Raw genomic sequence first — 267,090 nt, 5'->3', positions numbered from 1 at the left:
CTTCCTTCCTTCCTTCCTTCCTTCCTTCCTTCCTTCCTTCCTTCCTTCCTTCCTTCCTTCCTTCCTTCCTTTCTTCCTTTTCTGATAGATCTCACTCCTTCACCCAGGATGGAGTAGAATGGTGCAATCTCAGCTCACAGCAACCTCCGCCTCCCAGGTTCAAGTGATTCTTCTGTCTCAGCTTCTCAAGTAGCTGGGACTACAGGTGTGCACCACCACACCTGGCTAATTTTTGAATTTTTTAGTAGAGACAGGGTTTCACTATAAGTTGGCCAGCCTGGTCTCGAACTCTTGACCTCAGTGATCCGCCTGCTTCAAAGTGCTGGAATGACAGGCGTGAGCCACTGTGCCCGGCCCAATATGGTAACCCATTTCTCTTTTGAAAGCAGCTTAAAGGGTTTTAACTTGGGGACACATGCTGCTGTCACCACTCGATATGCACTGGAAAAGCAGGGTAAGGGAAAGGACTGTTCCAAATACACCTGTCTAACTAATTGCCCTGAAAATTGCTTGAAAGTCCATGCCTGTTCTTTGTAATCACATATGATGAGTATAGCGAAAGTTGCAATTGCTCTTGCAGCCCTGAATTTCAAACAGGATTTTTCTTGTTCTTGTTTTGCCACCATTTTTTGGTGTTTGTCTTCTACAAATTCCTCAAATTTCTGGACCATGGAAGCTTCTTTCTTGAATTTTCTGTTTTGTTTTTTCTGTTTAATTATTTCTTTAATGGAGAGAGAGGGGCATAGAGCATGTTTTCAGTTCTTCAGTTAGGCAACTTGATTCAGCAGTCTCTATTTTATCCTTAAACACATCATTTGTCTCAAAAACAAAGTGGAGAAAGAGGGTATATTTGTGGGTAAATTGCTCCCTCACCACCGCTCCTGACAAGCTTAGCTGAGGGAGCTTTATCATCAGTCTCGCAGCCCACACCCCAGGTAGGCTGCCATGCTTGGCCAAACCAATTAACTCCCTTTGCTGAGTTCTTGGTACGCTCCGCCCTTCATGTTAGTTTCACCTTTTCACTTGCCCTCCTCCCCGAACCCACCTTTTCCTTCACTCAGGTGTGCATAGCTGTCAAGTACTCTACTTTGCCCTGTACAGAAAATCATCTAAGAAATTAATCTGCATTAAAATGTTAGGAATTTATTGTATTTTTCTTACCAGTGATATTTATACTTTGAAGGATGGTGAATGAAGGAAAGTAACGCTCACCTTAAGGGGTAAATTGGTAATAATGCATTTCAGATATTTCAGAGGGAGAGGTCTTTGATATAGATTTCGGACAACCGTCACTTTGCCTATTCATAAAATTAGGCTTGCCTTCTACAAACGGGATCCTTACGCAGCTCTGGTCAAGGCTGTAATGAGAACTGCTGACAATCATGTTCTTTTCCTCCTTAGTCCTTTGCAATCGATGATGAAGCTATTTTGAAAAATATTCAGTATAGCCCCCTGGATATTTGTTGGGGGTGGCCTGTTGTGTAGTTATAAATGGCACCTTTGGGAGGGTACAGGCCGTGGTGAAGGTGTGCAAAGGGGGAATTTCACTTATATGTCAATGTCTTCAGACTTTTTTCCAGAAATGGCACAAAGATATCACTTTCCACATGCATCTCTCCCTCTTTCGTGATCTGCCATCATAGTAATTTGCCTAGTTTCCAGGAAGGAGGTAATTCCACTCTATACACCTGTGGCTGGGAGGATTAGTCAACACCGAAGTAATCAACCTACCATGCAAGTGTCAAGTCAATGAGGTATGCATACAAAACAGGCTAATTAGTTCTGGTAATTCTCCTCGATTACAAGATCCTCCTCACACTGGGAGGAAACTACCTTAATGTCTTGTCCAGATTCCACACCTCTCCTGCCACTCTGGGTTTTTAACAACTCACTTCCATGTGTAAGCCTATCCTATTCATTGTGAAACTTCTTTTTTCAACTCATCAAAGCTTTGTTCATCTTCACTCCCCAGTTCTAGGGTAAAAGTGTGCTACGGTTTGCCCAAGACAGTTTGTATTAGTTGCCTATATCTGGCTTAGCTTTTTTTAAATCTGTATTTCAAATTTTTATTTTAGTTTATTTTTAATTAATTAATATTTATTTTTAGATGGAGTTTTGCTCTTGTTGTCCAGGCTGGAGTGCGGTGGCGTGATCTCGGCTCACCGCAACCTCTGCCTCCAGGTTCAAGTGATTCTCCTGCCTCAGCCTCCCAAGTAGCTGGGATTACAGGCATGCGCCACGACGCCTGGCTAATTTTGTATTTTTAATAGAGATGGGGTTTCTCCATGTTGGCCAGGCTGGTCTCGAACTCCCTACCACAGGTGATCTGCCTGCCTTGGCCTCCCAAAGTGCTGGGATTACAGGCGTGAGCCACCGCGCCTGACCAATTTTTTTTAACTAGTATTGTTATTAAGCCAGATGGGTTTGATATCACTCCACCTTGTATTTCCAGCTTCTGTTGAAAGTATGTGAAACCCGGCCGGGAGCGGTGACTCACGCCGGTCGGTAATCCCAGCACTTTGGGAGGCCGAGGTGGGTGGATCACCTGAGGTAGGGAGATCGAGACCATCCTGGCTAACATGGTGAAACCCCGTCTCTACTGAAAATACAAAAAGTTAGCCGGACATGGTGGCGGGCATCTGTAGTCCCAGCTACTCAGGAGGCTGAGGCAGGAGAATGGCGTGAACCTGGGAGGCGTAGCTTGCAGTGAGCCAAGATCGTGGCCACTGCACTCCAGCCTGGATGACACAGTGAGACTCTGTCTTGAAAACACAAAAAAACAAAAAAGGAAATATGTGAAACCCATGTTGTGAACAGAGGCTTCACCTTAACATATGATTGAATCTGGAAGATAACCCTTTTTAGACTCACTGTATTTAACATCTCTCTTTCAAGGATGGCTTGCAAGCACACTTGCTGACAAAACAAAGTGCTTGGAGAAGGAACACCTTGGGACAGCTAATTTATTCTGGTCTTGGGGATAATGGGAGAAATATTTAATGTTCTTGTCCTCGTCAGCTACTTTTTGTACCAGCCAGTTGTGCTGAAGCCCACAGTGATCTCTGAGGTGTATATTGTCAGGGTCATTGGGAAATATGGGAAATTATAGGAAAGATGCATGTGAAACATGGACAGGAGATAGGTGAGCAGTCTCCCATAGAGCATTTAGAAAGTGGTCTGAACACTCTTGCTACAGTGGGCTTGTACTATACTGTACAGTATAAATCCATAACTATTTATTTTGAGAAATTCAATGAGTATTTGCATTGCATTTTGGAGGAATGAGGTTAAAAAATGGCATGTGTAATAAGAAATTAAATATCAAATTTCTATTTTTCATTAATGTAAATAATGAACTTATAACCTCGCACAAAATATTTGTTGACATCGACCAACCACCATGGGGGCCTTAATGATCTCACTGATCGAATGCAAACCGAAAGACACATGTCTGCTGAGGACGCATCAGCATCTGCTTGAATATTAGTAGGTTTTTTAGGATCACTGTGCCCCAAAACAACATTTTAGCTTGGATGATACAGAATGTGCGTTTACATATTACCCTGTGAAACGTGAGTTTTCATTGATATCAAATGGTTGTTCTTCTAAAATTTATTTTATGAGTGAAAAATGAAAAGATAACTGTTATTACATTGGCTCAATCAAAAGAAGAAATCTGAAAAGATTTTTAAATGATGGCAGTTTGCATTTGCAAATGATGCTTCAAATAGAAAATCAGCTAATTCTAGTAATGATTACTTTTCCCTTCCAGCCAAGTCAAGAAATGAAAATATAGCATTTGGAAATTCATTATGTCGAGAGTGAAACATTTGACATTGTTAATGCTACTGTAAATTCAAGTTGACTCTTTGGTGAACCCAGGTCATTTGTAGGATATCCCACATTTCTTCATGTTGTCATTTAACTTGTTCCTCTGTTCCCTGTATTTCTTGTAAATAGGAGGTTCAGTCTTGACAAGGCTTGATTAGTTCTTATTAAGTATTTTTGTCAAGAAGACCTCAATCTCTTTATTTCATTGGCCAAGAAACAGGCCAAAACAGGAATTTGGAAGCAAGCTTATGTATATGGCATTTGGTTTTGTTTTTTTGTTTTTTTTTTTTTTTGAGACAGAGTCTCGCTCTGTCTCCCAGGCTGGAGTGCAGTGGCCGGATCTCAGCTCACTGCAAGCTCCGCCTCCCGGGTTCACGCCATTCTCCTGCCTCAGCCTCCCGAGTAGCTGGGACTACAGGTGCCCACCACCTCGCCCGGCTAGTTTTTTGTATTTTTTAGTAGAGACGGGGTTTCACCGTGTTAGCCAGGATGGTCTCGATCTTCTGAACTCATGATCCGCCCGTCTCGGTCTCCCAAAGTGCTGGGATTACAGGCTTGAGCCACCGCGCCCAGCCGGCATTTGGTTTTGAGTCAGAAGGTCTGAGTTGAAAACAAGCTTTACCCTAACATCTAGACAATTTGCTTTATTACTTTCAAGCTTATTTTCCTCTGTAAAGAGGAAGTGTCAGAACAGATGCTCCCTAGTGTGTTTCTGATTGAAGGTTACATGTCCATTTTCACATAATTAGTTTGGTGAGCTTGGACGTGACAACTCTGATCTACCCTGCCCTAATTCACAGTGCTTTTAACTTTATCATACACACATACACACACATATATATTATAAATATATATTTATATATGGTATATATCGTTATAACATATATTTGTATATATGGTGTGTGTATATGTATATATATTTGAGACAGGGTCTTGCTCTGTCACCCTTCAGCCTTAACCCCCTGGGCTCAAAGTGAGCCTCCCACCTCAGCCTCCTGAGCAGCTAGAAGTACAACCGTGCACCACCACCACACCTGCCTATCTAAAAAAAAATTTTTTTGTAGAGATGAGGTCTCACTATGTTGCCCAGGCTGACTTTTGATTCCCATCAAATACTTTTGACCTTATTGATTCCCATCAAACACTTAGCAATGCTTGTTTGTTTTAACTGAGGTATAACACAGTAATATGCGCTAATCTAAGTGTACACCATGATAAATTTTTGCATTCATATACCAGCATGTAATCCACCAGGCAGATTAAGTTATAGAATACATTAGCAGTGACAGGCTAACCTAGTGGTTTTACTACTACTAAGTTTAGAATGAGTAAGCAGCCCACTGTAGTATGACCTGATATATAAAATGCAAGAAAGATGCAGACTTCTACCACAGTTTTGAGTTAGAAGTCAGAATAATAGATTTGCTATACTATTACTATCTTTGCATGTGCTTTCTGGAGCCATCTACGTAGAAATACCATGACAAAATAGATTTTAATGTTAATTAAACATGCTTTGTTATATGCAAATTAAAAACATATTAAGGCCCCTGTGTTAGCACACTTTATTACTCACCGCACCCCCCCATCAGAGTCAGTGTCAGGGTTCAGCATGCTGTTCTCCTCTCTTGGGTGCTGACCACAGTCACTTTGGGTTTTTTGTTTGTTTGTTTGTTGTTTGCTTTGAGATGGAGTCTCATTCTGTGCCCCAGGCTGGAGGGCAGTGGCGCCATCCTGGCTCACTGCAACCTCCGCCTCCCAGGTTCAACCAATTCTCCTGTCGCAGCCCCCTGAGAAGCTGGGATTACAGGCGCCCACCACCACGCCTGTGTAATTTTTGCATGTTTAGTGGAGACAGCGTTTCGCCGTGTTGGCCAGGCTGGTCTCGAACTCTTGACCTCAAGTGATTCGCCCACCTCGGCCTCCCAGAGTGCTGAGATTATAGGCATAAGTCACTGGCACCCGGCCTGACCACAGTCACTTTGGATGCAGAAGCAACCAACCCCCAAAATCAGCCAAATCCATGAGAGACTATGGCTACGAATCACTTCGTTTACAGATTGTCTCATGCTTCTTATTTCTGTCCTGCTTTAATACTGTGTAAGAAAAGCAGGTATTTGGTAGTTTAAATCATGTGTGTGCATAATATATTAACCACATCTGAAGTGAATAGACACATCTGGAAATCTAAGGTTTTGGTTTTCTCCACATTTAGGGAACATAAGTGCACACCACACACCAAGCTCCCTGCCTTGTTTCAACATTACAAAATGGCATACAGAATCGTGCTTGGGGCTGAGCCTTGTTTGCCTTTGTTTGAGCCAACAAACTGGGCATTGTCTTTGCACAGTCAGTCAGAGCTGTAAATAGTTGTCAAGAATGTGTAACCAGACATATAATTACCAAGAGTGCCCTTTTTCAGACCCCATTTCAACGAAGTGCATTCCCCTCATTTCTCACATTTGCCAGGCTTGTCAGTTTCTCAAGATTGCAAGCCCAAAGTCTGGAGACCCTCTGTATCTTGGACAGCGTCTGTTGTGTGGTTGGAATTCAGCAAATGTTGAAAACTAGAGATAATTACTCGTAAAGCAAGTTCAAGGGTTCCTTGGTATAATGCTGAGTATTTATTTCCACTTGTTGAGGGGGAGAATCTTTGACACAGATTCTTTTTTCCTTGAGGAGAGACAGATAGCCTTACACAGGAGAGTGGAACAGGGTCTGGGCTTCTCTGCATAGGGTGGTGTGACCTCACTTAAATCGGAATCTCTCTCAGCAAAATACCAGTGGTTGTAAAGCTGCATCATTCCAGGGCCGTGATCAGAGGAAACAGTGGGCAGGAAAACCCTTTGTTTTCCTAGGAACTGCCTTTTCATCTTCTGGCTTTCCTACTGCTGTGGTTCTCCGTGCTTCTCAGGGACCATTGAACTTACAGCCTTGAGTGGGCAGGCAGTGCAGAGCCCAGGGTTACATCCTCTGTTCCAAGTCTTCTCTGACAGACCTAGGGTCTTGGATCCCAGAGAAAGACAGCAGGTGGCTACCCATAAGGCATGTCTTGAGAAGTGACAATGTTCTAAATTTCCCATGATCTCTCCCTCGAGAGCCTGTACTAGAACCTGAAGTCCCCTCACCGTTAAGCTGCTCCTCAGGTCGGGCGCGGTGGCTCATGCCTGTAATCCTAGCACTTTGGGAGGCCATGTCAGGCAGATCACTTGAGGTCAGGAGTTCAAGACCAGCCTGGTCAACATGGCAAAACTTGCTCTCTACTAAAAATACAAAAAAAAAATTAGCCAGGCATGTTGGTGCGTGCTTATGGTCCCCACTACTTAGAAGGCTGAGGCAGAAGAATCGCTTGAACCTGGGAGGTGGAGGTTGCAGTGAGCCGAGATCGGTCACTGCATTCCAGCCTGGGTGACAGAGTAAGACTGTCTCAAAACAAAACAAAAAAAGAAAAAAATAACCAAAAAATCGAAAAAATCAAACTCCTCCTCTTATAACTTGGCAGAGCCTTTTTGGAGGGAGTTTGACAAAATGTTCCAAGAACCTAACAAATATTCATAGCCTTTCTGTTTGTTTTTTGTTTTGTTTTGTTTCATTTTGTTTTGAGATGGAGTCTTGCTCTGTCACCCAGGCTGGAGTATATATAGTGGCCAATCTTGGCTCACTGCAACCTCTGCCTCCTGGGTTCAAGTGATTCTCCTGCCTCAGCCTCCTGAGTAGTTGGGACTACAGGCATGCACCACTATGCCCAGCTAACTTTTGTAGTTTTAGTGGAGATGGGATTTCACCGTGTTGACCAGGCTGGTCTTGAACTCCTGACCTCAGGTGATCCATCTGCCTTGGCATCCGAAAGTGTTGGGATTACAGGAGTGAGCCATCGTGCCCAGCCTCATAGTCTCTGAATCTGCCATTCCTTGTCAAGAATTTGCTTAGGGAAATTACTAGCATGTGTGGTATTTAAAATAGTGACTGATGAGAAACAACCTAACTACCCAAAATCACAGAAATGGTGAAATCAATTACATTCTAGTCAATTCAGCCATTAAAAATTAGGTTGTAACATGGTGTTTAATGATGTGAGAATGTCAGCAATATATGAAGTCAAAAGAAGCAGGTTACCAAACAGTACAATTCCGATTACATTTATAAATAAATAAATAAACCTAACATGCTAAGGAAAAAGAACAAAGAAAATGTATTAGATGTTAATGATTGTTGGTAAGGATTGTAGGTGAATTTTATTTTTTACTTCATGCTTTTCTATATTTTCTTCAATGAATATGTTATTTTTGAATTAATTTTTTTTAAATAATGGGTCTTGCTACATTGTCCAGGCTGGCCTCAAACTCCTGGGCTGAAATATACGCCTGCCTCAGCCTTCTGAATAGCTGGGATTACAGATGTGAGCCCTCATGCCCAGCAAATATGTGTTATTTTTATAATGAGAAAAAAACTTCATAGAGTTCCCCTTTTATGTTCCTTTATGTCAAGGAACTGGATCTTCCAAGGCTTGGTTAAAATGCATAAGTTGGCCAGGTGTGGTGGTTCATGCCTGCAATCCCAGCACTTTGGGAGGCCAAGGCAGGCAGATCACTTGAGGCCAGGGGTTCAAGACCAGCCTGACTGAATGGTGAAACCCCGTCTCTACTGAAAATACAAGAATTAGCCAGGTATGGTGGTACATGCCCATAATCCCAGCTACTCGGGAGACTGAGACACGAGAATCACTTGAACCCGGGAGATGGAGGTTGCAGTGAGCCAAGATGGTGCCACTGCACTCACTCCAGCCTGGGCAACAGAGTGAGACTCTGTCTCAAAAATAATAAAATAAAATAAACAAATAAAAAGCATAAGTTACCTGAAACTTAGAGGTCAAAACCATGGGTTGTCCAGATGATCCTGGTTTTTAATCCTAGATTTGCTATTTTCCATAAAGGTGCAATCACGGCCAAGTTACTTAATGTCCCTAAGCCCTGGTTTTCTCCTCCATGAAATAGGGATAATGGAAGTGTTTGTTAAACAGAGCAGTGGGAGGAATAAATGAAACAGTGCAGGAAAAGTGCTGTGTAGAGTGGCTGGCACCTGATAAATGGGGACTGCTAGTAATAGTAATAGTAGTGCTGGGAGAACTACCACACTCTGCTGCCAACTATCCATGCCACATCAGTACGACTAGTTTAATTTCTGGGAGTTTAATTTCTGGCCTTCTTCTTGTAGGACAGACAAGAGGAGTTGGGAGTCTGAGAGTCTGAGGTCCCAGGAGACCCAGAACTGGTGGGCACACTCTCCCCAGATGGTTGGGTCAGCCCTGCCCATGTCCTCTGCACCAAGTGGGGAAAAGAGATATTCTTACCTCCTAGCAAAATTCACACAAGGAAAAGCTGCCCCACTTTAACTTTTCTGTCGTGTAATGTTCAGAATAGCCAAATACCAGCTGCTGGGAGAACACCACATTCTAATTTCCTGGCTTACATGTAGTAAAGTTTCATCGTATTGGTATAGCTTTGCCAATTTAAGGAATTTAATTTCCTTAGCTTTTTAAACACAAAGCACTCCCAACAAGAAAAATGGAAATAAAAAGGTACAACTGCACAATGGAATACACATACCAATTTGAAGCTGTCACTGACATTGTCATAATCACTCATTAAAATACATGCATGCAGGCCAGGCCCGGTGGCTCACCCCTATAATCCCAGCACTTTGGGAGGCCGAGGCAGGGGATCACCTGAAGTCAGGAGTTCGAGACCAGCCTGGCCAAGATGATGAAACCCTGTCTCTATTAAAAATACAAATACAAAAATTGGCGTGGTGGCATGCGCCTGTGGTCCCAGCTACTCAGGAAGCTGAGACAGGAGGATCGCTTGAACCTGGAAGGTGGAGGTTGCACTGAGCTGAGATTGTGCCACTGCACTACAGCCTGGGCGATACAGTGAGACTCTGTCTAAAAATAAATAAATAAATGAAAAATGAATGGGTCGGGTGCGGTGGCTCACACCTATAATCCCAGTACTTTGGGAGGCCAAGGCAGGCGGATCACAAGGTCAGGAGATCGAGACCATCCTGGCTAACACGGTGAAATCCCGTCTCTACTAAAAATATAAAAAAATTAGCCGAGCGTGGTGGTGGCCGCCTGTAGTCCCAGCTACTCGGGAGACTGAGGCAGGAGAATAGCATAAACCCGGGAGGCAGAGCTTGCAGTGAGCCAAGATCGTGCCACTGCACTCCAGCCTGGGGAACAGAGCAAGACTCTGTCTCAAAAAAATAAAACAAATAAAAGTAAATAAATAAATGCATATAACAAGAGAAATAAATATTTTTACTTTCAAAGGCATGTGGCAGCAATATAACCATATAACAAGCAATATAAACTCACACATGCTTTATCCAAGCCATGCCATAGTTCCTTATTTATATTTTTATGTCAAGCAATTCTGTCAAACTTAGCAAAAGACATGATTCTTCCAAAAAATTAAATAAACATGCTTAGATCTCAATATAAAAAAGAAAATTATTTTAGCACGGCAGTAGAAAAAGTCACTAAAAAAAGTTCAAAGCCAGTAAGACACTATTTTAAAACATTAGCTAATTCAAAAATATCCCCACTAAACTGGACATTACTCAATGCTGAAAAAATACTCCTTTTGGCAAAATCAACTTCTATTTCCATCTATTTCTATCTTAGTTTTCTTCCTTCTTTTTTTCCTATTAGTCTCTTCCCTGTCATCTGTTATATGTATGTAAAAAGGTCTAAGAAATGCTTTTACAACCTAATTTTTAAATATTATTGTTGTTATTTAGAGACAGAGTCTCTGTCACCCAGGCTGGAGTACTGGCAAAATCATAGCTCACTGCTGCTTCCAACTCCTGGGCTTAGTCTCATGAGTAGCTGGGACTACAGGTGCAGGCCACCATGCCCAGCTAATTTTTTTTTTTTTACTTTTTGTAGCGACAGGGTCTCGCTGTGGTGCTCAGGCTGGTCTTGAACTCCTGGCCTCAAGTGATCCTCCTGCCTCAGCCTCCCAAAGTGCTGGGATTACAAGCATGAGCCACCCTGACTGGGCCAAAGATGTTCTTTATAGTGATTCACAAACTGTAGTTACTTGTTTTGTTTGTTTGTTTTTTGAGAGGGAGTCTCACTCTGTTGCCCAGGCTGGAGTGCAGTGACATGATCTTGGCTCACTGCAACCTCCACTTCCCAGGTTCACGCAATTCTCCTGCCTCAGCCTCCCGAGTAACTGGGATTACAGGCACCCGTCACCAAGTCCAACTAATTTTTCTATTTTAGTACAGATGGGGTTTTGCCATGTTGGCCGGGTTGATCTCGAACTCCTGACCTTGGGTGATCAGCCTGCCTCGGTGGCCTCCCAAACTGCTAGCATTACAGGCATGAGCCACCACACCTAGCCTTGTAGTTACTTGTTTAAAAGTCAATCTATTTGAAAACTATGGTATAAATGAAAGCAACTTGATGGTTAGAAGAGAGTTTTGTCAGCTTTATCCTGATAGATTAAAACAGTGCTATGAACTTGGTATGTGCCTAATTACAATAGTCTCCCCTTATTCACACTTTCACTTTCAGTGGTTTCAGGTACCTGTGGTCAACTATGGTCTGAAAATAAGTGACTACTAAACAACAACAATTCTGAGAGAAAGGGAGAGCCATATTCATATAACTTAATGAATATGGTCTCTCCCACATTCAGGAGCAAGAGAGTGTAAGAATAGGGGAGAGGTGCCACACACTTTTAAAGGACCAGATCTTGCAAGAACTCACTATTGTGAAGACAGCACCAAGCCATGAGGGATCTGCCCCCATGACCCAAACACAGCATATTATTATACTAGTTCTATTTTTAGTTACTGCTGCTAATCTCTTACTGTGCCTAATTTATACATTAAACTTTATCACAGGTATGTATGTATGGGAAAAAACGTAGTATATATAAGGTTCACTACTATCTTTGGCTTCAGGCGTTCCCATGTGTCTTAGAACATATCCCGTGGAAATAAAAGGCGGGGAGGAGACTACTATAAATACATGTTAGACAATGAGAGGGGTGGCCAGAGAAAAAGTGAGGGGTCACAGCAAAAACTACCCAAAGCACCACTTTCCTAAACACCCATGTACTAAAGAGTGGAAACCATTACATTAGGGTGAGACAGAATAAGGGTCTTCAACTGCTGCACGAAACATCAAAATTTGCCAGGTGCGGTGGCTCAAGCCTGTAATCCCAGCACCTTAAGAGGCTGAGGTGGGTGGATCACGAGGTCAGGAGTTTGAGACCAGCCTGGCCAACATGGTGAAACTCCGTCTCTACTAAAAACACAAAAATTAGCGGGCATGGTGGCACGCGCCTGTAGTCCCAGCTACTCCGGAGGCTGAGGCAGGAGAATCGCTTGAACCCAGGAGGCGGAGGTTGCAGTGAGCTGAGATTGCGCCATTGCACTCCAGCCTGGGCAACAGAGTGAGACTCCGTCTCTATCAAAAAAAAAAAAAAAAAAAATCAAAATTGTTAAAAATAACTATGGTTTGAATTTTGTCTCTCCCATATCCCCAAAAAGATATATTAAAGTCCTAACCCCCAGAACCTCATAATGTGACCTTATTTGGAAACAGGGTAATTGCAGATATAATTATGGCGGTACCTGCGGCGAATCCCTACAGGTCTGCAGCAACCTCAATTCTTGCCTCCTCAGAAGAAAGAATTTGACTGAGGGGCATAAGGCAGAAGGAGAGACCGAGGCAAGTTTTAGACCAGGAGTGAGTTTATTAAAAAGCTTTAGCGCAGGAATGAAAGGAAGTACACTCGGAAGAGGGCCAAGCTGGCAACTTGAGAGATGAAGTTCGCAGTTTGATCCTTGACTTGGGGTTTTTTTGTTCTCTTTTTCAGACGGTGTCTCGCTCTGTTGCCAGGCTGGAGTGCAGTGGCGCAATCTAGGCTCACTGCAACCTCCACCTCCCGGGTTCTAGCAATTTCCCTGCCTCAGCCTCCCGAGCAGCTGGATTACAGGCACGCACCACCACGCCCAGCTAATTTTTTTAGATTTTAGTAGAGACGGGATTTCACCGTGTTGGCCAGGATGGTCTCCATCTCTGACCTCATGATCTGCCCGCCTCGGCCTCCTTAAGTGCTGCGATTATAGGCGTAAGCCACCGCGCCCGGCCTGACCTGGGGTTTTATATGTTGGCATGCCTTGGAGGTCTGGGGTGGAGGTGGAGTTGCCTCCCTTCTTTCCTAATTCTTCCCTTGGGGTGGGCTGCCCGCATGCGCAGTGGCCTGCTAGCACTTGGGAGGGGAGCATGCACAGTGTGTTTACTGGAGTTGCATGCATGCTCGCCTGAGGCATCCTTCCCTTACCAGTCTAGCATTCCTCCTAGAGGAAGGTCATGTACCAGTTAAACGCTACCATTTTGCCAATTAATGTGCATGATTGAGCCCACTCGCCCAACTCCTGAGATTTTATGGGAAGCTGCGGATCACCACTTTTAGGTGTTTTCTGTTTTGGGAGGTGGCCCTTCCCTGGTGCCTGCTGTGAACAATTATCATTTTAGAGAGACAGTTAACAAAACCGCCTGACCATCACTTGATGGTTCCCTGACATTCCTGGTGTGTGTACGTGCGTGTGTGCAGGGGCGGGGGTGGGGGTCAAGGTGGGGAAGTAGGGTGCGGTGGGAATTGGGGGAGCCCTCTTCTGCCTTGCTCATATGTGACTAGCTACCTACTGTAACAATGGGTCATACTGGAGTAGGGTGGGCCCTTAATTCAATATGACTGGAGTCCTTGTAAGAAGACAGCCATATGAAGACACAGACACACAGGGTGAGCAGCATGGGATGAAAGAGGCAGAGATGGGAGCGATGCAGCTGCAAGCTGAGGAACAGCACATGCTGGCAACCCCCAGAAGCCAGGAAGAGGCCAGGAAGGACCCCCTTCCAGGCTTCAGAGGAAGCAGGCCCTGCTGACCTCTTAATCTCAGACTCCCAGCCTCCAGGACTGCAAGGCAACACGGTTCTGCTGTTTTAAGCCACGCAGTCTATGATACTTTGAGTAGCCCTAGGGAATTAATACAATTACTTTATTTCATGTTATTTTAAAAGCTATTTAAGGCCAGGTACAGGGGCTTACGCCTGTAATCCCAGCGCTTTGGGAGGCTGAGGTGGGCGGATCACCTGAGGTCAGGAGTTCGAGACCAGCCTGGCCAAAATGGTTAAACCCCTGTCTCTACTGGGAAAAAAAAAAAAAAAAAATTACCCAGGCGTGGTGGTGCGTGCCTGTAATCCCAGCTACTCGGGAAGGCTGAGACAGGAGGATCACTTGAACCAGGGAGGCAGAGGTTGCAGTGGGCTGAGATTGCACCTCTGCACTCCAGCCTGGGTGACAGAGTAAGACTCCATCTCGAAGAAGAAGAAGAAAAAAAAATACACATCTTGAAAGAAGGAAAAAAACAGTTTTGTCAGTGAAAAACTATTAAAATTTCATGTATTTCTTGCCATTATCTTTCCTCTGAATAGTTTAAAAATTTTACATAGCTGTGACCATAATCTCATACAAATTTTGTAGTGATATTTTCTTTTTTTTTTTTTTTTGAGACGGAGTCTCTTGCTCTGTCGCCCAGGCTGGAGTGCAGTGGCGTGATCTTGGCTCACTGCAAGCTCTGCCTGCCGGGTTCATGCCATTCTCCTGCCTCAGCCTTCCGAGTAGCTGGGACTACAGGTGCCCGTCACCACGCCCAGCTAATTTTTTGTATTTTTAGTAGAGACAGGGTTTCACCGTGTTAGCCAGGATGGTCTCAATTTCCTGACCTCATGATCCACCTGCCTAGGCCTCCCAAAGTGCTGGGATTACAGGCACAAGCCAACACGCCCAGCAAATTTTTTGTATTTTTAGTAGAGACGGGGTTTCACCATGGTCTCCATCTCCTGACCTTGTGATCTGTCCGCCTCAGCCTTCCAAAGTGGATATTTTCAATTCTTATTATAACATTCATTCTCTATGTTATTACAAACCTTTTGTAAACATCCTTTAAATTTTTCAGTATAGTCAGTGTTGCCTAGATTATTGTTCGGCAGCTTTCTTTTATATTTCTATTTCTTTTATTATAGACAGTCTCTTGTATCTGACTCTTGAAGGAGTCAAAAATGCTTTTGATGACCTTATCAGTTCCCTTAAATGTGCTCTGTGCGAAATAGGATGTAGGCTATTTAATTAAAAAGCAGGCTACAAAATAGACCCTAATAGACTGCTCACACTTAAATAAACTGCAATGGGGTCACAACTCACTCTCAGGTCTATGTGTTAGTATGAGAATGAAGTGTCAGATAATTAATGCATACTTAGCCCCAAGATTCCAGGTTGGGTGATGTAACCACTACGACAGGGTAGATTCTGGTAGAACCAAATCCAAATCCCAGGTTCCTGGATTCCCTCCCCTGCATCATTTCTATTTCTCTACTCAGGTCATGGCAATGATTCCAAAAAATGTTTAAAGTTGACATAGTTAGGATATTTGTCCCGGCGCAAACCTCTTGTTGAATTGTAATCCCCAATGCAGGAGGTAGGGCCTGGTGGGAGGTGTTTGGATCATGCTGGGGGATCCCTCATGGCTTCGTGCTGTCTTTGAGATAGTGAGTCATTGTGAGATCTCCTTTTAAAGTGTGTTGTAGGGTTGGGCATGGTGGCTCATGCCTGTTAATCCCAGCCCTTTGGGAGGCTGAGGCGGGTGGACTGCTGAGCTCAAAAGTTCGAGACCAGCCTGGCCAACATGGTGAACATGGTGAAACCCTGTCTCTACTAAAAAAAAAAAAAAAAAAATTAGCCGAGTGTGATGGCATGCACACCTGTGGTCCCAGCTACTTGGGAGGCTGAGGCAAGAGAATCGCTTGAACCCAGGAGGCAGAGACTGCAGTGAGCCGAGATCGCGCCACTGCACTCCAGCCTGGGTGACAGAGTGAGATTCTGTCTCCAAAATAATAATAATAAATAACAATAATAATAAGATAAACATATGCTGCATCTCTCCCCCACTCTCTTTCTCTTTTGCTGGTGCTTTTTGCCACGTGATGTGCCTGCTTCCACTTCGTTTTCCACCATAAATAAAAGCTCCCTGAGGCCTCCCCAGAAGCCCAGTGATGTCAGCATCATGCTTGTACAGCCTGCAGAACTGTAAGCCAATTAAACCTCCTATAAATGACCCAGTCTTGGGTATTTCTTTGCAGCAAAGCAAGAACAGCCTAATACAAAAGTGTTGCTTAGTTTTGAACTCATCAGAAATATATTTAACAGATATCTCTGCCATGTGATTATGTAAGTCTTGGTTTCAAGTACACTTTAACTCAGGGTTTTTAACCTTCTCTTAGCAGTGGAAATCTCATCTTAAAAAATATTACAAACATTCCTAATTTATAAAATCTAAAAAAGCAGAACTTGTGTGGTGGAAGAAGGGAGGGCCAGGCAGTGAGCTCAGCAGTCCTATTACTAACTCCTCAGACCTCCCCTGAAATATTCAGGAGGACCTGAACCATCTCTAGGGAACCTTAGGGCACTGAGGAACACAGTTTGTACAACAGAACACATATTCTATTTTTCATCCACTCTGCATAGAATGGCAGGACAGAAAGGGACATTCTTAGAGGTCTGATTCTTCCTAAACAATGAATAGTTCTGAAAAATAGCTTTGAAATTTTTCCTAGGTAACTGGTTCTCTCTTCTGAGTGCCTGACTCGTTCTCAGTTGCTGGAAATTTCAAAATGAGTGGTGACATTTATCAATGGCGTATATTGAGGCCATGTCCAGATCATTCCATCTTTAATTCCTCTTGCTATCTACTGACATCCGGCTTCCTCTGTATCTTCTCTTATCTATATGACTAAAGAGCTAAGCTATGATTCTAAAGATGATGCTTGTGTAACAACTCTCCGCAAGTACTATTTCAAATCTGAATATATATATTCTTACAACCCAGGCAGCAAATAGTGATAAGTTCTAATGCAATAAAAGATGCAATGTTGTGAGAAGAAGTAGCCCTTCCTTTTTGTGACTCTGAGTTGCATTTCCAGGAGTTGTAGACTTTTTCTTTCTTTTTTTTTTTTGAGACAGAGTTTCACTTTTGTCACCCAGGCTGGAGTGCAATGGCGTGATCTCAGCTCATTGCAACCTCGACCTCCCGGGTTCAAGCAATTCTCCTGCCTCAGCCTCCCAAGTAGCTGGGATTACAGGTGCCTGCCACCATGCCCGGCTAATTTTTGTCTTTTTACTAGAGACGGGGTTTCACCATGTTGGCCAGGCTGGTCTCAAACTCCTGACCTGAGGAGATCCGCCCCCTCAGCCTCCCAAAGTGCTGGGGTTACAGGCGCGAGCCACTGTGCCTGGCCCAGACACACTTTCTCATCCACCTCTTCCCCTCGTCCAACACCTCCCTAATCCTCAACTCCCAAATAACCTCCTGGAGTTGTCTGTAGCCAAGAATGAGGACAAATCCAGGTGACCCATGTCAGTCCTGCTGGTCTCTTCACCCAGTTTTTACTACCTTTTCTAACTAGTTGCCCACAGAATACAGAATGAAGATATGGAAAAGAAGATGAAGATCATCATGTTTATTTAAAAGAGCAAGAAAGACCTCAAAGTCTGTAATTTATAAATACGGCATTTTCACTTCATAGTTTATCGTTGGTTATGTCGCCACTTAATCTTTTGTTATAGGACATATTTTAGAAGGTTTTGAGATTGGAATCACTATAATTGACTGAAAACTGTAAATCAATAGGATGGGCGAGCTTGCAGTATCACTAATGGAGCCTTGTGGTTCATTCATTTTTAAAGGGATCAACTTGATTATGATTGAACCTCCTCTTCAATGAAGGCTCTTATGCATGCTGGCCAGGATCTGATGCATGATGTTCCAACTCATGATTCTATTTCAGTTGTGATATATTAAATGTCTGAGCATAAGAGAGGACCATTGGTCTGGTCAATCCTGAGAATTAGCTGCACAGGTGAGGACACAAATATGTGATTAAGTGTGAGTAAAAGTCCATGATCTCCTTAGCTAGCAGGTCTAGCTCAGCCTTTCCTTAGCAGAGTCCCCGATTCCCTTCACCCAAGCACCTAACAAAACCAGACAAACCTGACAATCATTAACATCTCCATCCAGCTTTGCCCAACTACTTCCTACAATTCCATCTAGATTTCCAAATCTATGGCTATCTCTGACTCAGTTTTTGAGGCCCTTTGAGGATTTCACAGGTAAAGGACTTTACACTAGTTAATTTAAGCCATCTTGATATATAAAAATTTATATAAATTTATAAAAAGGATAAATTAAGAAACAGTAATTCTCCTTATAAAATGTTTCAAATAGGTCTATAAATAGCAAGTTCCTCTGCATTTAAAATACTATTCTGGGCCCGGTGGGGTGGCTTATGCCTGTAATCCCAGCACTTGGGAAGGCTGATGTGGGTAGCTCACTTGAGCCCAGGAGTTCATGACCAGCCTGGGCAACATAGCAAAACCTTGTCTCTAAAAAAAAATACAAAAATTAGTCAGGTGTGGAGCTGTGCACCTGTAGTTCCCACTGCTCAGGAGGCTGAGGTGGGAGGACTGCCTGAGCCCAGGAGGTGGAAGCTACGGTGAACCATGACTGTGCCACTGCACAGTCACTGCACTGCACTGCACTGCACTGCCACTGCACTGTCGCCTGGGCGACAGAGACCCTGTCTCAACAAACAAAACAACAAAAAACCCAAGCAACAACAACAAGAAAAACATGCAAAAATACTATTATTATTATTTTTTCTAAGATGGGGTCTCGCTTTGTTGCCCAGGTTGGAATGCAGTGGTGCACGCATAGCTCATTGCTGTGTTGAATTTCTGGGCTCAGAGGATCCTCCTGCCTCAGCCTCCTGAGTAGCTGGGACTACAGGTGTGCACCACTATGCCCAGCTAATTTAAAAAAAATGTTGTGTGTGGCGGGTCTCACCACCTTGCCCGGGTTGTCTGGGCTCAAGCAATCCTCCTGCCTCAGCCTCCCGAAGTGTTAGGATTACAAGCGTGAGCCACCATGCCCAGCTTATTCTATTTTTTATAAAATGTTCACAAAAATCTTTTCCATGAACAGAGATACACGGTAAATTTGTTTTTTAAAATGTTTTCTAGCAAGCGAAGTTCATCTAGCCCAGCTGCCTGCAGTGGTAACCTGCTCACTAACTCATTAGCTCATCCCATTCTTCACTTGCCCTTCTCTTTGACTTGTGCTTCTGTGATCATCTCCCAAATAAACTGCACCCAAATCCTTGCCTCAGGATCTGTCTTTGAGAGACCCAAACTAAGCTAACTTCCTCTTGGCAGACGTGGTAACGCCCATGGCTCTGGTGGTTAGGGTAGGGGGTTGGAGCTGCCCTGTCTGCTGCTTCTTTTCCTGCCCTTTGATCTGTTTCTGCATCCCATGCCTTCCATCCTATTGTGCACTAGAGTAGTTGCTTCCTTTTAATTCAACTGAGATACTAGTTAAAAAGACTTTGACTCTACCAGTGGTCATAGATGGTCTTTCAAGGGCTGAACCTGGCTGCCAAATCTACAGTACTGTCCGTGTACCATTAACAACTTTCATCACTCACGCCACTCTCTTCCATCCTGGCTAAGAGATATGAACCATCATAGGGATGAGGCCAGGGTTGGACAGATCAGTGTCTCAAAGGCTCTCAGAGGACCTTTCAATCCTTTCATCTAATCCTCTAATCTCACATGTTAGAAAACTGAGGGGTAGAGAGGATAAGCATTTGCTCAACAAGTTGTCAACCAGGGAATAAGAAATCAGGTCTGCACTCCTCCCTTTTAAGCTTTTTCTGAACCCACCCCACCATTTCTTTGCTTGTTTGCCTCATTACGCGTGCCCACCAATACTTTCATTATTTATTTCCAGTTGACCTAAGTCCTCAATGAGTTGTATCTATGCAATCCCCTGCCCTGCTTACCCTGCCCCATTTTGAGGTTGAAAATCTATTTCCCACCACATTCTTCAACAATGTAAAACCTAGGCAATAAGTGATGGATAGGAGGTTGTTGCTGTTCACCCGAGGCTCTTGCATTATGAAGCTCTCTCTGGAATTTGTGTGTGGGTGCGAGAGGACTGCCAGTTTGGTCCATCGTATCCCAGGAAGATGAGCATTCACAGCTCATGGCCTGCCGAGCTCAGGAGAAGCTTGTCTGCCATCCAAACTCTGGGGAGCCAAGGCTAGGCTGTTTCTCACTTGATCTAATTGATCATCTGGGTTCTGTCTTCAATTGTGACACTGGGTCCCTGCCTCAGCTTTGCTTTCTGGTTCCACCTAACATGTCTCACTTTCTTACTTTCCTTCTTTTTCTGTCTCTGTCTCTCTTTCTCTTCTGATGGAGTCTCACTAAGTCCACCCAGGCTGGAGCCCAGTGCCACGATCTCGGCTCACTGCAACCTCTACCTCCCGGGTTCAAGCAATTCTTCTGCCTCAGCCTCCTGAGTAGCTGGGACTACAGGCACGCACCACCATGCCCAGTTAATTTTTGTATTTTTAGTAGAGACGGAGTTTCACCATATTGGCCAGGCTGGTCTCGAACTTCTGACCTTGTGATCCACCCGCCTGGGCCTCCCAAAGTGCTGGGATTACAGGCGTGAGCCACCGCGCTGGCCAGCCTTGCTTCCTTGCTTTCTTTTCTTTCTTCCTTTTTTTTTTTTTTTTTTTCTTTTTTCGGAGTCTCGCTCCATCACCCAGGGTGGAGTGCAGTACAGTGCAGTGGTGCAATCTTGGCTCGCTGCAACCTCTTATCTTCCGGGTTCAAGCGATTTTCTTGCCTCAGCCTCCCAAGTAGCTGGAACTACAGGCGCGAACCACTGCGCCTGACTAATTTTTGTATTTTTAGTAGAGATGGGGTTTCGCCATGTTGGCCAGGTTGGTCTTAAACTCCTGGGCTCAAGTGATCTGCCTGCCTCAGCCTCCCAAAGTGCTGGGATTACAGGCATGAGCCACCATGCCTGGCCATCTTGTCCTATTTCTCAAGGTTCTCTGAACTGACCCCTCTGCCCAGTGGGGCCAGTCTCTTCATTCTTTCAACTTCTCAATCTTTGTCCAAGCAAGCTATATTGTTTTCCTCCCCACGTCAAATGTCAAATTGGTATTTTCCACTACATCACCTTGATTGTCCTTTTGGGTGGATTTATTCTGTGTCCTCAAGAGATTATTAAGGACAAAGGCAATGACAAGTCTACCTTCTGGCATCATGTACTACACACAGCTTATTATGAACTGAGCACTTGTGTCCCCTCCCGCAATCTCTCCGTTCATTTGTTGAAGTTGGAATCCGTAGTGTGGCTGTGTTTGGAGACAGGGCCTCTAAGGAAGTAATTAAGGTTAAGCAAGGTCTTAAGGGTGGGGCCCTGATGGATAGGATTAGTGCCTCATAAGAGACACCAGAGAGCTCATTCTCTCTCCTCAAGCATGTACTGAGGAAAGGCCATGTGTAAACATAGTCAGAAGGAGGCTGTCTGCTAGCCAGAAAGAGAGCCCTCACCAGAAATCGAATTGGCCAGAACTTTGATCTTGGACTTGTAGCCTCCAGAACTGCAAGAAAGCATTTTTCTGTTATTTAGGCCACCCAGGCTATAGTATTTTGTAATGGCAGCCCAAGCTAATACATGGTGTTAATTGAAAACATGGCCCCGATGCTGGGTGCTAGAGTGGAGTTTCAAGCTGGGCATGTGTACACCACTCCTGCATGAAAAGGTAATTGACTTTGGTTTTGGGTTCAAAACTAAATCTTCCTTTCTTGCTCCCATTTAGTAATTCCCATCTTTTTCTCTGTTGTGACAGCATCTTCCCAAGTGTGGACATCCTCCCAAGCTCTGAACCGCAAACAAATCTTTTACCTTCTTGTCTACACTGCCTTCTGGCATCGTATCAGATGCCAAGCCTTAGAGAATCTACTGTCTCAAGACCTCTTATATTAATATCTCCTGTCACCCCTTATTACCTTGGCATAGGCTCTTGTCTTTTGCTTGTTTTTCTCATTTCCAGTCTTCATCTGGTATGCAGAAGAGGAAAGAGAGGCTCAGAAGAAACACATGCAAGGTTGCACAATGGACAAATAACTAGGGTTCAAAGCCAGTTCAATTTTGCCCCAAATCCAGCATACTTTCCACTAGATCTGTTTAGTACTCTTTCCATCTTGCTAAAATTGACACTGTTCTGCTTTGTACTAGTGGTTATTTATGAAGCTGTCTTATGCCCATTATCAGTATGTAAACTCTTTGAGGGTAGGCTGTCTTGATCTTCCTGATATCCCAGGCAATAGCTAAGCCAGTGCCTTGCACTGTGTAGGCACTTCCAGAATAGGTAATGACTCTAAAGTGGGAGATTACAGTCACAACGGTGATATAGAGGATAGCAGCGTAGGAGAGAGACAGATTTAAAGAAAGCCTGTAGGAGAAGGAAGAGATGATTTTGAGTTGGGCTTGAGGTGATGAAGGAATGTGAATAGATGGAGAGGAAGGGGAGGTGTGAGGTAGGCTTCAGTGTCATGGGTTTGGAGTTGAACCTGTGGAAGGAGGCTGCTTTGTGGGGGGCCCTGGCATTTCTGCATCAGGTCTAGTTGTGCATAGTGAGCAAGTTACTTAACTTTTTAAAGTGTTGGTTTTCTAATGTATAAAGCGGGAATAATAGAGTGTCATTTGGAATTAAGAGCAGAATAATGAGATAATACATGTGAAGGACTTAGCACATCATATCATCTATTATTGATAATAAACACTATTAAAATGCTAGCAATAGGCCAGGCATGGTGGCTCATGCCTGTAGTCCAGCACTTTGGGAAGCCAAGGCGGGCGGATCACCTGAGGTCAGGAGTTCGAGACCAGCCTGGCCAACATGGTGAAACCCTGTCTCTACTAAAAATAAAAAATTAGCTGACCATGGTGGCAGGCGCCTGTAGTCCCAGCTACTGGGGAGGCTGAGGCAGGAGAACTGCTGGAACCCAGAAGGCAGAGGTCGCAGTGAGCTGAGAGCACTCCACTGCACTCCAGCTTCAGTGACAGAGTCAGATTCTGTCTCAAAACAAACAAACAAACAAACAAACAAACAAACAAACAAAAAACAATGTTATCAATAGTAAGATAGCCTGAAAGTTCAGATGTGTTTCTGTCTAGTTCTCTGAGTAAATTATTTTATTTACACTCATAGATAATGCCATTGCTGCTGACAAAACCCAAAATTATCTAAAAGCACCAATACATTCATAGGAATACTTGGTTACTATAATTTTCCTTATAAATGGATACCGGGAGCCCCTCAATATATTTTACCCTTACCAGGGATTCTCATAGTCAAAAATTTCAGAAACCAAACTGTTGGGAAGCAGGAGAGTGCTATACATATTCTGGGTAGAGCTAACTAACTTGGCTGAATCAGAGATCCGGATTCTGGGAACAGGCTAACCTGGTGAAAATCCCTGCTCAACTTCCAGGCTGGGCTTTTAAGGAATTCGGACATATTCCTTATCTTTCAGTACTTGGCTTTCCTTACCAAAAAGGAGGATAACATTCCTTCAAGGCTGTAAATAGAGTGCTGTGTGTAAAGCACTTGGCACAACGCGTTTGTTTGGGGGAGACACAGTATGTGCATAAGAATTGGTAGATGATGATGGTTATGTTTATGAAAATCCAATCATGAATAGCCGGAGGCCACTGTTGTCAACGAGTGATCCCTGTAACAGCGACGTTAGCTACACTGAGAACTTACACACGCACATTCTCAGGCCCATTGCAGACCTCCTGAAACGGGAACTCGGGAGGCAGGGCCAGGCAATCGGCACTTTGCCTGAAGCACTCACGTTTTGAGAACACCTGTCAGGTAACAGGGAACCACTGAAAGTTTTTGGACGGTGGAGGAATGCGATATAAATGGCTGTTGATTCACTGGCATTAAAGTGCCTAACTACCGACTGGCTTCCGAGGTTGCCGGAAGAAACCTGTTCGTTGATTCTTAGTGATCTCCAGGTTGCAAAACGCGGGTCGGTACTAAGGGCCCCAAACACAGTGCTCACCTACCGAGCGCAGCCAGGAGCGCAGCGCCAGGCAATTACAGGAGCTGTTTTGGATATGGCCGGGCAGCCCAGCGATGCTCAGCGGATCCCGCAACTACAACCACAACCGTATCACACATTTAGCATGCAAAAGCAGAGAAAGGAAAAGAAAACCGTGCAGGGAAGCCGGAAACGAGGGACTTCAGGGTCCCCTCTCTAGGAGGTGGGAGAGTGGGGGATGGGGCAAGTGGGGCGAGGAGGGGGCGAGGATGGAGGGAGGCCCCTCCTCCGTGCGGCAACACCCGGTTCACGTCCCTCTAGAGCCGGGGCGCGGCCGGCGGGACACACCCTTGCCCTGGAAGACACGAGAGTCCCTGTCCTCTTAGCGTCGGTCCAGCTCAGTTTCATGTCATTTGTTGTTAGCGCGAGGTAGGGGCGTTTCTCCACCGCAGCTCCTCCCCGGGGAAATCCCAGCCCGTTTCCTCCCCACTCCTGCTGTTTTCGGGAGCGCAGTGCGGGGTCGAGCGCCGGGGCAGTACCCTGGGCGCCGGGCGTCGTGTCGGGGCCGCTGCCCGCACTGCCCGCCGGCCCGGCCATTGTTCGGGCCCCACCCCTGATGAATATTCACGCCGCGCGGGCGCCTCGGCCCGCGCCCTCCCTGGCAGGGTAGGGGTGTGAGTGCGTTTCCGCCGGTTTTTCCTGCCTGAGGAGGAAAGGGGGAGCTGTTTTCTCTCTCCTCAGAATATATTTTTGGTGTCCCGTTTCTCCTCCTCCCGCGCTGCCGCCGCCCCCTCCCTCCCCACCTCGCTCCCCGCCTCCGCCTCCGCCTCCCGGGTTATCTTTGTCTCGCTGCCTCGCGCTCACTCGCTCAACTCTCGGCGCCGCCGCGGCCCCACGCTCCGGGCCCGTCCTCAAGGCGCGCGGCGCGGGGCGCGGGCGCCGGGGCCTGAGGCGGCGGGCGACGCCCGGGGGCCTGACGGCCGGCCCCGCGCCATGGTGTGAGCGCCGCCGCCGCCCGCGCACGCTCCGTCCGCCCTCCGCGCGGCCCGGCCGGCCGAGAGCCCCGAGCGGCCCGAGAGCGCAGCCGAGCCCGCTGCCGCCGCCCCCGGCCCCGCGAGGAGAGTCCCGGGCCGGCCCGGCTGCCGCGCGAGGAGCGCCGTCGGCGGCCTGGTCTGCGGCTGAGATACACAGAGCGACAGACCTTTATTCTTATCTGTTTTTTGGTGGCAAAAAGGGAAAATGGCGAACGACTCCCCTGCAAAAAGTCTGGTGGACATCGATCTCTCCTCCCTGCGGGTGAGTGGGCCCGCGAGCGGGCGCGCGGGGAGCGGGCAGCCGGCAGCTGGCAGCCGGGGCCGCGCCCTGGTCGGCCGGGCGCTCGGGCGCCGCCGTGGGCAGAGCCGCGGGCGCGGCGGCCCCTTTGTCTGCCTGTGCGGGCTGGTGCGGGGCGGGCGCTACCCTCCGCCGCCCCCACGCCCCGAGCCCGCCGCGCGACCCCCGGGCGCCGGGGGACCGCGCGGGGCGAAACCCACCTCTTTTGTCACCGCCCTTTCTCTCCAACTGCCCCGCTTGATTTATTCATTTTTTGACTTCTTTTAAATGATAACCCCTCCCCTCCTTCCTCTCCAGGATCCTGCTGGGATTTTTGAGCTGGTGGAAGTGGTTGGAAATGGCACCTATGGACAAGTCTATAAGGTCGGTGTGGGCGCCGTCTTTGTTTCCCGTGGCATGTGGAAACTTCTTGTTGGGGGAGAGGAGAGGGTGATAAACATTCTGCTGACTGGAGGCCACGCCGCTTGGCCAAAGTTGGGAGAGGGGTTTCGCCTTGCAGTCCCTCTGTTTTTGCACACCGAGTTTATATTCAGACTGGCCTTAAAAGACCTCATTTCCTGGCTTTGAGATAAGGAAATAAGCTACACTCTTAGGCATGCACTTTATCTTCAAAAAAATGGAAAAGCGTTTTTTAAAGATAAGACAACTGAATTTTCTCTTTTTCCCCCCCCGAATCTGGCCTCCTGAGTTTGTGTGTAAATTAAAATACAGTGGAGGCGGGCCTTGCCTCTGACGATCCTAAACCACTGCTTTGGCCATCGTGAAAATTGTCATCATGTTTCAGCCTCCACTCAGTGCTTGCCAGTTGCTCAAGGTGGGGAGTTTGGCGTTACCTGGGAATACTTTATACCTGTGGTTGTCATCCTTTCTATTGATGGATACGTCTTTTGGGGAAGCAGGGAGCAGTGTGTGTTTGGGCAACAGGAGCAGGAAGAATTACAGTGTGGGGATTATAAAATCTGAATTCCAGGAATAACCTGTTTGACAGCTGTGTAATTGAAACAGAAATGACGAAGAGCGAAGAGAATATAGAGGATGCCCTGGTTTCACACCCACCCAGGTCTTTTATCTTTTTAAAAAATTTTAACACCCACCCTCCACCCCAACAATAAATGAAACTAGCAAATCTGGAGACTGAGTCTGCGCTGAGTAGCTGACACCTGATGTGACTAACAGTGTTCATTTTATCCATTGTACAGTCTAGAGATGATGAAAGAGCTGTAGGGAATGGAGGCACAGGCCTTGAAAATTCAGAACGGAATGTTAAATTCTTCGTGTCTTGATTTGTTTCTCATGACTGAACGTTTTCTAAAACTTTCATCTGCACTGGGGGAGTGTTCTGTTAGAGTCGGTACAAGGTTAGGGAAGCAGGGCTTTGTGGTTCACCATGAAGAATTGTCATTGTCTCATTAAAAATGGGTGGAGTTGGGGGGGGTTGGAAGCTGACTGTAGACGTTTTCTTAGGCTAGATTAAGTGTGGATCTTATTGTCTGTCTCTTTTCTGCTTTGTGAGTAGAGTTTATCTATCACTTGAACGCCTCTCCTCAGCCCAGACTTCTAGCCTGGGCAGTGTACTTACTGGACTGTGGTCCGAACTTGGGTCAGTATTCTTAGGTGATCTCAAGTGTATTAGCTTGTGTTTTGTTGGTTAACTCTTGGGGCCGGGGCCAGATTTTTGAATTTGAAAGAGAGCCCTGTTAACTCAGCTTGCCGGGCTCAACTGAATTTGGAAGGCTTTGGAAAATTTTGGAAAAGATGGTGTTGCAACTCACTGAGTGGTTGGTAACTGGCTAAAGGACATTCTCCCCGGTCTGTTGTTTGTTTAAGCATCAGTCAGTTTTTTTCTAACCCAGTTTTTTTCTCGCCAAATCTAAGTGGTGATTGTAGGCTTCCAAGTGAATTAGCCAGAGCTTGTTTTTGACCTGGTTACACAGTAGTTGGATTGTTTGTCTTATTTGGTCAGCATGGATGTTAAGGGCAGAGAAGTAAGCCAGAAGGTAATATAGTCTTTAAACCTTAAGAAAAAAGAAAGAATGAAACCCCAGTTTGTCTTTATTGGTTTTAAGAGGTGGGAGCTGTTTATGGTAAGAGTTTAGTCAAGTTCATTGTTATTTCTCCTCATTGCCTTTTTAGTTCCATTTCCCCCAACCCTCCCAAGCTTTTGAACTAGGTTTGCTGAGCACTATGTTTGACAAGTATTTGGGATACTGGCATCCCAAATACTTGTCAAACATAGTGCTCAGCAAACATAGCTCTCTGACTACAAAGTCTGTGCAGTTGAGAATTTCTGTAATTATGCAAACCTAAGGAATAAAATCCATGCAAAAGTTGCCTACGGTCCAGAACAAAATAGTGCCTGAGATTTTGCTCATAAGCAGTTACATTTTTATATTATTATGGAAAACTTGAAACATAAAGACTAGAGAGCTCGGTTTATCAGCACATGACTAATCTTGTCTCATCTGTATTCTTCTTCTCCTCCTTTATCTTAATGTAAACCCCAAATGCCATTTCAGCCATAAATACTTCAGAATATTTCTTTTTTACACAATCACATTGTTGTTATCACACTTGGAAAAATGTCTTATATTTGCTGTTAACATTTTCCTGATTGTCTCATACATCAGGAAAATTTTTTTACTATACACGTCTTTTTTACTATAACAACAAGTTCTTTAATGTTTACAAGCGGATACTGGGAACTTCAGTCTTAGAGGTGGTGAAAATAGCAGAACATCTCTTTTTTCCTCTTTTTAAGTATTTAATTTCTAGAACCATTTACCATTATGCATAGGAGTTCATTTAGGATTTTTGTTGGTATGATTTGCTTGTGGTAGCTTTGGGATTAGATTATTAACACTCTAGAGTTTGTTTATTGCTGCTAAAAATCCTTTAGGATGAATTCGAAAATTTTTTTTGTTGCTGAATTGTTATTTATAAAAAGGTCTTTATTTTTAAACATAATTTTAGGTAAAAAAATCTGTAAGTTGAACAACAAGTGGTCCTAATTTATTTTAGTGTCATTTTCTATTTTTCATTAGCGCAGAGGTTGCTTATTTTGAGGCAGCTATATATACATGAAGCGAATGAGTGGAAAAGAGAGTTTTCCGAGATTTGATATGTCGTATGAAATAGCTTTTTTTGGGGCGAATGACTCCGCTGCAAAACTGTGCTAATGGTAGACCCCTCATTTATTGAAGAAAGGGAGGGGAGGGGTTTGTGTGTGGCAGTAGGGCTAAGAGTGACCTATGGGAAGGCTAGAAAGGTTAGGGAGTAGTGGGAATTTCAAGGAGATGTTACTTGGACTTCAGGACAGACATCCTCTTTAAGCAGTGAGGAGCCACTGAAAGATTTTGTTGGAATTGGGGATCCCTGAGAGTAGGGGACTTGATCCAGTTTTTTGGGGATGACTTCTAATTTTGTGTATCTCTGACAACAGTGGTAAATGGTCTGGTATAGTTGAACAGTCTGTAACTTCATCTTAAAAGAGGGAGGTAAAAAACAGGGTATATTCTGTTTAGAGAAATTATTTTCACCCTTAGGTTTTTGAGAGAAGGATACTCATAAACTTAAGATTATAAATTTTCTCTTCTCAAGTTTACATTCAGAATACCATATATTTATAAAAGAAGTGTCTGGTACGATCAGTGAGGACAATGATAGTGTGAAAAATTAAAACCAGAAGTAAATCAAGTTTGTTTCCTGTTATTTTGGATTTTATTGTTATTTTATTTTGAGACAGAGGTTTGCTCTGTTGCCCAGCATGGAGTGCAGAGGCACCGTCTCCACTCACTGTAACCTCCGCCTCCCGGGTTCAAGTGATTCTGCTGCGTCAGCCTCCTGAGTAGCCGGGATTACAGGTGCGTGCTGTCACGCCCAGCTAATTTTTGTATATAGAGATGGGGTTTCACCATGTTGGCTAGGCTGGTTTTGAACTCCTGGCCTCAAGTGATCTGCACGCCTCGGCCTCCCAAAATGCTGGGGTTGTATACAGGCATGAGCCACTGCACCCGGCCTTATTGTTATTTTAAATATTTATTTGACCATTTTTGTGTTTTTCTTGGAGTAACTACTGTTGTTATTTTGCATTTTGTGAGCATATGATGGCTGGTGTTCCAAATGTCTTGAATAAAAGACTGCCAGCTGGGCGCGGTGGTTCACGCTTGTAATCCCAGCACTTTGAGAGGCCCAGGTGGGTGGATCACCTGAGGTCAGGAGTTCGAGACCAGCCTGGCCAACATGGTGAAACCCTGTCTCTACTAAAAATACGGAAAAATTAGGCAGGTGTAGTGGCGGGTGCCTGTAATCCCAGCTACTCAGGAGACTGAGACAGGAGAATCACTTGAACCCGGGAGGCAGAGGTTGCAGTGAGCCGAGATTGTGCCATTGCACTCCAGCCTAGGAACAAGAGTGAAACTCCGTCTCAAGAAAAAAAAGAAAAAGAAAAAGAAGATGGCCAGCCTGAGGACAATTCTGAGTCTCAGAAGGACTGACAGAGGGGAAATCCAGTAACAGTAACGTGGAAGTCAGGGAGTTTAGAATCCAGCCGGTGAAATGTCTGAAATCAAGGTTCACTCAAAGGAGGGACCATAGACTTTACGGAAGACTGACCCATTCTGACCTTGTCATTGGAGGAAGGGTATAATGTGGACCTTGGAGGTTGAGGACGAGGGTACCCTAGGCCCAAAGACCTTGATGGTTAGGGGAGCTAATGCTAAGAGTTTGCTCATTCCACACCTGTTTGACACTGTGCTAATGGTAGATCCCTCATTTATTGAAGAAAGGGAGGGGAGGGGTGTTTGTGTGTGGCAGAGGGCTAAGAGTGACCTTTGGGAATGCTAGAAAGGTTAGGGAGTAGTGGGAATTTCAAGGAGATATTATTTGGACTTGAGGGGAGACATCTTTAAGCGTTGAGGAGCCACTGAAAGATTTTGTTGGAATTGGGGATCCCTGAGAGTAGGGGACTTGATCCAGATGTGTGTTGGGAAGGAGCTGGTAAGATGTTTGGCCTTGGGCAGTGGTTTAGTGACAGGAGGTGAAGGCCGAGGCAGGATAGTGACTGTGGTGGTAGAGAGGAGGAGCGGTTGGGTGGATACTCGGGCATTACTCTTTGCTGGATTTCACTTGTTAAATTCACTCGTTCTCTGCAGGCTTTGGTATGTCCCTTTAAGTGGGTACACTGTTTGCCCACGGTATTAGGAGGAGACTTGGGATTCCCAGCACTTTGGGAGGCCGAGGTGGGTGGATCACCTGAGGTCAGGAGTTGGAGACCAGCCTGGCCAACATGGCAAAACCCCGTCTCTACTAAAAAAATAAAAAAATTAGCCGGGTATGGTGGTGTATGCCTGTAATCCCAGCTACTTGGGAGACTGAGGCAGGAGAATCACTTGAACCTAGGAGGCGGAGGTTGCAGTGAGTTGAGATCATGGCATTGCAATCCAGCCTGGGCAACAGAATGAGACTCTCTCAAAAAAAAAAAAAAAAAAAAAGGGGGGGGGGGGGGGGGTTAAAGTGCTAAAATTGCTTTCGATTGCTCAGTGGTAAAGAGCCATATAGATTATCTGGCTTTTAAAAATCATTAGGGGCCAGGCGCAGTGGCTCACACCTGTAATCGCAGCATTTTGGGAAGCCGAGGAGGGCGGATTATAAAGTCAGGAGTTCAAGACCGGCCTGCCAATATGGTGAAAACCCATCTCTACTGAAAATAGAAAAATTAGCCAGGCGCGGTAGTGTGTGCCTCTAGTCCCAGCTACTCCAGAGGCTGAGGCAGAAGAATTGCTTGAACTTCCCCAGGAGGTGGAGATTGAAGTGAGCCGAGATCACGCCACTGCACTCCGGCCTCGGAGACAGAGCCAGTCTCCTCTTTAAAAAAAGAAAAAAAATTAACATTTTGGAGCAAGTACTTAAACTTTTGTGAGGGATTCTCTTAAGTGTTATCTTTTAAGTGAGCAGGCCTTGTTCTTAATTGGAGGTAAGGACACCCAGTGGGGCAAAATGAATTCTGTAGAACTAGATGTTTTCATTAGGAGGAGATTGTGTCAGCTGATCTGCCACTGAGAGGCATGTTCAGGCTTGTTCTGAGACATAGATTTCCTTCATGCTGGAGGATTCTGGACTTGGGCAAGGTGGGAGGAAGCCAGCCCTGTTGAGTAAGCCCTGTGTGGCTCTCTTCGAGTTTCAATCCCAAACTTTCAAAAACTGTTTTGCTAACTCAGAAATATCAAAAGCTCTACAGAAAATCCAACCACCAAACAAAACCCTGCTGCCGATGGGTTTTTAACTCCTTACTGCTTGAAACTTGGTGATAAGTGTATATTCATTGCCTAGCTGCAAACAAGTATTTTGCCTTTTTCCTTAACCAATATTTTATATATATATATACACACACACATACATACACACACACACACATACCCCCCCACACACACACTTTTTTTTTTTTTTTTTTTTTTTGAGACAGCATCTGGCTCTGTCGCCCCGGCTGGAGTGCAGTGGCGCGATCTCGGCTCACTGCAACCTCCTCCTCCCAGGTTGAAGCGATTCTCCTGAGTAGCTGGGACGCCAGGTACGCGCCACGCCTGGCTAATTTTTGTATTTTTAGTAGAGATGGGGTTTCACCATATTGGCCAGGCTGGTCTCGAACTTGAGTCAGAGTAAAGTTTTTAGACATACGGAAAGATGACTAGGAAGAAAATGGAGAAGGCCAAGGTAATCTTAGGTTTATTACTAGTGACCATTGTGGCAGCAGTGGTTCTTAGGTTTTATAATGTCATATCACTGCTCACCAAACAGAATTTGTTGCTTTGTTATGGAGCTTGTTCAGTAATAAGAGTTGGTGAGTATTAACTCAGAAGAGAAGCTGCCTCTTGGGTTGAGTAATTAATAAAGTGATTCATTGGGAGGTAGTTTTTTTCTGTAAGAATCTCTAAGGAAAGATGACAATGCTGAGTTTTAGGACATCCCAAGTTTTAAAAACTGGACTCTGAGAAACTTTGATGTCTAGATAGCATTAGGTATAACTAAACTGGGGAGACAAAAGTGAAAAACGATTAACCATGTAAGGTTGGTTTCATGCAGATACTGTGGATGTGTGCTGGGCCCTGTTCTCAGAGTTAGATACACAGTGGTAAATGAAGCAGATGATACATCCACCCTTATGGAACTCAAGAAATACAGGAGGATGGACACAAAATGCCAGATGTGGAATGTCAGTCGTACATTCTGTGTTGTCTGCATCTCCCTGGGTCCCCAACCCTGCACACTTGTGTTCAGACACGGTGAATGCTCCAACACGTGGAGAGGGCACATACTGCAATGTGTTCATTTTAAGTGGCTCAGCCTCAGCAGGGCTTCTCTGTGCTTTACAGTAAAAACAAATGACGAGAAAAGTGAAATGAAAAGGTAGACATATAGAATATCAGTCTACTTTTTTAACTTGTAGAATCAAAAGACATTTTTACTCTGTCAAATTGCTGTAAAAGTTTTTGTTTTTGTTTTCTTTTTAAAAAAGCATAAGAAACTCAGGTGATAAAGTTTTTATATACTTTTAATTTCAGAAATGAACTTGCCGTGGTCGGCAGACCAAACTTTGAGGAGCACTGAACTGGCAGGATTGAATTTGTAGCAGGGCTCTTAGTGAGCTCTGGGTGGTTGGTGTTTTAGTGAGCTGGAGAATTGAGGACTGTTGTTTGTGCCCAGTAGTTGGTTTTCCAACCCTTTGAACATTGGGGAGCTAGAACAGGTGCTGCTTACAGCTTTGTGCCTAAGTGCCAAAACATCTTTGACCCCTGTGCTTTGGAACTGTCTCAGATATGGCTAAATATGAACAAGTTATCCTATTAAATTCGAATAAATGAGAGAAAAACACTTTTACATTATAACTTTAAACAATCCTTTATATGATAAATAGGGCCTTAACTTACCAGTTATGAATCCATAGTTATTAATTAAATGATACTAAAGTGCTTATACCAAAAGTCGGAGTCATCCTGTTCTCCAGAAGCACCTGTTTTCAGTGCTTTTAGCTGCTACATCTGAAATTTATTGCTATATTTCTAAATTATGTACTTATATGGCTATTCATTTATCAGTTTTATACATTTATTGACTTCCTCTAGCAGTAGTTGTACTTATTGAACTACTCTTAGTTCAATAATAGTTGAATATTTAACTCCTATACTTGCCACCTCCCTTAAGTGGGCATGCCGTAATTTTGGGCTAAAGTGGTAGTTGTTTCTTTTATCATGACTATGTAAATACCATTTATATGTGAGCTAAACAGTCTCATGTGATTACATTTCCTTTTTAAACAACACCCCTGCCCCCACATCACTTTTAGTTTTTCCTTGGCTTAGTTTTCTTTGTACCTATCATCGCCTTCCCCCTCAGATACCCTAAAAGGTATAACAAATGCCTAGCAAAGGTTAGTCTTTATCACATTTTCCAAATGCTTAATTTAACACCACACATCAGATAATTTATTGTTGCAGATAACCTTGTTGATTTCAATTTTTTCTCCCTGGAGTTTTCCTCGTAGCTGCGCAGGTATGGTTGCCCCTGGGCCTGGCATGTAGCTATTGTTCTGGAACGTCTGTTTCCTGGATACTACCGTCTTCCTTTTTGGTTTACTATCATATTTTCCTGAAGCACATCCTCTAGTAGTTTTAAAAGAAAGGGTGTTTGGGTATTAAGGTTTTAGGTCCTTGTATGACCGAAAATCCCTTTTTCTTATCACTGTCTCATCTCTTCTTGTCTGGAACATAACTGCTTTCGATTTCTTTAGGGACTAAATCTCTGGTTTCCTGTGGGTATGGAGTGATGTGAGACAGTTACCAGACTGTGTAAGGCAGAGAAAGGGGACTTGGGGATTTCAACCACTAAATATGCAAACTTTGATCAGTTCTGATTTTGGCCTTGCACCTCACTTGGTATTGATTTATTCCAAATGATGACCTTCTCAGGGTTTGGTAGGTCCAACTGTCTCACTTCTTTTTGACATCCTTAATAGGCACTTAGGTGGTATTTTGTCTTTTTTGTGTTGTTGTTGTTTTTTTTTTTTTGGAGACAGACTCTTACTGTTGTCTAGGCTGGAGTACAGTGATGCCCTCTTGGCTTACTGCAGCCTCTGCCTTGTGGGTTCAAGCGATTCTCCTGCGTCAGCCTCCCAAGTCGCTGGGACTACAGGTGCGGACCACCATGCTTGGCTAATATTTGTACATTTAGTAGAAATGGGGTTTGACTCTGTTGGCCAGGATGTTCTCGAATTCCTGACCTCAGGTGATCCCCCTGCCTGGGCATCCCATAGTGCTTGGATTACAGGCATGAGCGACTGCCCCTGGACTGCCTGTCTGTTTGTGTCTTTTGGAGTACAGTGGTGTGATCACAGCTCACCGCAGCCTCGATCTCCTGGGCTCAAGCGAACTTCCCACATCAGCCTCTTGAATAGCTGGGTCTACGGGTGTGCACCACCATGTCCAGCAAATTTTTTAAATTTTTAGTAGAGATGGTATTTGACCATCTTGCCCAGGTTACTGGACTCAAGTGGTCTGCCTACCTCGGCCTCTCACCATCCACTTTTTAGCTGTCAAAATCTAATAGAAATGATCTCTACTACCTGTCTTCCCCTTTATCTCTTTATTCTTTTGTTTACTTTAAAATCATTTTTATGGGAATTAATTCTTAATAACTCATGTGATCAGTCCACCATGTTTAACCAAAAGTTGTGTCTTTGATTTTGGACTTAGGGTTTTGCTGAGGTGTTTGTTTCTTTTCTTCCAGAACAATAATAATACCAGCAAAACAATAACAATAACAAAAAATAAAAGATGAAAACAAGGGTAAGCAGTGCGTAACCTCTGTGACCTTACTACATGACCTCTGTCAGAGATACTTAATTTGGGAGGTGCAAGCCGAGGGAGACGAGGATGAGGAAGAAGGAAAGTGGGGCAAGATGCCAAGCAGTGCCATGATATGTATTAATTACCATGCTGGCTGCTGCTTTGAACAAATCTTTGAGAGATAGAGGAGTTTGTTCAGCAGTATTTTTTTTTAAAGCAGCTTTATTGAGGTATATATTCTGTACTATGAAATTAACCCAGTTCAAGCTTACGTTGCAGTGATATTTAGTAAATTTACTGAGTGGCACAACCATCACCACAAATCAATATTGGAACCCTTTGATCATGCCAATAAGATTCCTCCTCCTGATTTACAGTTAATCCCCATTCCAACCCAGAACCCCAGGCAACCACTCATCTGTCAGTATTAATTTGCCTTTTTGGAATATTTCGTATAAATGGAATCCTACAATGTGTGGTCTCCTATGTTTAATGTTTGAGGTTCGACCATGTAGCCGTGTGGTTCTTTGTTCCTTTTTGTTGCTGAATTTTAGCCTATGGTTGTACCACATTTGTTACCTCTTCACCAATTGATAGGCATGATGTTGCTGGAACTGCACCTGAAGTCACCCACAGAAGGGAGAAAGGAGGGGGAGTTTATCTTTTTGGGTTTTCTTATTTCTCTTTAGTGTAACCAAACACTTGGTTCTGATGACCCTGGGTGACTGTCTGGATGAGGGAAAAGCAGTTGGAAGTTTTGTGTCCCTGAATCCTTTATCTTCCCCACTCTTATTATTAGTCATTACTGTGAGTTTATTTATTTATTTTTTGAGATGGAGTCTCACTCTGTCGCCCAGGCTGGAGTGCAGTGGCACAGTCTCGGCTCACTGCAACTTCCACCTCCTGGGTTCAAGTGATTCTCCTGCTTCAGCCTCCCAAGTAGCTGAGATTACTGGTGTGAGGCACCACGCCCAGCTAATTTTTGCATTTTTAGTAGAGATGGGGTTTCGCTATGTTGGCAGGGCTAGTCTCGAACTCCTTACCTCAGGTGATCCGCCCGTCTCGGCCTCCCAAAGTGCTGGGATTACAGGCGTGAGCCACTGCACCTCGCCTTAAGTCATTTTTAAAAATATGAATACAGTTTCTTTGTTATCACTATGAAGACAAACTATTCACTATCAGCAAGGTCACTGGTATTAGGAACGAGGCCAAACTAGTTTTTCCTTCTATTTTTGGGGGGAATTCCCTTGTATAATAGCCAGCTGTTTACCATGTGATGCTAGACTGCAGTTTTCCTTTATTTCAAGCAGAAGCTATTGACTTGCCTGGATTTTTTTTAAAAAAAAGCAAAATATGTTATCTTTGGTCAGAAGGTTATATCCCAATTAATGATTTGCTATGTGTTTTGGGGGAATAAGTTTGCTCATTTGTTTCAAGTGTGCTTTTCAGAGTATTTTTCTTATATTTTATTCTTAAGTTTTTTTGTGATACCTTTTGTTAGGGCCTTACTACATTCAGATTACATAAAATTAAATTAAGTAATAGTTTACTTTTTGAAAATTCTTACACTGAAGAGCTTTCATTCTTCGTACCTGCTATGACAGTGACAGAATGCTGTTGACTACCAGAGCCCTTCCCTCCATGAGTTTTTCTGAGACTCTTTATGTAATTGGTGTGTAGTTTTATGACTATTCAATTTTGAGAGGTATGTCAAAGACTGACTATTATCTGCGTTAGGGCTGTGCATCAAGGTACTTAATAATTTGTTGGAGATCCCAGGTTAGACACTGAATATTGCCTAAGGTTGAGTGTGTACATTTAAGTGACAAAATTCGTTGGGTGTATTCATTCACCTGCTAGGGCATGACTCAAATTCTAGGGCCATTCCAGTTTGAAGTTGGCATATCAGAGCATCTTAGTTCTCTGTATGTACACGTTTTCTCATATGTTCTTGTTCCCTACCTTGATTCCCAGAAAAATCTGACAGATGTTAAGTTCTTTACTCTTCAGTGATTTCAAGGCTTGGTTTCTGTCTCTTGTTTCACTGTCTGCAGATATTTTGAGCCTGCTCTGCTAGTCAAGATTTCCTTTATTTATTTATCTAGTACTTAATGTGTTTATAATATGTGCCAGGCACCATGCGAGGCTTGCTCACTGGTGACAATGGACAAGAAAGGCAGTCAGCTCATGCCCTTGTGTAGCGTATAGCCTAATGTGTAAGGCAGAAAATGAACACACAGTTAAAGAGGATGATACTGCAGATGGGGAACAGCAGGGGCCTATGGGAATGTGTGACATGATAGCTAAGTTAGAGCTGATAAAACAGATATGGTGGTATGCACAGTGAAGCTTTATGATTTCAATTCAGATGCTCTAGATGAGGCATAGATGTATGTGGAGCAGTGAACAGTCTGCTAGGAGTTAAAACAAGCCACTGAGCTGATGATTCATCATCTTGGTTAGTCCTACTTTGAATAAAGATAGGAGGGGTGTGTTCCATTGATTATGGTAATTGACTGCCTCCATTCAGTTTGCCTTGAGCCAGCTGTCTCTCAGGAAGCCTTGCCTCCTACATCTGCACTGTTTGGTGTTCCTTGCTTTTGAGTCTCCTGTATCAGTTAGGAGTTAGCATCCTGAACATTCTCATGTGGGTGAAGGAGGGGCCTTCATCAGGCCTCAGATTGTCTTATGAGCAGTATCTGGAATAATATCTGGTAAATGACTGGCCTGAAGTAGGCCACATTCTGCCCTTCATTACACACAGGGAGACTGCTTTGTTTAGCTGCTGGTCCCCACGATGTTAGGGCTGAAAGGGACCTCTGTAAAATGGGACCAATGGTGTACAGGTTTGTGATATTCACATAGTTTTTAATAAGTTTCTGTAGTTCTGGTTATATAACAAAATAATTAAAAGATAAAGTTTTTTTGCTTTTTTTTTGGAGACAGAGTCTCACTCTGTCGCTCAGGCTGGAGTGCAGTGGCGCCATCTTGGCTCACTGCAACCTCTGCCTCCAGGATTCAAACGATTCTCCTGCCTCAGCCTCTCATGTAGCTGGGATTACAGGCATGCAGCACCATGCCTGTCTAATTTTTGTAATTTTAGTAGAGATGGGTTTTCACCATGTTGACCAGGCTGGTCTCCAAATCCTGACCTCAAGTGATCCATCTGCCTCAGCCTCCCAAAGTGTTGGGAATACAGGCGTGAGCCATTGGGCCTGGCCTTGCTCTTTGATAATATGGACAAAAGAGAATTTTCTTTTTCTAATCCTATTAGGTAAAATGATGCTGTGGCTTTTTTTTTTTTTTTTTTTTTTGATGTTGAGTGAGATATTTCTAACCATTGTCTAATCATACTGGAAAATGGGACTTTGTAGTTACCAGTGCTGGCTTTCAAAGTATGAAATTCTTTTTGCATTATTTTGTAGAAGCAAGGGCTTTGTCAGTCATCAACTCCAAGATTGTATTAGACGTTTCATTAGTTTTCTAGTTAATTTGCTGAAAATACATTCTTATTGTTATATGAAAAAAGCGACTTAAATGTTGAATTTTTAAATAGGATGCTTATTTATTTTTTTCTTGTCTTTATACTGTTTATTTTCTTGCTGGCTCTGTCAGCTAAGGACTTGATCTCATTGGTAGTCTGTCTTTCCCTTTTTTTTTTTTTTTGCTTTATAATGATTCCTTTTGCTGGCTTATTAGCTATAATTTCTACTTAGGTTATTTTATAGGTTGCTTTAGGTTTGTAGCACATGTTTTTAACTTACCACAGTCTACCTTCAAATGATACTATACCTTACTATGGTATACATCCATTTCTACCCACTTGGCCTTGTAGTTTTTTAGTATACATTTTACTTTTATGTATTTATTTATTATTTATTTATTTATTTTTATTTTTTGAGACGGAGTCTCACTCTGTTGCCCAGGCTGGAGTGCAGTGGTGCGATCTCAGCTCACTGCAACCCCTGCCTCCCAGGTTCAAGTGATTCACCTGCCTCAGCCTCCTGAGTAGCTGGGACTACAGGCGCCCGCCACCATGCCCAGCGAATTTTTTGTGTTTTTAGTAGAGATGGGGTTTCACTGTGTGAAGCCAGGATGGGCTCGATCTCCTGACCTTATCATCTGCCCGCCTCGGCCTCCCAAAGTGCTAGGATTATAGGCGTGAGCCACTGCACCCAGAAATGGCTCACTACAACCTCCATCTCCCAGGTTCAAGTGATTCTTGTGCCTCAGCCTCTGGAGTAGCTGGGATTACAGATGTGTACCACCATGCCTTTTATTTATTTATTTATTTATTTTATTTATTTATTTTGAGACGGAGTCTGGCTGTGTTGCCCAGGCTGGAGTGCAGTGGCGCAATCTCGGCTCACTGCAAGGTCCGCCTCCTGGGTTCATGCCATTCTTCCGCCTCAGCCTCCGAGTAGCTGGGACTACAGGCGCCCGCCACCACGCCTGGCTAATTTTTTGAATTTTTAGTAGAGACGGGGTTTCACTGTATTAGCCAGGATGGTCTCGATTTCCTGACCTCGTGATCCGCCCGCCTCGGCCTCCCAAAGTGCTGGGATTACAGGCTTGAGCCACCGCGCTCGGCCGACTAATTTATTTTTAGTAGAGATGGAGTTTCACCATGTTGGCCAGGCTGGTCTTGAACTCCTGATCTCAGGTGACCCACCCACCTCAGCCTTCTCAAGTGCAGGGATTACAGGCGTGAGCCACTGCACCAGGCCGAGAAATTTGTTTCTTAAGAAATATCAAAGACCTTGGCCTTGGAACATTAAGAGAGAGTTCACTTTGAACTTCAAGCGTTGATTGATTAAAAGTTTCTGGTAAACCAAAATCTTTTTTTTTTTTTTTTTTGAGACAATGTCTCACTCTGTCACCCAAGTTAGAGTGCAGCGGGCACCATCTTGGCTCACTGTGACCTCCGCCTCCCGGGTTCAGGTAATTCTCGTGCCTCAGCCTCCTGAGTAGCTGGGATTACAGGTGCCTGCAACCACACCTTGGCTAATTTCTGTATTTTTAGTAGAGATGGGGTTTCATCATGTTGGCCAGGCTGATCTCAAACTCCTGACCTCAGGTGATCCACCTGCCTCCTTGGCCTCCCAAAGTGCTGGGATTATAGGTGTGAACCACATCGTCCAGCCTTAAATCAAAATCTTGATTGTGCTTAAAATATTTAAGTAAAATGGTACTTTGCTATAGCATCCCAGTGTTCCAGTTTGATAGTGATCAATTAACAAATTTCTAATCCCCCTGCTAAGTGCAGTACCTCAGGCCTGTAATCCCAGCACTTTGGGAGGCTTAGGTAGGCAGATCATTTGAGGTCAGGAGTTAGAGACCAGCCTGGCCAACATAGTGAAACCCTGTCTCTACTAAAAGTACAAAAAATGAGCCAGGCATGGTGGCACGCACCTGTAATCCCAGCTACTTGGGAGGCTTAAGCATGAGGATTACTCAAACTCAGGAGGTGGAGGTTGCAGTGAGCCGGGATCACGCCACTGCACTCCAGCCTGGGGTGACAGAGTGAGACCTTGTCTCAAAAAAAAAAAAAGGCCGGGTGTGATGGCTCACACCTGTAATCCCAGCTCTTTGGAAGGCTGGGGCAGGTGGATTGCTTGAGATCGGGAATTCAAGACCAGCCTCACCAATGTGGCGAAACCCCATCTCTACAAAAATTAGCTGGGCGTGGTGATGGGTGCCTGTAATCCCAGCTACTTGGGAGGCTGAGGCAGGAGAATTGCTGGAACCCGGGAGGTGGAGATTGCAGTGAGCTGAGGTCGCTCCACTGCACTTCAGCCTGGGCGACAGAGTGAGACTCCATCTCAAAAAAAAAAACAACAAAAAGTTTTCTCACCTCAGATGACCTTATGACAAGAGCCAATATTTTAATATCTTTGTCTTAGAACCTCACTCATACAATAGAGACAATCCTCAAATCCAATCCAGAGAGTGTTGCTTCAAGGAACAGTGGTGACTTTTAAGATAGGTTGGAAGTCTGATGGTGCTACATGAATGCTAAACAATCAAGTCTTTTCAGGTTTAGTTTAATAGTTATTATTCTTATACTTTCAAAACCATTTTCATGTAATTTTTTTCAACTATTTATTAAATGTTAGTAAAAGAGGAACTAACCAAACACAGATTTTATCCAAGCAACCTGTTTAGAATAAATTATAAAGAAGGAAGGTTAATTAAAATGCATTTCCTGTACTTGTGAAGAAACTTGTTGAGAAATTAGCTTTGAGAAAGTTATGCCATCTTTATGCAACATATTTATATAGTTAAGAAACATAATTAGCTTACATTTCAAAAGAGGCTGTTTGACAAAACAGTTAGAAAACCCCTCCCTATACAGTGAGAAATATATTCTACAATTATATAACTAATCATAATAATTTTATTTTCCTGAAATAACTATAAGAACCTGGTCTTCCCCTTTATCAAAAAACCATGAGAAAATAAGCAAGAACTTCTTAAGAAGTTCGACACTGATACCAGCCAGATCTAAATCAAAATGGAAATTAACATTCCTTTCTAAATCATGTGCAGAGTTCATTTGAACATTGTGATAATTTCCACGTAAACTCTGATATGTAAATGTTAGGACTAGGAGGAGGTTTGAAAATTATCTTGTTCAAACTCTCTGGTAAAAGAATGGATCTAAGATTTGTTCCATAGGCTGCAGTCCACTTCCAGAATCACAGAACTCATCAGTCACAGAAATTGGACTAAAATACCTTCTGCTAGTTAAAAAAACCAGCTTAAGAAATTCTTGCCACTCAACTTTTCTTCTATGAATCTCTCAATAATTTTTCACTATTCAGAGAATGTGGTAAAAATAAGAGGCTTCAAGACCCCAAAGAACAAATGTATGTGAACTACAGACCTGCATTAGTCTGTTAGGGCTGCCATAACAAAATGCCACAGGCTGGGGGTTTCAGTCATATAAATCATTTTCTCATGGTTCTGGAGGACAGAAGTCTAAGATTGAGGTGTTGGCAGAGTTGGTTTTTCCTGAGACTCCTTTTTCTTTTTTTTCTTTTTTTGATTTTTTTTGAGACGGAGTCTTGCTCTGTCGCCCGGGCTGGGGTGCAGTGGCCGGATCTCAGCTCACTGCAAGCTCCGCCTCCCGGGTTCACGCCATTCTCCTGCCTCAGCCTCCGGAGTAGCTGGGACTACAGGCGCCCGCCACCTCGCCCGGCTAGTTTTTTGTATTTTTAGTAGAGACGGGGTTTCACTGTGTTAGCCAGGATGGTCTCGATCTCCTGACCTCGTGATCCGCCCGTCTCGGCCTCCCAAAGTGCTGGGATTACAGGCTTGAGCCACTGCGCCCGGCAAGACTCCTTTTTCTAATTTGCAAATGGCTACCTTCTTAGCCTTTCCTTTTGTGCATCCCTCCCTGGTGTCTGTGTCCAGATTCCTTATTACAAGGACAGCAGTCAGATTGGATTAAGGCTCACTCTAACAGCCTTATTTTAATTCAGTCACTTCTTCAAAAGGCCCTGTTTCTAAGTCTCATCACTTTCTGAGGTACTGGAGATGAGGGTTTCAACATGTCAGTAATTTTTGGGGGGCACGGTTTTAGCCTATAACAATACTGTAAAGTTTTTCTTGTACTGAAGACACGGAAAATAATTTTGCTCTAAAATGCCAATGACTTATTAGCTAACACAGGTAGAATATCCCTTATCTGAAATGCTTGGGACCAGAAGTAGTTCAGATTTGTTTGGATTTTGGAATGTTTGTATTGTATTTAATGGTATATTATTTCTAATCCAAAAGTCTGAAATCCAGAATGCTCCAGTGAACATTTAGTTTGAGAGTCATGTTGATTCTCAAATGGTTTCAAATTTTGGATTAGGGATACTCAACCTGCAAATTTTGAACCTTGTTTTTTTAAACGAAAAAATACATAGGGTCTTCTTATCCAGGGGTCCTCAACTTCGGAGCTTCAGACCAATACTGGTCCTTGACCTAATAGGAGCCAATCCACACAGCAGGAGGTAAGCAGTGGTCAAGCGATTGAAACTTCATCTGTGTTTATAGCCGCTCCCCATTGTTGGGCAGGCTATGGGAGCTCCCCATAACCGGAGCTCCACCTCCTGTCAGCTCAGCGGTGGCATTAGATTCTCAAAGGAGCACGAACCCCATTGTGAACTGTGCATGTGAGGGATCTAGGTTGCACATTTTTTCTGAGGATCTAACGCCTGATGATCTGTCACTGTCTCCTACCACTGCCACCCCCCGCCCACCTTCGAGGAAAAAGTTTCTTCTATGAAACTGGTTCCTGTGCCAAAAAGGTTGGGACTGCTGTTCTAATCAGATAAATAGCGTATTCATTAGTATATTCATTCAACACAAAAATACTACAGATTAGAGGCCGGGCTGGGTGGCTCAAGCCTGTAATCCCAGCACTTTGGGAGGCCGAGACCATCCTGGCTAACACAGTGAAACCCCATCTCTACTAAAAAATACAAAAAACTAGCCGGGCGAGGTGGTGGGCGCCTGTAGTCCCAGCTACTCCGGAGGCTGAGGCAGGAGAATGGCGTAAACCCGGGAGGCAGAGCTTGCAATGAGCTGAGATCCGGCCACTGCACTCCAGCCTGGGCGACAGAGCAAGACTCTGTCCCCCAAAAAAAAAAAAAATACTACAGATGGCCAGGCGTGGTGGCTTATGCCTGTAATCCCAGCACTTTGGGAGGCCGAGGCGGACGGATCACGAGGTCAGGAGATCGAGACCAACCTGGCCAACATGGTGAAACCCCGTCTCTACTAAAAATACCAAAAATTAGCTGGGTGTAGTGGCGGGCGCCTGTAGTCCCAGCTACTCCGGAGGCTGAGGCAGGAGAATGGCGTGAACCCGGGAGGAAGAGCTTGCAGTGAGCCGAGATTGCACCACTGCACTCCAGCCTGGGCGACAGAGCGAGAGTCTATCTCAAAAGAAAGAAGAAGAAGAAGAAAGAAAACTACAGATGCTATTCTAGATGATGGGGATAGAGAATTGGCAGAAAAAAAAAAAAAAAGATCGTGTTTTCATGGGGTTTAAGAAGACAGAAAGTAATATATCAGTTAGCCTTTACTGGGTGGCAAACCATGCCTGAAACTTGCTGGCTTAATGTTACATAAGCATCATCTTGTTTGCTGATACTTTTGTAGATCAGTAATTTGGATTGCGGCATACTCAGTGTGGTAGTGTGGTGGCTCTTCTGCTGATCCCTTCTAGGATCCCTCTGGAAGCTGAAGTCAGCTGGCAGTTAAAGTGGGAGGCAGGTGAGCAGCATGGTGTGACTCGGGTTGGCCAGCTTTTTAAGCACCCTGGCGTTTTCTTTCCCATATCTCAGTTTTCTCTTTGTCTCCTCTCTTCCTTTTGTTGTTCACTAAAGAATATTTAAAAAGTTTCCAGTATTACAAAATATTCAACTTTTGGGGAATGAGATGGAGATATAGTACATGGAAATAAATATGTACATTTAATATCCTTATTTTACAAAAGAATCTAATCGTCATTAATTGCAGTGTTGTAGCATGCCCTGTTACAGCTGAGAGTTAGGGTTTTGCATTCACTAATTTGGGTAGGGTGATAATACCAAAATGATAAATAAGTCATGAATTTTGCCTGGGCTTCTGGTGCTCAAATACCTTAATTCAGGGATGGCAACACTCTATCTGCTTTTCTTAGCTCAACAGGAAATGAGAGTAGGGCTTGGGCAGGAAGAAGTCATGCATACCCAGTTCTCAGTGTGCGGCCTTCTCATTGGTTGTTTAGGAGAGCAAACGAAGCTTATCTCCTTCCCCAAAATGTTGATAATGAAGGCGAAATGAGATATAGCTACAGGTAAACTAGATTGAATCTGCTGTTTACGTGTTGGAAGATGACGTTTGAGGATGAGTTTTAGTTCTTAGCACCAATAAAACAGATGATGGGATTTGAGGTTTAAGTGCCTAAGTTTAAGGGTCTCATATAATAACTCTTTAATTTCTTTTTGTGTCGGGAAAAGAACAAACTCTTGCCTTGAATTAACCAGTTATTTTAAAAAATCATAGACTTCTCTCATTAGAGGAAATGGCCTGAATTCCATTTCCAGGTGACTTTTTAGCTTTAAAGGGGGGCACATGGGACTGGACTGTCCGTGGTGTGTTATCTGCAGTGCATAAGCCATTTGTTTCTGGAAACAGTCTCACAAGCAGTGATTTTGGTGAGTTTAGAAATGAATCAGGATGTGCTGAGCTCAATGAGGACTCATTAGCCTTGGATAATATGATTCTATAAATTAACAGAAATGGAGAGGGTGAAGTTTCAGGAGTATAGAGAAAATAGGATAATAATACTGGAAGCTAGGCTGATTGGTGGGAGTTTTGGAATCAATGTACTTCAACTATTAGTTGAATAAGCATATAGTTGAATTAGTAGAGTGGGAGACTTGACCCTTGACTGTGTGTTATTAAAAAAAAAGGTATCTTCGCCGGGCACGGTGGCTCATGCCTGTAATATCAGCACTTTGGGATGCCGAGGTGGGCGAATCACCTGAGGTCAGGAGTTCGAGACCAGCCTGACCAACATGGAGAAACCCCATCTCTACTAAAAATACAAAATTAGCTGGGTGTGGTGGCACATGCCTGTAATCCCAGTTACTAGGGAGGCTGAGGCAGGAGAATCACTTGAACCTGGGAGGTGGAGGTTGTGGTGAGCCAAGAACGTGCCGTTGCACTCCAGCCTGGGCAACAAGAGTGAAACTCCGTCTCAAAAAAAAGCTATCTTGAGTACTGACATGGTCCACCATCTCTTTTAAGTACATTTCCTCACCTTAATTTTTATTTTGCATATGCATGGAGAGGTTAAGTAACTTGCCTAAAGACACATAGCCAGGAAGCAATTGGAGAAACCAAGTGTTAAGGCATTTCAGTCCTGACTTTTGAGTTTAGCTCTTAACCTTTTTGCCAGGTTGTTTCCCAGGGTATCCACAGGTTTGGTTGGTAGGTAAGATGTGATTTGGCAGAGAGAGGCTGTGAGGGTTTAGGGCTAGTGCTGACAGTGGGAAGACGGGGAGTGTGGATGGCTTAAGGGTGGGATTGAGAGGAGCAGAAGTTGTCAGTCCTGAAGCTTTCCTTTTTCTCGACTTTTCTTTGTCTTCCTCAGAGCCTCTCATACTTTAATATGCACTCAGTCATCTTGGGAGCTTGTGAAAATGCAGATTCCGATCGGGTCTGGGAGTCTGCATTTCTAATATGCTTCCCCAGTGATGCTACTGTAATTCCATACTTTGAATAATAAGGAGTAATAGGGCAAAGAAGTTAGCATGGGAAGTGTTGGTAGTTCACTGGAACACAGCTGCTAGGGTGGGTTATTTGGACTAGGGTTATGTCTTATCCATGTGGTGTAAAGTGTCTTGGCTATCTGTACATTCAAATCGGTGATTTTGTGAACAGATGATAACTTTCAGTTGGGACTGTAGTCTTTCTGAGGCTCACAGGATGTTGATGTAGGAAGGGGTGTTAGAGAATGTGTAGCTCAACCCCTTAGCTTACAGAGAGTGAGGGACTTTGTGGCCTACTCAGAGCTAGGTTCGCAGATCTGGCCTCTTTCATGCTTTCACTCTCCGCCTGTCTGGGTTGGGTTGGAAGGCAGTGCAGTGAAGTGCTACTGTCTTCCCCCCTACTATTTGATGATTTGGTGACATGACAAGGTCATAAATGGATTATGATTCTCAAATTCCATTTCATTTTGTAGTACATTTCTTGAACAAAAGTAAGTGTTTGAGAGAGTGAATGAATAAAAGGGCCGGTTTCTGGGTGAGGTGGCTCACAGAGTGGGTCAGAGGCCAGGACTGCCCCTAAACCGTGGCAGTAAGTTTCTAGTGAAAATAGATGACAGCCATTGTGGTGTTTTGGAGAAGGCAGCAGACCCAGACAGTGGCAGGCTTTCAGGCAGCAGCTGTGTTTTGAGGCCCCAGGAAAGAGGGGGAAAGTGGGCAGGTATAAATACAATCAGGGAGAAACTGGGGAAAGACTTTTACGCAAGCTTTTTGGTTCTTGATTATGTGGTCTCTCTTGCACCTAGGAAAGCAGACAGTAAAAAGTGTCATTGTTGGAATAGAAAATTCAAGTGCCTGATTGTGAGAATAAGAGTTCAAAAAGGGGGCCGGGCGTGGTGGCTCACGGCTGTAATCCTAGCACTTTGGGAGGTCGATACGGGCGGATTACAAGGACAGGAGTTCAAGACCAGCCTAGCCAATATGGTGAAACCCCGTCTCTACTAAAAATACAAAAATTAGCAGGATGTGGTGGCAGGCGCCTGTAGTCCCAGCTACTTGGGAGACTGAGGCAGAAGAATTGCTTTAACCCGGGGAGGCAGAGGTTGCAGTGAGCCGAGATCACGCCACTGCATTCCAGCCTGGGCGACAGAGTGAGACTTGGTCTCCAAGAAAAAAAAAAAAAAAAGAGTTCAAAACAGGAGAGAACAGTGGATGGAAGGTAGGAAGAGTTTGAAGCTTTAAAATATTGTTGAGAAAGAAACAAGAAAAAAAATCAATCTGGACAGAGATTTGTACGGCACAGTTGTACTTAAGTGTTTGTGTTTTTTGGGGCAGTGGGTAAGGTCAGTGGTGGTGGTGGTGGTGGTGGTTTTTTTTGTTTTTTTTGTTTTTTTTTTTTTGAGACTCCTGTCACCCAGACTGGTGTGCGGTGGCATGACCTTGGCTTGCTGCAGCCTCCACCTCCCAGGTTCAAGCGATTCTCCTCCCTCAGTTTCCTAAGTCGCTGGGATTACAGGCTCCCGCCACCACACCTGGCTACATTTTTTGTATTTTTAGTAGAGATGAGGTTTCACCATGTTGGCCAGGCTTGATTTGAACTCCCAAAGGTCAGTGGTTTTTATGTTGAAGTCTTGGGCCTATAGAATGATAGTTCTGGAAGGAACTTCGAGAGCCTCTGTGTATCTCCCATGTTTTTCCTAGAGAAACCTCCAAGGACCCAGTGAGGTGGAGGGACTGACTGGCTAAAAGATATGTCAGCATATAGTAGACTGCCAAATGAACCTTCACATTTTTGCCTCAAATGATTTGAGGACACTCTGGGTTTCTCTCATCTTACTCATTAAAACAAAATACAACACTTTTACTGAGCGCCCTTTATGGGTGGGCACTGATCTTTTCATCATTTTTCTTTGATTTTTAGATAGTGCTTTCTGAAAATTCAGATATTCAAGTTAAGTAATCTTTTGTTACTGTTTCCTTGATGGGGAATAATTACTAGATCTAGCTCTTGTAGGTCTTAATTTGGAAAAACAAGTTGAATTATTGCTGAATTTTTTGGTTTAGGCACAGTTGATAACATTTTGCATTTTGTTGCGTCAGGTCAGTCTTTAGAGAATAACATTTTTAATACTTCATTTTTCCTATGAGTCACATTAATAAAAACCACATTTAAAATTTTATCCTTTCAAAGCACTGTACTGTGGCTGAGTTGCATTTAGTGCTACTCATAGGATTTTTACTAGCATTAATTCAGATCTTCCAGTTATTTGAAAGTAGAGAAATAACATTCCCATTTTGCAAATATGCCTTTACAATTTAATTTCCACTATAGAACATGTCAGTAGACTATGAGGTTTAAAAAATAGGATGAAAACTGATACTAGTAATCGTCAATACATCATACAAGACGTTGATACAGAGGTAATACCTTAAAGCAGACTTGAAAATTCAAAATCCGCTTCTGAATGGCTTTGGAGAGGTGCAGTTTTTTTCTCTGGGGCATTTTGAAAAATCGTTTCCAAAGAGGAGATTGCCCGAGTTTTGTAAAGGAGGGATAGCTGATTGAGCAGGACAAAAAGACCGGAGGAAATAGCCTGTCTGAAAATATCTTTGAGTAGTGTGTTAAGGGTTGGGTAGTATATTGCTTTTTTTTTTCTTTTTTTTTTGAGATAGAGTATCGCTCTGTCGCCCAGGCTGGAGTGCAGTGGCGTGATCTCGGCTCACTGTGGCCTCCGCCTCCCGGGTTAAAGCGATTCTCCTGCCTCAGCCTCCTGAGTAGCTGGGATTACAGGCACATGCCACCATGCCCAGCTAATTTTTGTATGTTTAGTAGAGACTGGGTTTCACCATGTTGGTCAGGCTGGTCTTGAACTCCTGACCTTGTGATCCGCCCGCCTCGGCCACCCAAAGTGCTGGGATTATTACAGGCATGAGTCACTGGTGCCCGGCCCCTGCTTTTTGTTTTTACTAAAGCCTTTCGACCCACCTGCTCAGAAGGAGATGGTAATTGGTTGAGAATTCAAGAATTGTTACAAAGCAAGGGTGTGTTTTCTTCAGCTCTCCCTAGCAAATATAGTATTTAGAGCAGAGCCCCTGCAGGTCCCCTAAACCCAATAAAAGCCAGCAAGACAATAAGCCCATCTTCAGCTGATAGCAACTTCTTTGGGTAGTCGTATTCCCTGACTCCTGCTGCACCCAATGAACAGAATGCCTGCTGAGACCTTCCTGTGGGCCTTGAACCTGACCTTGGTTTACCGTAGAGGAAGATAGTAGGAGTGAGAAATCTGAAGGAAAAGCATGGCAGAGGCTCTCAGCTCTGATGCATCTTGGTATACCTTGGGGAGCTTTAAAGTCTCACTCTAAAGCAGAGAGTCCTAACCATGTCTGTAATTTGCAGTCACTTGAGGAAAGAAAAAGATCGATGCCTTTGCTGCAACCCCAGGATTGGGTATTCGGGTTTTCACAACCTCGTGGATTTTTCTGATGTGCATTTGAGCTTTTAAACCATTGAGTTAGGATATTATCTGTCTACTGGAATTGGCCAGTTTTGGCCCTGCAACTCTGATGAAGGGTGAATTTGAAAGTTTTGTGTACATTTTTCTCTTGTTTTGTTTCTTTTACTTTCATTTATGATAGCCCAATTTTGGGAAATAGATTCAGTTCCTTGTGGGAATTTGCTTCTTAGCTGGTTTTATATTTGAGAGAAGGAGTAAATAAAGGTCTGTGTTTTTCTTTTCTTTTCCTCATTCTCCCATCCCCACCATGGAAAGATCATGAGTTACAGTTGATTTTCTGATTAAAGTTTTCAACTAGGATTACATTGGAAGTTATTCCTTTGAGAGTGTATTGTTTTCAGTTTGTAAAGCCCTTATCTCATAAATACAACTTTACATGTAACTTTGCTAGAGGACACTTTTTAAAGGATGCCTGTATTGTTTTTGGAGGAAGATACTTCAAAAGGCTAAGGACTAAAATTTTGGTTTCAGAATTTATTTCCTATCCATGTTCTCTGTGTTGTATAGAATCACTCATAGTTGAGTTGAACTTGCTTACATCAAACATTGGCATTGTAGTAGCAGTATACGGCATCTGTATTAGTCATTTCTCCTACTGCTGTGAAGAACTCCCTGAGACTGGGCAATTTAGAAAAGAGGTTGAATTGACTCACAGTTCCACATGGCTGGTGAGGCCTCAGGAAACTTACAGTCATGGTGGAAGGCAAAGAGGAAGCCAGACATCTCCTTCACAAGGCGTCAGGAGGGAGAATGAATGTAGGAGGAACTGCCAAACACTTATAAAACCGCCAGATCTTGTGAGAACTCACTATCACGAGAACAGCATGTGGGAAGCACTCTTATGATTCAGTTACCTCCACCTTGTCTGTTCCTTGAGGTTTATGGGGATTACAGTTCAAGATGAGCTTTTTAGGTGGGGACACAGCCAAACCATGTCAGCATCTTATTGAGGATATTCCCCTCCTTTTTGCATATAATGCAAACATCTCATTGTATAAACTAATATGCTAGTAATGTATTGTAAATATTTGTACTAAGTGTAGGAGAGAGTTGCTGAAGATGTTTAGATGCATATCTTACATGGTAAGGGTAAGAAAAATAGGCTTTGGATAAGCACAGAAGGTGGATAAAGTAGGTTATAATATGCTTTTTGCCTAACCTCTGGAGAACTGTGAGAGTCACTGTTTGTCTTCTGTTGGGTTTGGCTTAAGAAAGCCTCTCCCCTTGTGTAGCTTGTGTGCCTTGAGTGGCTGAGCTCCTGGGCCAGAATCCAGGTGAGTTCTCAGTAAGGATGGGTAAGACTAGAGGTTTCACCTTAAACAGCTTAGAAATGATCTTTTGAAGGTTTGAAGCATTAACTACTTGTTTTTAAATGCTTTTTGTTGCCAGCCTTGCTTTGTGTTTTACACTATGAGAGAGATTGAGAGGAAACCGTAAACTGGTCTGGTGGAGGTAAGTAACCCTAGAATTGGAGGAGGAGATTTTAGGTTAACTAGTCAAACTTCTTGTTTCAGTTCAGCAAACCCTCTCACAGCATCTCATGCCAGTCTTTTGCCCTTTTGTCTTGCAAACTCCGAGTGACAGGGGCTCCTGGCCACCACTGTTTACTACATCATTCAGAGTTAGGAAGGTCGGCTGACATTTTCTTCCCTGTAACTTCTGCTTTAGTAAGTGATGACTAGCCAGATAGTGAAGACCTCAATCATGTTTCCCTAAGGCTTCTTAGCTGTAGACTGAGCATCTTTAGTTTTTACTATGTTTGACACATCTTTTTTTTCTGTCTTACTTGATATTTATGGATGTGCTTTAGTGTGATGACGACTTATTTAAAAACGGTGGTGCTTGGGGATGGACCCAGCATTCCAGCCAGCCAATCGGTGTGCAATGTCCTGTGCACTTGCTTGCCAGGTTCTGGTCACTGGAACAGCCCAAGATGACAGGTAAACAGGCAAAGCTGTGAGATAGTGAGTGGCAGTTTCTTAAGGGGCCAGGAGGAATTTCCCTCAGTAGTATACTGGGAGGATTAGTGATCTTGAGCCAGATCATGTCATCTGTTTGGGCCCTCACGTTCCTTTTATACAAAAGGAGGGATGGGTCAGTTTGGGCTCTCATTCCTTTTTAAAATGTTGAGTGCTTTCAAAAGGCAGCTGTTTCTGAAACCTCTATCTAATACAGGGATTTAATAGAAGGTGATTGGGATTTATTGGGCTCCCGGTTCCACTCAAAGGCTAACACCAGACAGTGTTTTAGGTCTTCATTTGTCACTTGGTTTGGTATTTCTGCCACACTTTCCACATTCTGATTTCTCTCTTAGGAGGGAATGAAAACAGGATCAGCTTTGCCTTTGGAACTTAAGGAATATATAGTTCTCTTCCACCTGTGGGTGATTCACCTTGAGAGATTACAAAACAAACTTATTCTAGTACTACTTCTACATAGATCTATGGATGAGGCCCAGAAATCTGTATTTTTTTTTTTAAAGCTGGCAAGTGACTTCTTAGCCAGGTTTGGGAAGTATAGTTACGTGCACATAAGGATGTTTTAATCCATGATGGACCTAATATATGATGGTGGTCCTATAAGATTATAATATTGTTTTTTACTATATGTTTTCTGTGTTTAGGTATGTGTAGATACACAAATTGTAAACAGTACTTAGTCCATTGACATGCTGTGCGGGTTTGTAGCCTAGCAGCAATAGCTAGACCATGTAACCTTGGTGTGGAGTAGGCAATACCATTGAGGATTGTGGAAGTACACTCTATAACGTGATGTTTCTCACATGGATGAAATTGCCTTTCACAGAACATGTCCTCATCGTCAAGCAACACGTGACCGTACTAATTTTAAAAATACTTGCTTCTTACAAATAGTGAAATATTTTTAGATAGCATAATGTATACCTAGAATTTGCTTCAGAATAGCTCAGTACAAGGAAGAGGTGTGGGTAGGAATAAAGATGAAATAGATGTAGCCATGCTTTCATAATTAGTCAAGCTATAGTGATAGGTGCACAGGGTTCTTTCTTCTACTGTCTACTTTTGGTGTGCTTGAAGTTTTCCAGACAAAAAGATAAGCCAAAAAAAAAAAAAAAAAAAAGTATGTTTTGCATTTTGAAACCATTTACTCTTGTCTATTGTGTTTATTCTATAATCACAAAAGGTAAATGGTAAGGTATGTACCATATTCATCTCATTTAAGACTGACATGAATTATCTCCCTTGGATAATCAAGACTTTTCCCTTGGCCTCCGCCTCAGCTCTGTGCAGTACACTTGAGCTGTTGGGTGATGGCCATCACCATTTTGGCTTCAAGTCTAGAAGATAACATGAAACTAGACGTTCTCTCACACGATGCCCTGTGCCACAGTCAGCATCTCATCAACATTTTTGAGGTGTGACACTAACACTCTGGTTGGTGCATGTGTGGCTGGTGACTTGAGGAGGAGCCAGGAGGCCCCATGGGCACATCGTGGTCTCACATGGCATTCTGCCTTCTTCAGGGTGGGCTCTGTAGTTGATGTGGTGGGTTCTGTCTCTTCCACATAAACCCACCTTGTCTTCCCCTTACAGCCTATTTTTTTGTGGTCACTTCATGTTTATTTTGGGAGAAATCTGGATAGAAGCTGAGTGTTCTTACGAGTCTCCTGCATGTCTAGTGCCACCTGTGGGGGATCCTTTATGTGGAGTGTCTTTTAGCTTCACCGCTTCCTCAGGTTGGGTATTGCTGCAAGAATGAATGTGAACTTTGGCTTGGGATAACTCATTTAGCTATTTCATCTCTTACTCTTTACTGTGAAGATAAACCAATCAAATTGATTTCTGTGTTAGTTGCAAATTTAAGAGTTTTGAAGCTGTTTGCAACTGTTAACTTTGAGAGTTCAGAATTATAAAGGGTCTTCGTGCATATTTCTAGTAATGCAAGGACTTTTGCAGAGTTTTGATGACTGCTTCTGAATTAAGGTGGATTTAAAAACTGATGTAAGCATCACTGTACTGTCACAGGTTAAGTGGTCCGTCATGGGTGCTTAGACAGGTAAATGTGGACACTGTGCCACAGAGAACTGCCAGCCATTAATGTGTGTGCCTTCTTTCTTCTGTAGTATATTAGTTTTGATTTTGTTGTTGACTAAAAGTCCATTATTATTAAAGTATCAGCTAATATTTATGAATTTTCTGAGTTAGCTGCAGGCCTTCGATGGTTAGTAAGTGGTCCTCAGTTTACTTTTCTCTCCTGAAGTTGGCCTAGTTTAGCTGATGCTTTATATTTCATTATCAAGACCTCAGATTTTACTTAGAACTAACTTTATTTTGGACTTAAAGAGTCTTAATGGAGAGGAGTGTAGAATATATTCCTTAAACTACATGGGAAAGAGCAAAATGTTTTGTGGTTTGTTTGGCTGGATTGTTTGACATGAGATAGAAGAGGAATTCATTTTGACCCTCTCAGTCCTTTTTCTGTTGCTCATAATAGAATACCTGAAACTGGGTAATTTATAAAGAGAAGGGATTTGTTTTTTACACTTGTGGAAGCTGAGATGTTCAAGAATAAGGGACCACATCTGGTGGGGGACTTTCTGGTTGATGGGGGCTCTCTTCAGAGTCCTGGTGCAGGGCATCACCTGGTGAGGAGGTGAGCGTGCTAACTCATGTCTCTTTTCCTTTTGGCCACCAGTCCCACTCCCATGATTACCTATTAATCCATGAATGGGTTAACCCATTTGTGAAGACAGGGCCCTCATGGCCCAGTCACCTCTTAAAGGCCCCCCCTCAATATTGCCACATTGGGGGATTACATTTCAATGTGAATTTTGAAGGAGACAAATATTCAAGCCATAACACCCTCTCATAGCTTTCTAATGAGTTTTCTAACATGTTTGGATGGTATACAGATGGTCTGTAGAAATGCAAACAGTGAAAACACTTAGCATTTACTCATGTAGTGCCATCTTCAAAAAGAAAAGAATTTGCTTCTGCAGAACTCAGTGGACTATATTTTAAAGCTGCTCTGAGAGTTTACAAAAAATATTATTTCCACAAATACTATTAATATCTCAAAATACCTAGAAGTATAAAGAACCCGTGATAGTCAGTGAAGTTGTCTTTTGATTGTAATTGCAGAACTCCTTAAAGATGAAGCCATTTTTTTCCTGAAATAAAATGATTTTTGTCCAACATAGCTTACCAAGCAAATGGCCTGTGAGTCTGTGTTTTAGACTCTTAACATTTTTGGGGATAGTATATACAGGGTAATATAAAATGAAAGAGAAATAGGCAGTTGTCTCTTTATTTGGCATTTAGCTCTCGTGTTAAAACTATGAAACAGAAGGTGGTAATTGTCAGGCACAGTGGCTCATGCTTGTAATCCCAGCACTTTGGGAGGCCGAGGCAGGCAGATCACTTGAGGTCAGGTGTTCAAGACCAGCCTGTTCTTGGTGAAACCCTGTCTCTACTAAAAATACAAAAATCAGCCAGGAATGGTGGCATGAGCCTATAGTCCCAGCTACTCGGGAGGTTGAGGCGGGAGGATCGATCGCTTGAACCCGGGAGGCGGAGGTTGCAGTGAGCCGAGATCACGCCACCGCATTCCAGCCTGGGCAACAGAGTGAGACTGTCTTGAAAGAAGGTGGTAAGACCAAATAAGGAGCACACTTAGGACTCCAGGGAGAAAATGTGTAGCATCAGAGAGTTAGAAGGTTGTCATGGTAAACTTGCTCTCATTAAATAACTGAGGAAACTCCCAGGTTACGTCTTTAAGATTACAGCCTGAGTAATCTCCCGATTTCCCAGTCTAGAATGCTGTTGAAACGAGGATCCCAAAGTACAGACTGTCATAGCATATTTCTCTGCTGCATGCTAGCAAGATTTTTATCAGTGGTTCCTCTCACCTGGGGGGCTTGTTAGACATAGATTACTGGACCCCATCTCACAGTTTTTGGTCCAGTAGTTCTGAGGTAGAACTGAGAATCAGCTTTTCTAACAAATTATGGAGCGCTGCTGAGGCTACTTACTCGTCTGGAGACCATACTTTGAGAGAATGTTTGTGCATTTTAATCACCTGGGAAGCTTTCCTCTTAACATTTTATTACGAAAAATTTCAAACCTATAGTAAAGTTGAGAGGTGTAAAATGAATACCCACCTCGTAGATTTTATAGTAACACTCTTGTTTTTATTTTGAGGTGGAGTCTTGGTCTGTCACCCAGGCTGGGGTGCAGTGGTGCGACCACGGCTCACTGCACCTCTGCCTCACGGGTTCAAGCAATTCTTCTGCCTCAGCTTCCTGAGTAACTGGGACTACGGGCATGCGCCACCATGCCTGGTTAATTTTTGTATTTTTAGTACAGACGGGGTTTCACCATGTTGTCCAGGCTGGTCTCAAACTCCTGACCTCAAGTGATCCACCCACCTCTGCCTCACAAAGTGCTGGGATTACAGGCATGAGCCACCGCGCCCAACAAATCTCCTAGTTGATTTTAATGTGCAACATGTTTGGAGACTAGCTCTGACTGCTCCTATATCTTGTAGTATGTGAGAGAAACTTATTTATATTCAGAAACCTGGCAAAATTAAGAATAAAATCAATCTGTTGACATGAGGAAAAATTGGTGAGTATTGCACAAATGTTCAGCTTTCAGGAAATTGTGAAGATGTTAAGAATGAAACAGATGAAAGCAGAAGCAACTTAAGAGTTATGGCTCAGAAAATGAGAAAGAGAGAGAGAGACAGAGTGTGTGTGTGTGTGTGTGTGTGTCCTGCTCCCACTCTCCCTCCCTATCCTTTTTTCCTGTAAGGCCTTCCCTGGAAATAATCTGCTCCATGTTGTGGAAGACCTTATACTAAGAAAATCTAATTTTTTTTTTTGAGACGGAGTCTCGCTCTGTTGCCCAAACTGGAGTGCAGTGGCCGGATCTCAGCTCACTGCAAGCTCCGCCTTTTGGGTTCAGGCCATTCTCCTGCCTCAGCCTCCCAAGTAGCTGGGACTATAGGCACCCGCCACCTCACCTGGCTAATTTTTTGTATTTTTTAGTAGAAACGGGGTTTCACCGGGTTAGCCAGGATGGTCTCGATCTCCTGACCTTGTGATCTGCCCGTCTCGGCCTCCCAAAGTGCTGGGATTACAGGCTTGAGCCACCGCGCCCGGCCAGAAAATATAATTTTTATTTAATATTCTGCTTACAATCTCTTTCCTTTATTTTTGCCAGCTTTTCACAAAGTGACAAAGTGGACAGTGCTTCTCTAGTTGTAGGGCACAATCTATTTGTGTGTAGTACAGCCAATTTATTTGGTCAAGACTAGCATCTTTTAATTGAATAGAAAACAGAGCGCATCACATGTGCTAAGAGTGTTTTGCGAAACCTTTATTTTGGTTAAAAATACGTGTTATAGGTGTCTTGGGTGATGGTTTTAACTGTATTTTTTATTATAGGCTACAGTCAAAATAGTTTGAAAGCTACTGTACTGGGAGATGCTAGGTTCCTTTTAGTAAAAGTGAAGAATGGTTTTAAAAAATACACTTTGAAACAACTGAATAAACATTTATTTTGAAATGGGATCCAGCCACATTGCCCACTGCTATCTGCAGTGTGATCCTCTTTTCATTTTGCTCTAGTTTGGCTCAGGGCCTCACTGTGTCTACACCCCTCCAGGTAACTCCTCTTGCCCACATGTGTCTGAGGACCCACACCACCCGCTCCTTGATTTGGCATTCCTTGTCTCCAAGCCAAAGGTCCTTCTCTGGTGAAATCCTGTTGCAGTTCCTGTCTTCTCCATCTGACATACTCTGTTGGTACTCTGGGTGTTTTCCTGTCTTGAGGGTTATCTTGACTAGCTTTGAGGGCAAGTTTTGTTCTTGGTGTTTCCTACAACCCTCAGCACAACATCAGATGGTGTGTAGAGATGCCAGGAACCTGTCTTTGTGTCTCCTCCTGCAGCTCCGTGGGGCCTTTGTGAGTGCCCCAGCATGAGACAGAACATATTCCGGGGCAGCTAGAGTTGGTCCAGGGGCTCTCTCTTTAAGATATGTCCGTGGACCGAGGATAGGGGAAGGGAAAGGCTTATTATAAAGTTTGGATTCTGCTTTGTTTGTGTACTTTGTATCTGAAACCTTTTTTCATATTTAGTCTTCTTTCTTTGAAATGTCTATATGGCGTTCTGTCAGGTTGCTGGAATAGTTGGTGGATGGTCTTTGGGGATTATAGTCATGACTTAAAACTCCTTTCCTGCTTTGTGATATGATCATGAGTCTGGGGTGGAGAAGTTTGTAAATGGGGGCCAGCTCCCCACGACTGGAAACCGAAGGGCACACCTTCTGTCTTGCCCTGTTCCCCTTTTTGGGTTTGTGGTAGGGACAGCTTTTCAGGTTATATGTTGGTTATAGCAAAAGAAGGCAGAGGTCAAACTCATGGCGAGCTAGTGGCAGAGACACCTTGTTTAAGAAGGTTGGGTGGGGGAAGGAGCTGGTGCCCTGTTGTCCCATGGGTCACTGTTGCAGATCACAGACACCAGGTCACTAACTCCAGAGCTCTGGTGGGATGAATGCCCAGCAGCACTGGACACATGTTCAGTACCGGGGTATTTCCGTCATCTCCAGAGCACATTTACATGGCTTCAGTAGGGTTAAGCATACGTTTTTGAATTTCTCCCCTTAAGACTTACAAATCCTTAAAACATAATTCCTGTGAATCATTTTGACTTACAAATACATTGAATAGTGGCTGGGCGCAGTGGCTCACGCCTGTAATCCCAGCACTTTGGGAGGCCGAGGCGGGCAGATCACAAGATCAGGAGATCAAGACCATCTTGGCTAACACAGTGAAACCACGTCTCTACAAAAAATATAAAAAATTAGCCAGGCGTGGTGGTGCGCACCTTGTAGTCCCAGCTGCTCGGGAGGCTGAGACAGGAGAATAGCGAGAACCCAGGAGGCAGAGCTTGCAGTGAGCCAAGATTGCACCACTGTACTCTAGCCTGGGCGACAGAGTGAGACTCTGTCTCCAAAAAAAAAAAAGAAAAAAAAAAATGTTGGAATAGTGTATATTTACATTGATTTGAATGTGACAGTAATTTTATTTTTTTGTTTGTTTTGTTTTTTTGAGACAGAGTTTCATTCTGCTGCCCAGGCTGGAGTGCAGTGGCGCAATCTCGGCTCACTTCAACCTTTGCCCTCCGGATTCAAGTGATTCTCTTGCCTCAACCTCCCGAGTAGCTGGGATTATAGGCGTGTGCCACCACGCCTGACTCTTTTTTGTATTTTTAGTAGAAATGGGGTTTCACCATGCTGGTCAGGCTGATCTCGAACTCCTGACCTCAAGTGAACCGCCTGGCTTGGCCTTCCAAAGTGTTGGGATTAGAGGTGTGAGCCACTGCCTCTGGCTGACAGTAATTTTATAAAAATTATAAAGCAAAGAACAGAGAATGATCTTGAAAAATGAGATGGGCTGGGTGTGGTGGCTCACACCTGTAGTGTAAGCACTTTGGGAGGCCACGATGGGCAGACTGCCAGAGCTTAGGAGTTTGAGACCAACCTGGGCAACGTGATGAAACCCCGTCTCTACAAAAATATACACAAATTAGCTGGTGTCACGGTATATGCCAGCTACTGGAGGGCCTGAGGCGGGAGGATAGCTTGAGCTCAGGAGGTCAAGGCTACAGTGAGCTATGTTGGTGCCACTGCCTTCCAGCCTGGGTGACAAAGGGAGACCCTGTCTGAAAAGGGAAAAAAAAAAAAAAAAAAAAAAAGGTGGAGGGGAGGGGTAGGGGAAAATAAAAGGATTTTTGAAAATAAACCAGAATAATGCACCTTCTTCCTGTTTTTCATTCACTCAGGATTCCTTTTAAATGAAAAAGTTTTGGTTCCTGGATACTTTTTGGTTAGTGATACCTTTCTTCTCTCTTTTCAGAAGTAACTAGGAAAATTGTGAAAAGTCCCATAATTTTGTGTGGATTTACCAATGTTGTGAACCTTTCCCTTAATTTTGAATGATTCTTCAGAATTGGGGAGGTGAAGCTGGTTCTGCAAGTTTTTGTGGTAACATGTATGTAAAATAGCACTGAAGGAGTAGGGACAGATTTTGATATAGTTTATTATTATTTATGAACTCTGTGGGAGATGAAATGGGCTTCGAAAACCCACAGAAGTAACTGGTGTGTAATTTACCATGGCTCTGGGGCTGAAGTAACCCACACACCCTTCCTTCATAAACTTTCCAGAATTTATTTAGGTTATGTTGATTTTATTCCTTTGAGAACTGATTACCTCTCAGGAGTATAATCAAGATGGGCTTGTGTGGGGTGGGGCCAAAGAGAGAATGGCAGGCAACCATCTCAGAGAAAGTGGTTTTACCATCTTGAGGTGAGTAATCTTTAAAGTTTTAGCTGCTGTAAAATGGGATGCTATAAAATTTGGGGGAGTTTTCCTTCTACTTGGTTTCATTTCCCCATCCCCTAGCCCCATGCAACTGCATTTCCCCTCTTCTGTGCTGAGAGAAAGGAAAGCTGCCTCTCCTTTCTTGGTTTGGTAGCATGGCTTCCAGTAGTCATCTCCTTGCTCCTTTTTTTTTTTTTTTTTTTTTGAGACGGAGTCTTGCTCTTTTTCTAGGCTGGAGTGCTGTGGCGCTATCTCAGCTCACTGCAACCTCTGCCTCCTGGGTTCAAGTGATCTCCTGCCTCAGCCTCCTGAGTAGCTGGAACTACAGGCTCACACTATCACGCCCAGCTAATTTTTGTATTTTTAGTGGAGACAAGTTTTCACCATGTTGGATAGGATGGTCTCGATCTCTTGGCCTCGTGATCCGCCTGCCTCGGCCTCCCAGAGTGTTGGGATTACAGGCGTGAGCCACCGCGTCCAGCCCTCCTTGCTTCCATTTTAAGTGCTGGTGGATTTGGAAAGATAGATATATAGTCTCTGGGATCATTGTGTTTGATGTATTTAGGGTTTAGCAGCTGTCCTCTCAGCCCAAGCCCTGTGTTGCTTGGCATCTCTGCCAATGTTACTATGTCCCAAGAAGTTTTCAGGTGGCTTACAGGTCTGTATTGGACGCGATGACCTACCTGTGTTGTGAGATATCCCAGGAGCCAGCCTCTGTTACTCACAGGCTCACGGATTGCTCAGCCCTGGCCTGGAGTCTCTGTGTCTGGAGAAGCATGAAAGCAGCTGGCCCCAGCCCTGCAGGGTACACCTAAGCCTTTGACTCTGAGGAAGAAAATGGCGATGGGGGGATGCAGGGATGAGGAGGAAAGGCCTGACTCTTTGAGGGTGTGATGAAAGGGAAAGGATGTCAGGAAGCCACTGGGCAAAAGGCTGTTACAGCTGCCCTTGAGAGGTCAGCTGATCCATTAGCTGCATGGGGCCCAGAGAGGGTGAAGTTCTTTCATGAGATCATGCAGCAAGTCAGTGTCAAGTCTGGAATTACAACTTGGGTCTCTTTGACCCTGACAGCGGGAGGTGAGTAGTGGCCTTTAGGTGTGGTGGTGGTTGTAGGAGCAGCCACAGACACTCTGAAATTGAGGGAGAAGAGAAGAGGCAGGAGAAGTATAGCTGGTTGGCTTGTCAGCTCCCTGAGGCTCTCACCTTGTCAGACCAAAGTGCAAAATGTATGGCGCATGCACGGGACAGTGGAAAGAATGGAGGTTTCAGTAAACCCATCAACCCTCTCTCTCAGAGGAACTGCTCTGTGTGCAGGTAGCCTCATGTAGTGCCAGCCGGTGGTTCCCTTCTCCAGGGCTCTCTGGCTCTGGGGCAGCTGTTCTGTGAGAGGAGTGTCAGGCCCCGTTACAGGAAGGGCACAGATCAGGAGTCTGATGTTTCTGAACCAGTTCTTTCACATACTGGCTGTGTGACCTTGAAAAAGTCAGCCGCCTGGAGCCTTTGTTCCCTGAACCACAGCCTGGCCACAGCAGTCCTGGCCTCAGAGGTTAGGGGATGAAACTAGGGACTTAGCACACTATGTGGCACCTGGTGTACGTTTCATAAATTAGACAGAGCTGGGTGCTCCCCACACCCCCCAAGTATCTGGTAATAATTCTTCATCTTTTTTCCATTATTGACACTATTGATAGGAAATAAATCCTATGAATGAGTTGATTCCTTATCCATTATACAGGGTATCATACTACAGTTTCTTTAATAATAGAAAAGGGTAAAGTTTTAGAATTACTCTTACTTGAAAATCTGTACAGAGTTAAAATATTAAGGAAAATGTAAAAGAATATAGTAACTTGATAAGATGTGCACCCTCCCCTCATTTTGTCTTTTACTGTGTAGCGGCTGATTATGTGTACAGAACTTTCTATTATATTTAAGACAAAACTGAAAAGTCTCACAGATAAATCCGAGGCACATAATTATGTTATGACTTTTGTGCTGAGTGGTAATTTAGTATGGATATCAGGTAGTTTACTTAAAAGATTGTAATTATCCTTATTACACTGCAAGTCAGAGTTTTTAAAATTTACATTCTTTCGTATCAGCAGATACATACCAGTTCAGCCATCATTAGTTTGTCAAACAGCTAGTGCTTGGTTGTTAGCCATTTACCGGTGCACACATCAGACCTAGCTGCTGTGTGTTTCTCTCTGAGAACTGGCCTGTCCTTCCCACACTCCAGCCTGTGCACCGCCTGGTGGCTGGTGGGCTGGCTGCTGTGTGTCTGTGAGCCACCCCTTCTTTGCCTGCCTCCTGTTGCTGCTTCTTGAGAGAGAGATTGAGGCAGTAGAAATCCTGGGTCTGTGCTCTTGGCCTGCTGTTCAGGGAACAGCATGATCCCCACTGGCGTTTGGCTGGAACCTTAGCCTGGGATGATTGTGGAGGAGAGAAGGCTCTTGGGAAAAGGGACTCAGAAGTCCTCAGCATCTAAGACTCTTAGAACAGAATATTGCAGAGGCTAGCAGTCAAAGGGGCTAGGCCCAGTTAACTAATGTTTTGACTTGTTCATGGGCAGGGTGTTGTTCAGAAGATAATGAAAATGCACCTGACTAAAATTGTACTGCCTCCCCTCTCACTGGTTAGAACTTAACATTTATTTGTCCAGCACTAAAGCCCTTTATTTTCCCTCGATTAAGAGGCTTAAAATGCAAATACACAGTTTAGTGACTGAGTTTCAGTGGTTGTATAAATGAGACCACTGTTATCGTACCACGGCAAGGAGGATTTAGGCCAGAACAGCAGGAAGGTTTTGGTGCTAGGGCAGAACGGGGGTGTAGAAAGTATGTGGGGCCTTCTGGCTTTCTTACAGGGGCAAATGGTTACCTACAGTAAACTTCTAGACTCATCATTTTTGCCAATGCTAGCCCTATTTATCTTCATCTTTGTACTAGACAACTGGAAGTTGTCAGAGGGCCAAAGGTCTTGATTTCTTGGACAGTGTTTGAGCAGAAGTTTTCTTCTGTTCAATGCCCAGTCAGGGTGCCAAGTAGGGGCCACCTGCTTTATTTTTTTACTGGGGTTTCCTGGTAAGATCATATGAAAAAATCCGTAGGTTTTGGAGTAAACACCTCCTGGAATACTATTGCTTAGTCACTCTTCTTAGTCATTTGTTGGGGTGGCCAAGGTCAAGGCAAAAAGGTGGGCTGGGGCCTGCCCATGGGAGGCCATCTTTGTCAAACCAAGGAATTCAGGCTTCATTCTGAAGCCTCTGGATGAACTTGAAGCAGAAGAGGGAGATTTGTATAAAGACCACTCCAGCAATAGTAGGTTGGGTCCCATGGAACAGAGTATGACTGAGTCAAGGAGACCAGTTTAGATGTTGTTGGATTAGGAGCTAGAAAAGAAAATAGAAATGGAAGTAGATAGAAGGGTATAAATGAGTTCTGGCTGACAGGTCAAATTGTGATGAGGACGCAGAAGTCTCAGAATGGCTTTGAATGGTTGCTGACAGATAAATACTCTCAGGATGAATGATGTGAGTGATACTTTTTCCACAGGGAAGAAATCTGTTTCCTACAGCCTTCTATTTACTGATGGTGTTTTCCCTGTTAAACTTTCCAGACGCCTACTAGTTACAGGTGTTTTATTCCACCAAAAGCACATTGACATCAAATACTTGGAATGTTAAAAATTGCAGAGCTGCTGCAGCTGCTGCTGCAGTCGGAATTTCTTGCCACTTGTTTTTACACAGTCCCCTGTGATAACCTCCATCCTAGCTGGCCCCTATATCTGATCTGCTCCCTAACTTTCAGCTGTCCAAATCAATTCAATCTGTCCAAAACAGTTCCCTTCCTTCAGTGGTTGCCCATTGCTGATAGGATAAAGGCCAAGCTCTTTAATGCGACTCTAGGCCCACCAAATGCGTGGCCCTCTTTATCTCCTTGTTGCTGCCACACTGGCCTCTGCCAGCCCCTGCTTCTTGCCCATCTCCTGCCTGCCAGGCACTTCTTCTGTACGCCTCTCTCTGCCTTCCCCAGCTGGGTCCTGTTCATGAATACAGGCACTTTTAGCACTGTGTCTCTTGCTATCATAGCACTTGGCACAGTTGTGTTTTTACATTTGTTTGTGCAGTCTTTGGTTAGTATTGGAGAGGGATCACTTGCTTATTGCAGTGCCTGGCATGTAGCTGATCCTTACGTATTTTGAGTATAATAACTTGTTCTATTGCTGACCCTCAGTCATTCAAACATGTTATATTCAGTATGTTTTTTTCTGATTGTCCTGTCCAAGTAAGCCCCTTTGCATTATGCCCTCTAAGACCCTGTTCTAACTTTGTAACGCTCCTCACTGCTTCTTGTAAGTAATTGTTGATTCTTCCTGCTGGAATGTAAGTTCTGAGTTGCAGAGTTAGTGCTTGTGACACTTGGTACCTGGTGGGTACTTAATAACCGTTTGTTGACTGAAAGAATGGTTTAGAAAGTTCTCCGTTAAATTTAAAGCAGTTAAAGCCCTGGCAGCACAAGTGTTCATCAATCTCCTTCCTCCCTCATTCCTTCCTTTCTCTCTCTGACAACTCATTTGTACTATCACAGTATTACGTACTTGCTCTGTTATGAGCTGTCCATATACAGGAAAAAGGGGCTATTGGGCAATTTGGAGTTTTGATTATGAAAAGTTAGTCATTATGTGACAAAGCCGTGAAACACAGATGATAAAGCTCCTAGTAAAATTTAATCTTTTGAAATTATTTGTCACCTGGGAGAGCTGCCATTCTGACACTTAGTGCTTTTTAAAATCAGTCCGGTGTGTATATACTTCTGTTGGTTAGAGATTGTGAGTGGGTTTGTGGTTTCTGGGAGACCTGAAAATGGGGCCGAGGCTGTCGGTTTTCTGCAGCACTAATAAGCTGCCACCCTTATTTTGTCGTGATGAGGCTTGTGCCTGCTTTTTAATTTTTTTATTAAATTGTGCTGATTACATGGTTTCGAAGAACTTATGAATGCACAGTATTGCTCCAGATTACTTGTCAGTTAGGATTTACCTATTGTGAGATATTATATATATGTATATATATTTTTTCTTTTTTTTGCTGTTAGTCATTGTTGTCTCATTTGATGGATCAGTATGAGATTGGGAAATGTTACGTATTAATATCAGGAAAAGAGAGGCCTGGAGTAGGTCTGGAGGTAGGGCTGCTTAATGTTTTATTAACCATGCTGATGAATGCACACATTCAAGATAACCTGTTTCCTTTCCATTCTCTGCCACTCCTTTTGAATTGCTCAAGGCTGGGATCCTATGTCTGGAACAGGTGACTCAGATGAAATGAAGTTTGAAAAGGAAAAAACCCCTATCATTTTCTGGTTACTCATTATCATTCAGGGTCCAGATTCTGCCTTTTCTCTCTACTGTCTCCCACTTCTTTCTCCCTCACTTAGGCTCCTGTCACCTTTAACTTTTTCACCACACTTTTTGAAAGTTGGCCAGGAATGAATGGAAATGGTGAGGAATGGCATGAATTAATATTTGTTGATCTTCTGTTCTGTGGCAGGCTCTGGAAGTATTTTGAGATTCAGAGAGGTTACTTAACATGCTAGCATCATATGGCTTGTAGGTGGCAGGGCTGTGCTTGAATCCAAGATTGACTCAGGACCTATTTCTGGACCATGGTGCCTCCAGTGCTTTCTCATCCTGGTTGAACAAGGAGAAACTGTCTTAAAAATCACCCACTACATCCCCAAGAAGAGAAAGCCCCTTGTACTTTTTCTTCTCTGAAGTCACAAAAATACATTCCTAGGTAAAGACTGGGATATTGCCAACACCAAAGAGCATCTACACATGTATGGTTTCTCTCTCAGTCCATTGAACAAAAGAAGTTAGGTAAACAGCTTCTGATCAGAAACTGACTTGGATTCTTAGTGAACATTAGGGCCAACCTGAGGGGTAAAACAATTTTAGGCAGGATATGTTGAGAAAGAAATGCCTGCAGTCAATACTGGAAGTAACTTACATGCAGATTTTTAAAAAAAGCAGTAGGATGCCTTTTTAAATTTTTTTAATATGGGGCAGTTGAAGTCAGTTTGGGTTGAACAGAATTGATAGTTACTGCCTTTGGGAGTCGATTTGTAGAGTGAAAGAAATCGACTTGTAGAGTGAAAGAAATAGAATAATGATCTGCAGAAGGTTGTTTTGGCCCAGTGATTTTTTAAAGACATCTTGCACCTGTCTTACTCTCTGGCTATTCTCCTATGCTTTGGATTGCTGCAAGGACCTTGACTGAGGTGTTGTTTCCTTGCAGATCTGATGACCACTCTTTTCTTTTCTTGGCCTCTGCTTGCTTTCTGGGTTCCTGTCCTTGTGTTTATGCAGTGTAAGGGAAGTACAGTGGTGGAAAGATCACTGTCTGACTGCCACTGTATTGGTGGTGACCTTGGGAAAGAGACTGAACCCAAGAATCCATTTTTGTAGTTGCAAATTAGGGTTGATTGTAATAGTCCTATTTCATGAGGTGGTCGTGAGGATTAAATGAAACAGCATTCGTAAAGTGACGCATATGTAATGGTGCAGTGAATACGGTTGCTGCTGGCCATCATTATTCCTTGGTACCTCCGGAAAGACATTCGTTTTATTGTTCTTTTTAGCATAGTTGTCTACTGTTACACATAATACCTAGAAGGTAGAATGTGTGACTTACGAATATATTGTTTCCTTGGCATGGCAGGCAGGATAGGAGGCGAACCTGCTCAGTTCGCAAGCATCTTTGCAGTTGACTCAAATAAATCTGGCAGTCAACACAATGCTTTTCTTCCTTGCACACAATCTGATGTTCAGAAAACAAATCTTTAAATGTGGACAGTAGTTCCCAAAGGTGTTACTTCTGTTGTCTTCAGGTTACAGCATGGATGACCCAAAAGTAAAAACATTTATGAAGTCATTTTAGTGTATAAATGGAAACATTTATTTTCTTCATGGGTAGGAGTCCTAAAGTCTTTTTTCCCCTAAAATATCATTTAATTCTAAAGCTTCTATTTACTTTTCTTACAATTTGAGAAATACAGGCAGAGCATTACCTCTGTAATACTCGGTGTGCTGTGGTATGGGTTTTTAGTGGTTGTAATTTAAGTTCTCTGGAGGTTGTCAACTACCTTCTGAGAAAAATCTGAGTGCTCAGTGCCTTATTTAAATAGGGCTTATTGGATATATTTACTTTTTAAACTTTATTAACTAAATAAAGAATTAAAAAAGCCCTATGTTTACTCTGAACACTTGTTTCCTTTACAACTGGTAGTTAGGAGAATTTCTAGTGAATCTTTAAATTCAACTCCAGAAATGAATTCCGAATTCACTTGGATTAGAGTTGTTAATTACCTCCTTGTTCGGCCAACGTTATTTGAGTAGTCAGCTATAGAGGTATTAGGAGAACCAACCTTGGGACCATCAGAATGGCTTCTGCCTGTTAACCTGTAAATGAGACAGACCCTATAAACCTTTTGTTAGTAGGGCAGTCACTCTCTCATCTCTCCTTATGTCTGAGATTCTGGCGCTTCCTGTGCTTTGGGGAGGTCCATTATTTTACACTAAAGGGAGGGAGGGTGATGGAGAATTGTTCATACATTTGCTTTTGGGCATGTTGGCCACAGGTCATAGGCCCCAGGGATGCAGATGTTGAATATCCTGGGAGGATGGAAAATACTACTGAACGTTCAGCACAACATCTGTCGCTTTCTTGGGCTTCAAAGTTGCTTTGTATCATCTTGATATTTCCCCCTCAACCATCATAATTTAAAGCCTGCATTACTCTACCGTGCCTCTAATTTATTATATAAATCTGGAATCCTACGCTGATAAGGTCATTTGCTGTTTCTAGTAGAATAAAAACTTGAAGCCGTGCTTTTTGACCTTGATGTCTGCAGCAACTGTTCTTTTCAAGCCTACTGAGAAGACAGAAAGGAATGTTGACATTCAAGTGGGAAAATAAATATTTGAAGATAGGGTTTAGTTGTCTCAGTTTGCACTGTCAGCATAAGCAAAGCCCTTCCCTTATTCGCTTTGAGGAAAAAAAAAAAAAACAACAACCTTATTTTTAGAGTAAGGGAAGGAAACGTGTCTGTTGAGAAAACCTTGCTAAATTTTGTAGAAGTGGAAAATTCTCTCCTTAGTCCTTCTCTCCTTTTCTGTAGCTAACAACAGTATGATTATAGTCAGCATTTGAATGTGTATGAGCCAGATCCTGAACTGAGTGTTTACCCTGAAAATACCTCCATTAGTTGTTACTCTCATTGCTACAAATGATGAGACTGAGGTCTAGAGAGGTTATTTATCTCTTAAGGCCATAAAGAGTTAAAAAGTGGATCTGAGAATCAAATTCAACTTTGTGATGCTTGAGGACTCGTGGAACACTACTGTATTAAACTTTGAAATTTTGACCCTCCTTTGCTATACATGGGGAAGTGTGGAGGGTAGTAGGTATTTTTCTTTTTCTTTTTTTTTTGAGACGGAGTCTGGCTCTGTCGCCCAGGCTGGAGTGCAGTGGTGCAATCTGAGCTCACTGCAAGCTCCGCCTCCCGGGTTCTTGCCATTCTCCTGCCTCAGCCTCCTGAGTAGCTGGGACTACAGACGCCCGCCACCACGCCCGGCTAATTTTTTGTATTTTTAGTAGAGACAGGATTTCACTGTGTTAGCCAGGATGGTCTCCATCTCCTGACTTCGTGATCCGCCCGGCTCGGCCTCCCAAAAATGCTGGGATTACAGGCGTGAGCCACCGTGCCCGGCCGGTGGTAGGTGTTTTAAGGATATCACGGACTCCATGTTAATGAAGAGGAGTTCCCTGCCCACTTGCTAAATTAGATCAAGGACATTTTACTCTATCCCCTCCATCCCCAGCCCCCAACCTTAATTTTTCAGTTTTAATTTCTGAGGTGGTAAATATTGATGTAATCCAGCTAAACATAAAGTTATTTGAAGTTTTCAATATTTATGAGTGCAAAAAAGTCCTAGGCTAAAGACTTTGAGAACGACTGGTTTAGTGTTTAAAACATAGGCTTTGGATCAGCAGGCCCTGGGTTTGAGTCCCTGTTCTAGCATTTACCCGCCATGGGCCTTTGTGAAAAGTTATTTTTCTGATTCTTAGTGTACTTATTTGAAAAATTGAAAAAAACTGAAAAATGGGTTAAATTGGGTTGTGAGAACTAAATAGTACATGGCAAGTGTTTCACTTCAGGTTGGATGCTCTTAGGAACGCCATGCTGCTCTGTTACGGGGGCTGGAAGGGGAGTGTGTGTTTGTGGAGGGTTTAAGTGAGGGGTCTAAGTGAGGAGCATGCCCCTTGTATCTCTTTGGTTGTGAAGAGACTGTCGCCAAGAGCACAGGAGGGCTGCATGACCTGGTTCCAGGGCCCTTGGGCTCCGGTGGGTCATCTGGGTGGGAGGAAGAATTGTACAGGACCCTTCAGAGTCCTGCACTCTTGGGTTGGGCTCAGCCTGACTCAGGAGGCAGAGCGCTGTCCAGGAGAGAATCTGAGCGCTGAGATTTCCTTTGGAGGCTTCCCAGGCAGGTACGGGCAGGTTCTGACCTTGATTCCTTCAGGCAGACTGAGGAGGCAGCAAAGCTGTACTGAAAGCTCATTGGTAACCTAGGGTGTGTCTTTTGTCTTCAGTGGCCTCTTAGGACTGGCGCTGTTTTCCTTAAGCCTTTAGAATAAATTGCCTCTTTCCTGCTCCTTGGCTTCCTGAGCCATGCTGCCCGTGCGCGGGCCCTTGGCTTCTCTCTCAGCCTCTTTGTGCCTGTCTGACTTCTCCCTCTAGGATGTTTACAATAAATGTGTGCCAGAGAGTGAAGCCCCTGTAATAGTGTTAACTTTGGCTTGAGTAAAATGAGTGAGAACTAAAGCTAGCGCTGCTTTCCCACTTCCTCTGACCCCACTTTCTTTTTATGGAAAAAGTCCTGTCCCTGATTGTTTTTCAGCTGGAGGTCTTGCTCACAAGCCTTCTTTCTGCAGTAGTTTCATTGCAGGGTCAAGCAGGTAAAGGAGAGAAAATATTGACTACTTACGATGACATATTACTCCTAATTGTATTTCCTGGAACGGGAGAAAGAAGAGTAATGAGTTATTAATATCTCCATAAATAGGGTAGCAAGAAGTAGCTCTGCCTTTCTCCCTAAGCATGTCAGTTATAATTCAGAAGTATGAAAGAGCCAACCCGTTTCTTTTCAGATTTTAAATCCTAAAGGGAGAGGCTTTTTATCACACCCACATCCTGCTCTCCCTTTTGAAAGAGGTTTTATTTACTTTAAATAAATTACTAAATTATAAATCTGTTTATATTCAGTTCTAACTTGTCTTCAAGTTTTCTGCTTGGGAAGACTGGTGAGACTGCAGCAAGATGAACTCAGTTTTCCCTGTGAAAGATTATTGGGGATGTGTGAGCAGAAGGTAGGTCAACCACATGCTTAACATGCCTTGGGGAGTGTAGCAAGGTGGCTGCCTTAAATTTCAGGGCAACTCAGATGCTTCCATCTATCTGACCTGAGCATGAGCAGATAGAGGTTGATTAATGCTCTTTTGCCTTGTTTTTTGGCTTCTTTGTGGGGTTTACATTTGGTAAACAATATTCCTAACACAGTGAAAGTAACGAAATGACAGAGTTCTCTGTAACAGAACTGTGACCCTTCACTCAGTAACAAGGAAGAGCGTTGACTTGGCTGTTCATTTTTGGAGCCAGTGTTTGTTAAGGCCCTAACTCTCAGTAACAGCCATCCTTTTCAGTCAGTGTGTTGTCTGTTCCCAATTCATGTGACAGGGCCACGTTGAGCTTTTCATGGGCGCTTGCCTTTCACTGACAGGATGCTGTCATCTTTTATTTCCATGCTGCCCTCCCCACTTCAGACATGATAACATTTTTACTGGGGGGAAAATACCTCACATTTTAAACAACTCCCAGGAGCAGATAATACTTTTTTTTTTCTTTTTTGAAACGGAGTCTTGCTCTGTCGCCCAGGCTGGAGTGCAGTGGGGCAATCTCTGGTCACTGCAACCTCTGCCTCCCGGGTTCAAGCAATTCTTCTGCCTCAGCCTCTTGAGTAGCTGGGATTACAGCTGCACGCCACCATGCCCGGCTAATTTTTGTATTTGTAGTAGAGGCAGCATTTCACCTTGTTGGCCAGGCTGGTCTCAAACTCCTGACCTCAGGTGATCCGCCCTCTTTGGTCTCCCAAAGCGCTGGGATTACAGGTGTGAGCCGCCATGCCCAGCCCAGATAATACTTTCAAGAAGAAAAATGTGATGAAGGTAGGACTGCCTGTTTTCTTGTTTCTAGCACCTCTCTTTATGGCGATGAGGAATCTTCCTATTAAAGACTGCGTGTAAGATTAGCATGAAACCTGTCTTAGCCTTGTAAAACAAAATGACAGGGAGGTCTTAAAGCCTCCAGAGCAGCACTGCCCACTAGAACGGACGTGAGCCACATAGAGACTTTTCCAGTGTACCCATAAAAACCTAAAAAGAAAGAGGCGAAATTAATTTTGAGGAAATTTTATTTAACCTGTTTTAGCCATACTGCTATCACTTCAACGCATCATTTAACAAATACGTTAATTAGGCTTTTTGAAATCCAGTGTGTGGTACACATTTACAACACATCTCAGTTGGGACCCATCATTGTCCAAGTGCCCGCTAGCCACATGTAGCTTAATGGCTCTTGAATCTCGACAGAGCAGATTAAGAGACATTGCTTGCTCTTTCTACTACTTAATGAACTTTAGTTTTCTTTTTTTCTGGTTACTGAATTCTAGATGTTAGATTTGTAGAGCCTACCTTTTGACCAGCACAAGGGGTTCTGATGTCCCTTGAGCTTGGGTGACATAAGGAGGCCTGAGCCAGTCTGTGGTCTTCTCCTTGGGCTGGGAGTGTGTGAGCCAGCATACCTCACTGGCAGGTCCTAAGGCAAGTTGGGCTTTACCTTCTCTACAAGAGACCTGCCAGCCTCTTCCTTCACTTGAAGATAAAGGGGTGCAGAAGGCATTTTCTGGCCAGCTGTTCTTTGCTGATCTCTTCATCCTAAGAACAAAATTGAGTGGCTTAAAACAAAATGTAGCCAGCCTATAGTTCCCAGCCTTTAAAGCCTCTGTTACTTAATAAAGGCTGGCAATGAGTTATTCTGAATAGCCAGAGTTTCTTAGAGAGCAGCTCTTTAAGCACCAGAAGCTTAGTAGCTTTCATGGTGGGAAGAGTTCTAAGAGTGTTCTAGGTACTTCGGTCATCTATGTGGGGTGGAAAATTTTAATTTCACTTTGTTGATAGTGCGGCATCACCTTTTTGGTATTCTGCTTCACTCACTGGATGAGTAGCTAGTGTAGCAGATTTAAAAGTGTGAGATCAAAAGCTGAATATAGATAGAATGGTGACGTTGGGACTTGATTTGTTGAAAAGTATTTGATGGTGAGTTTCTTTGGTTTATTTGCATCTTTTTCAAAAGTGAAATAGAGCATATGCATATGCAGCCTATAAAAGTGTGTGATTCTAGATTAATTTTCACAAGATTTCTTCTGTAAAATTTCATATTATAAAATAAATCAGAAATATTAAAAAAAGTGAAAATATCACATCCCTCTCTATAATACTACTCCCCTCCCTTCTTCCAAATAATACTATTTAAGCATAGTGGCTGGTCTCTGGTGATTTCCTACATACAGTGCCAAACATAGTATCATTTGCCACCAGGTAAAAAAAAGTATTAGAACCTACATCTTCTGATATAAATCCTAAATTTCTGTATTTTATATAGCTACCTTTGGGCCATGAGTTCTAAGTTTTTTCTTATTGTACATGTAGCTCTGATGTGTTTAAATTTGAAATGCCACAGCCATAATTACCTGCACACTTTTGGGGGCCCATTTAGAGCATTCGGTCTGAAGTGCCTTCCAGTTATTAGCAGAGAATGTGTGCAAACAGCCATCCATAAGCCATTAAGTGCCCAGCTGAATATCAGTGTGTAAAGATGTGGTTAAAACTGCCTGTCTGGTTGTGCATTACTAAATTATTTCTGGATCCACTAGCTTGCAAAACACTGCCCTAGAATGTAAACAAACCCCTCACAAAGTTTGTTGCCTGCTTTTTTTTCCTTCAGGCGAGTCTACTACTCAGCTTCTTACTTGTATTGGCCCCCATTTGGCTCTCTGCTATGGTTGATACTTGTCAGTCTACACTCAGATCAAATTATTTGAAATCCTGTTTCCTTTGTGTTTTCTTTTTTCTTTTTTCTTTTAATAAGACAGGGTTTCGCTTTGTCATACAAGCTGGAATACAGTGATGTGATCATAGCTCACTGCAGCCTTGAAGGGCTCAAGTGATCTCCCACTTCAGCCTCTTGAGTAGTTGGGACTGCAGGTACATACCCCCACACCCAGCTAATTTTTTAATTTTAGTAGAGAAATGCTCTTGTTGTGTTGCCCAAGCTGGTCTTCAACTCCTGGGCTCAAGTGATCTTCAGCCTTAGCCTCCCAGAGCACTGCGGTTACAGGTGTGAGCCACTCTGCCTAGCCCAGTTTTTTTTTTTTTTTCTTTAAATGTAAGTGTATACTGATTTTTAAATTTTGGTATGATGAATGAACATGATTTTTATTGGCTTAGGGCACCTGTTATTGAGAAACTTAATTTTTTCATGTTTTGTAAGTTTAATAAATGTCTTTTTTCTGCTGAATTTGGATTTGTTGTTCTGCCATGGTAATATATATTATATTCAGGAGAACTGACTACCTCTCACAGCTGAGTCACAGACAGGAAGCTGACTCTCCATGTTGTCCTCTAGAATTTTAATTTTGTGGGATTACTTTTCTTATTGTAGAATGAGACCTTGCTATAAAAATGTTGTCTTTGGGATCTTGCACATTTTTGGACTATGTGTTTAACTATAAATATTGATTTAAGGAGATTTTAAGCTCACATTAAAGCTAAATTGTATTTCGCTTCTGAGAACAGTACAGCCCTTTGGGAAAAAAGATTTTTAGGCCAAATGTGGAGCTGTTTCCTTAAGTTTGTTTTTCTTTTCCTCCCTTGACTTAGGTAGATAGGTTTTGTCCTCGCCGCCCCTCCCCCTCACAAGTTCTTTATAGAAACCTGTGATTTCTAGCCCAATGTGTATTGTTGCTTAAACATACAGAATATTGAGGAACCCGAGTTTTACTGGAAGAGTTCTTAGCAACTGCCTTATGTAGATAAAATATTTTGCCCTCGTGTACCCTACTCTTTTCCCTCAGATGAAAGTTGAGGTTGGTATCCCGAGGGTAGAGTTGACTATGAGAGTTTAGGACAAGACCAGGAGAGACATCTGAGGGCTTCTCCTGTGACTGCTTTTGTGTCCATATTCTTTTTTTTTTTTTTTTTGAGATGAGTCTTACTCTGTCGCCCAGGCTAGAGTACAGTGGCGCCATCTTGGCTCACTGCAAAGTTCCCCTCCTGGGTTCGTGCGATTCTCCTGCCTCAGCCTCTTGAGTGGCTGGGATTACAGGCACCCGATCCCAGGCCCGGCTAATTTTTGTATTTTTAGTAGAGATGGAGTTTCACCAGGTTGGCCAGGCAGGTCTTGAACGCCTGACCTCAGGTGGTATGCCCAGCTAAGCCTCCAAAGTGCTTGGATTACAGGTGTGAGCCACTGTGCCTGGCCTTGTGTCCATATTCTTAGTCAAGAATGGTGTATATTTCTTTTAGGTTTGGGAAGGGGAGAGTGATGTATCTGGTCCCCATAGCAGGGGTAGGAATTTTCAAGGGTGGAGTAATTAAAGGCTTCTTTAAAGGAACAGATATTCCCACCTTCTAATTAGAGAAGATCTGCACTGCAAGTGACCACAAATTAAAACAGCTCAGTGGGGACAGAAGATTGGATGTCATGTCCCAACAGCCTTATTTATCTTTCTTTTCAAGGTTTTTTTTTTTTGTTTTTTGTTTTCCCCCTTCTTAGCTTTAGATAGAGATTAGAAAAGCTGTATGAGGAACAAATTAACCAGCAAACAAATGAAACCGATCCCAAATATCATTTTAATACTATGTCTGGTTTGGTACAATAAACAGGCTTGGTTAATCTTTGCAGCAGCCTTTGAATGGAAATACTAAGGAGGTAAACTGCTTATACTTTTTGGCACCTCTTCTGCTTCCAGTGAAGAAATGCTCTGCAGATGCTTGAGGAACTGGAGTCATGATAAATGGCACCATCAAAGTGAAGGGTCGAGCTCTTTTTTTCCAATAAGCAGAATGACTTTTAATGTCTGTAGCACGTTGATGTGCTATATCAGTTGTATACATTGTAGTGTGTTTTCTATATCCTGTTATTCAGAGGAGTATCCACAACTCCAGTCTCTGGTGTAAAACAGAGCATCTTAGTACTTCATAGAATTTTTGAGAGAATGTTGGCTGGCTCTATTTGTAAATACTGTACCTTGCTTTTTGGCTTCTGAAGAATAGTCTAAAGTTTACCAAGTGAAGCTGATTAAGCAAGGAAGCACCCTAAATAGATTTCCATTTGCACGTCTTCAAAAAAGTGTGTGTGGGTATGTGCCTCTGCGTGTTTATGGAGGTAACAAATGCTTCTGGTATTTGCCTTTTAAAAGCAAGCAAACAAAACAAAACAACAGCTTCCACTGTTCTGCTTTGGGAAAGCAGGATTTTTTGTCCGATGACAAACTTATTGAAGAGGTTTCCTGTGTCCACATAATTTCCATTTCCCATTTCTTGACTCTGAACTTGGAATACAACAAGACTTCTTTTAGAAATAAGGAATGAGGCCAGGTGCAGTGGCTGTCATCTGTAATCCCAGCACTTTGGGAGGCTGAGGCTGGTGGATTGCTTGAGCCCAGGGGTTCGAGACTAGCATGAGTGACATGGCAAAACCCCATCTCCACAAAAAATACAAAAATTAGCCAGGCGTGTTGGTGCGGGCCTGTAATCCCAGCTACTCTGGGGGCTAAGATGGGAGAATTGCCTGAGCCCAGGAGGTGGAGGTTGTAATGAGCTGAGATTGCACCACCTGGACTCCAGCCTGGGTGACAGAGCAAGACCCTGTCTAAAAAAAAAAGAAGGAACGAAGAGACATATCTGGGATCAGCAGGATGATCTCACAAAGGAATGGGGGTCAACTCAGGATTGTGTATTCAGATAATGTTTGCTTCTGCTGTAAGTCCTCTACCTTTTTATCTTTTCACTTCCTTTTGTTTTGAATTCGGGGACCAGTCCAGGCCCCACAGGCTGGGCACAACACTGATACCTGCCACTGGGAAGGGGGGTAGCCTTTGTTGTTTTGTTGGGGGGTGTGTGTGTGCTGCTTCCATCTCCCTGTTGGTGTGTTGGAAAGTATGATGGGTTTTAATAACAGCTTTTCAGCTATGCATTAGCATTTTTGTAAAGAATTCAGTGTTCAACAGTTGTACATACACGCATTCTTATCAGGTGAAGAAGCATGAAGTTAACTAAAAGGAAGGGAGAAAACTTACTGAAGAAACTGGTAAACGTTCAGTGGAATATATACAGGAGGATACCACCTTTGTAGAAATGATCTTTCTCCTCCCCTTTTACTTTTATGCAACAGAGAGGCAGACTACTCAGATACAAGACTGAGCCTCTCCTGCTTCCCAGTGCTGCTTCCAAGTCCCAGCTTGTGGTTGGGAACACAAATAGCTTAACCCCTGGAGTCTCAATCAATGTCTCATCTGTAAAATGGGACTCAGACAAAAGGCCAAAGGGGCTGATGCCTTAAGGTGCCTTTCTTCATTCAGCACATTATTGGGTACATACTGAGTACTACACACTGCTGTTTCCATGTATTTAGATGGAAGGAAATGCATGGCCTCTGCCTGACCTCATGGAGCAGAGAGGGAAGACAGGCATTAAGCAGACAGCTCCTAAATCAGTGGTTACATGACATGTAAGTTAAGGAACTGTTAGGAGGTGCTGAAACTAAACTGGCTTTCATTTAAAGACAGATGAGTTGGTAGGGCCTCAACTACAGACACCTGTAGGTAGGATTGGCCGGTCGTTCTATCTACAGGTGCATGTAGTTGAGCCCCTATGGCCGGGCGTTCTATCTACAGGTGCATGTAGTTGAGCCCCTATCAAGCTTTGACTGTGTGAGTACTCTGTATCCTAGTTGGATGCCCAGGATTTCTTGCACCTGAAGTTTCTGGGTGATGTGTTGTCAAAATGGAGGTGTTGCTGGGATTCTCAAGGTTGGTCAGTCCTATTCAGTCTGTCCGGGTCACTTTTGAGGGTTCCTCTTTTCCTGAGTGGCAGGCCAGTTAGTGTTTAGCTAATGAACCGTTTTTACAAGCTTTTTTTGTTTGATTTGAGGCTTGAAGTTGTACAGCTTGGGGAAAACTTTTACAGCTTCAAGGATAGTTCTAGCTAGAGAAAACTGCCTGGAGGTCATAAAAGTTGAGGTAGTGGGAATGAAAACGTTCCATCGCATAATCCTGTAAATCCACATGGATAAAGGGGTGTTCTTGTCTCAAGCCTGTGGACATGTATCTGTGAAGTGTTCATATATTCTTATTTTTAAGGCTTTAAATGGTATAGCTTTGAAGCATATTTCTGAGGAATAACCTGTGGTTGGGGTTAGGCAGGGATGCCTTGAGTGTGGACTGTGGTCAAGATATCGCCACAAATGTCCTCTGGCTCTTCTGAGCGCCAGTTTCCTGGCCTGGTACTTGTGTATCGCCTGTGACAAACACCTCTCAAAGCATTTCCCTTCTTGGGAGAACTTGGGGGTAATGGTCAATGGAATAGACAAGTCATATCTTTTTTTCCAGTGTCTTTTAATTTTTTGAAAAGAGTATTTTAAAGTGTTCTTTCTAACCTAGCTTCCCTAAAATGGGTTAGGAGGAAGTTGGGTAAACTTGGGGAATGAAGTGGGATGGAGGGGGAAGGGGAAGAGAGACAGTGGGGAAAGGGAGAGGGGGAAGGGAGGAAGGAGAAGGGAGAGGAGAACACATTTGTAATGTATTCAGAAGGATCCCTTTAAACTGCGCCTCACACAGTGAATATTTTGCACCTTTCACACCTTCAAGGTATGAATCTTCGCTGTGGTCTGGACAGTGTGTCACACTTACATACATGCTGGTGTTGCTTTCTTTTCTACTGTTTAGTTTCAGTTCCCAAACTGTTTAGTTTGCTGGTCCCAAAGGAGCCAGCACAGTGTTCATCATTCAGGGGGAGGTGTCAGCTGTCATTCTACTGTTTCCTTATCAATGTTTTACATTTTAGTTTTGAGCATTCTGATCCTCATAGAGCAGCTGACCTCTGTGTAGGGTGAGCCATGTGAACGTCCTCTGGGGCTGCTGGGGGAGAGCAGTGCTTTCCAAAGCTCACGGTGTTTCAGTTCCCTTTTTGTTTTTTGTTATCTTTTTCTTCTGAACCTCCCTGTTTTTTTCAGGGTTATAAAGTGGATTAAAACTAATTTTATATTGAAATGGAAACTTTTATAACATGCCCAAGGATAAATGAGGTCACAACAAGGTAGTGAATGAAAGATTTCTTGAAAGTTGGTGAAAATAAAGTAGCATAGGAATCACACTTGGTCATATGGTTTTACATTTCTCAGGTTGTATTCACAGTGCACCAGCTTGTCTCTTATGGAGTGCTTAGTTTCTCAGCAGTTTATGTTCTTGTATGAAGGGTGGCATTATCTCAATAGAATTGGTTCATTCTTAGCTCAGGAGAGAATGCCACCCCGTCTATCAATCTGCATTTTCTCATATCCTTATTCATACAGTGCCTAGCCCATTTTCTGATGGTCATAGCTAAGCTCACCCCGTGTGCCAGAAGTCACATAGTACTGGGAAGTTCCGGGGTGACAGAGGGAAAGAAAGAGGATGACATTGATGGTGCACTCAGCTGGGCACTGTGCTAGTGCTTTCACCTGTGAGGATGAATTTGCGATAATACTATGTTCCCATTTAGCTGAAGAAAAGCCCGAAGGCTTAGCAAGGTTAATACCTGTTTGTGGTCATACAGATTGGAGGTGCTGAGTTAGAATTCAAACTTATTCCATAAAACGGCACATAAAACTGAGTTTTACTGGCCGTGTCCACATTCCACATCATTATCACTACCGGCCACTGCCCACATCTGTGTATGAAACCGTGTCAGGCTCAGGAGACCTGTTTCTATTTCTACTGGTGCCAGGCTCCGACTGTAGGGAGCACTGCCAGTTCACACAGATAGTCATGGCATTCAAGGCAAAAGCAGACTGCAGGACAATGCCAGTTCTGTGTTTATTGCCGAGTAAATGATGACAGTAACAATAGCCAGCATTTATTGTGTGTTTTATGCACTCCAGGAGTTGTGGTGCGTACTTGTACATGCATTATTTCATTTAAGCTCTCAAATTAATGCTGTGAAGCAGGCGCTGTTTTTATTTTCATGTTTTAGATGATGAAACTGAAGCTTAGAGGTATTTGTGCAGTTTGCCTGATGTATAGGTGCAGAGCTACTCAGTAGCAGAGTTGTGATTTGACTTCCTTGCTAAGAAGCTTAAATGCCTCTCCAAGTTTGCCTTTGATTTAAAGAGTTAATCAGTTTCTTCAGCTCACACCCCCCACCTGCCCTTCTCTCTTGCCTACCACATAACATGCATTTTCAAAGAAAATCTTTGTTTGAAATAGTTTTTGAAATGTGCCTTTGGCATTTTGAACATAAACATTCTCATTGTGCTGCTTGCAGGCAAGAGGCTGTGGAAATGCATTCCCTGGAGGATTTAGCAAAATAGGGTAGATATCCATCTTTTTTTGTTGAGGTTCTGGAGTCTGAAAAATCAAGTCAGTGGCATTCTAAGATCTCATCTAGCTCTGATTTATGAAACACAGTGAGATACGGATTTCAGCAAGTATGGGAACCACTTTTAACATTTTATGAATTACCCTTTCAGACATTTTTGTCCACAAGTATTCACTGTGTGTTTTTTTTTTTCTTAGCCCAACAAAAACCTTCCCAGGCTTTAGTCTGGAAGACAGTCTGTCTCAAGGAGTGTTCATTATAGAAACTACCAAGGGATTTTGGTGACTGTTCTGGATTCAACCAGTAATGCACTTTTAGGAAAGTACCTCAATCTTTTGTGACTTGAAGAGTTAAACCATCTTGGTGTGAATGACTCTTTCAGGTTAGCTTTCTCTGTGGGGTTTGCAGGAACCACTAAAGTTCAGCACCCACCATGGCCCCTGTTCAGAAGGGTGGACAGCTAGCCCCCAGGGTCTTGATTATTAGTAGTGGCTATTTCCAGTTAAACGAAGAGAAGGCGATGATTGACAAGCCGAATATGGCATTTGGTTTTCTTTCTTTCTTTCTGTTAACTGGAAAGGCTCAATCAAATAATAACATTGCTTTTGTTTTTCAGTGTTAGATACTAGTTAATATTTATCTAGCCCTATCTGCATCTTCTGTTGTATATGAATGTGAAATGCCTTCAAGGGGAGAGATAATCTGCAGGGCATCTCTTACTAGTCAGTATGTTTTCATGCCTTCATAGTGCCACCCGATTCTGCCAGACTCTGGGAAATCACTTTCAAGGTATGGATTATGACATGGTTCTATTCACAGTATATTAGAGGCTTTGAGTTGGGAAGCCTTTTTGCTTTTTGTTTTGTTTTGTTTTGTTTTTTTTGAGAGACGGAATCTTGCTCTGTCACCCAGGCTGGAGTGCAGTGGCGCGATCTCAGCTCACTGCAATCTCCACCTCCTGGGTTCAAGCGAGTCTCCTGCCTCAGTTTCCCAGGTAGCTGGGACTACAGGTGTGTACCACCATGCCCAGCTGATTTTTGTATTTTTAGTAGAGATGGGGTTTCACTATATGTTGGCCAGGCTAGTCTTGAACTCCTGACCTCAGGTGATCCACCTGCCTTGGCCTCCCAACGTTCTGGGATTACAGGCATGAGCCACTATGTCCGGCAGAGTTGGGAAGCATTGTTGATGTAAGTTTTCATCAAGCAGAGTTAATTCAAACACAGCCCTGGGAATATGCCCAGAGAATGTAAGGTGGCTTACTGGCTGACAGTAAAAGAAATGCCAACTCCTCAGTCTTCTGCAGCTCTGTGTTGGAGCAAGAAAGCCTTTTTGTGCTTTATGAGTTGTTAGGAGGGAAAGTCCTGGAATGGAAGGCAGGCTAGTGTGAAGATGAGGGGAAGGAGTCCAGAATACTGTTAATCATGGCCACAAAAATCCAGTGAGTTGTATGAGGTCTCACAGTGGTGAAGTAACATGATATGATGAAATGTAAATATTTGTTTTTATTTATTTATGCCTTGCTCCAGAAATAATTTAAGGTCTATCTGGGCAGCTGCTTCATTTATATTAGCTAAGAAAAGTTAATGAGGAATTCACCTTGTTTGCTAGATTTGGTAATCGCTAATGACTAAGAATGACAGTGTTTGTCAAATACTTAAAAAAAAAATTAGTTTGTTGTCTTGATGCCCCCTCCTCGCTTTCTTTTTTTTTTTTTTTTTTTTTTTTTTTTTTGCCTTAAAAGCAGAGTGAAAAATTCTTGTATTCTGGGCTAAAATTCTTAAGGGTTTTCTTGTGGACTTCCTAGTAAAGGCCCTTTGTCTGTTATGCAGAGTCCGAATTCACATGACCACTGCTGGGGAATAAATAACTGCTTAAATACAGCAAAGGAAAAGGCTGGCTGGTCTTCTTGCTCCTTTCATACTTGTTTATTTCCCACCCCGAGTTCCTGACCCCAGGAGAAACTCTTATGGAAGAAAAGCTTTACTGAAATTAGTGGGCGGCCTGAGACAACTGTTGAAGGAACAGAAACTCCAGAAAATGATACACTGAGTATCATCTTTATGTCTGACAGATGAAAAGTTTTTGGTCTCTTTCTGACTGTCCTTCTCTCCTCCCTGCCAGCTGCCCACTCTTTTCTTCTTATTTATTTATTTATTTCTGCATTAATCCGCTCTCGCTCTGCTCCTCATCTGCCTCTTAAGTTTCTCCATTTAGCAGAGTAGATTGTTTTGAACTCGAAACCAATAGCTGATTTAGGCCTGCCCCCTGCCTTGTTGCATGGGCTTATCTTGGACAGAGTACTTTGTGCAAACAGGTACTTGTATTTACTGCCTGTCTTTTCTTTCACTAGGTGACTTTAGTGGGTGCACATCTGTCTGTAGTAGCTGTTACTGTGTTTTGATGCATGTAGGGAAACTTTATTTATAGTAGGAATAATTTTTTTTTTTTTTTTTTTGAGACGGTCTCGCCCTGTCGCCCAGGCTGGAGTGCAGTGGCGCGATGTCGACTCACTGAAAGCTCTGCCTCCCGGGTTCATGCCATTCTCCCGCCTCAGCCTCCTGAGTAGCGGCGACTACAGGCACCCGCTACCACACCCGGCTAATTTTGTTTTTGTATTTTTAGTAGAGATGGGGTTTTACCGTGTTAGTCAGGATGGTCTCCATCTCCTGACCTTGTGATCCACCTGCCTTGGCCTGCCAGTGTGCTGGGATTACAGGCGTGAGCCACCACGCCTGGCCGACACCTTGATCTTAATGAAGCCATAGGATCCAAGTGCTGCTGCCCAGACCGTCCTGCAAGATTTACTGTGGGTGCTAATACAAATTGAATTAAGCCAAGAGGGGATCTGGAAGCTGAGTAGATGCCATCTACTCCAACCCGTTCCCTATTTTGCAGCTAGAACTATCAGTGCCTGCTCTGTAGTAGTTGAAAAATACTGTTGACATATTATTCAAGGTCAGAGGTACATACAGGTCATTAGTGATAGGACTGGAATCTGACCTGTGTCCTCCGGGGGTCTGGTTCATCTTTACCACAGGTATGTTTTTTTGGTTGTATTTATTTGTTTTTGAGACAGCCTCACTTTGTTGCTTATGCTGGAGTGCAGTGGCTTGATCACAGCTCGCTACAGCATGGACCTCCCGGGTTCAGGTCATCCTCCCACCTCAGCTTCCTGAGTAGCTGGGACTGCGGGCGCACACCACCATGCCCAGCTAATTTTTGTATTTTTTTTTTGTAGAAACAGGGTCTCAACATGCTGTCCAGGCTGGTCATGAACTCCTGGGCTCAAGTGATCTGCCTGGCTCAAACTCCCAAAGTGCTAGGATTATAGGCGTGAGGGGCTGCACCCAGCCATACAGGGGTATTTTATTAGCAGAGTGACCTCTATCACTTAGAAATAAATTACTCTACTATGAAAAGCTTTCACCTGAATGTTTATTGGGAGTTGTGTTTGGGAAAGATCTTTCATACCGTTACTGATTCTTCATTTTACTTCATGCAGAGCACAGTGGTACAGGGTTTGTTGGACTTGTGGGGTCTCATTCAGCTCTTGAGATTGCTTCAGAACTATCTGTGTGTACCTTTGGAGTAAGGGATAAGAAGGAGGGGGGTATCTTTCATGTGGGAGGCGTGGGGCATAAAGAGCCTTGGGACTTTGTTTTATACAATTACAGTGTCTTTGGAAACTCATTGAAATAGTTGTAATTTGACAAATACTTTTTGGAATACTGATATGTTAACTTTATACTTTTATGTCACTCTCTGTTAGTAACTCCAGATTATTTGTTACAGGTTTCAGAAATAGCGTATATAATCTGTATTTCTGCATTTTTCTCTTTTTCTACAAAATTTGAGAACACCTTCCTAGCAAATCATTGGTAAATCCTATAAGTGAATAGACTAGATCGACAGAAAACCCGTCAAATCTGTAGCTCACAAATGCTAGAAGTCAAGATCCGAACCCAGATCACATTTTAAAAAATAAATCAGATATACGGTAATAATGACAGATTATTTAATACAAACTCAATGGATACATAAAATTTTAAAAATACCACAGTCCCCCGTTATCCATGGGGGATACATTCCAAGACCCCCAGTGGATACCTGAAATGGATAATACTGAACCCCATGGTTTTCCTATACATACATAGCTAAAATTTAATTTATAAGTTAGGTACAACAAAAATTAGTAATAAAATACAAAAATAGGCTGGATGTGGTGGCTCACGCTTGTAATCCCAGCACTTTGGGAGGCCGAGGCGGGTAGATCGCTTGAGGCCAGGAGTTCAAGACCAACCTGACCAACATGGTGAAATTCCGTCTGTACTAAAAATAGAAAAATTTATTTTTACAGGCGTGGTGGTACATGCCTGTAATCCCAGCTACTCAAGAGACTGAGGCACAAGACTAGCTTGAACCCAGGAGATGGAGCTTGCAGTGAGGCGAGATTGCACCACTGCACTCCAGCCTGGGTGACAGAGCAAGACTCCATCTCAAAAAACAAACAAACAAAAACAGTAACAATACATTGTAAGAAAAGTTATGTGAATGTGGGCTCTCTCAAAATATCTTACTGTATATAATACTTGACTGTGGTTGACTGTGCATAACTAAAACCATGGAAAGTGAAACCTTGGGTAAGCGGGGTACTACTGTTTTCTGTCTTATAGTAATGAAGGTAGTCATGGAACCCTCTATTGTGGAAGATGACAAAATGAAAGTATCTGTCAAATTTGTGGTTACAGTAGCTGTTTTACATTTCTTATTGGAGAAGGGATGCTACAGAAGGATTTAAGGACACATCGTGAGGGTTGTCTTACTCTCTATATGTGGCTTAAGTCAGGTCCACGACCGAGGGCAGTATACTGCAGTTCACCCTGAACAATATGGGTTTGAACTGTGTGGGTCCACTTTTATATACTTGGATGTTTTTCAGCCAAATGCATATTGAAAATACAGTATGTACAGGATGTGAAACCTGTATATAAGGAGGAGCAACTTTTCCTATAGGCAAGTTCCACAGAGCGTCTATGGGAATTGACTAAGTGCGGATTTGGGTATACTTGGGGGTCTTGGAACCATTCCCCTGAGTCTACTGAGGGAGGACTGTGTATGAAATTTAGTCTTTCCAGCTGTGTCCTTTGATAACCATAACTCTGACTGATCCCGTAGTTTTCCTTTGAGGAGGAACCACGTGGTCTGAAGAAAAGAAAGAAAACATGAGAAATTTGGCAAAGGTCAGGAATATAGGCATTAGAAGTAATCACACTCACATCCCAGCTGGCACACTTTCTTTGAGTTAAAATGAAATTGATCTCTTTTGGGTGTTCGCCACTGTAAAGAAGGGTTGCCATTTCGTTTTGGGGTTCTTGTTTTAGTTTTCAGTAGACTATAAAGGGTCATTCAATTAGGTTAGGCTTTTCTCCCTGTGAACAAAGTTTGCTTCCTTTGCTTTCCTTGGTCATTTTTCTCCTAGAAAGAGCTCTTATCTGTTTTCCTTTAAGGAGTCTTTCATGACACCATCTCCTTGGCATTTCCTCTGAGTTGGCGGTCCTGAATTTCCCAGCCAAGAGGAAGGGGTTTGTTTGTGAAGGGGAGCTGTAACATCAGTGAAATGAGCTTTTTCCCTTTCCTCTTCCTGTTCCCTTTCCCTCCTCCTTCCTTTCCCCTCCTCTCCCCTCGTCTCCCCCATCCTCTCCCCTTCCCTTCTCCCTTTCCTCTCCTTCCCTTCCCTTTTCCCTTCTCCCTTTCCGTCCGTCTCCTCTGTCTTGACAGGGTCTCACTCTGTCAGCCAGACTGGAGTGCAGTGGCACAATCTCACCTCACTGCAGCCTCTGACTCCTGGGCCCAGGTGATTCTCCTACCCCAGCCTCCTGAGTAGCTGGGAGTACAGGCACATGCCACCACACCTGGCTAAGTTTTTGTATTTTTTTTGTAGAGATGGGGTTTCACCATGTTGGCCAGGCTGGTCTTGAACTCCTGATCTCAAGTGATTTGCTGGCCTCGGCCTCCCAAAGTGTTGGGATCACAGGCATGAGCCACTGTGTCAGCCAGCTTTTCCTTTCTTTTTTTTTTTTTTAGATTTAGACAATATTTTAAGTTTTTAAAATACTTTTATAGGCCAGGTGCGGGGGCTCACCCCTGTAATCCCAGCACTTTAGGAGGCCAAGGCGGGAGGATCACAAGGTCAAGAGATTGAGACCATCTTGGTCAACATGGTGAAACCCCTTCTCTATTAAAAATACAAAAATTAGCCGGGTGTGGTGGCGTGAGCCTGTAATCCCAGCTACTAGGGAGGCTGAGGCAGGAGAATCGCTTGGGCCTGGGAGGCAGAGATTGCAGTAAGCTGATTGCGCCATTGCATTCTGGCCTGGGCAACAAGAGCAAAACTCCGTCTCAAAAAAAAAATTCTTTAAAGTGGAGTGTTTAAACATGTTGGCAATTTAGATAAAAAAGACTAGATTGAATCCAAAGAACCAACTTGAAAAACGTGGAATTATAGTTCTTCCTAGAACAAAATGTCAAGGCTGTAATAATCACAGTTTTAAAGTGAAACATTTGTGTTTTGTGAACTTGCTATAGAAGTTAAAGATACTATTGTTGTAATGTGATTTTCTTTTCACTTGGTTTTGGTATAAATGACGTACTTCATATTTAAAATTAAATTAAGGTTTTCAGGTTTGCTGTTAGATGTATTTTTTCTTAAAAAAATTTTTTTTTTAATGATTGTGTAGATAGTTAGCTAATGTTGCTTGATCTTTTCCAGTGACATGTATGGGGTTTTGCTTGGGCCCAGTCATCTAGCACACATCAATTTGGTGTGTTTTGTGTGTCTGGCATCACACTAGGTCCTGGGGATGTATAGAGAGGAGAGTCCTTGCCTTCAGGATTCTGTCACTTTACAGTCAGGTAATTCAATTACGGGGAGTATGGAAGCATTCCTTTTTTTTTTTTTTTTTTTTTTTTTTGAGATGGAAGTCTCCCTCTGTTGCCAGGCTGTAGTTCAGTGGCATGATCTCGGCTCACTGCAACCTCTGCCTCCCGGGTTCAAGCAATTCTCCTGTCTTAGCCTCCTGAGTAGATGGGATTACAGGTGTGCGCCACCATGCCCAGCTAATTTTTTTGTATTTTTAGTAGAGACAGGTTTCACCATGTTGGCCAGGCTGGTCTTGAACTCCTGACCGCAAGTGATCCACCTGCCTTGGCCTCCCAAAGCGCTGGGATTACAGGCGTCAGCCACCACACCTGGCTGAGTATGGGAACATTTTAATCCCTATCTTGCCCCATCTGCCACCCTCACCGAGCAACATTCAGCGCTGCTGCTAAGTCAGGGCAGACATGATTGGAAAACAGTGGGTTAGGCTGTGTGATTGTGTAGACTTGGGTGGACTGAGATAGGTCTGTAAGCTTGGGCAACTCACATAACCCCTCTCAGTCTATTTCCTTGTCTCAACAAGTAGAGCCAGGAGTCTCTTCCAAGCAGAGTTGTTTGTTCGCAGGGTTAGAAAGTATATGAGTAGAAAGTGAATTGACTTTTAGTTAAGCATTCAGTAGATGGTGTTTCTGTGATCTTGGTGATGACCTCTGGCATCAGAAATTGTGTATCCCACAGTCAGAGGCACCTCATTTAAAATGTCTGGAAGAAATCCTCAGTAAGAGAATATGGAGTCTGGCAAATTGCCACACCTCGGTTAGACGCTTAATCTACCCTTAATCTTCGCTGTGGTGACAAATCCATGCCTGGCATAGGTAGCCCAGTTGGTCTTGTCCCTGCACCCTTGTTCCCTCTGGGCAGTGAAGATTTCTCCTTGCAGTGACTTGAATTCCTGGGATTTGGAACACCAGAGGAGTTTTCAAAGGAGGCCCTTCTGAATAGAACCTCTGTCTGTTCCAGGCCCTCATACTTCCATTCAACCCTGAGTACAGAAGTACTTTTGATACCATCTGCTGAGTTGTCAGCTCTTGTGGAGGTAAAACGGCTAAGTGGCACAGGGGAAGATTATTAAGGGCATGGCCATCTAAATGGGAGCTCTTTAACAAAAGTCTGGCAATAAATGGCATTTCCTCATTCTAAATTGCTGTGAAGAAACCCCCCAAGCATGTGTTGCACAAAAGCTGTACTGTTGTCTCACTGGGGCTAGCAGAGGGCTGTGAAGCTCCTCTGACTTGATAAAATCCCTCCTCCTAGGCTTTTCAGTGCTTTGCCCTCCCTGTGTGGGTGTAATTGGAACTGGGAGAGGAAAGGATTATGGAAAGCAATAGTCTGCTTTCGGCTAGTTTCCAGCAGCTGTTTTGGGCTGGTGGGGGCTGGGGTGTTATGTGTGTGGTGGTGAATTTGAGTGGCCGCCATTTGTGGAAATGTGACAACATGTCATCAACTGATAGGTAGCTGGACGTGAGGAATGTGAGGCCAGAAGATTCTAGCTGCAAAGGGCCCCAGCTCTGCAGCCCCAGATGCTGGGTCAGACCTCTGCTCTACTGCTCCTAGCCCCTGCTGTGACCTCGGGCAATGCACCTGGGAGGGGTAGGATGTGTAAGTCCACTCTATCCTTAGCACAGTCTTCCAGGAAAGAATTCTGTGAGACAGAAGAATCCAGTGAGACTGAGAGACAAGAAGCAGAACTTGTATAGCACTTATTCTTACCTACCACACCAGCCAGTGGATAAAGGTGCTATTCTCAGGGTTGCTGGAGAGCTAGACGGGAGTTAGGTCATGGCAGAACCACTTTGCAAAGAGTAAGAAAACACAGTTAAGTTATTAGTATATACCCGCTTTACAAGTCATGACCAGGTCAGATGACTTTGGATACTGTATATACATATCATTTTCTTTTGAGCTTTATCTTGACGATTGTGATTTTTCTAGGGTTTTGGGGGCCAAGTTAGTGGGCTTGTAAGTTTTAAATTAATTTTTTCTTGATTAAAGAGTAACTAGCGTTGTTACGCAAATCTCCACAAATGTGCACAAGTCCTCCTTGCATCTTCTAGCAAAAGGAAGTGCGAGTGAAGCAACAATTTCCAGAAGGTTTTAAATACAGGAGTGCTGGCACAGAAGGCCTTGGCATTCATGGACTCTAGACTTAATAGACACTCAGGAGATGAACTAACTTGAAGAGTGTCTTACCACAATTTCTATGAGAAACAAAGGTGAGGAATTCATAGAATTCTGATGTGAATGTTGCTGTGAAATACAGTTATTTTGTAATTTTGGAAATGTCTTTAACTTAAAAAGCTCTCTCCGGATGCATTTACAACATAATCTGACTTTAAAAAAATTCAGTGTTTCATCACAAGACTGTGACCGGAGAGGGGCCTGGAGAGGACCCTGAGAGGTCAGGGTGCGTGCGGTGTGGCTGTATGATTTTGCCTGAGAAATAGGAATTGATGATGGCATTGCTGTCACATCTTTTCGTCTTTGGCGTGTGGGGCTATAGTGACACAACTTTATTTACAGGGAAGTCTGTGGGTTTGTTGTTCCCTAAGGAAGATTTATTTAACATACTTACAACATTGTTTACTCAAATAAGTAAACACTGAAATGTTAAAAAAAGATTGTGCATGTATGTATGTGATATGCATGAGTCTACCTTTTCCTTTTATAAAATATGAGTGCCATACATATGTATAGCATTGCACTGTAATGTCATACATAAAGTTCTTTCTGAAAAATTATACCCAAATTGAACCTTGCTGTTAAAGTCATAGTTCACTTTGTTAGAAAGGCCATTATACTGAGTATAAAATGAAAGGCCATTATACTGAGTATAAAATGACGTGGAGTTTAACCTTAGTTTTGACACTGTGTTCCTGGCTGAATCTTTGCCTTGAGCTCAAATTCCCATTGGTAAAATTAAGATGAGAACATTCTCATTCTGCCTACCTCTCTGAGGTTGATTTATGATGATCCATTGTGTGAATATATTAATATGTGCAAGGACATGTTTGAAAAGTATATAATGACTTAGGAGATGGTATGCCATATGTATCGCATTTTAAACCTTTATTTTAATAATTAGTTGTAGGGATAGTTTTACATTGTTATTAATCATCTAATAATTGTGTCTGCTTTTAAAGCTCTTAGATTTCTCTAAAGCAGATTATACTTGAATTAATATAAGCCCTGCACCTTTTGGCCACTCATAACCTAGAGTAATAATAACCAAGACCCTGACCTCTTTGATATTTTGGCTCATCTCCTTCTTTTTGTTACTATTTCCCTTTTCTTTTCTCCTGCATTCTCTCTCATTTACAAACATATCCCTTGAAATCCTAAATGCTTTTACGTGAAATAATCTCATTAAAATATTTATTTCACTACTTAAGTGATGAAATGTATAAGCATTATTAGTTGGACAAACTAACATTATGTAATCCCTTGCAATGCTGTAGGTAATATACCATTATCAGATGGTCCAAAAAATGTTAATCCGAATTTAAGTAAGCAAGGTAAACTTAAGGATAAAGGAACAAATTAGCAATGCAAATAATGCAAAGGAATGAATACTCAGATAATTTCAAAATGTGAGACCTTCCATAAGGCAACTAGCCAGTTTCTTTAAAAAGTCAGTGCCGTGGAATCAAAGGGGGAGTTGAAGAAACAAGCTTTAAAAAAAAAAAAAAAAAAAAAAAAAAGGTATGTAGGGAGGAGGGGGTATTGGGAATATTTGAATGTAGACCGGATATTGGGTAATACAAGGATTGTTGTTTTTCTTAGCTGTGATAATGGCAAGATACTTGTAACTGTTTTTAGAAGTGAAGTAATTTTTGATTGTGTGTTTGTTTTGAGCCTGGATTGCAGTGGTGCAATCACGGCTGTCTGCAGCCACCATCTCCCGGGCTCAGGTGACCCTCTTTCCTCAGCCTCCCAAGTAGCTGGGAAATGCGTGCCACCATGTCCAGCTAATTTTTGTATTTTTTGTAGAGATGGGGTTTCATGGTATTGCTCAGGCTGGTGTCAAACTCCTGAGCTCAAGCACTCCACCCGTCTCAGCCTCCCAAAATGCTGGGATTACAGGGGTAAGCCACTCTGCCTGGCCTTAGAAATGAAGTATCTTGATCTCTGCATTTTATTTTTGAAATGATTCAATGAGGAAATCTATCTTATTAGGAGAGCAATGATAAATTCGTCAAAATATTAACAAGTATTGAATCTAGGTATTAAATAATCAGATATTCATTATATTCAGGACCATTCCTTTTACTTTTCCGTGTTTAGAAATTTCACAGTTAAAAGTAGACAAAATAGTTATTTTAATTGCCGAGACAATTACTCTGTGAGGTGTATTTTAAAGTGTAGACCCAGTTGAATTTCTCTAAAGGTATTTCTTTGCCTTAGTGAACTTTTGCCTCTTTTCAACTTGCTTGTTTCATCTTCTATTAAAAAAAATTTAAAAAATTAAAAAATGGAAATTAAAAAAGGTTTCATACCTTATTCAAAGACATGAGTGGATGGAAAGCGTGGACGCTTTCTTCGGCCCTGGCTGTCTCACAGAGCCAGTTACCTTCACCGAAGTTAAGGGACCTTTTTTATCTTTGACTACTTCTGAGAAAACTTTATCCCTTGCCTGATAAATTGAACTAATGTGGGTACCCACTTTCTATGCACACACATAGAAGAATTCATAGATCTTATGAATTTCTGAAATTACAGAAAAATGAACTGACTGGTCTGACTTTTTCCTCTTCTTGATGAGTGCCGGGGGCTGGGAGGGGGTAAGCTGGTGGTGGTCACCTGGGCTTAGTGGGAAGGAGGTCACTGCTGTAGAAGTTATGTCAGTCCAATAAGTTGAGTGGATTTCTGCTTTATGATAAGCATTATCATCAATGTCTTATAGGTGGTCTTTGGGAGGACTCTGGAGACCTAGAGCAGTCCCTGGCTCAGTCTCTGGGGATGTGGCTCAGGGCTTTTAAAAGTTACTTCATGGCAATATAAATACAGTTCATGTGCTTTGTATTGGTTGAGTAATTTTGGAGGAAATAAACTGTAAGCCACCAATTTCCAGCTTTATTCAGATTTAGAGCCTTTTGTCTTGATTTTTTTTTTTTTTTCACTTCAAAGTTTTCTTTTTACAAAAGTTAAACACTGGATGTTTTTTCCTAACTTGTTTCCGGCTTTGGCATCTCTAAGCTCATTTCCCTTTATGTTTCCTGTTCTAGGAAATAATTATTTCAAACTTTGTCTGTTGCATAGGTTGAGGTACCTTCTTTATGTTACTGGTAGAGGGTGTCCAGGTTCTTGGCACTTTGAACAAATAATTGGACAAAATGCACATACAAAGCAAGGAAAGAATGACACAACAAAAGCAGAGACTTATTGAAAATGAAAGCACACTCCACAGGGTGGCAGCGGGCCCTAGCAAGCAGCTCAAGGGCTTGATTACAGAATTTTCTGGGGTTTAAATACCCTCTAGAGGTTTCCCGTTGATTACTTGGTGTACACCCTATGTAAATGAAGTAGTGGCCTGCAGTCAGTCTGATTGGTCGCTTTCCGCAGCTAATCAGAGGTTGAAGTTACAAAGTTATACCCTATGCAAGCATCTGATTGGTTGTGGAACGCAACCAATTCTTCTGCCTCACTTCCCACTAGAGGGATTTGTTCCTCACTTCCCACTGGAGGGATATGAAAAGGGGATAGCTAAGTGAAAAGTGGGCAAGTGGCTCAGTCTGGTGAGAACAAGCCACAGTGACATGTTTGGTATCGTCCTTTAGGAAGAGCCAACCGAGAGCCACACATACTTGCAAATATGTTATCACACTGGGAGTTGGGTGGAGAGGCCCTGTAGTTTAACCTGGCTTTTATTAGAATTTTTTTTTTTATTAGCTCACAATTGTGAAGAGTTTATCTCTTCTCCCCTAAGTGTATGGTCTTTTGAAGGCTCTTCATTTAGGAATTTCAGAGGGAGCTTTTGAACACAAAGGCTCTCCTGTATGACAGCTTGCTTTGGCATGTCTTTAGCTTTTGTTTGCGCCATGATCTATTTATCTCCACAGTGGCCTTGCCTTTTAACTCTCAGACCTCAGAAAGTACACCAGTGCTAATCGTTTGGTGTGAACCAGTGTCTCACCTTTAGAGATGGGTCTGCCTCTGTTTTTATCCAGCTCAGGGTCCTCAGCAGGCAGAGTTCGTGCACTGCTGGCTCCAGACTGGTTTCCACGCGGAGAGAGATGCTCCCCTCTAACTGACACCCCAGTGGAGTATATGGCAGGTTGTCATAGCCTTTAATTAGGCAGAAAGTTCGCTTTAATAATTGCTGTGACAGCTGGGCCTGCTAATAACTGGGTTAGAATGAGCTGTAATATTCTGTTGCTTGCGTTCAGATACGTTTTTTTTCCCCCCTTACTTTACCACAAATGAAATGGCCTTTTGGATTTGGTGGACTTACTATAAATCGATACTGTTGTTCCAATAAAAGGTTGGTTTTCAGGAGTGTTTTGGAGTAGGTAATTGAAACACAGATTTTCTTCATTTTTTCTTCACTGTGCTTATTTGTATACGTCCTTTTTACACACGGCTTATTAACTGCAGTTACTTAAGCTGCCTCTCTAAGAATATGATTATATTGTATCATAATGATAGTAATATTTTAATATATAATGAATCGGGCACTAAAGTGACTTAAAAATAAGCATTTCTGCATCAAATTAAGGAGTATACCATGTCTCTTTCAGTAAATTTTGATCTGTTTCCTCTATAATTGACCCCAGTGGGCTTGGGAAATAACTGAGCATCATGATATATATTGCTTTTCTTTTGATACTACTAACTGCTTTTACCAAAGAATACATTGTTGGATTAGAGAAGACAAAGCCGTCAAGGAGCAAATGAGTCCTGCGTGCAGTTCTAAAACACCGCATTGCTGTCGTCATTGCTTAGGTATTGTATGCTTTCGATTGTAGTCCTGACATTTTAGTTTTGTATGCTTTTTCTTAATGTTTACCCCACAGTCTACTTTTTTTCTGTTGCAGACCTTAAGACAATGTGGTAATACATATTTTACCCATCCCCCAAATAATAGTGTACGCAGTGTGTGAGCAGTACGTGAGTGGGGTTAGGTAAGCATCTAGATTTGTTCCACAGAAAAGGGTGTTTCCAGCCAGTATCAGTGATGTTGGTACTTCTCGAACAATCTAAATCTAAGGGTTTTAGGAGCCTGTTTAGTTAAGTGATAAGATACTCTCGTCTGGTGTTTCTTTCAGTGCTGCCCCTAAACGCCTTGTATTTGCTCTGTGGTGAAAAGCTTCCAGTTCTCAATAGGCACAGAATGTCAGTGGCCACAGTTGGTATAAGCCTGTTCAAAGTCTTCTAATTTGAAACTGTGGTGGTGTTTAGTTTATAAAGGCAAAAGAAGAATCTGTGAGGGTCTGGGATTGTATTTGTGTGTGAATTTTGTGACTTTTAGATAAGAAAGAAAACCTTTGCTTTTGCCAAAATCTTGTGCCCATGTTTGTTATATCGCTTTTTGGAAATAACTGCAGTTCACTGACTATTAAAGTGTTATTAAGTGACTTGGCTTTTTTAAAATGTGAAAATTAATTGATTCATTATAGTGGTCTCATTTGTTCTTGTGTCATTATTTAAATAAAAAGGTAGAATGAGTTTCATCTCATTTTCACAAATATTTACTATTAGCCAGTTCTAGAGCTGTAATAGTGAAAATTCAGCAAGGTAAGGTCCCTGGCCTCCTGGTACTTACAGACATGAAAGTTTGTTCTTAAATGGAGGGATGGAAGTGGTCATAACAGATAGAATTTTGAGAAGAAATAAGGATAAGTTAATGGGATTGAGGGAGAATGGGAAAATTACTCAAGATTTTTGCTGTATGTACCTCTACAGTTTATTTGAAGTGAATTTAATTATCTCATATGTTTGGATACTAAGCCATAATGAAATTGTGTTATTATGATGCTCATCCAGAAATGTCTTTTTTTTTTTTTTTGAGATGGAGTCTCACTCTGTCACCCAGGCTGGAGTACGGTGGTGCGATCTCGACTCACTGCAATCTCTGCCTCCTGGGTTCAAGCAATTCTCCTCCCTCAGCCTCCTGGAGTAGCTGGGATTACAGGCACCCACCACCATACCCAGCTAATTTTTGTATTTTTAGTAGAGACGGGTTCTCACCATGTTGGCCAGGCTGGTCTTGAACTCCTGACCTCAAGTGATCCACTCACCTCGGCCTCCCAAAGTGCTGTGATTACAGGCGTGAGCCACTGCGCCCAAACCAGAAATGTCTTGAGTCATGGTTTTGAGCCATTTGTTGGGGACTGCGTATTTAAAGGAAAGTCTGGAGGGAAATCGGGGACAACCACCAATCCTAACAGCTGAGGTGTATCAGTGAGATAAAATGTTCTGGCTTATACTAATTAATCAGCAAAATTATATTTCATAAACATTTACTAGAAGGATGAGCTTGCTTCATTCATCTCTCTTCAGTTACTGTGGGTTTATCATATCATTTGTTCTTTTTCAACAAATAAGTTCTGAAGATAACATTAACATGTAGTTTTCACCTTCAAAGGTGAACATTTAAAAAACAGTCATAGGTCTAAATTTCAAGAAAATTGCACTTCTTTTCATTCTAATTTTTTTTTTTTTTTTGAGACAGAGTTTCGCTCTTGTCGCCCAGGCTGGAGTGCGGGGACACGATTTTGGCTCACTGCAAGCTCCGCCTCCCGGGTTCAAGTGATTCTCCTGCCTCAGCCTCCCGAGTAGCTGAGATTACAGGTTAACCACGCCTGGCTAATTTTTTGTATGTTTAGTAGAGACAGCGTTTTGCCATGTTGGCCAGGCTGGTCTCAAACTCCTGACCTCAGGTGATCCGCCCACATTGGCCTCCCTAAGTGTTGGGATTACAGGTGTGAGCCACCGCCCCTGGCCTGTTCATTCTAATTTATGGAATAAAAATATTATAATATAAAGCTCAGTAATGCAAATATTATGATTGGCAATGGCTCGTCTTCCGCATAGCCTTATTTCTTAAATAGAGAGTAGGTCTTCTTGTACCCAGTATTCTCGTTGCCTACTGCCCATGGATTGAATTGAGAAACCTTACCTGGGCTTCTTGGAATTGCTGTTGCTGTCTTGTGTGGCAGCCAGCCACAGGACCCATAATTGTCCCAGTGGACATTTAAGCTGGAGCAGACAGCTGTCACCAGATGGCGCTAAATTGTGACCAGAATCTAGATGAATGTGGATCGCACAAATAGCCCCACAGTCAGTCGTGTGCCTCTCAAGTGTCCTGTCTACCAGCTGTGTAGGCTCTACCTCATTGGTTCATTCAGTAACCATCCAAGTTGAATATTTGGGACCCCACTTACAACCTCATGGCAGGAGTTTCCACAACTAAAACAGTATCCGCTTTTAAAAAGTAATGAAATTGTAGTCGGATATATCACCATGTTCACATAAAGAGCACACCTTGATTTTATCATACTGAGCTCTCCATGTTGTTTTCCTGCTCTCAGCCTATCCTCAGGTTGAAGGATGGTGGAGGGCAGCTATTTATGAAACTCAGAAAGCCTGGCTCTGTAGTAGGGAGGAAATGCTGATACTGAATTGGGTGAGCAGAGTGGGAAAAGGAAGGAGCAAGAGCAAACCTTCTTGTACCTTCTGGTGTCCTGATTAACATTCCAGGGAGAAATTTGCTAGACCACTAGGATCTGAAGTGAGATGAGAAGATGGCAGTGGAACTGTGCCATTTTAGTTAGTTGCATTCCCCTTTTCTGTGCGTATGCTTTTGTCTTTAAGCACACCAGCACCTCCCCTTTTGTTGCACCCAGTTATGTAAGCATATTCTTCTTTCACGTGTTTTCTTCTGAACCAGCTGCTCAGTCTTCACTGAGATTTTTCAGGTGCCTTTTGGAGAGAAGGGGGAGCGTTTTTCCCCTTAACATTTTCCTAGCCCTCAACTTCCCTAGTTGAATTTCATTAAGTCCACTATATTCTTAAGTGCACGGAGGCTGCACAACATGCAGACATACAGTTAGTTGTGCGATGACTCCAGTAATTAATGAGGCCAGACTGATCTTTGCTGTTCCCTCATTTACATGAGGAGTTGAGCTGCCTAGTGCTCCAGGATGGACATATCATTTGAAGAATTGAAAACTATAATGAGAAGACCCCCAATTGACCCTACTCACTGTCCTTCTTTAAATAGAAGCAAAATCCCTACATAATGTACTAGAGTAGCAAGAGTGAAACACAATAGCTTGATGACTGGTGATTGATGGTTTGGAAATCGAATTGCTGGTGGTCCTGCGCTGTGGTCCATGGTGGGTCAGCAGCATTTCTCTGTGGGCCTCTGAAGTCTCCCTCAGCCTGGCAAGTCCAGGCCTGTAGTAAGCCCTACTGTCCCTGTGCTGTGTGATTGTTCTGGCAGGGTTCAAAAGTCTGTTGGGTCAGTGTGTGTTGAAAAGGACATTGCCCATATAAACGTTGTTGTCCTTGGACTCTACTTGGGCATGGCCCCTGATGGAGAATACTGGAGGCCCAGATTTGTACTCAACATCTCAGCCACCTGAAAATCATTCAGAAATAAATTCCTTGGTTTTTATTCCCTGGAAGGGCCAATTGTCTCCCCAAGTGTCCCCCATTTTAAACCCTACGTATGTCTGAAGTTGCAGTTGACACAGCCTTTTTGACATAGCTAACAAAATTTCTTTGAATATGGTGAACTTCAGTGAATGTTGCAAACAGTTCTTTGATCTAAGTAACAGCTTAGGCACACACCTGCTGATTGAAAAGAGGCATGGCTATAGAAATATTTGTTTCCACGTGAATTTTGTTCTTTTTAAATTGTGGACCATTAATGACTCCCTTTCCAAAGACCTAAATGAAATTATTTTATGTATCTTCATCCAAGAAAGGATGAGAAAGAAAAGTTACTGCTGATTTTCTCAGTTAGCCACTTGGTCTTGAATAGTAGTATGCTTCACTTTCTGCGCTAGCCTGGAAAAGTGTGCATAACTGAAAACTAAATGAAGTCCTTTTTTGGCATTCACATTGCAAAGTGTTCCATCAGTTTCATGTAATATGAAGAATTGCTTAGGCATTATGGTAATGAACATTTCTTTATCTTGCCCTGCAGCTGGGCACTGTGTTAAACCTCACACACATGAGGATGTCAGTCTTCATCTTCACTCCTTGATGTGGGTACAGATGCGGGGACTGGGCTCTGGAAGTTGGTAATGTTACTGCCTCTCTGAACCCATGCTGCTCACTTGCTTTTGGGTGTAACCGTTCCTTGATTTATCTGGGTTGACTAAGTCAGTTTCTTTGCATTGAGTTTTCAGAAAGTGGAGTACACCATCTTCACACTGGTGTAGGGTATTGCCTTGTAAATGCTGCTGACCCCAAGACCCCCTTCCTTGGGCTTCTCTGTGCCTTAGTGGACCCTTGGCACTTCTCCTTGGACCTAATGAACCAGCACTTCCTCCTTGATTGTAGCACTAGAGACAGGAATTATACCTGTTTTGGTTTTGAGATTTTCCCAGCTCAAGACCCGAAATCTAACTAGAGACTCTGAATCAACCATCTTGCATGACAATGTGGTAAGAATAGGAAAAGGGAGGGCAGCAAGGGGGAGGGAACAAAGGCAATGCCAACAAAGCAAAATCCCTAAGCGGATGTGTCTGTCTGTTGAGGGGCCTCTCACTGAGTAAACAGGAAAATAGGCCGAAGGCCCGGAGGCGACCTGGGTTCCCCACCCCCCAATTGCCTTAAAATTTTTTCTTTTGAGTACATAGTAGAAAAGATTTTATGGATACATAGCAGGTGTATATACACAGTAAAAAATATATTATGGATATATAGTAGGTGTATATATTTATGGGGTACATGAGATGACGTTCTGATACAGGCGTGCAGTGCGTGATAGTTCACTTCATGGAAAATAGGGTATCCATCCCCTCACACATTTATCCTTTGTGTTAGAAACAATCTAGTTATACTGTTTTAGTTATTTAAAATGTACAATTAAATTATTATTGACTATAGGCACCCGGTTGTGCTATTAAATACTAGGTCTTATTTATTCTTTCTATCTTTTTTGTACCCACTAACCCCCCTCCCCAACCACATGTACCTTCCCAGTCTCTGGTAACCATCCTTCTACTCTGTCTCCATGAGTTAGTTGGTTTGATTTTTAGCTCCTAGAAGTAAGTGAACATGCAATGTCTGCCTTTCTGTGCCTGGCTTCTTTCACATAACACAGTGATGTCCGGTTCCATCCATAGTGTTGCAAATGACAGGATCTTCTACTGCATTGTGTGTAAGTACCTTTTCTTTATCCATTCGTCTGTTAATGGACACTTAGGTTGCTTGCAAATCTTAGCTATTGTGAACAGGTGCAGCAGCAGACATGGGAGTGCAGATAGCTCTTGGATACACTGATTTCCTTTCTCGTGGGTATATACCCAGCAGTGGGATTACTGGATCACATGGTAGCTCTATTTTTAGATTTTTGAGGAACCTCCAAATGGTTCTCCATAGTAGTTGTACTAGTTTACTTTCCCACCAACAGTATATGGTTCCCTTTTCTCCTCATCCTCGCCAGCATTTGTGACTGCCTGTCTTTTGGATACGAGCCTTTTAACTGGGGCGATATGACATCTCATTGTAGTTTTGATTTGTATTTCTCTGATGATCAGTGATGTTGAGTACCTTTTCATATATGTGTGTGCCATTTGTATGTCTTCTTCTGAGAAATGTCTGTTGAAGTCTTTTGCCCATTTTAAAATCAGGTTATTAGATTTCTTTTCTATAGAGTTGTTTGAGCTCCTTACATATTCTGGTTTCAGTCCCTTGTCAGATGGTTAGTTTGCAAATATCATCTCATTCTGTGGGTTGTCTCTTCACTTTGTTGATTGTTACGTTAGCAGTGCAAGAAGCTTATTAACTTCATGTTATCCTGTTTGTCCATTTGGGTGCCTGTGCTTGTGAGGTAACCTGAGTTTTGAATCATTGCTGCCTCTCTTCAGTTTTTTATTTGATTAAAAAAACTATCATAAAGTTAAATTGACTTAGTTTTCTTTTGATACACAAGTCTGTAGAGTTTTACCATGTGTATGGATTTATATAACCACAATCAGAGTGCAGAACAGTCTCTCATCACCCCAAAAGCCCCTCTCATGCAGGTCCTTTTGGTTCTGATTTCAAAGGCATGTCTTAGTGCTGAAGAGACTTGGGCTCCTAGGTAGGCTCTTGGGTGTGGTGGAATTTGGGCAGCCCCGGAAGGACTTCTCCAAAGGCCTGGAGTTCACTCTCAGGTAGGGTGGAGGCCTCTCCACCTAGGTGGTCTTGCTTATTTTGTCACTTCCGCCCATTTTGTTTATCAGCCTAACAAAAACCTAGGGTTTCCTGTCCTCTCTCTCTTTTTTTTTTTTAAAGGAGCTGAATGATGGTTGTAGGCATTCATGGATTTTGTAGCAGTTATTTCAGGACATCCCCGCATCAATCTTAACCTTCACGCTTCCTGCATGTTGTTGCTGAGTGGCTTTGTGGGGCCATTATTGATACAGTTTAGGAGGATGAGTTTCTGGGGGCAGCTGGCCTATATCCGCAAAGAACAACACGGGGTGTTTGGCCCTAGAGAGAGAAGCCTTGTCCATCAGAGAGGCTGTTGAGTCAACTCTTAGGTCATATTTAGCCTCCTCAGTTTGCTTGTATTTCCTTTGAAAAATTTGTATCTCACCAAGTTTATTTCTGAATGACCGATTCAAGTGGGGTAACTGCTGTGGTGGACTTGGCAGGAAACCTTCTTAAAGGAGAGATCATCTGAGAGGTTTGAAGGTTGTACCTCCTATTTGAGATTGTTTGTAAAGGTCTGTGTTTACAAATTACTGAATATGTTTGTCATACAACACCTGTTAGCCTCTTGATTATTCTTTGAAAAACCATTTACTGAGGGCCTGCTGTGTGCAGGCCCTGGGCTAGTGCTAGGGGTGAGAACTTAGAATCCAATAATTAGTGATTTGCCATCTGTTTTGTTTTTTTCCTTGAAAAAAAAATTCTTCAAATTCTTGAAGCCCAGGAAAGGGTGGGTGACCATAACCTTCTGCGTGCCCCGAGGCAGCCCTGGTTCACACCTGCTATCCTGGCGTACTTACTCTCAGTGCCCCATTCACGCTCAGGTGCCCTGTTGGGATGATAGATTCATGTGGTCAGGCCAGTGAAGGGGTAACAGAGTCAGGGTGCTTCTGTGGCCACTCGCTGTAGGTCAGTGTTTTTGTTTTTGTGTTATGTGGCGTCTGCTATTGGGCTTTTCCCATGCTGTCAGGGCCAAACCTGTTTGTTTTCACATGTCGGGGAGATAGACATGCAATTAATGAGCTGCCTTATGCTTAACTTACTGTAACATGGGATCCAGGGCGGTGGTATTTTGGAGGGCTTTCAGTTTCTTATTGAGAATGTGAGTTTTGGTGGTCCATGTAGACTGGGTCCTTTCTGACATTACTCCCCATCAAGCCGTAGCTGCAGTTACTCTGAATTATTTAGAAGTTGCTTACAGATTCTCAGGCCCCTCACCTAGGAATTTTGATCCAGTAGATCTGGGTGAGGCCCAGGCATGTTTAATTAAAAGTAAAACAAAAAACTCTCATCAGTAACAACAAAAAGCTCTCCCTGTGACCGATGGTCAACCAAGGTTGAAGAGCCGTTGCTGTTTTACACTCAAGAATATTGAGCCCAAGCCTTTCAGGTTCATGTGTGGGCCCAATATTCTGAGCGATGAGGCTTGTGGGGATGCTGGAGAGCTCCTGCTGGTCTAACGGGGCATTTCCCACTGGACTGTAGACATTGTTTTCTTGGGCCTAGTCTAGAGGCTCAGCTTTAACAAATCTGTTTTTCAAGAGATGCTAGAAATCTGGGTTTAAAAAAGAAAGTACAGCTTTCTAATTTTTGCAGTGTTCACTTAAAAAAAGACAAAAAATGCACACCCCCCACCTCCGAAAATAAACAAAACACTATGGGAAATGTTATGTCCAATTTAGTCAATGAATTACTAGGGAGGATTTATTACCACGGAGAAGAACCCTGCTATTAGCATCTAGAGAGTAGTTTCTGGCTGTAAACTCAGAGCCAAATGCCTTCATCAGATGCCAGGGTAATTTGAAGTGGAAGAAGTGCAACCGTAAGAGGACACACAGAGGCTATTTTTAATATGGCTCTGTTAATTAGCTTTTGTTAATTTATTCCACAATTGAATTTTGCAATCTCGTAACCCAAATAACCACATACCAAATAGTAATAAGCCGTGTTGTGGACCTAAATTTGGGATTTTATTTTTAAATTAAAAATATATTTTTTTCTTTTTCTGACTGTTGTCCTTACAGAAAGGGGGGAGACTTTGCTTTCAGTGCTTAATTAGAAAGTCATAGCCAGACTCTGCCAATATAGGCCTCAGACCTTAACCATGAGTATGAATTCCGCTTGAAAAGTGATTGAAGAGATGTGTAGTCAGGTGGTGAATGGAGAAATCTTGTAGCGTTTTTAAGCTAAAGCTTCTCATGGCCCTTCCTCTATAATCCAAGCATGAGCTTTGTGTGAGGAAGTAGCTGCTATTGGGAATGGCTGGACATACCCACAGAGAGTCCTGCTCTGTGCAGTGCCTGTCTTCATAGCAGCACACAGCAGTGGGTGTGCTTTGGGTTCTGTGTCTGCTGTTGACAAGAAGGAGTGGAGCACCTGAAGCTTGAGCAGAACCACCACATTACCTTCAGGCAGTATGGGTAGTGGAGCTAGCGTATCCCACCTTCGGTGCCGGCTCAAGGTTTTCTGTGTAGATTAATTCCGGCTCACAAAGTCCCACAGGGCGAGTGGCAAGACAAAGTCATTCATCACCTCCATCTGCTCTCTGCCCAAATGACAGGGTATCAGAGAGACCTCCCTGACCACGCAGTGTAAATGCAGTCTCCCCATCTCTCTCATTCCCTTTCCTCAGTGCTCTGCCAGGGTTTTCCCTGTAGCTTATTTCCATCCTTTTTGTTTTAACTGTGAGAATGTATTCAGAAGAGCAGAAGGTGTATTGCTTGATTTTTGCTTATATACCCCTTCAAGAACTAGTGCACAGATTTGGCACCCTTTTGTTCACTGTTGTATCCCTAGCATCTAGACCAGTGTCTTGTATATCAGAATGCTGACCTGGGAAGTAGACCTCAGAATCATGACCGTTTTATAGTGAGATGGCCATACTTGCAAGGGGTGAAGAGACTTGTTCAAGTTCTTCAGTTTAGTGACAGAGCAGTTGACTTAGATGATCAGACTTTCCTTTTACTTTGAATATTATGGATCTATGTTAGGAAGACAGATTTTGGTGTACTTGTTGCTGGGAGAGTTTCAATTCAGTGTTCTCATTCTACTAGTAATTCTGTAGGGGTAATTTTGGATGCTTGTGGCTATAGGTTCAGTGGAATGATTGACTTATCTGGAGCAGCAAGTCAGACAGACATCCTCTCATCAAAGGTTGATGAAGGGGACCACTGGGTCTGGAGGGAACCACAAGGCAGAGCTCTGAATCCCGGGGAAGAAGCTGTACTGGCATTGCTCCCTCCATTGCACGTTAAATGTGCTGAAAGCTCCTCAGGCAGTTGCGTAGTGCTCACCTGCACGTGTCTCTGATTTGTGTGGCTAGCACAGTGTGCAGGGTCCCCACCTAATCTCCAGGCAGTTGTGAAATCGCTTTTGTATCTTTTTTGTAGTCATTTTGTAGTCATTTCCTTTACACAGATAGCCAGGCTTTACACTGATAGCCCAGGCTTTGCCCACACCACACACAGGGTGGACAGCATGCAGAAGGTATCTTGTGGGGTAGGGGGGTGGTGCTTTGTGGGGATTCCTTGGCAGCTGGCAGGCTTCTCAAGGTGCCTTGGTTGGTGGAGGCTGTGGACGGAGTCAGGGGTTGAGTGAAAAGCAGGGGCAGAGTTAAGAGGAGTCGGAGAGGGTCTTCAGAAAACAGCCACTGGAAGATTCTGGCTGCCTGAAGGGCACCCAGGGAAGGACAGGGAGTCGTATGAAGGGACATACCAATCCCTGACTGCCCAGGTGCTTTTTACATCCTGAGAAAGCTTCACCTATAGGCTGTTGTTGGTGCCTGAGTGGGGTGGAAGCAGGATCTGGAACACAGACCTTTGATTTTAAATTTCTGTGGCCTGTAAGGAAAAGTGCTGATCCAAATCAGTGATCCGGTAGCTGGAGCTTTGAAGCCAGACACACCTGAGTCGGAATTCCACCTCACCCCTCTTTCTAGCTGTGTGACCTTGGGCTCGTTTTCTAATCTCATGGAGCCTCCGCTTTCTTTCTGTAAAATGGGGATGTTTTTCTTCATTGTAAGTTGGTTGTAATGACTTCCTGTATTATGTATTAAAGTATTTGTACACTTCTGTGTGCCCGGCACAATAAATAAATGGATATTTATTAAATATATTTGTTGAGAGAATGAACACATAGTGAGTGATTCTTTGTCGGTTCTTCGTTTGTGGAATGAGAGAGGAGGTTTGCTTATTGATAGGGAGGAGGAGGCGATGAGGATGCTGAAAAATAGAGGGAAGCATAAAGCTCATCAAAATTTCCCTTTGCCTGTTCTTTTAGTTATGTAATCTGATTATTGCATGGCCTTATTATGCAGAGTAATCGGGGAAGGTGGTTAGAGCACTGACTTTATCAACACCACTAGATCTATTTAAGCCTTAGAAAAGCTATAAAACTGCCCTTCTGTTTACCTATTCATGGTCTTTCATTGTGATTCTTATTCTGAGAAAGTGATGAGGGGTTGAGTGTACAACTCAAAAAGAAATGGTTATATAACACTGAGGAAAACTCATCTGTTTTAATAATATGGTTACTTGTAACTGATGACTTTTAACAAAAGATGATGCTTTGAGGAGGGAATTTTCTGTTTCACATGCCGAGACAAGAGCTCTTTCTATCTCCATTTTTTTTTCTTTTAATTTTGACCAAGATAAATTTTAGATGGACATGGTATGAGTTTGCATGAGAGTGCTCTGGCTTTGGAAACCTGAGTTGATGGCATGGGTGCATTATTTCTGTTAAGGGATACTATCACATGTAACCTCAAAAGAAAACTCGAAAGGTGGAGTTTCTTTCACCTTTTTTTTTTTTTTTTAAAAAGGAGGGATAGTACAGTTATGAGTGGTGAGTAAAATATGAGTATACAGCATAGGCAAATTAAGAGCTGTGTACAGACTTCGAATACCAGAAGGAAAACAAATACTGTTGTCAGAGACCACGTGCAGGAAATGAATATGTCTTCTGAACTGTGCTACCGGCTGCAGCACAACAACAGAAGTAGTTTAGGTTCACAACCCAGATTATACTGTTTTTACAATAGTTCTGGGACACACAAAGCTACTTACGGTTGACTTTATATGAATAGTGTAAATATACGTAGTGTATTTTAGAGTTAGCTTCTTGAGGTGCTGAGAAAGAAGAAACGGTTTGACATCTTAATTGAAAGTTGAGTTGGTAGCGAATGGGAAGGGACCATGGGTGGATCAGGAGCCCAGATTTGAATCTGAATCCCTTCCACCCCTTTCTCTCTTGCCTTTTGATTTGTGTATGAAACTTTCATTTTTTTTCTCTAAGCCAATGAGAAGAGTTCAGTTTGAGTGCTTTAGTGATACTTGAAGTGATAGTTCAATATTGAAGTTACACTGTGGATATAATTATGAGAAATCGAGTGTACTATGAAGTCACATGGGAGAAATGTAGAGAAACTTCTTGGGATTGAGGAAGGGGACCCCACATAATTCTGTGTTTTGTCTTTTGTTCTAGATAAATGCTTAGCTATTATAATAAATAAGCTTTGTATTAAAATCCACTCAGTTATTTTGTGTATGATGTCTTCTCATGTCCTGTGGAATCATAGACTCTTGGGTTGCAGTGCTGCATCTGCCCTAGCTTCACAATGTGTGTTTTTCTTGTGTAACCTGAGTTCCCCACTTGGTCACTAAGAGGCGCAGTCCATTGAATTGCCACCTGGGAGGAGCTCCTCCCTTCTCATTGGTCAGTTAGTGATCTTTTATTTAGTGCTGAACTGAATTGTCTTCAAGAGTAGAGTATTTTTAACGTATCTTGACAGAGTCATATGATTGAATTTCATGGTTAGTATTACCATATTGACTATTACTTGGCTGTTGAATGCTCTGTTTTTTAGTGGCTAAAATAAATGAATAACTTTATATGTAAGTTTACCTATAGTAAAAAATGGGAAATTTTTCTTGCTATTAAACAAAAGTTACTGAGTCTTTAGCCAGTTGGGTTTTTCAAGTGAGCAAAGAGCAGCTGCATATGTGTGATAAATACTACTGATAGCTGCTTGTAGAATCTGAAATCTCCGTTGTTTTGGATGCTTTGACATGAAGACTTGTCAGTGCCCTTTGACTGTTGATGAAAGAAAGCGTGTGCTAATCCTTTTTTCGGACCCTTTAGTTGATGATTTTTTATTTGCCAGTCTCCCTCTTCAAACTTAGTTCCTCATACTTGATGTTGTAGTAGAGACTGCAAGGCCGTTACCACCCTTGGAAGGGGCGCTTTCCTTTTTAATGCATCTTCACCAGGTGTCTGTAAAACTCTTCTGCCCTTTTTCGCCACCTGACGCACTGCCCAGCCAGATCTTCCCTCCCCCTTTGTCTTAGTCCGTATTGTGCTGCTGTAATAGACCACCACAGACTGGGTAATTTAAATGAACAGGAATTTATTGGCTCATGACTCTGGAGGCTGAGAAGCCAAAGGTCGCCTTTTTGCTGCATCATAAGGTGGAAGGCATCGCACGGTGAGAGGGAGGGGGAAGGCGACTGAACTCTCCCTTTTATAATAAACTCCCTCTGGACATAACTAACCCACTCCCTCAGACTATCCTTTTTACTCCTCCCTCCTGGCCTTACACCTCTCATGAGGCCCCAGCTCCCAACGCTATTGCATTGGTAATCAAGTTTCCAACACTTGAACTTTGGGGACATTCAAACCATATAGCACCCTTTTTGAAAGAATTACTCATAAACTCTCATGGCCAGATTTCTTCTCTTGCACCCTTCATTATCTGTTCATTTAAATTGTCTCCGCTTCTCTAACATAGAGGTGCTTTTTTACTACAGTGATAGCTCATCTAACTGGAACCGAGCTTGCTGCCTGGTCCCCCGACCTGCCATCTGTCCTAGAACACAGCTGTAAATGACTGAACAAGCATGCAGAGCCCAGATGACTGGGCCCTTTCTTTGTTGGAGTTGGAATATTACTGCCTGATGTAATATTCCCAGAGGCTATCCCTTAATTGCAAAGACTGGATAGTAATTAGTGTTCATAATGATTTCCCTGGGCCATTAAGAAAAGTACCTTCAATGTGCTCAAGAATTCAGGGTTTAGAAAGATTTCCATCCAGATTGACTCCTTAAAGAAAAAAGATGCGGTGCATAATTTATTTTACTTTTAGTTATCTGCTAACATAGCTATGCAAACTGACTCATTTGTTGGGGAGTGGGTGGTGGCATTAGGTAAAGTCTTACCATATTGTCTATTTTGACTGTTTCATTCTTAATAGAAGTCTACACATTCCCTGCAATTGAGGTATAATTTTCTTTAAAGGGAGTGTTGTTTCAGATAAGGAAGCTTCCTAAGAAAGGAATAATTCTATATTGAGTCTTTTAATTTTAAGCTCTTTAGGGAATGGAAACATTGTCTTATTAATTGGAAAGTCCCAGCTGATAGCACTGACATATTCTTGTGCTTCCTTTGCCTGCCTGCTCATCTGCAGCCCTTATCACAGAAGGAAGGGAGAAGTAGATGAGAAATAGTAGTTATGAGGATGAAACGTGCACAAATAGAAGCCCTCTCACCTTAGGCTTGGTTTGGGGGTCTGGAGGCACGTGATGAGAACAGCAGCAGATCTGTGGGCTCACGTTTCCTTACTCGTGCTCCATTAGTACTCCAGTCTGAAGGGATGATTTAGTACCAACCAGGAGATGTTTAGAAGACCGAGATGCAATGAACATACGTGTGCATGTGTCTTTATAGCAGCATGATTTATAATCCTTTGGGTATATACCCAGTAATGGGATGGCTGAGTCATATGGTATTTCTAGTTCTAGATCCTTGAGGAATCGCCATACTACTGTTTTCCATAATGGTTGAACTAGTTTACAATCCCACCAACAGTGTAAAAGTGTTCATTGCGGCACTATTCACAATAGCAGAGACTTGGAATCAACCCAGATGTCCATCAGTGACAGACTGGATTAAGAAAATGTGGCACATATACACCATGGAATACTATGCAGCCATAAAAAAAGGATGAGTTTGTGCGGAATATTATGCAGCCATAAAAAAGGATGAGTTTGTGCCCTTTGTAGGGACATGGATGCAGCTGGAAACCATCATTCTCAGCAAACTATCACAAGAACAGAAAACCAAACACCACATGTTCTCACTCATAGGTGGGAACTGAACAATGAGATCACTTGGACTCAGGAAGGGGAACATCACACACCAGGGCCTATTATGGGGCAGCCGGGGGGAGGGATTGCATTGGGAGTTATACCTGATATAAATGACAAGTTGATGGGTGCTGACGAGTTGATGGGTGCAACACACCAACATGGCACAAGTATACATATGTAACAAACCTGCACGTTGTGCACATGTACCCTAGAACTTAAAGTATAATTAAAAAAAAAAAAAAAATTGCAGGCACCTAGATCTTGGACTTCCCAGTCTCCAGAACTGTGAGAAATAAATTCCTGTTTAGTTTAGAGGGAAAAAAAAAAAAAAGACCGAGATATTTGCTGAAGTACTCTGAGCTGTCTCAGGTTGATTACATGCTTTCTTATCTTAGATGGCTCCTAGAGAGCTGTCTGGGTAATACGCTCTCCTGCTTTGGTAATTTTGGATTTTTTGCAGACACTTTTTGGAAGAGAGCGCCTTTGAGTGAGACCTGTGGTTTTGGGGTTTACAGTGCACAACCAGTCAAGCTAAGCTGGTCTTTGCCTTTTGGGTGGATGCATATAGAAAGAATGGTCAGTAGATTTCCCAGTGCTGTACTCATGCCATTCAGTTCGTGGTCACGGACGTTTCCATATTTGCTAGTAAGAATAAGAAAATTCAGAAAGGGGAGTAGTTTGGAATTGTCAAGTTGAACTGCGAATGGTATGGATGAGATATTCTGGGGAGAGAATAGACAGACCAGGTTTGGCTTAGCTACTAGGTGAGCGTCCTTCTAGCTCTCTGGGATTTCTTTCTAATCTGTAAAATCACCTATTTTGTTGAAGTAGGCTTGCCTGTCCTTTCAATTCTTAGACATTTCAGAACATAAGTTATGTGTTTTTCTGGGGGGAAAAAAAGGTATTTGTTAGAGTTTACTTGTTATGAATCTAACCTTCACACACCAAACCCCCAGCTAAGACAGTAAGTTGCATATATAATTGTAATAAATACTATGTAAGTCTGAAAGGGGAAAGAGAACTTGAGTTTGCGACTTTTCTTGTAATCTTGAAGAAGTAATTCCCAAACTTCAGAGTGCGTTAAGAAATCACTAGGACGCTAGTTTAAAAAGGCATGGATTCCTATACCCCAGTTACACAGATCTGATGGCCTGGGATAGAGCCTGGAAGTCTGCATGTCACAGGTGAAAGGGAGTGATATATTTGTTACTGAAATTGACCTGCCTAATAGAAAAACTTAACGAACTTTATCCCCAGTAAATCTCTTAAATCCAAAATATTAACACTCCCAAACCAACAGCACACCACTAAAAAGTCAACGAACAAATATCAGGAAACAAAGCTTTCCAGTTGGCTGGGAATGAGAAGCAGCCAGGTCTTCTCGCTTCTGTTGCAGGCACGTGTCGCACTGCCATGGAATCTTCTCTTTTGACTTAGTGATGGAGACTGCCGTCTTCTTGAGGTGCAGTGTATGACAAGCTTCTCTCATCCTTGCATGTCTGCAGAGATGTGACATGGTTTTGTGACATACCTTCTAGTCTTGGGGGGAATCATTGTGCTCTCCCTTTTTTTTCCTGGCCAGTTGCTACCTCAAACCTGTCCCCTTCTGGGATTTGGAAAGGATTATTTGCAGCTCACATCTTGAGAGATCCATGTTCTGTCCTTTGATGATCTTCGGTGCCATCCAGGCATCTTTGAAGGCTCAGCTGCAGCCTCTATGGTGGGTCCACACCATTAGCCCCATGGGGATGTGTCCTCCCTTAACAGCTGCTTTGCACATCCTATCAAAGCAGAGCAATTGGTTTCACAGTGTCTTCTTTCCTAAGTGTTTCTACCCCAGGGCACAGTGTTTCTCTGTGATGCTCATCTTTTGTGTGTATGTATTTTTTTTAAACACCTCTCTAAATTGTAAGCTCCCTGCAGGCAGGTTGCTGTGTTTTGTCTCCTCAGCAGTGTGAGGCATGTCATGAGCACTGGTTAAAAGTAGTCTTCAGGTTACTGAGACGTGCATTAATAGGCTTCACTATTAAGCAAATATAAAGCCAATTTCAGGCAATTAATCTCTGAAATTTTTATTTCAGATTAAACTCAACAGATAAAAGGAAGCTTTAATTCATGATGAGATAAAGATGGGAACAACTAAAAGCCTCTTACAGTTTCAGAAAGCCATGGACCAGAGTGGCTTGTGAATGTGTGTTCACATGCCTTCAGGTTCCCTAAACAATTCCTGTGGGGTATTCTTTCTTTATCACAAGAAGAAAAAGGACAGGAGTTGAAAATAAGTTTTTATTATTGGTTAGTGTGTTGCCATGTTTGATTATACCTATTAAAATATGTTATAGAATAATGTACTTGGCAGTTCCTATGTCAGTTGGTTAAGAGGACGTTTGTGGTCTCCTGTTTCAGGTCCACAGCCTGGTATAGAGAACCAGTCTAGGTGTGACTCTTGAGCTTGTTAACCTAGCCCCCTCTAAGCTTTAGTTTCTTCATCTGTGAGTTGAGGATAATGATACTTGCGTTGTGTGGGGAAGTAAACAACAATGCATATAAAACGCTTGTTCACTAACTGCCTCAAGAGTAGGGCCAGCGTGGTTCCTGTGACCTGTTCTTACAGTCCTGCCTCAGGACTGTAATGCTCTCTGGTGTCACAGCATATGCTTGCTGGAGTTTAGGCTGTGTGTGTGTACCCCTCTGGGCTACTGAGGGAAGAAGGCATTTGTTATTCCTAACTTGCGTGTTTACCTTACATAGTGTCATAAACATAAATTTTCCTTGTCTCCTATTTATTCTTAGGCTGTATGAGTACAAAAGTTTTATGATTCTGGATAAAGGTGAGATTTAGGGAGAAAGCACTATGAATGGAAAAAGTGCTGTTGAGTCATGTGCACTTTCTTGCTAAGATGTGAGGTGGTGGCACCATTTAATAGCAAGGCTCTGTGAGGGAAGGTCAGAGGATGAGTGGGGAAACTTTCTCATAGAGTGGTTGGTATTAGACCTCTTTAGATTGGAGTCTGGAGGTGAAGGCTCTATTTTTCATTGCTTGAATTCATTCACTCCTCAAAGTTCCTCTTAATATGGATGAGACCAATGGAATTTGCCTCTCGACGAATATACTTAATCATCAAATGTGTTTTAAAGGGTAATTGGAGTTTAGGTAAGGATTATGCAGCATGAAGTTACCTAGCCTTTAATGATAGCAGAACATTTGAGAAGATAGGAACATTGCCATCTTTTTCTGTTTTCTTTTCTTTTCTTTTTTTTGAGTTGGTATCTTGCTCTGTCGCCCAGGCTGGAGTGCAGTGGCACGATCTTGGCTCACCGCAACCTCTGCCTCCCAGATTCAAGTGATTCTCGCGCCTCAGCCTCCCGAGTAGCTGGGATTACAGGCATCCATCACCATGCCTGGCTAATTTTTGTATTTTTAGTAGAGATGGGGTTTCACCATGTTGGCCAGGCTGGTTTCAAACTCCTGACCTCAAGTGATCCACCTGCCTCGGCCTCCTAAAGTGCGGGGATTACAGGTGTGAGCCACTGCACCCGGTCAGATGTTTTTCTTTTAGGATTTAAAAGCTTCCTTTTGAATGCTGTTCCTTATGCCTCTAGGCTCCTCTCTATGGGCCAGAGACAGATTTCATTCTAGTGTGATGGTTTTTCAAGTGTGAGGTGGCAATTTTGACTTGGTTGGAAACATAAAGGAGAGTTGAAAATCAAGCCATTTTCTTCAGCTTGGACCTCTATTAAGAATAGTTTGAGTTTTCTTAAAAAAAGAAACATACATTTTTGTGAAAGTTAAAGACTAAAAATGAACCAGAAACTAAGAAAGTTGCTCTACCAAAGGGGATGTCGGTTGTGGTTATTTGAACCATTCAAGCTACGTGAAATGATGTTGATTGGAAGAAAAATTTTAATTCTAAATCATGCTATGTCTGCTAACCCTTAAAAGCATAGAGGCGAAATAACTTAGGCTGTTTCTTTGAAAACACAATATTTTGATAGAAATTTGACAAGTTAGTAGAAACAGTAGGAGTCCCTCTCTTGAAGTATATATATAAAATCACTGTGGAAAGGGGATCCTGCTGCTGTTGTACTGTGGGCAGATAACTGAAGAAAATTCAAAGTTCCTCATCTGTAGAATAGGCTAGTGACCTGCTTTGTTGCCCTCATAGGGTTTTTTAGGATCTGTTGAGAAAATAGATGTGAATAGTATTTGGGGGCTTTTTATCACTAATTGTCTTATAAACACATTAATGTTTACATGGTGCTGTATAAATAAAGCTAGCAATGAATCTTTAATCTCTGCCATCTGGCATTTTATATTTATAGTATCACTGGATGCGATACTGTGCCCAAGAAATGTAGGTTATAGGACAAGAGAGTAACATTCATAAATGGATGGTAGGTATGTATATTTAATACTGACCAAGTAATTTACTGGTATATTTTAAGAATGGATGATACAAGGGAAAAAAAGACCCTGTTAAATATTAAATTCAGAATCTCTCTATGCACAAGTTAGGTGTTTGAGTGACCCAACATCAGGTGGGTCCGGAGTGATCCAGTAATCCAGAGTTAGGTGAAGGAACATGATTTATTTCATTTTCAGTGAGTAGGCTGGATGAAGCAGCCCTTAAGAAACCTTGTAGAGGCCAAAATGGGATGATATAATAGATGTCTAGCCCCAAACATCAGTGAGTAATGCCTTTTCCTGAGTCCTTAAGTTCCCAGCATAATGCAGTCTGTTTATGGTTACATGCATTTTCATTTTGTCTTTAAATACTCCTCAGGTGGTATGAAGGAGGGTCGTGTGTTGCAGCTAAAGAGATGCCAGGAGAGGTGTGGTATGGGCCTCCCTTGTGAGTTGGGCCACCCAGCTTGGGCAGGCCTAGGCTTGTAGCCCACCCTGAGAGGAGTCAGTATGTTCCCTCTTGGGTAGTATTGAATAAATCACAGGCAAACTTTTGTCCTTTAAAAAACTCTTGGTGTAGCTTCCGTAGCACACTATTACATGCATATTAACATTCAGTACATTGAATCCCAGCTTCAGTTTTTCTCCCAAGACTATTTTGCTGGCCATTTTAGTTCTTTACACAAAGGTGACCCATCTCAGTAGGTGGATGATTACTATTAGTTTCAAATTTAGAAGTTTGCTTTTTTTTTTTTTTGGAGACAGAGTCTTGCTCTGTCACCCAGGCTGGAGTGCAGTGGCACGATCTCAGCTCACTGCAGCGACCCGATCTCAGCTCACTGCAGCCTCTACCTTCCAGGTTCAAGTGATTCTCCTGCCTCAGCCTCCTGAGTAGCTGGGATTACAGGTGCATACCACCACGCCTGGCTAAATTTTGTATTTTTAGTAGATTCAGGGTTTCACCATGTTGGTCAGGCTGGTCTTGAACTCCCGACCTCAGGTGATCCACCTGCCTTGGCCTCCCAAAGTTCTGGGATTACAGACGTGAGCCACTGCACCCAGCCCTTTTTTAAAAAAAATAGAGAAATATGTTATTTTAGCACTCCATTCCTTCCCCTTGCATTGACCATTCCTTTCAAAAATTAGAAATGGGCCTACATTGACTACACGCGAGACGATTGCAGTCTATGAGGAGAAGGGAGCAAGGGAATCAGCATGGGGGTTTGTTGGAGTGGTATGAGGATGCATCCCTGCCGAGAGCCCACTGTGTGCTGGGTGCCAGGGCCAGGACTAGGGCCTTACGGACTCTCTGCACTTTATCTACCAGCTGCCTGACTCTAGAGCAGGGATGAGGCACCTGAACACAGCGGGTCGGAAACTCCTAGAACTTAAGTAACTTCCCTGAGGAAATACAGTGATGGGGTGGTGGACAAGGAAAGACACTCAAGGCTGCCTGGGTCTCAGATTCGTTTTTCCTGGTACAGTGTCTTGTTTGAAAGGAGGGAGGCAGAATTCTTAGATGATTTTCTGATTTAAATTCAAAATGGACCTAATTTGGAGACCTACTGTGTGATAATGAAGACTGGTGCTGTCACATGGTCTGGCCTCATCACAAAAATAATTGATTAGTTGTTAGTTCCTGATACTCTGTTCCCTTAGTAAGGGAGACTCATGTTTTATGTAAAGCAGATGCTGAGTGAATTCACAGTTCTCAGCTGTTATGCCACTTTCTGAGTCTTGAGGATACACACTTGTGGTCTTGAGTTCAGGCATAGAAGGAAGCATAGACCATTTTCTGTTCCTCCTTATGGCTTTATTTATGTTAACATTTATTTGAAAAAAGAAAAAAGAAAGGTACTACTCTATAAATGTCTGAGGAGGCTTTTTCATAGACCTGTGGATTTTCTTGATTTGTAGAGATCTTAGGTGTTAATCATACCAGATACTCAGAAGACCCTTCCATCCCCAATGTTGTACTAACACATTCCCAATGCAGCATACTTATGCTCTTGAAAAGAGGGAAAGCCAGGACAGTGCGTTTGACATTTTCCCTCATCATTTGGTTTCTGTCAGCGAGAAATATGCTTTAGTAATTTGGAAATAAACTCACTGCAGGGGGTGAATAACAGGTTTGAAAGTTGATTAGTTGCTAAGGAGATGATCTTTGTCTGCTTATGTGGAAAGTATGAGAGGATCACTTAATACTATATCCTCTGAAATTCTACTCTTTCTCCTTGGGTTCAAGAAAACCATCATTTGGTTTCAGGTTGTGTTGACAGTCACAATCAACTATAAGAACTATCATTAATTTAGGGAAACAAGGTTCCAGGGTTGTGCTTGACCACTGACCATGTGCCACCCAATGTTCTTTGTGCTCCATTTATTGTACACAGCAGCCCTATGAAGTGGGTACCACTATGATCTCACTTACACAGATAGGAGCCTGAGGCACACCAAGCAGAGTCTTGCCCAGGTGCAGTTACTCAGTGTCATAGTTGTAATACAGTGTCATTTTCATAGAGTTGCTTTGTCCAAGTTGTAACTTGAGTTTCTGCACAAACTCTCCTTCTCAGATTTGAAGTTTTAAAGTTCACAGCTCTTTAAATCATGAGAATACAAGGGAGACAGGCTGTTGGAGAATATGGGGATGTTCTTTCTGTTTTACATCTGTTGCAGAAGGACTATTTCTCACAGAGTCCTTAAGTAGATCATGCTCAGCATATCTGGATGCTCTTTGCTACTGGCCTGAGAAATGACCAGCAGGGCATCGCAAAGAGTGAGTAGAGAGTAACAAGACTGACAGTAATTCAACCCAGTACTCCTCATCTGGGGGAAAGGAGAATGATACCAAGTATGACTGATATCTAGTGATACAAATGGGTTACAGAATTTTAGATTCTAGGTGAGGCGTTATAATACACCTGTAAGAAACCTGTCTCCCTCCTACCCCCCAATTTCTTTATACACACACACACACACACACACACACACACACAATCCCAGAATTGTAAAGAAATATATAAAGAAATTGGTAGGAGGAGGGAAAGAATTTTAAAAAGTGAATTTGTTTGATGGTTTTCTCATGTTATGCTTTAGCTTGTTTCTTTCTTGCAGTCCCCACATTGGGACTGCAGGAGAGCTTCAAAGAAGACTTTCAGTATAATTCTTGTGAAATAAAGTAATGGATATTGGGAACACACAGGGAAAAATTACAGTTATCCATTTTTGAGGATAAAATGTCTAGAGGGTTTTTTGGGGGTCATTTTTTTTTTTTCCTATAGCAAGTTAAGAAGGAAAGGATGGCCAGTGTGATTTGTAGAAGAAAAAAGTTTCTTCGAGATAGTGTTATGTAAATTAAACCTGTGAAGGAAATAAGTTTGTTCAAGGAATTGTCTTGCTTAAGTGTGGTTCATTGTAAACTATATTGTTATATTGGAGAGCACAGGACTATTTTGTCATCACTGTTGGTTAGTAAGAGATGAGTATAGATGAAATACGATTTGTTGGAAACTTCAGCCATTTTGTTCTAATGATTGTGCAAAAACATTAGTGCTCATTGATCTTTTTTTTCTGTTTTTCAGGGTCGACATGTTAAAACGGGTCAGTTGGCAGCCATCAAAGTTATGGATGTCACTGAGGTAAGATTGAATCACACACCTTTTTAAATAAATTGTTAGATGGAAGACAAAGATTCCCCCAACAACACAGAGTATTACCCTGTTTGGAAAATCTGATCACTTGAGCAAATTGGCCTCCTGTGACATTGTGGGTTCATAGGTCCAGTGGACTAGTTGGCCTAAATTGTAGTACACGGTCTCTAAGTAACTAAAAGGCAGTAGCATTTTCTCAAAACACACGCAGTACACACATACATCTGAGTGATGTCATCCTTGGCAACGTAATGGGCCATAATTGGAAACATCTTCTCTAATGGAAAAGAAAAAATCTGAAAAGGGATCATGGAGGTCACATGAATAGGGAGATTGAGGGTTTCGAGTGGAGAAAAGCTTCTCTAGGGTATTAGGCCACATTTGTGCCATTTCTTTTATTTTTAACATGGGGGAGGAAAACAGACCCAGCCAAGTTCCCAGAGGTTGGAAAACAGAAACATCTGCTAGAATGCTGAGCAGATTGTTGGCAAAATTTAGTAGCAAAAAATAGTTCTTGAAATGGTCGCATGAGGATTTACTGTGCAGCTTTAGATGGGAAAGGGGAGAACGTGACCGAGACAAAGAGTAAGTGTACGTGTGCCCATATGTGTGCTTGTAATATAAGCATGAGCCCATATTTAAATTCTTAAAAAAAAATAGATTATAATGAACTAAATCCATTTCATTTTAAAGTATTTTTATCTGAAATTTTACTTCATGTTCATGTTTACCTCTAACTTGCCTAATTATGAGTAGGATTCAACATCATATTTCACAGATTCTAGAAAGAGTTCACCAGTAGCATTGGAGATTTGGGATAACTTTAAATCCAGCCATAATTTCCCGAAGTCTGGAGGCAGTCAAGGGAGATAATGGCTAACCGATCTCCAGTGTGCTATCCAGAGAGGGAAATCTCCTCCTTTGCCTTGCTCTCTGCTTGGTCTCTGACAACATGGTCGTCTTCAGAATGGGTATTTGTCAGTAAGAATTGGAAAACACTGTTGTCCCTGGACCACAAGACAACTGATAGAGCCTTTCATAAATATTTGAAGATGTGACATTTTATGAGGTGACCACTGTCTTTTCTCTGTTAAAGAGAATAATGGATACTTTAAAATGAAAATGTACCGTTGCTTAGTTGAATGGCCAAAAGCTTCTCCTTGACATACTCTGATGTAGACTATTCTGTTGTATTACAGTGATCCTATCTTGGTGTACAGCTCAGTGGGAAATTGGATGCTTTCCAGTTAAATATTTTTTTAAGATGTTTTTAAAGAGTGGCGAAGGAACCATAACTTCTTGCTTATTTTATTTTGAATACAGTAGTTGAGCTATTTATGAAGGACCCTCTCTGTGAATGGAATGACCGATACCACCTTCCTACCAAAGGCTCCAGTTCAGAATGCTGTGCATCTTGCCAGTGCTATGTTGGGAGTGGTGTTGCTAGAAAATATGGTCTTTCCATTGTTTATTAACACACTTTTTGACTTGTTTACTGGCAGACTTGCAGGTACAATTTTAAATGTAATCTTTTGGAATTTTATGAACTGAGAGTTCACCCTTGTGGTGTCATGCAACCTGTGCTGCTTCCCCTGACACTGCTGTTGTGGCTGGTCAGGATATGTCCTCTTTCACATCTCTAATGGAATCTACATGGGGTTCGCCTTCTCTATAGGGATCTTCTTCACCTAAGCCTGGCTGTGATTATAAGTGTGCAATATATGATCACTGTAAAAAAAAATAAAGTGTAAAGTATAGGAAAATATAAAGAAAAAGTTAAATCCTTATACTTCTGCCACATTATTATTATTATTATTATTATTATTATTATTATTATTATTATTATTTTGAAATGGAGTCTCCCTTTGTCACCCAGGCTGGAGTGCAGTGGTGCGATCTCTGCTCATTGCAACCTCCACCTCCTGGATTCAAGCAGTTCTCCTGCCTCGGCCTCCATAGTAGCTGGGATTACAGACTCCCACCACCACATCCAGCTAAATTTTGTACTTTAGTAAGATGGGGTTTCACCATGTTGGCCAGGCTGGTCTTGGACTCCTGACCTCAACCAATCTACCGGCATCGGCCTCCCAAAGTGCGGGGATTACAGGCATGAGCCAGCATCCCCGGCCGTCTGCTACCTTGTAATAGCTATTGTTAGTGCTTTGGTGTATTTCCTTTCAATTATGTCTCTGTGAACATAACTATAAAATACATACTCATATGTGTAATGGATATTTTTGTATCCCACTTATTGAGTGGGATACAAAAGGTATTTTCTTGCCTGAAAAATCAGGCAGTGTTGGACACATGCATGATGTAAGTATTTTTGGGATTCCTCTAAAAGTAATTATTGCAAAACCCATGTATTCAGGTAAAATGAAAACCAGATGGTGAGTCCTCAAGTAAGTATTATACAAACCCAATCAACCATTTACCATATTGTCCACTCAGTAATGTTTCTTGTGTGCTGTTTTCATGCTAGTGACCTTTGCTATAGCATGGGGCCCATAGTAAGTGTTGTTTATGGATAGAGGGCCGTGTATAGCAGTCAGCCTGGAAAACATGCCCTCGCCAAGCCTGCATATCAAAGCTCCTCTGAACTCCTCTTGTGCAGTTGTAGGCATTGGCCTGGCTGGGACCTGGGAGCAAGTGGGGAGCAGGCTGAGTGAGAGAGATTTTGCAGCATGTGCTTCTGGTCCCAACTCCAGCAGGAGGGGCTGTTGGAGTGGGTCTCTTGATGAGAACAGGACTCTTCATGGTTTTTTACCTCCACTTAGTTTCATCTCAGGAGCAAAAAAGTGCAAATACTTGTTTTTGGGAAAAATCACAGATTTGTTCTGACTCTTTAGGTGAAAGTGAGAGGCAGTTACCAGGCTACTAGTTATTCCTCAGGCCCAGAAGGCAAGAATTGCAGCAGGTGTGGGAAGTTGAATGGTGTGGCTGCGTTTCTCCCGAGCTGTCAGCGGTTGGCAGGCTGAATGAATCTAGCTCTGGAGCTGGCTGCAGACAGTGCAAAGATGGGGGCCCACTTCACTGGCTTTACTTGATTGTGTGAATCTGAAAAATAAGACCAGCTGAGAATTCAGATTTCATCCTGGGGTGAGGTGACAAGGGACTATGGAGGAAACCAAGGGGCCTGGAAGTGGGGAGGCATTTATTTGCAAGAGATGTCAAGTTCTCTTCAAATTTGGTGTGTGAGTACTTTAACTGTATTAAGAAATGACTATCCTTAGGATTTTTTAAGGAAAGGCTCTTTTTAAGGAAAGCGTGTCTTTTATCTGATTGGTTTTGGGAAGGGCTTGAGGAACAGATTAAGGATGTGCTCAAAGTGGATGATATTAGGACAGCAGATCTATAATGTGTTTGTTTATTTTAAATAATGATAGATTCAGAGGATTTGCAGAAAAATGTATAGGGAGGTCTCATGTACCCTTCATTCAGTTTTCCCGTGATAAAATCTTGCATAACTATAATACAGTATTGTAGCTTAAGTACACATAGAAAACAAAACATGGCAAATGGTTGCTTTTACCAGTGATTCTCAACCTGGAGTTCATAAACTCTTTGAGTGAGGTTTGTCTCTGAGAACAGAATTTTATTTTGCATTTTCATAGTGTCCCCCAACTTTTTATTATGAAAAAGTTCATACATCCAGAACTGTTGAAAGAATGAACACTCTCAACTCTTCACTTATATTCAACATTTGTTAACATTTTGTTCGTGTATGTGTGTATTGTTGTTGAAAATAATTACAGCTATCACCATGATGCTTCACCTGAAATTACTTGAGCATGCTTGTCTTAAAGACAGTCTACTGCATATCATAAAATTGCACCTAATGATCAGTCTACATTCATATATCTTTGATTGTGCCAAGAATGTTTTTCTAACTCTTTTTGAATCATAGTCCAGGTTTATGGATAAGATAACTAAGTGTAGTGCATAAACCTGGACTATGATTTTTAGGCTAGTAAGTTTCTCTTTACCTTCCTGCCTCCGTTTTTATTTTTTCATAAAAGAAAATTGACTTTTGTAAGAATTCAGCCAAACTGTTCTGTAAAATATCCTGTATTCTGGATTTGATAGTTTCCTCATGTTATGCTTTAACTTGTTCCTTTCTCTCCTATATTTCCTGTAAACTGGAATTATGTTGAGAGGTTTGATGAGATGCAGATTAAATATTTTTTGGCAAGAACAGCTCAGTGGTGGTATTGGGTACTTGATATTGCCTCAGGTCAGGGGGTATGTCGTTCTAGGTGAAGCCCGCTTCACTCATAGCCTTCCCATTATTAGTGAAGCCAAGTTGGGTCACTGGCACTGGATTAAAGAGGTGACTGCCCGCGTTCCCTACCATAAGGGTGCATTATTAGTTTTGCATTTCCTAAATAATCTATCTCCAGGGTGATACTTGGGCACTGTGTGAATATTCTGTTCATGAGTAACCTTTCAGCTAATGGCTTTGGCATTCATTTAATGATTCTTGCTTAGGTTAGTTATTATTGCAAAATGATGATTTTATGTTCTTCCTTCTGTATTTATTAGTCAACAACAGTCTATAGAAGAGTTTCCTAACTACCCCTGCCCTTCTCTCTTTGTCTGGATATTGCTGTGGACACGAGTGGTTTTGTTTAATGTGTTTCCATCATTAACAGCTGTTATTATTACATAATCAAGTTGTACCATATTTGGCAATGAGAGCCTTTGACATGACCCCAGTGGGTCCCCAGTGGAGTCTGTAGCCTTTCGACATGCCCCTGTTAGTTTTTGAGTACCTCTTTGTTTTTCTGGGACAAGTAGATATTTGAAACTCACCTACCAAGACATGGAATCCTCTCCTCTGAGGAGCCTTAGTTCTGTTGAGTGGGAAATGTTTTTAGAGACTAACATCTGGATGCTAAGTATACTCATTGCTACTGAGGTATTGCTGCTTCTAGGCCCTTTGAGTAGACAGAGCTAAGAAATACATTTTTCTTTTTCAAAAACCAGAGTTTTTTTCTTAATTTCTTCTATCTTGTATATCTTATATTTGTCTTTTCTCTTATACTGAAAAATACTGAACTTAAAAACACATTTTTATGTTCAGTGAATATAAAATTATTTCAGTATTATAACAATGTTACTACTTAAAATAGACATGGAGGGGAGAAGTTTAATATTTTTCTGAAGTTATTTTGGCCCTTTGCTTTGGATAAATCAAGGACAAACATTTCTTAGGTTAATGCACAGAGAACAGAGGCAAACTTACTACGTGGTGTTTTATGTCAGTTGGGGATGAAACGGTGCTCTTTGGAATGAATGATGTTTGACTGCATTTCATCAGCATTGAGTAGCAGAGCTGCATCCAGTCCAGTCTTCTGGCCTGTCCAGTGGTCTTTCCAACATTTGGTCCTTTTTCTCAGCCACTCAGGCATAGGATGGTGTTAAAGCAGGGGATTCTCAAAATGTAGCTATTGGATCAGCAGCTACTGCGAGTACTTGAAAACTTGTTAGAAATGCAGCTTCTGGTTCCATCCCAGATTACTGCATCAGAAACTCTGGACTGGAGCCCTCCAAAAAATTCTAATGCACCTTCAAGTTTGAAACCCCCTGCTTTAATGGAACCTTAGGAAAGAAAGAGCCCACTCCCTCCTGTCTGTGGGTGAAGAACTGCAGCTCAGAGACTTCACTGAGCAGGTGCTTCTTGCTCAGGAGTACATTGCTAGACACTGCAGGAATTAGAACCTGGGTCTTTGATTCCCTGCTTACTGTACTTGTGAAAGTATAACCATTTCAAACATCAGGTTTTTAAGTAAGCTCGTTGAGTAAGCTGATTTGATCTGACCTTTAAAGGATAGATGGATCTTGACCACATTTCTCCTTTTTAAAATTTGTTTTTGGCAGATTTTTCAGAGCAGACTTTCTTTTAGTGTTAAGACTACAGTGTCTGTGAATGGTAATTCTGTCATATTATTTAGGGGATGGGAAGATGTTGGGCATTATGTCTGTTACCTTCTCGTTATTAAATACATTAAAATATCACTTTTGCTGAAGACTTTTTAACACTCCCGATACCCTACTCAGCCACTTGTTCAAATGATCCACTCTCCACCACCGCCGCCTTCCACCTGTGGCAATCCTTTTTGCCGTGATTTTCTTCCCTGCAGGCTTCTTCTTCAGCCCCTCTGTGGTTACAGCCTGTTTGGTCCTTTGACAACTACTTTTGCCCTATGAACTGTCTCCCTCTGCTGTGTATGTGTGTGTGGGTTTTTTTTGTGTTTCATTTTTGATTTCTGTTTTTTGAGATAGGCCTCACTCTGTTGCCCAGGCTGGAGGGCAGTGGCACCATCAGGGTTCACTGCAGCCTGGACTTCCTGGGCTCAAGTGATCCTCCTACCTCAGCCTCCTGAGTAGCTGGGACTACAGATGTGTGACACCATGCCCAGCTAATTTTCAAAATTTTTTTGTAGAGACTGAAGTCTTACTGTGTTGCCCAGGCTGGTCTCAAACTCCTAGGCGCAAGCTGTCCTCCTACCTTGGCCATCCCAAAGTGCTAGGACTACTGATGTGAGCCACCGATCCCTGTCGATTCTTCTGCTGTTTTAATTGTTAGCTGGAGAATAGTGGCCACATGTTCATTTTAGATCATATCCTCTTTTGGGATTCTCTTAGCCTTTCTAGGTTCATGACAGTACCCTTTGTTCACATGGGTGGTGCTTAGCTTATATTTGCTCTTTCTGAAGAATGTCCCAAGACAAAAGGCAGTTCTTGTTCTTCTCCTTAAAAAATTTATTATTATTATTATTATTATTATTATTATTATTATTATTATTATTTTGAGACAGGATCTTGCTTCATCCCCCAGGCTGGAGTACAGTGGTGTGATCGCGTCTCACTGTAGCCTCAGCTTCCCAGGCTCAAGAGATCTTCCCACCTCAGCTTCTCGAGTAGCTAGGACTAACATTTTTTGTAGAGACCTGGTCTCCCTGTGTTTCCCAGGCTGGTCTCAGAGTCCTGGGCTCAAGTTGTCCTCCTGCCTTGGCTTCCCAAAGTGGTGGGATTATAGGCGTGAGGGACCACACCTGGCCAAAAGGCAGTTTTAAAGGAGAATTTCCAACAGTGTTTTGAGCAGTAGCTATATATATATATATATATATATATATATAGTGTCCCTTTTAAAAGATTGGAGACAGCCTTTATATTAATATTTATGTGCTACTATATTTTACTCATACATTTACTCATTTGCAGGCTAGTTTTAAATATTAAAAAGGAATAGAGAAAAGTATATTCACTCTTACTGAAAATATGACTAAGCACTAATTGCTTTGTTCAGATGTAATTTTGATTCATTGGGATTGGAAATGGCAAATGGAAACCATGGTTTGTAGGTTTTTTGTTTTTGTTTTTAATGCTGTTCATGGAGTTGCACTAATTAATTTATTTAAACAAGTACTGAACAGTTAGTCTTAAAAACACTGTTCTCTCTGGAGTGGAATAGAAAGATTAATTATGCTTTAGGAGTAACTATTCTTGATTTCTTGGTAAATTAAAACTTGCTGTGAAAGGATGATCTTTGTAATTATTAATGAGCATTCTTCAAGCAGATTGAACATCCAGTTTCTTAGTTTAATTTCATCATTTTATGAACCAAAGGCATTTTTTCTATGTAAAATAAATGGTTGAGTAAAAAAATCACCCAACACATTTTATATAATCTAAATTGCTGGTTTTTTTTTAAAATGGATACTGTCCTTTTACCATCCCATCTCCTTTCCCCAGCTGCTGCTACTGCTGCTTCTTTCTTCTTTCTTCTTTCTTTATTCCTTTCAGCTTTGGGCTGTACATGCAAGGTTTTGTTTTTTATCTTGACACTTCCATTCTTGCTTCCGTTCCCAGTAAATGTATTGAAAAGAATGTCGTGTTGGAGGTCCCCAAGACCATCCTCAATTTTGATTCCAGCACCTAGGTGTACTCTCCGCTGTGATTTACAGCACAATGATAGGATCCAGAGCAAATTCAGCAAGAGAACAGGCACGTGGAAGGAAGTCTGAAGGGATTCAGGCACAGACTTCCCAGAGTCCTATCCCAGTGTAGTCACACAGGCCCTGCTTAATTCCTCCAGCAGAGCTGTAACGGCACATGTGAAATATTGTCTACCAGGGAATCTTGCTAGAGACTCAATGCCTTGCATTTTTATTTGGGGATGGTAGTACAAGCAGCCTGTGCCTAGCATGCACCCAAAATTTCAGACTTCCAAAAGGAAAATAGGTGTATGGCATAAACCACATTCTAGGTACAGCAAGCCACTCTTAGCCAGTTCTGGGAGTGGTGGAAACCCTACCCAGATCAAAATCCCAGATGTCAGCCGAAGGGCAACCTTGCAAGCTGCCCTTTTTAGGGATGGTGTCAGGCCTCAGGACTAAACAGACACCTCTCCTGAGTGCTGCGTTGATATATCACCTGCCTCTTCAGGATCTCTACTTGGATGTCGATAACCTAAACTTGACATGTCTCATGTGAGTTCCTGTTCTTCCCCCATAAGCTTGTTCCACTTGGAGCCTTGTCTTTTCTCAGTTGGCGGCAACTCCACCCTCCTCATTGCTCAGGCCCAAAAAGCTTTTGCATCCTGGGTGGACTGCTTGCTTTCTGTCTTGTACCACTTGGCTCATCTGTCAGGAAATCCTACTGGTTCTGCCTTCAGACAGTGTCATTTGTGTTAGAATAATCTTGATAGATAGTGGGTGTGGGTAGATTGACTACAGGTTAGTAACTATTAGTTAGTATTTTTGAAATCATATTAAGTTTTGATGAGTTTGATGGTCCTCATAGTCTGTGAGAACAAACTATAGTCTGTCTATAAGAACACACACACACAAATCTGACCCTTCTCACCACAGCCTCTGTGCTGCCACCCTTGGCTGCCCGTCTGGTTTTGGCTGCCACCGTCTGTTATTTAGATTTCTATCGTAGCCCCTGTCACGAGCCTGCTGCCTCCATGGTTGTTTTCCAGCCACTTCTCACTGTAGCACCTGAGTGAAGCTTGGAAAACAAAGTCAGAATAGAGTATTTCAGAGGCTGCTTACTTAGCTCAGAGTAAAAGCCCGGGTTCTTACAGTGGCTGACAAGACAGGGCCCTACTTGATTGGCCTCCCAGCCCTCCTCTCCTCCTTCTCCACAGTCACTCCAAGCACACAGGCCTGTTCACTGTTTCTCCAACCTGCTCGCCTGATCCTGCCAAGAGACCTGTCACTTACTGTTTGTTCCCTGTGCCTGGAATGCCACTCCCTCACGGCCGCCCAGCTCACCCCCCGCACCTTCTTCATGCCTTGACACAGCACATGACCTCTTCCTACTCCTAAAGCTCTTGCCCGGTTCTGTGTCACCATATCTAACTGGCTTATTTATTCTACTTAATGTGTTTCACTGCCTCCACCATGCCACTAACTGCCTATCCCCCAAGAATATAAGCTTTGTACATAGTGACAAGGATCTTCGTCTGTTTTTTGTTTTTGAGTTGGAGTTTCCCTCTTGTCACTCAGGCTGGCGTGCAATGGCGTGATCTTGGCTCACTGCAACCTCTGCCTCCTGGGTTCAAGTGATTCTTCAGCCTCAGCCTCCCAAGTAGTTGGGACTACAGGCATCCACCACCATGCCTGGTTAATTTTTGTATTTTTAGTAGAGACGGGGTTTCACCATGTTGGCCGGGCTGGTCTTGAACTACTGACCTCAGGTGATCCGCCCACCTCAGCCTCCCAAAGTGCAGGGATTACAGGCGTGAGCCACTGTGCCTGGCCAGTTCTTTTAGTGATGTTTCATCCCATGTGCAAATTCAGTGCCTAGCATATAGCAGGCATTTAGTAAATACTGTTGAATAAACAGTGCTTCCCCTTCTTTTTATATGTAAAACCCCAAAACTCAAGTAAGTTACCTATACTTGGTTGATGGTGTGTGTGTGTGTGTGTGTGTGTGTGTGTGTGTGTCTGTGTGCACAGGCCATGAAACTATTTGATGATTACACAGTTTAGATTGTCTTTTAATTATATAGTGACATGCCCTTTGAGATGTGGTAAAATGGTGAAGCAATACAGTTGGAAAGAGGTTTTAGATAACCTATGTCCATTCCTTTGAAACACTTAAAATGGTGAAATCTCTTAAAAGGATCTTTTTAGCACCCCTGCCCTTTTTGTTTTTGCCTCCTGAATTTAGTTCCAATAACTGCTTTCCAGTTTACATTCTCTTCATAGGACTGGGATATAAATTCTAGCCTAAACTAACCTGTCCATATGATAAAGCTTTCTGGAATTGCTTGTTTTATCAGTCTGTCAACGTCTCATGAAAATCTATGGTAACAACATACACGTATCTTAAACATTTATATGACAGTGGAATCATTTTTAGAATAAAAGCTCTAATTGAGAAACGGACCCCCCCCCCTTCACTCCCATTAGCATAATACCCTGACAGAGGGAAAGACATTTTTGGTGAGAAATTTTTATCTCCTGGTTATTCTGACTTTTGTACTAACCTTACAGAAAAGAGAGTTGACTTCTGTGGGTCTGATCTAAAATGGGATTAGGGAGCCAGCTAGTTGATGGGCTGGGTTTTTAGCATCCGAACTTGCCACATTGTAGCACACTGTTAATCTGTAAATGGCCTCAGCATTGCAGGAAGCCAGGCTCTCTGCTCCAAGGGCAGAAAATCCCCTTAGAAAGCTGCCTTTTCTGGTGAATGAGCAGCCGGTGAGAGTACAGCCCCTCTGTTCTGTTGTTCCACGTTAGCCTGCAACATCTGTGCCACAGGTCAGACTCTCTCCCTTGATTTTTAACTCTGTGCACTAACAGGGAACCCAGATTATAGTTTGGCTGTGATCCTGTTCCCGAGCTTCCATTTTGTTTTGCAGTTTGTTTTAATTGTAAAACAATTGTCCATTGAACTTTGGGCATTATATGTAGTTCACTATGTGTCAGAGGTTTTAGGTGATGTTTAGAACTATGAAAATGATTTCATGGTGGAGTGAAAGAATTTTATTTCTGACTCCTCTCCCTAGTACTCTCAGGTGCTGATTGGTCTCCAAGTCTGAGTGCAAATTCTGCCTAGATGGAAACCTGCCTCTGAAAAGGGACTGCCACTATCTGTTGGTTATCTGATGGTTATCATGATGTCCGTGGGGCTCTGAAGTCCCCAACGTGTCCAGGGGGCTTTTCTCTGAGCACAGGAACCTTATGCCAGTTTTCTTTTACCCGTGTTTCTTTTATGTCTAGACATTCCCAGACACTTTTTTTCTCTCACTGATATACCTGTGCTGTGCAACATGGCTGACAGGTCTTGGAAAACTAAGTTCTCGAGGGTAGCTGTGTTTACTTGCCTTTGTCTATATGAGCACTGAGTTCAGGAGAAGTGTCTTCCTATATACAACCCTCAGTAGCTTTTAAATTTTTGTATTTTGGGCCGGGCGCGGTGGCTCACGCCTATAATCCCAGCACCTTGGGAAGCCGAGGTGAGTGGATCACGAGGTCAGCCTGGCCAACATGGTGAAACCCCGTCTCTACTAAAAATACAAAAATTAGCCAGGTGTGATGGCGCATGCCTGTAATCCCAGCTACTCAGGAGGCTGAGGCAGGAGAATTGCTTGAACCAGGGAGGCAGAGCTTGCAGTGAGCTGAAATTGTGCTGTTGCACTCCAGCCTGGGCGACAAGGTGAGACTCTCTCTCAAAACAAAACAAAACAAACAAACAAAAATATATATATATACACACACACACATATGTGTGTATATATGTATATATATATGTATACACATACACCTTTTTATTGAAGTGAAGCATGCATACAGAAAAGTATACAAATTATAAACTCAGTAAATTTCCAAAAACTGTACATAACCCTTCAGTGGACCAGCACCTAGATCAAGAAACAGAACTTTGCCACTTCTGGGGTACCCAGGAGTGCCCTCATAGGCCCCTTGCAGTCACTAACTGTTCCATGGAAGGGTGACACTGTCCTGACTTCTGTCAGCACGTATTACTTGTGCCTGTGTCTGTTCTTTATACAAATGGAACTGTGTGGTACTCTATGTCTGGCTTCTTTCCGTTAGCATTGTGTTTGTGAGGTCTACCCATATGGCTGCTTATAGGGAGAGCTCATTTATTCTCATGCTTTTAGTATTCTGTGGTGTCCCCCTAACTTCCAAGTGAATATATCCCCGCTGTTGATGTAATACTTGTTATGTGGCAGGTGCTGAATTGAATTGCTGCAGAGATAGAAAGGAATTTACCTAGTCTAGGAAATTCTGTGATGGATAAGAGATGCTGGGATGCAGGTTATAGGGAAAATATTCACACCTGTATTTCTCATAGTTTGGGCATGGTTAAATATCTACTTCTTTTCTGACTTCAAATTGTATTATCTTAACTGCAAGAGTCCTGAGAAAGAGTAGATGATGTTGCTGGCGTGTGATGACTTGGGAACTTTACTCTCTGCTATCTTTGTTGACTTACAGAGCTTTCCCCACTATTACAGGTCTTCTGCAAAGAATTTGTGCGGTACTTCTTGAGATTCTTGTCTGGCCTGTGTCTCACTGCTGCTTCCTTCTCACCCTGTTTCTGAGGCTGTCTACTTTCCTACCGACTTCGCTGCACTTGCAGCATGTCCTCCCCCTGCTCCCTTAGGGTGGTATAGGTTTGGGGTGGATTAAAGATAGGCAGACACAGCCAAATAAATAAAATTCCAAGCAAGCCTACGTTCTTGCCCCACCCCACCCACCATACCCTGCTCCTGTCCCCACCTTGTCTCTTACAGATGATGAAGAAAGAAATCACTTCGTTTCTACTCATTCTTGATTTTAATGAGAAGGATGTTTTAAAAGCAAGGTCTTCGATATGACATTTTGTCATACCTAGGAGAGCAACAATAACAGCAGTAACTGCTAGGTTGAGATAATCTGTAGTTAGGTGGTATTTCCTGGTGATGAGTCATCTTCCCCCCAGACCCCTGGGGATCTTTCTTTTGTGAATGAGTGAGGGAAGGTGTTTATACAAGAAAAGAGTGAATGCCTTCATTTCAGCTGTTTCACTTTTTTTTTTCTTTTTGGGACAGAATCTCACTCTGTTGCCCAGGCTGGAGTGCAGTGGCACGATCTCGGCTCACTGCAAGCTCCGCGTCCCAGGTTCAAGCAATTCTGCCTCAGCCTCCCTAGCAGCTGGGACTACAGGCACGCGCCACCACACCTGGCTAATTTTTGTATTTTGTTTTTTTGTTTTTTGTTTTTTGTTTTTTTTTTTTTTAGTAGAGACAAGGTTTCATCATATTGGCCAGGATGGTGTCGAACTCCTGACCTCGTGATCCGCCCGCCTTGGCCTCCCAAAGTGCTGGGATTGCAGGCATGAGCCACTGTGCCCTGGCTCAGCTGTTTCACTTTTAATGTGCCGGGTGAACTTGCTTTTGTTCACTTACTGAAGATGCTGGATTTTTCTCCCCCTGAAGCTAGAACTGAAGAAGACTCCTTGGTTATTTTTTCCTCCTTAAGTTGTTTAGAAAGCAGAAGAAAACTGTTTATTTAGAAAGTGACTGTGCAAATGTTTTTGTTCAAAAGGGAAAGGAGGAAGAAGGCCGTTGAGATAGAAGAGATTAAAATTTGGAACTACGGTTAAAGCAGCACATCTCCCTGGGCCTGGCTGGCCCTGGTGATTCTGTGTGGTTGGGCACATGTGGAGTAGTGTTGGCTCATAGCCTCTGCAGCCTTTTTTGGGTCTGTCTTTTACCCTTCTTTTTTTTTCTTTTCTTTTTATCCAAGACCAGGGTCTCACTTGTCACCCAGGCTAGAGTGCAGTGGTGTGATCACAGCTCACTGCAGCCTGGAACTCCTGGACACAAACAGTTCTCCTACTTCAACCTCTTGAGTAGCTAGGGCTACAGGTGTGTGCCACCACACCTGGCTAATTTTTTATTTTTAAATTTTTTTAGAGATAGGGTCCCACTATGTTGCCCAGGGTAGTCTCAAACTCCTGGGCTCAAGGGCTCACGTAGTCCTCCTGCCTCGGCTTCCCTGAGTGCTAAGATTATAGGCATGAGGACATGCCTATAATGTTCCTGGACATCTCACCCGTATTTTAGCCCGACATGGCACTCCTGTATCATGATTTGAGGAACCGACTACCTTCACAGAAAGTGCTTTATAATGACATCATAGTTAGTAGGGTGGGGTGGGGGATGTTAGGGTAAGTGCCATTTCTGTCTCATCAGTCTCTACACTGATGGTAACCCATATGACCGAAGGTGCTTTTCTGTATTAGTTCTTTCTCACATTGTTATAAAGAAATACCTGAGATTGGGTAATTTATAAAGAGGTTTAATTGACTCATGGTTCTGCAGGATGTGCAGGAAACATACTGGCTTCTGCTTTTGGAGAGTCCCTAGGAAGCTTTCAGTCATGTTGGAAGGCAAAGGGGAGCAGGCATCTTACATGGTAGAAGCAAGAGTGAGAGAGAGGGAGGGGGGAGGGGGGGGGGGGGGGGGGGGGGAGGGAAGGAAGGAAGGAGTGCTATCCACACTTTTTAAACAACCAGGTCTCTCTAAATGACCAGATCTCATGAGAACTCACTGTCACAAGGACAGTATCAAGAGGGATGGTGCTAAACCATTCATGAGAAACCCACTCTGTGATCTAGCTACCTCCCAACAGGCCCTGCCTCCAACATTGGGGATTACAATTTGACCTGAAATTTGGGCCAGGAAACATATCCAAACTGTATCACCAAAGATACTTCTTCACAGTAAAGCCCAACAACGGAAGTTTTCTTCAGGATAAGCCCATTGCTTTACAAATGACCATCAGTTCTGGTTTTTTCCTTGTTTTTATTTTATCCATTAGGAGGATGGGGAGAAGAATGCCCATGACTCCTTACTTTGCTGGCAGAGCAGGATAACTGAAGATGAGGGCTCTGTGGTGTGGGTGCTGCCCTTGTGCAGCTTGTGCCCAGGGCCCCACACAGACGAATTGCTAGTTTTGTGCAAGTGAGAGACCCTGCGTCTTCCTTATAGCCACAGAGCCCATGGCTGTGGCTGCTCCTGGCTCTAACACAGCAGAATTCATAGATGCATGCTGCTTCAAGTGAGTTCATGCTGGATGGTGAATGTTTTCTTAACTTTTTGCTTTATGCTAGTTTAAAAGTTCAAGGCTTTTTTGGCCCTTTGACTTTACTGGTTACTTCTGCTTATCAGGATGGTAAGAAAATTAAAATGTATTCCCCCGTTACACCACCCCCCAGTTTAGTATACCTACAGTGGTGAATTTTATGATTTGTAAATTACAGCTCAGTGAAGCTGCTGGAACAAAAAATTTAAGTGACTTTTAAAATCGTATTTCTTAATTTTTACTTTCTATGAAATATAATTATTCCAGGAATAAAATATAGAGAAGTAAAAAGATGAAAAAAATTACACTCATAATTACATCACCTTGGCTTAACTCCTGTTAAAACATTAATGTATATATTTTTAGTTTCATTGTGTGTGTGTGTGTGTATGTATGTAGATAAAGTTATTTTTTAAATGATGGAAAGGCTTTTTTCTCTAACAGTAAAATAATGTACTCATCTAGAAAACTGGAAAGTGGAAAAATATTTTCTTACAGTCTCTCCCCCCCGACGTTCTGGTGTATTTCCAGTGTTTGCGGAGTAAAGCTATTTCTTATTGCTGCCATTCACTCAGGGAAAGCCCCCCAGTCAAACGTGTTTATCTCTGTGGCTGCATTTAGTTTAAAAATGCGTTTGTATTTATTTATTTATTTTAGAAAGATTTCTCCTGAATAATTCAGATGGTGAATTCCTTAATCTTGTTTAATCTCAACTACATACTTCGTGCAACTTTTTTCTAGTCACCACTTCGTGGTACACTTCTACAACTTTGAGCCTGTAAATAGTGTGTATATATGTTATTTTCATGTAGTGATTTTTTTTTCCTGTTCATACACTTTGGACAATGTGGCTTTTAGATTGTAAATTACTGAAGAACAGGCCACTGTAAATAACTTCATAATACTGTGTGAACAGACAAGCACTTTTTATTCTTAGTGTTTTTTTTGTTGTTGGCTTAAAAGATCTTGAAAGGTGGTTGCTAATCACCACCATACATATGGTGGTTTAATCAATATATTTTCCCTGATAGATGCTTCTTAAATGATATTTGTCATTGTCTTTATTATTTTAACTCATCTGAATATAAATAAAACTGAAGTTAGGGAAAGGAAGCAGCATATTACTTCGAAAAGGCCTGATGACTTTTTAAAACTTAAGTACTATTTGAAACCTCTCAATAAATTGCTTGTTTTTGATAACTTGACTCAAGCCTTCTATCAGTTGCTTAGTTAAGGTGGTTCAGCCCCAGTACTTGTCATCGTCAGCATCTGTTGCTTTGTTTGTTTGGGAGGAAGATGGCCAGCTGCTGAGCCTGTCTCAAAGCTGGACTGTGACATCGTGTCTGTGGTTGATGGACGCAGCTGTGCAATTTCTGTGTGTGCTTGGCAGCACCATCTTCAAAAACATCTGGTCTAAAGATGTAGTTCTCTTCTCCTGCAATTGTATGTAAATTATTTAGTGCATAATGGGATAATGCCAAGTATACTTACTTGACATGAACACATAAATGATTTAAAAGCCCAACATGATTTTCTGTGCTGACCCAAAGAGTTCAGTGAATTGGAAGATTCATTGTCTAATTGGGTGTGTGCGTGTATCACTTAGTTTGGTGCCAGTACATCACATGCCATGGATATGCTAATTTTCTTCATTTTAAGTGAAGGAAATGGCTGGTGTGGTATAATAGGTAGCAAAAGCAGGAGGGAAGCCTTTGACTAAACCATCAGGGTGAATTTGGTTTGAATCAAATCTTTCAAGGATTGCTGTGTCTAAGATACATGCCTCAGCATCTCCTATACATGTTTTTAAGGGATGTTTAGAGAAGATTCCATAGTACCACTGTGGGTTTTTTTAAATATAGGTAATTGCTGTGCATGTTTTAATGATATTTATGTTATATAAATATATGTATTTAATTATATTTGCATTATATATTATGCATTTATATGTTATAATTGATTTATACCCATATTTAATATATAAGCAACCTCATTGCCTTTTGCATTGGACTTGGTGAGAGGCTTCTCTAGATTGGCTCTTATTTTTATAATATCTGAAAAAATTCTCGATACCATTTAAAAGAACAAAGGTCTCCAGGATTTGTTACTTATTATATCCCTCAGGTTTTATGATTTTCTTTCCCCCAAGTAATTAAAGATGTCTTCAGTGAAATTTACCAGTGAAGGATCTTAGCTCTGAATAGCAAGCCCCAAATTAACCCATTATTTACTCTGGGCTCTCAAGAGGCTATCTTTTTTTCCTTTTGGTTTTGAGGTTTTCTTTTTAAAGGTCTAAGCCTTAGAGAACCTTAAGTTTTAAATTCATTCTTTCCCCCATTCTGTGTCTATTTTTAGTTAGAAAAACTGATAAACCCAATTAATTCTGCAAGCATAGGTTACAGTATTCTGTGCCAGTTTTTTGCCCAAGTCTTACTATTCAGTAGAAACACTAGCTGTTGAATGTGCTCAAGTCTATAAGCATCCATGCACAAGACAGTGCCTTATGCACACTGCTGATTGATTCCAGTGTGAGGCTGCCAATTTATACTGAGCCTGGCAGGAAATGAGGGCATTTTCTTGATTTCTTTTAACAGACTTGTTTTGTTTTATCAAGTTTAGTTAGTCTAGGCTCAAGAATGTGAAAGTAGGGCCGGGCGAGGTAGCTCACGCCTGTAATCCCAGCACTTTGGGAGGCCGAGGCGGGTGGATCACGAGGCCAAGAGATCGAGGCCATCCTGGCCAACATGGTGAAACCCCGTCTCTACAAAAATACAAAAATTAGCTGGGCGTGGTGGCAGGTACCAGTAGTCCCAGCTACTCGGGAGGCTGAGGCAGGAGAATCACTTGAACCTAGGAGGCAGAGGTTGCAGTAAGCCGTGATTGCACCACTGCATTCCAGCATGGCAATAGAGCGAGACTCCATCTCAGAGAAAAAAAAAAAAAAAGAGAATGTGAACATAATTTTGCTGGCCCGTGGGTTCCCTGGCTTCATTCTGTGTAGTGTCATTCCCTGTCTGATTTCTTTTATCCTGGCTCGACCCAGGTTTCTTGGCTCCTCCTTGGCAGCTGCCCAAGTACACCTGGAATGATCTTTCCTCACCCTCCCAGGTGTTGATTCCCCTTCTCTCTGCATTTCCTTGTCCCTGTGCTCTGCCTGCCTCTGTATCTGCATTGGCCCATGTTGTCTTTTTGATGAGTCATCTATCTCCCTGTCCTGTCCCTTCTCGCTCTTTCCAGTGCCCCACATGGTGTTTGCTATGAAGTGGGCCCACAGTTCATGCTTACTGAATGAATTTATACCAATGGATGGGCATGTGGATGGGGCACTTGCTAAAATCAGCCAAGGAAAGTGGCATGGCAACTTCTTCACCTTCATTTTTTGGGTAACAGCAGATGGTAAATTTGGCAGTTGGTATTGTTGGTTGGAGCTGGATAAGTTGAGCAGGTTCCAACATGGTAATATCCTTTGTGCTTGTGAATTTGGGTTGGTAAATGGCCTTTCAGGGTCTTCACTGCTGACATTTATTTGTGTAATTTTAACTGATTTAAGTTTTTGTCTCTATCTCTGTAAGTCAATACACACTCTTGGAGGAGAAGGTACCTACCACTTGAGATACTTTGTATGGGTTTTCATGATAACAATATGTTTACTTTTTCTTTTGTGCAGAAATTTACTTCCTCCATTACATTCAAGATAGGTGTGTGGTAGTTTATGGTCCTCCTTTATTCTGACAACTACATTCTTTTTCCTGTGCGCACGCTTTTCTCCCCCCGCACCGTGAGAGTTCTAGTTTTAAAACAATTGCTTCAAGTTAGCCAGACTGACTGAGGGGACTCCATGCAGACTTTGCATGTGTTTTGCTTCATAGCCATTCAGAGTACAGGGAGATGATGATCACAAGACAGGGAGGACTGTGTTGTTCTTTAGGGAGTGATGTTGTTTGAATCTTCGCAGATGGAGGGCATCTGCAGTGTCTGGAGACCTTCTTTGCATGTCTTTGGTCCAGGCACTCCTACAGCCTCCAGTCCACCTCCTCACAGCATGCGTATGTGTCCCTGTGTACTTGCAGATAGATGGAGTAAAGATTAAGGAACACAATGGCAAGTTAATGAACTGTTTTAAGACCAAAGTGACTTACTACAGCTTTATGAAATGTGTGGGTAGTAGGCTGCCTTAAAGTTCTGTATAAAATGATTAATAGCAAAGAAAAAAGTTGCTAATAACTTACAGTATCCTTCTGGTGATTGTTTTTAAAATGTGCATCTTTGCTGTAAATAATTGCCAGACAGTGTGATTATGGTGCTGGATGGGGTGGTGGGATGCTCGGGGACGCCACTGAAGTAAAAGAAGTAAGTGCAAGATAAAATAGCACCAACTTGTCTTCTAAATTTGAGGAAACTTTGTTTGCCTATTTAAATTGGATTACATTAATCCTGTATTATTGACTTCCACTATGAAGTTAGAGGTTTATTTAATGGAAAACGCTTTTTTTCCTGTATATAATAAAATTTGTATTTTCAAAAATAATCTTTTAAAATTACATTCAAGAGAAAAATTGTTTTCTGATAAAATGCGAATAGTACTCAATGTTAGTAGTAATATGTATTGTGTTCAGAGCATGTCTCAGAGTGAAAACATTGAAAAGGGAGCTGTAGCTGGGACCTGCAGCAGTGTGAGTGCCGGTGGTGGTCACTCTCCTAGTGCCCTGGGGCGCAGTTGAGCAGCGCCAGTCTCAGCAGTTGTTCGTATTATTTCCAATTGAATCACGTATTGAAGATCATTGGTTGTCTTCTCCCTCAGTCTTTTTGGTATCTTTGAATTTTTGGCATCTTTTCACATTTTTCCAAGAGAAGCACTTGCAGTTTGTCATTATCTTGTATGAACAGAGGTAATGACATACATAGTTAGGACATACATTGCTGACTGTTGTTTAGAGGAGAGGATATGGGACACATTTTTACGAGTTTCTGTGGTGGTGGAGTATAAAGCATTCAAGAGGATTTTCCTCATAAGGATCACTTACATAGTGGGCTAGAACTGAATACACTGGTTCGGTTCAGAGCAGAAATTCTCCTTGGGTTTAGTTAAGGTCAGTTTGAGTAACTAGTGTAATGCAGATGGTAGCCCTGTAGAGTCAGATTTCCTCAGAGCTTGGTCAAGTGTAGTAGTTTTTCCATTGGGACTGTGAAGCTTTTGATTTTGTGTTTCTCTCATTGTCTCCCATTAGACGGTTTGATATGTTTCTAAGAAGTAGAGAAAATTGAGAGGGAGAGACTTCAAATTATTTTCCTAGTTGGGATTGAAAAGTAGGGAGGTGATGTTTAATTACTGAAGTCTTGATGACTGGTGCCACCCTATAGTTTTCTTCCACACCACAGTGTTAGGAAATGATTCACACAGGTGAGAAGCTGTGAGAAGCGTTGAGTGACCTCCAGATACATGCTGTCACATTTTCTGCAGAGAACGTTAAGATGCAGTATGACATTGCCAAATGTATGCTTGTACCTGAATTTTGTCACCTAAATGTTTTTAAATGAAGGGTGTCTATTAGGAATTAAAATACCTTGATTCTATTTTCTATTTTACCCAAGTCTGTGACACTTATTCATGGTCTTTTTTGAGTAACTTCTGTGGAAAGCATCTTTGAATTCTTAGAGCCAAGGGAATGGTTCTTCATATGTGGTTCCCATGAGGCTCTTCCAGAAACTTCTCCAGGGATGTGAGCTGTGATACAGAGGTCACTTCATTGTATTTTAAGTGGAAACTGCCATTTCGTAAGAAAGACAGGATCCCTTTCGAGATTCACAAATTATCCACAACGAAGAGAATTATTTGAAAGTAACAAAATGGTAGTACACACATTGAAACTAAGGCTTTTTTCCTTGTTACCATGTTGGCGGATTATAGCAAATTTTCCATTTTCCAGGGAGCATCAAGAGCCAGGGTGATTTTGGTTTAATATCATGACATTTGAAAGATAGCTTTCCAAGGAAAGATTTCACTGCTTTTCTCTAGGTGATCATTGTTTTTATTTTTTCTTCCTTTTTTCTACTCACGTACTGTAGTGATTCATGAAACATGTGAGAATAATACATAAGCAGGAGTTGGGGTAGCTTAAGAAGCGATAGTGGAGGAGACAGGAAGAATGAGGGAAAAGGGTAAGGTAAACCATGAAACATATCAGAAATTGGTGCTTTGCTTCTAATGTCCTCAAGGTCAGAGTTAGAAAGTCACTGAGCTGTGTAAATACTAGCCATTGACCCCGCCCTCTGAAGTCGTTGCTTCTCCAAGTAGGGTCTGTGGAATAGTTACTAGCTTCATTTTGACAGCCAATACTTTGATTCACACATAAATCAATAAGTTGTTTATAGCAATCAAGGTGAAACAAAAATTATTTAAATGATTGGATCAAAAGTAAATTGATTTCATTTTTGTAGAGTTTTTCCTATATGTGACTTACATTTTTTAAAAAAATTATGATTATATTCTTCTATTGGTGGGAAAGTAGGAACAGATGACCTGTATGATAATGTGGGGCCTTTTACTCTGCTACTCTGGTTGAAGGATTGAAACATCTGTAAATCCAAGTTGTTGCTTTTTAAATGCACTGGGTTCTAATTTAATGGACCAGAAAAATCAAATTGGGTGTCAGGTTGCTTCATGGGCAGATGCCCAACAGACATAATAGTTTATACCAATGGAGGTGTAGGTTGTAGCTTTTGTTGAGTTTTTTTTTTTTTTTAATCTGTGAATTTTGTGATCAGTGTTATTCCTGGGTTAGTGTCAGATAATTTTATCCCCCCCCCCCATATGTATATGGTCCAGCTTCTTTGCACACCTGGTAATTTTTAATTAGATTCCAGACTTTGTTAATTTTACCTTATTGGGTACTGGATATCTTATGTTTTTTATAACATACTTGACCTTTGTTCTGGGATGAAGCTAGTTCTTGGGAACAATATGATCCTTTGAAGATTTGATTTGGGGATTGTCACATCATGTAGTCTAGATTTATTTGGCCCCACTATCGAGGCCAGAGTCTCCTGAATCCTGTGAATGATGAGTTTTTCCAGTCTAGCCAACGGCAGGAGGTACTGCTTCCCATCCGTTTGAGCACTGGGTACTATTCCGAGGAATCCTTTGGGATCAGGGTCTTGCCCTTACCTCAGGTGGTTTCCGCATGGGGATGTGTTGATAGTGTGCTACTGAGTCTTCTAGGGGAATTGCTTGCTGTCTGTGCAGCTGTCTCCTTTCTCCTCAACTCAGAGACTCCTCTGGGCGCCGTTTAGGTTTCCTTTCCCTTTGCTGCAGCTTGGAGTCCTTCTGAGGGCAGTAAGCTGAAGTCTGCATGTGTTTCCCAGCTCTCAGGGTCACTGTCCTTATGGCCTGAAGTCTTCTAAGCGCTTTCATATGTTTTGTCTAATTTTAGTTGTTCAGGTGGTAGGATAAATCATCTGCCCTTGATACTTTATTTTGGCCAGGAGCCGAAGTTCCCTTCATTCTTTTTCATTGAAGACACATTTTGTCAAACGTGTAAGCACGAGCTCTGGTACCTGTGAGTGCATGGATGAATCCAGCATGAAGTGCAGAAACACTATTGCTTATCACACCCTCCTTCAGAGCTGTGCTCCTTGTTGCCATTCCTTTCTTGGACCTGTTTTTAAGGTTTTAGACAACACTCTATTCAGTGTGTATTGTACTCTTTCCCTCCTTGTGCTGTGGGAAGCTTCATGGAGTTTGCCACTGGGTTAGGGAGAGGTATGAATAGACTGAGGCAAGATTCTCCTCAAGGGACCTTGTGGCAGGTCAGGAAAATGAAGACAGAGGATGGTAAGTGCTCCACCTACCTTCTCCTTTTGCTCCAGGAATGACTTAAGTCTGGAAGGAGCCGATACTAAGAAGTTGCGTGTCTGGATTGGTACGTCATAGCAAACAGGAAGAAATGACCATGAGGCTAAGGTCAGAGCCTTGTGTGCCACTGACCCAGTTGAAGGCAGTTTAAACAGCCAGGCTGTAATTCTTCAGGCTCTCCTAGGCCTCCTTGCACAACTGACCATTGGTGTCAGCGGCCCAAGCAGGGAAACTGGTGGTGACCCTCGAGCAGCAAGGAGGGTCACCCTCAGTCCAGGGACAGAAGGAGATGGACTGTGAGTTGCCAGAAAGCTCATTTTGAATTCTTTGGGGGTCAAACTTTTCTATCCTAAACTCTTACTTGTTTATTTTTTTTCCAAATTAGGAAAATCGTATATGACAATTGTAGAAAATTAGGCTATAATCTAGAGGTAATATTTGGTAGCATTTCTCCCCTCCTCCTCAATGCATTCATTTAAACTGAGTACTAATATGAACTATTTCAAGTATATTCTTGAAGACATTTGTACCCATGGTATTTTGTCTATAGATTGGGGCTCGACAGGGTCAACTGTCAGGATTCCTGGATGTTGATGACATGAAGCTTTGGAAAGATCTAATAGTTTCTTTTAGATCCTAGGGGAAATAGTGATCTGACTTGAATTTATTGTTTGAGTGGTATCACCATGTTCGTTATTTGCCATGTGGTGCTTTTTGGTGGGAGTTTGTCCTTCTTGTGGGTTATTCAGGCAAGCATCAGTCTCCCTAAGTTATTGATGGACAAATGATGCAGAGGAGAATAGAATGAACTATATTCACTATCTGAAGTCCTCCCCACCCCCATCCATCCAGGTGAATGGTGTCATTGTGTAGCTGTCTTCTATATCACATTATTTTTAGATACCAGCCGAGTAGTGCAGTCTCATTGAAAGATTCAGCAGGTGGCACTTTGTAGAAGATGGAGGGATCCAGAGTGCGTGCTGGGGGCTTTGCTGTGTGTAGTAGAAGTTCTGTGTTGTGCTTTCCATGGAGAACAGGGTGGGTCCGGGGCTTCAGGCCATGGCATGCTGGTTTTGGAATCCCAGAACTAGCTCATTGGTTCAGTAGCAGAACTAGAAAGAGGATGCGTTTTGATTTGAAATGTGCTCACAACAGAGAGTGTTTTTTCTTGAGCAGGCTGTCGTGAGTGTCTGATTTCCATTTTAGTTATGTTAATTTTGTCATTTTAAAAGTCGGTTTTTATTGAGACTGATCTTGGGGGGGGGTGCGGATTAATTTTAAGGAACATGTAATTTCTTCCTTTGATCAGATCCTATAGCCTTAATTTTGTTCTGGGATCTTTCCTGTGTAGTTATATTCATCTATGTTTAGTTGAATAGTCAGTGAATTTAACTTGTAATGTGATGTGCCTGTTTGAGGGGAAAAAATGGATTAATTCTGTGCTGCTTTCATTGGTGTGGTACTGAATAATACTCTTAGATGTAGTGGGATTTACCAGGTAGAAAGTGATCTGTTCTCATTTTTCTACCCGTTCACAGTCACATAAAGAAAAGATTCAGTAGTAGTTGACAAAAACAAACTTGTAAACTGGTTTTTAAAAACAGTTATGTTCATTTGTACATTTTGGTGCTGAAATCTTCCAGAGATACATCTCATTTTATCAGTCCTCTCTCCAACTAACATAGAGTGAACAGTCAGTTGCCTTTTTCTTTTATCCAGCTGTCGCCGAGTCTACTTTTAATTCTGTAAAGAGGGTATGCCAGGTGAAAGGTTTCATTTGGATTCCAGTTAGCTTATCTGAAGTCTGCCTATCTCTCCTCACATAGTTACTACCGTTGATGGAATGAGAAAAAATTTAGGTAACAAGTTTGAACAGCATTTTAAGGGGTCATTAAAAAACAACAGAACACTCATACCATGCACTCCTGTGTGCTCAGATGGTGGAGTGGGCAGGGCTTGTCATATGACAAACCCATTGCTGCTTGTGAAAATTACTACTTTGCAGATGTTCCCTGCCCCACCCCCACCCTCTGACAGCCTGCAAGGCGACTAAAAACTCATCTCCCAGTCAGGTCCTAGCCTGAGACAAAGGCCTTTTCTATGAGAGTTTGCTTCCACTGGTTAAAGTCCAAAATGCTAATTGGCATCAGCTGCATTAAATCACTAAGTGGGGGCTAGCAGCTGCCACACCATTTGAGTAACCAGGAGGGGGACCTTTTTTTCTTTACTAAAAAGGCCTCTCTCTCAAGTTACTCTTGATTTTGTTTTTCATTTGTTTATACTTGTGACCTGCTAAAGAAGAGCATGGAGGACACAGTAGTTTGGACTCTGCCTGGACACATGGAATATATAAACTTCCTCTATGTAGTTTTGCCAACTCAACTTTATGTATGGGATTTTTTGTTGTTTCTAAATTTCAGTTTTAGCTGGCCCCAGTCTGTTTTCTCCTGTATCCTTCCAGGCCACATGGAGTGTTTGTTTTTGGTGGTGCTCGTGGTGGTGGTGGTATGTATGTATGTACTTAAGTGTTGGGATGCAACCACCAAACGTGTGTTTAATAACCTAAAGGAGACTGAAACTCAGAAGTTGATTCATTATTACCCTACTCTAAAGACAACATAAAATACTGTGTAATAAGCATTAGTCATAATTAGATTTCCAGTTGTAGCTGGCTCAAAGCCATTGGTAGATTCTGTATTTCTAGTGGTGTTTTTTTCTCCAAGTGGGCACTCATAATTGGACAGTAAATGACAATTAGTGGTGCTAACTGCCTTTTTATTTTATAAGATGTGTAATAGTCATCTATTTTAAAATCATAAAATCAAGAGAGGAAATCTTCAAAGTGTATATAAACTTGATCCTAAACAGTAATTTGAGGGGAGAATATTATTTCCCTGCAATATATTTTGTAGTTCATTTTTGTATGCTTCCAGGATTTGACTATTTCAGACCTGGGAAATATTCTGGCAAGTGACATTGATGGGATCACTGTATTTCTGGGTGATATTTGGGTGTTTCCGTCATATTAGAAAAACTATTGCCAGACTTGATTGTATTTTAGTTGTTCATCTAAATCATTGATTCTGAGATGCAACCCAGTTTTGAAGATGTTTAGAGGGTGTACTTTATGGTTGACAGTGCTTCATGGTTTCATGACATAAAATAGTCATGGGCTCCATTCAAGGGCACTTCAGATTCAGTGAAATACATGGTCCCATGGTAATCTGCCACCAGTATTTACCAATGTGCCTATTCAGGAGTTTTCACACCAGTGGACAGTATGGAGTTTAAGCCTATGAGAACTTTAAAATGTGTGCTTGATTTTTAACTCGGTGAGCTGTGAAAATATCGAGTGCTCTCGACTCTTTCTTATACAGTGGTGAACAGGTTAGATCCTAGAAGACATTGGTTTGTGTCACTAAAAGGAAAAAATATAAATGGAACCTAGTGGAAATACTTTATAATTCTTAACTATTGCTCAGGAAGCCTTTCATGGGAGAATCATAGGTAGCATTTCTTTCTGTCAAGAAGTGAAAGCTACTGGCAGAGCGTGATAGGGAACAACGGCCCTGGAAATAGTTTAGCCACTGCAGGGAGTGGAGGTAGGCAAAGGTAAGGGTTGGATTGATGAAACAAGTCTGGACAGTCCAGTAAAATTCACTACTGTATGAAGTTCTTATTACAGGAACAAAGTTAAAATCAATATTTGGATTTTCCCCTATTCTAGTTCAACATAAGATTAGACGAATGGCTAACGAGAATAACCAATGTTGTTTTGTTTTTGTGTAGTTTTTATACCCCAAATCCTTACAGATTTACTGACTTTTGGATAAAAGGAGAAAAACGGTTAGTTCGCTTTCTGGTCACCCAGCTGCAGTTCAGTGTACGGAAAGTGGGATGTTTGGCTTTTTAGAGCACATTAACCATGGACCTTATCCTGGGAGTGACACCACATGCCTTTTCAGTGGGGCCTGTTTACGGCCACTACCCTGTGCTAACTCTTTTCAGGAGCCTACCTGTCTTGACAAGCCTCATTAGGGCTGTCCCAGGCCACTCACTGCTTGGTCAGGAGGTCTCTCAGAAACCCTCAGATAGCACTGGGAGTGAGTTGTGGTGAGTCAGGAGGGAGCAGGCTCAATGTGCCCCCATGCCAACAAGCCCTGGTCACTACTGCTCATCATACTGTACATGTTGATATGTGTGTGCAGAGAGCACAAGATAAAACTTTTGAGGCATTAGATTTCCTACTTTTATTTGGGGCATGCTTCCTCGTGTTCTATGTAATAAACATCGTTACCCTTTTCTGTTTTAGAATGAAGTTCCTTTGAAGCAAGGTCTCAAATAGAAGTGTTTCTCTGTTTTACTACTAGCTAGTCTAAACACTGGTTTTGTTTAGAATTAAGATGGTTATCTACTATTGAGTACCTCATTTTTCACTGCTGCTTTCAACATGGCCATATTTAAATCTCAGATAGAAATTATACCTATTTGGTAGGACTTTGCAGGGTTTGAATGAGAACTATTGTATCAACTCTATTGGGTCATGTGACTGCTGCCGTATTTGTAGTCATCTATCAAAGTCACATGACAAGTGTGCCTGTAGAATATATAGTTGTGCATCACTTAACAATGGGGTTATGTTCTCAGAAATGCATCATTCATTAGGCAGTTTTGTTGTTGTCCATCATCAAACTGTGTTTACGTAAACCTTATAGATGGTACACATGGGCTACCTGGTGTGGCCTATTGCTCCCAGGCTGCAGACATGTACAACATGCTACTGTACTGAATAGTGTAGGCAATTGAAAAATAATAGCAAGTAGCTGTGTATCTAAACATAGAAAAGAGATTGTCAAAATATTTTAGAAAAGATAAAAAATGGTACTTTCCACATAGAGCTCTGAACATTAATGGAGCTTACAGGGCTGGAGGTTGTTCTGGGTGAGTTCGTGAGTGAATGGTGAGTGAATGTGAAGGCCTAGGACTACTGTACGCTACTGTAGACTTCATAAACATTGTACACTTAGGATACACTAAATTTGTAAAAAATAAGCTTTCTTCAATCATAAATTAACTTTAGGTTACTGTAACTCGTTTGTTTTATAAAACTTTTAGGTACTTTTTAAATAACACTTAGCTTAAAAAACATTGCATAGCTGTACTAAAATACTTTCTTTTTAAAAATCTTCGTAAGCTTTTTTCTGTCTTTTCTAACTTTTAAACATTTTGGTAAAAAGCGAAGACAGAAACACACACATTAGCTTAGGCCTACACATGGTCAGGCTCATCAATATCTGCCTTCTACCTCCACATCTTGTCCCAGTAGAAGGTCTTCAAGGCAGTAGCACACATAGAACTGTCATCTCCTATAATAACAATGCCTTCTTAGGGATACCTCCTGAAGGATCTGCCTGAGGCTGTTGTAAGTTCACTTTTTTTTTTGTTTAAATAGGAGTACACTTTAATATAACAATAAAAGTGTAGTAAACAAACCACTAACGTAGTCATTTATTAAGTATTATGTACTATACATAACTATATGTGCAATAATTTTATATAACTGGCCGTGCGACAGGTTAGTTTAGCATCACCACAAACAGTAGGTGATGGAAATTTTTCAGCTTCGTTTACTAATTTTATTAATTTTATGGGTTCACTGTTGTATTTGCAGTCCTTTGTTGACTAAGATGTTATATAGTGCATGACTGTACTATAATACTCTAGCGTTTATGTTTCAGAACCAAGCTGTAAAGCTGCCATCTTGAGAATTACTATTCTAAGATGACTACATGTCTTGTTATACATTTGTTTTCTAAAGCAGTAATGTATAACTGAAGTCTGTATTTTAAAAATTGTTTTTCCCATCTGATCTCATTAATATCTAATCAATGATGTCGCAGCTTTTAAAGTATAACAATTTGCAAATCAGACTTCCTTTAGGCTTGCAAGGCCTTAAGAGTGATTCTAGAGGTGTTAGACTGAAGCATACACACACACACACACACACGCATGTATGTCTAGGCTACTCAGAGCCCCTACTCTTACCTGGAGAGAGAAGGACATCAAGTTATGAGTGGGATGGTTGTGTCAGTGTAGAAAAGTAAGGACATTTTAGGGGACTAGTCATCTTTTCCTTTTGAAATGTATGCAGTATAGGGGATTCTAGAGATCTGGTCATCAGATTTCTCCCGATCTTACACTGCGCTTTTCTAATCAAGGATGATGTTCCCTTTCCTGCACAGTTCCTGTTCTTTCTCACTTTAACTCTGCTTTCCCTTCATTCTGTACTAACTACAAATCTTCCTTAACCTGACTCTTCACAGATAGTATGTCATGTGTATATAACAGAATGTCTCCCTGGCTGGTGTGCACAGCTTCTTCTCCAGGTTTATATGAGAGATAGGTGGAGATCACAGACTTCTCAGCCTTTGTCATTCACAAGGGCAACTTATTTTTATTTTCCAGACTTGTGTCACTATCTGTTTCCTTCATTCCCCACCCTAACCTTCTCACACAAATTCTGGATTTCTTCCTCTGCTCATCTTATTTCAATAAACCAAGATGCTAGGAGAGGAGCCAAGTCTGAAGCAATGTTCTCAGTGATGTTTTGTTACTGGGACCCACTGGACTCAGCTGAACCTCTTTTTGGGTTAGTGGGTTCTCACTGAGCACACCGTCACAGACTGCACCTCCAGCCTGCATTCATGTATTCAGTACTCTGCCTTGGCTTCACTAGAGGGTGCTGTCGTGCAGGGTTGTTCGAGGTAAACGTTTTCTGGACTTACACGGACCAGATGATCTGTATTTGCAAAGGAAACAGACTTTCCAAGTGATAAGTTCAAATAGTATCAGTCATTTCCCTTTTTTGGTCCCATTTTTACAGCTGAACAAACCGAGGCTCGGAGAAGTGGAGTGCATTTCCAGAGGTCACAGTTAGTGGGAGAACTGGCCAGGCAGTCCCCTCGCACTGTTAGCATCACGTCCTATAATCACACTTCAAAGGATGAGTCCTCTAAGATTCCTGTTGTTGGCATAAGGATGAAGTGAATGCATATGCGCCTCTGCTCCTGGAGGGTGGGGAACTTGTGTTCCTTTCATTATTGTATGTAGTGTGGGGGAAGTAAAGTCATGCACACCGTTCAGTAGCCACACATTTTATTTTTATTTTTTCTTAAGGATGAAGAGGAAGAAATCAAACTGGAGATAAATATGCTAAAGAAATACTCTCATCACAGAAATATTGCAACATATTATGGTGCTTTCATCAAAAAGAGCCCTCCAGGACATGATGACCAACTCTGGGTAGGTGGATGTTTCCTGAGCATTTGTGGGCATTCCATTTGCTTGAATTGTAAGGGCATGGTGGGGGTGGGGGCTGAGGGGAAGGGAGGGAAGAAAAACAATGAAGAGGAGCAGTAAGTAGCTGGCAGATTCTAAAGGCTTCCTTGGCCGATGTCTCTGGGTTGACTATATGCTGGTTGTTTTATTTTGATAGTGATTTCACATTGCATGGAAAAAAGTTAACTTTGTGTTTCCAGAATAAAATGGCAGCATCTAGAAGGAATGTGATCAAATAGCAAGGAAATTAGGAGCTTGAAAGCAATACAATGAAAACTTTATTTATGGGAACAGAATTAATTTGAAAACTCAGCAAATTGAGCTTACCACTTGGAAATGAGAGACAGATCTCAAGAAACAAACTTCTGTCAGTAGCTTATTAATAGTATTAATGATAATAGCTAATTAAAACAAATTACAGGGAAATTTCTGGAATTGACACATTCAACCTTATCTCTTTTTGAACACATTTGTATTCAAGATAATGACCTGGAGATACTATCAGATCTGTGGCTATCACATTATTTAAACTTACAAAGCAGGAAGATAGATTAATACTTTTTGTATCAGTATTTTTAAAGGGCCATTACAGAAAACATTTGCAAAATTAAATAGAGGGAAAAAGGTTACCCTGTAACCATTGCCCAAATCAGGTCCTAGTTAAAATTTTAGAACAGTTCAGTTCGGTTTATTTTCTGGGTACTTTAAACATACCGTTGTGATCATATTGTTCAAACGTTCAGATACTGTAAATATTGCATTAAAAATTGTGTAACTGCTTAAAAATACTATTTTTTATTCATATTAGACCCAGTTAATATAATAGTTTGAGGATCATAATGTGAAAAATAGAATGTTTTTGAGGCAAAATGAAAAAGAATGTTAGGGAATATTTGAGTCAGATATTTGATAATTGGGCAGTGATGAGGAGCAAAGTGGTCTTCCTGTGCCCGTGTGCTTCTGAGAGAGAATGAGCACTTCAGAATTGCTGCGCTTGGGTGTGCCGTAGAACACCAGACATTCTCAGTCTCGTGGACCACATACATGGAGCGAATACATGGGACTGTGAAATGAGCTTTCAGTTATTTAGGTGCCTCCAAATTATTATGAGTTATTTAGGAGCATCACGTTTCCAGGTCTTTAGAATAAAGAGATGGCATGGTGGTTAAACTGGTTTTCCCAATTTCTCCAAGATGTGTTACTCACCTTGTGTCTTGTCTGCCCTGTAGCTTGTTATGGAGTTCTGTGGGGCTGGGTCCATAACAGACCTTGTGAAGAACACGAAAGGGAACACACTCAAAGAAGACTGGATCGCTTACATCTCCAGAGAAATCCTGAGGGTGAGGAAAGTGGGTGGCTGCAGTGCTCCAACCCATGATCCTGTGCTTCCGTTTTCATTTCCCCAGCCGCAAGTACTTCTTTGCATTACTTATACATATATAGATTATTCTCTTTGACAGCCAAGGATTCTGTATATCTAGCTAGCTTTGATAATTTTAGGCTACATCATGATTTGACTCTGGCAAGTATGTAAAGAAGGTCGACTTAAATAAAAAAAGCTTTTCTGTATTTCCCTGAATTTACTTTCCATGGCATCATGACATACCTTTTGGCAGCTTTCCTTTGAGTTAAAAGGAACTCAGAGTGGAGGGGAAGAGAAATAATCTCCAACTATTGTTTTTAAAGGAATTCTGTGTATAAGCTTATAAATAAATACTAATGATGCTGAATGCTGATTTTCAAAATCACCTTGAAGACTTTGGTGTTAGCTACTAGAATCTGTTACAATATTTATGAAGAAGAGTTAGAATGTTTAATATTATTGACAGCCATTTGGAAAGCTGGCTAATGATCTTTAGAGTAAGTTTCTGAACTGCTATTTTAGCAGCTTTTAAATGTTTCTTTTGAGTAGTAAAGCCATGTTGACGGCACAGGCAGAGGGTTTCTAGGATTTCGTATTTGAGCAGTGCATGTAGGATATTACCAGTGGGTCTCTTCCTTCATTTGGCCATCACAGTTTTTCTTTCTACTTCATCCCTGAATTACACACAGACATTTCATTTCATTTATCTACCACATTAAAAAAAAAAGATTATGAAGTTAAATTGAAGCACAATTCTTGTGCTTCCCCCACTAATAAAAAAACTTAAAGTAATGAATAAGTTATTTTAATTTTTTAAATAAATAAAGTTATCCCACTTTTAATATGTAAGATTCATAGAGGATTGCAGGTTTAAAAACTGCCATCTAGACTTCCTAGAGAAATGTTTAATTTTTTTTTTTTTTAAGATATTTATGTAGTCCTTGAAAAGAGACAGTTCTCCTAAGAAGATTAGTTGTGCGGGGTGGGGTAGGGTGACAGGAGAACCATCTTTTTATAAATACTTGCAAATGTCATTAAAGTGTCAGGATCTTTTATGACTATTATAGAAAGCAGAGCCTAAATGTGGGAAACTTTCCTGCCCTATACTACTGTAAAGGAAGTCAGGTACTGGGCCAGATGGATTTTCTCTGTTAACAACTAAAAGTCTTTAGCATGGTAGGCAGGATAGAACATTGGTTGAGTGGTTGGAGACTAGCATAAGTTAGACCTGGGTTTGAGTCCTGCCTCTGCTGCTTATCTATAGCATACCCTATGTTATTCAACTTTCAGGACTTATTTTCTCCTCATCTATACATTTTAGATACCAACCTTTTGAAATTACTTTTGTTAGGAGAATTCAATGAGTTTAGTGTATATTAATCATTTAATGTAACATTTGGATACATAGCTACCTATCAGTGACTATTAATTGTTGTCATTATTCTTTGTTTTAAACACCCACTCTCCTGCCATACACATCCCCACCCACATACCCACGCCCCCTACCTTTCTTGTATATAATTCTAGTATGGGATATCTCAAGCAGAGAACTAGCTTTTAGCATAATGTCCTAGGCATCAAATGTATTTCAGCCTCCAAGACAGATGTGTTTCTATACCCAGGCAAGCATTGTTTACCTATCATATGTAATATGTACATTTAGCCATTTTACCATCAATAATCTCCAGTAACATTTAAAAGAAGCCAAAGTTGTTTGACGCCTCTAAGCCAGCTTGAGTGTGGCATGTGAATGAACATCTTTTTGAGACGTAGCAAATCTTTTTCACCTCACTGGGCATCTGAAACACGAACTGCCTTTGTCTACATTTCATCTAGAATGGGAGTTTTTCCTTGTGACAAAAGTTTAAATTAACTAAAAACAAGCAAATGCCTCAGGGAGAGTTCGTGTGTCATGCAGTAGTATGTGTTCATTATAGGGGTTACTAAGAGTTGGCTTTGGTAAAGAGAAGGCAAGATGATAAGCTGGAGGTAAGGCCTCATGAGAAAGGAATGCAGCCACCCCCAGACAGGTAAGCTGTGTTCTCAAAGATGGTTGGGGTTAGACAGTTTCTGTGGTGGCAAAACCTTTCCTCATTTCTCGCTAGATGTTGGATTTAGACATTATGATCATTATGATCAGACCCTTTGAATGGTCAGAGTCCTAATCTGGTAGGCCTCAGCCAATAGAGAAGTGCTTTTTGGAGCCAGCACAGTTACCCTCTGGACCACAAGGCTTAGCAGCAAGGCCAGCGTGTTCTTTTTAACCCACTTCCATGTTCACATTCCACAAGGCAGTATCTTCATATTGAACATGGGAACTTAGAGCTTTCTATAACCAATGCTGTATGGCAGCCTTTGACTGCTCTTTAATTCTGTGACCATGCATGATACAGAGTTAAGGGGAAAATGTTTCCTGGTTTAGAAACACTGATGCATTTTCTGGAGGGTAGGTCCTTCGCTGAGTGTTTGGATTTGGCGTCTCTGCTGAGGAAGGATAATTGTGGCCTGTTTTCTGGTATGGGACTAGTTGAACACACATACACTCCCAGGTACTTCATGGAAGAAAAAGGTTCTTCTTTTTCCTAGTAATCATTAACATTGTTGCAGAGCTATTACATACACTTAATTCCCTGTAGAAGCAGTGATCCTGTATGTAGCAGTATAGACAGGAAAACAGGCATTGTTCCATACATTTATTGCTGGTAATGAACAAGAGTGCATGCAAGCCACATTTGTTTGACAAGATGTGGGTGCTTATGTATGTTGTTAAGATAGTTCTGTAAAAGTTTAAGAAGAGGTTGGCAAGTTAGAAAACAAAAATGAACTGAAGTAATAGAAATAGGAATTACGAAGAATTGGGGAATTTAGCTTTTGTGTCTCTCCTTTTGCTATTTGAAGTTATACCATGCTGAGAGGAGGTACTTTGTTCCTAACTATAGCAATAAGGTACCATATATTTTTAGTGCTTTTTACTCTAGTCAGTGCTTTGTGGTATGATACCGCACATCCTGTGTTGTGAAAAATAAACAGAGCTGTCAAATAAGCTTTGCTCTGTTTCATAGACAGACCAGTAAATGAATGTTTAGAAACCCCCTGTGTTAGAAAAATTAGTATTCTAGAGGAGCTATTGTATTTAATTCATATCTTACAAAGTAATGATAACAATAAAACCCCACGAAAAAAGAATAAACAGGAAAAACATCAAATAACCCTTACTTATAATCTGCCCTTTTTGGATTGAGACATTTTAGAGTAAATAGGTTGCTTGTATCTTAAGGAGGTGAGCTGTATATTTGGCTTCTCTCGCTAAGGACAGAATAAGTAAACGAGTTGTGAGAATGATGCACTGCTGTCTCTTGGACCATATTTGGATGCAACACGTGTTTTTGTTCTTCCACCACCTCTCGTAAGAGACAAGCTTTTGGGCCTCATTCCAGATACAAGGTCATCAAAAAGTGTTATATGCCCAGTAGGTTTGTTTCCTTGGGAAAGAAAGATACTTTATTTGAACACAAGGCTCTTTTGACAGCACAATCATTTTCTGCTTGGGATGGAGGTGGGATTGATCAGCACTTAGCAGTTTGTCACTGTGCAGTGGGAAGGCTAGCCAGTGTTAAAGAGCCAGATTTCAAAGCCCTCTCTTGCCCTTTGCTTTTCCCCTGAGATGTGTCTAGTTCAAATATGCCCACGGGGTCACCCTCTAGACATTTAGCGTGGGAAAGGAACCACCCTGTACACAAATAGCACAAATTATAGCAGAGAAACTGCAGATGGTAATCTGCAGTGTATCTTAAAGGCACAGCTAGAAGTGGTCATGTTGCTCACACGGGGAACCTAACCCACTGGGAATGTGGAGGGTGGGGAGGACTTCTTTCTGTGTGTGTGGTAGTATTGGTGCTGTCTTTCTGGGAATGCACTAAGAGTGAAGTTAATGTTCATGAGCTCACAAACACCGTTGGTCCACATGTGCACTTTCTTATAAAAGGTGTGTTCCTGGCTGTTTACTTGTAGTCACAGAAAACTAAAATTCAGGCCTGTCTTTCCTATTCAGGGACTGGCACATCTTCACATTCATCACGTGATTCACCGGGATATCAAGGGCCAGAATGTGTTGCTGACTGAGAATGCAGAGGTGAAACTTGGTATGTAATGGATATGCGGCGTGATCTCGTAATTGCACCTGGCACAAGCCAGCTGCGCTCCCAGTTCTGCTTCCATCTAGCTAAAAGTTCCGTCTGTTACGCATGTTTTCTATTTCTGTTCTTAAGAATGTGGGAACCGAGCATATTGCTTAGCCTGGCTCCAGCCTCCCCACTTCCATGTTAGTTCCCCCCCACCTCCTGCCCCCTGGTTCTCTATACAGCAGCCAGACTGATCTTCAAATCAGACCATGCCACTTTCCTGCTTAAAGACCCTTAATGGCTTCCTATTTTACTTTGAATAAAACTGACATTTCTCACCCTTGCCTATAAAGAGCCATGTAGAATCTGATGCCTGCTACTTTTCCCTCTTCATTTTATGTCCCTCTTTACTTCTGTCTTCATCAGTCACTGTCTTTTTTTCTTTTCTTAAACTTCTGGGTCTTGCCTTGGGGCCTTTGCATAACTGTTCCCCATTGGGAAGACTTGACTTCAGTTCTGAAGTCACAGTTTTTTTTCTCATGTTCAGGGGGCTTTTCCAACCTCTGATCTGTCTTGGGCCTTGCTGCTTGTTTCTTTCGTAGTATTGTTCACAATTTATGGTTATGTGATTGTTTTTTTACTTCTGTTACTGTCTCCTTTGCCAGAATGTAGATTCTGGGAATGCAGCAAATAGCCTATTACCCAGCACCCAGCGTAGTGACTTCATTGTAGTAGGTATTCGATAAATTTCTGCATGGATAGGTAATTACAGCCCATGGTGTTTTCCTGGAGTTATTCACAAGGGTTCTTTTATATTTCTTGTTTCCTTTAGCTGGGTCTGAACTCATTTCACTTTCATCTAAGTGTTGTATCAAATTTTTCAATAGCATTTGTATTAATTTTTCTTCTACTAGCACATCACAACAAAATTCTTTCTGTTTGTATGGGTCTGGTCCACCTTTCTTTTAGAAATCATAGGCACAGCTGTTGTACTGTAAAAGTAACATCTTCATAGTTACTTTCTTGCATAGTGTCTGTGTTTGTTGGTCTTCTATGGAGGAATCTGCCCAATTGGAAATTCCCCTCAGCGCTAAGATAGGAAGCGCTTGAGCAGTTCTCATACCAAATGACTCAGTGAGCTGTGCGTTCCCTGCACTGGTCTCCTGGTACCGGCCTGTGATAGTCCCTGAGTGATCACTTAGTGGTTGGTTACCGTTGCCTTCCAAGTTGCTGTGATGCTCGCTTAGGCTTCCCGTGCTGCCTGGCCCATGTGTCTCTGTCTCTGAAGGAGTACTCAGTGAGTAAGTCCACACCCTGGACAAGCCATTTTCTGAGCGTGTTCTGTGCATAGAAGTTGAATCGATGATCCCTTTAAGTCATCTCAGCACTTTGTAGGCCTTTCTGCATGGGTGCCTCCACCTTTGTAGGTTCCTGCTGGGGTAATGGTAGTGTGTGTGGTGATAGTGTTGGCGGGGACAGATGGCAGGCATTCCGTTAGAGGTCATGGTCTTCCCGCCAGCTCTGCCTCCCATCCTTGAACTTTCCTCTAGACCGCCACCACCATCCAATTGGGTGGGTTGCAGAAGTCACTGAAAAATTAGCAGAAGTCCCAAGTGCTTTAGGATGTGTTGTTTGTGAACATATGATTTCGCTTTTTTTTTTTTTTTTAATTCAGTACTGTTTTTTTTTCAAGAAAACTTTTGTGAATTTCTTATCTTTATGGTTATTAGTGCTGTTTAAGAAGGTAAGTCAAGTGCGTCTTCAGTCAGTTCTCCAGAACCTGGGGCTCTCTGTGACTTGATCTTGTTTGCGGCAGTTTTCTGAAAGCACTGAAGGTTGTGGTTCGTTCAAAAGGCCCTCTGCTGGTCACTGTTGGAGAAGCTGGGGAGGCAGACAGATCCAGGCTTCACAGAAGCTTCCAGACCGGTAGAGGATCTCACAGTCTCGGTGGCTTCACTGTGGAAGGGCACTCCTGACCAGTGGTACCTGCCTTGAGGTGGATCGCATATTCATGAAGCACTGCTGTTTCAGTTTACTATGAAGACATTTCCTCCTTGTGTTTTTTCACAAGTATATCTGGTTTGTAATTGTGTTTCACTTTATCTTCCTTTCTCTTCCTCCTACAGTTGACTTTGGTGTGAGTGCTCAGCTGGACAGGACAGTGGGGCGGAGAAATACGTTCATAGGCACTCCCTACTGGATGGCTCCTGAGGTCATCGCCTGTGATGAGAACCCAGATGCCACCTATGATTACAGAGTAAGAGGCACCTGCTCCGTAGGCCTTTGCAGGGCCACTGGCATGCCTGAGGGATGGGGGCTTTGCTTATAAATTGCACACCCCTTGTCTGCCTGCTTTTTCAGGGAGGAAGACCTTCAGTGAGGAAAATTGCAGGTGCAAATTTTTCAGGACAGTATTCAGATGCTGTCTTTTTTGTCCATTTGTATCATGTGACTGTGTTCTCATTAAGGAATACACTGGTTTCAAAGCAGTCTGGAGCACTTTGTTGTGCCTAGAACTTTTTGTTCCTATTTACTATCCTTTTTTTTTTTTTAACTGGAAGAATATATTAGAATAGAATATTTATTCTTTTTAAAATATTGCCAATGTATAATAATAGCTTCATTTGAGTGAAATTTTATATTATTCTTGTTAAACTGCTGTACAGCTTTGATTTGGTATACAAATTTATTTAAATTATTAGAGTGACCTCTAGGGACTTGAATCAATAATGCACTTTAAAAAAAAATCTAGATGTAAATCCATACTTGATATCAGACTCAGGTTACTATGTTTACAAAAGCTGTTTTTAAAAATCCATGCCTTAATTAGATGAGCCAGACTGGTTAATATACCTGTTAATGGTATGCAAAATGGAATTCATGTCTTAACAGTCTCCCATGTATTTTAGTATTTATTACAAATATCCAATTAATGAGACTTAATTTAAGACTAGTGCAGAGTAAGTTTTATTTTTTATATACTGAAGTATCTTAAAATAGATAACAGACTTTGTGACTTTCCACTCTTTACTATGTCTCTAAAATTTGAAAATGTTTTCCAGCATTCCCCAAATAATTATTGTACCTAAGTAAATACAAATAGTTAATACAAAGTTGGTAATTAGACCTGGCTGGTATGCAGAACAAGACAGTGCATTTGGTTATTTAATCTCTTTTAATCTAGAACCCCCCCAACCCCCACCTGGTTTTTTTGTTTTTGTTTTTGTTTTGCCATAAACCTGACTTTCTGAAGAGCGTGGGCCTATTGTCTCATGTTCTACCCTTGAGATTTGTCTCATTACTTCTTTATGTCATTTAGTTTGTTTCCTGTAAACTAGAAAGGCTTAATTTGTATCAAGGAAAACTTTCTTAGCAAAATCACCACTGGGGAGGTGGAGGTGCTTCAATTTGCCTCACAGCAGGGGACATGCAGAACTGTTCATCCCCCGCTCATGTTGCCAGGAGTGGCCACTGGATTAGGGTAATGAGCCCCTTTGTGTACTGTGATAGTATAGAAAGCTTAATGAAAATAAGGGAGGAATGATAGGTCTCTCCTTTTTGTTGTATTCAGATATATGTGTCTGAACTTTGTAATATAAGTATAGATTATTTAGAAAACCTTTAAACTGAGCAAGTTTAATTCCTTGGTTAGGATAGCATATAAACAAATATATAATAATGATAATAACTATCCTTATCTAGTTTTCAAAAATTCTTTTTTTGGATTTTAAGAAATATTGTCTGAGATATTTGCACCTGCAATTTTCCTCACTGAAGGTCTTCCTCCCTGAAAAGGCTTTAGTACATCAAACAGTGTTTAGTGAGTACCCTCCATTACAAAAGTAAATAAAACTGGCAAAAATGCCTGCCTTCATGGAACTTACATTTGAGTAGAAAGTGAAGTTTAATTCAAATTTTAAATTTAGTATTTCAGGGGAATCAGAAAAAAAAAAAGATTCCATGTACAGAAAACCAGCTGACTTGTTTGGTTTGCAAGTAGGGTGGGGATGCTTAGTGGCGTGATTTGAATTAGTGAGCCCCATTAGGTTTTATGAATTCAGTGGTGAGCACTTTGTAAAAAATGGTTTCTGGCCTTTAAACTTTAAAATCTTAATTAATTAAGTTTGAGTTACCAACAATACACATCAATCTGGGCCAGAAGTCTGAAGTACTGAATGCTTATGAAGAAATGAAGAAACATATTGAACAGTAGACCATTCACTGAAGAGTTAGAGAGAGGTTTTTAAGTGGACCAGCTCTAGTTCATTCATAGATGTGAGTGGTTTTAATTAAATCAATTTTTTCCTCCCTCCCTCCCTCCCTCCCTCCCTCCCTCCCTTCCTCCCTCCCTCCCTCCCTCCCTCACTCCTTCCCTCCTTCCATAAGTTCTACAAATGTGTTTGTACTTCTAATTTTCTGGCAAACTTCATTTTGGTTTATATAGCAAAGTTGTGTGAATAGCCAGACATATAAGTTAGTGGCTTTGTAGCTACTCCAGTATCCATAATATCCTGTTTTATTTTTGCAGAGTGATCTTTGGTCTTGTGGCATTACAGCCATCGAGATGGCAGAAGGTGCTCCTCGTAAGTAACTTTCTTTTCTTTTTAGCTCACTTGTTAATGTGTAACTTAAAACTCTCCCAAGACTTCAAAAAGAACAGCTCAGCTCCATGGATAAAGGCATTTCTGGTAGACTGTTTAGATGAAGGCATCATCAATATACTCAAGTTTTAGATATAAAAGGAATTCTTCGCAACCACTGTTACTATTCCTTTTAAATATCTCTAGGAGGCCTATAGGCTACATTTTATTTTATTTAAGTTGTACTCAAATGTGTGACCTGAAGTAGTGCTGAGATCAGATAATAAGTAGTAAGTTTTCTCTTTACATTTTAAATTGAATAATTCAGTGAAACTAGTCCTAGCACATGAAATTTTAGTATTAAGTTTTGACTTTACAAATGGAGGCAAAACTTTATTAATAGAATAATTTTTTGTGCGTGTTAACTGAAATTTTGTGAGTGTTTGCTTCTCCATTGGATTAAATTAATGAGAACTTCATATAATTCATTTTTGATCACGGATGAGGTAGAACTGCAGAGAACAAAGGAAAAAAAAATGCATTTCCTGCTGTCCCCATTAAAAAAGGTCTACACAAAGAATGTATAACTGTCTGGCATGGCATGTAGTTGCTGCTGAATAAATATTTGTTGAATGAATGAAAGTAATTATTGACAGCTAAAAATTAGTTTTCAATGTAGAAATAGAGATCTGCCTCAAACACCATACATTCCCCTGTGCTTCCCTCTAAGAAAGTAAGGCAGGGAAGTACCACCTCACCCTTTGTCTCGGTTTTTGTTCACAAGGGGAATAGTCTTGTCTGCCCCTCCTCATTGCCCAGATGCCTTGTAAGGGCCTTTTGAAGGTAAAGAAACACATGAAAATGCACGTTGCCTATGGTGACATAGTAATGCCTACGTGTGTGCCTAACCCACCTTTATTGGGTGAGTGATAGTACAAAAACAGTAATTGCACAGAATTAAATCCATTTCATGCTCAATTTTTGCTCTTTCTAGTATTTTTAGCTATAACAACAAACAGCATTTCTGGAGGGCCTAACTGTGCTCATTCTGTTCCAGGCATTGTGTGAAGGCCTTTGCAAGCCATATCTTACTTAATCTTCACAACACCCCAGTGAAAATGCAATCATTTTCATTGTAATCTTACAGATAGTTTAACAACTTAAATGTTAGTTCCTATAAGACTTAGATTTATGAAAACTTTCCAATGTCTGTTTGAAAATGTATATTCTTCTTGTTGCTCTCATCCTCCCACTGTGCTGTTTTTAAATGGGAAATTCAAGGTATGCCCTGGAGTTCATAACTAGGTGTCTAGACTGCTCAGTATGAAGCCTATCAGTCAGACGATGGGCCAGAGCATTTCATGTTGTTTATGACTGAGCCCTAGAAATCAAGAATGAGTAAAATAAGTGCCATACTGACACAACCATCTCCTCTCCTCAGCTCTCTGTGACATGCATCCAATGAGAGCACTGTTTCTCATTCCCAGAAACCCTCCTCCCCGGCTGAAGTCAAAAAAATGGTAAGCTATATATGGTTTTTTGTTGTTCTTTTCCTTTTTTTTTGTTTCTTTTTAGTTATACTTTGCTTTGAGATAAAATTCTGGCCCTTCTAATTCTGGGGAACACAAGAGCTGGTTCTCCAAAACACCAATTAAAAGGTGTGTTGGTTTTTTTTTAAATGAGATTTTTCTTGATAAATTCTCTCTGAATTACGAAACGGTGACAGATGACCAAATGAAACACTATAACATGTCTAAAGACAAATGTTCTATTTTAATATTTAGACATTCTTTTAAGTGTAATATACATCTAAACATCTTTCCATTAAAGAAAGTGACTGGGCCCGGTGGCTCACACCTATAATCCCAGCACTTTGGGAGGCCAAGGCGGGCGAATCACCTGAGGTCAGCAGTTCGAGACCAGCCTGACCAACATGGAGAAACCCTGTCTCTACTGAAAAAAAAAATACAAAATTAGCCGGGCGTGGTGACGATGCCTGTAATCCCAGCTACTCAGGAAGCTGAGGCAGGAGAATCGCTTGAACCCAGGAGGCAGAGGTTGTGGTGAGCCAAGGTCACGCCATTGCACTCCAGCCTGAGCAACAAGAGCAAAACTGTCTCAAAAAAAAAAAAAAAAAAAAAAGCTGTGTTGACTTGCAGTTCCTCAGATGTCGTAGGATTTTAAAATTAACAGAGGCTTTTACTGTAATTATTTTTTTTTTTTAACTGAAGTTAGACATACCAGCTTTCATTGCAGAATAGCATATTAACAGAATGGTTTCATCTTCTTGGGCTGTCACTTTTCCTTCTCCTTGTAACTCTCATACATTTGTCAGACAGAATACTGATACCCACAGAGAGAGAGGAGGAGGACTTTCCCTGAGAGAAGCTGTTAGGATTGCAGCATTGTGGGAACATACTGTTGGGTTAGTTGTAAAATCTTGAAGAGAGAGAGCAGTGTTTTGGGTTCTGCTGAGAAATTTGCCCCCTCTTTCCCTCCTGAATTTCTTTCTGGGTCCTTTCCTGTTTGTTCTCGTCTGTACTCTGGCTCTTCATGCATGGCCTTCCCTCCTTTTTGTTGTTCCTCTTTCTGTTTTTCTGGACTCAACTGATTCCTACCTGCTATATGACTTTTTTTTTTTTTTTTTTTTTGGAAACAGTTCTTACTAGTTTTCCAATTGATGCTGCCTCCTCTTAGGTTCTTGACTCTCATTCTGAAATATGCAGAACATCTCAGAGTTAAGCTTCCATTCTGAATTTGGCCTTTTAGCTGTTCCTGTTTATGCTTTTTTTCTTGTTTGCTCACCTTCTGGTGATTTGCACTCCTCTTTTCCCCTATGTTGTTGCACGCCAACACCCATCTTCATACCACTTTTCTTCATGCTTCTCCCTGTATCTCACTGTCCTTGCCCCCAACGCATTTCACCATTCTTTCCCCTCTGTCTTCTGCTGGCAGGATTTTTCTCATTTTTTATACAGTGTTTAACCACATTTGGCTCCATGTGGCTGTCTGATTCCATTTACCTGTGTTTAGAATGGTTTTTATTGCCACCGAGTTATAAGGATTTTAGCTCCAGTCAGTCTTCTGTATTAAGACATAATAACTCTGGACATCCTCAGTGGCATGCCTAGGGAAACCCAATGTGTATAGCTGATATCACCAAGGAATCAGCTATGGAGCTGGAGTAACTCTTTACCCAGTTCATGCTTTGATTAAGTAGTACTCATTCTCCCCTTTACTTTATCTCTCTCAGATTTTGTTGACAGAAGTCTGTACTGGAAGGATTGCTAAGTTAATACTGTCTTCAGGGTACCTCACACTCCGATTATTCTGTCCATTAGCTATAGTTTTATATTAACCACTGTGTGTCCAACATACAGTGATAACAAAGATACAGTGGTAGGCAGCAATAAATGCTTCCTGTGTTCTTTTCTTACACCAAACTTTCTTTAAACTGGATTAGATGACACATTTCATCCATTTATATCCCTGTTCTCATGTTACCCAAGTATTCTAAAAGGATGAGATAATTACAGACGTAAAGTCTTTCTTCTTGTGGTTGCTGTCCACTGTCCACCCGATGTAAATTCTGTTTTTTGGAGAAATGGCTTTCAAAAGATGATCAGTGTCCTTCTGCCAGCAGAACTTGATTCTTGATTTTAGGAAATATTTTGTAGTTCATTGATTCCCAGATGTTAGTCTGTGGACACAATGGTTAGGAATCCTTTTGTAATCTTTTAACTGATGACTCTAACCTCAAAGTTTTTGGTCTGGGGAGTGACTCGGGTATTTGTATCTTCAATAAACTCCCCAAAATGATCTTTGTGGACATTGGGTCTTAGAATTCTCTGTGTTAAAGCAGTTCACTATCCTGTGTAGAATCTTCCATGTTCCTCATTAAACGTAGAATAAAGTAACAGCGACTTTGAATGACTTTAAGGGCTTTTCTTTGAGCTGACCCTAACCTACTTTTCCATTCTTTTTCACTTTTCATACTAGCCTCAGAAAATAACTCATTATTCTTTAACACTTCCCTACTTTAGTTCATATCATTCCTTCACTCTGGAATGTTGTCTTCTCTGTCCTACCTTATGAATATCAAGTATCCTACTTTTTCTTCTTGTCCAATCCACTGTAACAGGTTTTTTCTTCCTCTCTAAGTTTGATATATGCCTGCTGTTGTATCTATCTTAATTTCTCCACTTTATTTCTTATGTGTATGTGTTATAGAGCCTAACATAAACAAATGCAAATAGTTGATACATAAATATTTGTTGAATTGAAAAAAAGTTAAGTTTTAATGGAAATATGAGACAATAGAAGTGATTCTTAAAAGCAGTGAAGTAGAAAGAGTGAACTAATTTTCTGACTCACATTTTTAAAGACTGAAGAATACCTCATTCATTCAACAAAAATTTATTCCATACCTATTGTGGTGTGCATCCCTAGTGTTGAGCATTGCCTACAGGTTGAGATGTAGGAACCAGTTTTTGACCTGTACCATTTCAACCTTTCAGCGGGACAGAAACATAAAGCATGCAGTCTGTTAAAAGCAGATAACCCCAGAAGAAAGGTTCCTAACTTGGGGTCACATAGGGCGAGTGTTCCCAGGAAGATTTACCAGAAGTGGTGATTCTTGAAATGAGTCTCAAAAAATAGGATAGGTGATTGGTAGGAGTGTCTTGACCAAGGCTAGGGCTGTGGTCCTCATGAGCTGGTTATGGAGAAACAGGCAGAAGTAAAAGTGGCTAGTATGGCAAATGTAGGTGACAGATTCATTTCTTCCCCTAAAAAGGACAGGTTCATCTCTTCCTCCAAAAAAAACTCCAACAACTGTAATTTCCACCTTTGTAGATTAAACAGAGGGAACTGACAAATCAACCGGTTTGGAACTCTGGTTGCAATGTCGAATTAACAGGTTCAAGAGCCCCAGCATTTGGTCATGGACTCTGCTCCTTTTCTTATCTCATTGTCTGTCCTTGTCTTCTAGGTACCGGACATCTGTCCCGTCTGCCTTCATTTTGTCAAAGACCTCCCGCTCCCCCCTTCCCCCCGCCACTCCTGTAATTAAGTGATTAATGTGCAATATTAGATTTAAGCCCAGTTCATTTAAATCTGACTTCCTTCTTAGTTCCCTATTTGTGTTGTGTTGTTAGCGATGGGATGCACCACTTAAACTGTGCTAAATTAATGGCTCCTGATCCTCAACAGTCCTGAGTTCCTATTTATGTTTCATACATTATTCCTATGCATTTGCAGAATGTTCACAGTGAATTCTGAAGCTCTTCTTTATGTTGAGGCTTGTAAGTTACTGATATTTTGGATCTTTACTCTTTGTGGTGGAAATTTGATGATCTTTTTCACTTCTTACAGGTCGAAGAAATTTTTTAGTTTTATAGAAGGGTGCCTGGTGAAGAATTACATGCAGCGGCCCTCTACAGAGCAGCTTTTGAAACATCCTTTTATAAGGGATCAGCCAAATGAAAGGCAAGTTAGAATCCAGCTTAAGGATCATATAGATCGTACCAGGAAGAAGAGAGGCGAGAAAGGTACTAAGCCTGTTTTTGTTTTCATCCTTTAAAATGTTTATGTTTAGGTTCTTGCCAACTAGAGTAGGTCCCTCCCTTCCCAGCTGTGAGAGTGCTCACTTGGCCAGTGCTTGCAAGGTTTCTCTCTGCTTGCAGTTCAGTGCTTAGGCCTGGGGTCCAGCCTGGCTCCAGGTGGAGTTGGCTGGAGCTTTGTGGTGTGTCACCAAGCTTACAGCGAATAAATAGGCATGATGATGGGATGCTCTTCTTGTTCCCGAGGGTGACGTCATTGTTGCTGCCCATTTTACTTCATCATGGATGTGTTCATGGCATATTTCACTGGGGTTTAGTAAGCATCTGCTGTGAGCATCTCCATCAGTGTGTTTCTGTATAATTCTCCTGCCCAAGAACCTCTGCTCAGGGGTTTTTTTACTGCTCTACTCTATTACAAGTGGTGTGGCAGCATGGGCCACATGCATAGTCAGACGACTTTGCTTTAAACAGCATGCACAGCACAAGCATGCTCTTGTGCTAAATACTGAAGGTTCTTTTCTGTTCCCAGTATCTTTGTTTTATGTCTTTGCACATACTTTGCCGACCTTCCTGGAATGCTCTCCGTTTTCCTTCTGTCCAGCAAGGTGCAGTTCAAATATCATCACCATCTTTACTAAACCATCTTCTCTGAGGCTGTTGGCTCAGATTGATCTTTATGTTTTGTGGGTCCTATAATAACATTATAGAACAACACTTGGATAACTGGTCTCCTATTATTTTTTGGTTCAAATTTCAAGGTCAGAGAAGAAACTAAGAAGAGCAGGTTCAAGGCAGTAAAAGAATTGGTCAAAGTCTGGAGGCCTTTCTGCCTGTACTGGTATTCATAGTTAAGTTATCATTGATGTTCAGAATAACCTTTTTCCTTCTGATATACTTAGTTATAAAAGTAATTAGGCTTTGTTTATTAAGCTATGCAAGTGTAACACAGTTAACTGAAACTTGAAAACAAGACTTTTTTTCCTTAACTCTCAATTGACATGGAAGCACTGTTTAGGAAAAAATTATTTGCATATTGGATCATTTTCCCGTAACTTTACTTAGTAATAATAGTTAACATTCATGGAACATTTGCCAGATACCTTGTGTCGTCTCATGTTTTCCTCATCACCCACATTTTGCAGATGGAAACAGCAGAACACCTTCCCTTCCTTTCAGTCTTCAAGTCTCAGTGACCTCTTTATCTTCTCTTCGGGTTTACCTTCCAGATACCATCAGCCTCTTGTCAATAATTAGTAATTTGTAGTATAAAATTATAGACATAGCAGAGTACCTATTTTAAGGATTCTGAAGATTATTTAAGCTGGAATTTCCCTTTGAAGCTAGCAGAGTCTATTAAAATTAAATAGCTTTGATGGTTTAGCATACAGAAGAGCTTATGTTATATGTGCAGACTGACAAATTTGTACGGAACCATATTTTAATTGCTCAGGCACTTTAAAACCAGGAAACTGATTTTCATCTTTTTTTGGGGGGGAGGGCCAGAGTCTTGCTCTGTCACCCAGGCTGGACTACAGTGGTGTGGTCTCGGCTCACTGCAACCTCCGCCTCCCGGGTTCAAGTGATTCTCCTGCCTCAGCCTCCTGAGTAGCTGGGATTACAGGCGTGCACCACCACACCCAGTTGATTTTTGTATTTTTAGTAGAGACAGGCTTTCACCATGTTGGTCAGGTTCGTCGCGAACCCCTGACCTCGTGATCTGTCCGCCTCGGCCTCACAAATTGCTGGGATTACAGGTGAGAGCCACCGCACCCAGCCTGATTTTCATCTTATATATCTTTGAAAAAAATAGAGGTGTGTGTGTCTAGTCTTTGCTTTTAAATCTCTTCAGCCTGTCTGGGTTTTTTATTGATTTCTGGAGTGAAACTGCTCACTGGAAGTTGGATATTGACATTAAGTGAAGGGACCAGTAAAACGGCCTTTTGGGAGAACTGTATGAAACCTGTAGAACTGACAGTGAGTTATTGATGTTGAAACTTCTGTTTGTTTGAAGTCTGGCCTAAGTAGAGCAAATTTTAGTCTCGTTCTTTTGCTATATGGTTTAATTAGTTTTCCCTGATTTTGCCTGCTTTGTTTGTGGGTACATTTGGCTTGTTTTTCCTGTACCTAGTTAATGTTTCACTCTGTGTCCATCCTACAGGCTTTTTTCTCTCTGCTGCGCTCTCTGTGGATCCGTAATTGCAGAAAATCACCAAATAAATGATCTTGGTTGCCTTAGTTTCAGCAGTCACATATCTTTTTGAATTTTGCCATCAAAGTGGATTTTGGTGAATTTGCTAGTGTCCTTGGGTTCTTTTCTCATGTGTCAGGGGCGCTGGACCCCCTCTCGTGGTCCTGCACCTCCTCGGCAGTGCATCCCCATGCAAGATTGGCTCGAATGCTGTGGCATCGCGTTTTCTGTAGGGAGTAAGGCTGACTAGGGAACAGATGCTGTCACTGTGGGAATGTGGTGTCTTGTCCCTCCTCCCCGAATCCTCTGTACAAGTTGCTGTTTTCACCGGGAATGGGTTTATTTTCTGCCATGATGCTCTTGTCCTTTTCTTTGTAGATGAGACTGAGTATGAGTACAGTGGGAGTGAGGAAGAAGAGGAGGAAGTGCCTGAACAGGAAGGAGAGCCAAGGTAACCACGAAGCCACGGTGCAGTATCCTGCTGTATGAAGGGATGAAGTTTTATGTTGTGCCAGGATTTCAGAAGACTCCTGTGTGCTGCAACAAATCTTAAATTCTTTGCTAGTGCCAGTTAGACAGTGTCTTACTATCTTCCATTCTTCTCTATTCTTGACAGATTCCTGTAAACATTTTTCTTCCCTGGATCCTCTTACCCAGTGATTCTTTACCAAGGGTTGTATTGTGTCCTCTCCCCAAGTCATTGATAAATGTGTGGGCCTGGGCAGGGGAGAGTGCCCCAGCATTTATTGTTCCAGAAGCCACGGACGGTGAAGGTGCCGTTGAACACCATTTCCTGTGGTATATAGAACATGGCTACACACAAAGAATTGTCCCACTCATGGACCAGCAGGACTGTGTGTGTCCTGATTTATTTTACGGTCTGTGTTTTAGTTTATCTATGGCTCCCCAAGGTTCAGTAAAGCAGAAGGTTAAGGAGTCAGATTGGTTGCATGAACCTCATAATAACTGATGAATCAGAGAATAGAGGATTTTTGGATTGTAAGATGGGTGTGCCTGGCATTTGTCCATGCTGCAGGATGTGGCTGATGAAGTGAACAAAGGGAGGGTGGAAGGACATCTCGAGAGACCTGTGGGGAGCCATGTGCCAGAGAATGGGACTTGGAAGAGAGAGAAGAGAATTTATTGAAGCTACTCCATCATCTCTTTTTCTTCTTGTGTAGGAGAGATTTTAATCCATTTTAGACTAAGAATTTCAGAGGAATTTGAACTGATTTCATGAGCAATGTAATTGTTTTTGAATAGGAGGAGCACCATATGATGAAAAAGGCAATTTAAGGAGATATGTTTGCCGTGCTGCTCTGGATGCCATGGCAGCAGAGAAGTAACTTGGTGGGGAGGTCAGCTAGGAAGGGTGTGTTTAATTGATCTTCGCAGTGGCTAATTCATAGGACCCGCTTGGGCTCAGCTGCTGACCTGGAAATGAGAAAGTGGGTGGGAATTATGACAGGGCTTGGTGGTTGACCAAAGACAAAGGAATGGTGTAAACACTGAAGAGTGGTCTGATGGTTCTGTTTACTGAAGGAAGAAAAAAGGTAGTTAAAGGACTAGTGAAATCAAAGAAGGTGATTTCAACCTTTCCTTTTACTGAGTTTGAATCGTTATGAGAATCCTAAGTAGAAATGTCTTGTCAAGCAAACATCTAGGACAGCATTTTAAGATATTTACTAAATACATAAAAGAAGATATGGGACTATTGAATTGTAGATATGGTCATTTTTGTGAATGTATTAGTTGCCTCCCTCAAGCCAGAGGAACTCAGAGAATGAATGTAGAAATGGAATAGGATGCTGGTGCTGCTCTCTCACTTAGAGGACAGTGTGATCTGTGCACACCCCTGAAAGCCCTACTTTCTCCAACAGTTCCATTGTGAACGTGCCTGGTGAGTCAACTCTTCGTCGAGATTTCCTGAGACTGCAGCAGGAGAACAAGGAACGTTCTGAGGCTCTTCGGAGACAACAGTTACTACAGGAACAACAGCTCCGGGAGCAGGAAGAATATAAAAGGCAACTGCTGGCGGAGAGACAAAAGCGGATTGAGCAGCAGAAAGAACAGAGGCGACGGCTAGAAGAGGTAGCAAAAGGAAAATGTCCAAGTTGGTTGGTCTTTTCTCTTTCTGCATTTACACTGGTAGTTAGCCACTCAAAGGAATATCCTCCGTAGCTTCCTGGGGTAATACTTATCCCCTGGCACAGCTGTTTACATAACTTGTGAAAGAAAGCTTACACTTTGGACTGGCAGGCCTTCACATTCCTTGAGGCCTTAGAAATAAATGTTTTCCTTCCTTGTGAAAACTTGGATCTGCCTCACAGTTACTCATCAACATACTGTGTTAGATGCCGAGCAAGTGTCCCAAAGATGGCATCAGGCCAGTTTTGTGACGTCTTTGCATTATGGTTTAAGTTGACTTGCTCAGGATTGACCTGATTGCTTTTCCACTCTCAGCTTCTGAGTCCCAGTTTGTATGTGCATATTTTTCTGAAACTTCAGACTTTTTCACATGAAAAATTATTTTTTTCTCTAAATACCTTAACTTTAGGTATACTCAAGAGTAGGGGATGCGGATGAGGACAAATAGCTAATGCATGCAGGGCTTAATACCTAGGTGATGGGTTGACAGGTACAGCAAACCACCATGGCACATGTTTACCTATGTAACAAACCACGTTCTGCAGTGTATCCCAGAACTTAAACAAAATTTAAAAGAAAGCTAAGATTTGGACTTAGAGGCAGAAACACAGGAAGAGTACCATGTGGCAAGGGAGGCAATATGGGAATAATGGTCTACAAGTCAAGGAAGGCTAAGTATTGCCTGCAACCACTGAAACTAGGAAGAGGCAAAGAAAGACCCTTCCCTAGAGCCTTCAGAGAGAACATGGCCTTGCTCACACTTTGATTTCAGAGTTCCAGCATCCAGAACTGTCAGAAAATAAATTTCTACTGGTCAAACACACACACACAGACACACACACACACACACACACACACACACACACGCACACTAAGGGATGCAGAAAACAATTTGAACCTGGAAGTTGTAGTGTCCTCTGGTGGAGAAGTACATTTTGCACCACCTGCTCGTTTAACTCATTAATATTGCTAGCATTGGTAATGTGGTTACCTTACAGCTTTCATGTTTTTAATGCACAGAAATATATTATTTCCCTGTACAGTCATGGGTCGCTTAATGACGGGGATACATTCTGAGAAAGGCATCATTAGGTGATCCGTCATTGTGGGAACATCATAGAGTGTACCTACCCAGACCTAGATGGTACAGACTACTACGCACCTAGGCTATGTGGTATGGCCTCTTGCTCCTAGGCTACAAACCCGTACAGCATGTTACTGTGCCTCATACTGTAGGCAGTTGTAACACAATGGTAAGTATTTGTATATGTAATCATAGAAAAAGTGTGGTAAAAATATGATATTATAATTTTATGGGACCACCATTGTATATGCAGTTCATCATTGACCAAAACATGGCCATTTCACCTGGGGGTCAGAAGAGTCTTTTGATTTTCTTTTCTTGACTGGCTCCTGCTGCATGCCTCACAGGTCCAAATTTCTCATTCATTATCATTTCTGTTTTTATTTAATTCACAGATATTGTTTTTTTCCTCCGGAAAAATGGCGCAACAGCAGTAAAGCCCTGTATTGATATTATCCAGTGGAATTTAGTCTATTAAATAGCAACACATGCTGTTAAATATTCTCCTACTAATTTAACAGCACATTTTGGCATGGAATCTTTCATACATTTTGTGTATTTTTGTAGTCTGGATTCTGAAAACTCTTTATAATTTGCCACTCATTTAGAAAAATTAGTGCCTGCTGAACTAAGGAGCCTGCAAATATTCAGCTAGGACTTTTAGAAGAAAACAGTACATATGTTCCCCGGTAGTAGGGACAACTTCGCTGCTTATATAATGCTTTTGTAGCTAATTTGCAAACTCCTTGTAGTATTTTTGTTAAGACCTTTTCAATGTTCTTTTTAATAACTCTTGAATGAGTTCCGAGGTCTGTTCAAGTTGCATGTGGACTGTACTTACTATATTAGAATGCTTGAATTTTGAGACTGTGGCTGTCCAGCCTCTGCATGTGGTAGGTGGTGAAGGTGAGCGATGGCTCACAAGGAAGAGCTGAAGTTTTAAAGTCATTTTGTTTTATAAGCTACGTAGATGCTAGTGAGTGTCCGTGAAAACAAGAATTTTGTACTTGACGTGTTTTAATTAGCCCATTATGGATTTTCAGTGTAAGTTCAACTCAGGGTCATCTCTTTGAGCTTCTTTTCTCAATTAGGAAAGATTCAGAAAATGCTGAAATGAGAAAAGTCACATGAGTAGCATTCCACTGGTTTGGATTTTTGGTCAGCTAGCTGCTTGTTACTAGCCTGGGTAATTAAGCTTTACTTAAACTCCAGGTCCGAGGAAGGTAATTTGGGAATAGAGTGATCCCTTATTTGGGGGATTGGTTCTAGGACTTCCCATGGATACCAGAAGTGCGGATGCCCAAGCCCCTGATACAAAGTGGCCATATAACCTGTGCACTCTGTTCCATAGATAGTCATATGTTGCATAACAACATTTTGGTCAACAACTGACTACATGTATGATGGTGGTCCCATAAGATTATAATGGAGCTGAAAAATTCCTATTGCCCAGTGACATCATAGCCTTTGTAACGTGTAACGGGTTGTAGCTCAACCTGTTACTCGTGATTGTGGTGATGCTGGTATAAACTCACATATTGCACTGCTGGTTGTATAAAAGTATAGCACGTACAATTATATACAGTGTATGTTACTGTGTTTATGTATTTACTATATTATACTTTTTAATCATTATTTTAGAGTGTACTCCTTCTACACATTAAAAACCAAGTTAACTGCAAAACAGCCTTAGGTCCTTCAGGAGGATTCCAGAAGAAGGCGTTGTGATCATAGGAGATGACAGCTGACAGTTCCATGTGTGTTATTTGCCCTTGAAGACCCTCCAGTGAGACAAGATGTAGAGGGAGAAGATGGTGATATTGAGGATCCTGACCTTGTGGAGGCCTAGACTAATGTATATGTTTGTGTCTTACTTTTTACCAAAAACATTTTTAAAGCTAAAAAATTTTTCAATTAGGAAAAGTTTATAGGATAAAAATTTAAAGAAAGAAAATATTTTGTACAGTTATTTGAAGTGTTTGTGTATTAAACTCATAAAAGAATAAAATTAACTTTTAAATTTTAAGTAAGAAAAAGTTACATTAAGATTAATTTAATATTGAAGGAAGAAAAACATTTTAAAGTAAATTTAGTATGGCATGAATGCGCAGTGTTTCTGAAGGCTACAGTAGTGTACACTAATGTCCCAGGTCTTCACATTCACTCACCACTCACTCACTCACTCACCCAGAGCAACCTCCAGCCCCTCAAGCTCTATTCATGGTGAGATCGCATTTGTAATCTTTTATAGCATGTTTTTACTGTACTTTTTTTGTGTTTAGATACACAACTGCTTACCATTGTATTGCAGTTACTTAGCATATTCAGTATAGTACCAGGCTGTGCAGGTTTGTAGCCTAGGAGCAATAGGCCACACCATATGGCCTAGGTGTGTAGTAGGCTGTCCCATCTAGGTTTGTGTGTGCACACTATATGATGTTCATACAATGAAGAGATCACCTAACGACGCATTTCTAGGAACATATCTCTGTTGTTAAGCAACACATGACTGTACTTTAAATCAACTCTGGACTACTTAATACCAAGTACAATGTAAATGCCATGCAAATGCCTATTATACTGTATTATTTAGAGAATAATGACCAAAAAAGCCTGTACAGATGCAATTTTTTCAAATATTTTTTGACCTAAGGTTGGACAAATCCATGCGGTTGTGAAACCTGTGGATACAGAGGGCTGACTATTTGAGCCATCATTGGTTCGTAGCCCTTTACTGACATTAAGGATTTAGTCAGAACTGTTTGAGGAACAGAGATTATTTTATGAACAAAGTCGGTAAAGATGGTCAGCCTCGCTCATAAGATATTAACACTGAAAGGAGATAACTGTTATCTGTCAGCAGACTGGCAAAACATGGTCCATAAAGTAAAGGCTGTGGACAAACACATTGCAGATGCCACAAAACCAGGCCCACTGGGGTTGGGGATTTCTCTTGCCATCCACACGCTCCTGTCTCTGCACCCTTTTTGCAGGTGAGGGATGGTGCTTTTGCCCTTCGTAGGTCCTTCATCTTTAAGACCTACATACACTCCCACCTCCTATCTCCCTTGGTGCTCTCTGATCACTGCTGCTGCTAGTATCACCCTCCTTTGCTTCTCTGCTTTCTCCTCATCTCGTGTGTGAACTGGATCTCCTTTGGAAGTCCTTGCAACTCTTCTGGAGTTTGTCTCTCAGTTTTGCTGAAAATGAGGTTTTTGTTTTCTCTTGTTTGGTTTGGATAGTTCCAGGAGGAAAAGGGGAGAATGCTGAGCTCATGCAGCCAAGTTCGTACCGAGAGTCTCAGCACTTCTTCCCGGCCCCTCCCCGCTGCTCTTCGTGTGTGTGGCTGTGCTCCCGGGGGTCCTTCTCTTATGGGTACACTCGTATTTTGTCAGTTTACTGTAAGTGAGTTATCCAGATTCAGAAAAGGATAATTTTCTTCCTCCCTCAAAAAGGTGTTCTGTTTTGTTTCGGAGACAGGGTTTTGCTGTGTCACCCAGGCTGGAGTGCAGTGGTGCAATCTCAGCTCACTGCACCGTCTGCCACCTGGGCTCAGGTGATCCTCCTGGCTCTGCCTCTTGAGTAGCTGGGACCACAGGCATGCACCAGCACACCAGGCTCATTTTTGTATTTTTTGTTTTGTGGAGATGGGGTTTCACCATTGTTGGCCAGGCTTGTCTCTTAACTCCCGGGCTCAAGCAGTCCACCCGCCTCAGCCTCCCAAAGTGCTGGAATTACAGGCGTGAGCCACCGCGCCCAACCAAAAAGTTTTAATACTACTTTTCCTATTTGGAGCATCATCACACCTTTGGCTCGTAAAAGACTTTGGATCTAACTAAATTTTTTTTTTCATTTTGTTCACAAGCCAACCTTTTCTTTCATCCAGTATTTATTTGCTTTTTAGGAAAAAATGAAGCTTACTTAATTGTGGTATCATTTTATACCAATAGTTTTGTGCTCTTTTTTGTTGTTGTTGAATCATGATTTGGCATCCTTTATCTGTTCCTCTCTACTCTCGTGACATTCACACATTTGGTTAGCATGTTTTCTTTGTCCTTTGTCTCAGTTTAATAAAAATAGTCTGGGCATGATGGCTCACACCTGTAATCCCAGCCACTTTGGGAGGTCAAGATAGGGTGCTCACTTAAGCCCAGGAGTTTGAGATCAGCTTGGGAATATAGCAAGACCCCATCTCTATTTAATAAAAAAATTTAAAAAGAGTAAAAGGAAATAAAAATATTAAACAAGATGGTGTCCTGGAGAAAACCAGATGAGTTTCCTGCTACTTGTAATTCTCTTTCTATTCTTGAACAGTACTGATAAGGATATTCGGGTCTTTCCTGTCTCAGAGTCTTTTAGCTGGTATTTGAAAACATTTCTTACGTCTTTCCTTTCAAAGCCTTTACCCCCGGACTCTCAGTTGTCACTTTGTGATTTTGGAAAATCGGCTTCCTCAGCTGAGGGTAAATGTTAGTGTGAGCACCAGCAGTTTCTTTTGGCCTTTCTTCCACCAAGAGGACACACAGTAACATTTCTGTCATTCCTACAAAATCCCAAAGTGATTTCTCCAAATCTCAAAGTTAAATTTTAGAGGGGTGGTGGAAGTAGAAGACATTAAAAACAAAGGGAAGCAAGAGAAAAAAAACTGTGTGAAATTTGATTAGTACTGATATTAAATTGTAACACTAGGAAAACATAAAAGTTTCTTAGTTAAAAAATTAGCAAACTGTGCCATGCATGCATTGTGTGTTTCTTGGTTTTGAAATTTAGAAGGAAGTCAGTGAACTCCTTTACTCTGAGGCACTTTGCAGCAGTTGCCATGTATTTGAAAGAAATAGGAATCATTTTCTCACTCCTCCTTTCCTACAGAAAAGTTCTTTGTTTTGCAGGCCATTAGTATCTAACATCAGTAGTACATGTTAGCACATGCTACCTTTCTTAAAAAAATAGTTTCAGCTTTAATATACACAGTAATGCCAGTGCCCCTACAGCTAAGGCCTTGCTTCCTGTCAAGCTAGCAGCTCAATTGGTATGCAGAAGGTGGCTGGCTGGCTTTTAAGAACTCCTTATAAGTTCTTAAATATTCTCTTGGCATCCCAGTCTGGTGCTTGGTTATATTTGCAGTTAAATTTTGTAGTGAGTTTAATTCCTCATACACGATTTATTATCTAAAGATGGGGAAGAAACGAATAGTTCTCCACTGTGACTTCATCAGAACTTGCAAATAAAAAAACTCAAGGGTTGATGATATATATGTGTAGTAACATGACTGCAGAAGTTCTTGGAAATAGCAGAGTCCAAAGAGTTAACTGGTTTATCAAAATATATTAGTTTCCACTGAAGCCAATAAATCCAGTGGAGTATATTTAAATAGATCTCACTATTATTAGTGTAATTTTATTTAGAAGAGTTTTTAGAATTGTGAGATGAAAGCTTTGCTTTTAAATACCAAACTAGAATAGGAACTTAGATAATTAAAGCTTAGTTGGAAAAGTACATATTTACGTAGGCACGCTTGGGAAAATTTAAGTAATAAAATCTGTATAGTTTGAGAGATTTGGTGATCACGTTAGGGCATCACACAGTTTTTCTATCTGTTTCTATTTTGTTTTTAAAGAAAAGATAGTTTAAGAAAATAAATTACATCAGTTTGTAAAAGCTTCAAAAGATTATATCATGTTTATCATTCTTAGTTGGGTAAGCCTGAAGAAGCATGTTCATTAAAATTCCCTGGGCTTTCTTATTTGCAGTCATAGGCATAAGGTTAACAGTACAGACCGATGTTATTTTGTTGATGGTGTGTATGTTTCAGTTTTTGATATTTTCTTTTGAAGTTCTAATGCAAGAGGCCAGCTTTTCACATTACCTATTAAGATATTAAGGGCTTTCTTATTTTTTAATGATTCCTCTTAGTGCCCCCAATTACCGCCAAATTGAGGGCCTATTCTGAATGTAGTGGTTTTTATGGTTGGTAGTTGAAATTCTTGCTCTCAATCTAGTTTACCACTTCAACTATTAGAATATAAGGTAGAAGAGAAGTCAGTAACTGTACTTTTTTTTTTTTTTTTGCCTTAGCTATTGTTCTTAACTATTTGGTCCCACTAACCAGGACTTGCTTAGTGGGATAGTGTTGGCAGATTTATCACTTTCCACACTGTCTTCTGGGTTTTTTTTTTTTTTTTTTTTTTTTAAAGATACATGACTTACCTGACCTGCAAGATTTGGAGGAAAGAAGCAGTTTCTAATTCATCTTTGTATATCTGCGGTGCTTAATAAGTATTTCTCAAAGAGATGGATTCGTTGTTTGTAGTCTTTGTGTCTCTGCAAAGGAAGGGCTCATTCAAATTTAAGCCTATGTGAAAATGAACCCTTGGGCTTGAGATCTCTCATTTGAGTACCAGAGGCACCTTAGAGTGAGTACTTTAGAGGACCTTTTACGATATCTTGAGGCATAAAGGAGGTGTGGTTTTTTTTGTTGTTGTTGTTTTGTTTTTTTTAAAGTATGAGGCTCTACCCAGTGTAATAATTAAAGCTCAAGACTTTGTGCTCTTACTTGGTGATCTTAAGAAGATTGCCTTAGGATTTGATTGGATTTCATAGGACCTAGAGACCTGAATGGATTCGTGAGTCTGTCATCACTCTAAATGCTAAGTGTTGGGTAAATTCAGAGCAGTTTCTGTTTTGGATGTCATATGCTAGGTATAAAGGTTAGATTCAAATAAAAAAAGTATTGAATTTCTCTTCTGAAGGTAATGTGTGATATTTACTACAGGGGAAAAAAAAGAGATAAGACATGGTTCCTGCTTTCAAGACATTTGGAGTCTCTTTTATGTTGATCTAGTAACCAAAGGTATGGCAGTATTGCCTGAAATTAAAAATTAAAAAGCCTCTCAGAAGGTTTCAGTTGACAGTTTAACTTTTTATATAGCATATCCTGTTTGTAAGATGTTGTTTGCTTGCAATTTTTTCTTTGATAGTATATTTTGAATTAAATTTATACATTTTTATTAATTGAATAAAATGTAATTATGTTGACATTATATGTACATATATACAGAGTGAGTTTGCACACATACGAACATGCACAGTTAGACTACCCTGTCCTGTGCAGCTCATCTACTGAGCATCCCCTGCCCCCAGCAGGAGCAGATACATGCTACCTGGGAAAAGTGAACAACAAAGATTGGGACCATGGAAAACACTGAGTATGTGGCGAAAGATGAACTAAAACAAGGGCATTAAGTGAAAATGTAAATACTAATCAGTGTGACTGCAAGCGTGCTCACTTCACTCAGCTCCCAAAATGCTGGAAGACGCACTTACTACAAATGCTCTCTCTTTTTCATACACCCTTTCTCAATGCCGTAGGATATTAGAAGGATTCCCAGAATATTGTGACGATTTCTCTCTGGAGATAACTGACCAGCCCAAAGGAAGTAAGGCCCCAGTGAAGTGATCAGGGTGAATCATAATCACCTTACTCTGTTGCTAAGTAGTTGCCAGGTGCTCTTTGTCTATACTGTCCTTATAGTTTGCTTTTTAGGACCTTAAATGTAAATGGACAGCCAAGATTACCAGACACTGGGGAAAATCTCTAACATGAAAGATTTTGAAACAAATAGGAAAAAGAACTCAAAGGATATAGAGACAGGGAACAGAGCAAAGCATCTCATACGTATATACATATACACATGAACAGACACAAGACCTTATCCTTGGAAAGAGAAGATACTGTATTTATGGAAAAAGAATACTCAGAAATTAAGAAGGAATTCTTGAGTTTTTTTAATTTAAATTAACACTCCCAGAAAGTGGGGGAGAAAAGACAAGCTGGTGGATAATAGGACAAAAGGAAAACTTGCAGAATCAATCCAGGATGTCCAGGATGTCCAAACTTACAGAATCAATCCAGGATGTCCAACTTCTATTTAATAGATGTTCTAGGAATTGAATACTATAGAAAGAACATACAGGAATAATTTAAGCAAAATTTCCAGACTAAGAAATACGAGTTTCTGGATTGAAAGCCTCGCTGAATACCCAGCACATGAATGAAAAAGGTTCACACAAAGGCACATACATTATTCTGTATGTACACATACATTATAGTGTATGTGCACATACATATATACATACATCATCATCTTTAGAATATTGAGGATGAAAAGAGGATCCTAGAAGCTGAAGTTGGGAGCAGGTAGAGGAGTGTGGAATGGGTCCTGTACTAAGTATCAAGAATCTGAACGGTCTCAGAATCTCGAGGAGCAACATCAGAAACTAGAAGATGGCATAGCAATGCCTTCGAAACTCGGAGGGAATGTTAATTTTCTTCAGCCGAAATTGTGTGTAACGTGTTAGGGGAAATAACAACTTTGCAAAGTTCCCAGAGGTTGTTTTGTTTTGTTTTGTTTTGCTTTGTTTTGTTTTACCTTTTCTTCTCTTTTCCTCAAGAAGCTGCTGGAGGATGTGTTCCAGCAAAGTAAGAAAGAAGATGACAAGGATTCCCAGGAAGTTTGTGGACAGAAATATAGGATGACTGGAAAGCAGTCAGTGTCCAAGAATAAAGAAAGAATACCTGATTTCTTTAACCGTGTTGAGTGTTGTGGTAGTGCAAGAGACTTTATAGATTATTTGTGATAGGTCCATAGAAATCCAGTGGAACAAATGAAAAGTGAGATAAGTAATAACACCTTGATAAATAAAGATGGCATAGCCATTAAAGTTGTAGGTTTTAGACACTAGAGCAGGAGCACCATTCATTTTATGACCCCATCTCCACCCATGGGAGGCTGATGAGTTTTGTGTATTGAATTCGAAGAGCAGAGAATGGGGGAAAAGAAGATTCTCCCATTGAAAAACCTATGTAATAAGAGAGGCGGGACCAGAAGCAGACTCAGAACATCGTTGAGAATAATGGGAGTATAGTAGTCAAGTGAGAGAGACGGGAGTACCCAAATCATCGTTGCTGTCTAGTTATTCCAGATGAAAGATACTACTTTACATTTCCCAGGGCATCATTTTTAAGTGTCGGCTTTCAGATTAAATACTAGTTGAGAGTGGGGAGAAGACCCAGAAGGAATACTTAAACTATAATAAATGTGTACTTTGTATATCCATTATCAATATGTCTAATATCCCTGATAGCTTTACCCTAAGCTTTCTTGTTTAATGGTTAATTTTAGTGTCACAAATAAAGTTTGTGTTAACATTATTGGCTGTGTCTGGGAAATTTGATGGCTGTGTGTCCTCTAGAGCTGTTGCTATCCAGTAGCCACTAGCCACGTTTGGCCATTTAAATTTAAATTCAGTGCGACAAAATTAAAAACTCAGTTTTTCATTCATACTAGCTGTATTTCAGGTGCTCATTAGCAACATGTGACTAGTGACTATGGAGCAGTGCAGAGACAGAACATTTTTATTACCCAGAGAGTCCAGAGTCTAGCTTGTGCTTTATTGGCAGACAGCCTTGGGCTATAAGAGTGAGTTGTCATCAAGTGCCTGGCGTGTCATCTTGCTCTGTACTGTAGGGTTACATAGAACAGTCTGGGTTTAGAAAGGCCGAGTGAGTCTGGTAATTCAGTAGCATCTTTTACACCTGTTGATGGGCTGCAGGGTAGAGTGTGGTTAAGAGTATGTATGAGCTGTAGAGGCAGAGCAGCTCTTCCAGCTGGGGGCTTGCTGGCTGTGTGACTTTGGGCAAGTCATTTACCTTTTCTGAAGCTGTTTTCACATCTGTAAAGCAGGGATGAAATAATGACTTCCTTGGGTTGTTAGGAGACTTATATTGGGTAAAATAAATGGAATAGAAATATCAAATACTTAGCATAGTGCCAGGCACATAGTCATAAGCATTTGCTCAGTGGCAGTTTCTGAAATATTTGTATTAATGATAATGGTCATGGTTATTCTTTTCAGTTCCTCTTTTCCTGATGTGTGATGTCAGTTCCTCTTTTCCTGATGTGTGATGTCAGTTCCTCTTTTCCTGATGTGTGTTTCTTTTTTTCCTTTTTTAAATTATTTGTCTTTCTTTCTTTGCTGGATTTCTATTTCCCTTTATTTCTTTCTCTCAATGTGTTTTTCTTCTTACTTAAGGGTCCTGCATAACCCTGTTAATGATATCCAAGAATAAAGAATTTTCTGTCCCCTAATTGCTGTGGTGCAGTGAGCAGTGGGGAATAATTGTTATCAAAATGAAACAAAACCCTGTAAGGATTCACAGAATCACAATACTTTTGATCAAAATTCATGAGGAAGCCCTTACTTACGGGTTCAAGGGCAGTATGGAAATAATTGGCCGGTAGCTATGAGGCCCGTGAACCTCACCTCATTAGTGTGCACCTGTGACTGACTGATCAGCGCACTATAACATCATGAGAAAGATGGCGGGAAGATCCCTGGTAATTATACGTTTTTACTTACATAGCAACAAAGGAGAGAGCGTGAAGCTAGAAGGCAGCAGGAACGTGAACAGCGAAGGAGAGAACAAGAAGAAAAGAGGCGTCTGGAGGAGTTGGAGAGAAGGCGCAAAGAAGAAGAGGAGAGGAGACGGGCAGAAGAAGAAAAGAGGAGAGTTGAAAGAGAACAGGTTAGTTCACAGAGAACGTACCAGGCTTACGTTTGCGAAGTTTATTACTTTGCAGAGGTGGGGGATTTTTAGAAAGTACACATGTGATGCATACACACATGTACACACATACACATATACTTAGAACTTCAGATGTATGAACGTGGTGAAACACAATCAGAATGACACCAATAAATTGGGGCTGTTATCTTAAAAAGGGTTTATAAATCATCATACTTTAGAAACCTTTTGAAACCAATTAAGTGGTCTCTAAATAGTATAATATCTGAAAGATGTCTGCATGTATCTTCTCAGACTTGGCTTAAATGCTGTGGACCCCAAATAGATGAGTGATAATTAACTTTTTTAAAAAAAAAGAAATTAAAAACCAACAGTAAGAAATTTCTTATGAGAAATATTTGAATATCCAGTGGCTAAGTGAATATTGTAATATATATCAGCATGTCATTCCGTATATACACGGTGCATTAAAAAAACTAACATTGATGAGTTCAACCAAAAAAGATCAGGTTTTAATAATATTTGCAGCATTTTATTAATGCCAGGTATGATTTTATTTAGAATTTTTGTTTGTTTGTTTCCTGAACCGCCTGTGCAAACAAAAATTGCCCTTAGCCTCTTTGCCTTTCTTGTCTTTGAATTGATCTCTTTGCTATGAGCTTGGAATAAAGAAAATATGATACATGAGGACCAATTTAAATAACATTTGGTATCTGTATTTTAAACTTATAAACCATGGTGTTGACTTTCAAATGTGACTGTTCAGCTGCCGTCCTTTATGCTAAGCATGTGTCTTGGGCTTTCTGAGCCTTGGGTCTGCGTGCTCCTCAGTGTTTTCCCAGGAATTTCAGTGACGCTTTTTGTGTTACCTAATTGACATCGTCAACCATTTAACTGTGTTGTGCATGTGCTTTAACACTCCACTTTTGTTTATACCTGGGGGCTGCAAAGAGGAAAACACTCAAGCTTTTAAGAATTAAATCACCTAGAAATAATGATTACAGTTCGATTGTGAGAGGAGGGTGTGATGGCAGCAGTTCATCTTTAATGCTCTAGTGGCAGTCATTAAATTTTGTGAATAGCAAGTATTTGGCACCACTTTAAAAAAAAATTCTAAAATCAGTTTTATTCTGTTTTCCCCATTCTATTGTGAAATAGTAATTCCCATGTTAACAGTGCTGTTGGACACATTTCTTTCAGCATAAGTGTGTATGTTTGTGCAGATGTATGTTGTGTTGCGTATGTTCATTGACTATGTGTTAGGACCTTTGTGGTTTGGAGAGGACATGATTTTTCCAGTTGTCCGTGTGGTTTGAGAGCAGAAAACAAATGAGTGTACTGACTTGATCTTTCAAGTGACGATTTAATTCTGTTTTGTTCAAAGAAGAAAATGAGTTGGAAGTCAGGTTCCTTTGCTCAGTCACAGGTGGGTTAAGGCCACACAAGCCTTGCTAGGGGAGGTATTGCTGTAGCATATACCATGGAGGGTCAGGCGTAGACACAAGACATGTCGATCCCAGGTCAGAACCAGATAAGTTAGTCAGTGGCCTTCTGAGTAAGTCCACCTTCCCCCTCTCCGCCCACTGCCCACACCCCCTCAGTTGGCTTTTTTGGCTCAGTTTTCTTTGTAAAGTAAGGATTTCTTAGGATTTTTATATGCTGTAATTTCAGTATTCTCCCAGAGATATTGGTTAACTAAAACTTCTGTTCAGCCTGTATTGATGGCTATTTTTGTTTCAAGGTGTGCACCATGACACGGGACGGTCAGGAGTGGACACTCTGAAAAGGGAATCTGAATTTCAGGATAAAATATCTCCTCAGAGTCCTTCTTAGTCTATTCCTCTTCTAGAAAAAAAGGAAGCCTCTTTTGCTTGTAAAATGTGTTATGTTTTTCAAGGTTATTTCATATCGATCTCATTTCTGAACCTTAAAAAAATTCCTGAGGGTTGGGAGAGAAGATTTTGGATGCTCATTTCTCAAATGAGGAGACTGAGAAAAGGGGAGCTTTAGAGCGTGCTAGAGATCATAGAGCCAGTTCTCAATGGAACAGGGACTGAGGCCTCCTGGTATCCCTGTCCTTTATAATGTGCATGCAGCTTCGAAGTAGGGTTTTACCCCTCTCCGTAACATATTTGGGATGTGTTTACCTGTGTTCGTTGTTATGAAGACTAATCATTCTCTTCTTATTGAAAAGAAAAACCACCCCATCTGCACCTCCTCTTCTCTTTCTCTCCCCTTGTCCTTGTCTGTCTCTGTCTCTGTCACACACACACAAGGTCATCATGGAGCCTCGGTCTGTCCGTTTGAGGAGAGTTGCCCAAGTCTGGAATATAGTCATTCCAGGTGGCTTTGGAATTGTCAGTGAAAGCATGAATCATGTTTGTTGTATTTTAATATTAAGCAGGTTTTGGTTTTAGGTTTCAAAAATTGGTGATCTGTGCTTGTTATAAATAATGACTAATAAGCAGATGTTTACTAATCAGAACCCTCTGATCCTTTTAAATTAAACTCTTGATTTCTCTGGGGTTTACCAACCTTAAGAGGAATGGCATACTCTTTTAAAATTCTGCATTTGTATGCAACAGCTGTGTTCTAACAGAAATACTTTTAGATCCCTTCATGTATATCATGGGAATACATATCATCATTTGTTAGGCTCCTTAGGTCTTACTGGCCAATTTGAAGTTCTTGGAGAAATCTTTAGCAATAGATTTTCTTTAGGTATTTACCAGTAAGTGAATTGTCACTAAAGATGATTGGAGCAAATAGTTCTTGGTGCTCCATTCAGGTGGTTCTGATGCTTTTCTTTGGGATAAATTGATTGTTGGGTGATTTCTGTGTGACAGGAGTATATCAGGCGACAGCTAGAAGAGGAGCAGCGGCACTTGGAAGTCCTTCAGCAGCAGCTGCTCCAGGAGCAGGCCATGTTACTGGTAAAGCCCCGCCTCTGTTTCATTCTGTAGCATCAGGGCTCCATCATCCTTCCCCCAAGTCGAGCAAGCTGTGGTGGTCACCAGACCATTTTGGTTTTGCTGTGGGCAGCCAGGCTGAAATAGAGATGCCCATTTTATGATCCTATTGGTAGCACATTGCAACGTGGTCTTTATTTATTTCTCTTTAATAAGTTAATTGTTCTTGTTTGGTAGATCAACAAGGTTTTAAACAGAATTTGGCACTCAGTGAACACACTAGAATGCTGAGGGCAGTAGGTTGAAAGTACATGCCACAGAATTTTTACCTAGTATCTATACCACTAATACTCACATTTAATTGAATTATCTCTTACTCTGTCCAGTGATAATTATGGTTAGCAACAGCGGTGAGATTTTTCCACAGGTAATGTGCTATTTAAAATCCCAGCTATTTTGCTTTCTTATAAAACACTGAGGGAAAATGTATGGTCACTTTTTTAAAAAGCCAAACAAATCCAGAGAAGAGGCGAGCTCTCCAGTGTCCCATAGATTTAGTGTTATCCTCTCCCTCTCCAAGGAGTGCCGATGGCGGGAGATGGAGGAGCACCGGCAGGCAGAGAGGCTCCAGAGGCAGTTGCAACAAGAACAAGCATATCTCCTGTCTCTACAGCATGACCATAGGAGGCCGCACCCGCAGCACTCGCAGCAGCCGCCACCACCGCAGCAGGAAAGGAGCAAGCCAAGCTTCCATGCTCCCGAGCCCAAAGTCCACTACGAGCCTGCCGACCGAGCGCGAGAGGTATCCTCTTTCCTTTGTCACTTAGACATTGCTCTGGAAAGCAGTACAATGACTCTTCAGAACTGTGTCATATGAATTCTAGAACGGGCCATAGAGGTTAGCTAATTATCTAGTTTCTTCGTTTTCTAACTAGGAAATTGAGTTTCAGAGGAGTGGAGGGCCTTGCCCAAGGTTTCAGATCCAGGCAGTGCTTTTTCCATAAAGGACCAGAGTGCCTCAGTTAACATATCCCAGAAGAACTTGAAACTGAACTAAACAAAAAGAAGATTACATGACACAGTCCTTCTTAAAAATGTGGATGAAAGAGTGGTCTGATGAACTATTCTCCCAAGCTAGTATAAAGCTAAAGAGTGCCCGTGGCTTCACTTTCTGACTTCGCAGATGTCAAGATGCACTGCTAGATTGGTGTGTTAGGGCTAGCCAGAGCCTCAGAGTAGGGACTGCTTGGAGGTGCAAGGTGGACGACAGGTGTGCCTCCAGAGGTATTGAATCCTGGCCCACAGGTGGCGGCAGCCTTCTATTGTGTCTGCCCTCACAGGCAGTAGATTCTAGAAACAAGTGTTCTGTTTGTTCTGGAGTGCTTTTATTTTTGATGGAGTGAAATGCATTCTGGATTTCTGATGATAGTTTTTTTTAGTCTGTTGGTTTAGTTGCTTGTGACAGATTACATTTTTCTACTTTATCATCATATACAGTCTTAGAATTCTGAGCAAGGAGGAGAGCTTAGAGACTGCCTTGCTAATTTTTATCTTCACAAATATTTTCTTTTCCCTGAATCTAATCCTAGCACTACTTTATCTACCTTCTGTTTTCCAGCTGCCCCTCTCTTTTCTTGTGGCAGAAGAAAACAGAACACTTATCTTTAGATTTCTTCCACTTTTAGACTTTCTTTGATATTTCTGCTTTTCCCCTACTAACACTGAGTTATGTCTTCTAATTCTCTGATGCAGGTGGAAGATAGATTTAGGAAAACTAACCACAGCTCCCCTGAAGCCCAGTCTAAGCAGACAGGCAGAGTATTGGAGCCACCAGTGCCTTCCCGATCAGAGTCTTTTTCCAATGGCAACTCCGAGTCTGTGCATCCCGCCCTGCAGAGACCAGCGGAGCCACAGGTAGCAACAGCCAGTTTGCTGTGGTTGAGGAGACTCACGCAACGGCTCGCTGAGCCACAGGCCTACTGTAATATCACAGTTTAGTTTGTCACCACATTGAAAAAGAAGAGAGATGAGCAGGAGTGACTTTAGACTAAAAGAAGGCATACACTCAGTTGATAGGGAAATATTTTTTTCCTTTTTCTTTTTTTTGAGATTTTTGTGTACTCATTAAGAGTATCTAGAGTGAGTGATTTCTTCTAACTTTTTGCCTGCCCTAACTCAGCTGTTAAGTGCCTCCTTTTTCTAATACAAAGATCTTTTAGTTTAGTTTTTAGAGAACTGGGATTATAAATACATAGAGGGAGAGCCAGAAATTTTCTCTGAAGTATTTTAAAAGTAAGTGCTCTACCACGTGATCCCTGGCTCTTGGCCAGTCCTATGAATGGGCCTTAGATGATGCCCCTGAAATTCCATGCAAAATGTCTTTATTTGTTTAAATGTGTATTTTTTGTGGGGGGGGGGGGGATGACCTTTTATCAGATTCTCACAAGGTTCAAGATCCAAAAAAGTTTAGATCTAGCAGATTAGGTGTGAATTTCTCTGATGTAGGCCAGGGAAAAGGCTGTGACCTCTCCTTGGGTCTGCTGCAGCATTCTAGCCTTGGCTAGGTGAGGGGAACTGTTGGGCTGATGCTGTGTGGCTGGAGCAGAACCCACAGTGCTGTCCATAGAGGAGAGCAGGCAATGAAGATTACGGCTAAGGATCTTAGAGATCCTTAAAATGCCGATTTCTACTCTCTTGCTGAAAATTACTGACTTTTAGACATTTTCCCACTTGCCACTCTGTAATCCATAATGTTAGGAACAAGTTCTTATGCTTGAGTTTATTTTTCACCGGTGTTTGCATGTCTGGGAGACAAGTTTATGTTCTTGTGGCAGGAAACTGTGGGATCTGCAGGATGGAGGAGTTTAAAAAAAAAAGCCGGGCACAGTGGCACACACCTGAAATCCCAGCACTTTGGGAGGCCAACGCGGGTGGATCACCTGAGGTCAGGAGTTTGAGACCAGCTTGGCCAACATGGCGAAACCCTGTCTCTACTAAAAATACAAAAATCAGCCGGGCGAGGTGGCGGGCACCTGTAATCCCAGCTACTCAGGAGGCTGAGGCAGGAGAATAGCTTGAACCCAGAAGGTGGAGGTTGCAGCTTGCATTGAGCTGAGATAGCGCCACTGCATGCCAGCCTGGGTGACAGAGTGAGACTCCATCTTAAGAAAGAATAGCTAGGACTGAGGCCAGGGGTATGTGAGGCTGAGGATTTCCATGGGACCAGCAGTTTCTTGAGTCCCAGGAGAGCTAACAGATGGGCAGCTCCAGAGAGGAGGGGATAGAAAGGAAAGAGGAAAGCAGGAGAGGGTAAATGGACACAATTAAAAAGGGAAGAGAAGAGAGACTACTAGAATAGGTCTGAGGACTCGTGTTCTTTAACAACTTTACACTGCTTGAAGATCAGAGGATAAAAGTTTTCACACTGCAAATTAAAGTTGCCGTAAGTGGAGAATCTTTATTTGGCCACTAATAGTTTAGAAAATAGGAGTTTCTGAATTATCTATACGAATTTTTGCATTTGTTATGAATTTTGTGCAGTACCTAGAAAGAGTCTCCCATTTCCTTCTCCTGTTCATTCTTTGGGGGAAACTTTTCTCATGTAGGACTCTATTTTAAAGCTCATTTTTGATTATAATTTCAGGTAATACTTTGAAGTACATGCTTTACCTCTGAAAATCTTAAACATTTTAGAAGTCTGGGATTATACCAATATCTGCTATTATACAAATCTCTCACCTGTATATTGTAGAAATCATACACCAGAACTAATTTCACATCTTGTATTCGGAAGGGTTGAACAAATTGATTTAGTATTTTCAGTTTTTGTCAGGTACATTGATGTAATGGATATGTAGCCATCATTTTTTCAATTGCCATATTGAACAGTTATTTTGGAACAGTAAAACATAATTTAATGAAAATATTTTATGGATTTTTTCAGAGATCATTTTCCCAATTTAGAAGCAACCAGATAAACTCAGTTGACAAGTAATTGTCATATTTTTGTAATTTCCCAAGTGGAAGGAATACTCCAACAATAGTCAATTCAGGGAATCCATGGTACTGAATGTTTTTAAAGAAATCACAATTCTTTATTTTCATCACTAATATGAAAGTATATGGAGATACCTAGGTTATGGGTGTTTGTAGACTTGGGAAAAATAAGAAAAATTGTTGGTATAGTTGAAAACTTAGCTGTTGTTGAGATACAGTCTGCCAAAACATGAGGGGTTTGTCTTTGCTCATTGAACGTGCCATTTTGTTACTCAGTCTGGTGTTAAATCTGACACTGCAGGTAATGTGAGGATGGCTAGGTAGGTTTGCACATTTGGCAGTGCCCTTTATCTTACGATTTTTCTGCCTGTCTCTGCCTTTTCAGTCTCTGCTTTGACATGGATGTGCATGCAACACATCGTACCTGCTTTGGGCTCTGAAAGCCTCTTTGTAAAAAAAAAAAAAAAAAAAGTCTTCACATTAACTGCTATCTGTAATGTTTGTCTGGATATGACAAAGAGTTTTCCTTGTAAATGTACATGTGTTCTTTTCTACATACTGTGTTCCTAGACCACTTGTTCACTTTGAGGTGTAACTGTTTCACTGCGTGGCTGACCCAACACCGTACCACCCCGGTGTGTATTCTGCCTCTGCCAGTTCCTGCTTTGGATTTGGTATTGACCAGAAAAGCCAGTTTTATGCAGAACGCATTGAATGTTTTGTGTTTTGTTTTCTCGTAAGGTACAGTGGTCCCACCTGGCATCTCTCAAGAACAATGTTTCCCCTGTCTCGCGATCCCATTCCTTCAGTGACCCTTCTCCTCCCAAATTTGCACACCACCATCTTCGTTCTCAGGACCCATGTCCACCTTCCCGCAGTGAGGTGCTCAGTCAGAGCTCTGACTCTAAGTCAGAGACGCCTGACCCTACCCAAAAGGCTTGGTCTAGATCAGACAGTGACGAGGTGCCTCCAAGGGTAAGGAGCAGAAAGACAGACGTGTGCTGCTTTTTTCCTTTTTGTTATTTTTTTTTAAGATTATTTATTTTAATTATGGGTATGCAACTTTACCAAATTTAAAGGGGCATTGAAATTTCAAAGGGACTTTTTAATGGTGAGGATAAAGTTCCATAGTTAGACAATTTTATTCAGCCAGTGGCCAGTTAGCGTTTTACTGTTGTTAACCCTAAATAAGGCAGCAAAATGATGTAAGAGTAAGTCTACAAAGAATAGGCTTCTTAAACAAATTCATAATCTATTTTAGCAGTTTTTCTGTATGTTTATGCAGAAGCTATGTAGTTTCGCAATATTAATGTCAAAATTTTTAGAAAAGATCTTACAAGAAAAATTTTATTTTCTTTTTAAATGTAGGGGATTTTGTTTTGTTTTTGTGTTTACATAATGGTGAAATTAAACAAAAGAGCCAATGTCAATTTATTTTTCCTCATTTGGAATTTGCTTCCTCTGAATATTTTCTTGCTTCCTGCCAGTCTTTGCTTCCTGCCAATCCATTTATAGACCATTGTTTGGTTTCTTTGAGCTTATTTCCTGATTCTCACATTATCTCAGCAAATGCTTTGTATGTCCCTGCTACCAAGCTTCAGTCCAAACATCATTTAAATGTTACAGGAGCATAGAAAGGCTGTTTGTACTGGCTTCTTGGATGCCTGTGACTAAATTTTCTCTCCGATTGTATGTATCAGTGTAGGACCAGGGAAGGAGTGGGGGTGGGGAGTGGAGGTGATAGGAAGGACTGCTTTTAAATATTAGGACTGCTTTAAAAATATATTTTGGTTGGGAAATATTTTTTTTTCCTTCTCATGTTTTCAATAATTTAATTGCTATATTTTCTACTTAAAGGTTCCTGTGAGAACAACATCTCGTTCCCCTGTTCTGTCCCGTCGAGATTCCCCACTGCAGGGCAGTGGGCAGCAGAATAGCCAGGCAGGACAGAGAAACTCCACCAGGTAAAAGACAAGTGAGCGCTGAAAACAGGCTTCCTGTGCGGTCTACCACAGCCTTACATTGTCTGTTTCATAAAAATGCTCTTAAACACAGAAGTTCTGGGCCAAGGAGATTGTTAGTTATAAAAGGAAAAGCTGCCATAAAATCCATCAGCATGGATGGCATCAAGTTGATGTGTAGTAAAAAGTGGGTTTGAATCCGGATGTGCATGAATATAGTAACTGAAATTTAAACTACTTTTCTCTGTATGAGTAAATGGAGGGAGCACCAAGGAAGGGGGAGAGGTTCTAAGAGAACTGTGATCAGAGGGAGCTTTTCATCTAAGGGATGTTGTAAGGCCTGTGGCATAAAACAGAAATCACAAACAGGTTACTGAAGAAGTCACTGGTTGACTGACGTCTGTAGTAAGCAAGTGACTTAACCAAATCATATCCTTTTTAGGTCCTAGAGCTGCTCTATCCAGTACAATTAGCTACAGAAGTTTCCTTAAATTTAAATTAAAGTTTAAATTTAGTTAAAATGAAATACAGTGGGAACTTCATTCTGTAGTGCACTGGGTATATTCATGAGCTCTATAGCTACATGTAGCTAGTGGCTATGATATTATCCAGCTCAAATATAGAACATTTTCATCATAACGGAAAGCTTCATTGACCAGCACTATCATAGGGAAGAAAAGGTGATTATGTTGAAAGTTTTATATCTTGATCATCACTGAACCTCTAAAGTTAGCCTTCTGCGCATGGAACCTTGGTCTGACTTGAAGTGTCAGATGGATGATGGCCCAAAAGCTGCACAGAATCCTCAGCGCTGCTAGTGGCAGGGGGACTGTGGTGGTCTTCTGTGACCAAGTCTGCGTCATTAATCCTTACCTAGCACATGTGTGCTTTGGGTTCATCCATAGCAGGAAATCCATCCCGTCCATGCTTTCTGTACCATTTCCAACAGCCCATACAAAGGACTGTTCTTTGTAAATGTCAGTTTTTGAGAACAGCAACAGGCAGGTAAGAGCAGCAGCCTAGAAACAGAATATAGTTATGCATATGATTATACAAATATGGAGTGTTTTCCTAATGTTCAGAACTGACATGTAGCTGTGACAGAAATGGTGCTACTTCTATACTGAACAGCAGCATTATATCTCACACCTGATGATTTTAGATGTAATGGTAGGATATCATTTAGCATACAAACTAAAAATATATGAGATAAAAATCCATGAATAATGTCATTTTATCTTTTGGTGAATTTAATGTTGAATGCTGTTTATAGACTGTTTTTCTCCTCCCTCCATTTTAAAGACATTGGATGGACACACGATGGTACTGCCTCTAGAGATGATGCATTAGCTGTTCTCACTTCTTCTTTTCTCACAGCAGTATTGAGCCCAGGCTTCTGTGGGAGAGAGTGGAGAAGCTGGTGCCCAGACCTGGCAGTGGCAGCTCCTCAGGGTCCAGCAACTCAGGATCCCAGCCCGGGTCTCACCCTGGGTCTCAGAGTGGCTCCGGGGAACGCTTCAGAGTGAGATGTAGGCTGCCTTTCCTTTGCCTTTTCCCTGCTAATGTTTTGGGCTGTGATCCATATATTGGAAGTTCGTCTTAATCTGTGGTTTGCGTGTAGCCACACATCACAAAACAATGTTTTAGCGTAGGTTGCTGGTGACAATAATAGTCATCCTGATTTTAATCATAAGGGAGCTAAATTTTGAGAGCTTTATATATACCTAGCACTGTGAGTGCTTTACAATTTAGTGGGATTAACTAACTTTTCCAAGGTAATGGGCTAATATGTGAGCTAGGATTTGAACCCATTTCTTACGGTCTGGGCTGCAGAGCCTATACTGTCATCAGTATTGGTTATTTTAATGTACTCGTAATAGATTAGTGAATATTCCCTTTATTGTATTACTGACATACTGTGACAAGGTATACATTGTGAACACGTGTCAAAGTGAGTGTGATGATGGAGGGTTTAAGTAAAAGAGTTAGGAAGGCTGCTGGAGCCCTCCTTGGGCTCTCTCTGCTCTGTAGTTCATACCTGCATGTGGAGAGCCTGCCATGAATGGGCAGACAGGAATGGGCGAGGTGGGCAGGGCAGCTTCGTAATACACATCCGTATGTTGATATGTGTCCATCCATCTTGTCCATTTTAAACCCAATAGCGTCATCCAAGTCTGAAGGCTCTCCATCTCAGCGTCTGGAAAATGCAGTGAAAAAACCTGAAGATAAAAAAGAAGTTTTCAGACCCCTCAAGCCTGCTGTAAGGATTGTACAAAATCAGTTTTACTTATTTCAGACTTGAATGCGATCTTTCTATTAAAAATATGTGGTTGAGAGGCCTGCAGTCTCTTCTGCGAGGGCCCCTCACAGATTTGAGGAATTATAAGGAATGACCTAAACCCCAGACATATTTGTCCTCTTACATTGGTGTCATCTGCTTTCCCTGCATAAAGTCTCAAGTGGGTGAAACTTTATGTTCTGTTGTTCCAGCCATACACTTGGTGTACAGTCAGCCTTACAAAATAATGCAGAACAAAGTATAGTTTTTATTTAGTGAAACTTCCTTCTAAGGAAACTGATGTTTTTAAAAAAATACAAAAGAAAAGGTTTTTTATCTCTTTCTTGGCATTAACCTTTATTTATTCTGGTCCGGCATTTACAATACTGGCTTTTAGAGTAAGTTTTTAAAAATCACCTTCTTAAACTCACTGGTTGCCTAGCTTCTGCTTTTTGGTACCTGGGGTGACTGCTCCTCAGCCTTCTCTTTTAATCCCTCTGATGTTACCTGACCACGTAATTGTGCACACTTTGCGGAATTTTAAGCCTGTCAGAGTTTTCATTTCCTGCTTGAACTGATTTCTGTACTTCTCCCTCTCCCCTTCTTTCTCCCGTGCTTCCTTGTACTGTGCATTCCTCATCAACGATGGCTTCTCGGACTACACGAAACTGCGCTGTACTGAAGGGCGAAGTGGTAAGCGCCATCTCTGAAAAGTTCTGCCTCAGAGCAGCACTCTGACCGCCTGTCAGCTCAGCTTGTATTCAGGCTGCGGTCCTGCTTTTTCCTCAACTTGACTTCCTGTTCTTTTCTGGAATTTAAAAACCTTAAACTTTACTCCAGCTTTCTTAACATAACATTTGCTGTATTTATTGTTATTAAATGTAGCTTTTTTGACTAACTATTTAAAAAGCTGCAGCTATAACCACGAAATACTAATAGCAAGACTCAGAGTCCAATCACTGTAATTTCAGAGGCTCAAGCTCAAAGAAAAGAAATATTCTCAACTGTGGGGAAAAAAAAAAAAAAAAGAAAACCAAGTTGGAACTGCTAGAAATAAAAGACAAAAAGAGTTACATAGACTGCCTTTTAAAAAAGTGGTTACTTTTAAATAAAATTCCCCAAAAAAGATGAATTTGGAGTTTTATATGAAAATGTGGAGTATAAATAGTAATCACTCTTGAAAATTATTATTTGGTGGATTGATTGACTCTTAAGAATATCTCAGTGTGGAAGAGTAAAGGGAAACGAAGCCTTTTGAACAAATTCCACTACTGGTTTCTTTTCTTTCGGATATTCCTGTTCATAGGTGGTGTTACAGGGAGATGTGGTAAGGCTTGAAGGAGGGCGATAGGGACGCCCACAGCCTCCTGTCCCCCGCACTCAGGGTTGCCACTGTCTCTTCATGTGTCTCAGACTTGTCCATGAAAGTGGCAGGTCGTGAACAGTCAGTGAAGTGAGATGTAAATGGCATCCTGGTGCTCACTTCACTCCTCTTTCATTGTAATGTAGGTTTGAAGTTTTTTGTTTTTTTTGTTTTTCAGTGTGAGGTAAAATTCTAGATCAGCAAATGTATATACACAGATCCTTGAGCTTTGGTGAAAAGACACATGCCTGTATGACAGAGTCTTCTTTAAAGGGGGCAGTCCAGAAAGCAAGCCTCTAGTTAAATAAGAGTTGTGGGAGGAAAGTTATGTTTCTACAACTTTTACTAATAAAATATTAAACTTAAAATGTTGATTATAGTAAAATATTAATGTTTATTAAAATTTCATAAATATCCTACAGATAGTAACTATAAACATTTATTAAATATTAAACCTTAGAGCGTTGAAGTTTTTAATAATAAAAGTTGAAGTAAAATAAAAATGTGTCCCTCAAAACCTTTTATATCAGGCCTGTTTAACTAGAGCGTTGCTAAGTCTAAAGAAGACTTCGTCATATAGGGAGATATCCTTACAACAAAGCCCAGGGTCTGTGTATATACATTTGTTGATCTAGAATTTTACCTCATATTAAAAAACAACAACAATACTGTGAGCTTATGAGCAGATCATTGTGTGTTTTTATTGTCATGGGATTTGAACTGTATATGACATCTTTGACCTTTTTTGGTGTCTTCTGTTTTTTTTTTATCTCTCTCTTGACTTTCTTTGGTTTTTTCTATTAAAAGCCGTAGGAGCTCACTTTCTTATGAAACTGGGTAACTACTCTACAAAAGTCTTACAAAACTGACATTGTGGCAGTTTATGGTTAAAGAACTTCTCATCTTCTCCTGTCCCTGCACCCCCGTTGCCTTACTTAACTCTGTCCTTTGCTTTAGGATCTGACCGCACTGGCCAAAGAGCTTCGAGCGGTGGAAGATGTACGGCCCCCTCACAAAGTGACGGACTACTCCTCATCCAGTGAGGAGTCGGGGACGACGGATGAGGAGGACGACGATGTGGAGCAGGAAGGGGCCGACGAGTCCACCTCGGGACCAGAGGACACCAGAGCAGCGTCAGTCCCTGGCCTCTTTTAGAGCGGATGAGAGTATTCTCTCAGAGCCTGCTTTCCGCTGGGACCCAGTTGTTCCTAGACTATTGCGTGACCCCATGAGCACTTACTCTGTAGTTCTCGTGGATTCAGCAGCAGGCCGCCTTGTGTTTCCCCTTCTCTTTGTTGGTGTGTGCATGTGTCAGTGCTTCCCCCAGCACCCCAGCGTGTACTTTATTTTTTGCTTTTGATTGGAGGATATATGATCCACGGGAAATTTCAGTTTGATATAACTACTTTAATTAGCTGTAATTACTCATTCTAAGTTTTTGCTCAGAAACAAATGGCACTGGAAGGAAGTTCTTTGTTAAAGGGAGAAAGCTAAGCAGTTGCTTTTTTGGAGGAGGCTTTATACCGGTAGCCTCCTCTGATGTTTTGATTTTGAGAAGGCAGAAAGCCTAAACAGGATCTCCTTGACTCCAGAGATTAAGGCCTTTCACTTCTGGATTTTGCCTCCGTAGGTCATCTCTGAATTTGAGCAATGGTGAAACGGAATCTGTGAAAACCATGATTGTCCATGATGATGTAGAAAGTGAGCCGGCCATGACCCCATCCAAGGAGGGCACTCTAATCGTCCGCCAGGTACCCGTGTCTTCTCTGTCGTCAGAGGCTGAGCTTCTCCTGTGGTCATTAACCCACTTGCTCATTCACTCACTCATGCTGTTTCTCCATCATCATCTGTTTTCATGTTAACAAGTCCCAGAGGGTCAAGTGTCAAGTGTCGGGGGCTAGGGAGGCAGGTGTGTACTGCATGCCCGGAAGGTAGCGAGTAGTCTCCACCCCACATCGCTGCTCCTCTGCATGTCTGCGGCAGCCCTCATTCAAGCACCGCGCTGAGTCTCACAGTCTATGTCTGAGTGGGAGAGAAGCCACAGGGAGGCCTTAAACAGGCTCGCAGAGTGAGGAAGCAGGTCTGGAGTCTGGCAGAGTAACCACCTTGGCTCTGCAGAGCACGCTTGGCTCTGAGTGTCTGCAGTGCCACAGCGGGAGCGGGTGAGGCAGGCAGGACGAGCCTCATCACAGGCCCAGAGACTCGGAGAGCAGAAGAGTTCGGGAGGTTTCTCTTCTATGTTCCAAAATGTTAGTTTTCTCACTTGTTGAATAATTAAATATGTGCCACCCAGATACGCTCAGTTTGGATCACTAAGCTTTTTAACTGTCTGTTCGTTTCTTAGCTTAGACTTAATTAAAGTGATGCGCTTCTCATTTAAATAGAACAGGGCACCTATTTAGTATTTTGGACTTTGCCCTAATTGTGTTTCATGCTATGGCAATGCATTCGGATGGAAAGTAGGAAGAACATGGAAAAGACCAGGATTCAGAGAATCCACAGGTACTTTCTGGAGCTTTACAAAGAAAGATTTAAAAAGAAAAAAAAAAGGATACTGGTTTTGGTAACAGAAGCTAGCGCAACAGATACACCAGATTAAACGCTCACTGCTCTTGTTCCGCAGCCACCAGATGAGGTACTTTGAATTCTGTTGGCTCAAGTTAGGCATTTGGTGAGGAAGTGTGAGCAGTTCAGGCTAATTTCTTTGGTTTTTCCTTGGTAATTTAGCAGAATTTATAAGTCACACAGCACCTTAAACAAAGCAGTTATCAATAGGGCCATAGGCAATTTTAGCTGCGCTTGAGCGAGACAAGTGTGCCTGTTTTTTCTACAGAGTACAGTTGACCAAAAGCGTGCCAGCCATCATGAGAGCAATGGCTTTGCCGGTCGCATTCACCTCTTGCCAGATCTCTTACAGCAAAGCCATTCCTCCTCCACTTCCTCCACCTCCTCCTCCCCATCCTCCAGCCAGCCGACACCCACCATGTCCCCACAGACACCCCAGGACAAGCTCACTGCTAATGAGGTATGTCTCGCACCACAGCTGGCTGCTTTCCTGGGGTTAGACCAGCACTGCCTAGGAGTTAGTTTGCAAAGGAGACCTTTCCAACACCCTCACCCCTTCCCTTCCCACCCTGCTTTCTCTGTCACCTACCCTTCTCCCCAACCCCAAGTAACATGTTTCAGATCTGCATATAAACCCCTTAACCCTAGATCAGCTCCCCAAAACTTGCCAGTTCGCTGTTTACTGTTCTCTAGATAAGTATAGTTGCATGGCTTTCTTTATCTAGTTTTTTTTTTTTTTTTTTTTTAAGTCTAAATAAAATGCTGTGTCCTCAGATCCATATTATGTATTTGGCATGAAATTCTTATAGTCATTTGTGGAATCTGCCTTTTTCATTCTTTTTATCCAATAAATAAAATATAGGAAGATTCGGTTCAGCAGGCTTGGCCTTATCTGGACAAACTTGTTATCCTGTACAGGAATCTCTTTCAAACAGAGCTGATGTTTTTTGTTTGTTTGTTTGTTTGTTTGTTTGTTTTTTTCTTTTTTCCTTGTTTTGGGGGTGGTTGTTGGTTGATTACTCTTACTTGTTTTCACCAACCCTGTTAAGGATTTCGTTCTTTGAAATTTATAATCACTCAGTGGTTTGGAAGCCAAATTATTTTTGGGAAACCTAGAAAAAATTAGGATGTTAAGCAAGAAGGGCAAAGGTTTGAGCTTGTTTTTAATTTAAAATTTTGTGTGGGAAATCTGTGTGCTCCTTTGAAGGCTTGGTTGTGGTGCTCAGTCTGGGTGTTAGCTCAGTCTGGGTGATTCTTTGCTCTTTGAACAGGGTTATACTCCAGGTGTAGTGACGTAGCTCACTTGAGCACCCGTATTGAATTAAACAAGTGATTTGATTCCACAGAAGATTTGGTTTCAGTGCCTTTATCTACCAGTTGAGGGAGGTTAGAAAGAATCAGAAAAATCCTTCCTCCTGAGGAGCAGGGGCAAGTCAGCTGCTTCCTAGACAGGCTTGGCATCGACTGGACTGGCCACTGACTCATGGCACAGGGAGGGAAGCTGCCAGGGGACAGATGTTCAGGTGGGAAGCTTCGGGGAGGGTATGGGCTCTAGGACATGGTGACTCTCGGTGTCCGTGGAGGGTTCAATGGTACAGGACAAAAGCACTTGATCAGACATGTTCCTTTTTTCCCCTGAGATCTATTTCCCACCTACACTCACATTCCTCCTTATATTTATATTTTAAACTTTGCTCCATTTCGCTCTAATGTGCAGTATTTTACTATAACCCTTAACTCACTAAACCGGCAAATTTATTTTTCTGTTTGTTTTGTTTTTAATTGTCATTACATTTCCACTTAACAATTTGTTTCACTTTCTTTGTGTTTTTTTGTCTTAAGTTACATTATTAACCAAAACACTAGTGCTCCTAAAAGATCAAAAGGATGTGCCTTCTTTTGTCATTTACACTTTCACTAATGAGTCCCCATTTGGTATGGGTTTAATGGTGATGCACCTAAAACAACAGTAGCCAAAGCTTCTGTAGCTTTCTGGCAAGAGGCTCAATTTAAAATAACTAGAATTATTAATAATTGCCAATATTCCAGCATAGATTATTTGGACTCTTTTGGGTAGGAGAATAAATTCAGAAATTGGTGAATTGAGATAGACATTTCAGACCTCCTTTAGGAGTTTCATTCTAAGTATTTACTTAATTTGTTTTAAAGCTAGGCACAGGAAGTATAGATTTCATTGGTAGCTTGCAGCACCGCTTTGTAAATGAGCAATGTCTCTGGTAGAGATATGGCTCCTGCAGTGGTTCCAGGTAAAGCAGCCTGCCCTGAGGGTTGCTATGCCATGTGGAAGCTCCCTGCAGAGCATTTTTTGGGGTAATGATACAAGAGAAATAGAACAAAGTATTGGGATATAGTTAGTGCAACGTAGAAGTGAATTGAAATGTGTATTTTTAATGTTCATTTTTAAAATGCCAGTTGTATTAATAACGTTGAAATTTACATTGCAGACTCAGTCCGCTAGTAGCACACTCCAGAAACACAAATCTTCCTCCTCCTTTACACCTTTTATAGACCCCAGATTACTACAGATTTCTCCATCTAGTGGAACAACAGTGACTTCTGTGGGTAAGTACAGTAGCGACAAGAAAGCAGTGACAAATGGGACTTTATCTTTGAGTTGCTCTTTTGGGTGGCTTAGGTGTAGCTGGTTGTTCACAGGCACAGACCTCAGGTACAGAAACTTCCCATCCCAGTTGGATTGCCTTATTTGCAATGCTCTGCAGAGTCCATTTCCTTTTTCCATATATATTGCTTACAGATTTCTTCTCTTTGACAAAGTGTTGGTTATACCACATGAATATTTACTTGAAGTGTATTGGGGGAGGGAGGCAGGCATGGTGTGTGTGTGTACAGAAAATGATTTCAAATGTATTGTGTTTCAGTGGGATTTTCCTGTGATGGGATAAGACCGGAAGCCATAAGGCAAGATCCTACCCGGAAAGGCTCAGTGGTCAATGTGAATCCTACCAACACTAGGCCACAGAGTGATACCCCAGAGATTCGTAAATACAAGAAGAGGTTTAACTCTGAAATTCTGTGTGCTGCCTTATGGGGTAGGTGTCTAGCCACTACTCTTAACACTTTCATTTTTATTCTGAGCAGTGGCTGGTCTTTTAGAGGAGTACTGCTTTGAATAGTTTGTGGATAGACAGGATGGAAGACTTGTGTGATGCCCATCTCCTGTCATGTGCAGACTGGTGTGGCACACGTATATGCTTGACTCATTTTAACTGTCAAATATCGGAATGATTAATCTCCATTTTATTTTTATTGAATAAATTTTTAGTAGTAGTTTTGTTACATGGATATATTGTATAGTGGTGAAAATAGTGCACGTTATACTCAGTAGCGTACATTGTACCCCTGAACCCTGAAGTTGACTGTTATCACTATAAAATTCAATCATATCTAGCAGTGGAAATGTTGGAGAAGTATATTTATAAAAACTTATTGCAACAGGCAACCCAGCATTTTTCATTTTTCATGCTCGTAATTTCCAAGGACTTTACAGTGACTGTATTCTTTTGACTATGAGCATTCAGTACTTTATAAAATTATACAGCTGTACAATTATACAACGTGGAAATATATCATGGAGAAGTAGATGATAGAATGTAAGTGCCACAATACCTTCAGCTTTTGTGTTTTAAAAAGTGTCTTCAGCTTATCTTGTTACTCCCTCATTCCTTCTCACTGTAAAATCTTGAGGTTGATGTTTATATGTTTTTTTTTAGAAATGCAAATAGTATTTCTTCACAAGTCTCATATTTTGTGTAGTTATTATCAGATTCTTGACACAGGAGTTTTAAAAAATCTACTTGATACTGAAAATTGACCAGGAAAGTAACAAAATATTGTGTAAAATAGAACCTTTGAAATGGTATCTGTCTGGCAGCAGTTCTATCAATGAATATCTGTCTTTTCTGCCAATAATTTCTAAGCTGTTTTAGATCAACTTGCCTAGATATATGCAGGGAAAACACTAAGCATAATATTCAAATAAGTTCCACCTTGACACGGATAGAGTCAGGGCAGAATGGCCAACCTCAAAAGTAAAATTGTATGAAAATCGCGTATTACATATTTAAATATTTTTCTTAAATTGTACAGCATTTTTTTTTTTTTTTTAATCTCTAAGCATTAAATCAGTATCCCCACAAGCATTGCTTGGGTAGATACTCTCCTCCGAGTGTTGGGATAATCCCAACTCGGTCAACTCGATGAGGACCAGGCACGAACTGAGAGACAGCTCTAGGAGGGTTGTTCTCTCAGTGCCGTCACAATTATTTATTTCAAATTATCTGGAAATAGGGTGTGGGCATACGTGTATGTGCCATGATACTCTTCCCCCTCACTCCCTCTACACAAATACTTTATTCCTTGTCTTGATGAGTTTGTGACTGAGGAAATCAGCACATACATATATGTATCCAATTCCCTAGGAACGTAAGGTCGTCTGTGCTCCATGTTACAAAGGTGATTCTGACAGTGAAGGTTCTAGATCAAGGAACAAGAGCATTTGGAGAAATACATGAATGATCAAGAGGGAGAAGTGCTTTGGTCAAGCGGTAATCAGTCTTAGATGCCAGCCCAAGGCCTTTGGGACAATTTCTACATGGAATGTGCAGTTTTTGAAGGTAGTCATAACTTGAGTATTTAGCAAGATTAGGATTGATTGGCTGTACATCATGAGAAAGTGGAGAGAAGCTCCTTTAACAACTTTAATTAAGGTTTCTATCCATCACTTCCAAGGTTGCCAAAGCCTGAACAATTGTGAGAGCAGAGGAAAGGGAAAAGTAGGCACAGAGATGAGGTGTTCTCTGGCTCTAGTGGGTAGCTAGTTTTGCAGAGCAGCTTGGGAGCTGTTGATAGAAATGGCAAAAGTCATGAGGCTAGTTTCAGTAGAGATCTGCAGTGGGTGGAAAGCAGGAGGCAAAGTAGCAGCGTGGAATTAGGAGTCACTAGTTTTGAGGCACGCTCACACACAGGTGTGTGTGTGTCACCAGATGGACAGCAGTGGAAATGTCTCCACCGAAGAAGCAGAGGGCAGGTGTGGAAACAAGGAAGGAGATGTCACATCACAGCAGTAGAGTGTGGAGACTGTGACAGTACAAGGTTAGAGAAATAGGGTGAGTCACTTGGGGAGATCACAATATTTTGATAGTCGTAAGAAATGGAGGGACAGGAGAACTGAGTGCAGCTGTTTCTTGATGATGGTGGAAAGTAATCTTTAAGAAAAGGTTAAACGTGAGTGATGGAAGCCAAATCTTAAGCTGTTAAGGATTTGAGGGCTGTATGTGGCCCATTCCAGAGATTTGCCAATGAAAGATAAGGAAGCACAAAGAGATCATGGTATCAGGTGAAGGTTTGTTCAAATGTGTGATGTGGCTAATTAGACATAGAATCTGTAAAGACAGGAAATAATCAGCATATAACATTCTCGAGGAACTGAGGAAGAATTAGAAACTAATGGATTATTAAGGAAATTGATGGGATAAGAGTTTCTTTTTCTTTCCCTTATCCTTTCTTATGTTTAAATATGTCAGCATCATTGCTACATGGTGATGTGTTACAGGATTATTTACTTTAACTATTTAACCTCTATTTTAAAGATTTCTTCTTCTGGGTGAATTAAGGAAGCTGCACTTTTTTTCCAAATAGATGATGTTATCCTTTCTATACAACCTGGAGGTTTGCCAAGCATAGCATAAAATTGAGGCCTTTCTGTGTCCCTGAAACAGGAGTGAATTTGCTAGTGGGTACAGAGAGTGGCCTGATGCTGCTGGACAGAAGTGGCCAAGGGAAGGTCTATCCTCTGATTAACCGAAGACGATTTCAACAAATGGACGTACTTGAGGGCTTGAATGTCTTGGTGACAATATCTGGTGAGTATTTGTTTTGTAAAGCAGAATATGTGACACCATCTTAACACTATTGTTAACAATCTTGTAGCTTTACAAGATTGTTTTACAATATTGTAGCTTTACACACTAAACAATCTTAACAGTATTGTAGCTTTACACACTAAACTTCAGTTAGTTCATTCTCTGATGTACTGGTTAAATAAGATACAGCTGCATCGAGGCTTGACAATAGCGTGAGCTGAAGATGTATTCAGATGCAACACACACACGCACATTTGATCTGTGGCTCCTCCAAAAGCAGTCTTGAGAAGCATACGAATGTGTGCTTTCTCACTGGCATCTCTCACTGCCCTCTCTGCCCAGTTGCTTGTTAGATTTCATTTGCCTTATCCAATATGTAGGTCTCTGGCCACTCCTTTCCACCAGACTTTTTTTTTGTGTTTTTTTTTGAGACAGAGTCTCGCTCTGTTGCCCGGCTGGAGTGCAGTGGCGTGATCTCGGCTCACTGGGTTCAAGCATTTCTCCTGTCTCAGCCTCCTGAGTAGCTGGGACTATAGGCGAGCGCCACCACACCTGGCTAATTTTGGTACATGCAAAAGGAAGTATTCTTTGCCATTATTGTAAAAGTATTGTATTACGGTTTTTATTATGTGAATTAACACAGTTATGTCTCTCTTTTATTTTTATTTTTATTTATTTATTTTGAGACAGAGTCTTACTCTGTTGCCCAGGCTGGAGTGCATTGGCATGATCTCCACTCAGCAAGCTCCACCTTCTGGGAGCTTCATGCCATTCTCCTGCCTCAGCATCCCGAGTAGCTGGGACTACAGGCGCTGCCACCACGCCCAGCTAATTTTTTGTATTTTTAGTAGACACTGGGTTTCACCTTGTTAGCCAGGATGGTCTCGATCTCCTGACCTCGTGATCCACCAGCCTTGGCCTCCCAAAATGCTGGGATTACAGGCGCAAGCCATCGCGCCAGGCCAATTACGTCTCTTTTTAAGAAGAGCATTTTTCTTAGTATAACTTGTATAATATAAACTACTACAGGAAAACCACTAGGAGAAATAAAAAGTAAAATCATCCAGAGATCATATCTTTTAACTTTTGTAAGTTTTTAACTTCCAGTCTTTTAAGCATACATCACACTATACACTTAAGGGAAAAAATCTGCATAAAAATGGTTATACAATATTTCAAACATACGGGGATAATAGGAATAATGGCACCCACGTACTAACTATAACTCGCTGGTTTGAACAGTCGTTGCAGTATACTGTTGTACATACGGTCAGCATCCCTGTTCCTCCCCCATCTGCCTGTCCATGGCAACCTCTGTCCTCAAGTTGGGGTGTATCCCATCCAGGCCTGATTGTCCCAAACATGTAGTCTGCTTTCTCCATGCCATTGAACATCCTTCCATGGCCTCCATTTTATATGACCACAGGATATTTCCTTGCATAGATATATTAAAATGTATTTACTTATCTTCTCTTGTTGCCCTTTAGGTATATTCCCTTTTTTTCCCCCTCATGTGAACATTTTTCACAGATATCCTGGTAGCTTACTTAACCTTTAGGCACATACCATGTGGCATAGATTATAATTTCCTAATAATTAGTGTTATTGCTTGGTCAAATGGTATGCAAAATTACAAGACTTTAAATGGGTCTTGTATACCACCACTTACAGTCACTTACGATATTATAATCACTTATGATACCACCAATAATTTTGATTTAATTATCTGCTTGTTAGTACAAGCTTGTTATGTAACATATTTGCTTGTAGTTATTTTATTTCTCATATATGCTTTTGGTTGTTAAGTAAAGGAGTTTCTTGAAATGCAAAAATTTCACTATTTATACTTAAATGAGGAAACAGCCATTTAAAACTAGAGTGCTGATGGCTGGTAGTTATTTAAGTTGGAGAAAACAAATCTGCGTTTAGTGATCCAGTGAAACTAGACAGTTCACGGGGATCAGTAATCAGCTGAGACCAGGTGCGGCATTGTATGCCTGTAATCCCAGCAATTTGAGAGGCCAGAGCAGGAGGATTGCTTTTGCCTGGGATGTTGAGGCTGCAGTGAGCTGTGATAGCACCACTGCACTCCAGCCTGAGTGACAGAGTGAGATCCTGTCTCAAAAAAAAAAAAAGTTAACAATTATGATCAGCTGATACCAGTAATCATTTTTTTGTTCTACTTTTCTAGTTTTTTTTCCTTTCTTATTAGCTTTTAATGGTTTTCACAATCATAAATGTAGTACATGTCAATTGTAGGAAGCTTCAAAAATAGAAAACACTTAGGAAGACTAAAACAAAATGTCACCCCAATCTCAGAGCTAACTCTTGTTAACATTTTGTATTTCCCTCTCCTCTTTTCTGTAAATATATCTCACAGGATGGAAACAAAACATTATCTGTAAAACTATGTGGTCTTTTTCTTCTCTTAATATATATTGAATATTTTCCTGCAAACAATTCCCCAAAAGTTAAAAGGATTATACTGAAGTATGACATACACAGAAAGTACAGATAAGCATACAGCTCAATGAGCTGTGACACACACAATCCATCCAGATAGCCCCACCCTGCTGAAGACACGGAACATTGCCAGCACCCCAAAACTGCCCTGTGAAGCCACCCAGGGACTGCCCCCAGAGGCAAGCACTGTCCAGACTTTGAACACGTTAGGTTGATTTTGCCTTCATTGAACTAATTTTATATAATGACAAAACAGTATGAGTTCTAGTGACGGCTGTTTCTCTTTTTTTTTTTTTGGAGACTTTTTCTAAACGTTTTTTCAGTATTTTGCAGTTTAGCCATTCTGAAGAGGTGTAGGAATTAATAGGCGTATCTCACTTTAATTTGCAATTTCCTAGTGATGTATGGTACATCTCCTATGTATATCTTCTGGTGAGGTATTTCTTCTATCTTTAATCCATTTTGTAATTGGATTGTTGCTCTCTTATTGTTGAGTTTTATTTTGGATTTAAGTCTCTTGTCAGGTATGTGTTTTGCAGATACTTTCTGCCCGTTTGTGGCTTGCTTGTTCATGCTGTGAAAAGATGTCTTCTACAGAAGTGAAGTTTTTAATTTTAGTGAAGTCCAGCTTACTAGCTTTTTCTTTCATGAATTGTGCTTCTGGTATTATGTCTAAAAAGTCATTGCCAAATTCAGAGTCCCTTGGATTTTCTTCTGTTACCTTCTAGAATCTGCTTTATAGCTTTGTATTTCACATGTAGGTCCACGATCCATTTTGAAGTGATTTTTGCGAAAGTTTCAAAGTTTGTGTAGTAGTGTTTTCTTCTGCATGTGGGTATCTAGTTGTTGCAGCAGCATTCGTTAAAAAGACCAGCCTTTCTCCATTGAATTGCTTATACTCCTTTGTCAAAGATTACTACTATATTTGTATAGTTCTGTTTCTTTCTTTCTTTTTTTTTCTGAGATGGAGTCTTGATCTGTCATCCAGGCTGGAGTGCATTGGCGAGATCTCGGTTCACCACAACCTCCACCTCCCAGGTTCAAGCGAATCTTCTGCCTCAGCCTCCCAAGTAGCTGGGATTACAGGCATGTGCCACCACGCCTGGCTAATTTTTGTATTTTTAGTAGAGATGGGGTTTCACCATGTTGGTCAGGATGGTCTCGAACTCCTGACCTCATGATCCGCCCACCTCTGCCCCACAAAGTACTGGGATTACAGGCATGAGCCACCGCTCCTGGCATATAGTTCTATTTCTGGGCTCTATTTTTTTTTTTTCCCATTTATGCATTTTTCTCTTTTGGTGCTAATAACCACACTGTGTTGATTACTGTAGATTTATAGTAAATCTTGAAGTCAGGTACTGTCAGTCTTTCAACTTTGTTCTTTTTAAATGTTGTGTTGACTGTGTTGGGTCTTTTGCCTCTAGAGTCAGCTTATTGATACATACATAATAACTTGGGATTTTGATTAGAATTGCATTGACTCTGTGGATCAAGTTGGGAAGAACTGATGTCTTGACAATATTGAATCTTCTATCCATTAAGATGGAAATCTCTCTCCATTTATTTAGTTCTTCTTTGATTTCATCAGAATTTGCAGTTTTCCTTAAATAAAACCAGCAAAGGACTAATTTTATTAGATTTATTGTACCCATTTTGTTTTTTTAAGTACTAGTATAAATGGTGTTGTAGTCTTAATTTCAAATTCTAGTGATTTGTTGCTGGTAAACAGGAAATACGGGAAAGTGACCAACCTTTTTATTTTATTAGGCTTGTATCCTGCAACCTTGCTATAATTCTTGCTATAATTGCTTGTTAGTTCCAGCAGGGTTTTTGGTTGGTTGGTTGGTTTTGGATTTTTTTTTTTTTTTTTTTTTTGGTTCTTCAGGATTTTCTATGTAGACAATCATGTCTTCTGTGAAGAAAGACAGTTTTATTTCTTCCTTCCCAGTCCTTGTACCTTTTATTTCCCTTTTTTTCCTAATTGCGTTAGCTGGGACACCCAATATAACATTTACTAGGAGTTATGAGAAGGAAAATCTTTACCTTGTTCTCTATCTTATAAGTAAAGCATCTAGTTTCTTGCCATTGTGTATGGCATTAGCAGTAAGGTTTTATGGTAGATGTTTCTTATCAAATTGAGGCAGTTCCCCCTCTATTCCTATTTTCCTGAAAGTTTTTATTATGAGTAGGTGTTGGGTTTTGTTAAATGTTTTTCTGCATCTGTTGATATGATCATATGATTTTTCTTCTTAGCTTGTTGATGTGAGTGTGTGGCTGGCTTTGCCCACCATCGTTTTTGTTGCTGTTGCTTGTAGCTGTAGTTTCTCTTTGTTTCTTTAGATGACTACACCACAATGTATCTACTCATTTTACTATCCATTCAGACATTAATGTTTCCTGTTTGGGGCTATTAGGAACCATGCTGCTGTGAACATTCCTGTTGGTGTACTTAGGGGCATACACATACATTTACATTAGGAGAGTGATTACCAGATCATATGTAAGATACGCACATGTCCTATTTTAATAGATAATGCCAAACTTACAAAAGCAGTTCTAACAGTTTACAACACTAGTTTCTGAAGTTTCTAGTTGTTCCACACCTTGCCTACCTTTGATATTGTCAGTCTTTTAAATTCTAGACATTCCACTAGGTGTATGAAATCATCTCATTATTGTTTTAACACGTTATTACTGTTGAGAACGAGCATCTTTTTGTGGTCTCTGAGATCACTTCTTTTGCGAAGTTCCGGTTACAGTGGCAAGTCCAGTTTTTCTGTTGGGTTATCTCCTGTTCTATTTGATTTGTAAGAGTTCTTTACATATTCTGGATATGGCTCCCTTGTCAGCTGTTTCTGTGGTACACATCTCCAACTTGTGACTCACCTTTCACTAGGTTTAAGTGCTGGCATTAAGTGATTGATTTAACCCTTGTGCTCATCTGTCAAATGGGAGATAGTAGCTACTCTAGAGGGTTTTGAGAATCAGATGGCATAGTACATGTGAAAGCATCTTATAAGCTTTATTGGTTGTATTATGCAGATATTTGTATTACTTTGTAGTTTATTGATACTACCTGTCTACGTAAGTGTGAATTTATTATTTTTTAAAAACTTTCCCTCTAGCCCAGGCCTGTACCCAGTGATAATTCTGTAGGGATTCAAAAGTCCATCTGAGCAACTTGAATTGAGTTTCTAGTAAAACTTTGATACAAAGGGGTTTTCTTGGAGGAAATGATATTTACTCTTTGTAGAAGTTTCTTTTGGTTACTATTGTTATTAATGATGAGACCTACTTCTGAATATGCATGTAAAATATTTATATTTGTTTTGCTAGGCAAAAAGGATAAGTTACGTGTCTACTATTTGTCCTGGTTAAGAAATAAAATACTTCACAATGATCCAGAAGTTGAGAAGAAGCAGGGATGGACAACCGTAGGGGATTTGGAAGGATGTGTACATTATAAAGTTGGTAAGTTCTAGAAGCGTCATATTTTGTTTGTTTAATTTGAGTTCAGTTTGAATTTTAAACTTTAAATTTTCATGGGTTTTTTTGAATTTTGTAGTAATAGACTTGTTTCTGAAATACGTGGATCATTTCTGGTGTTCTGTTTCCAAGGCACATTCTAATCTTGAAGTCTCATCTAGACATTGTCTTATTCCCTCTGTGCACCTATATGCATAACAGAGTCCATCCCTGCAACTCACTCCACCCTCAGTCTCCCCTACACTGTTCATCTTGTGAGAGTCTTTCCACTCCTCCTCTTTGACAGTCCACATTCTTGTCCTCTGTAAGATGTGGTTCACGGTACCCTCTTTAAGGAAATTTTGCCAGTGGAAGCCAGCTGACTTGAGTCCTTTTTTACATGCCAGGCTTATTCTCCACTTAGATGTCTGAAGGTCCTTGGCAGGCACTGATAAGAGTGTTTGAGAGTTTGACTCCAGGGCTTATGGCCTGCCATTTTGAGTTAAGTGCCTGTGCACAGTTACTGTGCTCCTCACTAGTAAGTGAGCCCAGCTGGCCAGTCAGTGTTTTATGGCAATTGTATTGTTTTTTTCTCCTTGGCATGAAGCAGTGATTCTCATGAAGTAAAATCTCACAGGAACAAAACCAAAACTTTTTTTTTTTTTTTTTTTTTTTTGAGATGGAGTTTTGCTCTTGTTGCCCAGTCTGGAGTGCAATGGTGCGATCTCAGCTCACTGCAACTTCCACCTCCCGGGTTCAAGCAATTCTCCTGCCTCAGCCTGCTGAGTAGTTGGGATTGCAGGCACCTGCCACCATGCCCAGCTAATCAAAACAATTTTTTTTTTTTTTTTTTACATAGGAAAAAACCAAAATACTGGGACAAATGTTAGACATACGGGAGAAAAAATGGACCTTAGCTAAATTAAAGTTTTACGGGAAAGATGTGATATTCTTAACAGAATTTAAACAGGAAGTTTTTCTGTATACCTAAAACTGATTAATGTTATGGACCTATTGAATGTTTCTGCTTGCGTGTTTTCTTTTTTCTGTGTTTATGAAAATCTGTACATCATCAGTTCCTCTGTTCCGGGGGATGTTGTCATGTTTGGCGTTGCCTTTTCGTGTAGTCTGTCTGCACCCCTCAGCTCATTGGTTAATGGTGATTGTGGGAGCTGCCTCAGTATGTCAAACTATTCTGATGATACGGGAAAGTAGAACTATCTGCTTAGGATAGATTTTAGGATTAGGATTTTCTGTGTTTATGGAAAGTATTTTTATGTGTTGAGGTATAACTAAAATCATGTAAGGCTAAATGTAATGAAACAGCTCGTAACAGATGAAATGTACATGAATAGATTATCCTACAGGGGGAGCAAGAGGCAGATGTGTTAAAAGTCTGTTGGGCTTCTCCCCAGAACGAAACAGTAGTCTTTTCGCCTGTCACTCGTACAGAATGAATCATAAGTATTTTCAGGAAATAAGTGTGGATAATATCATTCATTCGTTGTCATTATGGTTGCCACCAAGAACAGGGAGCTATTTAAATGTATATTAAATTAATAAAAATTAAGTAAACCTTACAATTTAGCTCCTCAATATCATTAGTACATTCTGATGTCCAATAGCCCCATGTGTGTAGTGGTTATCATATTAGCAGTACAGATTCAGAGAATTTCTGTCATCGCAGATGTCTAAGAAACAGTACTGGTTTTGTCAAACTCTTAGAAACCTTTGTGTCTTAATGTTCGTTTATTGATGTATTTAAACAGTGGTAATATGTAGAGTTTGACAAGGAGAGTTATCAGTTAACAAGTTCTCTTTCGTGCGCAAAGAAGGAATCAAGTAGTGGTGTGATGTCAGCTTGTAAAGAAATCACGGATCTGCATTAGTAAGTCACATGTACTCAGGGACCGCTGGGAGTACCTGTTTTGTCAGAGGTGCCTGGCAGTAAGGGCACCAAAATAGCTATGGGAAGGAGGCAGTTTTTCTCCTTCTGTAGATCAGGAAATGGTCTTAGTGATACTTGGACTTGTGCACAGATACTTCTGTTGGTAGAATCCAAGACTCCTGAATATTTTAGTATAAGCCTTTTTTCTTCCTCAGTCTGTGTGAGCCGCATGCAGGACTAGAGAAAGTTGTAAGGAGTACCTCGGTCTCTCTGTATGTTTCAGAAGTCTCTTGGCTGATTAATCATGTTGTTATTCATTTGGAGTGATACTGAGCCCTTGAAGACTTTAGGGTGGTATACCTGGCATTGTCCTTGATTATAAAATATCTTGGAATCTCATAAGAAGATGGGGATCATTAGTGAAAGTACTCATTGATGTTGTCAAACTACATTAAAGAGTTGGAAAAGGAAACTATGAGGTGTGATCTGTCTCTGAATTTTTCCCCTGTTTGTTTGGATGAATAAATAGAAGGCATATTTATAAAGTTTGTAGAAGACAACTAAAACAGTTTAGAGGGCTATGTTGATACTGACTGTGCTTCTCTTGCTTTTTTATTTACTGTTTTTCAGTAAAATATGAAAGAATCAAATTTCTGGTGATTGCTTTGAAGAGTTCTGTGGAAGTCTATGCGTGGGCACCAAAGCCATATCACAAATTTATGGCCTTTAAGGTAAGTAACAACATCAAGTGAATTTAAAAATAGTATTGGCCATGCAAGCTGCAACCAAGAGTCAGGGAATACGTTTAAAAAGTCTGAACTGTTAAAATTGCTAATATAAAAGCTATGTGCTAATATAGCATATAACTTTATCATAAGAAACCATTTCTAATGTAATGTAATGTAATAAACTTAGTTAATCTGCTTTCTAAGCCCACAGAGTGAGAAGGAGAGAGAGATAAATGTTGGGTAGACACTTTAATTGATGTGGCAATGTGGTAACAGAGGAAAAGAGAACAGCACTTCCACCCTCCAGTTAAAAAGGTGACCTTCAGGCCAGGTGCGGTGGCTCAAGCCTGTAATCCCAGCACTTTGGGAGGCCGAGACGGGCGGATCACGAGGTCAGGAGATCGAGACCGTCCTGGCTAACACAGTGAAACCCCGTCTCTACTAAAAATACAAAAACTAGCTGGGCGAGGTGGCGGGCGCCTATAGTCCCAGCTACTCGGGAGGCTGAGGCAGGAGAATGGCGTGAACCCGGGAGGCGGAGCTTGCAGTGAGCTGAGATCCGGCCACTGCACTCCAGCCTGGGCGACAGAGCAAGACTCCGTCTCAAAAAAAAAAAAAAAAAAAAAAAAGGCCTTCACCTGAGTCATGGATGCGTATAAAGATTTAGATGTGTTTTTGATAACAAAACTGTGTCTGATGGGCAGTTTTAAGGTATATCTGTTCATAAAATACTAATTAAAAATTAAATTACAGAAATTCTAATGACAAAGAACATTATATAGTAAGTGAAAAACGTTAAAATATTTCATATGATTCCATTTGTTTGAATAAAAAACTCAGGTATAACATCTGAACTCATGTATAAATTAAGATGTTTTTGCCATTTTGCATGTATACAGTTTTAGGAAAGTAAATGATTGAGTACTTAGTGTTAAAATTAGGACTGTTTTCATTTGTGAGTTCACAAAAATACTCATGGAATTTACAAATATACCTCACATTGCGTGGTGATTGGCTTGTTAGAATAGTTTTTTTATTTTATTTTATTGAAGGGGTAAGTTTCATTTATTTGGAAAACTTATATTTTTGGATTGCCTAGTGCTTGATTTCCCAGTGAAGCAGGATAAATGGAGCTACAATATTTGCTTAAAAAATAAATCCAAGTGTTACTGAGTAAAGATAATTGGTTATACAGTTATATTATCTTCTGAGATCTGACCTTGATATTCTTTATATACCAGGTACCGTACTAGTTGGTTTTATACATATTACCTGATTTAAAGCTGCTGTTTCATTATCCTAGTCTCGTGAACTGTGGGTAGTGATGTCGACGAAAAACGGGGACCACCAGCACAATCCAAGCTATTGTAGCACGTACAGTCTTTTCACCATTTTAGTCTAGTCAGAAAATTAGAGATCTTTATAGTTCAAATAGAGATTAGTATGGTAATAGTGATACAGTTTTCAGTGTGTGACTCCTACAGCTCCTGTCACTCTCCTGTGCATTTGAATAGTTGAGTAGTATGCTTAGGAAAGTCCTCGCTATTTTACTGTGCATGCTTTTCTGATCAAGGCAGCCAACAGCACAGTAAGTGACAGAGCAGAAATCTTGGTCTGGATAGGGAGATTTGGAACATAACTTCTGGAAGAAGTGTCTTCCAGATGCTAATTAACAGGCAAAAACATAATAAAGACTAATTTTGTAGAGTATTGTTGCCTTACGGTTGTTGCCAGTGTGGCTCAGTAATTGAATAACTGAGTATGTTGGGTCTTCTCTAGTTTGATCTGTTAAAAGTAAGTTCTCCTTCATCTTCTCATTTCTCTCTTATGGCTTCTTTGCAGTCATTTGGAGAATTGGTACATAAGCCATTACTGGTGGATCTCACTGTTGAGGAAGGCCAGAGGTTGAAAGTGATCTATGGATCCTGTGCTGGATTCCATGCTGTTGATGTGGATTCCGGATCAGTCTATGACATTTATCTACCAACACACGTAAGAAAGAACCCACACTCTATGGTTGGTTGACTGGCTTCATTTTGTTTTGACTTTTTTCTTTACTCTGCTTAGTGAACTAACACAAGCAGGGATTCTTCATTTCCCCTTGGTGTGGGGGTGAGTATTTAAATGATAAGCAATTTTCAGTAGCTCCATGCTCTTAGACAAGTGGAAATCCACCTTCCTGGCTCTGTGGAGCCCTTGTGAAAACCTCTTAGCCTTGCTTTGACTAACATGGGATGGATTTGGGGCAGTTGCTGGCAGGCCAGAACATCCCTGGGTTGGGAGTGGTTCTCAATTGGAGCCCAGCATCCAAATATGTTTCATGGGCCTCAGGAGATGTGAGTCAGTAGAGTATATTACTGGGAAAAAGCAGACTTGGGGATATATATTGCATGAGTATTCTAAAATGTTATCTAATTGCTGTATTTATCACCAGGGATATGGTACCAGTGCATTCACCAAGACTCTTACTGAGCACTTTCACAGGGCTGGAAATAACCACAGACATTCTTCCCTGTACTTTGTTCCTGTTCTCTAGATCCAGTGTAGCATCAAACCCCATGCAATCATCATCCTCCCCAATACAGATGGAATGGAGCTTTTGGTGTGCTATGAAGATGAGGGGGTTTATGTAAACACATATGGAAGGATCACTAAGGATGTAGTTCTACAATGGGGAGAGATGCCTACGTCAGTAGGTATGGAGAACTTGGGGAAAGGCAGCATTTGTGAAAGTGGAGCTGTGTCTGAGACTGCATGTATTTATCATGCTGATTTTATATGTCCTTCAGACCTTTTGGCTACCATTGAACAGAGTGGTTGGCAGTAGATGGTGGAAAGTTAGATTGCAGGCCGTGGAAATAGTCATAGGTCTATTTTACAACAAAATCCAAGAAATTATTTTATACTTTAAAAATCCTGTTATCATCATCTCTCATTTAATCCTTAAAACATCCAGAGGAAAATCAGACATGTTTTTGTTGACCACTTTGTAAAGGGAGACAGAGAATTGGTAACGAATTGGTAAAGGGAGACGGAGAGAAAGAAATTATTTGCACTTGAGAATGGTAGAACCGTAACTACAAACAGCCTTGTGCATAGTTTTCTAGTTTGCATTCAGTAATAAAGACTGATACTTGACATTTTCATAGGTTTCTATTCCAAAACTATTTTGGTTTTATTGTAGTTAAGTCACTGTCTCTGGTCACTCATCCTTTCTCTTCCCTGCCTTTTCTCGTGATTGGATTGATAAAAATCTGTGCACTAAACTCTAAACTCAGTGGGTCATTTTTCTAGATAGGCATGAAAGGCCTAAGGAAAATGAAATAGATCAACCATTGATGCAAGTCACTCCTTCACAGAATGAACAAGGTGGTTACAAAGGCAGAGTTCCTTGAAAACAAATATTTAAATGCTAGGCATTTAAATTTAAAATTTTAAAAAGATTTAAAAGTATAAAAATATTTGTTTATCACATAAGCAACATCTTTTCAGGGCTGTTTCCTTATCTTTAATGGTTTGTAATTTTTCCCTCCCCAAAAGCATATATTCGATCCAATCAGACAATGGGCTGGGGAGAGAAGGCCATAGAGATCCGATCTGTGGAAACTGGTCACTTGGATGGTGTGTTCATGCACAAAAGGGCTCAAAGACTAAAATTCTTGTGTGAACGCAATGACAAGGTAATGGTTTTGTTATGGATTCTTTTTAGTTACTCTGTCTTAGTAATGACTTGTTTTACATGGAGTTTGATTATTTATTTCCTTGGAGTTTTGATAAAAATAATCAAGGAACTTTTTAAACTTTGCTTTTTAGTCATGTTTGTGAGGATTGGGGTATGTTTTGCTTTTTGCTATGAGGGGATACAGATATTTTTCCTCTGTAGAAATTAACATATTTGGGTTTTGCTTTGTATATATATTTTTAACTCTATTAGATGACCTGTCTAGGCCATAACAATTAGTTTAGAGATAGGGAAGATAAAAGCTGCCAGTTTAGTTGACTGAAATTCTTCTGTGAGTGGAAGGAACCACCGTGCGATTTGCCTACATCGAAAGGTTCCTCTCGCCTGATGTGTGTCAAGAAGATGCCCCTTGTTAGTCTGTGAGCAGTGAAATTGCTTCCTAGGTTTGCATGTCAGAAATGTTTCACAGTAGAAATCATCTTATGCAGACATAACATGACCTCCTGCGCCTGAGACCCCATGGCATCACACCCCCTTTGCTTTTCGGAACTGGCCATATCACTCCAGGGACGATTCCTGTGGCAACTTCCTCCCAGGAAGTCCCTTTCAAACTGGCTTTGGAGTGGAGCAGGTAGATGGCCAGGGGCGATGACCCATCCCTGTTTGCCAAGGGAGAAGGCATCAAGGGTGGAACTGATTTGTACTAAGCCTACCCTTTCTTTCTTCTGTCCAGTCAGACCTTTGAAACTTGACTCTGAAGAACGTTTCCACCTTTTGCCTCACATTGACAGATTAGTAGTCAGCCCAGTTCTCAGATTTAAACATTTAATCATTTAATGTGAGCAAGAAGAAACTATACATCTGTCCTTGGCAGCTGGTCCTGCTTGCCCAATACATCCCAAACACAAAGTCGCTTCACCCCTACCCACTGTCTTCTGCAACCCTACAACTCAGTTTCAAGTGGAGTTTTGCCTACAGATTATCTCCCAAATCTGTGACCTTGAAAATCTCTATAGCTCAGACCTAATCCAGGATTTTGTCAGCTTGTTGGCCTATACTTTCCTAAGTATGTTTACCGTAGCTGCAACTATAACATTCTTTGAATTTCAGGCACTTAAATATTTTTATCATGCATGTCATGTCCTTTAAGATTTATTAATAAAAGGCACAAAAATTCTATTACTTTATGGATTATATGAAGAATTAATACATTTTTTGTTGATTTTTAAAAAGAAATTCGTTGTTAAGGAGTGTTCCCTGTTGCTCATTATGTTTTTTAAAGACATTTATTTATTAGAAGATGTTAACAGTAGAAGCAGAAAGAAATAACTCTTCAGAAACATCCATTTTTTTCTTTGTGTTCTCACAATATGCCAATGTATAAGTTGTTAGTAGTAACAAGCCTGAGTTGTAATAAAAATTGGCTGCAGATGGTCACTCCTTACAAAGTATAAATTGATAATTGCCCCAGAGGTTTTTGTGGGTTGGTTGGTGGTTTGTTTTGATGATGGAGTCTCGCTCTGTTGCCCGGGCTGGAGTGCAGTGGTGTGATCTCAGCTCACTGCAGCCTCTGCCTCCTGGGTTCAAGCAATTCTCTGCCTCAGCCTCCTGAGTAGCTGGGATTACAGGCGCCCACCACCATGCCCAGCTAATTTTTTGTATTTTTAGTAGAGACGGGGCTTCACCATCTTGGCCAGGCTAGTCTTGAACTCCTGACCGCATGATGAGCCACCTGTCTTGGCCTCCCAAAGTGCTGGGATTACAGACGTGAGCCACTGCGCCCAGTCTTTTTTTTTTTTTTTTTTTTTTTTTGAGATAGAGTTTCCCTCTGTTGCCCAGGCTGGAGTGCAGTGGTGTCATCTTGGCTCACTGCAGCCTCCATCTCCTCGGTTGAAGTGATTGATTCTCATGCCTCAGCCTCCTGAGTAGCTGGGATTACAGGTGTGTGCCACCACGTGGTGTTTTTAGTAGAGACGGGTTTCATCATGTTGGCCAGACCAGTCTGGAACTCCTGGCCTCTCAAAGTGCTGGGATTACAGGTGTGAGTCACTGTGCCTGGCCTCAGAGTTTCTTTTGAAAAGGCTCTTTGGGGGTCTGAGCTTCTCGTACAGTGTTGAGGATGAGGGTGGCTTAGATTCCCTGGCTGGAAGTGCTGCATGACCGTGGTAACCATGCCCTCTCTTTTCTGGCTTTTGCAGGTGTTCTTTGCCTCTGTTCGGTCTGGTGGCAGCAGTCAGGTTTATTTCATGACCTTAGGCAGGACTTCTCTTCTGAGCTGGTAGAAGCAGTGCGATCCAGGGATTACTGGCCTCCAGAGTCTTCAAGATCCTGAGAACTTGGAATTCCTTGTAACTGGAGCTTGGAGCTGCACCGAGGGCAACCAGGACAGCTGTGTGTGCAGACCTCATGTGTTGGGTTCTCTCCCCTCCTTCCTGTTCCTGTTTTACCAGTTTATCCCCATTCTTTTTTTTTTTTTTTTTCTTACTCCAAAATAAATCAAGGCTGCAATGCAGCTGGTGCTGTTCAGATTCTACCATCAGGTGCTATAAGTGTTTGGGATTGAGCATCATACTGGAAAGCAAACACCTTTCCTCCAGCTCCAGAATTCCTTGTCTCTGAATGACTCTGTCTTGTGGGTGTCTGACAGTGGCGACGATGAACATGCTGTTGGTTTTATTGGCAGTGGGCACAAGGAGGTGAGAAGTGGTGGTAAAAGGAGCAGAGTGCTGAAGCAGAGAGCAGATTTAATATAGTAACATTAACAGTGTATTTAATTGACATTTCTTTTTTGTAATGTGACAATATGTGGACAAAGAAGAAGATGCAGGTTTAAGAAGTTAATATTTATAAAATGTGAAAGACACAGTTACTAGGATAACTTTTTTGTGGGTGGGGCTTGGGAGATGGGGTGGGGTGGGTTAAGGGGTCCCATTTTGTTTCTTTGGATTTGGGGTGGGGGGTCCTGGCCAAGAACTCAGTCATTTTTCTGTGTACCAGGTTGCCTAAATCATGTGCAGATGGTTCTAAAAAAAAAAAAAAAAGGAAAAAAAAAAAGAAAAAGAAAACGTGTGCATTTTGTATAATGGCCAGAACTTTGTTGTGTGACAGTATTAGCACTGCCTCAGTTAAAGGTTTAATTTTTGTTTAAACCTAGAAGTGCAACAACAGTTTTACCACAGTCTGCACTTGCAGAAGAAAGAAAAAAGTTCAAACCACGTGTTTATTTTTTTTGCCTACCTCATTGTTCTTAATGCATTGAGAGGTGATTTAGTTTATATGTTTTTGGAAGAAACCATTAATGTTTAATTTAATCTTAATACCAAAACGACCAGATTGAAGTTTGACTTTTATTGTCACAAGTCAGCAGGCACAAGAACTGTCCATGAAGATGGGAAATAGCCTTAAGGCTGATGCAATTTACTTCCAAGTTTAGAAAGCAGAATGCTTTGTTTTCACCAGATTCAGCATTAAAGGTTGATGGGGCAACTGCAGCCCATGACACAAGAGATCTCATTGTTCTCGATGTGGGGGGTGGGTGGTAGCAGACAGGTGGTCACATTAGAATAGTCACACAAACTGTTCAGTGTTGCAGGAACCTTTTCTTGTGGGCGGGGGAGTTTCCCTTTTTTAAAAATGCAATGCACTAAAACTATTTTAAGAATGTAGTTAATTCTGCTTATTCATGAAGTCGGCATCTTCTGTGTTTTAGGTGTAATACCGAAGTCCTGGCTTTTCTCGTTTTCTCACTTGCTCTCTTGTTCTCTGTTTTTTAAACCAATTTTACTTTATGAATATATTCATGACATTTGTAATAAATGTCTTGAGAAAGAATCTGTTTCATGGCTTCATGGTCATCACTCAGCTCCCCTAAGGATGTTACCGTCTCAGAAAAAGATCAGGGCTCTGTGTCCCAGTCCTGCCATCTTTCTTTCCTCTTGTCGAGTTCCGAGTGGAAATACTGCATTATGGCTGCTTGAACCTCAGTCATCAAAAGAAACTTGCTGTTTTTTAGGCTTAATCTTCTTCCTTTGTGGTTAATTTTCCTGTATATTGTGAAAATGGGGGATTTCCCCTCTGCCCCCACCCACCTAAACACAGCAGCCATTTGTACCTGTTTGCTTCCCATCCCACTTGGCACCCACTCTGGCCCCTGTCAGTTTCCTCTTCCTGGTTCAGTATTTTTGAAAAAGGCCCTCCTTTGAGCTACAAACATCTGGTGAGACAAGTACATCCCCCCGTGAATGCAGACACAGCAGCTGGTGGTTTTGTGTATACCCATAAAGGCAAGATAAGCTGAGAAGCCTTACTTTTTGGGGAGGGAAAAGAAGATGGAAATGGATGTTTCATTTGTATGAATTTGGAGCAGTGCTGAAGGCCAAAGCCGCCCACTGGTTTGTAATTAACCTAGAGAAGGTTGAAAAGTGAATCCTACCTTTAAAGGGATTTGAGGTAGGCTGGATTCCATCGCCACAGGACTTTAGTTAGAATTAAATTCCTGCTTGTGATTTATATCCATGTTTAGGCTTTTCATAAGATGAAACATGCCACAGTGAACACACTTGTGTACATATCAAGAGAAGAAGGAAAGGCACAGGTGACTGTGGCTCCTTTCCTGGCTTTAGAGAACAATAAAAGGTGGGCAGATGTCTTTGAAGAAATGCTCAGTGTTTGATGTTAAGTGGAAGAAGGCAGAGAACAAAGAATGTGGCATCGTGGTCTTACATTATCCAGAGACTTGAAGCTGCACATCTGTAAGTCAAGGGTTACACAAAACATGCAAATGGTGTTTCATTGGAATTACCAAGTGCTTAGAACTTGAGGAAAACTCGCTTTCCCATAGGTGGTGAAGGGGTCTGAGCTCACACCGAGTTGTGCTTGCCCTGCTTGTGTAGCTCCAGGCACCCCGTGGGCACTGTCTTGGTGTTTGTGGTGAACTGAATGGAATCCATTGTTGGACTTAAGTTACTGAAATTGGACCACCCTTTGTCCCTCTAGGTGGGGGCTTCCTGGTCTGTGCTTTACTTGCCTTTTTTCCTTCCCTTTTTAGCCTCACCCCCTTGTAAACCAGATTGAGTTGCTATAGCTTGATGCAGGTACCCAGTGAAGTTTCTCCATAAAAGATTGGGAGTCGTTGAAATGTTTAGATTCTTTTAGGAAAGGAGTTATTTTCCCCCCTTTTACAGGGTAGTGACTTCTCCACAGAAGTGCCAATATGGCAAAATTACACGAGAAAACAGTATCGTAATGATACCATTACATACGGAACATTGAACTGTTACAGGAGTGCTCTTCCAAACAAAACAAAAATGTCTCTAGGTTTACTCAAAGCTTTCGTAAGTAATAACCTTTCTGTATTGAAATCAGAGTAACCCTTTCTGTATTGAGTGCAGTGTTCTTACTTTTTTCTCATGCACATGTTAATGTTGGAGAAAATGTTTACAAAAATGATTTTGTTACACTAATGCGCACCACATATTTATGGTTTATTTTAAGTGATTTTTTTTTTATGGGTTATTTAGGTTTTCGTCTTAGTTGTAGCACACTTACCCTAATTTTGCCAATTATTAATTTGCTAAATAGTAATACAAATGACAAACTGCATTAAATTTACTAATTATAAAAGCTGCAAAGCAGACTGGTGGCAAGTACACAGCCCTTTTTTTTGCAGTGCTAACTTGTCTACTGTGTATTATGAAAATTACTGTTGTCCCCCCAACCTTTTTTCCTTAAATAAAGTAAAAATGACACCTATTTTATGTGACATGAGTTTCAAATATGTTCTGACCCTTCAGAATGTTTCCTTCCTGTGAGGATCCATATTTTATGCACACACCTGCCTCCCCTGAGCTGCCCGCACCAGAGCAGGCTCCTGTATTCTGCTATCTCAGACAACAGGGGCTTTTCCAAGGCCAGGCGCAGATTATGAAAGTAGCCAATGTTTGTCTCAAGATCTCAGAGATGAAGTGGGAGATGAACCTCCATCACCATGTTCCTGAAGCCAATATGGAGTAAAGCTGGTCCTTATCCTTAGGAAAGAAAGAATGTTGCATTTTTGCAGTTTTGAATTTGCATCAAAAAGTAAAACAGCATGATGTCTGTAATAGGACAATTAAAGTAGCTCTTTCTCAGTTTGGCGCATAAATACTAACTTGGGTCTAATAATTGGAGCCCCTTCAATGTAAGGTCATTGTGTCTAAGCGCTGGGGTTCTCCATCAACCCCCCATAGGCCTGGTAGGCATGATCCCCGTTAGGCAGATCTGGGGCCACGCTCGCAGTATGGGCACCTCGCCTTAGTCTCCGCGGCTGCCCGTGCTACATCGTCATCAATTAGGTATATTAATAAACCACGTCGTGCTTCATCCTAGAAACATGTTCTCTCTCTAATGTGAAAATAAAACTGTAAGTACTTAGGCTGTCAGGTGAGTAAGATTTTTCTTTTCCTACTTGATGTGTTGCAGTTGGTGGATGATTAGCAGTAAAAATCTGGTGGAGTTTTCTTGGGACCATCATGCATTCCTCCTGTTCCAACTTTCTCCTCCATTGGTTGAGATTTCACTTAAAGGAAGCAACGGGGGATCCAATCAAGACCCTTCAGCCAACACCAGCTCTGTGTCTTTGGCATCACATTAAAAAATACAGTAAAATGGTGCATTCTCTGGCATCTACTTAAAAAAAAATGCTTCATTAAGCAGAAGTAGCTAATGTATTCTGTAAAGTAAAATGGCTAAGGGATCAAAACTTGGGGAAAGTAGTTACTATATTTTCTTATGGGAGAAGATAGGCACTCAAATATTACGTTCCCATACCTGGTCTACCTCTCCCTTAGGTGAATCAGACTGTATCCATGTGTCACATTCTTCCTGAAACGGGCTCATCTTTGCCTCTGTCCTGCCCAGCTTCTTTGCTGTTATCTTGTTCACTGCTTCCTAAAGGATACATAGCCTGCACATTAGCCGAGATTGTTTCTCAGATTTAACCACTTACTAAATTCAAACTCTGCTCCTCCTGAACTACCAAACATTATAATGGCTGGCACAGAGCAGGCACTCAGATTCCCTGGCTATTTGCTTAAGTAGCATGAAATAACTCCTATGCTAATCCGAGGGAAAACCAGCCCACCTGTGCAGTGTGGGATGGGCGAGGAAGTGCTCTGGTCTTCCTTCCTTCCAGGTCTTCCTTCCAGGAAGTGCTGGGGAAGTGCAGCCCCAGGAGGGCCACAGAGCTCCACTGCACTGTGCATGGGCCATCCTGTCCCTTAACAGGTTCCTGGTACTCACCAGTCCCTCCAGCTGGAGCTTGAGTGCTGGAATAACACTGCAAGGATCCTTGCTTGTTTCTAAGAAATTTGAATTAGATACTCCACCACAAAATGACTTTAAAAAAATCCTCATTTTCTCAAGCCTGTAATCCCAGCACTTTGGGAGGCCGAGACGGGCGGATCACGAGGTCAGGAGATCGAGACCATCCTGGCTAACACGGTGAACCCCGTCTCTACTAAAAAATACAAAAAACTAGCCGGGCGAGGTGGCGGGCGCCTGTAGTCCCAGCTACTCGGGAGGCTGAGGCAGGAGAATGGCGTGAACCTGGGAGGCGGAGCTTGCAGTGAGCTGAGATCCGGCCACTGCACTCCAGCTTGGGCGACAGAGCAAGACTCCGTTTCAAAAAAAAAAAAATCCTCATTTCTATTTTGGCCAAAAGTGTAAAATGCAGGTAGGTTGCTCACCAGAGTTCTGTGGAGGGATGCGGACAGAGCTGACCAATGCCGTTCTGCTCTTATCCTGATGGAACTACAGCTTTTAGAAACTAGTATTAAGCAGCCGTTCCACAATGAATGGTATTGAGTACTTCCTGATTCTTTGACAGCTTCATGAGATAAAATTCACATACTGCATAAGTCACCCATTTAAGTAGACAATTGGGTGGCCTGTAGTCTCTTCAGAGTTGTGAGTCCGTCACTGACAATTTTCACATGTTTTTATTACCCCAAGATAATGCTCCATACCCCTTTGCTGTTATCCTCCAATCGCTGCCTCCCTCCACCCCCTCCCTTCCCCCCCACCCCGCCCAAGCTTTAGGTAGTCCCTACTCTACTCTCTCTCGCTATAGATTGGCTGTTCTGGACATTTGCAGAAATGGAGCCAGTCACCATGTGGTCTTTTGTGACTGGCTCCTGTCACATAGCTCATCCATGTTGTAGCACGTGTCAGCACTTCCAGAAGCGGCTGCAGAAATGGGTTCCTGCTAGGTGTGTTTTCAGCTGAAGCTCCTAGAAACCCAGGGATCCCTTTTCCACAGATGATCTTGATGCCAAATGTAGGCTTCTCATAAGTCAGATGCAGCAAGTCAAGTTTTGGAATGAGGGATCGTTCTGGAAGCACAGTCGCCAACACAGGCCCCGCCTGCTGCGGAGAGCAGACCTCCAACCCGGAAAGGTTGGGACCTATGGGCTTTCTTTGTGTCCAAATCCTAAATCAGGGTTCTGAGGTTGTCCCCTCTAACTTACGTGGCTCACCCCTAGGAAGGGACATAAGAGCTGGTTTTGCTGAGCTGGGATCCTTTTCTGATCCTTGGCAAACACATGGAGCTGTCACATTTCACAAGGGCCTTGTCCTGTCGGCACCTCATGTATCTTACTGGCATACAGCACATTTCCTCAGTGCTGCCTCCTGGAAGGCCTAACTGTCCCCAGACTGTCATTTGCAGGATATCTCATTGAGTACGTGTAGACACTAGTAAACTTCTGGGAACTTGGTGGCTTTCTGGTCAATCTAGCAAGTTGAGCAACCACTGTCTGCTGAGGACAGTCTTAAGGTATGGTGCTCCTTTGGGGAAATGCAGAATTAACTAAAGGGGCTACTTGGAACAGTGCTTAGTATATTCTAGATGTTAAAGCAGAGCCTTTAGTAACTGTGTGTGTAAAAGAGACTTACACTTTTAAGCTACAACAGCATGCAGCTGCCAGAATAGCTGGTGTGAGTTTGACCTGCGTGGATTTTGAAGTGAGAGATGACGCCCTTTGGTGGTCAGGTCACACTTAGATACAGGGACCACGTGTAGCCTCATCGCAGGAGAGGGACACAGCAGGACAAGGCTTCAAATTAGATCCAATGAAGATGGGGCAAAAGAAAAGAAAATAATTGGTAGAAGCAAGCATATATTCCTTTAAAACTCAAAATATCATTCAACTCTGATCAATCCATCCTGCTTTGGGGTAATTAACAATGAGAGCAATGGGATTTTATGTATACTTGCTATGCACCAGGCCCTGTGTTCTAAGGGCTTTTACACTTGCCTTCTCAGCCTGTAGAAGAGGAGACTCCGGCTACCCATTTGTTAATTTAAATTTATTTGTAGAGACACAAATGCAGGAGCCAGAAGCTAGAGCTAGGAAAAGTGGGTTGAATGCCCCGGGAGCAGAATCAGCCTCTACTATGAAAGGGACGATCAGAACTGCCTAAGGGGATGAAACAGGCAACTTCAATGGCTTGCCAGGTCCAGGCCCCTTGAGGGAGGCTTTGTTGGGATGTAGAGGACCTGAAGTCCCTTCAGCCCCCTCTAGCATCACCTACCTTGAGGTAAGTTGGGACTAGATATGTGTAAGGGTGGTGTATTAGTCCATTTTCACACTGCCGATAAAGACATACCCAACACTGGGTAATTTATAAAGGAAAAGATTTAATGGACTCACAGTTCCACGTGGCTGGGGAGGCCTCACAATCATGGCGGAAGGTAAGAGACAATGAGAGCTGAGTGAAAAGGAAAACTCCTTATGAAACTATCGAAGCTCGTGAGACTCACTACCATGAGAGCAGTATGAGGGGAACCGCCCCCATGATTCAATTATCTCTCACCAGGTCCCAACCACAACACGTGGGAATTGTGAGAGCTACAACTCAAGATGAAATTTGGGTGAGGACACAGCCAAACCATATCAGGTGGTGAGCAATTCATGAGCCACTCAAGAACACTTCTGAACTCATCAAATGGCTTCGGTATTCTTTGTAAACGTGAATGGACTCTGGATGCAGCAGAAATGAGGACTGTCTAGAGGTGGAGACTTCTTCAGGACACATAGATGTCTCATTGGCCCAGTTAGCGCACTCCCTGGGACCTCTCTGTGGAAGGCTGGCTACACTTGATTCTTTATTCCCAGTACTATTGCTGGCTCCCCAGGGAACCCTACAACAACCAGGTTAGGAAATCTACAGGCTTTCCCACCACAGGAAATGGGTGGATCCTGCTAGATCAGAGATCAGGCAGTTCTGTCTGGCCCTGGAGAGCTTTCCACAGGTAGTCAACCTTTCAGGTGGCAAAAGAGAAATGGCTGCATGTACCCAGACCCAAATCTGTTAGATTTCCAACGTTAAGCATAGAGTGTCCATATATTTTTTTAATCAGAAGAAATTTTTAGAGTGCCATTATATAAGGCCAATTAAAGAAATAGTGTGGATTTTAAGTTTGAATTCAAAGGTGAAGCAATGAGAATAGATATTGCCTGGCTGTTAGAGTTTATAGATAATATTTATCAATGTCTGTATCTAATTTTTAGTTGTCTAATATGGAGAAAATTCTGATGCCCACAGGTATATGATCACAATTTTTAAACAGTTAACTTTGCAAGATAAGAACCTAAAAAGTATATGAAGTCTGTGATTTCAGGATACTTTTTAATGATTTTCAGTAGTAGCAGAAGCTTTTCAGACAGGCACAAAAATAAGTCAACCTGTCAACATCATTTTTCTTGATTTCTGGTGTAAGATAAAATATATAATTGTGTACATTTTTAAAAAGTAATATATTTCACAGTATATTCCAAAATATTACTTCAACATGTAATCAGTATTATAAAGAATAGGATAATTGACTTTTTTCATTTCATACTAAATTTTGAAACCTGGTATGTATCTTACACAGCATTTCCCAGGTCCCACTAGCTGCATTGAGCACTCAGTAGCCACACAAGGCTACCATTTTGCCAGAGGCTTTATGTACATTATTATGGTTACTCCCTGCTGGAGTCTTTGGAGGTAAATGTTGTCTACATCTTACTGAGCTCCTAAAAATTACATATCCTGCTGGAGGTTTTAGAGTTTATCAATGGAGGAGCCAGGATTAGAACCTAGTCTGCTAATCTTTAAGGGCTAATTTTTCTGTACTTCAGTGCACATTAGTCTGGTTAGTGTTTTCAAGGAGTTTTCGACACACTAATTTTTTGAGTCAAAGGCTTGCTGACTCAGACATGGTTCCATTGGAATGTTACCTGGAATGCAGGCTGGGGTGTGATCCTGATAAATCCACTGACTCATTTCATTCATTCACTTTTCATCAAGAAACCTGGATTTTAGAAAATAGATTTTATACGCCCTCATATATAAAGCTTGTGTTCCCTGCCTGTGATAAAACAAATGCAAAAGAGTCAAAAATAGGTGGAGGACACAGTTTGCAAATCTCAAGGGAGTGAATGTGGTAGTGCCTGAGCCTAGGAAGACCTCATTCCCCCTCTGAAGACAGACATGGTACAGTGTTTGCTTCATTTCCTTGATGCTGTGAGGAAGAGGGGTATCAGCTGAGGTGTTTCATGTCCCCACGAGAAGTTGCACGCCACACGCTGTAGGATCCGTGCAGCCGATTGGTTGCACTTCCCACAGCAGGCAGTGGGTGTTGTAGACAGGATGCCGTGTCCTGTGCAGGGAAGAGGTGGTAGCAACCTCTGAGTCACCTGATGGGAGCGAGGTGGAGTCCATCCTGCCTGGAAATGAAGTTGTCAGAGACTTCTCAGAGTTGTGGGGGAAAATCCCACTCCACCATTATGTATAGTTACTGGTGCCTGTCGCATAACACGTAAAAGAAGGAAAGGAACACAGACTCGTGGTAGAAACTGAGAAAGGTGACAATAACTCTTGATGTCCTCGTGGCATGTTCATATGTAACCTAGTCACTGACTGAGAGGATGTTGAGTGTCCCATTCTTCCTGCATCACTCTGTACTGCAGGAGAAGCTCAGGAGATCTCCTAAGAGTCCAGGCTTGAAGCTCCCTATTACTGAAGTGCAACCCCATTGTCTTAGTTTATACCTTTAATGCTTCGATGCCAGTCTAGAGAGCTAGATGCAGGTGTTTCTGCCAAGTTGATGGGGAAGCTATCATTGTAAACTGAGAGTAACACAGGATGATGCTCATCTTGGAATCCACCAGAAGTAGTTATTTATCACCTAGGACTGAACCTGAATCTTAGACAACATTCTTCTTAATTTCAGATAATCAAATTTAGCTATCGGAATCCTTGTTTTTTTTAACATACATAAAACTGAACATGAAGGATCTGCATCAAAATAAGTGTTTTATGATTGTATACACTAACTTGTTTACCTATTCAACAAATACGAAGTACCAAACTGTGTACAAGCCACTGTGTTACATGCTGAGGTTATTGTAAAAAGTTAGAGGGTCTGATTTGAGTACAGATTCCAAAAGGAAGTTCGCTATAAGCAATTAGAAAGATATAGTGCACAGAGCACCCCAAGGAATACTTGAGAACAGTGCAGCCCAGGACTCAGGCGAGAAAGACTAACTGCAAGGCTGCATACTCTTTCCAGGAGTGAACCTTTAAGCTTTCTAGATTTGTGGTTTCAAACCTTGAGCATGCATCAGACCCCATAGAGGGTTTGTTACAACAGATGCCTGGACCTCACCCCAGAGTTTCTGTTCTAAAGATCTGATGTGGGGCCAGAGAATTTACATTTCTAGAAAATTTCCGTGTGGTGCTGAGGCTGCTGGTTTGGGGATCTCATTTTGAGAACCACTGTTCCATAGAAATTGTTAGTAAAAACAGGACAATTAAGGACATTGGAAAATAAATTAAGATAAGCATAACCATATGAGGCAAGTTCAAGATCAGAAACAACTTCCAGAGGGGAGAGTGCAGGCTGTCACTTATCCACACTTCTTAAACCTCATTAGAAAATTCCTTAGTGAGAAGGAATTGGAGACTTGCACCTGACTCCCTTGTCTGTCCCTGCCTGTTTTGTACATGCCCATTGATTGATACAACAGGATGCTGAGTTTTGCTCTGGAAGCTGTGAGACATGGAACGCTTGTATTGGTTCTCACCAGAGGCAGCCAAGCCTTTGCTGCCCAGTTCTCTCCCAGAATAGTGATGGGTTTTGCATGTCAGGGCCAAAACAAGTTTCCAGGTCCCTGGAAGACAATTTCACTGCCAACACCTCTGTTTAAGAGGCCAGGTCCATTTAGGAAGTTTGGCCTGGAGAGGCAAAAGAGCTATCTGTTAAGGACTGAATGGCCCCCTCCCCCCACCCAATTCATATGTTGAAGCCCTCACCCCCAATGTGACTGCACTTGGAGTTGCAACCTTCTTAAAGGTAACTAAGGTTAAATGAGGTCATAAGGGTGGGCCCTAATCCAATAGGACTGGTGTCTTTTTAAGAACAGGAAGAGACACCAGGATGCACATGCACATGGAGAGGCCACGTTAGGACACAACAAGGAGGCAGCCTTCTGCAAGTCAAGAAGGGAGGTCTCAGGAGAAACTACCCCTGCAGGCACCTTGATCTTGGACTTCCAGCCTCCAGAACTGTGAGGCAATGAATTCCTCGTGTGTTTAAGCCACCTGGACTGTGGTGTTTGGTTCTGGCAGCCCAAGCAGAATTACACAGGGTCCAACCAAGGTGAAAGTGTGAGCCTCCTGAAGCTGGAGATGAAGACAAGTTCAGAAGGGGGTTCTGCAAGTAGAGACTTGTCCAGTTTGTCCTTCACCAGGTGAAGGGACCTCGGAGAGGTGAAATGTTTTGGGAAGTGAGCAGTCACAGAGGCAGATCCCATAGGCTGAAACAATGAGTGTTCCATAGAGTGACGCTCCAGACCTAGCTCCTGTTTCCAGATGACTTTAAAGACCCAAAGGTTCTGGTGCAACCCTACAGGGAAGGAGCCATCCCCTAAACACTCTGTAGGTTAGAGTCCTCAACATTCTAAGCAGTGGGGGCTTGGAGCAGATTGGACCTGATTCTTAAAAATAATGTGTCACTTCTTGCCCTGAAGTTGTGAAGCAAACTCATATCTACTACACACTGTATATATAAATAGTAGGTCAAGCGTATAGAACTTTTTAAAACTTCTTATTACAGAAAAAATTTAAGTAGATACAAAAATAATAGAAAGAATGGACCCCTATGTATCCATCCCCCTACTTCAAGTATTATCAATTTACGGCCATCTTTTGAATCTATTCTCCCACCCCGCTATCCTCATGGCTTATTTTGAAACAATACCCAGACGTTATAGCATTTTATTTGCAAATATTTCAGTATTCATTTCTAAATCCACTAAACCATTATTATACATAAAAAACTAACAATAATTCCTTAAATTTCATCAAATATTCATTCATTATTCAAATGTCCTTGATTGTCTTATGTGTTTTTTTGAAACAACATGTTTGAATCAAGATCTAAATAAATAAAACACATTGTAATTGGTTGATGTATGCCTCTTTGAAAAAAAAAATCAGGATTATTGATGCTCAAATAGTCCCAGCTTTGGCCAGTAGAAATCTCTTCACATTGGCTCTTGGGTGTTTAGATATGAGTTTGTTAGTAGTCTTTGATAGCTTTCTTGCTTTCTGATATGACAAGTTCCAGGCTCATTTTGTTCATTTGCCACCTTAGCCCTGGAGTCAGCCATCTCTCCAGGAATTAGGATTTTTTTCATGGGAAATGGTATTTCACCATCACAAGCTGGTGTTGGTGTTGCTCACTGCTGCAAAGGTCATTTTTCTTCATCTTTTCAATGTAAAGTTTTTTCTCCTTCTTTCTTTTTCTTTTTCTTTCTTTTCTTTCTCTCTCTCTCTCTCTCTCTTCCTTCCTTCCTTCCTTCCTTCCTTCCTTCCTTCCTTCCTTCCTTCCTTCCTTCCTTCCTTCCCTCCCTCCCTCCCTCCCTCCCTCCCTCTCCCTCTGTGGCCCAGGCTGGTATGCAGTGGTACCATCTTGTCTCACTGCAACCTCCACCTCCCAGGCTCAAGCAATCCCCCCACCTTAGCCTCCCTAGCAGCTGGGACTACAAGCATGGCCACCACATCCAGCTAATTTTTGAATTTTTTGAGAAACGGGGTTTCACTATGTTGCTGAGGTTGGTCTCAAACTCATGGGCTCAAGTTATCTGCCTGCCTCGGCCTTCCAAAGTGCTGGGATTATAGGCCATGAGCCATAGCGCCTGGCCATTTGTTTTAATTATAGAAAATGCATCATGAATTTATACTGAAATTCGAGGTTATAGGATTTGTCTTTAACCTCTTTCAATCTCATCATCTATATTTCCTTTCTCCCCTTCCCGATAAGACCACTAACATCATGGGTTTGCCACAATACATACACCACAGGCTCAGAGTATCATCAGCACTATCACCAACCACCAACAGTGTGAGGACTGAAAACAGTTTGAGGCTTGTTTAAGAGATGAGTTTGTTTAGTTTTTGTTTTTTCTTTTGTTCTTAGAGTGGTTATGCCACCAACTAAGTATTTCATATTGGTTTGGATTTTTTAGGGATTGCTTTTTATAAATTTAACTTTGTTTTATTATTATGTAAAATATTACCTTGTTCTAAAGCTAAATCTACGAAGCAAAATCTAGTCAAGAGTATTCAAGCTTCCCTCCTTTCTCCACCAGTGTCCACCTTATCTTTGTAAGTAACAATCTTTATTAGTTCTTTGTTTATCCTTCCATTTAAAATATATATGAACAAATGTGTTTGTATATTTGTGTTCACCTTTTGATGACCTTACTTTTCCCCACCGTGCTTTGTTTATGGAATAATATACCCTAGAGACCACTCCATTGCTCACTTTATATAAAGATATTTTGCATTCGTTTTCTAAAACAATTTTTAGGTAAAATTTACATACCATGAAATTCACTCATCTGAAAGGTCCAGCTGGACAAGCAATAGTATGTTTTAGAGTCATGCAACCATTGCCACAATCCAGGAAGGCCCCTCCTGCCTCTTTGCAGCCAACCCTCTGGTCTCAGTGGGCTGCTCTCTCTGCACACTGCTATGAAGAGCTGTGCAGTATCCCTCTGGGTGGATGTACTATGGTTTTATCAGCCAGCTTGTTGATGGGCATGTGGCTGTTTCTAGTCTTTTACTAATTAAATAATCCTTCAATGAATAGCCTGGCACACAAGTCTTGCTTACATTTTTGCCATCATATCTTTGGAACAGATTCCTAGAAGAGTTTCTGAGTCAAATTGTAGATGAATACGTAATTCTTCTAAATAGTGCCAAGTACCCCTCTGAAGCATTTTATTCCCAGCAAAAAAATGTTTGAGTGTCTGTTTCACCACAGCCTCAGCAACAGCATATGTTGTTAAACTTAGAAATTGTATCTCAATATAGTTTCCATTTGCATTTATCTTACTGTCAAGGAAGTTGAGCATTTTTTCATGAGCCTAAGAGCCAACACATGATGTTGGTGGTGTTACTGGGAACAGGGACCCTCAGGATGGGAGAAAGGAGATAGAGACAATGAGACTGAAAGAAGTTAAAGAAAAATTCTATCGTCCTGAATTTCAGTATAAATTCATGATGCTTTTTTAAAAAAAATAATAATCATTAAAATGCATCTCCACTGGAGGAGGCAGGGAAGCTTGAATAATCTGACTAGATTTTACCTTTTTTGTGAGATGTCAGCTCCTATCTCCTGCCCATTTCTCTAGTCTTTTTCTTGGTTATTTTTAGAAACTCTTTATACATTAGGAATAGTTTTCAGGCAGGAGACTAGGTCTGCAGGCAGGGCACCTAAGTCCAATTCGTGCTAACTTCCTAAAGCTGAATCAAGGGAAAACAGCAAGGTCTGGGGGCGGGGAATGTGAAGCCAAATCCTGCTAACCCCATAAAAGAGAAAACACCTGGGGCTGGGGGCAGGGAACCTAAGGCCAATTAACTCCAACATCCAAAAGCTAAACCAAAAAGAAAAACCCCATCTCTCCACACCAAAGTAGCAAAAGATCAAAGGCTACTCTCTCTACAACCCTCCCCTTTCTACCACGTCTCAGATGAAAAGGGAGAGTGCGGTGGGATGGCTGTGAGCCAAGCAGGGGCCATCCCATCATCTGCTTAGGGCACCAATTCACCTCAGCTTCAAATCCTTCATCTAGATAAGGAGTAGCATATAGGGACTGTATTAGTTTGTTCTCACTCTGCTTTAAAGAACTGCCCGAGACTGGGTAATTTATCAAGAAAAGAGATTTAATTGACTCACAGTTCCGCATGGCTGGGGAGGCCTCAGGAAACTTACAATCATGGCAGAAGCAGAAGCAATCACATCCTTCTTCACATGATGGCAGGAAGGAGAAGAATGAATGCTGAGCAAAGGGGGAAGCCCCTTATAAAACCATCAAAACTTGTGAAAATTCACTCGCTATCATGAGAACAGCAGTACTACCCCCATGATTCAGTTACCTCCCACTGGGTCCCTCCCACGACACATGGGGATTATGGGAGTGAAAATTCAAGATGAGATTTGGGTGGGGATGCAGCCAAACCATATCGTTCCACCCTCGGTCCCTCCCAAATCTCATGTCCTCACATTTTAAAACACTCTCATGCCTTCCCAACAGTTTCCCAAGGTCTTAACTCATTTCAGTACTAACCCAAAAGTCCAAGTCCAAAGACTCATCTGAGACAAGGCAAGTCCCTTCTGCCTACAATCCTGTAAAATCAAAAGCAAGTTAGTTACTTCCTAGATACAATGGGGGTACAGGCATTGGGAAAATACATCCCTTTCAAATGGGAGAAATTGGCCAAAACAAAGGGGCTAGAGGCCCCATGCAAGTCCAAAATCCAATAGAGCAGTCATTAAACCTTAAAGTTCCATAATGACCTCCTTTTACTCCATGTCTCACATCCACGGAGCACACTGATGCAGGAGGTGAGCTTCCATGGCCTTGAGCAGCTCCACTCCTGGGGCTTCACAGGATACAGGTCCCCTCCTAACTGCTTTCACTGGCTGGTGTTGAGTGTCTGCAACTTTTCCAGGCACATGGTGGATCTACCATTCTGGGGTCTGGAGGACAGTGGCCCTCTTCTCATAGCTGCACTAAGCAGTGCCCCAGTGGGGACTCTGTGTGGGGACTTCCACCCCACATTTCCCTTCTGCACTGCCCTAGCAGAGGTTCTCCATAAGGGCTCTGCCCCTGCAGGAAACTTTTGCCTAGATATCCAGGCATGTCCATATATCCTCTGAAATCTAGGTGGAGGTTCCTAAACCTCAGTTCTTGACTTCTGTGCACCTGCAGGCTCAACACCACATGTAAGCCAGCAAGGCTTGGAGCTTACACCGTCTGAAACAAGGACCTGAACCATAGGTTGGCCCTTTTTAGTCACATCTGGAGCTGAAAAAGCTGGGACACAGGGCACCATGTCCTGAGGCTGCATAGACCAGGGGGCCCTGGACCCAGCCCACAAAATCATTTCTTGCTCCTAAGCCACTGGACCTGTGATGGGAAGGGCTGTCATGAAAGTCTCTGACATTCCCTGGAGACATTGGCCCCATTGTCTTGGTGATTAACATTCAGCTCTTCATTATTTATGCAAATTTTTGAAGCTGGCTTGAATTTCTCCCCAGAAAAAGGGTTGTTCTTTTCTATCACATCATCAGGCTGCAAATTTTCCTTTTTTTTTTGTTTTTTTTTTGAGACGGAGTCTCACTCTGTAGCCCAGGCTGGAGTGCAGTGGCGCGATCTTGGCTCACTGCAAGCTCCGCCTCCCGGGCCCACGCCATTTTCCTGCCTCAGCCTCCCAAGTAGCTGGGACCACAGGCACCCGCCACCGTGCCCGGCTAATTTTTTGTATTTTTTTTTTAGTAGAGACGGGGTTTCACCGTGTTAGCCAGGATGGTCTGGATCTCCTGACCTTGTGATCCGCCCGCCTCGGCCTTCCAAAGTGCTGGGATTACAGGCGTGAGCTACCGCGCCCAGCCAGGCTGCAAATTTTCCTAAAACATTTATACCTCACTTCTTCTTGAATGCTTTGCTGCTTAGACATTCCTTCTGACAGATACCTTAAATCATCTCTCTCAAGGTCAAAGTTCCACAGATCTCTTAAGCAGGGGCAAAAAGCTGCCAGTCTCTTTGCTAAAGCAGAGCAAGAGTCACCTTTGTTCCAGTTCCCAACAAGTTCCTCATCTCCATCTGAGACCATGTCAGCCTGGACTTCATTGTACATATCACTGTCAGCATTTTGGTCAAAGCCATTCAACAAGTCTCTAGGAATTTCCAAACTTTCCCCCATTTTCCTGTCTTCTTCTGAGCCTTCCAAACTGTTCCAACCTTTGCCTGCTACCCAGTTCCAAAGTGGCTTTTACATTTTCAGGTATCTTTATAGCAGCGCCCACTCTCTGTGGTACCAATTTACTGTATTAGTTAGTTCTCACACTGCTATAAAGAAATACGCAAGACAGGGTAATTTATAAAGAAAAGAGATTTAATTGACCCACAGTTCTGCATGGCTGGGGAGGCCTTAGAAAACTTAAATTATGGCAGAAAGGAAAGCAAACACATCCTTCTTCACATGATGGCAGCAAGGACAAGTGCTGAGAAAAGATGGAAAAACCCCTTATAAAACCATCAGATCTCATGAGAACTCACTATCACAAGAACAACAGCATGGGGGTAACTACTCCCATGATTCAATTACCTCCCACTGGGTTTTGTGGGCACTACAAGTCAAGATGAGATTTGGGTGGGGACACAGCCAAACCATATCAGGGACCTCAAAAGGAGTACTTAAAACCCAGGAAACTTTGTAACCAGGCCCTTGAGCTGCTCGCTGGGGCCTACTCCCACACTGTGGGGTGCTTTCTCGCTTTAATAAATCCTTGCTTTTGCTGCTTCATTCCTGTGTTTCATTCCTTTGTTACTTTGTGTGTTCTGTCCAATTCTTTGTTCAAAATGCCAATGACCTGGACAACTCACACTCAAGACCTTCCTTCCATAACGGTTTTATTGTGTGTTATACATCGCAAGCAGTTACCCTAGTCTGTTATTTATCCATTTTATTTACTACAATTCTTTTTGTATGCTAAATAAAGCAAATGTTGTTTTTATGTAGTCAATAATCTTTTCCCTTATTTCATCTGGATTTTAAGTCAGTAGAAGCTTCCTCAATTCTGGTTAGAGAGGAATTGGCTCATATTTGCTTCTAGTATTGGTATGGTTTCTTTCTTTCTTTTTTAACATTCATTTTATGATTTGTTTTTATTGATTGTGATACACAGCTTGGGGAACAAATGTGATTTCATATTTTCCATATGACATTCTTAATAGCCTATAACATATATCAGAAAGCCCATTTTAGTCCCACTGATTTAAGATGACATCTTTATCCTATACTACATTTGATTATGTAATTGGGGCTATTTATGAACCTTCTATTTTGTTCCATTGGTTAGTCAATCATGCACAAATGTCACCGTATTTTAATGGTAGGGACTTTATATCTTACACCACTGTTTTATTTGATTAATCACCTTTAAATATTTATTCACTCCCTATTAAGGAAAAGAAGGCTTTGGCTAATTTATCCCTCATTTCTTATTCCTCTTCCCAACTTTTCACAATTATATATTTTTATTATTTTATTGGTTATGTTTTAAATTAAAAGTTAATTCTTAAAATAATGTTTTGATATCAACTTTGTGGAGGTATAGTTTACATACAATGAAATGTAACCATTTAAAATGTACATTTTGATGAGTTTTGACAACATATACCTATGTAACTACCAAGCCTATAGAAATAAACAACATTTAGACATTGTTTTCAGTTGCATCCAATTTAGTCAGCCTGTGCTAACTCCTCATGGAATGAGATGCATGCATTAGCCCCACACCCTACCCATTGCCACTTCTTTCCCTTTTCCACCTCTCAAATTCTATCTTTATGATTTCACACTTGATAACTTTTGAATTTTGTTCTGTTACTATATTTAAAGTTATTTAAAGATATTTATATGAAAGTTTCAAGTAGATACATAGTATTTACATTATTCTAATTCTACACATTATTCTCTGACTAGTCAAGGGGTTGCTAGAATTCCTTTTCCCTCTACCACCAAACATTATGACCTCTATACCACTGAGAGGAAGGTATATCTGATATCTGGATCAAATGAATGATCTTTTCCTTTATTTTAATTGCTCAGATCTTGGTTGACATTTTAACCATGTTTTTTCTTTTTCCTTTTTTTTTTTTTTTTTTGAGACAGAGTCTTGCTCTGTCGCCGGGGCTGAAGTGCAGTGGCCGGATCTCAGCTCATTGCAAGCTCCGCCTCCTGGGTTTACGCCATTCTCCTGCCTCAGCCTCCGGAGTAGCTGGGACCACAGGCGACCGCCACCTCGCCCGGCTAGTTTTTTGTATTTTTTAGTGGAGACGGGGTTTCACCGTGTTAGCCAGGATGGTCTCGATCTCCTGACCTCATGATCCGCCCGTCTCGGCCTCCCAAAGTGCTGGGATTACAGGCTTGAGCCACCGCGCCCGGCCTAACCATGTTTTTTCTAAGTAGCATGTTTTTCCTAGAATCCTGAAGTAGTTTTAAAAAAGATGTCTTCATCTTATCTTCAAAATCATCCAATTTTTCACTAATACTCCCTATTGAATGCAATTCACTTTTCTTAGCAACATCCCTTGTAGACAACTGCCACTTCCTGTACCAGCCTGGATTGGTTGCTATCTAGGACTGCTGGCCAGATATCATTCTGGAAATTCCCTTCACTGATCACTGTTCCTCCCCCTACCTGGGTTAGATTTCAAATGCTTTCTGAATTTCACTTCCTTCTGTTTTTTGTTTTCCTTCCTTATTTTCTTGAAGCACATCCTTGAGTAACTTCCTTAGAAAAGGTACATAGGAGGAAAACTTTAAGTCTTGTCTTTCTGAAAATGTCTATATTCATTCCATCTCACATAATTAATTGATAGTTTACCTGGGAATAAAGTTATATATTAACATAAGCTTCCCATAGAATTGTGAAGATATTGTTCCATTGTCTTCTATCACTTGATTGCTGCTGAGGTGAGGATTCCTACCAGAATGACTTATTACTTGGTACTTGGAAGTTTTGCCCTCTGGAAGCATCTAGCACTAAAAAAACAAAACAAAAAAATCTTTGGTGTTCTGAATGCTTTCATTACATTTTGGATTCATTTATTGGATTTTTTCAATTATCCTAGTTGACATTTAGTAGTCTCTTTTAACCTGAAGTCTTCTGCCCTATCCCTACTTTCACTAACTCTGACATTGCAGGATCTCCTATTAGTTGGATGTTCTATCTGGTAAATTTACTCTTTTTCTCTCTCTCTCTTTTTTTTTTTTTTTTGACTAAAGTTTATGACACTCTTTCTGCTTGTTTACTGATAAATCTTGACTTTGACTTTCAGCCTGTCTACTCATTTATGTTTTCATTTGGCAATCATAATTTTATGTTTTTAAGCTCCAGAAAAGGCATGAGGTAATGATAGAATTACATGTTCCAGACCACCAAAAACAATTAGAAATGCTGTAAACTCCGCCCCCCGCCCGGCAAAAAAAATTTATTTGAAAGCATTGGAGAGTCACTCATGAAGACTGGACTCAAGGGGATACCAGAGGGAAGGAAGGGCATAGGAGCGAGCCCTACATTCCATAGTGCGTCTACCTTTGAGAGGTTTGCTAATTTGAAAGTGGTTTGTGCGAAAGAGCAGGAAATAGCAGCTAATAAGCCTGGGAACTTGAGTTCAGCTTTCAGTAGCCTTGCAGTAAATGAGGAAACAAAACGTAGATGTCAGAGCTCCCAAGGAGGCCAAGATTGGAAGTCTAAGATCCCAGAGAAAGAGAAGCCAAATTGAGATGAACCAACATCTTTTTCCATTTTTTCCACCATAGATACTATGAATTCAAGAAGCTAAGAACCTGGAAAATAATGAAGAGTTTTGGTAGTCATATAAGTCTGGGGAGTCAAAACTTATAGTGAAGAGCCCACTTAGAAGGTGGGGCTCTGGTAAACACCCTAGGTTTCCTATTAGTATCATGAAAAGGGTGCAACCTGGGATTAAAGGGCAAGGCAGAAAAAGGCCAGCTCTCCTTCAGAATTAAAACATAATTTTGAATCAACTCAATCTCAGACTGGTTAAGGTGTTCCACCTCTATTTTAACTGCCTGCCAGGGGCCAAAATCGATTCTCTGTGGAGGAAGATAATGTTAGTGAATCGCAAATTTTGTCTATAATTTTTCATATACAATATCCAGCATGCAATAAAAAATTATCAGGCATCTCAAGGAATGGCAAAAATTAACAAGTAAGAAAATACTATACAAAGAAACCTGCAGGTGATACAGATACTGGAGTTATATTGGAATACTTCATTATTATGTTAAAGAAAATAAGTGAAAAGATTGAAAATTTATGCAGAGCAATGTAATCAATGAGATAGAATCAAATGGAAATTTGATAACAGAAACTACTGTTAAAAGTTTCGGGCCAGGCACAGTGGCTCACGCCTGTAATCCCAGCACTTTGGGAGGCCGAGATGGGCAGATCACAAGGTCAGGAGTTTGAGTGAAACCCCGTGTTTACTTAAGATACAAAAAATTAGCCAGGCGCGGTGGTGTGCACCTGTAATCCCAGTCACTTGGGAGGCTGAGGTAGAGAATTGCTTGAACCCGAGAGGTTGAGGTCGCAGTGAACAGAGATTGCGCCATTTCACTCCAGCCTGTGCAACAGGGCGAGACTCCATCTCAAAAAAAAACAAAACAAAACAAAAAAAGTTTCGTGAACATGTGAAAAGGTGTTCAACACCACTAATCTTTACAGAAATGCAAATCCAAACCACAATAAAATACCACTTCTCACCCATTAGTATGGCTATTCTTAAAACAAACAAAGCAAAGAATAACAAATTTGGGCAAGGATTTGGAGAAATTGGAATCCTTGTGCCCTGTTGGCAGAAATGTAAAATAGTTCAGCCACTAGAGAAAACAGCTTGGCAGTTTCTTAAAAATTTAAGCACATAATTAGCATATATGATCCAGCAATTCCATTTCTGTGTACATACCCAAAAGAACCAAAAGTGAGGTCTCAAAGAAATATTTGTACACCCATGTTCATAGCAGCATTATTCACAGTAACCAAAAGGCAGAAGCAACCTAGGTGTCCATCAACAGATGAATGTATCAACAAAATGTGACCTATCCAACAATGAAATATCATTCAGCCTCAAAAAGGAATGAAATTCTGGCACATGTTAAAACATGGATGAACCTCAAGGACACTATGCTAAGTAAAATAAGCCAGTTACAAAATGACAATTAATATATGATTTCACTTCTATCTGGTGTAGTCAAATTCATAGAGGCAGAAAGTAGAATGGTGGTTGCCAGGTGCTGGGGGAGGAGAAAATAGAGTGTAGTTTAATGGTTATAGTTTTAGTTCTGCAAGATGAATGGTTATAGTTTCAGTTCCTGGAGGGCCGCACAACAATGTGAATGTACTTAACATTATTGAACACTTACAAATAGTTAAGATGATAAATTTTGTTATATGTTTTAAAAAGAAAATAAATTAAAAGTTTAAAACTCAACTCCACAGATGGGCTTAACAGCAGGTTACGTACAGCAAGATAGAGGAGTAGTGAGCTGAAAGCAAGGTCAATAGAAAATACACAGAATGAATCACAGAGAGAAATAAAGAGTGGAAAACACAGAAAAGAGAATAAGAGACATATGAGACACAGTCCAAAAATCTAACATTGGTGGATACTGAAGTCTCAAAAGAAGAGGAAAATGAAAATGGGGTAAAAGCTATATTTGAAGAGGATTTAGACAATGATTTTTCTAAACTGATAAAAGACATTAAGTGATAAATTCAGGAAGTTCTATAATCCTTAAGTCAGAGAATAAACAAAGAAACACACACATGAAAACATCATTAAAAGTTTGCTGAAAATCACTGATCCTTTTGCTGTGTACATAGCTTTGCTTTCCTGGAATATCACAGAGTTGGAATCACACAATACGCAGTCTTTTCAGACTGGCTTCTTCAGCAATTTCAGGTTCCTCTATGGCTTTTTGTGACTTGATAGCTCATTTTCATATTGAGGAATAATAGTCCGTTGTGTGGATGAGTCACATTTTCTTTATCTGTTCATCTCTTGAAGAACATTTGGGTTGTTTTCAGTTTTTGGCAATTATGGATAAAGCAGCTATAAATATTTGTGTGTAGATTTTTGTGTAGACATAAGTTTTCAACTCATTTAAGTAAATACCAAGAAATATGATTGCTGGATTGTATAGTATGTTTAATTTGTAAAAACAAAAACAAACAAACAAAAACCACTACCAAACTATTTCCAAAGTGGCTGCACTATTTTGCATTCCCACCAACAGTCAATGAGAGTTCTTCTTGCTGCACATCCTCACCAGCATTGGTCTTCCTGGAGTTTTGGATTTTAGCCATTCTAACAGGTGTGAGATTGTTTTTCATTGTTGTTAATGGTATTCTGTTTCTGAGTTCCACATATTTATGTTTTGTATATAAAAATGTGATTGATAACTGTGTGTTTATCTTGTATCCTACAACATTTCTGAATTCACTACTCCCAGGAAATTTTAGTGTAGATTCACTGGGGTTTCTATGTAGTCAGCTCTGTCATCTGCAAATAGGAACAGTTTTATTTCTTCCTTTTAAAACTGCAGGCCTTTTATTTCTTTTTATAGCCTAACTGCAGTGATTAGAGTTTTAGTACAATGCTGAACAAGAGTAGTGAGAGTGGATATCTTTACCTTGCCCTTAATTGTAAGGGAAAATATCCAGCCTTTTGCCATTAAGTACAATGTAGTTTGTAGATATTTGTAGACATTCTTCATCAAGTTGAATTAGTTTCTGTCTATCTTATTGAGAATTTTAGTCACAAATGGGTATTGCTAAAGCAGTGGTTAGAGAAAAAAATATGTAGTATTAAAGCTTCTATTAGAAAATATAAAGTTTCTTCCACCCTATTGAACTAGAAATATTAGAGCAAATTAAACCCAAAGCAAGCAAAAGGAAAGAAATAATAAGGATAGAAGCAGAAATCAGTGAAATGAAAAACAGAAAGAATAGAAAAGAATAAATACAGCAAAAGGCCGGTTTATTGAAAAAAATTAATATAATGTATAGACTTCTAACAATACTGACCAAGAAAAAAAAAAAAGAAAGAAGACACAATGATCAATATTAAGAAATAGGGGATATCACTAGAAACCTCACAGATGTTAGAAGCATAATCAAGGAATTTTATAACCAAATATATGACCACACATTTGAAAACTTATTCAAATTTGGCTTTTTGAATTCAAAATTCAAAAAACCGATGTTTTGAAAGAGAAAAGCTACCAATATTCAGGAAGAAATATAACAACCTGAATGGTCCTATATCTACTAAAGAAATTGAACTTGTTGAAAAATCTTTCCGCCAACCATAACAAAGACTAAGAAAAAAACTATGCAAAACTATACACTCAAAACATTATAAATAGGTCAAGATCAAATTCTAAAAATAAACAAACATAAAAACAATTCTAAACATAATTCTACAATTCTAAACAATTTACAAGTCTAAACAATTCTAAAAATAAACAAACATAAAAACTGTAAATCGCCCCCATGAAGACAAAAGGGAAATAGGAATGAGACACAGAGGATACAAGCAGAAAATAAGTAATAAAATGGCCGACAATAGCTCTAATATAAATGACTACCTTAAATATAAATCATCTAGTTTTACTATGAAAATGTAGGGACTGGGGTCGGGTGCCGGGCTGACACCTGTAATCCCAGCACTTTGAGAGGCCGAGATGGGAAAATCACCTGAGGTCAAGAGTTCGAGACCAGCCTGGCCAACATAGTGAAACCCAGTCTCTACTAAAATTACAAAAACTTGCTGGTCATGCTGGTGGGCACCTGTAATCCCAGCTACTCAGGAGGCTGAGGCAGGAGAATCATTGCTAGCATAAAGAAACACATTTGCCTTTTCTGTATTGATCTTATATCCTGTGACCTTGACAATTTCATTTATTTTTAACAATCCAATTTATTTATTAGTTACAAGCCTATTTAAATAATCTATTTCTTATTCCATGAGTTTTTAGTAATTTGTGCAATTCAAGTAATTGGTCTATTTTATTCTAAAATGCTAAATTAATGTGTGTAGAATTTTTCTTAATATTCTCTTACCATGTTGCTCACTGCTGGATCTGTACTAATATTTATGTCTATATTGGCAAATTGTGCTATCTCTCTTTTTCTCTATCAGTCTTGCTAAAAGTATGTCAATGTTATTGATCTTTTCAAAGAAGTAGTTTGTTTCATTGACTTTTTTTTTGTTGTTTTTCTGTTTTCAGTGTAATTGGTTTCTTGTCTTTGTTATTTTCATTCTTCCACTTGCTTTGGGTTTATTTTGCTCTCTATTTCTGGTTTCTCTATTTCTAAGTTTCTAGCAATTTAAGTTGTTGATTTGAAATATTTCTTCCTTTTTTAATGAAAACAGTTACTGCTATTAGTTTCTCTTCCGGCACTGCTTTAACCATGTTCCACATAATTTAATATTTTGTACGCTCATTTTTATATTGTTCAACATATTTTTAAAAATTTTCTGTGAGACTTTTTGACCAACAGATTATTTAGAAGCATGTTGCTTAATTCCCAAATGTTTGGAGATTTTTCTGTTATCTTCCGTTATTGATTCTAGTTTGTTTTTACCATGGTGAAGAAACATACTCTCTATGATTTCAATTCTTTTAAATCATGGAGTTGAAGTGAATTATTGAAGTGAATTTTACAACCCAGGATATGATCTGTCTTGGTGAGTGTTCCACAGCTTTTGATAAGATTGTGTATTCAGCTGTTATTGGCTGGAGTATTGTCTAGAGATTGATTGGATCTTGTTGATTGATAGTATTGTTTTGTTATTCAATATACTTGATTTTCTGTGTATTAGTTATACCAGTTTCTGAGGGGCGTGGTGTTGAAATCCCCAACTATAATTGTGGCTTTGTCTATTTCTCTATTGTTCTCAGCTGTATCAATTTTTGCTTGAAGTATTTTAAGGCTGTGGTTTTTTCATGCATACATAAGGCATTATACCAAGCGGAAAACAAAGCCAGTCTCAAAAGATCGCACACTATATCATTCCATTTATTTGACAGTTTCCAAGTGACAAAATTCTAGAAATGGAGACCACAACAATGGATGCCAGGATTGAGGGGTATAGGGGTAGGTGGGTGTGACGATAAAGAAACATGAGGGACACCTTTACAGAGCTGACACTGTTCTTGTTTCTTGATTGTGGTGGGTGATTACATGAATCTACACATGTAACAAAATTCATAGAAGTATACACACATCCATACTTGCAAATAAGTATGTGTAAAACAGAAATCTGAATAAATTGTAGCCATGTCAGTCTCCCAGTTTTGATACTGTGTTATAATTAGGTAAGATCTTATGAATGGGAAAAACTGACTTGAAGGGTACAAAGGATCCCTCTACTATTTTTGCAACTTTCTGTGAATCTATAATTATTTCAACATAAGAAGTAGTTAAAAATCAGTTATATTTCTATTCAGCAGCAAAGATTCCAAACTAAAAATAATTAAATATACTATTTACAATAGCTTTAAAAAACCCTATGGGTAATTCTAATGAAAAATGTGCACAACCTCTACACAGAAAACTTTTAAAGAATTTAAACAACTAAACAAATAAAGGAATACACTATGTTTATTGATCAAAAAATGTAAAAGACATCATTTTTCTCCAAATTGATCTATGTGGATTTAATGCAATCTCAGTCAAAATCCAAGCATGATGTTTTTGGAAGTGACAAACTGACTTTAAAATGTATATTGAGATGCAGGTAAGAATATTCAAGATAATGATGGAGATGAAAAATTGGAGTATTTCCACTCCACATATCAAAACTTATTTTAAAGTGACAGTGTGGTATTGATACAATAATAGACAATTGGACCAAAGAAGTAAAAGAATCCGGAAATAAACTCACACTTATATGGACACTGAAATTTATGACAAAGGTCCAAAGCAATAGAAAAAGAGTTTTCTTTTCAGTAAATGGAACTGAGTCACTTTTATATCCACATGTGAAAAAATAAATATCCACCCTTACCTCACATGGTATACAAAGTCTATGTTGTTCTGTATGTGAAAGGTAAAACAATAACACTCCTAAAGTACAAGACAAATGAATATATTTTGAGTTTGGGGCAGGTAAAGATTTCTTCAACACAATATGAAAAGCATTGTATATTATTTTCTTGAGCTCTTTATAGATGTGTATTCTTTTTACATAGCATTGTGTTCTTGTTTTATGCGTGTATGTCTTCTCCATGGTGATATAAATTAGAATCTTTTAACTTACATTTCTTGATTTTCCAGGTCCACTTTTTTGTTTACCTTTTCTCACTCGGGTGTCCACATATGTCTGATGAGTGTAGGTTTTCCTAGGATTAGATTGCTTATAGGTGGTTGATGTAAGTTTCCTCTGCTGTTGTGCAAGTAGGTTTGTTTCATCATTAGATCTGAATGGGACAGCCAAAGGGGAGCTCTGGGTACATAGCTAGATGACAGCCGTTTGGCTGGGAATCTCTAAAATGGCAGGATTCCTATACCACCATCTCATTACCACCCAACTGGGTCCATTTCTCTAGAGGAGAGCTTGTCGACTTCTTTGCCTGGTGATAAACACTGGATGGCCAGTCCCTTGGCACCTACCACCTCTGGGTCGGAGCTCCTGAGTTTCTCCAGGAAGATCTCCCTGGCCCCTGTTGCTCCTTTTGCATACAACCTTGACTCCGGCCACCTTTACTCAACTTCTTCCAACATCGTTCTCTTAACCACTTTTCTTCTCCTGGAAGCATGTAAAGTCCTCTGAAGACCACTCCCTCTATTCATTCCATATAAATATATATATATATGTAATGGTAATGAGTGAAGAAAAACAGATGTTTTCAGTCTATCCTCTTGAAATAAAACTCTCTAACTTATCCTTATTTCACTAGCTGAATCTAATGTTGGCCAAAATTATGGTGTCCTATTAACATCCAAGTGGAAATAGATTTAGAAACAGTGTTACAAAGAGATTTGAGGAGATTATGGGAAGGAAGATCAGTCTGACTCTCTTTTATTATTTTATTTTATTTTATTTTTGAGACAGAGCCTCGCTCTGACACCTAGGCAGGAGCGCAATGGCGGGATTATCAGCTCACTGCAACCTCTGCCTCCCAGGTTCAAGCAATTCTCCTGCCTCAGTCTCCCAAGTAGCTGGGAATTACAGGCACCCGCCACCACGACCCGCTAATTTTTTGTATCTTTAGTAGAGACAGGGTTTTGCCATGTTGACCAGGCTGGTCTCAAACTCCTGACCTCAGGTGATCCACCTGCCTCAGCCTCTCAAAGTGGTGGGATTACAGGTATAAGCCACCATGCCCAGCCAACTCCATTCTCTTTAGGGCAAGAAGACTGTTTCGGCTTCAGAACTTCCACAGATGATTGCCAGTTCACCGATTTGCTAATCACCTCTCTGCCCTGGAAGAGCAGTACACTTGGCCTCCTTAGACAGTGTGATCTCATCCTGCCAGCTGTGTAATCCAGACCAAAATCCAGGATGAAGAGAAACAGCCTAAAGGAAGAACCTCTAATACAGCGTTTCCCCAGCATCTTCTGTGGAACCCCAGTTCTGCTGGATGTTACTAGGCTTTCACCGGCAAAAGTCTTATGATCAACCAAATGCAGAGTTGCATGTCCAAATGTCTGAAAAGCAAGGCCTCATAGGCACCAGCCTGTTTCACCTGGATGAAACCAGCCTTTCCCCACAGTATTTGACACAGGAACATTTATGGAGGGGCTTTTACCAGACACACACACAAAAAATTCACGTCTCCATTTGTTACACAATGCTGTTGGAAAAAAAATATCATCTCTTATGATCCTGACTGTCCGAAACACTCCATTTAGCAAGTGTCTCAGAATTGTGTGAAGGACTGGGTGGAACTTGCACCTTTTCCCTTCTGATGAAGATGGCCGTTAACTTGTTCCCCTTTTGGCTCAAGGAAACTCTGAGTCAAAGCTGATCTTCAGTCACAGTGCAGCTCTCTGTCTCTGTGATTAGTGTATTTACTTCCTTCCCCTTTCCATACTCTTATTGTTTTGATTTTACTTAACCTTCCTTTACTATGACTTTTGGTAAATCACTTCAGAAGTGTTTTAGGGGACTGGGTGTGGTAGCTCACACCTGTAATCCCAACACTTTGGGAGGCCAAGGCGGGAGGATCACTTGAGGCCAGGAATTCAAGACCAGCCTGGGCAACAAAGTGAGCCGCCATCTCTACAAAAATTTTAAAAAATTAATCAGGTGTGGTGGGCCACGCCTATAATCTCAGCTCCTCAGAAGGCTGAGGAAAGGGGATTGCTTGAGCCCAGGAGACAGAGACTGCAGTGAGCTGTGACTGCACCACTGCACTCCAACTTGGGAAACAAAGCAAGATCCCATCTCTTAAACAAAAAGTTTTAGGCCAGACAGGATGGTTCAAGCCTGTAATCCCAGAGCTTTGGGAGGCTGAGACAAGAGGATCACTTGAGGCCAGGAGTTCTGAGACCAGCCTGGGCAACATAGCAACACCCCTATCTCTACAAAAATAATTAAAAAAAAGAAAAGATGTTTTAGTGATAGTCATAGTCTAAGTGTATTTCAAGGGGAAAATATGGTTATGAAAACCTTGTGACACTATGACAGTTAGTGTTGACCTATGGTGATGTAACATCTATGTCACCTGGTGTCAACAATATAGAGTCTAATCCCACAGGATCCCCAGACCTCAAAACGTTGTTATATGGGCTTCCGTTAAAAAAAATTATTTGGCTTAAAAAAAAATCACTACCGCATTCCTTTTGTCCGGATGAAATATTTGATGGCAAAAAGGAAAACCTCAGGGAAACAATTCATTTAAATTTCCATTTCATGGGAGAATACAGACTACATTTAACTAAGAGAATAGGTCAGATAGGTTGTATTTCAAAATGCAAATTTGTCAGCAGAGAGCATGAATATTTCCCAGGGCTTCCTTTTAAACATGTTATTACTACATAGTATGCACTCTGTGCTGTTCTTAGGAAATACCTGTAGCCGGTCTTTTCAAGTGACAGTGGCACTGTCCTGGCTAATAGGGGAAGGGAAGCAAGGCATGAAGAGAACTTGGGAGCTGAGGCCTTCATGGCAAACAGCCACAGTCCTTTCCCTTAGAAGATGGACTGAGTTACAAAGAAACCACTTTCCACAGGACAACTTAGATCACATGTGATATGAGAAAAAAACAACATAAGCACTTGGCAATAAGACACTGGTTAAATAAGTTATGATGGAATACTACAAAACTGATAAAATTGAAGTACAAAAAAATTAACAAGTTTATTTCATAACAATGTTTCAGTCAATAAGGACCATTTCAATGCAGTTTAAACACTAGTGAATTTTGAATAATACCTTTTAAATCTTTTGATTTTTTGGCCAATATTTGTCATCTTCATTCAGAGGTGTTGAAACAAAATAAATTAAAATGTATTATTCTGAATTTTAAAAAACTGAATAAGTGCAAAATAAATCTGAATAATTTATCTTTCAAATGATCCCCTTTTGTAAATTCATGACATTGATACTTCTCCTATTATTAAAACCTAAAGCAGCATTAGAACTCGAGACATTCTGTCTTATTTATTGAAGGGTGGGTTACTCACAGTATGTACAGGACATTTCTGATTCTGTAAAGGGTAGTATATGTGTTCATATATTCATAGAAAAAAGTCTGTAGAATTGTAAACAAGCAGATTTACAAAACTGTTTTCTTTCTTGTGGAATTTTTTCTTTCTTTCTTTTTTCTTTGTTGTGTTTTCCACATTTTCTACAGTCAATACACATGGAATTCATAATACAGAAGGAAAAACCATTCACATTTCACAGCGTTGTAGATCTAGGGGAACTGATATGGTTTTGGTCTGTGTCCCCACCCAGATCTCATGTCAAATTGTAATCTCCAATGTTGGAGGTGGGGCCTGGTGGGAGGTAATTGGATCATGAGGGCAAGAGCTGGTTGTTTAAAAGTGAGTAGCATCTGCTCCCGCTTCCTCTTGCTCCAGCCATGTAAGCATGCCTGCCTCGCCTTCACCTTCCAAAGTGATTTTAAGTTTTCTGAGGCCTTCCCAGCTGTGCTTCCTGTAGAGCCTAAACCTCCTGTCTTTATAAATTACCCAGTTTCAGATATTTCTTTACAGCAGTGTGAGAATGGACTAATACAGAAAATTAGAACCTAGGAGTGGGGCGTTGCTACATAGATACCTGACAGTGTGGAATCAGCTTTGGAACTGGGTAACATCTAGAGGTGGGAAGACTGTGGAGGACTCAGCAAAAGACAGGAAGATGAGGGAAAGTCTGGAACTTTCTAGAGACTGGTTAAATTGTTGTGACCAAAATGTTGGTAGTGATATGGACAACAAAGTTCAGACTGAGGAGGTCTCAGATGAAAATGAGAAATGTATTGGGAACTGGAATAAAAGTCACTCTTGCTATGCTTTAGCAAAGAGACTGGTGGCATTGTGCCCCTGCTCTAGGGATCTGTGGAACTTGGAACTTGAGAGAGATGATTTAGGGTATCCAGTGGAAGAAATTTCTAAGAAGTAAAGCATTCAAGAAGTGACCTGACTGCTTCTTAGAACCTAACTCATGCACATGAGCAAAGAAATGATCTGAAACTGAAACTTATATTTAAAAGGGAAGTAGAGCATAAAAGTTTGGATAATTTGCAGCCTGGACATGTGGTAGAAAAATAGGGCATTTTAGGGGAGGAATTCAAGCAGGCTAAGAGGAGCCAAATGCTGATAGCCAAGACATTGGGAAAAAGGCCTCCAAGGCATTTCGGAGACCTTCACAGCAGCCCCTCCCATCACAGGCCCAGAGGCCTAAGAGGGAAGAATGATTTCCTGAGCCAAGCCCGGAGCCCTGCTGCCCTGCACAGCCTTGGGGCACTGCTTCCTGCATCCCTGACACTCCAGCTCCAGCAGTGGCTCAAAGGGGCCCAGGTTCTTGGACTGCTGCTTCAGAGGGTGCAAGCCCCAAGCCTTGGTGGCTCCACGTGGTGTTAAGCCTGCAGCAGCCCAGAGTGCAAGAGTTGAGTCTTGGGAGCCCCCTCGTGGATTTCAGAGGATGTATGAAAATGCCTGGATATCCAGGCAGAAGTCTGCTACAGGGGCAAAGCCGTCATGGAGAACCTCTATTAGGGCAGTCCAGAGGGTAAATATAGAGTTGGAGCTTCTGCACAGTCTCCACTGGGACACTGTCTAATGGAGCTGTGAGAAGAGGGCCACCATGCTTCAGAACCCCAGAATAGTAGATACACTGCCAGTAGCTTGCACCATACTCCTGGAAAAGCCACAGGCACTCAATGCCAGCCCTTGAGATCATCTATGGGGGCTGAGCCCTACAAAGCCACAGAGATGGAGCTGTCCAAGGCCTTGAGAGTCCACCCCTTGCATCAGTGCAGCCTGGATGTGAGACATGGAGTCAAAAGAGGTTATTTTGAAGCTTTAATATTTAATGACAGCCCTGCTGGGTTTTCAACTCTTGACCTGCATGGGGCCTATAGCCCTTTGTTTTGGCCAATTTCTCCCTCTTTGAATGGGAGCATCTACCCAATGCCTGTATCTTAGCAGTAACTAACTTTGTTTAGATTTCAGAGGCTCATAGGTAAAGGGACTAGCCTTGTCTTAGATGAAACTTTGGACTTTGCACTTTTGACTTAACACTAAAATGACTTTTGAGTTATGACTTTGGGGGACTATTGGGAAGGCATAATTCTATTTTGAAATGTGAGAAGGACATGATATTTGGGAGGGGCCGGGGTGGAATGTTATGGTTTGGGTCTGTGTTGCCATCCAAATCTCATGTCAAATTGTAATCCCAGTGTTGAAGGTGGAACCTGGTGGAAGGTGATTGGCACATGGAGATGGATTTCCCCTTTGGTGCTGTTCTCCCAACAGTGAGTGAGTTATTGCAAAATATGGTTGTTTAAAAGAGAGTAGCACCTCCCCCACACCCTTCCTCTTGCTCTGCCTATGAAAAATGCCTTCTTCCCCTTCACCTTCTGCCATGATTGTAAGTTTCCTGAGGCCTCCCCAGCCATGCTTCCCATACAGTTTGCAGAACTGGAGCCAATTAAACCTCTTTTCTTCATTAATTACCCAGTTCCAGGTACTTCTTTATAGCAGTGTGAGAATGCACTAATATAGGACGTTTCTGGTTGCCTGCCTTTTCTTTTCTCCTTCCAAACTGAACTGATTTGGTTCAGGCATGTGACCCCAGGCAGCCCATGGCTGCAGAAGGAGCTGCTCCCAGTCACCTCTGGCTTTCTTTTGGATGGGTAAGGGTGTCCCGTTTCTGCAGGTGGGTGATCAGAAATGGGCACAAGAACAACTCTGGGCAATGGAACTTCAGGCAAGTTTATGAGACTTATGAGAAAAGTGTCCTCACTTTTGAGCAACATCTGTAGAAAGATGATATGGTTTGGCTCTGTGACCCCAGCCCCCAAATCTCATCTCGAATTGTAATACCCATGTGTCAAGTAAGGCACCTGGTGGGAGGCAACTGGATCATGGAGAGCGGTTTCCCCCATGCTGTTCTTGTGATAATGAGTTCTCATGAAATCTGATAGTTTAAAAGTGGCACTTTCCCCTTACTCTTTACTCTCCTGCCACCTTATGAAGAAAGTGCTTGCTTCTCCTTCATCTTCTGCCATTATTTTCAGTTTCCTGAGCCATGTGGAACGGTGAGTCAATTAAATAAATTACCCAGTTTCAAGTATGTCTTTATAGCAGTGTGAAAACAGACTAATACAGAAAACTGATACCAAGGTAGTGGGTCATTTCTATAAGATACCTGAGAATGTGGAAGCCACTGGGTAACTGGCAAAGGTTAGAACCATTTGGAGGGCTAAGAAGAAGACAGGAAGATGGGGAAAAGTTTGAAACTTTCTAGAGACTTCTTGAATGGTTTTGACCAAAATGCTGATAGTGATGTGGACAATGAAGTCCAGGCTGAGGTGGTCTCATATAGAGATGAGGAACTTTTTGGGAACTGAAGTAAAAGTTACTCTTGCTATGCTTTATCAAAGAGACTGGTGGCATTGTGTTCCTGCCCTAGAGGTCTGTGGAACTTTGAACTTGAGAGAGATGACTTAGGATATCTGGCAGAAGAAATTTCTAAGCAGCAGAGAGTTCAAGATGTAACCTGGCTCTTTCTGAAAGCATACAATCATATGCATTCACAAAGAGACGATCAGAAATTGAAACTAACGTTTAAAAGAAAAGCAGAGCATAAACATTTGGAAAATTTGTAGCCTAAGCATGAGGTAGAAAATTTCTGGTGAGAAATTCAAGCCAGCTGCAGAAATTTGCATAAGTAATGAGGAGCCAAATGTTAATCTCCAAGACAATGGGGGACATGTGTCCAGGGCTTCACAGCAGCTCCTCCAATCACAGGCCTGAAGGTCTAGGAGTGAAAAATGGTTTCATGGGTCAGGCCCATGACCCCTCTGTTCTGTGTATCCTAGGTACATGGTGCCCTGCATCCCAGTCACTCTAGCTCCAGCCGTGGTTCAAAGGGGCCAATGTACAGCTCAGGCCATTGTTTCAGAAGGTGCAAGCCCCAAGCCTTGGTGGCTTCCCCATGTTGGACCTTTGGGTGTGCAGAAGATAAGAGTTGAACTTTGGAAGTCTCTGCCTAGATTTCAGAGGATGTATGGAAACACCTGGATGTCCAGGCAGAAGTCTGCTGCAGGGACAGAGCCCTTATGGAGAACCTCTACTAGGGCAATGCAGAGGGGGAAATGTGGGTTTGGCGCCCCCACATAGAGTCCCCACTGGGGCACTGCCTAGCAGAGCTGTGAGAAGAAAGCCACCATCCTCAAGACCCCAGAATGTTAAATACACTGGCAGCTTGCACTGTGGGCTTGGAAAAGCCACAGGCATTCAACACCAGCCCATGAAAGCAGCCACAGGGCCTGTACCCCACAGAACCACAGAGGCAGAGCTACCTGAGGCCATGGGAGCCTACCCCCTGCATCAGTGTGTCCTAGATGTGAGATATGTTTTTTTGTTGGTTTGTTTGTTTGTTTTTGAGATGGAGTCTTGCTCTGTCACCCAGGCTGGAGTACAGTGGGGTGATCTCGGCTCATTGCAGACTCTGCCTCCCAGGTTCAAGTGATTCTCCTGCCACAGCCTCCTGAGTAGCTGGGATTACAGGCACCCGCCACCATGCCCAGCTAATTTTTGTATTTTTTAGTAGAGATGGGGTTTCACCATCTTGGCTAGGCTGGTCTTGAACTCCTGACCTCATGATCCACCTGCCTTGGCCTCCCAAAGTGCTGGGATTACAGGCATGAGCCACTGCACCTGGCTGAGATATGTTTTTGAGCTTTAAGATCTAATGACTGCACAGCCAACCTTTGAACTTGCATGGGGCCTGTGGCCTCTTTGTTTGGCCTATTTCTCCCATTTGGACCGGGAACATTTACCCAATGCCTGTACCCTCATCATATCTTGAAAGTAACTAACCTGTTTTCTATTTTACAGGCTCATAGGCAGAAGGGACTTGTCTTGTCTCACATGGGACTTTGGACTTGGACTTATATGTTAATGCTGGAATGAGTTAAGACTTTGGGGGACTGTTGGGAATGAATGATTGTGTTTTGAAATGCAAGAAGGACATAAGATTTGGGAGGGACCAGGGGTGAAATGAAATGGTTTGATTCTGTGACCCCACTCAAATCTCATCTCGAATTGTAATTCCCATGTGTTGAGAAAGGAATCCGGCGGGAAGTGACTGGATCATGGGGGCAATTTTCCCCATGCTGTTCTCATGATAGTGAGTGAGTTCTCATGAGAACTGATGGTTTAAAAGTGACACTCCCCCTTCACTCTCTTTTTCCTGCCATCTTGTGAAGAAAGTGCTTGCATCTCCTTTACCTTCTGCCATGATTATAAGTTTCTTGAGTCATATGAAACAGTGAGTCAATTAAACTTCTTTTATTGATAAATGCCCCACGCTCAGGCGTGTCTTTAAAATAGTGTGAAAATGAACTAATACAGAAGCCATGGCCACTTTCTGTTCCCCTGAAGTCTTTGTGGAGGACGGAGAGGTCTAGATCCTGCTGCTGCTATGGGATAAAGCCAGCACATAGGGCGATCCCCAAGAGGATCTCAGGAAGCTGGCCCAGAGCCTCAGGATTAGATGGCACTGGCCATCCAGGCCCAAGACCCACCACTTGCCCTTCAGATTTAAGCCAATTTGAATTGTGATATCTGTTTCTTCTTTCCTAAAAGCGTCTCAACACATACTGGCTCCTTCCAAAATCCTTGCTGCTATTGGCTGCTGGACAAAGCTTTCCTTTTTCAATCCAACCTGTTACCTCTAGTGTGGGACTGAAGCTCACTGATTTGAGGCCAGTAAGCAGATTGCAGCTCCCAATTTCCCTTCCTGGAAAATGTATTCATTATCCTGGAGCTAAAGGTTTTCCAAGTGTTTTCTTTTCTGGATAAAGTATTTATTTTTAATGCACTGAGAGGAGGAAGTGAGAAGGCCCAGAATTGCCTTCCTCTAGTGAAATGGCACTCTCTGAGGTTGTTTTTTTTTTTCTTTACTAAAACTAGGTAGTCTGATTGCAGTTTCATCCATCGGGGCCCTAAATAAAATTCTGAGGAAGGTGAGTGTCGGCATGTGTGCTGGGGATCATGAAGCACAAATGCCTGTTTCCCCAGAGGCCAGCCAGGAAAGCATCGGGGTGAGGACCAGCAAGGTGGATGTGTGGGGGTGGTGGCATGCTGGGAGCGTGCCCCACCTGCAGAAGGCAGCTCTCCTCCCTGATTGCAGCTCAGGGCTCCACACAATGTGTGCGCCTGGCCTGCTGCTCTGGGCTGCCCTGGCCTGCTCTGATGGGGACACTCCACCCTAGATGTGTTCCAAACAGTGAAGGGCACAGCCAGCCAGTCCCTTCCTTCCTGCAACCTGAATGATGTGTTAATAATGTAACCTGAACTTATCTCTGGTTGGGTCAGTCAAAATCCACAAGGCTCTTTTCCTCCAGCTCCCTTCAAGCTGGCCTCTCCGATCCTTTCTGCAAACAAGTGGAGAAAAAAAAAATGCCCCTATAATCTCTGGATACATGTAGACCTATTTCAGAGTAGAATTATTTACTAATTATACAAATGATAAATTACTTTTATGTATATATTTTATTGTTTTCGATTTGTTCTAGATAAATGTTCAAGGAGACCACATGGTTAACAGTGTCAATGCTTTGTAACTCTCATTATAGATACAATTACGAGGTTTTTGTTTGCTTGTTGAATCTTAAATGCAGGATTTGTTAAATTCCATTTTGTTAGCTTAGGAATCCTAATTAATACAGAAGTTCCTGCCTTTGAGCCCGTCATCCAACAATCATTACTTTTTGCATGTTTGAGAAATAAATATGTTCTTTTGTTTTTGAAGTAGATCCCAAAACAAGACTGCATGATACAGGAGAGGATTAAGGACAGAGCCCCCTGACATACCGGCAGAGGCCCCTTACTCACTGTTTGGTTGATAAAAATCCAGCCAACAGACCGATCATCAAGTCCACATCAACCAACCTGTCTAAAAGCTGCAAGTAAGAGATGTTATCTAATACCTGGCTGAAGGGACAGGACACACTTGGCCAGTCCTGGAATCCAGCCATAAAGTGAGGAGATTGGTGAGAGTCCAGGCAAGGGTGCCAGTAGCTCGATGATCTGTCACGATGTGCTGTCACAAACTGACAGTGTAGAAGGAAGGTGTTCTTACCTAAGGGGATCTCCTAAACACCCAGGATATAAACGCAATTTCCTAGATTTTCTTCTTGGCCTGATATTTAAAATTATCTATCATCTATCTATCTATCTATCTATCTATCTATCTATCTATCTATATTTGAGTTTTAATTCATCAGAAGCCTATTTTTGTATATGGTGTGAGTTAGGAGATCCACGTTTTATCCCCTTAATGTGCAATTGTACTAGCACCTTCCATTACTAATCGTTTATCATTTATTTATTTTTAACTTTTACTTTAGGTTCAGGGGTACATGTGCAGTTTGTTATACAGGCAAATTGTATATCATGAGGGTAACCAATAGTTTAAATCGTATCTTTAGTATTTTAAAATATTTCTACCTATATTTAAAGAGATATTGATCTCTCCTTTTTATCATTATTATTGCTATAAAATTTTATATTAAAGTGACATTAGCTTTGTAAAATAAATTAAGGATATTGTCACATTTCTATCATTTGGAATAAATCAAATGACACTGGAATTAACTGAGAGCTGGGACTTGGTTATGAAGCCATCCGGTTCCAGGTGCCCTTTTCAATGGTATAAATTATCTTTTCAGACTAATCTGTGATAATTGGTGTGTTCAAGATTTCCACTTCTTGATTTAATTCTGGTAATTGGTATTTGCAAGGAAACCATCTGTTTCTGAGTATGTTGCAGTAGGGTTATGAGTGTTAAATTTTTTTTTTTTTTTTTTTTTGAGATGGAGTCTTGCTCTATCACCCAGGCCGGAGGGCAGTGGCACAATCTTGGCTCACTGCAACCTCCACCCCCGGGAGGTTCAGCCATTCTCCTGACTCAGTCTCCTGAGTAGCTGGGATTACAGGCATGTGCTACCACGTCCAGCTAATTTTTGTCTTTTTAGTAGAGGCGGGATTTCACCATGTTGGCCAGACTGGTCTGGAACTCTTGACCTCCAGTTATCCACCCACCTAGGCCTCCCAGAGTGCTGGGATTACAGACGTGAGCCACTGTGTCCAGCCATGAGTGTTAATCTTTTGCAATAGTCTTACCTCTCTCTGTGTCTAGGATTTTCTGACTTTCTTATTCTACTCATGCAGACTTTTACTGTGTTTCTTTTTCCCTTTATCAGTCTCTTAAGTAGTTTATATTGTTGATCTTTTCAATGAAATGCTTTTGGATTTGTTTATCCTTTCTACTATGTTTTGGTTTTCATTTCATTAGTTTCAGCCTTGATCTTTATTGACTTCCTCTCCCAACTCTTTGTGGTCTAGTTTGTCTTTACTCATTTTTCAAAATGAGAACTGTTAGGGGTTGAATTGTGTCCTCCCAAAAGGATATGTTGGAATCCTAACCACCAGGGCCACAGAATGTGACTTTATTTGGAAATAGGGCTATTGCAGATATAATTAGTTAAGATGAGGTCATACTAGTGTAGGGTGGTGCCTTTAATCCAATGTAATGGGTGTTCTTAAACAAACACAGCCCTGTGAAGACACGGAGAGACAGGGAGAACACTGCAGAATGGAGGCAGAACTTAGAATATTCATGCTACCATGTGCCAAGGAATGCTTGGTCTATCAGAAGCCGGAAGAGGCAAGGATCTTTCTCTGGAAGCTTTGAGGGAGCATGGCCTGGCTACCACCTTGATTTTAGACTCTCAGCCTCCAGAACTGTGAAGCAATACATTCTGTTGTTTGAAGCCACCCAGTTTGTGGTACTTTGTTGTGGCAACCTAGTAAGCTAATACAATTACTAAATTCCTTTGTTTTTTCAGTTTTTTGTGTTCAGTAATGAAAGTGTTTAAATTTTCTTCTGAATATGCTTGGCTTTTAGGGAGAATTGTTGATTTTTTTCACTTTCCCTATGAATTATAATTTTAGTTTGATTTTCTTTGATCCAAAGTTTGCCTAGTTCTATGTTTCATAATTGTCAAGTAAAGGAATTAATTTATCCTTTCATTATTGATTTACAATTTGATTAAATTATTATTAGAATACATGACTTGTCAAATTCCTAATTTTAAATTTCTTAAGCTTTTCTTTGTGCCTAAAAAGTCATCAATTTTTTTTCAGTGTTATCTGGGCAAATGGAAAAATGTATGTTCTCTTTTGAGGAATGTAATGTTCCATGTACGTCTACTGATTGATTTTCTTGATCATTGATCATTTTATTATATTTTTCTATGTTGTTACTCGTGTTAACATGGTTCAGTTTTGTAAGTGGCATTTTAGAATTTCCCTCATGGTATTATTTTAATTAATTTTTAAAATCCTAAATTAAACTTTTACTTTTGATTTAATTATGCATATACACACAGTCGTAAGAAAAAATATTGCAGAGTGATATCACCAGAAACAGTGGGATAGGGACTTCAGGCTCTATCCCACCACAAAAACAACTAATAAGCTGGCAAAAACTGTCAGATTCAACTTTTGCAGAACTCTGGAATCTAGTTCAAAACCTACATTAATCAGAGAAAAGCTTAATAAAGAAAGACGTTGCTTCATTGCTATTAGAAGGCATGGTGGCTCTCTTTAAATTGTCCACCTATCATCTCTCAGTACCAGATCAGAGGCCACTGTGTATGAGGATAGCAGCCTGCGCTTCTAGTACAGATTGCTAGTGTTAGAGGGAGCAATTCAAAGCTCATTCTCAAGAGCTGTGGTTGTGCGCTTTGACCTGTTTGGCAGCTCCCTGAAGGGCTGGTGTAGAGGCTTTTCTTTATTTCACTCAGCTTTGAGCATTCCCGGTGTTGGGTGCTGTCTTGGGCAGCATTTGCCAAAATAATTTAAATTCAAAAGTATTGACTGCTGCAGCCTGGGCCAAGGGTAATAGTTGGAACAGACAGCCTGGGAAAAAGAGTTTGGGAATGAAGATTTGTGGGAGAACAGGAACTTTTAACATGTGCTGTATACACTGGGAAACCAAGAAGGCCACATGCAGGCCAGGGCTAATCTCATGCTCAGAAAAAGCTTTTACCTCTGGTTCACCTTCAGGCTTCATGCAAGCTAAGAAAGGAAGGCTAAGGAAGAGTTGTAAAAGGCCTGGCCAAGTTTTAAAATATGTTATCAACACAGAATTAATCTGTAAAGACTGGGAGTTTTTTTTTTTTTTTTTTTTTTTCCTTTAATTGTTCTTTTTAGGGACTTCAGGAATTTAAGGAAACTCTGTCAAAACACGAATTGACCAGTAAGCTGACAGAATCCAGACATAAGTGGCCACACACAATGGGGAATATAGACTGCACAAAAATTGTTTAGAAACCACTAAACTAACAAAAAATAATGACCAACACAAGAAACATCAAATCCTAGGGAGTAGGGAGAACCTGATTTCCAGAGTTGCCAAGTAATAATCCCACTATTTTCAACAAAAACTTACAAGACATGCCAAGAAAAAGAAAGGAGAAAAAGAAATAAAGAAAGAGAAAAAAAAGAAGTTATGGCCCATTAAAAAGAATGATAGAAATTAATACAAACTGTCCTTGAGGAAGCCCAGGTATTGGATTTACCAGAGAACGATCCCAAATCAAGTCTGTCAAATGTGACAAAAAGCTAAAGGAAGTCATAGCTAAGATTAAAGGAAACCAGGAACATTAAGTATAAACATATGGAGAATGTCAATCAACAGACAGAAACTATAAAGAGGAACCACATAAAAATTCTGGTATTAAAAAATATAATAATTGAAAATTAACTATAGAGGCTCAGGAGATTTGAGCAGAAGAAAATACAAGCAAATTTAGGCCCTGCCTAGTGGCTCATGCTTGTAATTCCAGCACTTTGGGAGGCCAAGGGGAGAGGACTGCTTGAGCCCAGGAGTTCAAGACCAACCTGGGCAACATAGCTAGACACTGTCTCTAATAATAATAATAATTAATTAATTAAAATTAAAAAATAAGAAAAGGTAAGCAAACTTAAAGATATGTCAATTAAGATAATTAAGTCTGAGGAGCAGAAATATAAAAGCATGGCCTAAGAGACCTGTGGGAATTTATAAATATATCAATATATGCATTATGAGACTCTTAAAAGGAGAGGAGGCTGGGCGCGGTGGCTCAAGCCTGCAATCCCAGCACTTTGGGAGGCCGAGACGGGTGGATCACGAGGTCAGGAGATCGAGACCATCCTGGCTAACACGTTGAAACCCCGTCTCTACTAAAAAAATACAAAAAACTAGCCGGGCGAAGTGGCGGGCGCCTGTAGTCCCAGCTACTCGGGAGGCTGAGGCAGGAGAATGGCGTAAACCCAGGAGGCGGAGCTTGCAGTGAGCTGAGATCCAACCACTGCACTCCAGCCTGGGCGGCAGAGCGAGACTCCGTCTCAAAAATAAATAAAAAAATAAATAAATAAATAAATAAATAAATAAATAAATAAATAAATAAAAAGGAGAGGAGAGAGGGAAATGAACAAAATGTTTGTTTTTTAAAATAATGGTCCACAACTCCCCAAACTTGACAAAAGATGTGAATTTACACATCCAACATGGTCAATGAACTCCATAGGATAAAATTAAAGAGACACAAATTGAGTCACATTACAATCGAACTGTCTTAAGACTAAGACAACAAAAGAACCTTGAAAGCAGTAAGAGAGACATGACTTATCATGTACAAGGGAGGTTCAATAAAATTAATAGTCAATATCTCTTCAGAAACTATGGAGGCCAGAAGACAGTAAACAGTAGGATAACATATTTAAAGTGCTGGAAGCCCATCAAATAATTATTCTATATACAGCAAAACTATCCTTCAAAAGTAGAGGAGAAGTTAGATATTCCAAGGTAGCAAAAACTGAGGTAGTTAATCACTAGTTGATTTCTCGTTAAGAAATGTCAATCTTTCTCAAAATCTTCCTAAACTGGAAGATTGAGAAGCACTTCCTAACATATTCTGTGTGACCACCATTACTCTAATACCAAGGCCATATAAAGATATGACAAGAAAGAAAACTATATAGCTCAATCTTCCTTATAAACATAGATGCAAAAATCCTCAACAAGATACTAGCAAATTAATTCCAGCACCATATGAAGAAAATTATATATTATGACCAAGTGGTATTTATCCCAGGAACGCTAAGGGGGTTCCACACACAAAATTTACTCAATGTAATAAATGACATTAATAGAATGAGAGGGAAAAAACCACATGATCATCTCAATTGATGCAGAAAAATAATTTGACAAATTCCAATACCTTTTTGTGATTAAAATACACTCAACAAACTGGGACTAGAAGGGAAAATTTTCTTTCTTTCTTTCTTTTTTTTTTTGAGGTGGAGTCTCACTCTGTTGCCCAGGCTGGAGTGCAGTGGCCGGATCTCGGCTCACTGCAAGCTCCCTCTCCCGGGTTCACGCCATTCTCCTGCCTCAGCCTCCCGAGTAGCTGGGACTACAGGCGCCCACCACCTCGCCTGGCTAGTTTTTTTGTATATTTTTAGTAGAGATGGGATTTCACCATGTTATCCAGGATGGTCTCGATCTCCTGACTTCGTGATCCACCCGTCTCGGCCTCCCAAAGTGCTGGGATTACAGGCTTGAGCCACCGCGCCCGGCGGGAAAGTTTTCAACATGATAAAAGGCATTTGTGAAAAACCCACAGCTAACCTTATACTCAATAGTGAAAGACTGAAATAGTTTCTCCTAAAATTACAAATATGACAAGAATGCCCACTTTTGCCAATTCTACTCAACATCCTGCTGGAAGTTCTAGCCAGAGCAATTAAACAAGATAACATTTAAAAACATAAATAAAAATAGGCTGGGAGGTGGATGGCAAGATGGCTGAACAGGAACAGCTCCAGTCTGCAGCTCCCAACGAGATTAACGCAGAGGGATTTCCAACTGAGGTACCCGGTCATCTCATTGGGACTGGTTAGACAGTGGGTGCAGCCCATGGAGGGACAGCTGAAGCAGGGTGGGGTGTCAACTCACCTGGGAAGTGCAAGGGGTCAGGGAATTCCCTCCCCTAGCCAAGGGAAGGCGTGAGGGACTGTGCTGTGAGGAATGGTGCATTCCAGCCCAGATACTAAGCTTTTCCTAAGGTCTTCACAACCCACAGACCAGGAGATTTCTTGGGTGCCTACATCACCAGGGCCCTGGATTTCAAGTACATAACTAGGCAGCCATTTGGGCAGACACTGAGCTAGCTGCAGGCAGTTAGGTGTCACACCACTGTGATTGAGTGCTCCCTCCAAGTCCCTGCTGAGCTTTTGCTTTCCTGGTCCTTTAGCCAGACAGCACAGGATTTTCTTGTTTTTATTATTTTTGTGTCTATGCCTATTAGCAGTTCTGAGTTATAGGCCTCTTCAGTGCCCAGTCCAGGGGTACAGGGAAGATTAAAAAAAAACAAAACAGAAAACTCAAGGAATGCTCAATGATGTTCTTTAAGACCTGAGGTCCCTATTCAGTCCACCCTCTTTCCACGTTTCAGAATCCTTGTATGATTGTTTGTTGAATTATCTCCAGAGTACTTAGTTGTATTTACATGGCAGGAACAGGAAAAGTGGGACTATATTATCTTGTCCCAGAAATATAGTATAATAGTAATCTTATTAAGTTCTCCTTACTTTACATATTAAGTTTTACTTATTAAATTCCCCTGTACTTCTTAATATAATCTTTTTGAAGTATAACATGCATGCAGAAAAAGGCCAGATCTTATGGATACAGCTTGGTAAATTTTCCCAAACTAAATATAGCCATGTAAACTGCACTCAGACCAAGAAATCAGAATTTGCTAGTGCCTCAAAAGTCCCCTTGTATCTCTACCAATTACTATTCCTGTTCCTCACGGGTGACTACTACCGCCTTGCTAACCCTACAGATTAATTTTGTCTTTTTTTCAACTTTATATAAATGGAATTATTTGATAGGTAACAATTTCTCTTGCCTTCTTTTATTCAACATTATTTGTGAGATGCCTCCATTTAGTGCAGAGTTCTGTTCATCCTTATTTTTGTATAATATTCCATCATATGAATAAAATACAATTTGTTTAATCATTTTACTTTTAATGGACATCTAGGTTGTTTCTCCACTACATTTTAAATATTTTTGCCTCACATGTTTATCTCGTGTATGTTTAGAATATGCTGATAAAATCCTATCGTATCTTTGTGATAAGATGACTCATAGTTCTCTAAAGATGTTTATGTCCATATCCTTGGAAGCTGTGAATATGATCCTTTATCTAATGAAAGGAACTGAGGCAAGAGAACCAGAAGGGAAAAGGGTGACGTGATTATAAAAGCAGAAGAGAGAGCTGGAGATGGTTTGTTGCTGACTTTGAAGATGTAGGAAAAGCCCAGAGTGCAGGTGGCCTCTAGGAGATCTCAAAGGGCAGGGAAACCAATTCCCTCCAGACTCTCTGGAGGCAGCACAGCCCTGCCAACACCCTGTTTTGATTTTTTAACAAATTTCAAACTGCTGACCTCCAAAACTGTCAGGTAATATATTTGTGTTACTTTCAGCCACTAAGCTTGTGATAATTTGTTACAGCAGCATAGGAAAGTAGTAGAATCTTCTTAATATGTTTTGCCTTCATCATTCAATCACATTCACTTTGCCCTCTTTGTCCTTCTAAGTACTTGTAACCTTAAATCCAATCGTCTCTAATGTTATTGTGCTCAGGGGTTTCCAAGCCCACCTCAGTCCTGAAGATTTGCCAGAAGGACTCATAGGACTGAGGAAATATGTCCTCCTCATGGCTATGGCCCAGTGAAAGGAGACAGATTAAAATCAACAAAGGGAAAAGGAGCATGGCGTGGAGTCCAGGGGAAACCAGATGCAAGCGTCCAGGTGTCCTCTGCCAATGGAGGGGTTTAGAATGCGCCCAATTCTCCCAGCAATGATGTAAGACAACTCATGGGAAGTGTTTTAGAGATATGCAAGGAGGAGGAGAATCCTACACCCAGCCAAGATGCCAGCCACTCTTCAGAGTGGTCTATGGAGACAGGCAAAGAGGAAGATGTGTTATTGCCCACATGCCCCATCTGAGGAGGAGACATCACACTAATACTGACCTCTAAAGATAGGGGAAACAGTGGTGATCAGTAAACCTTGTAGGGGGAAGTGTGCATGTGTGTCTGACTGGCAATTTTTTTTTTTTTTTTTTTTGAGACAGAGTCTTGCTCTGTTATCCAGGCTGGAAGAAAGTGGCGTGATCTCAGCTCACTGCAACCTCCGCCTCCTGGGTTCAAGCGATTCTCCAGCCTCAACCTCCCGCGTAGCTGGGATTACAGTTGCCCGCCACCAAACTGCACTAATTTTTGTATTTTTAGTAGAAACAGGGTTTCACCATGTTGGCGAGGCTGGTCTTGAACTCCTGACCTCAAGTGATCCTCCTGCCTCAGCCTCCCAAAGTTTTGAGATTACAGGCATGAGCCACTGCACCGGGTTTCTGATCGGGAATTTATAATATAGGGCCTGCACACAAGAATTCTTAAAATAAAAACATGTATTCCTGGAAAATTCCAATCGTATTCTGAAATGATAATTACTAAATGCTTTCAGAAAAATCTAGTGGTTAGGGATTGGAGAAGCAGAGGGGAAAGTAAGTAACTTTAAACATGTTGCCTGGGCTGACGGGGAGAGAGTAGGGACATGATAGGTTCCACAGGTCATGCCGGGGGCTGACAGTAGAAAGGAAGTGGGGGCCGGGCGCGGTGGCTCAAGCCTGTAATCCCAGCACTTTGGGAGGCCGAGACGGGCGGATCACGAAGTCAGGAGATCGAGACCATCCTGGCTAACATGGTGAAACCCCGTCTCTACTAAAAAATACAAAAAACTAGCCGGGCGACGTGGCGGGCACCTGTAGTCCCAGCTACTCGGGAGGCTGAGGCAGGAGAATGGTGTAAACCCGGGAGGCGGAGCTTGCAGTGAGCTGAGATCCGGCCACTGCACTCCAGCCTGGGCGACAGAGCAAGACTCCGTCTCAAAAAAAAAAAAAAAGAAAGAAAGAAAGGAAGTGGAGTTCCTGGAGAGGGAATAGTTGTAAATTATTTTCATCTACAATAAAGAAATAGAGTTGATTGTGAATGTCAGAAGAGATAAAGGGAACACTGTTAGAATGGAAATATACTACCAAATGCCCAAATTAACAAAGTGGGGAAAGAAAACTTATATCCAAGAGATCACACTAGCAAACACGAGGAAGAGGGGAAATGATAAACAACAGAATAAAATAAGTATAAGCATAAGGTTACATGAAGACATTAAAATAAAATACGTAAGCCTTCTCCTTCCTCACACTCAGTGTTTTCTTGGCTCAGGGAAGTGACTCTCCGTTGTCTGTTCATTGACTCTCTCCCATCTGCGGCTTTCAGACTCCTTCAAGAACTCCTATCATTTGCATGTTAGTTGCCTGGATCTGTCCTCGAGGTGTCTCTGCTTCCCTCTTGATTTCTATCGCTCTGCACTGCGGCTCCATAGTTAGTTGTACCTGTCTCTTCCTCCATTTGATGCTGATCAGCTGGTGGTGACCAGCTTGCTCGCTCCAGGCCTCAACAGCAATTTTAACAGATTATTTGGAGTCATCTACCGAAGTTTTGACTTGAAAATATTTTTTAGTTCTAGGGTACCTTTTTTGCATTTGAAAATCTGGAAGTGTTCTTATGTCTTTTTGATTCAAGAGGTAGCACACTGTAGTGGTTCAGAGAATGGGTTCTGGAGACAGACTTAAACTGCCTGGGTTCAAATCCTAGCTGGGCCTCTTCTCCACCATGAGATCTTTGGCAAGTTACTTAATCTCTCTGTACTTCCATTTGCCTATCTGTGAAATAGGGGAGAATAGGAGCGGAGTAGTTATATGAAAAACTAGAACTTCTTCATAATCACCATTTTGTGTGTCCTACTCTGTGACCACAATTTTCGTCTTCCTAGCTGACTTCTTCAACTATCGCAACTCTGATTATCCTTGGGCCCTACTTGGCTTTCTCCCATTCTATCCAAGCTTCAGGACTACCGTAAGTAGCTATATAGTAAGTAACTTTACCCACTCCTTGCATGCATTGTCAAGTCCCTGCCCCATCTCACTTTTTTTTTTTTTTTTCTTGAGACGGAGTCTCAGTCTGTCACTCAGGCTGGAGTACAGGGGCGCAATCTCGGCTCACTGCAAGCTCTGCCTCCCGGGTTCACGCCATTCTCCTGCCTCAGCCTCCTGAGTAGCTGGGACTATAGGTGCCTGCCACCACGCCCGGCTAATTTTTTGTATTTTTATTAGAGACGGGGTTTTACCGTCTTAGCCAGGATGGTCTTGATCTCCTGAACTCGTGATCCGACCCCCTCAGCCTCCCAAAGTGCTGTAATTACAGGCATGAGCCACTGTGCCCAGCCTCACTTTTTTGCTTTATACGATTACAACTCTGGTTATACAAAACCCTTCTCCCATGCACCTGTGCACTGGATCATGGGTACAGAAGAAACCATATCTGAGCTGATTGGTGTCTCTTTAAATTCTGTCCTCAGGCTTCTGTGGACCCTTCCTGCCTCCTGGCCTTTGTGCTACATTTTCCTTCACTCCCAGCTCCCTACCCCATTTTCACTTCCCACTTCTGGCCAATCATTCACAGTGGAAAAGCTTCTACTTTGGTTTAAACTGGGTGAATTGAGCCCCTTGGTTTGTAACAGAGTTCACTTTTGGAGCTCCTCTAGCATCTGATACAGTTTGTTTTTGCTACTGCTATAGTCTGAATGTTTATGTCTCCCCCAGATTCCTCTGCTGAAATCCTCACCCCTTAGATGATGGTATTAGGAGGTGGGGTCTTTGGAAGATGATTAGGTCATGAGGGCAGAGCCATCTCTGAAGCAGGAAGTGGGACCTCAGCAGACACCCAATATGACGGTGCCTTGATCTTGGGCTTCACCCTCCAGAACTGTGAGAAATACCTCTCTATTGTCTATGAAGCACCGGTCTATAGCATTTTATTGTAGTAGCCCGGGTGGGCCAAGGCAGCCACACTGAGAGGGCCTGCGATGAGCAAAGGGCTTTACCCATCTGGGTGCTTGATGTTTTAATTTGACCAAGAAGACTTGTTTTGAAAATTTCTATGTGAGACAACATTCTTGATAGCGTCACTTCTGAGCACCTGCTCTATGCTTCAGGGTGATTGATGGCAGTGTCTGTCTCTGGGTTGCATTTGCATAGTTTTCAGGAAGAGGTTTCAAATGACCAATGTGGGGAGCAAAATTGGCAAGTGGTGCAATGCCCTGCCCTACCAAGAAAGAAGACTAAGAGTGCAAGATAAATTAGCTCCTGCACACACATGCTCCAATGAGAGGAATGTACTTTGTGAATCCAGGAAATATAGTCTGGGGATAAAATATTTCTCCCATTTTCTTTCCAGGAAAGGAGCATCAGTCCTTGAAATACCTGACTTCTGGGAACTGCTGGTTATGCTCATTGACAATTACATGTTACAATGGGATGTTTTTCTTTGGACTATTTGCTGTTTCCCAGAATGTCTCCACAGCAGACCACTCTCATTGGGAAGGGGATTCCCTGCAGATTAACAGGCTCCAGTGTCTGGGAAATGGTGTCCGAGGAGTGAACAGCCAGACCATTGTGGGCAAAACGTTTTGGGGCCTTATGAAAATCAGGCTTCAAAGGGCAGTCCCAGGGAGCCTGGGACTCACTCACTGGGCTGTGACTGGACCTTGGAGCTGGCGCTGCTGAATGACCCCTGAGGAGGGAGCAAAGCCCCTCATTTCAAGTCAACAGAGCATAGGGAGAAGCCAGGGTGGTGAGCAGAGGTGGGAACACTGTCATGGGTGGGGCCCTCTCCCATTTTAGTTGTTGCCACCAGTGGGATGTTTGCACCTCCCAAGGAATTGTTTACCTGGGCTGTTCAGAAGACAGAACAGTGTGTGTGTCTATGGGCTGTAGTAGACAGAGGTGTTCGTTCTCTCTGGACTCTTGTCAGGATCTGTCAGTCTTGAGTCCAAACCAAGTGACCAGGAAGCACATGTGGAGAGGATGCATGGGCCATGCATCTCCTGGCAGCTCCCAGCAGCCTGACTCCAATGTGCCCAGGCAGGGTGTCAGGAGGTGAATGGAAGGAGCTCCTTTTCCTTCTTGGGACCTTCGTTAGAAGAGAGGAGTGCCACTCTGCTGTTTGAGCACTGAAAGCCAGTTGAACTCATGCTTTCTCAACTCTGGTTGCCTTTAAAACAAATACATTTGCCTGAGTTGGACGCTGTCCTTAGGCAATTCCAGTGTGCAGTCAGAGACGAGCTAGGAGCGGGCACGGGGGACATCATCTCAGCCCCCAGGTACCCTTCCATTTTCCTTCTTACAACGGCTTCTTTCTCTTGTGTCCCTGGGCTGGAGAAGACTTTAATGTCAGAGACAAAGTGCTCCCAAACATTTTAAACTTTCTCCTTAGTTGTCAGAAGAAAGGTGCCCAGCACAGGGCATCATGAGTGGGAAATCTGGGTGGAGGTGGGACCATGTGCCAGGACCCTTCCTTTCTGTTGCTTATTCATCCCTGAGCTCTGCGTGGACAACATGACTTTATAGCCAAGAAGACTTAAGAATAGTAGCACCATCCCCTGATCTCTGTCTTCCTACTCTAGATACCTGAGGAAAAGGTAGGGTCAGCAGAACAGACATACTTACCCAGTGTATTAGTTCATCCTCACACTGCTATAAAGAAATACCCAAGACTGGGTAATTTATAAAGAAAGGAGGTTTAATTGACTCACGGTTCTGCATGGATGGGGAGGCCTCAGGATATTTACAATCATGGCAGAAGGGGAAGCAGGCATGTTTTACATGGTGGCAGGCAAGAGAGAAGAGTGAAGAGAAGTGGGATGAGCCCCTTTTAAAACCATCAGATCTCATGAGAAATCACTCACTATCATGAGAACAGTATGGGAGAAACCACCCCCATGATCCAATCACTTCCCACCAGGTTCCTCCTTCAACATGTGGAGATTATGAGGATTACAATTCAAGATGAGATTTAGGTAGGGACACAGCCAAACCGTATCACCCAGGATAACTTTCTGGCACCAAACCAGGGTGAAAAGGTAAAAACATAGACAGCTCTCCAGTGATGGCCATCATTTCTCAGGTTTTAGCTATTCAATGAGACCTGTGCACCAATGGATCCCTGCCCCACCACACCGTTTGCTTATGTCCCACCTCTGTGGAGGTGGGGAGTGGGTGGCAGGGTAGTTTCTAGAGCAGAAGTTCTTTACCTGTGAATCATAAGTTAGGGAAAGGACATCCTGTGTCCCGTGTCACTGCCCCCTTACCTCCACCCTGGAGAATTACTGTTTTATTTCAGTGAATACATGAATATTTATAAGGACTGTATTTTGTTCATTCCTGACCTTAGCCCTTAAACTAATATTTTCGTAAGAAATAAGAGCCTCGCAGAACTGTTCAGAGGTTGATTGTGCAAAACAGAGAGTGTGTGTGCAGTTGCACCCATGCCCCGCATACTCACAGCCTCATAAACTAACACTACAAAGACAGGGACCAAGTTTCGAGGTCTTGGATGACTCACCCACCCTGCCCATCCCCTGGCCACTTGGCTTTGGGTCCAAGAAGAGCTGAGGGGGTTTGGAGGGAAAGAGAAGGAGTAGCTCCTGCACACACATGCTCCAATGAGAGGAATGTACTTTGTGAATCCAGAAAATATAGTCTGGGCATAAAATATTTCTTATAAGACATATGAGATATATCTTATGGGAGATGACCCCAATGCCCTTCCCACCCACTCCCACCAACAACCTACTTCCTCTTTTGAGCCAAGCAGCGATAGCAGGGTTGGCTGGCAGGTGGGCGGGGAGGGGCCAGGTCTTGGTCCTGTGGGACTCTCCACTGGGCAGGATGAAAGTCTGGGAAGTAGAGCCCAGAGCCATGGGGGAGGGAGAGAGTTTGTAGATAGAGATCCTGGACCTCTCAGAATGGGGTCAGTGATGGCTGAGTGAGTCCTCGGGAGGACCTGCTGGTCTCTCTCCCTTGAGTGCTGCTCGTGAGTAGACTAGGAATTTGAGACCTGTCTACCCAGAGACTTGTAAAGTAAGAGGCTTTGCAGCTGAAAAATAACAATACTAAATCTCACTCCAACCATAGTCTAGGACCTGTTATAAGCATTTTTATTAACTCATTGAATTGTCCTAACAACCCTGAAGTAGGTTCTATTATGACCCCATTTTACAAATGAGAGAAGTAAGGCACGGAGAAGTTAAGTGGCTCTCCTAAGGTCACACAGCTAGCAAGTGGCAGAGCTGGGATCGCCCATCAGGCTGCTTGGCTCTAACCACAACTGCATGCTGTGCCTCTGGGTTGGTTTGCGATTCATTTATTGCTTGCTGCTGGCACCCTTTGCACTCATCAAAGGAAAATAAAGGTAAACATCTTCCTTATTCCATATTCAAAAAGAAAGTCCAGCTAAATTAAACACAAATGTAAAAATCATTCAATAAAAATTATAGAAGAAAACAAAGCAATTATGTTTTACCCTTATAATAGGAGAGACTTTTTAAAAGCCAAAACAGTAAATCTAGAATGTATATTAGAAAAGACAGATGTGTTTGATTACACAAAATTTTCTGGAGGACAAATTATACTATATGTAGAATTTAACTGGATAATGATAAAATGAAGGAAGGAGATTTTTTATTGAAAGATAGCTAAGAGAAGCATAAAATTTGAGAAAATAATTAGTAAACAAGTAGAAAAATGGGCAAAATACATGAATAGACAGTTCATATTCACAAAAGCAATTTGAAAGGCTGATAAAGATATGAACAGATATAGAACTTCATAAACAGCAGGGAAATACAAGTTAGAATAATGTAATTTATAAAAGTTAAAAGAGTGGCACCCATTATTGATAAAAATTAGGGGAAAGTTTTCATATACCACCGGAAAAATAAATTGTGTAGACTTTTTGGAAAGCAATATAGCAGTGACTATTAAAACTAAAAATATGAATATATGGAATCAACCTAAGTGTCCCTCAGTTGATAAATGGATGAAGAAAATGTGGTGTATACATACACAATGGAACATTATTTAGCCATAAAAAGGAAATCCCGTCATTTCTGACAACACAGATAAACCTTAAGGACATTGTGGTAAGTGAAATAAGCCAGACAAATACTGCCTGATCCCATTTATTTTTAGGATCTAAAAAAGTTGAACTCGTAGAAGCAGAAAGCATGTCAAAGGATGGTTCCAGAGGCTGAGTTGGGAGGCACAAATGAAGACATGTTTGTCAAGGGATGCAAAATTTCAGATAGACAGGAGGAGTAAATTCAAGAGACCTATTCTTACTCTGTCCTCCGGGCAGTGCAGTGGTGCGATCTTGGCTCACTGCAACTTCTGCCTCGTGGGTTCAGGTGATTCTCCTGCCTCAGCCCACCACCATGCCCTGCTCATTTTTGTAGAGATAGGGTTTCACCATATTGGCCAGGCTAGTCTCGAACTCCTGACCTTAGATGATCCACCTGCCTTGGCCTCCCAAAGTGCTGGGATTACAGGGTGTGAGCCACCACACTTGGTCTCAAGTGACCCATTTTTTTACAACATGGAGATTACAGTTAATAACAAT

At 41.5% G+C, this 267,090-nt stretch overlaps 1 protein-coding gene and 1 pseudogene across 27 annotated transcripts; both read left to right on the top strand.

Moving 5' to 3' along the window:
* The first annotated feature begins 24,734 nt into the window (after positions 1–24,734).
* Positions 24,735–217,322, top strand: MAP4K4 (mitogen-activated protein kinase kinase kinase kinase 4). Of its 26 annotated transcripts, none has more exons than XM_023211352.1 (32): positions 24,735–25,172; positions 25,506–25,571; positions 116,366–116,422; positions 146,576–146,701; positions 147,967–148,077; positions 152,152–152,242; positions 154,348–154,478; positions 156,750–156,804; positions 158,243–158,321; positions 162,175–162,350; positions 164,929–165,001; positions 166,431–166,641; positions 178,206–178,367; positions 181,214–181,300; positions 181,950–182,078; positions 183,029–183,190; positions 187,130–187,236; positions 188,611–188,762; positions 189,396–189,493; positions 190,196–190,204; positions 191,832–192,007; positions 192,505–192,625; positions 193,708–193,899; positions 195,905–196,022; positions 196,340–196,510; positions 199,199–199,342; positions 205,145–205,279; positions 207,792–207,892; positions 209,732–209,905; positions 210,426–210,585; positions 211,430–211,569; positions 213,770–217,322. In XM_023211352.1, the coding sequence occupies exons 1-32, from the start codon at positions 25,116–25,118 to the stop codon at positions 213,851–213,853; spliced, it is 3,855 nt and encodes a 1,284-aa protein (XP_023067120.1). In that variant the 5' UTR covers positions 24,735–25,115; the 3' UTR covers positions 213,854–217,322. The 26 variants fall into 26 exon arrangements, with proteins under 26 accessions (XP_023067120.1, XP_023067117.1, XP_023067119.1 ...); XM_023211349.1 differs by having other exon boundaries at positions 181,857–182,078; positions 188,614–188,762; XM_023211351.1 differs by having other exon boundaries at positions 181,857–182,078; positions 209,732–209,881.
* On the top strand, positions 215,341–217,322 carry LOC111542174 (annotated as a pseudogene). The gene has a single exon (XR_002731468.1). The product of XR_002731468.1 is annotated as an uncharacterized LOC111542174 (transcript).
* Positions 217,323–267,090: the final 49,768 nt, after the last annotated feature.

This window comes from Piliocolobus tephrosceles, chromosome 15 (assembly GCF_002776525.5).
Source record: "Piliocolobus tephrosceles isolate RC106 chromosome 15, ASM277652v3, whole genome shotgun sequence".
Taxonomy (NCBI): domain Eukaryota; kingdom Metazoa; phylum Chordata; class Mammalia; order Primates; family Cercopithecidae; genus Piliocolobus; species Piliocolobus tephrosceles.
The sequence above is the reverse complement of the archived record's forward strand: the minus strand, read 5'-3'. Positions and strand labels throughout refer to the sequence as shown.

Coding starts and splice junctions, on each gene's coding strand:
- MAP4K4 (XM_023211348.1), top strand. CDS start 25,116: ATGGCGAACGACTCCCCTGCAAAAAGTCTGGTGGACATCGATCTCTCC. Junction 192,626..193,707: donor GCACTCTAATCGTCCGCCAG/GTACCCGTGTCT, acceptor TTTTTTCTACAG/AGTACAGTTGACCAAAAGCG. Junction 209,906..210,425: donor GAAAGAACCCACACTCTATG/GTTGGTTGACTG, acceptor CCTGTTCTCTAG/ATCCAGTGTAGCATCAAACC.